Genomic DNA, 286,771 nt, shown 5'->3' with positions numbered 1-286,771 from the left:
ACACGTTTTAGGAAGCTATCTCTGCTCTTAGAGTGCTTGATGTGCTCAATATGCAAATTAATTCTCTTGGCAAGAATCTTGCCCTTAACTTGTTTGTTTACAACAATGCCAACAGTATGCTGGGTAACACTGTAGACCCTTCCAGTTTTGTCGTGATAACATTTGTGGGGCATTCCTTTTTGAACAGTACCCATTCCCTTGATGTCTACAATATCACCTTTCTTATAGATTCGCATATACCTGGCCAAAGGAACAACTCCATGTTTTCTAAAAGGCCTAGAGAACATGTATCGAGTGCCTCTCCTCTTTCCCTTTGTGTTCATCATTTTGGCAAATTACTGGAAGATGGCGGTTCCAGCCAAAAGGCGCAAAACCCCATTTCTTAAAAAAAATACAAACATTAGCCAAGTGCTACTCAGGAGGCTGAGGTGAGAGGATCATATGACCCTGGAAGGTCATGGTTGTAGCAAGCCGAAATTGTGCCACTGTCTTCAGCCCGGGCGACAGTGAAATCTTTTCTTAAAAATAAAAAAGAAAGGGCCGGGCACGGTGGCTCAAGCCTGTAATCCCAGCACTTTGGGAGGCCGAGGCGGGTGGATCACGAGGTCAAGAGATCGAGATCATCCTGGTCAACAAGGTGAAACCCCGTCTCTACTAAAAACACAAAAAAATTAGCTAGGCATGGTGGCGCGTGCCTGTGATCCCAGCTACTCAGGAGGCTGAGGCAGGAGAATTGCCTGAACCCGGGAGGCGGAGGTTGCGGTGAGCTGAGATTGCGCCATTGCACTCCAGCCTGGGTAACGAGTGAAACTCCGTCTCAAAAAAAATAAAAATTAAAATTAAAAATTAAAAAAATTTTAAAAAAAATAGAAAGAAGAAAAACTTCAAGCAACTTTGGTGCTTGTTCAAGCACTCATATCATGGTGTCAAGTTCTAACATAAATTCTAACATTCAAAACACATGAACTTAAAAAGAAAAAAAAAAGCAAGCCATTTAAAAATCAGAGTTTTGGCCAGGCACGGTGGCCTTTCCCTATAATCCCGGCACTTCCAGAGGTCAAGGTGAGAGGATTGATTGAGTCAGGAGTTCAAGACCAACCTGGGCAACATAGGAAGATTCCATCTCTACAAATGAATTTTAAAAGATTAATCAGGCGTGATGGCGCACACCTGCAATTCCAGCTACTTGGGAGGCTGAAGTGGGAGGATCCCATGAGCCCAGGAGTTAGAGGCTGCAGTGAGCTATGATCGCACCACTGCACTTCAGCCTGGATGACAGAGCAAGACCCTGTTTCAGAAAATGAAATAAAACACAAAAACCAAATCAAACAAAAATCATATTTTTCCAAATGTCACTTAATTTTTTTGGTTTTTGTTTTTTGAGATGGAGTTTTGCTCTGTCACCCAGGCTGGAGTGCAGAGGTGCAATCTTGGTTCACTGCAACCTCCACCACCTGGGTTCCAGTGATTTTTGTGCCTCAGTCTCCCCAGTAGCTGGGATTACAGGTGCGTGCCACATGCCGGGCTAATTTTTATATTTTTAGTAGAGATGGGGTTTTACCATGTTGGCCAGTCTGGTCTCAAACTCCTGGCCTCAAGCAATCCTCCCACTTGGCCTCCCAAAGTGCTGGGATTATAGGCATGAGCCAATGTGCTAGGTCTGGGTTGTTTTTGAAACATAAATTGAAGGTACGTTCACCAAAAACATACATTCAGTGTACCTGGGCAATTTGTGTACAAGTTTTTATTTTAAAGGCAATTGTGAATTAATATTCTGTAATATATAATCTGCAACTTAGGTTGTTTTAATTTAGAATTGCAAGGCCAGGAGCTCACACTTATAATTCCAGCACTTTGGGAGGCCAAGGTGGGCCAATCATCTGAGATCAGACTGATTCAAGACCAGCCTGGCCAACACCATGAAAGCCCATCTCTACTCAAAATACATGGTGGCATGCATCTGCAGACCCAGCTACTTGGGAGGCTGAGACAGGAGAATTGCTTGAACTCAGGAGACAGAGGTTACAGTGAGCGGAGATCAAGCCATTGCACTCCGGCCTGAGTGACAGAGCAAGATGTCGTCTCCAAAACTCACACACACACACACACACACACACACACACAACAACAGGATTGCATTTTATAGATACAGAGCAACATAAATTGTGTCCTAGAGTAAGAAATGAGTTTTTTTTTGGCATTAGTTTATTTTTTTATTTTTTGAGCTGGAGTCTTGCTCTATCACCCAGACTGGAGTGCAATGGTGCAATCTTGGCTCACTGCAACCTCCACCTCCCAGGTTCAAGCAATTCTTCTGCCTCAGCCTGCTGAGTAGCTGGGATTACAGGCACCTGCCACCACGACCAGCTAATTTTTGTACTTTTAGCAGAGGTTTCGCCATGTTGGCCAGGCTGGTCTACGAACTCCTGATCTCAGGTGATCCGCTCACCTCGGCCTCCCAAAGTGCTGGGATTACAGGCGTGAGCCACCACGCCCAGCTGGCCTTCATTTATTAAGAAACCCTGTTGAGATACTTTGACAAAATTAGTATTAGGTAGTTTTATATTATGTTTCCAGAAAAGTAGGGAAACAGTATTACTCTTTTTTTTTTTTTTTTTTTTGAGACGGAGTTTCACTCTTGTTACCCAGGCTGGAGTGCAATGGCGTGATCTCGGCTCACCGCAACCTCCACCTCCTGGGTTCAGGCAATTCTCCTGCCTCAGCCTCCTGAGTAGCTGGGATTACAGGCATGTGCCACCATGCCCAGCTAATTTTTTGTATTTTTAGTAGAGACAGAGTTTCACCATGTTGACCAGGGTGGTCTCGATCTCTTGACCTCGTGATCCACCTGCCTCGGCCTCCCAAAGTGCTGGGATTACAGGCTTGAGAGTGCAATGGCGCGATCTCGGCTCACCGCAACCTCCGCCTCCTGGGTTCAGGCAATTCTCCTGCCTCAGCCTCCTGAGTAGCTGGGATTACAGGCACGCACCACCATGCCCAGCTATTTTTTTTTTTTTTTGTATTTTTAGTAGAGACGGGGTTTCACCATGTTGACCAAGATGGTCTCGATCTCTCGACCTTGTGATCCACCCGCCTCGGCCTCCCAAAGTGCTGGGATTACAGGCTTGAGCCACCGCGCCCGGCCAACAATATTATTCTTAAGATAAAAAGATACAACCAGCTGCACGCGGTGGCTCACGCCTGTAATGGAGGCCTGAGGCAGATGAATCACTTGAGGTCAGGGGTTCAAAACCATCCTGGGCAACATGGTGAAACTCCATATCTACTAAAAAATAATTTTAAAAAAGACGTAACCAATTGCTCTTTTATTTATGTATTTATTTTGAGACAGAGTTTTGGTCTTGTCATACGGGCTGGAGTGCAAGGCACAATCTCGGCTCACTGCAATCTCTGCTTCCCACGTTCAAGCAGTTCTCCTGCCTCAGCCTCCTGAGTAGCTGGGATTACAGACCCGTGTCACCATGCCCAGCTAATTTTTATATTTTTAGTAGAGACGGGGTCTCACCATGTTGGCCAGGCTGGTCTGGAACATCTGACCTGAGGTGATCCACCTGCCTCAGCCTCCCAAAGTGCTGGGATTACAGGTGTGAGCCACTATGGCTGGCCTGCTCTTTTATTGTTCACAATAAAATTTTTTTTTGGCTGGCCATGGTTTCTCATGCCCATAATCCTAGTACTTTGGGAGGCCAAGGTGGAAGGATTGCTTGAGCCCAGGAGTTTGAGAACAGCCTGGGCATTACCCTGGGATCCTATCTCTACAAAAAAAAACACAAATATGAGCCAGGCATAATGGCACACACCTGTAGTCCAAGTTATTTGGGAGGTTGAGGCCAGAGGATTACCCTAGCCCAGGGAGGCTGAGGCTGCAGTGAGCTGTGATCATGCCATTGCACTCTAGCCTGGGTGACAGAATGAGACAGTGTCTAAAAAAAAAACCCCAAACTTTTAAGTAGGGTATAATGAGCTGTTTAGACCTTCTAAATTAATTGCTCACTCACAGGATATAACTAAGTAACCACATTAGACTATTTTAAAAGCTAAATCTTTTTTTTTTTTTTTTTTTTTTTTAAGACAGAGTCTTGCTCAGTTGCCCATACTGGAGTGCAGTGTTGCGATCTCAGCTCACTGCAACCTCTGCCTTTTGATTTTAAGCAATTCTCCTGCCTCAGCCTCCCAAGTAGCTAGGATTACAAGCATGCACCACCACACTCAGCTAATTTTTTTTTTTCTTTTTTTTGTATTTTTAGTAGAGATGGGGTTTCACCATGTTGTCCTGGCTGGCCTTGAACCCCTGATCTCATGCAGTCCACCTGCCTTGGTCTCAAAAAATGCTGGAATTACAGGCATAAGCCACCGCATCTGGCCTAAAAGCTAAAAAAAAATTTTTTTTTGAGACAGAGTTTTGCTCTGTTGCCCAGGCTGGAGTGCAGTGGCATGATCTCGGCTCACCACAACCTACACCGCCTAGGTTCAAGTGATTCTCCTGCCTTAGCCTCCTGAGTAGCTGCTGGGACTACAGGCATATGCCATCATGCCCAGCTAATTTTTGTATTTTTAGTAGAGATGGGGTTTCAGCATGTTGTCCTGGCTGGTCTTAAATCCCTGATCTCATGCAATCCACCTGCCTTGGTCTCAAAAAGTGCTGGAATTACAGGTATAAGCCACTGCGTCTGGCCTAAAAGCTAAATTTTTTTAATTTTTTTATTTTTATTTTATTTTATTTTTTTGAGAAGGAGTTTTGCTCTGTTGCCCAGGCTGGAGTGCAGTGGCATGATTTCAGCTCACTGCAACCTCCACCTCCCGGGTTCAAGTGATTTCCTGCCTCAGCCTCCTGAGTAGCTAGGACTACACGTCTATGTCATCATGCCCAGCTAATTTTTGTATTTTTAGTAGAGATGGGGTTTCACTATGTTGGTCAGGCTGGTCTCGCACTCCTGACCTCATGATCTGCCTGCCCCTGTCTCCCAAAGTGCTGGGATTACAGGCGTGAGCCACTGCACCCAGATTAAAAGCTAAATCTTACTATTAGACTCTTTTGCACATCTTTTGGTTTCCAGATTACAATCAGTAGAAATGAAATGGAAATATAATCTAAAAGAATTTGTCAGCCGGGCGCGGTGGCTCAAGCCTGTAATCCCAGTGCTTTGGGAGGCCGAGGCGGGTGGATCACGAGGTCGAGAGATCGAGACCATCCTGGTCAACATGGTGAAACCCCGTCTCTACTAAAGGTGCAAAAAATTAGCTGGGCATGGTGGCGCGTGCCTGTAATCCCAGCTACTTAGGAGGCTGAGGCAGGAGAATTGCCTGAGCCCAGGAGGCGGAGGTTGCGGTGAGCCGAGATCGCGCCATTGCACTCCAGCCTGGGTAACAAGAGCGAAACTCCGTCTCAAAGAAAAAAAAATAAATAAATAAAAATAATAAAAAAAAAAAAAAAAAAAGAATTTGTCTCTGGAGTCTTAGGCCCAGAATTTTCTGAATGGCAGCGAAAGAAGGTTCTGCTCATCTTACTAATTATTCCTTTTTCATCTTGAAGTAACTGCTGCTTTCTGGTTTATTTGTGCCACTTTCTTTCTCTTTGTAGGAAAGGGTCTAAATGGGGCTCGATCTTCTTGGTTTATGTTCAGGAGAATGTTTCTGACCTTCTTTTTTCTATTAATATTGCAGAATGGCTTTCCTTTGGGCTTCCCAAGCTTTGGTCTCTTGGCAACAGACTTCAGTCAGAGCACAGTTACCAATAGGCTAGGGAGGGTTGAATTCAGCACTACACACACAGCACTGGGTGCAGGGATCCAGGGAGTGGGAAGGCTATGCTTAGTGGTTTTTTGAAGGCAGGATGGGGCTGATTACTGTGTCTGTCAGATAAACCTTATCCAGCAGCCAAGCCACTCTAGTAGGTGTGCAGCTTTTCAGCTACATCACACTGTGGAGCATCCCATGGACAATGGAAGTCTTTTTTTTGAGACAGTTTCACTCTTGTTGCCCAGGCTGGAGTGCAATGCCATGATCTTGGCTCACCAAAACCTCCGTCTCCGGAGTTCAAGCAGTTCTCCTGCCTCAGCCTCCCGAGTCGCTGGGATTACAGGCATGTGCCACCACACCCGGGTAATTTTTTGCATTTTTAGTAAAGATGGGGTTTCTCCATGTTGGTCACGCTGGTCTCGATCTCCTGAACTCAGGTGATCCACCCACCTCGGCCTCCCAAAGTGCTGGGAATACAGGCATGAGCCACCTTGCCTGGCTTCTTTTTTTTTTTTTTGAGACAGGGTCTCTGTTAACCAGGCTGCAGTGCAGTGGTGCAATCACAGCTCATTGCAACCTTCTTGACTTCCTTCTTCAGCCTCCTGAGCAGGATCCTCCTGCTTCCTCCTGGGACTACAAGCACACAACACCAAGCCTGGGTAATTTTTAATTTTTTTTTTGTAGAGGTGGGGTCTCGCTATGTTGCCCAGGTCGGTCTCCAATTCCGGGGCTCAAACGGTCCCCCCACCTCAGCCTCCCAGGTTGCTGGTATTAAAGGAATGAGCCACCACAACTGCCCAACAATGAACGTCTCCACTGAAGGCTGACTTCCAGTTTCTTCAGCACTTGGTCTTGGAGCAGTAGTCTGCTGGAGAGATGGTTCAGCTGGAGTCGGATGATGCTGGACAACTGAGTGCCGAAGCCTGGGGCCCCCAGGCTGCTATGATCAGCAGCTGCTTGGAGACATCTGTGCTGCAGAGTCAGGCCGCCTCCAGGCAGACTGGGAGGAGAGTTTGGACCTGCCTGGCCTGCTCACCCAGCTTTTTCTGCATCTTCAACTTGCTAATTTGCATGCCTTTTTGGGGGGATGGGGAAGCAGAGCTGGTAAGTCTTTTAAGTCACTGTACACTTACTTGTCATCTATAATCATGCTTCCTTCCCCACTTTTTAAAATCTTTTAACAGGGGTACAATTTTCTTAGAATGAAATCCTTAAATTTTAAGTGAAGGTAGTTGACTCTTGACAGAAGCATACACCTCTGTAACCCACACGGTCCTCAAGACAAAGACCATCTCCACCCCCCTGGGAAGGCCCTCCCTGCCCTTCTCTGTCTCCCACATCCCTATCCCAGGACAATAAGCCATAGGTAGAATTTGGTGTCCTGATTTTTTTTTTTGGAGACAGAGTCTCACTCTGTTGCCTAGGCTGGAGTGCACAGGCATGATCTCAGCTCACTGCAACCTCCATCTCCTGGGTTCAAGCAGTTGATTCTGGTGCCTCAGCCTCCCGAGTAGCTGGAATTACAGGCATGCACCACCACACCCAGCCAGTTTCTGAATTTTAGTAGAGACAAGGTTTTACCGTGTTGCCCAGGCTAGTCTCAAACTCACACTAAGGAAATTGGCACGTGCTACAAACAAGAGCTGCCTTTGCACCCCAGAGAGCCGGTTGTTAAACACGTACCAGCATGCCACTGGGGTTATGCACGATGCTGACTACGGTTTTCTGAGTGGAATCATCCGAAATCTGATAAGCCTTCCTACGTGGTTGAGTACAAAGGCACAGGAGCCTAGGGTCTGATCTGAGTTTGGGAGCCCACTGAGCATGCAACTATGAGCATGGTGCTCCTACTCTGGAGTTTATTCAGGTTGGTTTTCTGCAATAAAAAGGACAGCCGAGGCACATGGAGTTAGGGTCCTGATAGGGCTTTCTGCTTCTTCCAGGCTATGGGGTGGAGTTAGAGAAGGGCAGGACCAAGCAAGTTTTAATAGTCTCTTAGCCATTAATAATGTAGAAAGCTGCCCAGAGAGACAGATCTTAGTTTTTTATTTGGCAAGAGAAGTTGCTATTTAAAGGTTGCTGGTTGTTTCTCAGCCTAGAACACAGAAAGTCACTTAGGGGCTGAGCTCTCCAATCTCTCTCTCTCTCTCTCTCTCTCTCTCTCTCTCTCTGTGTGTGTGTGTGTGTGTGTGTGTGAGAGAGAGAGAGTATCCTTTGCACACTGACAGAAACTGCCTCTCCCAACTGGTGTTGATGAAGAGGAAGGAAATTTGCATTCTTCTTCTTCTTTTTTTTTTTTTTTGAGACAGGATCTCACTCGGTTGCTCAGTGCAGTGGTGGGATCTCTGATCACTGTAGCCTCCACTTCTGGGGCTCAAGTGATCCTCCCATGTCAGCCTCCCTAGTAGCTGAGACTACAGGTACGTGCCACCACACTCTTTTTTGAGACTGGGTTTTGCTCTGTCACTCAAGCTGGAGTGTAGTGGCATGAATCTTGGCTCACTGCAACTTCCGCCTCCCAGGTTCAAGCAATTCTCCTGTCTCAACCTCCCAAGTAGTTGGGACTACAGGCAAGCGCCACCATGGCTGGCTAATGTTTTGTATTTTTAGTAGGGATTAAAATTCACCATGTTGGCCAGGCTGGTGTTGAACTCCTGACTTCAGGTGATCTGCCCGACTTGGCCTCCCAAAGTGCTGGGATTACAGGTGTTAGCCACTGTGCCCGGCCCTCTGGCTAATTTGTGTATTTTTTGTAGAGACAAGACCTCACCATATTTGCCAAACTAGTCTTTTTTTTTTTCTTCTTTTGTGACAGAGTCTCGCTCTGTCACCCAGGCTGGAGTACAGTGGCATGACCTCGGCTCACTGCAACCTCTGCCTCCTGGCTTCAGACGATTCTTCTGCCTCGGTCTCCCAAGTAACTGGGACTACAGGCGCATGCCTGGCTAATTTTTTCTATTTTTAGTAGAGACAGGGTTTCACCATCTTAGCCAGGATGATCTTGATCCTTGTGATCCGCCTGCCTTGGCCTCCCAAAGTGCTGGGCTAACAGGTGTGAGCCACCGAGCCAGGCCCCCCTTTTGTTTTTTTTTTGAAATGGAGTCTTGATATGTCTGTTGCCAGCCTGGAGTGCAGTGGCACGATCTCAGCTCACTGCAACCCCTGCCTTCTGGGTTCAAGCAATTCTCCTGCCTCAGCCCCCTGAGTAGCTGGGACTACAGGAGCATGCCACCATGCCTGGCTAATTTTTGTAGTTTTAGTAGAGGTAGGGGTTTTGCCATGTTGGCCAGGCTGGTCTTGAACTCCTGATCTCAGGTGATCTACCTGCCTCGGCCTCCCAAAGTGTTAGGATTATAGCTTGAGCCACGGCACCTGGCCGATGTACATTTTTAAGAAAGAGTGAATGCAGTCAGGCCTGAAGGCTGACTCCTGTAATCCCAGCACTTTGGGAGCTGAGGCGGGTGGATCATTTGAGGTTGAGAGTTTGAGACCAGCCTGGCCAACATGGTGAAACCCTGTCTCTACTAAAAATACAAAAATTAGCTGGGCATGGTGGTGGGCACCTGTAACCCCAGCTACTGGGGAGGCTGAGGCAGAAGAATTGCTTGAACCCGGGAGGCGGAGGTTGCAGTGAGCCAAGATCACACCACTGTACTCCAGCCTGGGCAAAAGAGCCAGACTCTGTCTCAGGAAAAAAAAAAAGAAAAGTGAATGCAAACTCTCCGGGATTTGTGTGCACGTGCTAGATTTCTGACTGAAGGCTTCATTTTTGGAGGAGTGGGAGGGGCCATGATGGTGAAAGGGGACCTCTAAAGGAGAAATTTATTCGGGACGGGAGCTCCTGCTTCAATTATCTTCCTAATCTTCAGAGTTTGTTCAGTTTTCCTCCCCATCCCCATCCCCCACTGCCTGGCAAGATCCATTTCTTTAGAAAATAACCCTCCCATGGCTGTCCTGTGTCATGGAGGGATGTTTGACTGGAGCATTCAGTTAGATTTACAGCCCATTTATTACCTCAACTCCTCTCTTTTTCCTTTTCTTTTTTTGAAATAGAGTCATGCCCTGTAGCCAGGCTGGAGTGTAGTGGCACCAGCTTGGCTCACTGCAACGTCCGCCTTCCAGGTTCAAGCGATTTCCCTGCCTCAGCCTCTTGAGTAGCTGTGATGACAGGTGGGCACCACCACGCCTAGCTAATTTGTTTGTACTTTAGTAGAGGCGAGGTTTCTCCATGTTGGCCAGGATGGTCTTGAACTCCTGACCTCGTGATCCACCTGCCTCGGCCTTCCAAAGTGCTGGGATTACAGGCGTGAGCCACCACGCCCAGTCATTACTTCAACTCTTTATCTCAATTCTCATTTCCCAGTCAGAAACTTCTCTAGAATTCTACCAGTAAAGGAGGCTCTCTCTTTTCCAACCTACCTCCTGTCCCCCCGTTTTCTAATTTGCTGCTTTCTCCAGTATGGTTCATTATTAACTCATCCCCACTCAGTTTTCATCACCGTGACATTTGTTAAAACCTCTAGTTCAGCCAGCCGAGCTGGCTCACACCTGTAACCCCAGCACTTTGGGAGGCCGGGGTGGGTGGATCACCTGAGTTCAAGACCAGCCTGACCAACGTGGTGAAACCCCATCTCTACTAAAAAAACAAAACAAAACAAAACAAAAAACAAAACAAAAACTAGCCGGGTATGGTGACGCATACCTGTAATCGCCGTGACTTGGGAGGCTGAGGCAGGAGAATCGCTTGAACCCAGGAGGCAGAGGTTGCAGTGAGCCAAGATCGTGTCACTGCACTCCAGCCTAAGTGACAAAAGCCAAACTCTGTTTAAAACAAAACAAAACAAAACAAAACAAAAACACCTCGAGTTCACTGCTGAATGAATTGCCTCCTCTGCTTTTTTTAGGTGTAGGTATATCATTACATTGAGACAGATCCCATTGTGCCACTTCTTCATTTATTTTCTTTCTTGCTTGCTTGCTTGCAGTGGCACAATCTTGGCTCACTGCAAACTCTGTCTTCCAGGTTCAAGCCATCCTCCCACCTCAGCCTCCTGAGTAGCTGGGACCACAGGAGTACACAACCACAGCTGGCTAATTTTGGTTTAGATATGGGGTTTCTGCCATGTTGCCCAGGCTAGTCTCAAACTCCTGGGCTTAAGTCTGGTCTCGAACTTTTGGACTCAAGCGATCTGCTTGCCTTGACCTCCCAAGGTGCTGGGATTATAGGTATGAGCTACCGTGCCCAGCCATAGTTCTTAATTCTGATTTACTCCCTTAGGTGTCTAATCAAAATCTGATTTATGGGTCACTTTTCTTACTACTACTTCTGATGACAATTTTATTGTGTATTTACTATGAGGCATTGTGTTCAGTAGTTCATAAACACAATTTTATTTTATTGCCACAGCAACACCAGGAGGTAGATATTATTTCCATTTTATAGGTGAGTGTGTCTGCCTAGCCAGAGCCCTCCTTTTGAAACACAGCTCTTAAAACCCCACGTCCTTTCATAGCTTTCTTTCTCTCTTTCTTTCTTTTTTATTTTTATTTTTTATTCCTGTGGGCACAAAAACAACTCTCTTTCTTTCTCTTGCTTTCTTTCTCTCTCTCTCTCCCTTCCTTCTTTCCCTCCCTCCCTCCCTCCTCCCTTCTCTCTCTCCCTCCCTTCCTTCCTTCCTTCCTTCCTTCCTTCCTTCCTTCCTTTTTCCTTCTTTCCTTTGACAGAGTTTGATTCTGTCTCCCAGGCTGGAGAGCAGTGGCACATCTCAGCTCACTGCAACCTTTGCCTCCTGGGTTCAAGTGATTCTCCTTGCCTCAGCCTCCTGAGTAGCTGGGACTACAGGAGATGGAGTTTTGTTCGCCATGTTGGCCAGGCTGGCCTCGAACTTCTGATCTCAAGTGATCTGCCCACCTTGGCCTCTCGAAGTGCTGGGATTAGAATCGTGAGCCACTGTGCCTGACCCTTTCATAGCTGTCTGTTGCTCTCAGAATAAAAATCAAAGTAAAACTTCCTTAACTTGGTTTACAAGAGACTTATCGCCTGGCGCCTGCAGCTCTGAACCCACCTTGCCCGCTGTGGGCTCCAGCAACGCTGATGTTTTCTCAGTTCCTTTCAACATAGTAATACTGTTCTTGCCACCAGTTTTCTTCACCTGAACACTCTCCTGTTCCCCCCACCAGCTCCCATTCACCCTTCAGACCTCAGCCTCCTCATCACTCTCCTCTCACCTCATCTTTCCGACCCCGCCCTGAATTAGAATGAGTTATCACAGCACTTAACTCCATTTCACTGTTATTGCTGGTGAAACAAACATGGTAATTAAATATTTCTTCCATTTTTTCCCTTTACCCCAGGTAATAGAGTCTTTTTTTTTTTTTGAGACAGAGTTTCGCTCTTGTTACCCAGGCTGGAGTGCAATGGCGCGATCTCGGCTCACGGCAACCTCCGCCTCCTGGGTTCAGGCAATTCTCCTGCCTCAGCCTCCCAAGTAGCTGGTATTAAAGGCACATGCCACCACACACAGCTAATTTTTGTACTTTTAGTAGAGACGGGGTTTCACTATGTTGGCTAGGATGGTCTCAATCTCCTGACCTTGTGATCTGCCCACCTTGGCCTCCCAAAGTGCTGGGATTACAGGCTTGAGCCGCTGTGCCCAGCCGGACAGATTTTATTATCTCCATTTTACAAATATAAGGTGGAAACTCTTGAGGTGAAGTGACTTGTTCAAGGTTGTCACACAGCAGGTGAGTGGCAGAGTCAGGACCAGGGCTCCGGTCTCCTGAGGCTTGTTGAGGGTGCATCCCGCCACCTCCCCCTCCCCCTGCTCCTCAGACCCAGTCCAGGTCTACACTGGTTCAGCCTGAGTCTATGAAGTCCCTCTGCTGATGAATATAATAGCCAGGAGCTGGCTCTGCCAGAGAAGACAGAGAGAAATGTGATCCCAGGTTAGGCACCAAATCCCAGAATCTTAGAATCCCTGGAATACCAAAAATGGCAAGTCCAGCCTGGGGTGGTGGCTCATGCCTGTAATTTCAGCACTTTGGGAGGCCAAGGTGGGAGGATGGCTTGAGCCCGGGAGTTTGAGACCAGCTTTTGCAACATGACAAAACTCTGTCTCTACAAAAAAAATACAAAAAGGAACGTAGTCTCTGGGGCCAAACTGCTGCCCCTGCCAGTCCTGATTCAATCACTTACCAGCTCTGTGACCCCAATCTAGTCGCTTCACCTCTGTGGGTCTCTTTTCTCAACTGGAAAATGGGGATAATACAACCTATATTGCACAGCTTATGTAAGCATTTAGAATAACATTTGTATATCAAATTGCTTTTAGTGGTTATCGCCAAGCAGGATTGTGGGGGAAACTCGTGTTTCATAACTTCTATAATCATAACTATTTTATATAGTAATCATGTATTATTTTGTAATTTAAAAATATGCATAGAGAGGCCACATGCAGTGGCTCTCACCTGTAATCTTAGCACTTTCGGAGGCTCAGGTGGGCAGATCACTTGAGGTCAGGAGTTCGAGATCAGCCAGGCCAACGTGGCAAAACCCAGACTCTACTAAAAATACAAAAATTGGTAGGATGTGGTGGCGGATGCCTGTAATCCCAACTACTTGGGAGGCTGAGGCAGGAGAATCACTTGAACCCAGGAGGCAGAGGTTGCAGTGAGATCAAGCCACTGCATTCCAGCCTGGGAGACAGAACGAGACTCTGTCTAAAAAAAAATAAAAAATAAAAAAGAATAATATGCATAGATGAAGACATAATATAGAAATGCCAAGTGCATGTAGTGAGCACTCAATTCACTTGTTTGTATATGTTTTTTTCTTCTCTCTCTCTCTCTCTCTCTCTTTTGAGACAGAGTCTCGCTCTGTCATAAAGGCTGGAGTGCAGTGGTGAGATCTCAGCTCACTACAACCTCCGCCTCCAGAGTTCAAACTATTCTTCTACCTCAGCCTCCTGAGTAGCTGGGATTACAGGTGCCCACTACACCCCACTCAGGTAGTTCTTTTTGTATTTTTAGTAGAGACAGGGTTTTACCAGGCTGGTCTCAAACTCTTGATCTCAGGTGATCTGCCTGCCTTGGCCTCCCAAAGTGTTGGGATTACAGGCATGAGCCACTGCACCTGGCCCCTCTTTTTTCCTTTCTTTCTTTCTTTCTTTCTTTCTTTCTTTCTTTCTTTTTTTAGTAGAGACAGGGTTTTGCCATGTTGGTCAGGCTGGTCTCAAACTCCTGGCCTCAAGTGGTCCACCCACCTGTAATCCCAAAATTCTGGGATTACAAGTGTGAGCCACCTTGCCTAGCTTGTTCGTGTATGTTTCTCTCTCTGTGTCTCTCTCTCTCTCCTTTTTTTTTTTTTTTTTTTTTTTGAGACAGAGTTTTACTCTTGTTGCCCAGGCTAGAGTGCAGCCACACGATGTCGGCTCATTGCAACCTCCACTTCCCAGGTACAAGTGATTCTCTTGCCTCAGCCTCCTGATTAGCTGGGATACAGGCGCCTGCCACAACGCCCGGCTAATTTTTTGCATTTTTAGTAGAGATGGAGTTTTGCCATGTTGGCCAGGCTGATCTCTAACTCCCGACCTCAGGTGATCCACCCACCTCGGCCTCCCAAAGTGCTGGGATTACAGGCGTGAGCCACCGTGCCCAGCCCATGTATGCTTCTATTCACCATTTATGGAGCATCTATTGGCTACCAGGCCTTGGCTACAGGAACTGCTATGTGGGATCAGAATCCTGAAGAAGCTCACAGTGCGATTCACCGGGTGGGGTGGGAAGAATCTTCTGTATGCTATGGTAGGAACAGTGGGCTGTGTGCAGGTATCAGGCCAGGCCTGGAGTGTGAACCTCTAATTCCCCATTAAGTGTGATGGAAGAGGCTGACCGAGGTGGCTCATGCCTGTAATGCCAGCACTTTTAGAAACCAAGGCAGGCGGACTGCTTGAGCTGAGGAGTTGAAGACCAACCTGGGAAACATGGCAAAACCTCATCTCTACACAAAATACAAAAATTAGTCAGGTGTGGTGACTCCTGCCCGCGGTCCCAGCTATCTGTGGGTCTGAGGTAGGAGGATCACTTACCCAGGAGGTCTCGGCTACGGTGCACTGTGGTCGCACCACAGCGCTCCAGTCTGGGCAACAAAATGAGACTCCAACTCAAAAAACTGAAAAGAAAAAAAAAAAAAAAAAAAGAGGTATGAAGGAAACACTGAAAGAAGCAGGATCTGAGAACAAAGGTTAGGTTTTTGTTTTTTGTTTTTTTTGAGATACAATCTCAGGCTATTGCCAAGGCTAGAGGGCAGCGACATGTTCATAGCTCACTGCAGCCTCAAACTCCTGGCCTTAAGTGATCCTCCCACCCCAGCCTCCCAAAGTGCTAGGATTACACCACACTTGTCCCGGTCAGAATTCTGAAGCAGCCACACTCCTAGCCTTGGCTACACAGACATGGTGGAACCCTTATAGGCTTAAAAAAATGTACCAGGCTGGGAGTGGTTGGTTCATGCCAACAATTTGGGAGGCCGAGGGGGATGGATCACCTGAGGTCAAAAGTTCAGGACCAGCCTGGCCAACATGGGGAAACCCCATCTGTACTAAAAATACAAAAGTTAGCCAGACATGGTGGCAGGCGCCTGTAATCCCAGATACTTGGGAAGCTCAGGAAGGAGAATCGCTTAAACCCGGGAGGCGGAGGTTGCAGTGAGCCAAGATGCACCACTGCACTCCAGGCTGGGTGACAAGAGCAAGACTCTGTCTCAAAAAAAGCAAGTTGTGCAACAACAAATGTGGGGTAAGAGGGAACTTCCATCTTTGACCTTTTTAATTTTTTCTTTCTTTCCAGAGACTGGATCTTTCTCTGTCCCTAAGCTGAACTCAGTGACTGGCCTCAAGTGATCCTCCCACCTCAGACTCTGGAGTAGTCTGGGATTACAGGTGCATACCACCCTGCCTAGCTACTTTTTTGGGTTTTTTTTTTTGAACTATTTATACTGAGCACATATTAGAATTGTAAGATTAAAAATAAGAAAGACGTCTAGGTGTGGTAGTTTACGCCTATAATCCCAGCACGTTGGGAGTCTGAGGCGGGCGAATCACCTGAGGTCAGGAGTTCAAGACCAGCCTGGCCAACATGGCAAAACCCCATCTCTACTAAAAATACAAAAATTAGGCAGGCGTGGTGCCATGCATCTGTAGTCCCAGCTACTCAGGAGGCTGAGGCAGAAGAATCACTTGACGTGGGAGGCAGAGGTTGTAGCGAGCAGAGATCATGCCACTGCACTCCAGCTTGGGCAACAGAGTGAGACTCCATCTCAAAAAAATAAATAAATGGCCGGGCGCGGTGGCTCAAGCCTGTAATCCCAGCACTTTGGGAGGCCGAGGCGGGTGGATCACGAGGTCGAGAGATCGAGACCATCCTGGTCAACATGGTGAAACCCCGTCTCTACTAAAAATACAAAAAATTAGCTGGGCATGGTGGCGCGTGCCTGTAATCCCAGCTACTCAGGAGGCTGAGGCAGGAGAATTGCCTCAACCCAGGAGGCGGAGGTTGCGGTGAGCCAAGATCGCGCCATTGTACTCCAGCCTGGGTAACAAGAGCGAAACTCCGTCTCAAAAAATAAATAAATAAATAAATAAATGAAAATAAGAAAGAAAAAATAAAACATAAAAACCAAGGAGAAAAACTCTGCAGATTTCTTAAATCACCAGAGTCTAATTTTATTTTCCTCTTCTTTTCTTCTTTTTTCCCAGTATTCTTCTTCTTCTTTTATTTTTTAATCCAGTACAAGTTTTTTTAAGCATATAAGCTTTCTGCCATGTTCGTGCAGCCAGGACCAGGAATGCGACTGCTTCAGAATTCTAATGGGGCCAGGTGTGGTGTAATCCTAGCACTTTGGGAGGTGGGGTGGGAGGATCACTTGTGCCCAGGAGTTTGAGGCTGCAGTCAGCTATGAACATGCCACTGAACTCCAGCTTGAGTGACACAGTGAGACCCTTTAATAATAATAGTAGTCAAGAATTCTGAATAGATAGGACAGTTGATGACGATGATGTTGAACTTGTGTTTACTGGGAGTGCTAAGTCCCAGGCTCTGTTCAGAGCACTGTACATGCATTATCTCCTTTAATTCAAAGAGATTCTCTGAGACAGGTACAGGTAAGTGTGTGCTCCTCATAGGGGCAGTAGAGCCTAATGGTGCCCGGTTGCCTGGTTTCAAATTTCAGTTATACATACACGAGCTATGTGACCTTAGTCACCATGTTCCAAGCTGATCTCAAACCCCTGGGCTCAAGCGATCCTCCAGCCTCTGCCTCCCAAAGGGCTGGGATTACAGGCATGAGCCACGGCACCGGGCTCAGTAATGTTCTTACCCTCTCTATGCCTCAGGTTTCTTGGTAAAACAAAGATGATAATAACACCTCCCTCACAGGGTTGTGGCCCAGATGCAACGAATGACTATGTACCAAGCATGCGACGTGCCTGGCATGATTTTACAGATGAGGACATGGACGTGATCCAGCCTAGATTCAACCCACATTCACTGGCCTGGTTCCCGAGCATGAGCGGTCAGTGCCTGCTCAGTCCTTCCAGACAGCCCTGTCTGGGGCCCAGCCTGTCCCTGGGACTCTGAGGCAGTGTAGGGAGGTAGAGCTGAGGGCAGTTCACGTCTTGATCCTTCCTGTGTTTCTTCAGCTGTGAACACAGCAGTGGTTTTCGTAATTAAACAGTAGACAGCCTTAGGAGAATTAGGAGCAAACCCTTCCTGCTCTAAAACCCTCAGAATTGCTATGCTGGTTTTAAAACGAATGTATGCAACTCCCTGGGAAGGTCTCAGGGTCATGTGTTTTTGTGGGAGAATCATTTCCTGCTTGGCCTGAGGGAAGAGCCACTTCTTCCTGCTGAGATTCAGGCCAGTGGAGGCAAGCCTGCACAGACACCACAGCCGGTCCCTGACCCTCCCCGCCCGGACCCGGGACTCTGTCAGGGGTGGTCATTCAGATGAAGGGAAGGGGGCTCTGTTTAGAATGCTCCTGTGCAGATCACTTGTTTTTTTTTTTAAAGTGTGTGTGTGTGTGTGTGTGTGTGTGTGTGTGTGTGTGTGTGTGTTGTTTGTTTTCCTTACAGGGTCTCACTCTGTTGCCTAGGCAGGAGTGCAGCTGCGCGATTTCGGCTCACTGCAACCTCCACCTTCCGGGTTCAAGAGATTGTCCTGCCTCAGCCTCTGGAGTAGCTGGGACTACAGGCGCACACTAGTTTTTGTATTTTTAGTAGAAATGGGGTTTCATCACCTTGGCCAGGCTGGTCTCAAACTCCTATCCTCCTGCCTCTTCTGCCTTTTTTTTTTTTTTTTTTGAGACAGAGTCTTGCTCTGTCACCCAGGCTGAAGCGCAGTGGCCCTATCTCAGCTCACTGTAACCTCCATCTCCTGAGTTCAAGCAATGCTTCTGCCTCAGCCTCCTGAGTAGCTGAGGCTACAGGCACGTACCACCATGCCTGGATAATTTTGGTATTTTTAGTAGAGATGGGGTTACAGGCGCCCGCCAGGATGCCCACCTAATTTTTGTATTTTTAGTAGAGATGGGTTTCACCATGTTGGCTAGGCTGGCTCAAACACCTGACCTCAGGTCAGATCTGACCGCTTTGGCCTCCCAAAGTGCTGGGATTACAGGTGTGAGCCACCACTCCCCGCCAGGAAAAAGTTTTAAAATATGCTTACAGAAAAAGGACAAAAATTATTTCTTTATTTCTTTTTTTTTTTGAGACAGGTTCTCTGTCTCCCTAGCTGGAGTGCAGTGGTCTGATCTCAGCTCAGTGCAGCCTGGACTTCCCAGGCTCAAGCAATTTCCCCACCTCAGCCCCCTAAGTAGTAACACATTTGGGACTACAGGCGTGCACCACCACGCCCGGCTATTTTTTGAATAATTTCTTTTTAAGAAAACTGAAGTCGGTTGGGCACGGTGGCTCATGCCTGAAATCCCTGCACTTTGGGAGGCCAATGTAGGTGGATCACCTGAGGTCAGGAGTTCAAAACCAGCCTGGCCAACATGATGAAACCCCCGTCTCTACAAAAAATAAATAATTTTTTTAAAATTAGCCAGGCATGGTGATGGGCGCCTGTAATCTCAGCTACTCAGGCAACTGAGGCAGGAGAATCGCTTGAACCTGGGAGGCAGAGGTTGCAGTGAGGTGAGATCTCACCACTGCACTCCAGCCTGGGCAATAAGAATGAAACACTATCTCAAAAAAAAAAAAAAAAAAAAAAAAAAAAAAGGCCGGGGGTGGTGGCTCAAGCCTGTAATCCCAGCACTTTGGGAGGCCAAGGCAGGTGGATCATGAGGTCAAGAGATCGAGACCATCCTGGTCAACATGGTGAAACCCCGTCTCTACTAAAAATACAAAAATATCAGCTGGGCATGGTGACGCGTGCCTGTAATCCCAGCTACTCAGGAGGCTGAGGCAGGAGAATTGCCTGAATCCAGGAGGCGGAGGTTGCGGTGAGCCGAGATCGGGCCATTGCACACCAGCCTGGGTAACAAGAGCGAAACTCCGTCTCAAAAAAAAAGAAAAGAAAAGAAAAAGAAAATTGAGATCTAAGAGGGAATGTGAGACAAAGAGCGTCACTCTTCATCTGCACGTTCCCCACACCTGAAGCCCCTCACTGGCCGAGGGTGAGCTCCCAGGACTGAGGGTGGAGCCGGCCCTGGGAGTAACAGAGCAGAGGGTACTTGGCCAATGGCCCTGTTCCTAGTCCTACCCAGAGGCCTTTGCATACCCTGACCTCTTCAGGACCAGAGCTCCTCCCCAGGGCAGGGGAAGAGGCCTCCTCTCTCCCACTTCCTCCACTCTCCACCTAACCTCCTGCTTCCTACTTATCATTTTGGAGAGTGATTTAATTCCTGGGGTTTGTGTGTGTGCTGAGTCTGTGCGTGTGTTGGGAGACAGAAGCCTGGCTTCTACCCAACTGAGAAGAAAGACTAATCAACCACAAAAACCAGCACACACACAAAGCCAACTCGGAAGGCAATATTTATTCTGATTTTGCTTTAATACATACTATGTGTACATGCTCCAGACAACACATTTGGGAACACAGAATCAGGTTACTTATGACCCCAGGAGCTAGCTAAACTTTGCTGAATAATTTTTTTTTTAAACAAAGTCTCATTCTGTCATCAGGCTGGAGAGCAGTGGCGCAATCTCAGCTCACTGCAATCGCCGCCTCCTGGGTTCAAGCGACTCTCCTGCCTCAGCCTCCTGAGTGGCTGAGACTACAGGTGCACACCACCACGCCCAGCTAATTTCTGTATTTTTAGGAGAGACGGGGTTTCACCATGTTGGCCAGGATGGTCTGAATTTCTTGACCTCGTGATCCACCTGCCTCAGCCTCCCAAAGTGCTGGGATTACAGGCGCGAGTCACCTCGCCAGGCCTCCTTTCCTGACAATTTGTGTCTTCTCTTTGGGTTTCAGGACATTTGTGATGTTGGGGCTTTCTGCACCACTCTGGCTGGAGAATAGACCCCATCTGTCACCTCACATCTTCAGTCTCTACCTACTCTGGGATTTAGAGAGTGTAGTCAAGGGGGAAGACCTGAGAGGTTTAACCCAGGGGTTGGCTGGTGCAGACTGGGCAGGGATAGTGAACTTGTCCCTCGGCTGCTGTGGGAATGGACTTCGTAAACAGTGAGTTGACCAGAGAATAGAGCTTCATCCTATTGTCCAGAGAGGCCACCTTGATTCAGTAGAAAGGTCCCCAGGAGACAGAGCATAGTTCCCCGATTCCCTTCATACTTTTTATCTTTTTCCTTTATTTTCCAAGATAGAGTCTTGCTCTGGTCACCCAGGCTGGAGTATAGTGGCATGATCATGGCTCACTGCAGCCTCAATCTCCCAGGCTCAAGCAATCCTCCTGCCTTAGCCTCTCAAGTAGTTGGTACTACAGGCATGTGCCACTAAATCTGGCTTTTTTTTTTTTTTTTTTTTTTTTTTTTTGAGACGGAGTTTCGCTCTTGTTACCCAGGCTGGAGTGCAATGGCCTGATCTCGGCTCACCGCAACCTCCGCCTCCCAGGTTCAGGCAATTCTCCTGCCTCAGCCTCCTAAGTAGCTGGGATTACAGGCACGTGCCACCACGCCCAGCTAGTTTTTTTTTTGTATTTTTAGTAGAGACGGGGTTTCACATGTTGACCAGGATGGTCTCGATCTCTCGACCTCGTGATCCACCCGCCTCGGCCTCCCAAAGTGCTGGGATTATAGGCTTGAGCCACCGCGCCCGGCCTTTTTTTTTTTTTTTTTTTGAGATGCAGACTTGCTCTGTTGCCAGGCTGGAGTGCAGTGGCCTGATCTCAGCTCACTGCAACCTCTGCCTCCTGGGTTCAAGCTATTATCTTGTCTCTGCCTCCCGAGTAGCTGGGACTACAGGCTCACGCCACCATGCCCAGCTAATTTTTGTATTTTAGTAGAGACGGGATTTCACCATGTCGGCCAGGATGGTCTCAGCCTCTTGAACTCGTGATCCACCCACCTTGGCTTCCCAAAGTGCTGGGAGTACAGGCGTGAGCCACCGCATCCGGCCACATCTGGCTAACTTTTAAAGATTATCGCTGGGCACGGTGGCTCAAGCCTGTAATCCCAGCACTTTGGGAGGCCGAGGTGGGTGGATCACGAGGTCAAGAGATCGAGACCATCCTGGTCAACATGGTGAAACCCCGTCTCTACTAAAAATACAAAAAAACTAGCTGGGCATGGTGGCGCGTGCCTGTAATCCCAGCTACTCAGGAGGCTGAGGCAGGAGAATTGCCTGAGCCCAGGAGGCGGAGGTTGCGGTGAGCCGAGATTGCGCCATTGCACTCCAGCCTGGGTAACAAGAGCAAAACTCCGTCTCAAAAAAAAAAAAAAAAGACATCCATACATATTCTGCTTATGTAGATAATTTTTATTTTTTATTTTTGTTTTGAGACGGAGTTTTGCTCTTGTTACCCAGGCTGGAGTGCAATGGCGCGATCTCGGCTCACCGCAACCTCCGCCTCCTGGGCTCAGGCAATTCTCCTGCCTCAGCCTCCCTAGTAGCTGGGATTACAGGCACGCGCCACCATGCCCAGCTAATTTTTGTATTTTTAGTAGAGACGGAGTTTCACCATGTTGACCAGGATGGTCTCTATCTCTCGACCTCGTGATCCACCCGCCTCGGCCTCCCAAAGTGCTGGGATTACAGGCTTGAGCCACCGCGCCCGGCCTGTATGGATGTCTTAAAAAATTATCTGTAGATTCAGATTCAGGGGTCTCCCTATGTTGCTCAGACTGGTCTCAAACTCCTAGGCTCAAGTGATCTGCTCATCTTACCTCCTGAAGTGTTGGAATTACAGGTGTGAGTCACCAGATCTGGACTTCATAATTCTTTTTTGTTGTTGTTGAGACAGAGTCTCACTCTGTCGCCCAGGCTGGAGTGCAGTGGCGCAATCTCAGCTCACTGCAACCTCTGCCTCCTGGGTTCAAGCTATTATCTTGTCTCAGCCTCCCGAGTAGCTGGGATTACAGGTGCCTGCCACCATACCCGGCTACTTTTTTTATTTTTAGTAGAGACTGGGTTTCACCATATTGGCCACAATGGTCTCGATCTCTTAACCTCAGGACCGCCCACTTCGGCCTCCCAAAGTGCTGGATTACAGCTGTGAGCCACCGCACCTGGCCCTTACCTTTTAAAATGTATTCATTCACTCACTCATTAAACATTAACTGCTCCCCACCCTGGGCAGGCTCTGGGGCCTCTCAGGTGGGGAAGTTGCCAACCAGGCCCTCCAACAGCCTGCTAATGCAGGGGAAGGGAGGAGGGAAAGGAGAAGAAAAAGCATGTAGCAGCAGCCCCCACAAGTGTGGGCCATTTGTAAAAGAGTATGACATATTATAACAGCATTTTTATTCAGAAAATGCAAAACAAAACTCTACCTTAGTTCTTAATGTGGGCTATGGAGAGTAAATTGTGAGAAAATGTTGACCCTTGGAGGTTATCATGGATCCCTTCAGCTAAACCGGGGGTGGGGGCAGGAGTGGAGCAGGCCTTGCTGCTCTCCAGAGGTGTCTCAGTAGAACATGACCTATTTCTGTTTACCAGAATGGGAAGGGCAGGGGTGCGGGACTGGGAAAAGGACATTCCTGATTAGAGAGCCAAGAATCTGGGCCCTGAGACTCAAAGGGAGAGGTTGGCAAATTCAGGGACACACAGCCATGTGCAGTGGCTCTCTCCTATAATCCTAGCATTTTGTGAGGCCAAGATAGGAGGATCACTTAATCCTTGGAGTTCAAGACCAGCCTGGGCAACACTCTGAGATCCAGTCTCTACAAAAAATTTAAAAAATTGGCTGGGCACTATGGTGCGTGCCTGTGGTGCCAGCTACGTGGGAGACTGAGGCAGGAGGATCAAGGTGGGAGTTGAAGGTTGCAGTGAACTAAGATCCTGCCTCTGCTCTCCAGCCCGGGTGACAGAGAGGGACTCTGACTCAAAAAACAAACAAACAAACAAAAAAACCATGCAGGGATGCACAAGAAGCTGGAGAGGAGGTGGTGAGGAGAGAGAAGGCTGGGAAGTTGGTAGGGCCAGGGCATTAACTGAGGTCCCTGCAGCCTTGCTATACTTTCTGACCTGTGTCCCCAGAACAATGGTGAGTCATAGAGGGAATGTTGGCTGGGGTTCTTTTGGCTCTGTCAAGAGAAAAATGACAACAAATTAGTTCTAGGCCTGCCACAGTGGCTCACGCCTGTAATTCCAACACTTTTGGAGGCCAAGGATAGAGGATTGCTTGAGGCCAGGAGTTTGAGACCAGCCTGAGCAACATAGCAAGACTTCTGTCTCTACAAAAAATAAAAATAAGGAACTTAGCTGGGCATGGTAGCACACGTCTGTAGTGCCAGCTGTTCTGGAGGCTTAGGCAAGGACGCTCATTTGAGTCTAGGAGTTTGAGGTTGCAGTGAGCCGTAATCACTGCATTCTACCCTGGGGCATAGAGGGAGACCCTGTCTCTAGGAAAAATATACATACTTATAGATCTAATTGGCTTTATTCTACAAAGTAGAATGCTGGGCAATAGCAAAACAGCAGGTTTTGTAAGGTGGGAACAAGGAAAGAGAATAATACAAAAAATGCTTTTTTGACATTTTTCTTTTGTCACAAAGAAAAACTTCAGGTTAATTTTTTTTTTTTTTGTACAGGTTAAAGCAGATGGGACTTTCTTATTATGATGACCTTGGTAGACTGAAATTTCTTGTTTTCAGGAAAAACTTGTCTATTTTGGGATCTATCTGCTTCCTTAAAGTTTCAGTTTGATTATATGGCACTTAGCATGGGTGACTCCATTTTGATTTGGTTTGATCTGCTGGGACCAGTGCAGGAGCTAAGTCCAAAACAATGGACCCTAATAATACTTTTGTTTGTTTGTTTGTTTGTTTGAGGCAGGGTCTCTGTCACTCAGGCTGTGGTGCAGTGGTGCCATCATGGCTCACTGCAGCCTGGACCTCCCAGGTTGAGATGATCCTCCCACCTCAGCCTCTTGAGTAGCTGGGACTACAGGTATGTGCCACCATGCCTGGCTAATTGGTTTTTGTTTTTTCTTTTTAGATGGAGTCTCACTCTGTCACCCAGGCTGGAGTGCAAGTGGTGAGATCTCAGCTCACTGCAACCTCTGCCTCCCTGGTTCAAGCGAATTGCCTGCCTCTGCCTCCTCAGTAGCTGGGACAACAGGTGCATGCCACCACACCTGGCTAATTTTTGTATTTTTAGTAGAGATGGGATTTCACCATGTTGGCCAGGCTGATCTTGAACTCCTGACCTCAAGTGATCCACCTGCCTCGGCCTCCAAAAGTTCTGGGATTACAGGTGTGAGCCAATTTTTAAAATTATTTTTGTAGAAACGGGGTTTTGCCATGTTTCCCAGGCTGGTCTTGAACTCCTGAACTCAAGCGATCCTCTCATCTTGGCCTCTAAAGTGCTGATGTTTCAGGCATGAACCATTGTGCCTGGCCAATTTTTATCAGCAAACAAAACCCCACTCAAACTATTTTAAGAAAGATAAAAAGATGCTTTAAGGAAAACTGAAGAAATCTAAGAATGGCTGGGTTCAGTGGCTCATACGTGTGATCCCAGCACTCTGGAAGACTCAGATGGAAGGATTGCTTGAACCCAGGAGTGCCAGAGCAGCTGGAGCAACATAGTGAGACCCTCCTTGTCTCTATTTAAACAAGAAGATGAAGGAAGAGGAGGGAGGAACTAGGACTAGGGAAGAAGAAAAAGGAGAAACAGATCCAGGATCCCAGCTATAGGGATTTGGACACTGACTCTCAAGTTATAAGGACAGCTTTCTTTACTAGGCTCTGACTGTGTACCAAGAACTGTCCTCAGCACTTCACACTCACTCAAGTGGTGAGTCCTCAGGAAGGGTGATTTGTTTCTGTGATCACCATTGGACACTGAGGCATGGACCAGTTCTGGGATTTGCCAAGAGTCACCTAGTTTAGTGAGTGGGTGAACAAAAATTTGAATGTAGGCAATGTGACTTCCACACGCCAAAACCCTAACCTATGGAGCAGCCTTCTGTGTCATTTTTTTGTTGTGGTGGTTTTTAGACAGGGTCTTGCTCTGTCACCCACGCTGGAGACAATGGCACAATCTTGGCTCACTGTAACCTCCATCTCCTGGGCTCAAGTGATCCTCCCTCCACAGCCTCCTGAGTAGCAGGGACTCCGGACATATGCCACCACACCAGGATAATTTTTGTATTTTTTGTAGAGACAGGATTTCACCCTGTTGCCTAGACTGGTGTCGAACTCCTGGGCTCATGCAATCGGCCCACCTCAGCCCCTCGAAGCTCTAGGATTCCTGTAATAGGCATGAGCCACCATGTCCAGACACTGTGTCCATGTCCACCTGTACCAACTGATACCAGCATTTCTACCTTGTACATCTTCACTGAAGATGAAAATTCCCAGGAGAAAGAAACTGATTGGTCCAGGGTGGCCACGTGCTCACCTACGGCTGGACAGCGGGCTAAATATTGGGATTGTCAACTCCATCATATCTACACAGAAAAAGGAGCAGAGCTAGAGGAAAGATGATGGGTCACTGGAAGACATAATGGACAGACAAACATGGTGGTCTAGTTCTTTACCACCGAGGGGAGGGAAAGAGAGGAATGATGAGGACAGATGCCAAGAAGGTCATGCTAGCTGTGTGGTAGAGGACAAACAGAGGGTCTAAGAATTGGGGCCAGGCTGGGCACAGCAGTTCATCCCTGTAATCATAGCACTTTGGGAGTCTGAGGCAGGTGGATTGCTTAAGCCCAGGAGTTTGAGACCAGTCTGGACAACATGGCAAGACATTGTCTCTGCAAATAATAGAAAAAATTAGCCGGGTGTGGTGGTACATACCTGTAGTCCCAGCTACTTGGAAGGCTGAGGTGGGAAGATTGCTTAAGCCCAGGAGTTTGAGGCTGCGGTAAGCTGTGATCACGCCTCTGTACTCCTGGTATAGAGCCTGGGTGACAAAGCAGACTGTCAAAAAAAAAAAAAAAAAAAAAAAAAAAAAAAAAAAGCTGGGCACTGTGGCTCACACCTGTAATCCTAGCACACTTCGGGAGGCTGAAGTAGGCAGACCACTTGAGGCCAGAAGCTTGAGACCAGGATAGCCAACATGGTGAAACCTTATCTCTACTGAAAATACAAAAAATCAGCCAGGTGCGGTGGTGCACACCTGTAGACCCATCCCATGGAAGCCACTGCTTCAGTCTCCTTCAGGAAATACTGAAAACTTCAGTCATGGGGCTAGCTGGAGGTATGTGGAAAAGGAGATGGATTTGGAAAATACAAACGCGATGATTAATGGGACGGAGGAGCAGGGAAGGAGGTTCAAGTGGGGAGGAATCACAAAAACTCACCAAACAAAAAACCTCTGGCTTAAGCAACTGGTTTGATGAGGGAGGGTGTCGCAGAAGAACCAGGTATGGGGAAGGATATGATCCCTGTCAAGTTTAAGATATCTTTGCGCCATCAAGGTGAGACACTCAGGTGGCAGGTATCAATGTTTGGTCTGGAGGGAATTTTGCCTCAATTCAAATCTCTTCAGGCTGCCCTAGGTCATAGTTTGTCTTTCAGAGCAGGGGAATGGCAATTTTTGTGTATATAAAGGAACAGATAATACTTACTTTATTTTATTCTATTTTGAGACAGTCTCGCTCTGTCACCCAGGCTAGAGTGCAATGGCACAATCTTGGCTTACTGCAACCTCTGTGCCTCCCAGATTCAAGCAATTCTCCTGCCTCAGCCTCCCGAGTAGCTGGGACTACAGGTGCACACCACCACACCTGGCTAATTTTTGTATTTTTGGTAGAGACGGGGTTTCACCATATTGGTCAGGCTGGTCTTTAACTCCCAACCTCATGATCTGCCCACCTTGGCCTCCCAAAGTGCTGGGATGACAGGTGTGAACCACCATGCCCGGCTAGTTAGTACGTATTTTAAGCTTTGTAGACCATATGCTTATGATGGTAGCTACTCAACTCAGCGATGGGGCACAAAAGGAGCCACAGGCACTACTTAATCAACGGGGTCTGACTGCATTCTAATAAAACTTTATTTATGGACACTGAAATTTGAATTTCGTATTATCTATAGATAGACGTCAAGAAATAGTACTCTTAAAAGTTTTTTTACGCCTGGTGCTGTGGCTCAAGCCTATAATCCCAGCACTTTGGGAGGCCGAGGCGGGTGGATCACGAGGTCGAGAGATCGAGACCTGGTCAACATGGTGAAACCCCGTCTCTACTAAAAATACAAAAAACTAGCTGGGCGTGGTGGCACGTGCCTGTAATCCCAGCTACTTAGGAGGCTGAGGCAGGAGAATTGCCTGAGCCCAGGAGGCGGAGGTTGCGGTGAGCCAAGATCGCGCCATTGCACTCCAGCCTGGGTAACAAGAGCGAAACTCCGTCTCAAAAAAAAAAAAAAGAAAAAAAAAAGAAAAGTTTTTTCCCCACCTTTAAAAATGTCACAATCATTCTTGGCTTGCACAGGTCCTACAAACCAGGGAGTCAGGTGGTGATGAAGTGTCAATGTAGTCCTCAGTTGTCACAAATGTATCACCGTGATGGGGGATGTACTGAAAACAGAAGAGGCTATTCATGTGCAGGGTTAGGAAGTACACAGATGGTATCTTCTACTCAATTTTGCCGTAAACCCTAAACTGCTCTTAAAAAATAAAGCCTGTCGGCCACGTGCAGTGGTTCATGCCTGTAATCCCAGCACTTTGGGAGGTCAAGGTGATTGGATCACTGGAGGTCAGGAATGTGAGACCAGCATGGCCAACATAGTGAAACCTGGTCTCTACTCAAAAAAAATACAAAATTAGCTGGGCATGGAGGCGTACGCCTGTAATCCCAGCTACTCAGGAGGCTAAGGCAGGAGAATTGCTTTAACTAACCCGGGAGGCAGAGGTTGCAGTGAGCCAAGATTGCACCATTGCACTCTAGCCTGGGCAAGAAGAGTGAAACTCCATCTCAAAAAATAAATAAATAGGCTGGGCGTGGTGGCTCATGCCTGTAATCCCAGCACTTTGGGAGGCCAAGGTGGGTGGATCACTTGAGGTCAGGAGTTCAAGACTAACATGGTGAAACCCTGTCTCTACAAAAATACAAAAATTAGCTGGGCATGATGACAGGTGCCTATAATTTCAGCTACTGGGGAGGCTGAGGTGGAAGAATTGCTTGAACCTGGGAGGTAGAGGTTGCCGTGAACCAAGATCACGCAAAAAAAAAAAAAAAAAAAAAAATAGCAGGGTGTGGTGGCAGACGCCTGTAATCCAAGTCAGTCATGAGGCTGAGGCAAGAGAATTGCTTGAACCCAGGAGGCAGAGATTGCAATGACCCGAGATCACGCCACTGCACTCCAACCTGAGCGACAGAGTGAGACTCCATTTCAAAAAATGAAAAAATAAAAATAAAAATAAATAAGTAAAGCCTATCCAAAAAAGAAGAAGAAAGAGAAAGAAGGAAGAAAGAAAGAAAGAAAGAGAAAGAAAGTAAGAAAAGAAAACAGGAAGCAAGTTGAAAATCTAGCCTGTGGCCTGTACTTGCTGATTCCTGTTTTAAAGAATTACAAAAAGTTGCCCCATCCTCCAGTAAGACGTTATGTAAGTTAGTTTATTATTTCTCAGGAATAACAATTATAGGACTGGGCATACCTGGGCATAGAACTGGCTCACGCCTTTAATCCCAACATTTTGGAATGCTGAGGCAGGAGGATCACTTGAGGCCAGGAGTTCCAGACCAGCCTCAGCAACATAGTAAGAGTGAGCCACTGAGCCCAGCCTGTTTAACTACAGTTGCTGTTTAATATGCAAAATGATGTGGCCAAGTACATGTATAGCAAAAAGTAATTTGGTTTAATGGATTCTTTGTCAGTATTGTTTTCTAGTTTTTCTTAAAATCCATCAATTGGTAAGTTGAAGGCAATTTCACATGCTGCTCCATCTGCAATGTATTAATGCCATGTTTTGCTAAAACTAGTATCTAAAGTATTTCCTTTTCTTCTGGCAGTGCACCTAATTTCTCCTGAAATCTGGTGATGCAGATGAGTCATTTAGTATGGCTGGTGGAAACAAATGCTTAAGACAGTGCCTAGATTATAGTAAGCAACTGTATGCATATATTTTAAATGAATAAAATTCTTTTTTAAAAGAAATTTCTGGGCCAGGCGCGGTGGTTCACGCCTATAATCCTAGCACTTTGGGAGGCCAAGGCAGGCAGATAACAAGGTCAGGAGATAAAGACCATCCTGGCCAACGTGGTAAAACCCCTTCTCTACTAAAAATATAAAAATTAGCTGGGCATTATGGCGTGGGCCTGTAAGCCCTGCTACTTGGGAGGCTGAGGCAGAATCGCTTGAACCCGGGTGGTGGAGATCGCGCCACTATACTCCAGTCTGGCGATGGAATGAGACTCTATCTCAAAAAAAAAAAAATATATATATATATATATATATATGTATATATACATATATTTGTATATATAGGTATATAGGTATATATATGTGGCGCAGACCTCGAGCATCCAGGGAGGAGGTCACTGTGCCCCAGGGTGTCTGCTTCCCAGAGGATGTGGCAGCCCCGAGCCATGGCTCCCGCTGTCGGAGTCGTTTATTGTGGGCTTGAGGCTGTAAGTCCAAGTATCTTCAGCTCAAGAAGTTAGAAGGTGAGTTCCCGGCTGCCTGGACATTGGAGGCGAGGGAACTCCCTAGGACACTGGGTTCTTTGAAGTAATGGTAGCCGGGAAGTTGATTCACTCTAAGAAGAAAGGCGATGGCTACGTGGACACAGAAAGCAAGTTTCTGAAGCTGGTGGCCGCCATCAAAGCTGCCTTGGCTCAGGACTAATGCGCCCTGAAGGCCGAGTCTGGGGACCTCTCAGCAGACGCTTCATGACAGGAAGGACTGAAATGTCTCGTGTTCGCCTGATCTTTCCCTGATGATCTCGCGGCTGCTTGGGGACAGACTGACGCCCCTGGTCTTTGCCTCTGTGTGGGAGAGTCTGTGTGTCCGTGTCCGTGTCTTTCCCAGGATCCACGCCCCACTCCACTCCTGTTTCCCGATATCATCCTATCTCTGTGCATACCCCATGTCTCCCGGGTTGTCTCCCAGAGTTTGGGGATGCCCGCCTCAGGCTTCCTTCTCAAAGGGAAGCCAAGAGAGGCATCAGGATGGATGAGCCTCTGATTGCGGCACTGTTTGTCGCCGTTCACGATTCAATAAATATTGGACAAGCCGGGCGCGGTGGCTCAAGCCTGTAATCCCAGCACTTTGGGAGGCCGAGGCGGGTGGATCACGAGGTCGAGAGATCGAGACCATCCTGGTCAACATAGTGAAACCCCGTCTCTACTAAAAATACAAAAAACTAGCTGGGCGTGGTGGTGCGTGCCTGTAATCCCAGCTACTTAGGAGGCTGAGGCAGGAGAATTGCCTGAGCCCAGGAGGCGGAGGTTGCGGTGAGCCGAGATCGCGCCATTGCACTCCAGCCTGGGGGTAACAAGAGCGAAACTCCGTCTCAAAAATAAATAAATAAATAAATAAATAAATAAATAAATAAATAAATATTGGACAAATTTAACAAGAAGAAAGGAAGGAAGGAAGGAAGGAAGGAAGGAGGGAAGGAGGGAAGGAAAAGAGAGAAAGAAAGAACAAAAGAGAGAGAAAGAGAAATTAATTGCCCTGCTGTCTAGAGAAAAATTAATTTCTCTTAATTTATTTTTTTTGAGACAGGGTTTACTCTGTCACCCAGGCAGGAGTGTAGTGGCATGATCTAGGCTCACTGCAACCTCCGCCTCCCTGGCTCAATAGATCCTCCTGCCTCAGCCTCCTGAGTAGATGGGACCAGAGACGAACATCCCATACCCTGCTAATTTTTTTCTGTTTCTCTCTCTCTTTTTTTTTTTTTTTTTTGGTAGAAATGGGGTTTCACCATGTTGCCCAAGGTGGCCTCAAACCACTCTTCCTGGCCCTCTTTTTTTTTTTTTTTTTTTTGTTTGTTTGTTTGAGACGGAGTTTCACTCTCGTTACCCAGGCTGCAGTGCAATGGCGCGATCTCGGCTCACCGCAACCTCCGACTCCTGGGTTCAGGCAATTCTCCTGCCTCAGCCTCCTGAGTAGCTGGGACTACAGGCACGCGCCACCATGCCCAGCTAATTTTTTGTATTTTTAGTAGAGACGGGGTTTCACCATGTTGACCAGGATGGTCTCGATCTCTTGACCTCGTGATCCACCCGCCTCGGCCTCCCAAAGTGCTGGGATTACAGGCGTGAGCCACCGCGCCTGGCAAATTAAAATGTTTTAAATGGAAAACAAATTTTTTTCTGATGCCTGGAAAGAAATGATTGCATGATTTAGGATTTTATTATTTATAACATTCTAAAATAATATCAATGTCCTCACACCCATTAGGATGACTAGGCTACTTTCAAAAAACAGAAAGTAAGTGTTGGTGAGGATGCGGCGAAACTGGAACCTTTGTGCACTTTTGGTGAAAGTGTAAAACAGCGACACTGCTGTGGAAAACAGTGTGACGGTTCCTCGAAAAAATTAAAAATAGAAGTTTAACTATGATTCAGCAATTCCACTTCTAGGTATATACCCAGAAGAACTGAAAGCAGAGTCTGCAACATATATTTGTATTCCCATGTTCATAGTACCATTATTTGAAATAGCTAACATGTGGAAACCATCCAAGTGTCTATCTAGAGATGAATGGACAAGTCAAATGTGGGAGATACATACAATGAACTATTATGATTCAGGCTTAAAAAGGAAGGAGATTTTGTAGAATGCTACAACATGGATGAAACTTTAGGACATTATGCTAAATGAAATAAGCCAATCACAAAACGACAAAAAATGACTCTACTTACAGAAGATACTTATAGTAGGCTGGGCACGGTGGCTCACGCCTGTAATCCTAGCACTTTGGGAGGCCGAGGTGGGTGGATCACCTGAGGTCAGGAGTTCGAGACTAGCCTGGCCAACATGGGGAAACCCTAACTCTACTAAAAATACAAAAATTAGGCAGATGTGGTGGCATATGCCTATAATTCCAACTACTCAGGAGGCTGAGGAAGGGGAATCACTTGAACTTGGGAGGTGGAGGTTGCAGTGAGTCGAGATCACGCCACTGCACTCCAGCGTGCACAACGGGAGTGAGACTCCATCTCAAAAAAAAAAAAAGATACTTATAGCAGTCAAAATCATGGAGACAAAGTAGAATGGTGGTTGCCAGGGACTGGAGGGAGGGGTAAATGAGGGATAATTGTTTAACTGGCATAGTGTTTCATTTTTACAAGAAGAAAATAATAAAATATATGGTGGCAATGGTTGAACACTGTAAACATATTCAGTGCAACTAAACTGTACACTTAGCAATGGTTAATTTCATCAATTTTTATTTTTGTTTTATTTTTTAAGACAGAGTTTTAGGCCGGGCGCGGTGGCTCAAGCCTGTAATCCCAGCACTTTGGGAGGCCGAGGCGGGTGGATCACGAGGTCGAGAGATCGAGACCATCCTGGTCAACATGGTGAAACCCCGTCTCTACTAAAAATACAAAAAAATTAGCTGGGCATGGTGGCACGTGCCTGTAATTCCAGCTACTCAGGAGGCTGAGGCAGGAGAATTGCCTGAACCCAGGAGGCGGAGGTTGCGGTGAACCGAGATTGCACCATTGCACTCCAGCCTGGGTAACAAGAGTGAAACTCCGTCTCAAAAAAAAAAAAAAAAAAAAAAAAAAAGACAGAGTTTTGCTTTTGCTGCCCAGGCTGCAATGGTGTGATCTTGGCTCACTACAACCTCTGCCTCCTAGGTTCAAGCAATTCTCCTGCCTCAGCCTCCCAAGTAGCTGGGATTACAGGCATACACCACTGCGCCAGGCTAATTTTGTATTTTTTTTTTAGTAGGGTTTCTCCATGTTGGCCAGGCTGGTCTTGAACTCCCAACCTCAGGTGATCAGCTGGCCTTGGCCTCCCGCCATCAAATTTTATTTTATGTTCTGTTTTGTCTTTGCTTTTTAGAGACAGTGTCACCCATGCTGGAGTGTAGTGATGTGACCATAGCTACAGCTATGCAGTCTTGACATCCTAGGCTCAAATGATCCTCCCTTCTCAGCCTCACAAGTAGCACCAAGGACTGGATGTGGTGACTCACTCCTGTAATCTCAGCACTTTGGGAAGCCAAGGTAGGCAGCTCACGTGAAATCAGGAGTTTAATACCAGCCTGGCCAACGTGGCAAAACCCCATCTCTACCAGAAATACAGAAAAATTAGCTGGGCATAGTAGCACATGCCTGTAGTCCCAGATACTCAGGAAGCTGAGGCAGGAGAATCGCTTAAACCCAGGAGGCAGAGGTTGCAGTGAGCCAGGACTGTGCCACTGCACTCCAGCCTGGGCGACAGAGCCAGACTCCATCTCAAAACAATCAATCAAACAAGCAAACAGACAAACCAGCCGGCATGGAGAAAGTGTGAGCCACCATGCCTGGCTAATTTTTTTTTTTTAACAGATGGGGTTTTGTTATGTCACCCAGGCTGGTTTGAAACCCCTGGGCTCAAGCAGTCTTCCCACCTCAGCCTTCCAAAGTGGTGGGACTACAAGGATGAGCCACCATGCCCAGCTCTTTTATTTTATTTTGTTTGTTTTATTTTATTTTTTGAGACAGAGTCTGTTGCCCAGGCTGGAGTGCAGTGACACAGTCTCAGCTCACTGAAACCTCTAACTTCCAGGTTCAAGTGATTCTCGTGCCTCAGCCTCCCAAGTAGCTGGGATTACAGGCATACACCACCACATTCAGCTAATTTTTTTTTTTTTTTTTTTTTTTTTGAGACGGAGTTTCGCTCTTGTTGCCCAGGCTGGAGTGCAATGGCACGATCTCGGCTCACCACAACCTCCGCCTCCTGGGTTTCAGGCAATTCTCCTGCCTCAGCCTCCTGAGTAGCTCGGATTACAGGCATGTGCCACCATGCCCAGCTACTTTTTTGTATTTTTAGTAGAGACGGGGTTTCACCATGTTGACCAGGATGGTCTCGATCTCTTGACCTCCTGATCCACCCGCCTCGGTCCCAAAGTGCTGGGATTACAGGCTTTAGCCACCGCGCCCGGCCCTTACATAGTAATTTTTAACTTATATCTGTGTAATTCTCATTCTGTAGGTTCTTTTTTTTTTTTTAAATGACTTATTTATTTATTTATTTATTTATTTATTTATTTATATTTTGAGACAGAGTCTCACTCTGTCACCCAGGCTGGAGTGCAATAGTGTGATCTTGGCTCACTTCAACTTCCACCTCCCAGGTTGAAGCAATTATCCTGCCTTAGCCTCCTGAGTAGCTGGGATTACAGGTGCCTGCTACCATGCCTGGCTAGTTTTTGTATTTTTACTACAGATGAGGTTTCATTATGTTGGCCAAACTGGTCTCGAACTCTTGACCTCAAGTGATCTGTTTGCCTTGGCCTCCCAAAGTGCTGGGATTACAGGTGTGACCCACCAAGGCTGATCTTTTAAAATTTTTATTATTTTATCCATTTTATTTTATTATTCTATCCTTATCCCATGACCACTGCTTCCAGGAGGGAATGGAGAAAGAGGGTGGGCTACAGGGAGAGCCTGAAATGACTCCCTGCAAGGGGTGGCCCAATCATTCTACAGGGTGGCTTCTTTCTACTCTCATTTTCTCTGGCCTCCTGAAGTACAGAACCCTATTGGCAATCTTGTTTTTTCCCAAGTTCATCCTTCCTTGGCTTCCTGAAATGTGGTACCATCTTGTTTCACCTATTCCCTTCCTCAAAGCTTTTTCCTATCTTCCTCAACACTGTGGCAATATATCTCTTTTTTTAAAATTAAAAAAAAATGTTGGCCGGGCGCGGTGGCTCAAGCCTGTAATCCCAGCACTTTGGGAGGCCGAGGCGGGTGGATCACGAGGTCGAGAGATCGAGACCATCCTGGTCAACATGGTGAAACCCCGTCTCTACTAAAAATACAAAAAATTAGCTGGGCATGGTGGCACGTGCCTGTAATCCCAGCTACTCAGGAGGCTGAGGCAGGAGAATTGCCTGAACCCAGGAGGCGGAGGTTGTGGTGAGCCGAGATCGCGCCATTGCACTCCAGCCTGGGTAACAAGAGCGAAACTCCGCCTCAAAAAAAAAAAAAAAAAAAATGTTTTTAAGATGGGGTTTCACCATGATGGCCAGGCTGGCCTTGAACTCCTGACCTCTGGTGATCCACCTACCTCGACCTCCCAAAGTGCTAGGATTACAGGCGTGAGCCGCCATGCCCGGCCGGCAATGTATCTTTGGATAGCTTCTCTGGTCTCTCTTCTGCTATCATCTCGTTATTCATTCATTCATTCAATAAGCATACCAGAGATTTAAAGATGGACCACTCATAGCTCCGGCCCCTGGTCTAATGGAAGACATAGAAAGGTAAACTGACCATGTTTCAGCCCCTATTCTAAATGCTTTGTATATATAGATCAGCTCATTTAATCCTCACCACACACAGTGGTGACCTTGGAGGAAGGCATGTAGGTAAAGGAAATATAATACCTGAGATTTCTGGGATCGCTGGGTGAGAAAGAGAAGTCAAATATGATTTTCTCAGCAACTGGGTGAATGCTGGTACCACTCACAGACATGGGGATTAACAGTAGGCTTGACAGCCAGGTGCGGTGGCTCATGTCTGTAATCGGAGCACTTTGGAAGGCCGAGGCGGTTGGATCACCTGAGGTCAGGAGTTCGAGACAACATGATGAATCCCAATCTTAACTAAAAATACAAAAATTAGCTGGGTATGGTGGTGCCCACCTGTAGTCCTGGCTACACCTGTAGTCCTACCTGTAATGCCAGCTACTTGAGAGGCCGAGGTGGGATAATCACTTGAACCCTGGGGGTAGAGGTTACAATGAGCCAAGATTGTGCCACTGCACTCCAGCCTGGACAACAGAGCAAGACTCCATCTCAATACAACAACAAAAAAGACCAGGCACAGTGGCTCACACCTGTAATCCCAGCACTTTGGGAGGCCAAAGCAGATGAATCACAAGGTCAAGAGTTCCAGGCCAGCCTGGCTAACATAGTGAAATGCTGTCTCTATTAAAAATTATCCAGGCGTGGTGGCAGGTGACTGTAATCACAGGTACTCAGGAGGCTGACGCAGGAGAATTGCTTGAACCCTGAAGGCGGAGGTTGCAGTAAGGCGAGATCACACGCCATTGTACTCCAGCCTGGATGGCAGTGTAAGACTCCATCTCAAAAAAAAAAGATCCAGGCTAGCCAGGTGTGATGATACATGCCTGTAGTCTCAGCTACTGGGGATGCTGAGGCAGGAAGATGCCTTGAGCCCAGGAGTTTGAGGCTGCAGTGAGCTATGATTGTTACCTGTGGTCAGCTATAAATGACAGAAACGCAACTGAAATTGGCGTAAGCAAAACAAAAACAAAAACAAAATAATCTATTGTCTCAGGTGATAGAATTAGCTTTTGGGCACGGCTAGATCGCTACCCCAGTGTCATTAGGTCACCTCCTGTCACCATGTCTTAGCTTTGTTTCCCTCTGGGTTAGCTTAGCTCTCAGGCAGACTCTTGCTATGAGGTGGCGAACATAGGAACCAGCAGATCTAGGCTTTTCTTTCTTTCTCTCTCTCTCTTTTTTTTTTGAGACAAGGTCTCACTCTATCACCCAGGCTAGAGTACAATGATGCAATTTCGGCTCACTGTAGCCTCTACCTCCTGGGCTCAAGTAATCCTCCCACCTCAGCCTCTTGAGTAGCTGGGACTACAGGCATGCACCACCACACTTAGCTAATTTTTTTTTTTTTTTTTTTTTTTTTTTTTTTTTTTTTTTTTTTAGTAAAGGCGAGCTTTTGGCCGGGTGCGGTGGTGCATGCCTGTAATCCCGGCACTTTGGGAAGCCAAGGCAGGCAGATCATGAGGTCAAGAGATCGAAACCATCCTTGCCAAGATGGTGAAACCCCTTCTCTTCTAAAAATACGAAAAATTAGCCAGGCTTGGTGGCAAGTGCCTGTAACCCCAGCTTTGTGGGAGGCTGAGGCAGGAGAATCATTTGAACCCGGGAGGTGGAAGTTGCAGTGAGCCGAGATCTCGCCACTGCCCTCCAGAGCGGGACTCTGTCAAAAATAAATAAATAAATAAATAAATAAATAAATAATAAGTAAGTAAGTAAAAGCAAGCTTTTGTCATGTTGCGCAGGCTAGTTTCGAACTCCTAGGCTCAAGTGATCCTCCTGCGTTGGCCCCACGAAGTCCTGGGAATACAGGCATGAGCCATCATGCCAGACCAATTAAATTTGTTTTTGTAGAGAGGACATCTCACTATATCGCCCAGGTTGGTCTCAAACTCCTTCCCCACCTCAGCCTAGAGAAGTGCTAGGATTGTAGGTATGAGCCACTGCATCAGACCAGTTCGTTCGTTCGTTCGTTCCTTCCTTCCTTCCTTCCCTCCGCCCTCCCTTCTCCTTCTCTCTCTTTCCTTCCTTCCCTCCTTCCTTCCCCCCCCACCTCCCTTCTTTTCTCTCTCCTTCCTTCCTTCTTTTTTTTTTTTTTTTGGTTGGCTCTTGTAGCCCAGGCTGGAGTGCAATGGTGCAATCTCGGCTCACTGCAACCTCCTCCCAGGTTCAAGTGATTATCCTGCCTCAGCCTCCACTGTAGCTGGGATTGCAGGACACACCACCATGCCTGACTAATTTTTGTATTTTTAGTAGACACAGGGTCTCACCATGTTAGCCAGGCTGGTCTTGAACTCCTGACCTAAGGTGATCCACCCACCTCAGCCTTCCAAAGTGCTGGGATTACAGGTGTGAGCCACTGCACCTGGCCACAGTTCTTTCTTAACAGTTCCAGCAAAAGTCCTGGGAATGATCCTTAATGATCCATCTTGAGTCATCAGACAATTCCCTAACAGTGACTAACTGGCCAGGCCTGCACCGTAAATTTATTCCTGCTTGTGGTGGATTCGGTGTCCCCAAACTAAGAGGATTGAGAGTTGTGCTAAAATTATTCCCTACAGGTAAACAAGGACGTGCTTAGCAATTGGAGGGGTTATGGAACCTGGGTATACAGAAGCCACCAATACCCGTTATACAGACAATGGAAATAACCCAAGGAAAGAGATGGAAAAGGAGGGAGTCAAGGTATGGAAAGTGCTCCCCACAAGGGAGTGGTATTGTTGTAGGCAAAGAAATAGAAACTTTCAAGGTTGGGCACAGTGGCTCATACCTGTAATCCCAGCATATGGGAACCCGAGTTGGGCAGATTACCTAAGGTCAGGAGTTCAAGACCAGCCTGGGCAACATACTGCAATTCCGTCTCCACTAAAAACACAAAAATTAGACCAGGCACAGTGGCTCACTCCTGTAATCTCAGCACTTTGGGAGGCCGAGGCACGTGGATAACCTGAGGTCAGGAGTTCGAGACCAACCTGGCCAATGTGGTGAAACCCTGTTGCTGCTAAAAATATGAAAATTAGCTGGATGTGGTGGTACCTGTAATCCATTACTTGGGAGGCTGAGACAGGAGAATCGATTGAACCTGGGAGGTGGAGGTTGCAGTGAGCCCAGATCGTGCCATTGCAGTCCAGCCTGGGTGACAAGAGCGAAGCTTCATTAAAAAAGAAGGGAAAGAGAGGAAGAGAAAGAAAGAAAGAAAGTTTCAAGTAGGACATAGCCAGATCAGATGAACGATCAGAGAGAATGAAGACAAAGTCATGTTCACTGGATCTAACATTGAAAGGTTTTGTTTGGAGTTGTGAGAGGGAAGCAAGATATCAATAGTTGAAGAGTGCCGGGCTTGGTGGCTCAAGCCTGTAATCCCAGCACTTTGGGAGGCCGAGGCGGCTGGATCACAAGGTCATGAGATCGAGACCATCCTGGTCAACATGGTGAAACCCCGTCTTTACTCAAAATACAAAAAATTAGCTGGGCATGGTGGCATATGCCTGTAATCCCAGCTACTCAGGAGGCTGAGGCAGGAGAATTGCTTGAACCCAGGAGGCAGAGGTTGTGGTGAGCCGAGATCGTGCCATTGCACTCCAGCCTGGGTAACAAGAGCGAAACTCCGTCTCAAAAAAAAAAAAAAAAAAAAAAAAATTAGTTGAAGAGTGAGTGATAGGCAAAGAAGTAGACACAGTGTGTAGACAGCTGTTTAAAGCATATTGGCTGTGAAGGGGAAGAGAGAGATCGGCTGGTTGCTGATGGGCAAAGACTTGAGCCTAAGGAAAACAAAGAACTAGGAAGGATAATATTATCATATCTGTCATTTACTGAGCACTTCCTACATGCACAACATTTTGCTATGTTCTGTCATCACAAAACTTTGACCCACATATTTTGACTTCAAGGTGGAGATCTGGTTAATGAGGTGGTCTAGCAAACAATGGGAATTTCTTTCTTTTTTTTTTTTTTTTTGAGACGGAGTTTCACTCTTGTTACCCAGGCTGGAGTGCAATGGTGCGATCTCGGCTCACTGCAACCTCTGCCTCCTGGGTTCAGGCAATTCTCCTGCCTCAGCCTCCTGAGTAGCTGGGATTACAGGCACGCACCACCATGCCCAGCTAATTTTTTGTATTTTTAGTAGAGACGGGGTTTCACCGTGTTGACCAGGATGGTCTCGATCTCTTGACCTCATGATCCACCCGCCTCGGCCTCCCAAAGTGCTGGGATTACAGGCTTGAGCCATCACGCCCGGCCAACAATGGGAATTTCAAAATTTGCACCCACATGCAGGAGCCTTCCTACTAGCTATCAGAGATTTGCTTTCTTTGTTACTATCCAAAGCTATTTTCGGTCAGGCGTGGTGGCTCACACCTGTATTCCCAGCACTTTGGGAGGCCAAGGTGGGCGGATCATCTGAGGTCAGGAGTTCAAGACCAGCCTGGCTAAGGTGGTGAAATCCCATTTCTACTAAAAATATAAAAAATTAGCCAGGCATGGCTAATGGTGGCACGCACCTGTAATCCCAGCTACTTGGGAGGCTGAGGCAGGAGAATTGCTTGAACCTGGGAGTCGGAGGTTGCAGTGAGCCAAGGTCTTGCCATTGTACTCTGGCTTGGGCAACAAAAGTGAAACTCCATCTCAAAAAATAAAAATAAATAAAATAAAGCCGTGATCTCTTTGGAGCCATTAGACTCAAGGACAGGCAGTGTTCTAGCAACTCTTCCTCTCTCCGCAATATCAGCAACTTTTGCTCTTCTACTGGATCCTTCCCATCAGTTTACAAACTTTCTAATTCTCCCACCTTAAAAAAAAATCAACCTTCTTACTTTCCTACCAGTTATACTTCTTTGAAGCCCATGTCCTCCCAAGTGCTGTATCCATTCGCTGCCTCTAATTCCTCTCGTCCCATTCTCTTTCAGTCCTGCTTCAGTCTGTTTTTTGACCCCAGCATTCCTCTGAAACTGCTCTGGCCAGTCACCAATGGCCTCTGCTTTGTTAAATTCAGTGGTTAATTCTCGGTCTTCCCCTCGTTTGACGCACCGGCTCACTCCTCCTCCATGAGGTACTTCTTTGGTTTCTAGGACACCACATCATCTACTTCCCATTCATTCTCTGTCTCTTTGTGAGTCCCCTCCCTTCTCCCCAAACTCTCAGTGAAGGAGTGCCCCAGGGCTCCACATTCGGTCCCCTTCTCTTCTCTACCTTTACACCCTTGCTAATCGTGTTCAATTTCATGGTTTAAATACTACTTGTGGCTGGGTGCTGTGGCACATGCCTGTAATCCTGGCTCTTTGGGAAGCCACGGTAGGCAGATGACTTGAGTACAGGGGTTTGAGACCAGCCTGGGCAGCATGACAAAACCCCAACTCTACAAAAAATAAAATAATTATGTCATCTTTGCCTCACGTAGGAATGATGAAAAATAAATAAAAATTTAAAATACAAAAATTAGGTGGGCATGGGGGCACAGGCCTATAGTTCCAGCCCTTTGGGAGGCTAAAGCAGGAAGATTGCTTGAGCTCAAGCGTTCAAGACCAGACCAGGCAACATAGCAAGAGACTGTCTGTAAAAAAGTGCAAAAATTAACTGAGTGTGGTGGCGTGTGCCTGTGGTCCCAGCTACTTGGTAGGCTGAGGTGGGAGGATTGCTTGAATACAGGAGGCAGAGGTTACACTGAGACGAGATCATGCCACTGCACTCCAGCCTGGGCGACAGAGTTAAGACCTTATCTCAAAAACAACCAACCAACCTAAAAGCAAACCATTTGTATGCCAGCAACTTCTAACTGTATGTTTCTAGCTCAGGTCTTTTCCCTAAACTCCAGATGTATTTATTCTGCCCAGCAACACTGCTTCAACTGCTTGAATGTTTAATAGAGATCTCAAATTTCAAATGTTCAGAACTGAACTTCCAGTCTTACCTGTACTCCTCCCCTCCCCTAAAGCCTGCTTCGATCATGGCCTTTCCCAACCAAATTCAGCACAATTCTCTAGTACTCTAGTCCTCAAATCCTTAAGCATTTTAGGGCATACCAAGGTTGATGGGGGTAGGCAGTAGGAGTTGTCTGCTAAGGTAAGGAAAAAAAAAAAAAAAAAAAAAAAAATATATATATATATATATATATTTATTTATTTATTATATATAATATATATTATATATAAAATATATATATATATATAATTTATATTTTTTTTTGTTTGATGGAGTTTGGCTCTTGTCGCCTGGGCTGGAGTGCAGTGACATCATCTCAGGTCACCATAACCTCCACTTCCCAGGTTCAAGCAATTCTCCTGCCTCAGCCTCCTGAGTAGCTAGGATTCGGATTGCAGGCATGCGCCACCATGCCTGGCTAATTTTGTATTTTTAGTAGAGACATGGTTTCTCCATGTTGCTCAGCCTGGTCTGGAACTCCCAACCTCAGGTAATCCGCTTGCCTCTGCCTCCCAAAGTTCTTGGATTATAGGCGTGAGCCACCGCGCCTGGCTTATTTTTATTTTTATTTTATTTTGCCTTTTTAAAAATCTTTTTATGGAGAACAGAGTCTCACTATATTGCTCAGGCAGGTCGCTAACTCCTGGGCTCAAGCTATCCTCCACCTCTGCCTCTCTAAGAGCTGGGATTACAGGCATGAGCCACTGCGCCCAGCTATTTTTATTTTTTGAGACCAAGTCTCACTCTGTCACCCAGACTGGAGTGGAGTAGCGTGATCTTGGCTCACTGCAACTTCCACCTCCTGAGTTCAAAAAATTCTCATGTCTCAGCCTCCCAGGTAAGTAGCTGGTATTACAGGTGCCTGCCACCACATCTGGCTAATTTTTGTGTTTCTAGTAGAGACGAGAGTTCAGCATACTGGCCAGGCTGGTCTTGAACTCCTGACCTCAGGTGATTCACCCGGCTTGGCCTCCCAAAGTGCTGGGATTACAGGCATGAGCCATCATGCTTGACCTGATTCCTTTATATATTTTTTTACCCTCTCCATGACTTCTTCATTTAGGAAATCTTATTAACTCTACCTTCGAAGATATCCAGAATCTAGACTCTTCTTTCCAGCCCCACTCATATCACTTTTGTCTGCGCTGCCATCAGCACAGTAAACCTACTTCCCAGGTTTACTGTGAATAGCCTCGAAACAGGTCTCTGTGCTTCCACCCTGCCACAGTCTATTCCTGATGCAACATACAGAGAGATTTTTGAGAAATCTAAGTCAGATTGCATCACGCAGCCCTGCTCAATATCTTGCCTGGCTTGTCTTGCAGTGCCCCTGAGTCCTGACCTCCTTCCCACTTTTCCTTCTCACTCCCTTGTTCTTTCTGTTCCCACCATTTCCGTCACCTTTCCCCCACTCCCTCAAAGACAATCATTTAACATATGTATACCCTTGGAATTGTAATTAAGTATATTACAAATTAAAATAATATGTATATATATTTTGAGACAGGGTATCACCCTGCTGCCCAAGCTGGAGTGCAGTAGCACAATCATAGCTCACTGCAGCCTTAAATTCCTAGCCTCAAGTGACCCTGCCTCAGCCTCCGAGCAGCTAGGACTGTAGGAGTATATCACCACACCTGTCTAATTTTCATATACATATTTGTGTGTGTGTGTGGGGGGGGTGTATATGTGTGTGTGTATATATATATATATATATATATATATATATATATATTTTATTTTTTTTATTTTTTTATTATTATTTTTTTTGACATGGAGTCTTACACTGTCACCTGGGATAGAGTGCAGTGGTGTGATCTCAGCTCACTGCAATCTCAGCCTCCCAGGTTCAAGCAATTTTCCTGCTTCAGCCTCCCAAGTAGCTGGGACTACAGGTACCCGCAACCATGCTCAGCTAATTTTTTATATTTTTAGTAGAGACGGAGTTTCACTATGTTGGTTAGGCTGGTCTCCAACACCTGACCTCAAGATCCACCCACCTTGGCCTCCCAAATTGCTGGGATTACAGGCATGAGCCACTGTGCCTGGCCTATATATACATTTTTGAGATGGAGTTTCATTCTTGTTGCCCACACTGGAGTGCAATGGCATAATCTGATCTCGGCTCACTGCAACCTCCACCTCTCACATTCAAGTGATTCTTCTGCCTCAGCCTCCCAAGTATCTGGGTTTACAGGCATGCACCACCATGCTTGGCTAATTTTGTAGTTTTAGTAGACATGGGATTTCACCATGTAGGTCAGGCTGGCCTTGAACTCTTAACCCCAAGTGATCCACCTGCCTTGGCCTCCCAAAGTGCTGGAATTACAGGCATGAGCCACCACGCCTGGCCCCTAATTTTTCTATTTTTTGTAGAGACGAGGTCTCCCTATTTTGCCCAAGCTGGTCTTGAACTCCTGACCTCAAGCAATCCTCCCACCTTGGCTTCCCAAAGTGTTGGGATTACAGGTTGTGAGCCACTGTTCCTGGCTGACAAGTTATGAATTTAGAAAGTAGAGCTTTACTTTTTACATGGGTTACAGCCTGTAAGGGGGCCTTTCTGATAGTCTGTGAAGTGTAGCCTCCACTACAGACTGAAAGGCAGGCACTTTGAGTCACTTTGAGGGAGTGGAGAGTAGAACAGGGATTTATGTTGAACAGGTTGGCCACACACACATATTCAACAGGTTATAGGAGAAGCTATGAATATTTATGAAGGGAGTTCTGATACATGTATATTAAACAAACATGTATATTACATACATCTCATGTTTACTTTAGAGCGGAGACTTAACATTTAAATGCATTACAGGCTAGGCGCGGTGGCTCACACCTGTCATCCCAGCACTTTGGGAGGCTGAGGTGGGCAGATCACCTGAGATTAAGAGTTTGAGACCAGCCTGACCAACAGGTGGAAATCCTGTCTCTACTGAAAATACAAAATTAGCCCGTCGTGATGGCGCATGCCTGCGTGCCTGAAATCCCAGCTACTCGGGAGACTGAGGAGAAGAATCACTTGAACTCAGGAGATGGAGGTTGCGGTGAGCCAAGATCACATCATTGCACTCCAAGAGTGAAACTCTGTTTCAAGAAAAAAAAAAAAAAAGGCATTACAATCTGGCCCTATATGTCATAATGTCATAGGGTAAAACAGAGACACAAAGGCACTCAAAGTGCACAGCCTCTGTAAACCGCCAGAGCCACTCCATGGTTGTTGGTCTCATCAGGAGAAAGTCACTGAACTCACCAAGTTAAAGCTGTAGTCACAGTTTGTGGTACGGGGGGCCAGTTTGTCAGCTGTTGGGTGCCTTGTAATTGTTTTAGGGTTGTTTATCTCCAAGCCAGTACCTGTTTGGCTGTTAGAGAAAAAGAAAAACTGGCCAGGCGTGGTGGCTCACACCTGTAATACCAGCACTTTGGCAGGCTGAGGTGGGCAGATCACAAGGTCAGGAGATCGAGAACCATCCTGGCTAACACAGTGAAATCCCACCTTTACTAAAAATACAAAAAATTAGCAGGCTATGGTGGTATGTGCTTGTAGTCCCAGCTACAGGAGAGACAGGAGAATCGACTGAACCAGGAGGTGGAGGTTGCAGGGAGCCAAGATTGCACCACTGCACTCCAGCCTGGGCAACACAGCGTGACTCCGTCTCAAAACAAAAGTAGCTGGGTGTAATGCTGTGCTCCTATGGTCCCAGTTACTTGGGAAGTTGAGGCAAGAGAATTGCTTGAACCTGGGAGGCAGGGGTTGCAGTGAGCTGAGATCAATACAGCCTGGGCCACAGAGTGAGACTCCATCTCAAAAAAAGAAAAAAAAAAAAATTTTTTTTTTTTTTTTTTTAGACAGAGTTTTGCTCTTGTTACCCAGGTTGGAGTGCAATGGCACAATCTCTGCTCACTGCAACCTCCACCTGCTGGGTTCAGGCAATTCTCCTGCCTCAGCCTCCTGAGTAGCTGGGATTACAGGCACGCGCCACCATGCCCAGCTAATTTTTTGTATTTCTTTTTTTTTTTTTTTGAGACGGAGTTTCACTCTTGTTACCCAGGCTAGAATGCAATGGCACGATCTTGGCTCACCGCAACCTCCGCCTCCTGGGTTCAGGCAATTCTCTTGCCTCAGCCTCCTGAGTAGCTGGGATTACAGGCACGTGCCACCATGCCCAGCTAATGTTTTGTATTTTTAGTAGAGACGGGGTTTCACCATGTTGACCAGGATGGTCTCGATCTTTTGACCTCGTGATCCACCCACCTCGGCCTCCCAAAGTGCTGGGATTACAGGCTTGAGCCACCGCGCCTGGCCAATTTTTTGTATTTCTAGTAGAGACGGGGTTTCACTATGTTGACCGGGATGGTCTCGATCTCTTGACCTCGTGATCCATCCGCCTCGGCCTCCCAAAGTGCTGGGATTACAGGCGTGAGCCACCGCGCCTGGCAAAAAAAAAAAAAAAAAAAATTATTTTTAGTTATCACAGTACATTGTTACAATTGTTCCATTTTATTATTGGTTATTGTTAATCTCCTACTGCACTTAGTTCATCAATTAAACCTTATCATAGATATATATATGAAGGAAAAAAACAGTTTAGAGAGGGTTTGGTACTATCTGAAATTTCAGGCATTCACTGGGAGATGTTGCATGTGTCCCCTGTGGATAAGTGGGGGGGAGGCGGGGCGCTACAGTATTTTATTTCATTAACTGGAGACTTTCGCCTTTCACATTTATGCCTTTATTCCATTTGGAGCCTACCATTGTACATTGTGTTAAGCAGTCACCAGTTTTATTGGGAGCCAGTTTCACCAGCTCCACCTCCTAAATAAGCCATCCCTTCCCCAGTGATTGTGATATTGCCTTTCTTATACATTAAGTTCTCATATCTACATGGGTTTGGCTCCAAGCTTTCGAATTTATTCCATTGGTCTATTTGTCTCTTATTGAACAATGCCACAATGAATTTTGTTGCCATGGTTTTGTGGTATGACCCAATATCTAGGAAACCCAATTCTCCCTCTTCATTCAGGCTTTTCTTTCTTTCTTTTTTTTTGAGACGAAGTCTCGCTCTGTTGCCCGGGCTGGAGTACAGTGGCACAATCTTGGCTCACTGCAAACTCTGCCTCCTGGGTTCAAACAATACTCTACCTCAGACTCCCAAGTACCTGGGATTACAGGTGCCTGCCATCATGTCTGGCTAATTTTTGTGTTTTTAGTAGAAATGGGGTTTCACTATCTTGGCCAGGCTGGTCCTGAACTTCTGACCTCGTGATCCACCTGCCTTGTACCAAAGTGCTGGTATTACGGGTGTGGTGGCTCTCACATATAAGCCTGAAAAGCCATTCAGGGCCGGGCGCGGTGGCTCAAGCCTTTAATCCCAGCACTTTGGGAGGCCGAGGCGGGTGGATCACGAGGTCGAGAGATCGAGACCATCCCGGTCAACATGGTGAAACCCCGTCTCTGCTAAAAATACAGAAAACTAGCTGGGCATGGTGGCGCGTGCCTGTAATCCCAGCTACTTAAGAGGCTGAGGCAGGAGAATTGCCTGAGCCCAGGAGGCGGAGGTTGCAGTGAGCCAAGATCGCGCCATTGCACTCCAACCTGGGCAACTAGAGCGAAACTCCGTCTCAAAAAAAAAAAAAAAAAAAAAAAAAAAGCCATTCAGGCTTTTCAAGATGGATCTTTATATGTGGACTTTTAATCTAGAATTATTGTTATTGAGACTGCAATTAATTATGGAATATTGGCCGGGTGCAGTGGCTCACGCCTGTAATCCCAGCACTTTGGGAGGCCAAGGCAGGTGGATCACAAGGTTAGGAGTTCAAGACCAGCCTGACCAACATGGTGAAATCCAATCTCTACTAAAAATAGAAAAATTAGCCAGGTGTGGTGGTGAGCACCTGTAATCCCAGCTACTCAGGAGGCTGAGGCAGGAGAATCACTTGAACCCGGGAGGTGGAGGTTGTAGTAAGTCAAGATTGTGCCACTGCACTCCAGCCTGGGTGACAGAACGAGACTCTGTCTCATTAAAAAAAAAAAAAAAAAAAAAAAAAAAAAAAAAAAAAAAAAAATCATGGAATATTAGAGAGTGGATGATATGTATATAATGTCTGGTTATTCCATCTAAGACTAGTCTCTTTGTTTATATAGATTATCATCCATGTTCATCACTATGCTTTAAAAAAATTTTTTTTTTAAATTTTTTAATTCTTCTAAAAGAAATAGAGATGGGGTTTCGCCATGCTGGACGGGCTGGTTTTGAACTCCTGACCTCAAGTGATCCACCCACCTCAGCTTCCCAAAGTGCTGGGATTACAGGCGTGAGCCATTACGCCCGGCCAAAAAATTTTTTTATATATTTTTTTGTAGAGATGAGATCTTGCTATTATTTCACAGCCAGGTCTCTCTCCTGTGCTCAAGCAGCCCTCCCACCTCTGCCTCCCAAAGTGCTGGGATTACAGGTAAGGACCACTATGTCCAGTCTTTCACTGTAATATTAAAGTTTTCTCTGTGTATGTCTGCATGTTTTTCATTAGTTCTTAAATACATTAAGATTTGAGTTGGTACTGTGGCATTTTTCTTTCTTTCTGTTGTTTAGGCCAGAAAGCAGAGGCAAGGTCATAGTTCACTGCAACCTTGACCTCCCAGCCTTTAGCCATCTTATCATCTTAGTTTACCAAATAGCTGGGACCACAGGCATGCCCCACCATGCTGGCTAATTTATTTTTCATTTATTTATTTATTTATTTATTTATTTTTTGAGACAGAGTTTCATTTTTGTGGCCCAGGCTGTAGTGCAGTGGTGCAATCTTGGCTCACTGCAACCTCTACCTCCTGAGTTCAAGCAATTCTCCTACCTCTAACTCCTGGGTTCAAGCAATTCTCCTGCCTCAGCCTCCTGAGTAGCTGGGATTACAGGTGCCTGCCACCACACCCAGGTAATTTTTTTGTATTTTTTGGTGGAGATAGGGTTTCACCATGTTAGCCAGGCTGATCTCAACCTCCTGACCTCAGGTGATCCATCCTCTTCAGCCTCCCAAAGTTCTGGGATTACAGGCATGAGCCACCGCACCTGGCCAGTTTTTTGTTTTTTTGTTTTTTCATTTTTTTTGTAGAGATGGAGTTTCACTAAGTTGCACAGGCTGGTCATCCTGTTATTATTATTACTATTTGAGATAGCATCTGGCTCTATGGCCCAGGCTGGAATTCAGGGGCAAGATCACAGCTCGCTGCAGCCTCCACCTCCTGTGCTCAAGCAATCTTCCATGTAGCTCAGACCTATTATACTTTTTAAGCTCAGAAAACTAAGAGTAGAATATTAACTTAGTAAATGTTTTATACCAAAAATCTACAGCAAATATCATATTTAATGGAGACTTTTTTGGCACATTTCTTTTAAAGTGAAAACAAAGCCCCGAGGCCCAGCATGGTGGTTCGGGCCTATGGTCCTAGGAACTGATGAGGCTGAGGTGGGAGGATCACTTGAGCCCAGAAGGCGGAGGCTGCAGTGAGCCAAGAATGTGTCACTGCAATCCGGCCTGGGTGACAGAGAGGAGCCATATCTTTGCAATTTTTTTTTTTTTTTTTTTTTTTGAGATGGAGTCTCACTCTGTCACCCAGGCTGGACTGCAGTGGCATCATCTCAGCTCACTGCAACCTCCTGACCTTGAACTCCTGACCTCAAGTGATCTGCCCACCTTGGCCTCCCAAAGTGTTGGGATTACAGGCGTGAGCCACGGCGCTTGGTCTTCTTTTGCATTTTTTTTTTCTTTAGAAACAGAGTCTCAGCCAGGTATGGTGGCTCATGCCTGTAGTCCCAATACCTTGGGAGGCTGAGGTGGGTGGATGTTTGAGCCTGGCCTTGAACTCCTGGGCTCAACTGATCCACCTGCCTTGACCTCCCCAAGTGCTGAGATTATAGGCATGAGCCAACGTGCCTAGCCTGGATAATATATCTTAAATATCACAAATAGAGTCAAGGTGTCTACTAAATAATAGTGTTTATATACATATTTTCCCTTGAATAGATATGTCTAGTGATTTTCTATGCTTTAAAAAATGTTCTGGGGCCGGGCGCGGTGGCTCAAGCCTGTAATCCCAGCACTTTGGGAGGCCGAGGCGGGTGGATCACGAGGTTGAGAGATCGAGACCATCCTGGTCAACATGGTGAAACCCCGTCTCTACTAAAAATACAAAAAATTAGCTGGGCATGGTGGCACATACCTGTAATTCCAGCTACTCAGGAGGCTGAGGCAGGAGAATTGCCTGAACCCAGGAGGCGGAGGTTGCGGTGAGCCGAGATCGCGCCATTGCACTCCAGCCTGGGTAACAAGAGCGAAACTCCGTCTCAAAAAAAAAAAAAAAAAAAAAAAAAATGTTCTGCAAGATCATAGAATTGACCAAGGGCATCTCCACAGAGAATAACAGCCAAGAAATCTTTTGCATTTTTAATTCTTGTGTTAATATTCTCTTAGCTTTCCCTTGTAAGAATCCACATGGGTTTCCTTTCTTTTTCCTCTAGGCTTGCTCTGTAACTTTTTCTATTTCTTGAGTGAAGTCCTCGGCCTGTTCATTTTGAACAATTTTATGTCCTAAAAATGACCAAAGCTCACTGTAGCCTCAATTTCCTATGCTCAAGCAATCCTCCCACCTCAGCCTCTGGAGCAGCTGGGACTATAGGCAGATGCCATTATGCTCAGCTAATTTTTCAATTTTTAGTAGAGACGAGGTCTTGCTATATTGCCTAGGCTGGTCTCAAATGCCTGGGCTCAAGAGATCCTCCTGCCCCAGCCTCCTAAAGTGTCAGGATTGCAGGCATGAGCCACTGTACTCAGACAGATTTTGCATATTTTGTCTATTTGCTCTATTTTGAAAGAAGTATGTTAAAAACTCTAATATTAATGGATCTGTTTTTTTCTGAAGCTCTGCCTGTCACATTTCTGTATTTGCGGGCTGTTTTGTTGACACCTATAGTTTATCATGAATGGCTGGGCACAGTAGCTCATACCTGTAATCTCAGCACTTTGGGAGGTCAAGGCAGGAGTATTGCTTGAGCCCAAGATTTGAGATCAGCCTGGATACTACGGTAAGACATCTCTACAAAAAAAAAAAAAAAAAAAAAAAAAAAAGCTAGTTGAAAAATGGAGTAAATAGAAAAGAAAAAACCAACAGAATAACCCCAGAAAGAGAACCATAGACTGAAGGATATAATAATTAAAATGATTGAGAGAAGTCTGTGCACTTTGGGGGGCTGATAGGTCACTTGAGCCAAGGAGTTTGAGAACAGCCTGGATAAAACATTTGGCCGGGTGCGGTGGCTCAAGCCTGTAATCCCAGCACTTTGGGAGGCCGAGGCGGGTGGATCACGAGGTCGAGAGATCGAGACCATCCTGGTCAACATGGTGAAACCCCGTCTCTACTAAAAGTACAAAAAATTAGCTGGGCATGGTGGCGCATGCCTGTAATCCCAGCTACTCAGGAGGCTGAGGCAGGAGAATTACCTGAACCCAGGAGGTGGAGGTTGCGGTGAGCCGAGATCGCGCCATTGCACTCCAGCCTGGGTAACAAGAGCGAAACTCCGTCTCAAAAAAAAAAAAAAAATAACAAAAAAATAAAACAAAAAAAACATAGTGAGACTCCCCTACTCCCCTGCTCAGAAAAAAGAAAAAAAAATAGCTAGGCATCCGGCTCACTGCTGTAATCTCAGCACTTTGGGAGGCTGAGGCAGGCAGATCACCTGAGGCCAGGAGTTCAAGACCAGCCTGGCTAACATGGTGAAACCCTGTCTCTACTAAAAATGCAAAAATTAACTGGGCGTGGTGGCATGCGCCTGTAATCTCAGCTACTCAGGAGGCTGAGGCAAGAGAATCTCTTCAACCCAGGAGGTGGAGGTTACAGTGAGCTGAGATCGAGCCACTGCACTCCAGTCTGGGTGACAGAACAAGACTTCATCTTAAAAAGAAAAAAAATTAGCCGGCCATGACAGTATATACCTGTGGTCCCAGCTACTTGGGAGGCTGAGGTGGGAGGACTGATTGAGCTCAGGAGGGTGAGGCTGCAGTGAGCCATGATCACACCACTGCACTCCAGCCTGAGTGACAGTGGAAGACCTTGTTTATAAGAAAGTAAATAAAGTTGATGAGGGCCATATATATGGAATGGTGTGATATTGGCTCACCACAACCTCTGCCTCCCAGGTTCAAATGATTCTCCTGTCTCAGCCTCCCCCCTAGTAGCTGGGATTACAGGTGTGAGGTACCGCGCCTGGCCTTTTAAAAAATTTTTTTGAGATGGAGCCTCTCTCAGTCACCCAGGCTGGAGTGCAGGGGTGAGATCTTGGCTCACTGCAACCTCCGTCTCCCGGATTGAAGCCATTCTCCTGCCTCAGCCTCCCAAGTAGCTGGAATTACAGGCACCTGCCACTATGCCTGGCTGATTTTGTATTTTTAGTAGAGACAGGGTTTCACCATGTTGGCCAGGCTTGTCTCCAACTCCTGACCTCAAGTGATCCACCTGTCTCGATCTCCCAAAGTGCTGGGATTACAGGTTCGAGCCGCTGCTCCCAGCCCATATATTCATTTTATCAATATATAACATACTTCTTTACCTTTAATATATATACATGCATGTATGTGTATGTGTGTATGTGTATATACATATATTTTGAAAATAGAGTTGACTCTCTATGACAGTTTTAGGCTCCCAGCAAAATTGAGTAGAAAGTACGGAAAGTTCCCATGCACCTCCTGTATTTACAAATGCACAGCCTTCACCACTATTAACATCCAGCACCAGAATGGTACATTTGTTACAATCAAATGAACCTACATTGACACATCATTATCACTCCAAGTCCATAATTTACATTAGAGTTTATAATTGGTGTTGCACACTTTATGAGTTTTGATAAATGTATAATGACATGTATCCTTTTTTTTTTGACTCTGCCGTCTAGGTTGGAGCACAGTGGTGTGATCTCAGCTCACTGTAGCCTCTGCCTCCCAGGATCCAGCAATTCTCCTGCCTCAGCTCCCTGGGTAGATAGGATTACAAGCAAGTGCCATCACGTCTGGCTAATTCTTTTTTTTTTTTGAGATGAAGTCTCACTCTGCCGCCCAGGCTGGAGTGCAATGGCTTGGTCTCGGCTCACTGCAACTTCCGACTCCTGAGTTTAAGTGATTCTCCTGCCTCAGCCTCCCAAGGAGCTGGGATTACAGATGCCCGCCACCACGCCTGGCTAATTTTTGTATTTTTAGTAGAGACAGGGTTTCACCATGTTGGCGAGGCTGGTCTTGAACTCCTGATCTCAGGTGATCTAACCTCAGCCTTCTAAAGTGCTGGGATTACAGGCATGAGCCACCATGCCCAGCCATATTCACTTTTATGCTATCATACAGAATAGCCCTTATGGTATTTTTAAAGTTAGGTTTATTATATCATATATTTACATTTTTGTACTCACTTTCTTTAGGTTCATATTTAGGTGGTATTTATTTTTAAGTATGCCTCTTACAATTTTACCCAATTATAGCAGTCTTTTTTTTTTTTTTTTTTTTTTTGAGACAGAGTCTGTTTCTGTCTCCCAGGCTGGAGTGCAGTAGCCCACAGCAACCTCTGCCTCCAGGGTTCAAGTGATTCACCCACCTCATCCTCCCAAGTACCTGGGATTACAGGCATGTATCACCACACCTGGGCTAACTTTTGTATTTTTAGTGGAGATGGGGTTTCACCATGTTGGCCAGGCTTTTCTCAAACTCCCGACCTCAAGATGATCCACCCGCCTTGGCCTCTCAAAGGGCTGAGATTACAGGCATGCGCCATTTTGCCCAGCCAGCCCCATTATAGCATTTTTGTGACACAATCTTGGCTCAGTGCAACCTCCGCCTCCCAGGCTCAAGAGGTTCTCCTGTCTCAGCCTCCCGAGTAGCTGGGATTACAAGCACATGCCACTGTGCCTGACTAACTTGTATTTTCAGTAGAGATGGGGGTTTTCACCATGTTGGCAAGGCTGGTCTCGAACTCTTGACCTCAGATGATCGACCTGCCTCAGCCTCCCAAAGTGTGAATTACTCTTAAGGCTTTTTCCTGCTATATTTTATATTTCCTGTACTTTGTTTTTGTTCATTTTTGGGGGTAAGGGTATAGAGAGGAGGAGGATGTTTATTCAAAGCATCTTAAGGTTCAGCACTGACAGAGGCAATACCCATCTCACCCTCAGTTTGTTTCGGGTCCCCTGACAATTGAGTTTCCATAATCTGGTCAGCTCAGAAACATCATCATGTGTGGTATATTCACAAATGCAGACAAAGGAAATTCTAGAAAGCCAGGGGTGAAAAAAATCTCTCCTTTCTCAGACAGTTCTGTGAAGTCTATGTGGGCTAAGGGGAGAAGAACAGAAGTTTCTCTGGGCCTTGGCATCTTGGGATCAATTCTCTTATTTTCTTTCTTTCTTTTTTTTCTTTTTCTTTTTTTTTTTTTTTTGAGATGGAGTTTCGCTCTTGTTACCCAGGCTGGAGTGCAATGGCGCGATCTCGGCTCACCGAAACCTCCGTCTCCTGGGTTCAGGCAATTCTCCTGCCTCAGCCTCCTGAGTAGCTGGGATTACAGGTATGTGCCACCACGCCCAGCTAGTTTTTTGTATTTTTAGTAGAGACGGGGTTTCACCATGTTGACCAGGATGGTCTCGATCTCTCGACCTCGTGATCCACCCACCTCGGCCTCCCAAAGTGCTGGAGCCACCGCGCCTGGCGTTTTTTTTTTTTTTTTTTTTTTTTTTCTTTAATCAGAGTTTTGTTCTTGTTACCCAGGCTGGAGTGCAATGGCAGGATCTCGGCTCACCGCAACCTCCACCTCCTGGGTTCAAGCAATTCTCCTGCCTCAGCCTCCCGAGTAGCTGAGACTACAGGCTCTGCCACCATGCCCAGCTAATTTTTATATTTTTAGTAGAGACAGGGTTTTACCATGTTGACCAGGATGGTCTTGATCTCTTGACCTAGTGATCCATCCGACTCAGCCTCCCAAAGTGCTGGGATTATAGGCGTGAGCCACTGCGCCCGGTCCCCTTCTCTCATTTTCTAAAAACGGTTTCTCACACTAGGTTAAGGAGGTGATGGGGGAGGAGGTATCCTTCCCCTTCCCACCTCAGACAGTTCTAGGGAGATAGAGGTTTCACTACTTGGCCACTAGTCTCAAATAACTGGAAGGCTCCTTTTCCCTGAGGCCATGCAATGTTCTGGAACCACAGGCCCCTCTAGCCCTCCATGGGAGCACAAAAGGACAGGCCTTGGTGATATCACACCACTGCACTGCAGCCTGGGCGACAGAGTGAGATGCCATCTCTAAATGAATGAATGAATGAATGAATGAATGAATGAAAATAGCTGGGCGTGGTGGCTCATGCCTGTAATTCCAGCACTTTGGGAGGCCAAAGCTGGAAGATATCTTGAACCCAGGAGTTTAAAATCCAGCCTGGTCAACACAGTGAAACCTTTGCTCTATAAAATAAAAATTAAAAAATTAGGAAAGTGTGGTGGTGCATCTCTGTAGTCCCAGTTAATGGGGAGGTTGAGGCAGGAGGATCACTTGAACCCAGGAGATCAAGGGTGCAGTCAGCCATGATTGAGAGAGAGCCTATGTCAAAATAAAATAAAATGAAAAAAATCAAAATAGTCTGGGTATTGTGGTTCACAACACTTTGGGAAGCCAAGGTGGGCAGATCACCTGAGATCAGAAGTTGGAGACCAGCCTGGGCAACATAGTGGGACTCTGTCTCTGCAAAAAACTGAAAAACTAGCTAGGTGTGATGGTGCCTGCCCGTAGTCCCAGTTGCTCAGGAGGCTGAGGTGGGAGGATTGCTTGAGACTGGGAGGTTGAGGCTTCATGATAGTACCACTGCACTCCAGGCTAGGTGACAGTAAGATGCTAGCTCAAAAATAAGTAAATAAGCCGGGCGCGGTGGCTCAAGCCTGTAATCCCAGCACTTTGGGAGGCCGAGGCGGGTGGATCACGAGGTCAAGAGATCGAGACCATCCTGGTCAACATGGTGAAACCCCGTCTCTACTAAAAACACAAAAAATTAGCTGGGCATGGTGGCGCGTGCCTCTAATCACAGCTACTCGGGAGGCTGAGGCAAGAGAATTGCCTGAACCCAGGAGGCGGAGGTTGCGGTGAGCAGAGATCGCGAATTGCACTCCAGCCTGGGTAACAAGAGCGGAAACTCCGTCTCAAAAAAAAAAAAAAAAAAAAAGTAAATAAACAAATAAAGAAATAATGGGAGGCCGAGATGGGTGGATCACGAGGTCAGGAGATTGAGACCATTCTGGCTAAAACTGTGAAATCCTGTCTCTACTAAAAATACAAAAAATTGGCTAGGTGGGGTGGCTCACACCTGTAATCCCAGCACTTGGGAGACCAAGGCGGGCAGATCACCTGCGGTCAGGAGTTCAAGACCAGCCAACATGGAGGAACTTTGTCTCTACTAAAAATACAAAATTAGCTGGGCATGTGGTGCATGCCTGTAGTTCTAGCTACTTTGGGAGGCTGAAGCAGGAGAATCACTTGAACCCGGGAGGTGGAGGTTGTGGTGCACTGAGCTGAAATCTGTGCCATTGCACTCCAGCCTGGGCAACAAGATTGAAACTCTGTCTCAAACAAACAAACAAACAAACAGCCAGGTGTGGTTCCACATGCCCTTAGTCCTAGCTACTCAGGAGGTTGAGGCAGGAAAACCACTTGAACCCAAAATAAATTAAAAACTATCACTCTAGATCTCAAATAAGTCTCTGAAAAAAACAAAAAACAAACACCATTCACTCTCTTAATTAGCTACCTCTTAGGAAATACCTCAACTGGGAAAGTAATTCTAAATGTGGCCTTTACACCTCTCAGTTTCTTTTCTTTCACAAATCCTGGCTCAGTAATTCTTCGTTACCTTGTTGCCTTTCCAATAATATCAAGCAGAGATTTTAAAAATATTTTTCCAGTTTCAGGGTTGGTCAGGATTACACAGTTACCAGTACTTCCAAATTCTTCTTTACTCCTAGGTTCCCAGGGGAAAAGCACTCTAATAGTTATAACTTGCTAAGAAACAAAATGACAGTGGAAATGCAGAGTGTAACAATTACCTAAGCACCAAAACAATGAACTGAAGCCAAGGAAGATTCTACAAATAGAAAAACACAAGTGCAACATAGTTGAAAAAGCAACTCAAAGGCTGATAACAAAATATCCACTTCCCCTAAAAATAAAAATCCTTCCTGAAAATTGAGGGATGTAAACTTTACTTGAGAATGCTTTACATTCCGTTTACAGATATCAGATGATAGTAAGGTGCTAACCAAATACAGGTGGTTGTAAGAGAATGAAAATCTGTGGAATTGTATCACAGTTGTCTATTGTGGACTTTGTTTTCAGTTGTCAGCAGGGCCAGGCTGGCTGATTCACACCACTAAGCCTCAGACCTTACCTTAAGAACCACTACTCACTGAAGATGTGGCATTCAAAATTCCTGAACCCAGGCTTTCTAGAATGACCTTCACTAAAAGTTGCTATTTTGAGATTTCTGTAGGTCTTTCTCTGATTAGGTTACAATGGAATAGATTAGGTTTTCCTGATTAGATTAAAAATACCCTTCTCAAATCCATCTTAATCTTCTCCCCGGGTCAGCTTGATCAGATTTTTAGGTTTCACAAACTCCCAGTGTTTGATAATATTACCTATTATGTAGCTGCTTAACCAGATGAATTGAGAAGATTCCCAAGTTTTAGGCATAATTTCCACATTGTCTTGATCAGACAACACTCAGCAAACAGCCTTAAACAATGTTTGGATAAATACGAATCCATTTCCTTTACCTCTTCAAGCTTTGGTTTTCTCATCTTTGAAAAAACTAGTTTTTAATTTTTTTAATTATTATTTTTTTTAGAGACAGAATCTCACTCTGTTGCCCAGGCTGGCCAGCAGTGGTGTCATTATGGCTCCCTGGATCCTTGACCTCCAGAGCCTAAGCCATTGAGAGTGGGGAGGCAGACAAACGCCCAGGCAGATAGGGGTGAGTCCCCGGTGAAACCCTACCTCCAAGCTGAAGACAGTTGAAAGTCTGAAGATCAAGCTACAAGTTAAATCCTCGAACTGAATTGGAACTTGTCTTCCTGTTTGGTAAACTTTCCTCTGGGCCCCACCCTTCACCCTACCTACCCTTTCCTAACTGGTTTTTCTGCACTGTCCTGCCCATCTTTGAGTGGTGTCTTTGCTCACAAACAAATCAGCACACACTCTCTATTCTGAGTCCAAAGTGGGCCCCAGACCCAGCCACCTGGGGGACTTTCCGGCTTTCAGGTAAGGTAGGGGAACCACCCCTCGGATCCCCTCTTTGTTGAGAGCTTTCCTTTTGCTTAATAAATTCTATTCCACTCACTCTCCAGTGTCTCCATGCCTAATTTTTCCTGCTTCTAAGACAAGAACTGAGATCTAGCTGAGTTAAGGAGTAGAAAGACTGCCATGCCACCCTCTCATCTCAGCCTTCTGAGTAGCTGAGACCACAGGTGTGCAGCACCATATCTGGCTAATTTTTTTTTTTTTTTTTTTTTTTTTTTTTTTTGAGTTGGAGTTTCGCTCTTGTTACCCAGGCTGGAGTGCAATGGCGCGATCTCGGCTCACCGCAACCTCCGCCTCCTGGGTTCAGGCAATTCTCCTGCCTCAGCCTCCTGAGTAGCTGGGATTATAGGCACGCGCCACCATGCCCAGCTAATTTTTTGTGTTTTTAGTAGAGATGGGGTTTCACCATGTTGACCAGGTTGGTCTCGATCTCTTGACCTTGTGATCCACCCGCCTCGGCCTCCCAAAGTGCTGGGATTACAGGCTTGAGCCACCTCGCCCGGCTTTTTTTTTTTTTTTTTTTTTTGAGACAGAGTCTGCTCTGTTGCCAGGCACCCGGCTGGAGTGCAGTGACGAAATCTCAGCTCACCGCAACCTCCGCCTCCCGGGTTCAAGCAATTCTCCTGCCTCAGTCTCCTGAGTAGCTGGGACTACAGGCATGCACCACCACGCCCAGCTAATTTTTGTATTTTTAGTAGAGATGAGATTTCACCATGTTGGCCAGGATGGTCTCAATCTCTTGATCTCGTGATCCACCCACCTCAGCCTCCCAAAGTGCTTGATTACAGGTGTGAGCCACCGCGCCTGGCCAATTTTTTTAGTTTTTAAAATTTTTTGGCCAGGTGTGGTGGGTCACACCTATAATCCCAGCACTTTGGGAGGCTGAGGCGGGAGGCTCACCTGAGGTCGGGAGTTTGAGACCAGCCTGGCCAGCATGGTGAAACCCTGTCTCTACCAAAAATACAAAAATTAGTCGGGTGTGGTGGTAGGCAACTGTAATCCCAGCTACTCTGGAAGCTGAGGCAGAAGAATGGCTTGAATCCAGGACGTGGAGGTTGCAGTGAGCCGAGATCACACCACTGCCCTCCAGCTCCAACAGTGTGAGACTCGTTATGTTGCCCAAGCTGGTCTTGAACTCCTGGGCTCAAGCAATTGGAGATAATAGGCCATAAGCCATCATGGCCAGATAATTTTCTCATGGGAAATAGGAATAATAATTTTGCCCATGTCATAGATATTTTGGGAGTTTTAAATGAGATAATGATTATAAAAGACAGAGTTTTACTCCATCACGCAGGCTGGAGTGCAGTGGTGTACTCTCTGCTCACTGCAACCTCTGCTTCCCAGGTTCAAGCAATTCTCCTGCCTCAGCCTTCTGAGTAGCTGGAATTACAGGCACACACCACCTGCCTGGCTAATATGGCAAAACCCTGCCTCTACTAAAAATACAAAAATTAGCCAGGTGTGGTAGTGCAGGTCTGTAATCCCAGCTACTAGGGAGGCTGAGGCGGGAGTATTGCTTGAATCCAGGGGGTAGAAGTTGCCGTGAGCTGAGATCATGCTGCTGCACTCTGGCCTAGGTGATGGAGCAAGACTCTGGCTCAAAAAACAAAACAAAACAAAACAAAACAAAAACAAAAACAAAAACAAAAAAATAAAAAAACCTAGAGTTAGTCATGGATCTCGGAATGAAATCATGATGCACAGTACATGTGGTAAGGTTCTGAAAACTGAAAACTTTGTAACTTTCTCACATGTGTGTTCATTTGCTCAATGTCCTCCTGCAGGTTTTCCTATTCCGGTTACCCAGCACTTTGCAATGTCCTGACCTCATAGGGCTAAACGCTTTATAAGCTTTATTTCATTTAGTGCTGTTTTATATTTTTGTGTTTTTGTGTTTTTTGTTTTTTTTTTTGAGACGGAGTTTCACTCTTGTTACCCAGGCTGGAGTGCAATGGCACGATCTCGGCTCACCGCAACCTCCGCCTCCTGGGTTCAGGCAATTCTTCTGCCTCAGCTTCCTGAGTAGTTGGGATTACAGGCACCTGCCACCATGCCTGGCTAATTTTGTATTTTTAGCAGAGATGGGGTTTCACCATGTTGGCCAGGCTGGTCTCGAACTCCTGACCTCAGGTGATCTGCTTGCCTTGGCCTCCCAAAGTGCTGGGATTACTGTAATTCCAGCACTTGGGTGGCCAAGGCAGTAGGATTGCTTGAGCCCAAGAGTTCAAGACCAGCCTGAGCAACATGGCAAAACCTCTTCTCTATTTTTTTTTTAAATTAATAATTCTGTATCAGATATATATTTTTATTTCTTGAGAGGGAGTCTGGCCCAGGTTGGTCTTGAACTCCTGGGCTCAAGAGATCTTATATCTTCAGCTTCCAGAATAACTGGGATTACTGATGTGAGTCACTGCACCTGGCTGTATTAGACATTATCGTGAGTTAGTTAATTTAACCATTGTAACCTGTGAGAAGCATATAGCTATCCTCACTTAACAGATGAGGAAGCTGGTCTCATATTCCCAAGGTCACACAGCTAGAAAATAACAGAGCTCAAATCTTTAACTTCCAACTCATTCAGAGATTAAACTCTCTCTCTTCTACATCTGGAAATCCTGTCTTTACTAAAAAAAGGAAAACTAGCTGGGCATGGTGGCATGCCTTTAATCCCAGCTACTTGGGAGGCTGAGGCAGAAGAATCACTTGAACCCAGGAGGCAGAGGTTGTAGTGAGCCGAGATCGTGCCACCGTACTCCAGCCTGGGCAAGTGAGACTTCATCTCAAAAATAAATAAATAAATAAAAATAAAGATAATACATGCTTGAACAATGTAAACAACGTGAGTACCAATTTTCTCATACACTTGTAGAAACACTATGTTAATAATCATTTTAATTTTGGCCAGTGTGTTTAATAAATGAAAATATCATACTTCGAAGTTACATTTTTTATTATTTTTTCTCATATTTTATAGCTTTGAAATATATTTCATATACCATAAAACTCACTAATTTGTCAGCCTGAGCCACACAGGGAGACCTCATCTCTTAAAAAAAAAAAAAATTAGCTGAGCCTGGTGGTGCATGACACAAGTCTCAGCTTCTTGGGAGGCCAAGGTGAGAGCACTGCTTGGGCCCTGGAGATCAAGCCTACAGTGGGCAGTGGTTACAGGACTGTACTCTAACCTGGGTGACAGAGTGAGACCCTGTCTCAAAAAACAAAAACAGGCCGGGCGCGGTGGCTCAAGCCTGTAATCCCAGCACTTTGGGAGGCCGAGGCGGGTGGATTACAAGGTCAAGAGATCGAGACCATCCTGGTCAACATGGTGAAACCCCATCTCTACTAAAAATACTGAAAATTAGCTGGGCATGGTGGCGTGTGCCTGTAATCCCAGCTACTCAGGAGGCTGAGGCAGGAGAATTGCCTGAACCCAGGAGGCGGAGGTTGCGGTGAGCCGAGATCGCACCAGCCTGGGCAACAAGAGCGAAACTCCGTCTCAAAAAAAAAAAAACAAACACAAAAAAAAAAACAAACACAAACACAAAAACAAAAACAAAAAACAAATTCACTGTTTAATTTTTTTTTTTGAGATGGAGTCTTGCTCTGTCAGCCAAGCTGAAATGCAGTGGCGCGATCTCCGCTCTCTGCAACCTCCGCCTCCCGGGTTCGAGCAATTCTTCTGCCTCAGCCTACAGAGTAGCTGGGATTATAGATGGCTAATTTTTGTATTTTTAGTAGATGGTTTTACCATCTTTGCCAGGCTGGTCTTGAACTATTACTGACCTTGTGATCCACCTGTCTCTACCTCCCAAAGTGTTGGGATTACAGGCGTGAGCCACAGTGCCTGACAAATTCACTCATTTAATGTGTAAAGTGTCCAGTTTGGTTTATGGTATACTCAGAGTTTTGCGACCATCTTCACAGTCTAATTTTTTTTTTTTTTTTTTTTTTTTTTTTTTTTTTTTTTGAGGGAGTTTTGCTCTTGTCGCCCAGGCTGGAGTGCAATGGCATGATCTCAGCTCCCCACAACATCTGCCTCCCAGATTCAAGCGATTCTCCTGCCTCAGCCTCCCGAGTAGCTGGGATTATAGGCACCTGTCACCATGCCCGGCTAATTTTGTATTTTTAGTAGAGATGGGGTTTCTTCCTATTGGTCAGGCTGGTCTCAAACTCCCGACCTTAGGTGATCTGCCCGGCTGGGCTCCCAAAGTGCTGGGATTACAGGCCTGAGCCACCATGCCTGGCCACAGTCTAATTTTAAAACGTTTTCAACACTTCAAAAAGAGACCCCATACCCATTATCAGTACCTTCCTATTTCTGCTCTTTCATCCTTCAACCCCAGGCTACATTTTTTTTTTTTTTTTGAGACAGTCTGCTCTGTCGTGCAGGCTGGAGTGCAGTGGCATAATCTAGGCTCACTGAAACCTTTGCCTCCTGGGTTCAAGCGATTTTCCTGCCTCAGCTTCCTGAGTAGCTGGGATTATAGGCGCCCTCCACCAGGTTCGGCTAATTTTTGTAATTTTAATAGAGACAGGGTTTCACCATGTTATTCAGGCTGGTCTAGAACTCCTGACCAGCACCCGGCCCACTCCATGCTACTTTTTTTTTTTTTTTTTTTTTTTTTTTTTTGAGATGGAATGTCGCTCTCTCGCCCAGGCCAGATTGCAATGGTGCGATCTCGGCTCACTGCAATCTCCGTCTCCCGGGATCAAACGATTCTCCTGCCTCAGCCTCCCTAGTAGTTGAGATTACAGGCGCCTGCCACCAAGTCCTGCCAATTTTTGTATTTTTAGTAGAGATGGGGTTTCACCATGGTGGCCAGGCTGGTCTCCAACTCCTGACCTCGTGATTTGCCCGCCTCTGCCTCCCAAAGTGCTGGGATTACAGGTGTGAGCCACTGCACCAGGACCCTGATGGGAGAAATTTTGTTTATCATGATGATCAACCATTTGCTTACCATGTGTATTGCAAATAATTTTTAGCCATTTGTTCTACTTTGTTGATGGTATCTCTTCCTGGTACAGATGTTTACGTATGTATGCATATATATGTATACATATGCGTATATATATATGAGACGGAGTCTTGCCCTGTCGCCTAAGCTATCGCAATGGTGCCATCTCGGCTCACTGCAACCTCTGCCTCCTGGGTCCAAGAGAGTCTTCCGCCTCAGCCTCCTAAGTAGCTGGGGATTACAGACGCACACTACCATGCCCAGCATTTTGTATTTTTAGTAGAGACAGGGTTTCACCATGTTGGTCAGGCTGGTCTCAAACTCCGGATCTCGTGATCCTCTCGCCTCGGCCTCCCAAAGTGATTTGATTACAGGTGTGAGCCACTCACTCCCCCAGATGTTTATATTTCTTTCGATCTTTTATGATTTTTTGATTTTGACTAATGAGTATAAACCTTCCCCTCCTCCAATTATAAACCTTCCCCCCATATCTTCTTCTGGTGTTTCATAGCATTGCGATTTGTCTGTTTTCGATCTATTTTGAGTCTAGTTTGAGATAGTGTATCGTCACAAATACGAGTGATTTGAAAAGTTACCTTCATTAAGTGGCCACATTCCCACTGATATTCGAAAGTGGATAGAATAACAGCTGACGTTAAAATAAAGTGCTTACAAGCAGGGCAGCTTCGTGTTCTTAATTGAATGTTGTGCTGTTGCCATCTTGAAATTCGTAATAATATTTGAATAAGGAACCCCGCATTTTTCATTTATGTTGTGGGACTGCTTACCAGGCCCACGCACTGTACTAAGCACTTGACATACATTATTCCACTTAATCCTCCAGGCCATTCTGTTAAGTGGGGGTTATTTTCTTCTTTGTTTTACAAATGTGGAAATGGAGGCAGGTCGATTTAAATAAGGCTACCGAGCTAGAAAGCTGCAGTGAGGGGTTTGAACCCTGCACCTCCAGGGCCAGAGCCGTGCCGGTGGCGGCTCGCGAAGCCTGCAGGCTGCAGCGCTCCGGGGCGAGCTTGCGAGGGCGCGGCGGGCGCGGGGAGCTCATTCGAGACTCGATCGAGCGTCACAGACGCCACCCCGGGTGCCCAGCTCCGGGCCGCGTTCTCCCAGGTGCGGGCCGGCGGATCTCAGCTTTCGGCCCCGACGGCGCGCGCCCGCCTAGCGGGCGGGCACTCGCGCGCAGCGGTTGTGTTGCCTGCGAGTTTCCCGAGTTCACACAGGCCCTGGGTTGGCATGGCAACCAGGCAACCTGTTCCAGAGCCGCCAGCCTTCTCCGCACATGCCGCTGCCACCGCCGGGGCCGGGGCCGGAGCCTATCCCAGGATGCACCGCGCCAGCCCAGTCCCCAGTGGGCCGCCATGTTGTTGGAGTGAAAGGTAAGGGGGAGCGAGAGCGCCGGAGAGAGAAGATCGGGGGGCTGAAATCCATCTTCATCCTACCGCTCCGCCCGTGAGTATCCGCACCCCACCGGCCCCAAATGCTGCTCCGGACCCCTAGCGAGCAGATTGGCTCTTTGTATTGGTGTTTGAGAGCGGTTGTGGGGGTGAGAAGGGCTTTGGAAAAGCCGCCGGGGCCCTGGCTGAGGCTTCTCACTCGCTGTTCCTCGTACATGTTTTGGAGTCAGCAGCAAGGCCCCTATTGTTATCAAAGGAGGGAGGGGGTGGGGAGCGGGGTCGAAGCGAGGAAAATGCAGGGGGTTTAGGCCCGAGCCCAGGGCGTAGACGTGCCTCTACATTTTTGCCCGGCCCTGTTGGGAACCACCGAAGATTGATGTTTCCATTCGGGTTGCTGTTTTTGATGGGTTTGCGAAGCCCGGAGTCTTCTGTGTGGCCATGAAGTGTAATTCTGTACCACCCCGATTTCTTCGACTTCTTGAGCTTCCATGGCAGCGCCGGAGGAGGAGGAACAATAAAGCGCTTTAGAAGCAGCCGTGGCCCTTGTCCACAGGCGAGATTCACGGTGGGGGAACTTTGCGAGCCTTAAATATGGAGAAGTGGCGATCAGGAAGTTTCAGAATGCTTTTTAGGCTCCTGGGTGCTGTGGCCTTTTGTTTCCGTGTGAGCTTGTGTTTTTGGTGGGTTCTTCCTCTTTGAGCGTCCCCGTGTTAGTGTCTCTCTTGACTCAAAGAGGGGTTCACCCCTTGCTAGTAGGAAAATCCAGGTACACAATACTAGATAGTTTTAGTCCTCACAAACGTGCTTGGTAAACATAGGTCATTTGTTCTGCTTGTCAGTATCATTCCCACGTCAAGTGAGAAATACACTCCTGTAACTTTTCCCTCCTGTAGCCCCCTCCCCCGAAAAAACAAAGCCAGAAACCCATACAGCATTACCAGAGAAGGTTTTATCTTCCTGTAACTTCAAGGTCTGTTGCCTTTTATTGTTCAGTTAAGAAAATACTGTTCTCAGCCCTCGATATCATTTTGCTAAATTCCTGTTATTACTGGGATTAATTAAGAATAAGATTTTATGAAGCTTTTCCTGGGTTCTGTTTTAAAGTCAATTAACTTCCGAAACAATAGGCTTAGCATTTTGTTTGTTTTTTGAAAGCACTTAAAAACTTACCAAGACAGGCCCACCCCCAAGAAATGTGGCTTCCAATACAGTTTTCGTAAGCAAAATAAACATTTTGACCCATTGCTAATTTTAACTTTATAAAACACTCAGAGACTGTTGATTCTTTATCGGGGCTCTTTGGAAACGCTCTCCGGATTCTGAACTTTGAGTTAGTGTTTTGCTTTAGCCACAATTGAATTCATTTTGTTCAAGGCCACAACGTTTTGAAGTTGGAATTTGTTTAGTTTGGGTTTGAGATGAACTGCTTTAAAATAAATTTATGACCGCAGAATGTTTGTTTAGTGTGGTAAAAATAAACACCTTTTAAACCACTAAGCATTTTAGTAAAAGGTGAGCCGTGGAAGTAGATTAAACCGTGTTCCTTTTAATTCAACTCTATGAGTGATATTTTAAAAAACTTTGTCAACATTTGAAAGCTGTGAAAGAGTAGCTAGTTGCTTAAAGTACTTATTATTATTATTTTTTAAAGTACTTATTTTTATAAGGTGTCATTTGTAAAAAAATCACATTTTAAATGCTACACATAAGTGTAGTGAGCTTTGAGAGTTCCATAGAAGGTAGCAGCAACTTAAGTATTTTCTGATATTTAGGATATGAGTTTTTAATTTTTTGCACTGTATTTGCCAAAATACTACAAAACTACCCAAGACACATGCTAATTGCTTAGGTATTTGCTAACTTTGAAACTTCTTCTGCCACGTTTTCTCTGGTTTGAGAAACTGCCTTGCCTCTTTAGGTAAAGCAGGAAGTCTTAGGGCATACAGATAGCTTTACAAAAGCCAATTGTTTTGTTTGAACATTTTTTTTTTTTTTTTTTTTTTTTTTTTTTTTTTTTTTTTTTTTTTTTGAGACGGAGTTTCGCTCTTGTTACCCAGGCTGGAGTGCAATGGCGCGATCTCGGCTCACCGCAACCTCCGCCTCCTGGGCTCAGGCAATTCTCCTGCCTCAGCCTCCTGAGTAGCTGGGATTACAGGCACGTGCCACCATGCCCAGCTAATTTTTTTGTATTTTTAGTAGAGACGGGGTTTCACCATGTTGACCAGGATGGTCTCGATCTCTCGACCTTGTGATCCACCCGCCTCGGCCTCCCAAAGTGCTGGGATTACAGGCTTGAGCCACCGCGCCCGGCCTTGTTTGAACATTTTTATAGCAGTCTTTCCTTCCCCCCATTCCTTTTAGAAAGAAGTTGTGTTTAGTGTACTTCAGTGATAAACTTTACTTTTATGTGGATATTCTTCCCTGGATAACTATTTTCTCTTTTTTCTTTTTTTCTAAAGATGGGGTTTCACCATGATGGCCAGGCTGGTCTTGAACTCCAGACCTCAGGTGATCCACCCACCTCGGCATCCCAAAGTGCTAGGATTACAGGCGGCGCCTGGCTATTTTTTCTTTTTCAAAATTTTATTTGTGTAATTTGCGAAGTACAAGTGTAATTTTGTACATGGGTATATTGCGTAGTGGTGAAGTCGGGGCTTTTTTTGTGTTCATCACTGGAATAACATACATTGTCCTCCTTAGGTAATTTCTCATTATCCTTTCACCCTTCTAGATAACTATTTTGACAAGGCTTTTCACAAAAGATTGCATTTGCTGTTTGAGGAATTCTGTTAGGGACTAGAGTTCCATTGCCTCAACTAGTGGTAACTAAATTCTGAAAGTCTTAACAATGAATTTAAATTTACCAAAAACCTTTATATTAAGCTTATTTTGATTAAGAAAGAAAACCCAAACCCACATTGGGAGTCATAGAGGAAGGATTTCTTTCATTTTCTAGGTGAAGAAACAGGTTGTTGGTTTAGTGGCAGAAATTGGGTTTTGGAACTCTTGGCCTATTCTGGAACAAAGAGTGTTAGATTGAGATTTCCCTTTAGAACAAAATGGGACTGTCTAGTATTGGTACTAAATACCAAAAATACTAAAAAACCAAGCAGGAAGGCATTAGGCTCGTTTACACTTTCGAAAGACCAGTGGTGAAACAGGGCCATGACTTTTTAGTTTTGGTACTTGAGCGTGGATTAGTGTCTAGGTTAGACTACTCCAGTCCCTGCTAAGGTTCTGATGGACTGGAATTCTTTTTTTTTTGAGACCGAGTTTCGCTCTTGTTACCCAGGCTGGAGTGCAATGGCACGATCTCGGCTCACTGCAACCTCCGCCTCCTGGGTTCAGGCAATTCTCCTGTCTCAGCCTCCGGAGTAGCTGGGATTATAGGCACGCACCACCATGCCCAGCTAATTTTTTGCACCTTTAGTAGAGACGGGGTTTCACCATGTTGACCAGGATGGTCTCGATCTCTTGACCTCGTGATCCACCCGCCTCGGCCTCCCAAAGTGCTGGGATTACAGGCTTGAGCCACTGCGCCTGGCTGGACTGGAATTCTTAACCTAGAGTAGGCATTTCCAAATTAGGCTTTAAACAAATTACAAATTCCATTGTGTCTTATTCTGGCTTCAAAACATGAATTTAGTTGTGAAAAGCAAATGCTGCTTTATCAGAAGGTTTATTTATTCAACAGAAGAGATTTCTTTTTTTTTTTTTTGATTATTTTTATTGTAGGGATAGTAGATTTCATATAAATTTATTTTTGAAGTATCACAGCAGGGCGTGGAGGAGAGAGAAGGCGTTTGTAGCAGTAGCCTGTTAGACCCATGGCTTTGAAATTAGATTGGTAGCTGTGGACAGGTGTGTCCTAATTGGTAACTGATTTGTTTACTTTGTAGCTTTTTTTTTTTTTTTTAGGTAGAGTCTTGCTCTGCACCCAGATTGGAGTGCAGTGGTGTGATCTTGGCTCACTACAGCCTCCACCTCCCGGGTTTAAGAGATTCATCGCCGGGCGTGGTGGCTCAAGCCTGTAATCCCAGCACTTTGGGAGGCTGAGGCGGGTGGATCACAAGGTCGAGAGATCGAGACCAACCTGGTCAACATGATGAAACCCCGTCTCTACTAAAAATACAAAAAATTAGCTGGGCATGGTGGCGCGTGCCTATAATCCCAGCTACTCAGGAGGCTGAGGCAGGAGAATTGCCTGAACCCAGGAGGCGGAGGTTGCGGTGAGCTGAGATCGCGCCATTGCACTCCAGCCTGGGTAACAAGAGTGAAACTCCGTCTCAAAAAAAAAAAAAAAAAAAAAAAGAGATTCATCTGCGTTAGCCTCCGGAGTAGCTGGGGCTACAGGCATGTGCCACTATGCCTGGCCTAATTTTTGTATTTTTAGTAGAGACGGGGATTCCCTATATTGGCCAGGCTGGTCTCGAACTCCTGACCTCATGATCCGCCTACCTCAGGCCTCCCAAAGTGCTGGCATTACAGGCGTGAACAACCATGCCTCGCCACTTTCTAGCTTTTTTTTTTTTAAAGTACTCACAGCTGGCAAGTGATCTATCTTAAGTACAGATGTAGTTTTTGATTTTAAGGAACTTAAATAGTAGTGTTTCATAGTAACAGTTCAGGGATTCTTTGTTGGTCTTCCAGAGGATACAAATGAGAGACATTGTTGAGTTACTCCTGCAAGGGATTAGTGGAAAGAAATAGGCTTGGGGACAGAACAGATTAGGGTTTGAATTCTTTCTCTGCCACTTGCCAGTTGAATGGCCTTGGACACAACGTTTTTCTGTACCTTAGTGTTTTCATTTTTTTTCTTGAGACAGAGTTGGTCAGGCTGGTCTCAAACTCCTGTCATGATCCTTTGCTTTGGCCTCCAGAAGTGCTGGGATTACAGGTGTGAGCCACTGTACCCGGCCAAAGTTGTGATATTTTAAAAAAGTTTGGGGCTGGGCACGGTGGCTCACACCTGTAATCCCAGCACTTTGGGAGGTTGAGGCAGGCAGATCACCTAAGGTCAGGAGTTTGAGACCAACCTGGCCAACATCATGAAACCCTGTCTCTACTAAAAATACAAAAGTTAGCTGGGCATGGTGGTGCATGCCTGTAATCCCAGCTACTCAGGGGGCTGAGGCAGGAGAATTGCTCAAACCTGGGAGTCAGAGGTTGTGGTGAGGCAAGATTGTGCCACTGCACTTCAGCCTGGGCAACAGAGCTAGACTCCGTCTCAAGAAGAAAAAGCTTTTGTTCATTTAACAACTGTCAGTTGGTTTGAGATATAAATAAGTTTGGTAGATTGATAGAAGTATAATTCTATATTGCTACATGTTGTTAACAAAATAAACTTTTTGAAGTTATATTATTGAGTTCTGATCTCAATACCTTGTCAAGAGTGCATGCCACCAACAACATTTATTTATTGCAAATGACTTGGGGTTCATGTTTTTATCTTAGTGTATTTTATGTTTCAAAAGATGTAAATATTAAATATTTGTAACCTGTTTGTCTTTAGGTGTTGGTGGAATGAGCGTTGCATGTGTCTTGAAGAGAAAAGCAGTGCTTTGGCAGGACTCTTTCAGCCCCCACCTGAAACATCACCCTCAAGAACCAGCTAATCCCAACATGCCTGTTGTTTTGACATCTGGAACAGGGTCGCAAGCGCAGCCACAACCAGCTGCAAATCAGGCTCTTGCAGCTGGGACTCACTCCAGCCCTGTCCCAGGATCCATAGGAGTTGCAGGCCGTTCCCAGGACGACGCTATGGTGGACTACTTCTTTCAGAGGCAGCATGGTGAGCAGCTTGGGGGAGGAGGAAGTGGAGGAGGCGGCTATAATAATAGCAAACATCGATGGCCTACTGGGGATAACATTCATGCAGAACATCAGGTAAAAAAAGTTCACTATTTCAGCTTTGACATTCTTTATAATTACTGTCCACTTAAGATGTCTGCTTTCAATGAATGTCTTTACAAACTTAAATTGCTAACTTCACTTGGTCCAAACAGTTACTTGTTTTAAAGTTTGATGTTTGTAATACTATCACTGGGTCATTTATCATTCTGGTGGTAAATAGTAAATAGCCAATTCATTCATTCATTTTTTTGAGATGGAGTCTCACTCTGTCACCCAAGCTGGAGTGTAGTGGCTCAATCTCAGCTCACTGTAACCTCCACTTCCCAGCTTCAAGTTATTCTCCTGCCTCAGCCTCCTGAGTAGCTGGTACTACTAAGGTGTGCACCACCAAGCCTGGCTAATTTTTTTTTTTTTTTTGAGACAGTCTCACTATTGTCACCCAGGCTGGAGTGCAGTGGCATGATTTCAGCTCACTGCAACCTTCACGTCCTGGGTTCAAGCGATTCTTCTGCCTCAGCCCCCTGAGTAGCTGGGACTACAGGCGTGTGCCACCATGCCTAGCTAATTTTTGTATTTTTAGTAGAGACAGGGTTTCACCATATTGGCCAGGCTGGTCTCAACTCCTGACCTCGTGAACTGCCTGCCTTGGCTTCCCAAAGTTCTGGGATTATAGGCGTGAGCCACTGCACCCAGCCAATTTTTGTATTTTTAGTAGAAACGAGGTTTCACCATGTTGGCCAGGCTGGCCTTGAACTCCTGACCTCAAGTGATCCACCCATCTCGGCCTCCCAAAGTGCTGGGATTACAGGTGTGAGCCACGGTGCCTGACCTCTACAATGCATTTTTCTTCTTCTTTTTTTTTTTTTTGAGGTACTTAGTTTGGTGTTGAATGAAGAATGCATTTTTAAGAACACTTTTTTTGGAACAAAGGATACTTTTTTTTTGTATTGACATAAGAACTGTTGGGTTGTTTATAGGACAGATACATACTTTTGAATCTTTTCCCTTGGGTGTGGGTGACTTGATTTTAAGATGTTGTAGTTAAAAAGTAGGGGGAAGTTGATAACATCAGTTGCTCAAGTGAAATTTATTTGAAATGGGACTGATACTGTGTCAGAGAGAAGTGGTTGTGGTTTTTAGGTTTTAACCATCTTTGTCCTCTTGTAAAATTGTTTAGTTTTTAATTTTAACGTATTTAGTCTTATTAATCTAAAATCATACCGAGAATCATAGCATATTTTACTCTGAAGAGAGGTTAGCCTTTTTCATGTTTCCTGACTTCTTGATAGAGACCAACCAGAAGATTACACTGTTTTGATCAGGGGATTCTTTGACATTGGGTATAGGTTGAATTTGCAGGGGTACATTTTCTATCACCCACCTGAGTACTAATGAGTGAGAACTGACATTTTTCATTAGGCCTCTAGTGCTTCTGTTTTACTTCAGAAAAAAAATCAGGTACAGGTATACGTGCATGCCTGAATTTATTATACTTCCTCTGATCTCCCCAAAAGTGAACCATATTTGTTTTTATTTTTTCTTTTTATGTTTTTGAGATGGAGTCTTGCTCTGTCTCCCAGGCTAGAGTACAGTGGTGTGATCACGGCTCACTGCAACCTCCCAACTCCCAGGTTCAAGTGATTCTCTTGCCTTAGCCTCCTGAGTAGCTGGGATCACAGGCATGCACCGTCACGCCTGGCTAATTTTTGAGTTTTTAGTAGAGCCAGGGTTTCGCCATGTTGTTCAGGCTGGTCTTGAACTGCTGACCTTGTGGTCTGCCTGCCTCGGCCTTCCAAAGTGCTGGGATTACAGGCGTGCGCTTGTAATTACCTGGCTTTTTTTTGGAGACAGAGTCTGACCCGTCTTACTCTGTTGCCCAGGCTGGAGTGCAGTGGTGTGATCTTAGCTCACTGCAGCCTCCACCTCCCAGGTTCCAGCAATTCTCCTGCCTCAGCCTCTCTGGTAGCTGGGATTACAGGTGCCTGCCACAATACCCAGATAATTTTTATATTTTTAGTAGAGAGGGGGTTTCATCATGTTGGTGAGGCTGGTCTCGAACTCCTGACCTCAAGTCATCCACCTACCTTGGCCCCCCAACATGTTGGGATTACAGGTGTGAGCCACTGTGCCCACTCTTGTTTCTTTTTTTTTTTGAGACAAGGTCTGGCTCTGTCATCCAGGTTGGAGTGCGGTGGTGTGATCTTGGCTCACTGCAACCTCTGCCTCCTGGTTCAAGCGATCCTCCCACCTCAGCTTCCTGAGTAGCTGGCACTACAGGCGTACACCACCACTCTTGGCTAATTTTTGTATTTTTTTTTTTGTAGAGATGGGGTTTACCATGTTGGCCAGGCTGATCTTGAACTCCTGGGCTCAAAGTGATCCACCCGCTTTGAACTGCCAGAGAACTGGGATTACAAATGTGAGCCACTGCACCTGGCCAGGTTCTTTACCATAGTAGAAATGAAGACAGACTTTGCGTTGTGGCTCATGCTTGTAGTCCCAGTATTTTGGGAGGTCGCGGTGGGTGGATCATGAGATCATGAGTTTGAGACCAGCCTGGAGAACACAGTGAAACACCATCTCTACTAAAAATACAAAAATTAGCTGGGCCTAGTGAGCGTGTGTAATCCTAGCTACTTGGGAGACTGAGGCAGGAGAATTGCTTGAAGCCGGGAGGTGGAGGTTGCAGTGAGCCGAGGTCGTGCTACTGCCCTCCAGCCTGGGTGACAGAGCCAGAATCCGTCTCAAAAAAAAAGAAACAGAGTCAAAATTTGTCTTCCTATTCCATAGAAATTTGAGCACATTGGTGACAGGTCTCTGTTTTACTGGCACAACCCTTAGTATCAATGGTGGGGGAATCTAAGAAGTATAAGGTATAGGAAACTCTGTGTGTGCACCTAGGGGACTTTGTTTTTTTTTATTTTGAGATAAGGTCTCACTCTGTTCCTCATGCTGGAGCACAGTAGTGTAGTCACGACTCACTGCAGCCTTGACTTCCCTGGTTTAGGTAATCCTCTCACCTCAGACTCCTGGGTAGTTGTGACTACAGGGATGCACTACCACATGTGGCTAAGTTTTTGTGTTTTTTGTAGAGACAGGGTTTCATCACATTGCCCTGGCTGGTCTTGATCTCCTGGGCTCAAACAATCCACCCTCCTCAGCCTCCCAAACTGCCGGGATTACAGGTGTGAGCCACGATGCCTAGCCATTTAGGGTACTTTGAGTCTTTACTATATACCTGCTAAGGTGCTGTGTTTGTTTCCTATTTGCTTGGAGTCTTGAAGGTGGGTGTCAAACTTTATTCTTGTCAATATTCTGATCCCTAGAATTTAGGATATAATAGAGCTTCAGAAGAGACTTACTGAATATGAGTTCCTCTTTTCTCTTTATTTTTAAAAAATTATTTATTTATTTATTTTTGCGACGGAGTCTCGCTGTGTCACCCAGGCCAGAGTGTAGTGGCGCGATCTCGGCTCAATGCAACCTCTACTTCCCAGGTTCGAGTGATTCTCCTGCCTCAGCATCCTGAGTAGCTGGGATTTTAGGCTACCACCACCATGCCCAACTAATTTTTTTTGTATTTTTAGTAGAGCCAGGGTTTCACCAGATAGGCCAGGCTAGTCTTGAACTCCTGATATCAGGTGATCTGCCTGCTTCAGCCTCCCAAACTGCTGGGATTACAGGCATGAGCCACTGTGCCTGGCCATTTTTTTTTGTGTGTGTGTGGAGATGGAGTTTACCATGTTGGCCTGGCTGGTCTCAAACTTTTGGTGTCAAGTGATCTGCCTGCTTCAGCCTCCCAAAGTGCTGGGATTACTGGTGTGAGCTACCGTGCCTGGCCCCAGACTGAGATTTACTTAATTCAGTAGGCAGCAGGATTTTTGAGGGTGTAAATGTGGAGTGGCTTTTATGCAGTGGTGCTTTGGAAAGATTGCATTGACAATAAGAGGTTGTTGTGAGGGCTGAGACTAATTGGAAAACTATCAGACCTGAGGTGAGCAGTGAAAAAGAAGGTATGTCAAAAGTTAGCAGGCTGGCCTCTGTGACTCACACCTGTAATTCCAGCATTTTGGGAGGCCAGGGCGGGTAGATCACCTGAGGTACGGAGTTTGAGACTAGCCTCACCAACATGGTGAAACCCTGTCTCTGCTAAAAATACAAAATTAGCTGGGTGTGGTGGTTCATGCCTGTAATCCCAAGCTACTCAGGAGGCTGAGGCAGGAGAATTGCTTGAACCTGGGAGGCGGATGTTGTGGTGAACTGAGATCGTGCCACTGCACTCCAGCCTGGATAATAAGAGTGAAACTCTGTCTCTCGGCCAGGTGCAGTGGCGCACACCTGTAATCCCAGCACTTTGAGAGGCCGGGGTGGGTGGATCACGAGGTCAGAAGTTCAAGACCAGCCTGGCCAACATGGTGAAACCCCGTCTCTAAATTAAAAAGAGTGAAACTCTCTCTCTCTCTCTCTTTTTCCCTCCTTGTCGTGAAACTCTGTCTCCAAAAAAAAAAAAAAATTATTTTGGCATGGTGGCACATGCCTGTGGTCCCAGCTACTTGGGAGGCTGAGGTAGAAGGATCACTTGAGCCTGGGAGGCAGAGGTTACAAGGAACATAGATTGTGCCACTGCACTTTAGCCTGGGCAACAGAGAGAGACCTTGCCTCAAAAAATTTTTTTAAAAAAGAAAACGTTTTCAGCTGAGTACGGTGGCGCTCACACCTGTAATCCCAGCACTTTGGGAGACCAGGGAGGGTGAATCACCTGAGGTCAGGAGTTCTAGACCAACAAGATGCTCTTTGACAAGAGCGAAACTCCATCTCCAAAACAAAGAAAAAAGAGGATTTCTCTTTCCTTTTTCTTTTTTTTTTTTTTGGGAGACGGAGTCATAGAGTGCAGTGAGGCGATCTTGGCTTACTGCAACCTCTGCCTCTTGGGTTCAAGCAATTCTCTTGCCTTAGCCTTTTAGTAGAGACAGGGTTTCACCATGTTGGTCAGGCTGGTCTCGAACTCCTGACCTCGTGATCTGCCTGTGCTGGCCTCCCAAAGTGCTGGGAATACAGGCATGAACCACCACGCGTGGCCAGAAGGTTTCTCTTTCTTCAGGACGAAGATAAGTACAGAATTTGGTGACTGAATTAGAAATCTTATATCCTGGAAAAATGAAGTAATGGAGGAAAAGGAGTGCAAAGTGGCTTTGGTTTGGGACAAGGTATTTAATTTGGTAGTACACCTGTTGAGTTGAGGTAGAAGTAGAATATCTAGGTATATACTGTAGGCAGCTCTACATGTAGCAGGAGATCAAGGTAGGAGGTATTTGATTTGGGTGTCATCTGTGTAGGGGAGCAAAAATAAATTCTGTAATTTCTGTACCATTTGGCTAAATGTTATTTAGGAATCATAAACTTTTTTTTTTTTTTGAAATGGAGTCTTGCTGTGTCGCTCAGGCTGGAGTGCAGTGGCGTGATCTTGGCTCACTGCAGCCTCTACCTCCCAGGTTCAAGCAATTCTTCTGCCTCGGCCTCCTGAGTAGCTGGGACTACCGGTGTGCATCACTATGCCCAGCTAATTTTTTTTTTTTTTTTTGAGACGGAGTTTCGCCCTTGTTACCCAGGCTGGAGTGCAATGGCACGATCTCGGCTCACTGCAACCTCCGCCTCCTGGGCTCAGGCAATTCTCCTGCCTCAGCCTCCCAAGTAGCTGGGATTACAGGCACGTGCCACCATGCCCAGCTGATTTTTTGCACTTTTAGTAGAGATGGGGTTTCACCATGTTGACCAGGATGGTCTCGATCTCTCCACCTCGTGATCCACCCGCCTTGGCCTCCCAAAGTGCTGGGATCACAGGCTTGAGCCACCGCACCCGGCGCCCAGCTAATTTTTGTATTTTTAGTAGAGACGGAGTTTCACCATACTGGCCAGGCTGATCTCAAACTCCTGACCTCGCAGTCCACCTGCCTTGACCTCCCAAAGTGCTGGGATTACAGGCGTGAGCCAGTGCGCCTGGCAACATTGGTTTCTTAAAATTTGTAATAAAGAGCTATAAGATCTTTTGTTGTGTTTCCTTATGATAGACTTGGTGGGTGAAAGCTGAAAGGAGAGTCAAGGTTCTTGGCCTGTTCTTTGCTAAGTGAACAAATCAAACTCTAGGGTCAGTTCTTGGCAGAGCTCTAAGATCTGATTATTGCTCTGCAAGTTATCAAGAGCTTCTTGAAGGCTTACTCAGGCCTCTGTCTTATATGGAGCCCTATCATACGGAGTCACATCTGACTTACTGAGCAGTTTTATCCAGCTCAGTTAGTAAACTTGAGTTAATAATAGTAAATGGCAAAACCTGTTTCTCACCCGGGTAGCCTAAAGTAGTGACCTTGGAAGTGGCATTCATTGTTACAGTACAATTCTTTGGGCTAGACACATGAATTGGCATTTATCATTACAAAGTTCTTTGGGCAGGACACAATTCTTTGGGCTGGTCACTTGAACCCACTGGACACTTGGACACATTAATGTTAATGAATAACATTATGGAACTCAGGGTAGTTGGTATGTTGCAGTTGTGGACCACCCACAGATTACTTTTCTATAATCATTATAGTGTATTGTACTAGTTTTAGTGTTGTTCTCACCTTCTGGACTGAACAGTTCTAGAGCAGAGTCTGTTGTGTTTTTCATGCCCCTTTTCCAGGAGGTATTATGAAACTTTCGTGTTGAATGAGGGAAGACCAGAGGTTCTTCACTTTTGCTCTCAGGTAAAGGAGTGGATCTTACAGCTCAGCCATCCTGCTGGGAAACACATGGCAACAGGTAGATGCCACTTGAATAGGCAGCTGTGGTGAGGGTAGTATAATTGAAGAGCGAAGGGGCATAGCTCTGGGTGAAGAATCTCTGCCCTTATTAGCCACTGTTACTGATAGGAGCCTGATTTGACACTTGGGGCAGAGTGGAAAAGAGATTGAGAACCACTGATGATAAGGGAAACATTTATTATGTTCTAGGCATTGGGCTATTGTATTTCCTGTATTTAATCCTTACAGCAATCTTATGAAGGAGATAAATACCCTTTATTTTTTTGAGACGGAGTCTTACTCTCTGTCAGAGAGTAAGACTCCGTCTCAAAAAAAGGCTGGAGTGCAGTGATGTGGTCTTGGCTCACTGTAACCTTTGCCTCCCAAGTTCAAGTGATTCTCCCACCTCAGCTTCCTGAGTAGCTGGAATTATAGGTGCCCACCACCACACCTGGCTAATTTTTGTATTTTTGGTAGAGACGAGGTTTTACTATGTTGGCCAAGCTGGTCTCGACTCCTGACCTCGTGATCTACCCACCTCGGCCTTCCAAAGTGTTGGGATTCCAGGCATGAGTCACTGTACCTGGCCAGATACACTTTTTTGAAAAGTGAAAAACTGAAGCTTAGTTACCAGGTAAAACCTGGTTTCTGAAATCAGTCTTTGATTCCAGTGTCCATGTTCTGACCTATTTCTGCTTCCTTAGGCAAGATAAACCAGACAGAAGTATTGCAATCAAGTAGGACATTACAGGCCAAAGAATTGTTTTGCCATAATTTTGCTTGTAATTTAGAGATTGTAAACTTGATAATGAGATGAGTACAAATGTCGAACATTCTCCTATAATTGCAGGAGTCCATCCCCGCAACTTCCAAAAGCAAAAATGCCAAAGTTCATTTTTCTTCGGTTCTGTTTTTTATTACATGTGTGTTCTAAGTGGTAATGTGGGAAACTTATCTCCGTGCAGATAGAATGACTCAATATAAACTGATCCTATTGCCAGCTCATTCTACCCTGCATTTGGCTTTTTTTTTTTTTTTTAATGGTCCTTTGGCATAATGGAACAGAGTTTAAGATCAAATTGGCAGGATATTTTCACCAGTGAACTAGCGAAGTAAAGAATATCACAGGCTGTGATGCCAGTAGTGTTGGGGCGGTGGAGACTCTTTATCATACCAGATATTTTATTACTCTTATAATTACTACCATTTAAGAGCAATTGCTTTTATACTTTTTCTACTTATTTATTTATGGAGAAAGAGTTTCACTCCTGTTGCCCAGGCTGGAGTGCAACGGGCACCATCTAGGCTCACTGCAACCTCTGCCTCCCTGGCTCAGGCGATTCTACTGCTTTAGCCTCCCTTTGCTGGGACCACAAGTGTATGCCACCATGCCTAGCTCATCTTTGTATTTTTTTATAGAAATGGGGTTTTGCCATGTTGCTCAGGCTGGTCTCAAACTCCTTTTTTTTTTTTTGAGACAGGGTCTTGCTCTGTCATCCAAGGCTGGAGTGCAGTGGCACAATCTTGGCTCACTGCAACCTCTGCCTCCTGGGTTTAAGTGATTCTTTTGCTTCAGCTGCCTGAGTAGCTGGGACTACAGGCACACACCACCATGCCCAGCTAATTTTTGTATTTGTAGTAGAGATGGGTTTTACCATGTTGGCCAGGCTGGTCTTGAACTCCTGACCTCAGGTGATCCTTCTGCCTTGGCCTCCCAAAGTGCTGGGATTATAGATGTGAGCCACCGCGTCTGGCTCAGACTCCTTTTTCTGAGATGAACTCTCAAACAAACAAACAAAAAAATCAGATTGTGATGTGTGACAAAATAAAAAAAAAAAGAGATGAACTCTTGTTCTGTAGTCCAGGCTGGAGTGCAGTGGCGAGATCTCAGCTCACTGCAACCTCTGCCTCCTGGGCTCAAGTGATTTTCTTGCCTCAGCCACACAAGGAGCTATGACTACAAGTGTGCACCACCACACTTTTTAAATTTTTTTTTTTTTTTTTGAAATGGTGTATCACTCTTGTTGCCCAGGGTGGAGTGCAGTGGCGCAGTCTCAGCTCACTGCAACATCTGCCTCCCAGGTTCAATCCTCAGCCTCCTGAGTACCTGGAATTACAGGTATGCACCACCATGCCCGGCTAATTTTTTTGTATTTTTAATAGAGACGAGTTTATTCATGTTGGTCAGGCTGGTCTTAAACTCCCTACCTCAGGTGATCTGCCCTCTTTGGCCTCCCAAAGTGCTAGATTACAGGTGTGAGCCACCGCACCTGGCCAAGTTTTTTTTTTTTGAGACAAGAGTTTTGCTCTTGTTGCCCAGGCTGGTGTGCAGTGGTGCGAGCTCGGCTCACTACAACCTCTGCTTCCTGGATTCAATCGATTCTCTTGATTCAGCCTCCTGAGTAGCTGGGATTACAGGCATGCGCTACTGTCTGGCTATTTTTGTATTTTTAGTAGAGACGGTTTCTCTATGTTGGTCAGGCTGGTCTTGAACTCCTGACCTCAGGTGATCAGCTTGCCTCGGCCTCCTGAAGTGCTGGACTTACAGGTGTGAGCCACCACAATTGGCACGCTTAGCTAATTTTGTATTTTTAGTAGAAAATAGGTTTCACCATCTTGGCTAGGCTAGTCTGGAACTCCTGACCTTGGTGATCCACCTGCCTTGGCCTCCCTAAGTGCTGGGATTATAGGCATGAGCCACTATTCCTGGCCCACTGTCCGACTTATATTAAAAAGTTTTTCGGCCAGGCGCGGTGGCTCAAGCCTGTAATCCCAGCACTTTGGGAGGCCGAGGCAGGTGGATCACGAGGTCAAGAGATTGAGACCATCCTGGTCAACATGGTGAAACCCCGTCTCTACTAAAAATACAAAAAATCAGCTAGGCATGGTGGCACGTGCCTGTAATCCCAGCTACTCAGGAGGCTGAGGCAGGAGAATTGCCTGAACCCAGGAGGCGGAGGTTGCAATGAGTCGAGATCGCGCCATTGCACTCCAGCCTGGGTAACAAGAGCGAAACTCTGTCTCAAAAAAAAAAAAAAAGAAAAAAAAGTTTTTCATCTTTTGGCTGAATGCAGTGGCTCACACCTGTAATTCTAGTACTTTGGGAGGCCAAGCCGGGCAGATGATTTGAACCCAGTGTGGTTCAAGAGGAGCTTGGACAACATGGTGAAACCTCGTCTCTACAAAATATACAGAAATTAGCCAGGTGTGGTGGTACTGTGCCTGTGGTCCCTGCTACTTGGAGGGCTGAGGTGGGAGGATCCCTTGAGCCCAGCAGGTATAGGTTGCAGTGAGCTTGAACCTGTCACTTCACTCCATTCTGTGTGACAGTGAGACCCTGTCTCAAAAAAAAAAAGGGGGGTGGGGAAGGGCTTGGTTGCTTACATCTGTAATCCTAGCACTTTGGGAGGCCAAGGTGGGCAGATCACTAGAGATCAGGAGTTTGAGACCAGCCTGGCCAGCATGGTGAAACCCCATCTCTAAAATATCAAAAAATACAAAAACATCAGCTGGGTGTGGTGGCACGCATCTATAAACCCAGTTACTCAGGAGGCTGAGGCAGGAGAACCACTTGAACTCGGGAGGCGAAGATTAAAGTGAGCCAAGATTGTGCCACTGCACTCCATACTGGGTGACAGAGTGAGACTCCATCTCAAAAAATGAAAAAAAGTTTACCTTTTGAAGTTAGGATTTTCCTGTTTGATGTAGCAAATCCTCTTAGTGGTTTTCTCCTTTTTTTTTTTTGAGATGGATTCTTGTTCTGTTGCTCAGGCTGAGTTCAGTGGCTCCATCTTGGCTTAGTACAATCTCTGCCTCCCAGGTTCAAGTGATTCTCCTGCCTCAGCCTCCCGAGTAGCTGGGATTACAGGCACCTGCCCTCATGCCTGGGTAATTTTTATATTTTTATAGAGTTAGGGTTTTACCACATTGGCCAGGTTGGTCTTGAACTTCTGACCTCAGGTGATTTGCCTGCCTTGGCCTCCCAAAGTACTGGGATTACAGGCGTGAATCACTAAGCCTAAATGAGTTTTCCCCTCTTTTAATAATTATCTCTTTAAGCTGTGATTAAATATATGTCTTAATTTTTTTTTTTTTTTTTTTTTTTTTAAATGGAGACAGGGTCTTGCCATGTTGCCCAGACTGGTTTCCACCTCCTGGGCTCAAGTGATCCACCCAACTCGACCTCTCACAGTGCTGTGATTTTTTTTTTTTTTTTTTTTTTTTGAGACGGAGTTTCGCTCTTGTTACCCAGGCTGGAGTGCAATGGCACGATCTCGGCTCACCGCAGCCTCCGCCTCCTGGGTTCAGGCAATTCTCCTGCCTCAGCCTCCTGAGTAGCTGGGATTACAGGCACGTGCCACCATGCCCAGCTAATTTTTTGTATTTTTAGTAGAGACGGGGTTTCACCATGTTGACCAGGATGGTCTCGATCTCTTGACCTCGTGATCCACCCGCCTCGGCCTCCCAAAGTGCTGGGATTACAGGCTTGAGCCACCGCGCCCGGCCCACAGTGCTGTGATTATAGGTGTGAGCCACTGTGCCTGGCCATGACTGATTTTTTTTTTTTTTTTTTTCTTGAGATAGGATTTCGCTCTTGTTGCCCAGGCTGGAGTGGGATCTTGGCTCATGGCAACCTCCACCTCCTGGGTTCAAGGGATTCTCCTGCCTCAGACTCCTGAGTAACTGGGATTACAGGAATGTACTGCTGTGCCTGGCTAATTTTTGTATTTTTAGTAGAAACAGGGTTTCTCCATGTTAGTCAGGCTGGTCTCGAACTTCTGACCTCCTGTGATCTGCCTGCCTCAGCCTCCCAAAGTGTTGGGATTATAGGCGTGAGCCACTGCACTGGGCCTAACTGGTTTTAAAAATACTTAAATTTTATTTCAGGCTGGGTGCTGTGGCTCATGCCTGTAATCCCAGCACTCTGGGAGGCTGAGGCGAGTGGATCACCTGAGGTCAGGAGTTGGAGACCAAGCTGGGCAACATGGTGAAACCCCATCTCTACTAAAAATACAAAAATTAGCCAGCTTTCATGGAGAGTGCCTGTAATTTCAGCTGCTTAAAAGGCTGAGGGATGAGAATTGCTTGAACCTGGGAGGCAGAGGTTGCAGTGAGCTTCATTTGCTCCACTGCACCCCAGCCTGGTGACAGAGTACAACTTTGTCTCAAAAAAAAAAAAAGAAAAAAAATATATATATATAAAATGGGTATGGATCAAAATACTAGAAAACAAAGCTGGGTACATTGTTGGCTCCTGTCTCTAATCTCAGATAGGAGGCTGAGGATTGCTTGAGGCCAGGAGTTTGAGAGCAGCCTGGGCCATATAGTGAGACCCTGTCTCTATAATAAAAAGAAAATTACCTGGGGATGGTGGCACATGCCTGTGGTCCTACTCAGGAGGCTGAGGCTGGAGGATTGCTTGAGCCCAGGGAGTTCAGGCACTTCAGCCTGAACAGATTTCATTATTATGAAATCTGTTTTCTCTGTAAATTGCTGTGGGATAAAGTGGTTGATGAAATAGGGCAAAAAAATTTAAAGTTGATTGAACTGTAGCCTCCGTACTAGATTATGAGGGACAGAGATAGGTAGAAGCTCTGCCCTGGGGGAAGGGAAATTTGGAGGACAATTCCACAGAGCTTACTCACATTGCTTGTACTCTTAGCATGAGGATATATAAGTATCCACCATAGATTGACAGCCTGTAGGAGATAACCCCAGAGAGCCAGACAAGAGTCAGTGGATGAATATATTTCACTTGCACCCTTTCTTTCTTTCACTTGGTGTGGCCATCTTACAATGGTATTCTGACACCCATCTCTGATGTGTCAACCATTCTTAACTCTCCAGTGCTGTTAGTTAATCTTTTTTTTTTGAAGAGTTTTAAAAATTTTATTTTTATTGTATGTGCAAAGAGCTAGTGTGGTTTCTTTCATTGGGTGGATGATTTGGAAAATCCATTCAAGGAAGATCACTTCGTCCAACTTAATATATCCCAACTTAATGAAACCCATTTTCTTCACTTACTGATAGAAACAATGGTGATGCATATTGAGGCTGTAATTTGGGTCAGGTCTTGCTGATTTGAGCAGACGCAACAAGATCGAGAACCCTGGCTGAATTATTGTGAGTGGCTCCAGTAGAGCTGCTGGTGACCCATCTTGCTCTCAGGTGGGTAGTGAGGCAAAAGGAAAGAGCTATAGTTAATATTTATAACTTGTAATTAACAGGAACTACTCTGTTAAGCTGGGAGGGAGCCCAAGTATTTCCCAAACTGGGGAGTCATGACGTTCCCTGGAAGTCTTTTTCTGTTGTACCTGCTGATGGACTCTCTTAAACAATGAATCTTGTCTTCCTGGGTAGATTGCTTAGGTACCTTAGCATTTGTGCTAGTAGCATTTAGTTAATGTGTTAAAGCTGAATAATCCATTTTTGTATTTTGTTTTCTCTTAATGCATGTACTCTTAGAGCCTTTTCATTATATTTGGAATTCACAAGGCTTAAAATTATGTACTTGGTCAAAAGAATCATCAGCAAACCTTCAATTATAACTTTTTTTTTTTTTTTTTTTTTTTGAGACTCTTAGTCTGTCACACAGTGGCACGATCTTGGCTCACTACAACCTACTGCTTCTGGGTTTAAGTGATTCTGGTGCCTCAGCCTCCTGAGTAGCTGGGATTACAGGGGTGCAACACTATGCTCAGCTAATTTTTGTATTTTTAATAGACACGTGGTTTCACCATGTTGTCCAGGCTGGTTTTAAACTGGCCTTAAGGAAACCTCCTGCCTCGGCCTCGCAAAGTGTTGGGATTACAGGTGTGAACCACAGTGCCTAGCCTGACTGACTTTAAGAGTTAATCTTGTTCCAGTGTGAACAAAAACAGTTCGGCCGGGCGCAGCGGCTCAGACCTTTAATCCCAGCACTTTGGGAGGCCGAGATGGGCAGATCACCTGAGATCAGGAGTTGGAGATCAGCCTGGCCAACATGGTGAAAACCCAAAAAATACAAAAATTAGCCTGGCGTGGTGGTGGGCGCCTGTAGTCCCAGCTACTTGAGAAGCTGAGGCAGGAGAATCACTTGAACCCAGGAGGCGGAGATTGTAGGGAGCAGACTATGCACTTCTGCATTCCAGCCTGGGCAACAGAGCAAGATTCCGTCTCAAAAAAAAAAATTTCAGTCCAATGCTCTTCTCTAATGCTGAATGGTGCCTGATTATATATACCTCTGAAATGGCAACTCGTAGAGATGTTTATGATGTATCTTTACCTTGTTTAATTTCAAAAGGTTTTTTAATTTTTATTTTTTGAGATAGAGTTTCACCCTTTTGCCTAGGCTGGAGTGAAGTGGTGCTGGAATGAAGTGGTGCGGTCTTGGCTCATAGCAACCTCTGCCTCCTGGGTTCAACAATTTGCCTGCCTCAGCCTCCCAGATAGCTGGGATTACAGACGCATGCCCATTCCTGGGGTTATGAGTCTGAATAATTGTTTGCAGTAGGTTAGCGAGAGCTTGTGGCTCCTTGGTATTAAAAACTTGGAGCAGGCCGGGCGCGGTGGCTCAAGCCTGTAATCCCAGCACTTTGGGAGGCCGAGGCGGGTGGATCACGAGGTCGAGAGATCGAGACCAACCTGGTCAACATGGTGAAACCCCGTCTCTACTAAAAATACAAAAAATTAGCTGGGCATGGTGGTGCGTGCCTGTAATCCCAGCTACTCAGAAGGCTGAGGCAGGAGAATTGCCTGAACCCAGGAGGCGGAGGTTGCGGTAAGCTGAGATCGCGCCATTGCACTCCAGCCTGGGTAACAAGAGCGAAACTCCGTCTCAAAAAAAAAAACTTTGAGCAGGCCGGGCACGGTGGCTCAAGCCTGTAATCCCAGTACTTTGGGAGGCCGAGGCGGGTGGATCACGAGGTCAAGAGATCGAGACCAGCCTGGTCAACATGGTGAAACCTCGTCTCTACTAAAAATACAAAACATTAGCTGGGCATGGTGGCGTGTGCCTGTAATCCCAGCTACTCAGGAGGCTGAGGCAGGAGAACTGCCTGAACCCAGGAGGAGGAGGTTGCGGTGAGCCAAGATCGCGCCATTGCACTCCAGCCTGGGTAACAAGAGCAAAACTCCGTCTCAAAAAAAAAAAAACAAAACGAAACTTGGAGCTGCCAGAACCTTGGGAGTCTGCGCCTCTCTTTGGGGCAGGGGTGGGGATGGTGGTTTCTAGCAGTCTGTCCCTTGGCCACTAAAATAGATGCTGTCTGCCCTCTCAACCACTTTGGAAGGTTTAAAACTAACTGCAACCACGAATCCATGTATGTAAATTGATTGAGGTGCTCTAGCTTGCTGCATATAACTTTATGCCTTACTTTGGAGACGAGACCTGTCTAGGGTCCCCTTTGGGGGCCAGCCTACGTTAAATGCTGGCCAGTTTACCTTACATAAAGTCCTTAATTTTTCTGGTGTCATAGTTACTTTATAATTCCCACAAAATTCCTTTTTGAAATTTTTTAGCATGGTCTTTAAAGGGGTGGGCTTGCTGTGGGAATGACCCATACTAACACTCCAAAGAAACAATTCCCACAGTTAGGAGAGTGTTAGTTCACTTACAGCCGTTCCTGCCCAGCAAGAGGCAGCACGGAGCACTTTCTGATTTACATTTACTTCAATCCTTTCACAATGCCCAGATGGCAGAGGCTTCTTCACCCAGCCTTATGTGGCTGTCTCTAATTCTTAACAAATTGCTCGACACGTGAGGCTCCTCCTAATGGGCCCAATACTTTTCACGACTGAGTTCAGTAGGACCCATCTACACACACCTTTCACGACTGAGTTCAGTGGGACCCATCTACACACACACACACTCTCTCTCTGTCTCTGTCTCTCTGTCTCTCTGTCTCTCTGTCTCTCTCTCTCTCTCTCTCTCTCTCTCTCTCTCTCTCTCTCTGTCTCTCCGTCTCTCTCGCTTTCCTTCCAATTAGAAACCATAAGCAAAACGCTTCTAAGGTTAGTTACAGAGAGAGCGCGTGAGCTCCACGTTCCTAAGTGCTGAATCTGGCACCTGTGGGTGATTAGGCCACGCTTCCATCCAAAATGGGGTGGGCTATTTTCCCCTGGATTAATCTTACCATATTTAGTTGTCCGGATGTTCCAAGTACATGTTCCTTCTCCGTGTTCAGCCACTGGGTGGATCCACACTGCGGGGCCTCCCTGCTCTGCTCCAGTTCGGCTTTTCCACCGGGCAAATACCTGCCCAGGAGTGCTGTCAGGATTTGCGTTGAGGATGGGCAAGGATGCTTCACAGGGCTAGGCAAACGCCTGAGAGACTTTTTCCCACCATCTGCTATCCGAGACTCACTTCCCGGCCAACTCACCAAAAATGTGGCCAACACACCAAAAATGTAGCAGGAGCGGCGGGAAACAGAGCCCTTGAACACTGAATGGGGAAGGAAGGAGTTTATTACAGCCAGGAGCTGAGGAATAATTAGTCTCAATTCAGCTCGTCTAACGAAGGTTCTGCCTTTATATAGGCTTATACTTTAGATATTACGCGTGGAAGACTTTTAGGTTTACAGTCTTAGAAATCACATAAGAAAGGGTTTCGGGTTTACAGTTTTAGGAATCACGTGTGAAAAAGTTTCTGGTTTACAGTGAAAAGGTTTAGGGTTTACAGTTTTAGGACTCACATGTGAAAAGGTTTCTAGGTTTTATCTTGTTTTAAGTAAAAACGGTGTCTTCCGGAGAGTTTCCCCAAGACCAAGCCTGCCACCTACAGGAAGGTGAATCAGGAGGTGCCAGTTGGTCAGCATTTTCTTCTGTTGAAACGCAGAGTGGCAGTCAAAGGGGAAATTGATCCCAGATGCCTGGATCTCCTTCCTCACCTAGGCTGGAGTGAAGTGATGTGGTCTCGGCCCACAGCAACTTCTGCCTCCTGGGTTCAAGCATTTTGCCTGCCTCAGCCTCCTGGATAGCTGGGACTACAGATGCATGCCATCATGCCCGGCTAATTGTTTTTTGTATTTTTAGTAGATATGGGGTTTCCCTGTGTTAGCTAGGATGATCTTGATCTCTTGACTTTGTGATCACCTGCCTCAGCCTCCCAAATGTTGGGATTACAAGCGTGAGCCACTGTGCCTGGCTTTTTTTTTTTTTTGAGACTGAGTCTCACTGTTGCCTAGGCTGGAGTGTAGTGGCTTCATCTCGGCTTACTGCAACCTATGCCTCCTGGGTTCAAGCAGTTATCATGCCTCAGCCTCCCGAGTAGTTGGGATTACAAGCACATGCCACCCCTCCTGGCTACTTTTTCTATTTTTAGTAGGCAGGATTTCACCATGTTGGCCAGGCTGATTTCGAACTCCTGACCTCAAGTGATCCACCTGCCTCGGCCTCCCAAAGTGCTGGGATTATGGACATGAGCCACTGTGCCCGGCCATTTTGTTGTTGTTGTTGTTCTGTTTTTTTCTTCTTGAGACGGAGTCTTGTTCCATCACCCAGGCTGGAGTGCAGTGTCAAGATCCTGGCTCGCTGCAGCCTCTGCCTCCTGGGTTCAAGTGATTTTCCTGTCTAAGCCTAGCTGGGATTACAGGTGTGTGCCACCATGCCCAGCTCATTTTTGTATTTTTAGTAGAGATGGGGTTTTGCCATGTTGGCCAGGCTGGTCTTGAACTGCTGATCTCAGGTGATCCACCCTCCTAGGCCTCTCAGAGTGCTAGAATTACAGGAGTGAGCCATGGTGCCCAGTCTCCAAAGGTTTTTGATGTGAAATTAGTAAAAGTTGTATGATAGGTGGTAGTGAGAAGTAACTATGGGAATATAGGAAAATGAATTGGAATAAATTTAGAAATATGTACCAGAATAATGGGTTATAGAATTTACCCTGATGTTCCTGGTGGCTAAAGAAAAGAGGGAAGCATAATGAATTCTGAGATTCTTACTTAAAGGAAAAAATACCAATTAGGAAGAGTTGTATTTTGAATTTTAGTTACAGGTGTGGTTGAAGTGCTTTGTAAACTGTGGATAGGATTTTTTTTTTTTTTTTTTTTTGAGACAGAGTCTCACTCTGTTGATCAGGCTGGAGTGCAGTGGCACGATCTTGGCTCACTGCAACTTCCACCTCTTGGGTTCAAGAAATTCTCCTGCTTCAGCCTCCCTAGTAGCTGGGATTATAGCTAATTTTTTTGTATTTTTAGTAGGGATGAGGTTTCACCATGCTGGCTGGGCTGGTCTAGAACTCCTGACCTCATGATTCGCCCACCTTGGCCTCCCAAAGTGATGGGATTACAGGTGTGAGCCACCACGCCAGGCCAGTAAGTGCTGTTTTATGGCCGAATTGCCTTATGAGTCTCAGGAACACTGTTGTAGGTTCGTGGAAATTTTTAAATTTATTTTGATTTGTTAATTATTATTTTGTACAAATCGGGTCTCACTATGTTGCCCCAGCTTGTCTTGAACTTCTGGCCTCTAGCGGTCCTCCTGCCTTGACCTCCCAAAGTGCTGGGGTTATAGGTGTGAGCCATCATGCCTGGTCTGTTAAAAATTTTTCCAAATAGTTGCTTTGGCCAGGTGTAGTGGCTCATGTCTGTAAATTCCAGCACTTTTGGGAGGCCAAGGAAGGTGGATCATCTGATGTCAGGAGTTCCAGACCAGTGTGGCAAACATGATGAAACCCCATCTCTACTAAAAATACGAATGAAAATTAGCCAGGTGTGGTAGTGGGTAATCACAGCTATTCAAGAGTTTGAGGCAGGAGAATTGCTTGATCCCAGGAGGCAGAAGTTGCAGTGAGCCGAAATCTAACCATTGCACTCCAGCCTGGGTGACAAGAGCAAGACTCTGTCTTAAAAAATAAAAAAATAAAGTGTATAATTCAATAATTTTTATTGTATTCATCATTGTGCAAGTATCATCATAATCAATTTTAGAATATTCCATTATCCCAACAATCCTTTACCCAGTAGCAGTCACCAGTCCACTTCCTGTCTCTGTTTGCCTGTTCTGGATATACTTGAAGGGTGTTTTGTGACTGCCTTCTTTCACTTAGCATAACGTTTTAAGGGTTCATCTATGTTGTATGTAGCATTTATCAGCACATCATTTCTTCTTCTTTATGCATATTTCATGGTATAGATCTGCTACATTTAATTTATCCATTTATCAGTTGATGGGCCTTTTACTTTTCATTTTTTTTTGCTGTGATGGATAATGCTGCTGTGAACATTTGTGTTCAAGATTTTTTCAGTAGACATGGTTTCATTTCTCAGATTTGAAAGGGTGCATCAGTCTGTAGTATACATAAACAAAAATAACAAATTTCTTCAGCAGGGCCAGTGCTCATTAGAAAAGGGGGATGGGAATGGCACAGTGGCTCACGCCTATAATCCCAGCACTTTGGAAGGTCAAGGCAGATGGATCTCAAGGTCAGGAGATCGAGAGACCATCTTGGCTAACATGGTGAAATGAAAACCCATCTCTAATAAAAATCTGAAAGATCAGCCGAGTGTGGTGGCCCGTCCCTGTGATCCCAGCTACTTGTTAGGCTGATGGGGTAGAATCACTTGAACCTGGGAGGCAGAGGTTGCACTGAGCAAGACTCCGTCTCAAAAATAAAAAGAAAAAAAAAACGGCATGGGAGGATTACTGTTTCTACAACTTACACTGTGGATTTGGAGTTCTTCCAAGCCACACAAAACATTTTGCTGGAGCTAATGACTACTTTCTTCTCTCTTTGAAGGAAGTATTTGCAGGCTAACACTGTAAATAAACTTGTTAACAGCCCTGGGAAGAGGAATGCTTAAACTACAGAGAACAGGTGTTGTCAGTGAGCTCTGAAACTCTTTAGATGCAGTGAATGTACAGATGATTGATCTGCTGATGACAGTCGTTCTTTATTAAAGCAAGTTCCCAGGCCGGGCGCGGTGGCTCAAGCCTGTAATCCCAGCACTTTGGGAGGCCGAGGCAGGTGGATCACGAGGTCGAGAGATCGAGACCATCCTGGTCAACGTGGTGAAACCCCGTCTCTACTCAAAATACAAAAAATTAGCTGGGCATGGTGGCACGTGCCTGTAATCCCAGCTACTCAGGAGGCTGAGGCAGGAGAATTGCTTGAACCCAGAAGGCAGAGGTTGCGGTGAGCCGAGATCGTGCCATTGCACTCCAGCCTTGGTAACAAGAGCAAAACTCCGTCTCAAGAAAAACAAAAAAACAAAAAAAAAAAAGCAAGTTCCCTAAGAATTTTAACAAGGGGACAGTTCATTAACCTAGTCATGGTTATTGTATGTATTTAAAAGCATCTGGCTGGGAGTGGTGGCTCATGCCTGTTATCCTAGCACTTTGGGAGGCCGAGGCAGGTGGATCATCTGAGGTCAAGAGTTTGAGACCAGCCTGGCCAACATGGTGAAACCCCATGTCTACTAAAAATACAAAAATTAGCCAGGCGTGGTGGCGCTCACCTGTAATCTCAGCTACTCCGGAGACTGAGGAGGGAGAATCGCTTGAACCTGGGAGGTGGAGGTTGAGCTGAGATCAAGCCTTTGCACTCCAGCCTGGGTGACAAGAGTGAACCTCCCGTCTATTAAAAAAAAAATGGTTAGTAGATATGCTGAAATAGGTTGGGTGTATGTACCCAGTGAAATCTAGAGGTAATTTTATTTATGCGTTTTTTTTTTTTTTTTTTTTTTTCCGAGACAGAGTCTCTGTCACGCAGGCTGGAGTGCAGTGGCACAATTTCAGTTCACTGCACTCTGCCTTCTGGATTCAAGCGATTCATGCCTCAGCCTCCTGAATAGCTGGGATTACAGGCGCATGCCACCACACCTGGCTAATTTTTGTAATAGAGTCAGGGTTCTAACCATGTTGACCAGACTGGTTTGGAACTCCTGACCTTAGATGATCCACCTGCCTTGGCCTCCCAAAGTGCTGGGATTACAGGCATGCCACCTCACCTGGCCTAGAAATAATTTTATTTTTGTATCGTTTCCTTTCTGTGTAAGTAATAATGAGTAATCACAAGCTGTGTCCTGGCACTGTTCTAATATTTTTACATGACTTGAACTATCCAGTACTGTATGTACATTTTTATCATTCTCATTTCGTTTTAAAAAAAAATGTTAGTCTGTTTTCCATTTCTTTAAAGGAATATAGGAGACTGGGCAATTTATAACAAAAAGAGGTTTATTTGTCTCTCAGTTTTGCAGACTGTACAGAAAGTAAGGTTCAGCATCTGCTTCTGGTGAGGCCTCAGGACACTTCTACTCGTGGCAGAAGGCACAGTGGGAGCACATGTGTCACATGATCAGAGAGGGAGCTGGAGAGAGAAGAGGTTCCATACACTTTTTTTTTTTTTTTTGGAGACGGAGTCTCCCTCTATTGCCCACACTAGAGTACAGTGGCACGATCTGAGCTCACTGCAACCTCCGCCTCCTGGGTTCAAGTGATCCTCCTGCCTCAGTCCCCCAGTAGCTCAGATTGCAGGCGTGTGCTACCACACTTGGCTAATATTTGTATTTTTAGTAGAGATGGGGTTTTGCCCTGTTGGCCAGGCTGGTCTTGGTCTCCTGATCTCAGGTGATCCACCTGCCTCGGCCTCCCAAAGTGCTGGGATTATAGGTGTGAGCCACCACGCCCAGTTCCAGACACTTTTATACAACCAGCTCTTGTGTGGATTGACTGATTGAGACCTCAGTCATTACCATGGGGAGGGTATCAAGCAGTTCATGAAGGATCAGCCCCCATGAGTCACACACTATACACAAGGCTCACCTCCAACATTGGAAGTCACGTTTCAGATGAAATTTGGAAGGGACAAACATCCAAGCTATATCAAAATATAGTATTCATTTTATTTATTTATTTATTTATTTATTTTTTGAGACGGAGTTTCGCCCTTGTTACCCAGGCTGGAGTGCAATGGCGCGATCTCGGCTCACCGCAACCTCCGCCTCCTGGGTTCAGGCAGTTCTCCTGCCTCAGCCTCCCGAGTAGCTGGGATTACAGGCATGCGCCACCATGCCCAGCTACTTTTTTTGTGTTTTTAGTAGAGACGGGGTTTCACCATGTTGACCAGGGTGGTCTCGATCTCTTGACCTCGTGATCCACCCGCCTCGGCCTCCCAAAGTTCTGGGATTACAGGCTTGAGCCACCGCGCCCGGCTCATTTTATTTATTTATTTATTTAAAGATGGGGTTTCACCATGATGGCCAGGCTGGTTTTGAACTCCTGACCCCAAGTGATCTGCCCACCTCAGCCTCCCAAAGTGCTGGGATTACAGGCGTGAGCCACCGCACCCGGCTCATTTTATTTTATTTTATTTTCCCGGAGAATAGTTTTTCTTTAAAAAAAAAAATTACCTTTTTTTGGCTGGCTGTGATGTCTCATGCTTGTAATCCTAGCATTTTGGGAGGCCAAGGTGAGAGAATCACTTTAGTTGAGCCTTGGAGTTAGAGAACAGCTGGGGCAACATAGCAAGATCTCCATATCTATTTAAAAAAAAAAAAAAGAAAGAAAAGCCTAAGAGTTTAGTTTTCATAGGTGCTCGGTGAATGTCATGATGCTATTCAAAATCGAATTTATTTCCTTCAGTTCCTGTACTTTATTCTGTTTCTATTGATGATATGTCTATTCGTGGTATGCTAGGAGCTATCCTAGATTTCTGCCTTTTGTTCCTGCCTACCATGGTTTCAAGATTATACCTATGTTGCTTTATTTGATAGGTTCGTGTTTATTACCTGGAGATAGATGTTCAGTTGTCTTCTCACTGGCTTTCCTGCATCTCCCCTTTTCTTTCTCGTAGTGATTGTCTGTGCTGCTGCCAAATTGATGTTATGAAGATTAAAACTGCTTATGTCTCACCCTTTAGCATGCACGTGTGTGCCTTCTTTCCTATTGCTTTTGGGATAACTTGGAGCTCCTCATGGCATAGGAGGCCTTTCATGCTGTTTTCTTAAGATATCATATATTTTAATTTTAAATTTATTATTAGTTTTAGAGATGGGGATCTCACTGAGTTGTCCAGGCTGGACCTGAACTCTTGGACTCAAGCTGTCCTCCTGCTCAGCCTCTTGTGTAGCTGGCACTACAGGCACATGCTATTGCATGCCCAGCTTGCCTCTCCAGTCCTTACTGGTGCTCCATTTCAGCTGTAGTGAAGTATTTGTAGCTTTGTGAATACCCATGCTATTTTTATAGTTTGTGCGGTTTCTCAGCATGCTAGTGCTATTTTTATTTATGTGGTTTTCTCGACTTGGAATCCCCTATCCTCCTCATTCACCTGGTCTTTTCCTCATCCACATAGCCTTTTCCTCATCTTTCAAGCTTCAGTAATGTATCTTCATCTCTGGTAAACGTTCTTTACTCTCACTTTTCTCCAAGGTTGTGTGCCTCCCTTTGATGCCACTATTGTATGTTGTACACATCTTATTGAAGCTTTTAGCTTCCTGTATTGGAGTTTTTTTTTTTTTTTTTTTTTGAGATGGAGTTTTCCTCTTGTTACCCAGGCTGGAGTGCAATGGCACGATCTCGGCTCACTGCAACCTCCGCCTCCTGAGTTCAGGCAATTCTCCTGCCTCAGCCTCCCGAGTAGCTGGGATTACAGGCACGCACCACCATGCCCAGCTAATTTTTTGTATTTTTGGTAGAGACGGGGTTTCACCATGTTGACCAGGATAGTCTCGATCTCTTGACCTCGTGATCCACCCGCCTCGGCTTCCCAAAGTGCTGGGATTACAGGCTTGAGCCACTGCACCTGGCCTGGAGTTTAATATTTACTTTTTCCCTCACCACCCAGTGCTTTGAAGCTGTTTTAGTAAAGCAATTCTTGGCCAGGCATGGTGACTCACGACCGTAATCCCAGCACTTTGGGAAGTCAAGGTGGGAGGATCACGTGAGCCTAGGAGTTCAAGAATAGCTGGGGCAGCATAGCATGGGGCTATGGGGCAGCATATTGTCTTTATTTTAAAAACAAGAGAGAGAGATTCTTGGGCATAAGTCCAGACCTACTGAATCAGAATCTTCAGTGATAAGACATAGTTTATGTATTTTGTTTTAATATTTATTATTTTTAGAGATAGGGTCTCACTATGTTGCCCAAGCTGGTCTCAAACTCCTGATCTCAAAAGATCCTCCTGCCTTTACTTCCTTATGTTCTGGGATTACAGGTGTGAGCCACCGTGCCCGGCCCTAATACATCTTCTTATATATACCCATCTATAGCCTATATTAAGAGTCCTTAAACATACATTCCTTTTTCTATGTTTAAAATTTTTTAACCTGGGTAACGGGGAGACCTCATCTCTACAAAAAAATTAAAAAGTCAGCTAGGCATGGTGGCATATACCTGTAGTCTCAGCTACTCAGGTGGCTGAGGTGAGAAGACTGCTTGAACCTGGCAGGTCAAGGCTGTAGTGAGTCGTGTTCCTGCCACTGCATTCCTGCCTGGGTAACAGAATGAGATGTTGTCTCAAAAAAAGAAAAAAAAAATTAATATAAAAATTTAAAACATTTTAAGTGACTGTGTAAATTCTCTAAATAAATACATACTTTGTTTAATAATTATTGCTATCTTTAGACTGTTTCCCTGCTTCCTGTTACAGTACCAGGTTAAAGATCTCTGTTAACAACTTGTGCCTGTATTTTTCATTATTTGCTTAGGTTAAATTCCTAGAAGTGGAATTAACCGGATCAAAGGGCATGAATATTAGTTAAACCCATGTTACGTATTTTCACATGTCCAGAAAAGTCAAATAAAGCAAGGTAAAGTCGTGTGTGTGTGCGTGTTTTATTTTATTTTTTTTTAAGATGGATTTTCGCTATTGTTGCCCAGGCTTGGAGTACAGTAGCACAATCTTGGCTTACCTCAACTTCTGCCTCCTGGGTTCAAGCGATTCTCCCGTCTCAGCCTCCTGAGTAGCTGGGATTACGTCACCACCATGCCTGGCTAATTTTGTATTTTTAGTAGAGATGGGGTTTCTCCATGTCGGTCAGTCTGGTCTGGAACTTCCAACCTCAGGTGATCTGTCCGGCCATGTGTGTATTTTAAAGAATGATAAGAATCATCTTAAAGAACCTGGCTCTAGAAGTACTATTTCTGCTATTTTACTATTTCTGTGACTAAGGACAGTTTCTCACATTACAAATATTTGTATGTAGTGCCTGTCATGTTTTTGGTACTGTGCTAGACGCTCAAGGGAGATGAGACAAATCATCATAGCACTAAGGTGTGGCTAATTTTTTTATTTTTTGTAGAGATGGGGTTTCTCCATGTTGGTTAGGCTGGTCTCAAACTCCTGACCTCAGGTTATCCACCTGCCTTGGCCTCCCAAAGTGCTGGGATTATAGGTGTGAGCCACCGTGCCCAGCAAATGGCTACTGTTACAAGCCAAGTTTTATGATCTTTGATCCACTGCTCAGTTTATTTCAAGATTTGATCTATATTATTTTTTAGCTCTTCTGGTTTATTGCCGAGCAGTTGATGCATGATTTTTCCTTGTAGGATATTGTGGCTTCATAAAGAGTGAAAAATCTCATACTGATTATTGTCTTCTAGTTTCTTCTAACCATAATTCCTTGTTTTAAGTCTTTTGGACAATACACTGATTGGTACCTGTTCTCAGCAGAAACACTATGTGAAACCAGTGTTTAGGGAAGAAACCGCAACCATGGTATCTTCACCTTCTCTCATATAGTTATCTGACTCATCAATTACTCTTGTCTTCATCTAAAATAGAACAAGCATACTCTTCATTATAATCATCATACAACTGCCCTTGAGCTGAACCACTCACATCAGTGTATTTTAGGCCCAGTCTTGATGTTAGTTCTTTACCTTGTGTGGTTTTTCCTACCCTTTGTGTACTCTGAGTATGGCTCCAAAGACCTAAACGTGTTCTCATATATAGCCAGGAACTTTACGGCATTCTTCAAAACAGAACACTGAGCAGCTCCCCATTGGGGAACTTGAGGCCCCAGAGCACTCCGAATCCCCGTCTCCCCTGCTGTCCAATCCCACTTTTAGCTGTCTGCCCTGACTGGGGAGGAGGATGTTTGCCTGAACATATTTTTTGTAGAGCTGAGAGTTGTGCTGTACCGCACAGGCTGAACTTGAACTCCTGGCCTCAAGTGATCCTTCTGCCTAGGCTTTGAAAATACTGACCATGCAGAGGTGTGAGCCACCTCGTCTGGTCTGCTCTTGCCTTTGATGACAATAGGAAGAAGTAGAAAAAGGTGTAAAGAGCTGAGTTTGGGCTGAGTGTGGTGGCTCACACCTGTAATTCCAGCACTTTGGGAGGCCAAGGTGGGAGGATCACCTGAGGTCCAGTGTTCAAGACCAGCCTGGTCAACATGGTGAAACCCTGTCTCTACTAAAAATACAAAAATTAGCTGGGTGTGGTGGCGTGTGCTTGTAATCCCAGCTACTGGGGAGGCTAAGGCAGGAGAATTGCTTGAACCCAGGAGGTGGAGGTTCTGGTGAGCCGAGATTGCACCACTGTACCCCAGCACAGGGGACAGAGCAGACTCTGTCTCCATTAAAAAAAAAAAAAAAAGCTGAGTTTGAATTCTATTTTGGATCTTCATGAGTTACATGACTTTGGACAAGTAATTTCTATAAACCTTGGTTTCCTCATACATAAAATGGAATAATGTCTGTTTTGCAGCATAGTGCCAGGCATTTAGTGTTGTGATAGACGTAAATGATGTAACATAACAACATGTAATAGGGTTTGCAGCCATTTATGCCAAAAGAGGTTTTTGGTTATTTTTTCCCCTCCCATAATTAGGAAAGAATGTTGACTTCTCTATTTTATTTAAGGACTGTAATAATAACTTCTTTTTTTTTTTTTGAGATGGAGTTTCACCCTTGTTGCCTAGGCTAGAGTGCAATGGTGCAGTCTCGGCTCACCACAGCTTCTGCCTCCCGGATTCAAGGGATTCTCCTGCCTCAGCCTCCCGAGTAGCTGGGATTATAGGCATGCTCCACCACGCCTGGCTTATTTTGTATTTTTAGTAGAGTCGGGGTTTCTCCATGTAGGTCAAGCTGGTCTGGAACTCCCGACCTCAGGTGATCCACCCGCCTTGGCCTCCCAAAGTGCTGGGATTATAGGCATGAGCCACTGTGCCCGGCCAAATTCTTACTTTTCTTACCAAATGGGAATAATAGTATCTGTGTTTTCTGGGTAGTTATGACTTTTGTTTTTTCCTTTGAGACAGAGTTTTGTTCTATCTCCTACGCTGGAGCACAGTGCATTCTTGGCTTACTGCAACCTCCCCTTCCTGGGCTCAAGCCATTCTCGTGCCTCAGCCTCCCAAGTAGCTGGGATTACAGGCATTCGCCACCATGCCTGGCTAATTTTTGTATTTTTAGTAGAGACAGGATTTCCCCTTGTTGCCCAGGCTGGTCTTGGGCTCAAGGGATCCACCTGCCTCAGCCTCCTGTGTTGTTATAACTATTAAAAGAGATGATAAAGTGTATAAAGTATTTATGGAATCAGGACCAGATACAAAGTAAGTCTTTGTAATAGTTACTGTTATTAATACAGATAAATCGTGTGCAGAAGAGACTGTAGGTTTTTTCCCTTTAATGATTAAATTCAAATAAGATTAATTCTTATATTCTCTTTTCTTTTCTCATTGCTCAGGTTTCTCCTCTTTGCCTGCCACTTTCTCACTGGTATCTCCTTTCCATAATGGTCTTGGCATCAACTATTCTGATTATATTGTTCGGATCTCTTTTAGTGAAATAGAGCCATCATGATCTAGGTTTCTGTATGCAAAAAATCCTTGAGGAGAACAAAAGTAGGTGTGGAGATGAATAGCCTCTCTTTATGAGGAAATAATCTAGCAAAGGCAGTTTTAGTATTAAAGTATAGAAATCTACTCCAGTTAGTAAAAATTCAGGGCATTTAATGAAAGAAAGGACTCTCTGAACCCCAGAGCAAGAAATGTATATATATGGGCTTCCTGAACACTACGAGGCTTTCTGTGTTTTTTTAGGGGGACTGTAGTCTCTTGTCTCTGCTTCTTTTAGCACATTTCTTTCTCTCCTCTATGTTGACTGCTACCTTTTGCTTATGTATCAGTTGGTCACCACACCCCGCTAATTTGTATTTTGGTAGAGATGGGGTTTCACCATGTTGGCCAGGCTGGTCTCGAACTGCTGACCTCAGGTGATCGTCCACCTCAGCCTCCCAAAGTGCTGTGATTACAGGCATGAGCCACTGTGCCTGGCCTGTAAATTTGTTTTAATATAGCAGTGTGATTTAATGAATTCCCCAACTCAGTGATACTCTGTTGTATCTGAGTTTGGTTTCTTTGATGAAGCAACAGAGAACTAGTCAAATTGGTTCCAGTAAAGGGATGCTCACTGTAAAGACACACTGAGCAGTTTAGGACAAGGAGGCCAGCATAGCAAGTCCAAGAACTGAACCAGAATACTAGCAAAACTTGTGTCGTTTTTAGTGACTTTATTCCAGAATGCATGGTCTAACAGGGTGTTTGCTTTATTCTGCTTTTTGAGATTCAGTGTTCAATAATATCTTCTTGAAAAATGGATAAATTGTAATTACTCAAATAATTGATGTTTCTATTTGGAACATTAACTTCTTATAATTCAGAATTCCTTTGTTCCCAAGTCTGTTTGAATTTATTTTGCATGGCTGGGTGTGATGGCTAATACCTGTAATCCTAGCACTTTGGAAGTGGGGAGGATTGCTTGAGGTCAGGAATTCTAAACCAGCCTGGACAACATAGTGAGACTTTGTCTCTATAAAAAAGTAGAAAAATAATTAGTTGGGTGTGGTGGTATGTGTTTCTAGTCCTGGCTACTTAGGAGGCCAAGGTGAGAGTTCGAGGCTGTAGTGATCTATGATTGCACCACTGCACTCCAGCCCACGTAACAGAGCCAAACCCTGTCTCAAAAAAGTAAGATAGGCTGGGCATGGTGGCTTATACCTGTAAGCCTGGCACTTTGGGAGGCTGTGCTGGACAGATCACTTGAGGGGTTTGCTACCTGCCTGGGTAACATGGTGAAACCCCATCTTCTCCAAAAAATGTGAAAATTAGCTGGACGTGGTAGCACATACCTATAACCAGGAGGCTGCTCAGGAGGCTGAGGTGGGAGGATCACTTGAACCTGGGAGGTCAAGGCTGCAGTGAGCCTTGATTGCACCACTGCATTCTAGTCTGGGCAACAGATCAATACCCTGTCTCTTAAAAAAAAACAAAAACAAAACAAAACCCCAAATCCTTATTATTTTCCTTGACTACTATGTACGCTGGCAGAAATAAAAGCTGGAAATCTAAATAAAGGGCCAGATATTGATATCGAGCCAAAAAGTAAAGGAATTTTAGAAGATGATCTTACTGATTGCTTTTCTTTTTTTTTTGAGACAGTCTCACTCTGTCCCCAGGCTGGAGTGCAGTGGCATGATCTTGGCTCACCACAACCTCCATCTCCCGGTTTTAAGCAACTCTCCTGCCTCAGCCTCTTCAGTAGCTGGGACTACTGACACGTGTCATCATGCCTGGCTAATTTTTGTATTTTTTGTAGAGACAAGGTTTCACCATGTTGGCCAGGCTGATCTTGAACTCCTGACCTCAGGTGATCCACTCGCCTCAGCCTCTCCAAGTGCTGAGATTGCAGGTGTGTGAGCCACCATGCCCAGCTTTTTTTTTTTTTTTTTTTTTAAATGATAAGACCAGATGTGGTGGATCACTTGAGGTCAGGAGTTCGAGACCAGCCTTACCAACATGATGAAACCCTGTCTCTACAAAAATACAAAAAATCTTAGCTGGGCATGGTAGTGCACGCCTCTCTCTCATCCCAGTTACTCGGGAGGCTGAGACAGAATCGCTTGAACCCAGGAGGTGGAGGTTTCAGTGAGTCGAGATTGTGCCATTACACTTCAGGCTGGGTGACAAAGTGATACTTCATCTCAAAAAAACAAACAAAAACAAAACAAAACACAAAAAAGCTGGCCAGGAACGGTGGCTCACACCTGTATTCCCAGCACTTTGGGAGGCTGAGGAAGGTGGATTACCTGAGGTCAGGAGTTCAAGACCAGCGTGACCAACATGGCGAAACTCTGTTTCTACTGAAAAAAATACAACAATTATCCGGGCATGGTGGCAGGTGCCTGTAATCTCAGCTACTCAGGAGGCTGAGACAGGAGAGTCACTTGAACACTGGAGGCAGAGGTTGTGGTGAGCTGAGATTGTGCCACTGCACTCCAGCCTGGGCGACAAGAGCAAGACTTCGTCTTTTTTTTTTTTTTTTTAAAAAAAGATAACTAAAAAGTTTATGGGCTTGAACCAATGATTTTTGCGAGTGGCGTGGTGTGGGTAGTGGGGAGGTTTCTCTGAATTGATGATTTGGCTGGGAATTGAGATTAAAAAATGGACGTACATTGAAATGCTACATTTTAGAAGGTAAGTTAGATGCTCAAGCGATCTGGGTACTTCTAACATATTGATTATAGAAATACTAAACTAGAGAGAGCCTCCTGGCACCTTCCTCCCCTAAACAAAGAATGACTACCAGTCGCCCTCCGAGGGTTGGGAAAGAAGGGCTGAATGTGTGGAGCTGTTTTAATAACTTACAGAGAATAATGTGTGAGGTGGATAAGATTAAGTGCCTTGTAATCACTGGACCTTTTTTCTTAATCATTACAAACTTGTAAAGTCACTGATACTAGCTTAGTTTAACAGATGAGGAAATTGAAGTATGTGACCATTATCATTAGTGAAGGGATGTGGAGTATGATAAGTAGGACTTGCCAAAGGGTAATGGATAGGACAGGCACTATTTTATTTTTGAGACAGGGTCTCACTTGGTGGCCCAGGCTGGAGTATAGAGGTACAATCTTGGCTCATTGCAGCCTCCATCTCCAGGACTTAAGCAGTCCTGCTTCGGCCACCCAAGTAGTTGGGACTACAGACACAAGCCCAAAGATTTGTAAAGTGATGCTTTTAATTTTTCATTGTCCAAAATGTGGTCATATACTTCCAGGGTTATCTGTTGGGTTAAAAATCTTTTTTTTTTTTTTTTTTTTTGAGATGGAGTTTTCTTCTTGTTGCTCAGGCTGGAATATGGTGGCATGATCTCGGCTCACCGCAGCCTCCGCCTCCTGGGTTCAAGCTATTCTGTCTCAGCCTCCTGAGTAGCTGGGATTATAGGCATGTACCACTATGCTTGGCTAATTTTGTAATTTTAGTAGAGATGGGGTTTCTCCATGTTTGTCAGGTTGGTCTCTTGAACTCCCGACCTCAGGTGATGCCGCCTGCTTTGGCTTCCCAGAGTGCTGGGATTATAGGCGTGAGCCACCATGTCTGGCCCTTTTTTTTTTTTTTTTAAAAAAAAAAAGAACAGACAAGAATCCTATTCTTGCCCAGACTGGAGTGCAGTGGTGTGATCATGGCTCACTGCAGCTTCAGATTGCTAGGCTCAAGTGATCCTCCTACTTCAGCCTCCAGAGTAGTTGGGGGCCACCATACTTGGCTGATATTTTTATTTCTGAGACGGGTTGCAGTGTTGTCCAGGCCAGAGCAGAGTGTTCATAGGCACAGTTATGAACAGTGCCTGTGAACTCTTGGTCTCAAGCAGTCCTCCTACCTGAGCTTCCTGAGTAGCTGGAACTGCACGTGCATGCCGCTGCATCCAGCTATCTGTTTTGATTTTATAATGTCCTATGTGATAAAATACCAGCTTAGTGTGGTAAATTATGGTTCTGGTTTGAAAAAGAATGCAGGTGTTGAGAATTGCAAAAGAAAGTTCTGGGATCTGGAAATGGGAAGAAACTGAGAAGTGCAGATTGTGTGTATGGATAATAGCCTTGGGTGGGATGAAGAACGGAATATAGAGTTAGGTCAGGCACTAAAGTTGTCAGCTTACTTTACCTCTGTAGTAAAGGGAGTGGGAGATGCCTTTATTGGGAGCGGGCAGCAGCTGAGAAAGCCAGGGTTGGGATGAGGAAGTTACACATTTTTGGCAAGTAGCCCAAAGAGAAAAGTAGGAAATAGTTTTGTGAAACCAGAGGAGACAGATAAGGTCAATCAGTTGAAAGGGGGTGTTGGTGGGGGGTGGGGGGTGGGCGGGGGCAGGGGAATATTTTGCAAAAGCAAAGAAAGAATTAGTAAATAGTACTAGAAATTAGGGCCTGGTGCAGTGGCTTACTCCTATAATCCCAGCACTTTGGGAGGCTGAGGTGGTTGGGTCACGTGAGGTCAGGAGTTTGAGACCAGTGTGACCAACATGGTGAAACCCCATCTCTACTAAAAATACAAAAGGAGTAGCAGGGCGTAGTGGCATGTGCCTAGAGTCCCAGCTGCTGGGGAGGCTGAGGCAGGAGAATCACTTGAATTCTTGAGGCGGAGGTTGCAGTGAGCCGAGATCACGCCACTTCACTCCAGCCTGGGTGACAGAGCAAGAGTCTCAAAAAAAAAACCAAAACATTAACTTGCCACTCAAATACATTTCCAGAGAAAAGGGAAGTGTAGAAGGAACTTGAAGGCTTATTCTTCCTTGATGGGAGCATTTACTCTGATTATAATTGACAGCTAGCTTTTCTCCTTTATCATGGAAAAGACTTCTCACTTACCTAAAACATTTCTTATAAATATTTCTCACAGTGCCTTCATTCTTTGATTTCTCTTGATTCTTGAGCATCTTTTTTTGAGTATTAGTTTTGTTTCCCAGGGAGAATTTTGGGTAAGTCTGAAGAGTCTGCCTGGTGCCAGTGACTGTATGAAATATAGCTCCCAGTATAAATAAATAAGTTCCCAAATAGTTAAAAACTTTTGTGCGAGAATGTCTTGGTTTATCCCATGTAGTCATTGTTGGTGAATGGTTTAAAATGGAGTTTCTGTACTAGCAAAACTCATAGAAATTGAGCCCCCCTTCTCAACAATTGACTGTAGGAGGTAGGGCAGGAAAGTGGTATACAGGGATGGGGAAAGAGTGTGGTTCTTGTGTAAATGAGGCAGAGGGAGATACCCTGAAAGAGGGAGGTGAGGAGGGTAAATAGAGAGGAAAAGAGCAGGAGAGAGAGGGCCAGGGGAGGCGGGGAAAAAGTATCCACGCCCAAGAGTGTAAATAAATGGTGAAAGAGAATGGTGGCAAGTGGATAGGGTAGAAAGGAATGGAAAATGCTGCAAAGGCAGGAGGAGCAAGTTTTGAAGATAGGGGAAGAGATAGTGAAAAGCAAGGGTAAGACCAAGAGAGCACATTTGTCAAAGCCCACAGCAGAAACTGAAGGCAGTTTTGTCTAATAAAATAATAGAATACTGGAGGTGGAAACTTCCTTTGGCTGTCAGCAGGCAGCTTGGTGGTACAGGAAAGGCCTTGAACTTTAAATTGGAAGACTTGGGTTAAGATCCTGGCAGTGCCATTTAAGTGTTCTGAGCCTTAGTTTCCTGCCGCTCTTCCTTACTTAACAGTCGTTGGAGAAGGCATTTCTTGGAGGTCAGTTTCCTAATCTCTAAAATGGCAATAATCACTGTGAGATTGTTGTGATGGCTGCATAGATATGCAGAGCACATACTTTCTGCCTTTTCTTACTCCTCCTACTTAGTTTCCTTGGGACATATAAATAGAATTTTCAGTATTTCTGGTTGAAACTGTATTTGTAGATTTTTGGGTTTCCAAGAAATGCCTAGCTCTACTTAAATGTATAATTAGATTCCACAGAAACGGCTAGATACAGAGCTTTGCACATTCGATTTACATGCTTTGTCAATGTTAATGCTGGCCTAAAGGTTTGTCATTACATATAACATTTGTAGAGTTTCCAGCTAACATCCTGTCCTCATCCTTCCTCCCCTCCTTTATTTTTACTATATACAGTTTAGGAGTCTATTGTGCTTATCTAAATAATATAAATACCATGTAAGATGATCATAGCTCCTATTTCAGGGCTTTTTTGAAACTTACAGCACAATATTATAAGCCTTTGAGTTTTATACATTGTCATTTTTAGCGAGCATTCCCAATCTTTTATATTTTAATGATACAGTGTCTCATTTGTTGGCTGTGGGTAATGCAACTATATTTTTGTGTAGTGTTAGTTCTGGCAATTAAGATTCTTAGGCAATATATAGGCAGCTAGGTAGCATGTTAATGAAATTCTTTTTTTTTTTTTTTTCCCCGGAGATGATCTCACTGTCTCCCAGGCTGGAGTGTAGTGGTGTGATTTCGGCTCACTGAAGCCTCAACTGCTCGGGTGCAGGCTATCTTCCCACCACAGCCTCCAGAATAGCTGGGACCACAGGCATGCATCACCATGCCCAACTATTTAATTTTATTTTTATTTATTTATTTATTTTTATTTTTTTGAGAAAAATGTGAAAACTTTTACTGTTATATTAAGAACAGGCAGTAGAAGCAACCTCTTCTGTACTTTTCAAAAGATCCTGGGGGGCACATAGGCCACGCTGGAATCAAGAACACAGTGTCGAACATGTACAAAGGTCCCACAGCAGGATATGGTTCATACAGGACTTTAACTGACCTAGTGCTGACAATACAATTTGCAAAGAGTATGAAAAAAGCAACACGTATTTCTGAAACAAAAACATACCTGTTGTAAAAAATAACACGCATAGTATCGGAACAGAACAGTCAGTGGAGCAGCCGTTATTGAAGATTGACGGCAGCAGGCAGCCGCGCCGGCTACGGGTCTTATTTTATTTTATTTTTGTCTGTAGAGATGGGGTACTCCACTACGTCGCCCAGACTGGTCTTGAACTCCAGGGCTTTAGTGATCTTACCTCAAGTCAAACGCTTTTTTTTTTTTTTTTTGGGAGACAGAGTCTTGCATTGTCACTCAGGCTGTAGTGCAGTGGTGTGATCTCAGCTCACCATAGTCTCTGCCTCCTGGGTTCAAACAATTCTCCTGCTTCAGCTTCTCTAGTAGCTGGGACTCCAGGCATGCGCCACCATGCCCAGCTAATTTTTTTGTATTTTAAGTAGAGACGGGGTTTCACCATGTTGGTTAGGAGGGTCTTGATCTCCTGACTTCCTGATCCACCCACCTCTGGCCTTCCAAAGTGCTGGGATTACAGGCATGAGCTACCATGCCCAGCTTGACCTCAAGTAAAATTCTTTTTTTTTTTTTTAAATTTAAAATAAATTTAATATTTTTTTTATTGTAAAGAGATGGGGTTTCTCCATGTTGGCCAGGCTGGTCTTGAACTCCTGACCTAGGTGATCCGCCCACCTCGGCCTCCCAAAGTGCTGGGATTACAGGTGTGAACCACCGCACCCTGCAGTAAAATTCTTAAGCTGATTATCTTAACTGTATTCTAGCTCATGTTCTCCATACTCTTGTCTCATTGCTTGGCCCTAGCTTGATCCTCTTTACATTTATCCAGTGGTAGAAATTGTAAACCGGCATTGGGAGGTAGTGGAGATCAGAGGGAGGAGTTTGAGAGACTCCTGCTTCAGGCAGTAAACATTGGTTTCCATGTAGGCAGAAAAGCGAAGCCTACGTCTTTTTTTTTTTTTTTTTTTTTAAAGAGAGAATCTCACTCTGTTGCCCAGTCTGGAGTGAAGTGGCGTGATCTCGGCTCACTGTAACGTCTGCCTCCCAGGTTCAAGTTATTCTCCCTCCTCAACCTTCTGAGTGGCTGGGATTGCAGGCACCTGCCACCACGCCTGGATAATTTTTATATTTTTAGTAGATACAGGGTTTTACCATCTTGGCCAGGCTAGTCTCAACTTCTGACCCCAAGTGATCCACTACCTCAGCCTCCTGAAGCGATGGGATTACCGGCTTGAGCCACTAGGCCTGGCCTTTTTTTTTTTTTGAAAAAGGGTCTTGCTCTGTTACCTAGATTGGAGTTCAGTGGTTCGATCATGGCTCACTGCAGCCTCTAGCTCCTGGGCTTATGTGATCCTCCTATTTCAGCCTCCTGAGTATCTGGGATTACAGGTGTGTGCTGCCATAGCCCAACTAATTTTTTTTTTGAGATGGAGTCTTGCTCTGTTGCCAGGCTGGAGCACAGTGGTGCAGTCTTGGCTCACTGCAACCTCTGCCTCCCGGGTTCAAGTGATTCTTCCACCTCAGCCTCCTGAGTAGTTGGGACTACAGGCGCGTGCCAAACACCCGGCTAATTTTTGTATTTTTGGGAGAGATGGGGTTTCACCATGTTGGCCAGGATGGTCTCGATCTCTTGACCTCATGATCCACCCACCTCAGCCTCCCAAAGTGCTGGGATTACAGGCGCGAGCCACTGCACCAGGCCATCCCAAATAATCTTTATATTTTTTGTAGAGGGGGGAATTTTGCCATTTTCTCTAGACTGGGAGCCTATGTGTTTTAAACAAAGGAATGTACTCTTGAATCCGTTGCCCAGGGATGGGTAGTGGCTCTAGCCTCAGGCAGCAGAGATTGCTTGCTGGTCATAATAGAGAAGACCAGTAAAGTAGTTGAATTATGACTGTTTAAAATAATTTGTTTCACACATCATCCTTGATGTTATTACCTTGTAAGACTGGCTTTGGAGATAGATAAGTACATTGAAGCCTAAAGAGATTGTTATGCTGTAGGTAGGGTTACATTTAACAATGTGGTAAAGTTTGGAGGGATTCTTGTGACATATGCTATTTTCTCCCCCTGGTTATGAGATTTGGGAAGCCCCCAGGGATCTCCAAATGTGGACAAATACTGGGATACGTTATTATAAGGTTTGCACCCCCCTTTCCTAAGGTTTACCAAAGAAATGGTAAATTGGATCAAATACACTCCCTAATTTATTCACAGTTGGGAGGAGCTGTGATCTTTTGACTCATTAGATCACATAGTCATCTTGAAAACATCATTGCTCTTTAGCGTGTTGGTCTTATTAAATTAAAATGTATCAAAAATAGCTAACATTCTCGTGTGATCCAATTTGCTTTTTCATTTTTTTGGATTTTGTGTTTTTCATGTTTTGAAAATAAAAGGGAACGGGAGGGGAGAAAGTAGGGGTCATTTCCGAACCCTGATGGTTAAAGGTAAGTGAATGTTTAATCTCTCAGTCACTTGATCATTGCTGTTGTCTTGCCAATATCTGAAAGTAAACATAGAAGAAATTTTCAGTTGTGTGTAACGTGTATGTAAAATTCAAGATGCTGACTTGAGGGTTTTCCCTTCTCTATTCTAAACAATAGGTGCGTTCCATGGATGAACTGAATCATGATTTTCAAGCACTTGCTCTGGAGGGAAGAGCGATGGGAGAGGTAAGTGAACCTTTGTGTCAGATAAGTGGGTCTGTTTTTAAGGGAAGGTTGGAGTTGTCTTTCATTAAATGTGTCCAAATCTAGTCTCCAGAAATATGTGCTTGCTTTTCCTTGTTGCCATTCTCATGATAGTAATGGGGTGCTGGAGATTTTGCTGAAACTATGTCATAAGAAGAATGTTAACCTTAACCTAATGTCTTAAAAGCAAAACAAAAGTAGCCAAAATGTGAGCACAAATTATTGGGTATTAACATCAGCTATAAATTGAGGCATTAAAAGTTTAAAAAGTATTTTAATTTTATATGTGTTAAATGTCCTTACCTTTGCCTCATTTTCCAGTGGCTAGCTTTTTTCCCCCCTGCTAATGGCAAAGGAAGTCTTAGATTGGCTGCTAATCAGAAAATGTCAGTAACTTATTTTTAGAGTAGTGCCTTTTTTGAGGAAGTTGTTTAGAGTTCCATTGTGAAAGGGAAGTTGTTAGGTTTTTGGTGGAGGAATTACAGAAGATAGAGACTTGAGCAGTCATCCCTTACAGGACATTCAGAAATCAGAATTTTGCTTTGATTATAATGTTTAAAATTTGCAGAAACAAAATTTACTTTTATCCATTACATCAATAGAGAGGATTGCCATTAAGTCTAAGGAGGAGGGGGAGTATAGACATCTAATGAGTAGCCAACTGTTGGTTATTCTGGCTGTGACAGTAAGCATGTATTGATGACAGAGGTAGAATATACAGTTTGAATTAACTGCTTAAAATACCACAGGCTCACAAATGACATTTGTTGTGGTCTTGTTCTGGAAAGTAACGTTAGGTTTTCTCTTTTCATTTTTTGTGTATCTTAGTATTTGACAGCCCCTATATAAATTTTAATATTTTACAAGAGGGAGAATTACTTTATTCTAGGGTCCTCATTTAAACCCTTCATTAGATACATTTGTTCTTTGATTTAGCAAATGTTTGATCCTCAGGCACTGTGTTAGGTTCTGAAGTCAAAATTAGGATAATCACTCTTCTGAGTTTGCAGCAAATTTTCCTTGATTGCCTTTGTGGTTTGGCAGTGAATAGTTAAAAATTGTTGATATTTTGATTGATTGATTGATTCATTCATTGAGTTTCGTTCTTGTTGCACAGGCTGGAGTGCAGTGGGGCGTAATCTTGGCTCACTGCAATCTCCGCCTCCCAGGTTCAGGCGATTCTCCTGCCTCAGCCTTCCAAGTAGCTGGGATTACAGGCATGCACCACTGTGCCTGGCTAATTTTGTATTTTCAATAGAGACAGGGTTTCTCCATGTTGGTCAGACTGGTCTTGAACTCCAGACTTCAGGTCATCCATCCACCTTGGCCTCCCAAAGTGCTGGGATTACAGGCATAAGCCACTGTGTCCAGCCAGTTGTTGATGTTTTAACTGAGATTCTTGCTTTCTTTGTTATAAGATTTTGTTTCCAACTTTCTGAATCTTACGACCACGGAGTCCAGTGTGCTGTCATCTTGAGTTCATGCATTTTTGGTCTGTTTTTCCCCTAGAGCTTTAGGAGATGATTGGGAGGTGTCTTTGTGTTTCCTGGATCTGCCTAATGTCACTGACACAATGCAAATCAGTAAACCCTGTATGGTTTAGAAAGTCTAAAAGACTTTGTTGCTTAATTTTTGGAGCAAATTTGAACAGAAAGTTAACATATATGTTGGATATTAAGTATAGAAAGAGAAACTATGTTTACTGTCTTTCTTACTCCTGTAATTCTAACCTGGTGTACTCCAATTCCAGGTTGTTTTTCTTTTTTTTTTTGAATATTTTATAAAAATAGAGACAGAGTCTCGCTGTGTTGTCCAGGCTGGTCTTGGGCTCGATTGATCTTCTGCCTCGGCCTCCTAAAGTGCTGAGATTACAGGCATGAGCCACTGTGCCCAGTCTGTTTTTCTTTTTAAAAAATCAGGCCGGGCGTGGTGGCTCACGCCTGTAATCCCAGCACTTTGGGAGGCCGAGGCGGGTGGATCATGAGGTCAAGAAATCGAGACCATCCTGGCCAACATGGTGAAACCCGTCTCTACTAAAAATACAAAAATTAGCCGGGTGTTTGGCATGCACCTGTAGTCCCAGCTACTCGGAAGGCTGAGGTGGAAGAATCGCTTGAACCTGGGAATTGGAGGTTGCAGTGAGCCGAGACTGTGCCACTGCGCTCCAGCCTGGTGACAGAGCAAGACTTGGTATCAAAAAAAAAAAAAAAAAAAATTAATGATACAGAGTAAGAATAATGCCCTATTACTGTTTTGTGAGCAACAGTTTATAATTGCTGAATGCTTAGTTTTAATTGAATAGCGAACAATTTCAGTAGAAGGTAAATTTTATTTAAATGGCAAGTTGACAGTGCTAAATTCTTTTTCATCATTTTTTCTTCTAGAAATGCCTTTTTTTTGGGTGTATCTACATAATTCCTCGGGCATCGATATAGGCATATGTTAATAACAAAACAGCATATTCCAGTAGTAATGCTGTGTCATTCTTCCTTTCTCCACTATTCACAAGTAACAGTAACAACTACCATTTATCAGCCGTAGGTAGATGCCAAGGGGTTTTTATGCATTATCACATTAATAAATCTGTGAGGACAGTTCTATTATCCAGATAAGGAAAAAGGCAAGAGAGACAAAATAATTTGCCCAGGGGTAACACATCTATTAAGTGATAGAATTCTTAGCTGGCTTCCTCTCACTGCAAAGCAGCAAAGCGTGTGCTGTTAATTAGAGTAAATGAAGCCAATATTTGTAAATTAATTGAGAGGTAAAACATTTACTAAGTGTGGAGTGAGGTTTCTGTATTCAAGTTCTTTCTTTAGCTGAGCAAACATTGAATATACATGTAAACAGAAAGTAAATTTTTTTCTATGTCTGGTTGGAGTTCAGAAAAGGAAGGATCATTATCAATAGGACAAGTTAGACTTTAATGGAGGAGGAGGTATTTTCCTTAGGAATCATCTTCTACATCTTCTAGTTTAGTTAGGCTTTGCATAGGTACAGATTAAGAGGATGATTTTTTGCAGCAATGGGAGAACAGCACAAAAGAAAAAATGAAAATAAGCTTTTTTTTTTTTAAAGAGACCGAGTCTTGCTCCGTCCTCCAGGCTGGAGTGCATTGGTGCAGTCTTGGCTTACTGCGATCTCTGACTCCTGGGTTTGAGCAGTTCTTCTGCCTAAGACTCCTGAGCTGGGACTACAGGTGTAAGCTGCCCCACCTGGCTAGGTTTTCTTTTTTCTTTTCTTTTTTTTTTTTTGTATTTTAGTATCGAGGGGGTTTCACCCATGTTTCCCAGGCTAGTCTTGAACTCCTGAGCTCAGGCAGTCCACCCACCTCAGCCTCCTAAAGCACTAGGATTACAGGCGTGTGCCACCATGCCTGACCAAAAATACACTTCTATAATAATAAAGCACAGTTTCTAATTAACTTCATTAAATATTCTTCCTTTTTAGCAATAAAACATCTGAGAGGCAGTGTACAGTATTTACTGGCCAGGGGCAGTGGCTCATGCCTGTAATCTCAGCATTTTGGGAAGCCGAGGTGGATGGATCACCTCAGGTCAGGAGTTTGAGACCAGCCTGGCCAACGTAGTGAAACCCCATCTCTACTGAAAATACAAAAATTGGCCGGGTGTGATGGTGTATGCCTGTAATCCCAGCTACTTGGGAGGCTGAGGCAGGAGAATCACTTGAACCCAGGAGGTAGAGGTTGCATTGAGCCTAGATTGTGCCATTGCACTCTGGCCTGGGTGACAGAGTGAGAGAGAGACTGTCTCAAAAAAAAAAAGAGCAAAAGGCAAACCAGTATTTACCCATATAAACACTAAAAGTAAATTGTATGACTTTTAAGCCAGGCGCAGTATCTTTTTGTTGCAGTTATTTGTTTTTTTGTGTATATGGGCACCTAGGCACATGTGCATCTGTGTGAGTCATTAGGATAAACACTACTTATGTACAAGAATGTATGAGTCTTTATGATTTATATAGAATTGGTTCCATTCAAAGTAATTGATTTCTAGTAGTTAAAATTAGTGCTGTTTGGCTCTTGTTAAATTTTTTTCTTTAAAGCCTCCGTTGGCCTCTTGGTGTTACTTTGAAAGGTTTAGAGTATTTCTTACAAGAAGTCTTGCTAAGAAGTGACTACTTAAAATATTCAAGCTGTTCTTAGCTGACGGACTCACAGTACAAGTGCTTTATATGCCTCCTGTTCTACAAAGCTAATAGAAAAAGATGATCAGGCCACAAATTATTTAAGAATGTTTTGTCTAGTTTCCTTGTTACCCCTTTTCATTTGGCTTAAAGCCCTGAAAAGTTTAAAGGCACATACTTTAGCAGATTTTATTTACATATGAAGAGATTAGTCTGTTAGTCGAGGATTCTAGAAAAGGATGTTTGTAATACAGAAGAAAGCTCACTGACTTTGGGCTTCTGGGCTCAATTTTTGCATTGGTTTGGTTTATGACCTTGCATGACTTGTTTGCTCTACCTGTAGGATGGCAGCATTGTTGCTGTTCATGACCTAGAAAAGGATAAATTTTTCAAAAGGTGGGAAGTTGTAATTGGAAAGTACTTTGAGAGTTTGATAGAAAGGTACTTTGTTCACACGATTGGCTTTTTAACTTGTAAAACTCAGGAACTTTTTTCTTAAGATTCTTTAATATTTATATATAGTAAACTTGACAACTTCCAGGGAAGTTAAAATAGTAGTGAATACTAACTTATTTCTGTAATAAATGGAATGTATTTAGATATGTGACTCTTCATCTTTGTCTTAGAAAACTGAAGCACAGAAAAATGTACCATTGATTATAGACAAGTTTATAAATCTGACAAAGGAAATCTAGAAAGTGCTCCTGATTATAGAGTGATAATGAATCCTACCTTGTTCACAGGAGTTAGGATAACTTGATATATTTAAATTGTAGCTTTACATTCTCATTAGACATTATATAGTACTTGATCCATAGGTATGGGATAGCAGAATGGCTTGTAGTGGGAGGAATTTGATAGTAAGCTGTTAATCCAAAGAAAGGCAAAATTTGGTGGGATGGAGGTAGCATTGGGCCAGAACCCTGACAGCACAACTTCTTAGAGCCTAGGTTCAAACATTCATCTTCTTTGAACTTACTTTTTTCTACCCATAAGACAAAGATACTGGACTAGATAGTTTCCCAGGACCTTTTCAGGTCTAAGATTCTGGAAGCTTGTCCTTGTTTCTCTCTTTAAAAATAGATAGAAAAGAGGAATTATACTGGCTTTTTAAGGATATGCTAGAGAATGTGTAAAAGTTACCCTTTTAGACTGACTTTCCCACTGTGATTTAGAGATTTTGTAACTTTTCATTCAGTTCTTTAAAGTGACTTATTCACTGTCTGCAGCTGCCCTAAGACATTGAAGTGTCCGTCAGAGTTCGTGGGATTGTAATACTGGAGTCAGGACAAGTATTATCCTAATATGGAGACTGAATCTGTTAAGTTTTTTTCCTTATCTTTCCATTATGGCAAACAGTGTCTCATAGAATTGGAGACTTTTTAATAGCTAAAAGTACTTCTAGAATCCACAGCTCTGGGAGGGCTACCTTCACACTGGAAGCTTCTTACAATTACAGTCCCATAAAAACAGCTCAGTTGACTCCAAATTGGATTGAGTTTTGGGAATATGTCTGCCAGCAAAATCATGTAGATTTTCTTACCAAAGGGCTGAAAAATTAATAATGCCCTGAGGCAATAGAAAAATATCTGACCAGCCGGGCGCGGTGGCTCAAGCCTGTAATCCCAGCACTTTGGGAGGCCGAGGCGGGTGGATCACGAGGTCAAGAGATCGAGACCATCCTGGTCAACATGGTGAAACCCCGTCTCTACTAAAAATACAAAAAATTAGCTGGGCATGGTGGCGCGTGCCTGTAGTCCCAGCTACTCAGGAGGCTGAGGCAGGAGAATTGCCTGAACCCAGGAGGCGGAGGTTGCAGTGAGCCGAGATCGTGCCATTGCACTCCAGCCTGGGTAACAAGAGCGACACTCTGTCTCAAAAAAAAAAAGAAAAATATCTGACCAAGCAGTGTAATTAATTCTCCTTTCCCCTCAAAATACAGCTTTTTTTTTTTTTTTTTTTTTTTTGAGACAGGGTCTCACTGTCCCCCAGGCTGGAGTGCAGTGGAGTCATCTCAGCTCACTGCAACCTCAACCTCTTGGCTTCAAGCGATTCCCCTGCCTCAGCCTCCCAAGTAGCTGGGACTACAAGTGTGTGCCACCATGCCCAGCTAATTTTTTTTTTTTGTTTGTTTGTTTGTTTTGTTTTTTTTTTTCAGTTGAGATGGGGTTTCACTGTGTTGGCTGGGCTGGTCTTGAACTCCTGACCTCCAGTGATACACCTGCCTTGGCCTCCCAAAGTGCTGGGATTTTAGTCGTGAGCCACTGCGCCCAGCTAAAGTGTAGCTTTTGAGTACAAATAGGAATAGTAAAAACACCCTAGTTCCCTTAACTTTTGTTTTTTGGGCATTTTTTTTTGACATCTTGCTCTTAAAAGGAAATGTTTATTTTTAGAGAAAACAGCTAGCCAGGCCAAGTGGCCTGGAGGAACGAGATCTTGATAAATGGCTTATATTAGGCTAATCACTGTTAGAGGTGAAGTGACCTTTTTATCAGTATTGTTTGAGGAACTTCCTGGGACCCAAAATAATAATTTTGGGATTGGGATTGGGCACTTTGAGGAATGAGATAAAAGGTGGAAATGCAGTCACCTCTGACATTTGGAACGTGGTTCCCAGGTCTGTCCTGTCCCTTTGAGACCAGTATGTAAACCCCACTCATTCTTCTGTCTTGTAACCTGTACTGGGAAGACCAGGAACCTACTATTGTGTGTAGATGTTAAGCTGTCTTGGAATGTTTGAATGCAACAAAACATACTCTTGCAGCAGAAGATCCACATGCTGCTTATTCTGGCTTCATTAAATTTCTTCCCTTTCGCTAACCTCCTTTGGCTAAAATGTTACTCTTTTATTCATCTTGGTATGCTTTATTGGAGGGAAGACTAAACTGTAATAAACAGTAACACTTTTCAATATAATCTATATGATATCATTATCCATATGAATATCCCAATAGGTTTTTGAGAGGTATTATTCTTACTTTTTTAAGATGAGGAAAATGAGCCCTAAGGTTAAGTGACTCTGGTTAAGGTCTTAAATGTCAAATGTGTATTATCTTCAAATTCTGTTTTTTAGGCTCAAAAATAATAGCTACAAAATATTGAGTGTATACAATTTTCCCAAAACTGTGCTAATCACCTCATTTATGTTACAGTTTTCACAGTGGTCCTGCAATATTATGATGCCCTTTTTTTAAGATGAGGTGAACAAGGATGAGAGAGGTTAATGTAATCATTGTGCCTCTGTTCGAATCCAGATCTCCTATTACTCAATTCTTGAGATTTTCTGGTTTGTGTCTGCATTTTCAGAGTCTACTAATTCAAAATTTAGCTTCAGATACCAGCTCCTCTAGTAAAGCTTTTTTTCTCCCTCCCATTAGAAGCTGTGAGGGGGAATGCAAGTAGCAAGTGATTTTGTAGTATTCTTACAAAGATGATACAAATGATTATCTGGGGCTTATTAGAGCCCCACATGATACCCAGATGACCTGGGGTTTATCTTTTGCATACTGGGGTCTCAAGTACTGTTACAATCATGACCCAGTTTGTTTTATACATAGTGATTTGTGTATATACGTAGATGTTTTCTTTTTCCTTGTACAGAAGTTTGTTGAAGGTGGGGTTTCAGCTAATCATGTGCTTTGTAAACAGTAGTTGCTAAGTATATTGTATTGAAAGAATCATATGTCAGTAAATATTTTTTTAAGCATGGGTTCCTCTTTATTTTTCCTTTTATATCAGAAGTTGGTATCCTTAGCTGGCCCCCAAGGAAGCTCAGTTCAATTCAGTAAATATTGGTTGTATTTTCTGTTCACATGACTTTTCTACCCTCAGGGATGTGGGGATGTAGAGGGAGAGAATAAGGAAAAGACAAAACTGAAAGATATATTCAGGCTCTCAGCAAGTATGTACATTCAGAAGCTATTCATAGTTACCTTTGCAGAGATAAAGTATGGAAGACAAATAGTAAATCAGCAATGCTGTTATCATTCAAGTTGAATCTGATATATAAAGGCATTTTAAAATAAAGGATCTTTTGTTTAATAGAGTTCTAGCCAGATCCATAGTACTTTCTCTGGGCCATCTGTTGGAGCATGGAAACATATACTCATTACGTATACAGTAACTAGGCATAATGATGTTTAGAAAAATAGAATTACTATTGTTACATTGCTTTCTCAAGCTGGTATTAAACTATGTTATGTGTAATTCCTTCTTGGTTACTGTAAGTAACATTGCTAATAAGGAGCCAGAACATCTATGCAAGTCCATTGTATTTTGATTAGTGTTTGCTGTGGTTCTCATTGTAGTGAAGCATGTAGCAAAAGTTTATTTTCTGCGTTATATTCCCTATATACATAGTAGGCATATCTATGAAGTATTTATTTTCTGTAATGAAGGAAAAGGGGAGTTTGTCCATATTGAGATCCTTGTCTTGTTAGATCAGAAATTTAAAATACCTTGAGGCTGACGGAGTATGGGTTCATTAGAGTATTTGGTCCTATCTTGAGGCAAAGTATTCTTTGTTATCTCAGTAGGGCTGTTTGCTTCCTGCTTAGAGGGTGTGAGGGGGTCATGAAGCAATCTTGATGTTTTTATAATTTTATTTGTGAACTTTACAGGTATCCTGAGGGGTCTGGGGCTTATCTTTTGCATACTGCACTCTCAAGTACTGTAATATGTAATTATTAAAGTGAAGACCTGTTATAAAATGAATGTGGTTATGCTATAGATCAAACCATTTAGTAGAAATAAATTGTTATACCAAAAAGACACTTGCACTTGCACGTTTATTGCAGCACTATTCACAATAGCAAAGACATGGAATCAACTTCGGTGCCCATCAACAGTGAATTGGATAGGGAACATGTGGTACAGTTATATCCATAAAAAAAGAATGAAATTATGACCTTTGCAGCAACATGGATGCAGCTGGAGTCCATTATCCCAAGTGAATTAATCACTGGAACAGAAATCCAAGTACACATGTTCTCACTTGTAAGTGGGAACTAAACACTGGATACACATAGACATGAAGAAGGGAACAGTAGATACTGGGGACTCTGAAAGGGGGAAGGGAAGGGCGGAGGCAAGGGTTGAAAAACTGCTTATTGGGTAATTGTGTTCACTATTTGGGTGACAGATTCAGTTGAAGACCAAACCTCAGCATCACATAATATGTTACAGCCATGTAACAAACCTGCACATTTGCTCTCTGAATATCAGTAAAAAAGTATAGTTTATGCATATATAAAAACACATGACCTTATTTATAGATAACCTATAGATAATATCACATCCTTTCTGTACTTTTCCTGTCTCATGTGGAAAAGCCTGATTCACTCTGGGAATTTTACCATTTTATCAGCATACTTTATTGTTTAAGTCTGTCAGATTTTATGAAGATAGTAGAGAAGTTTCTTGGCTCTGTTCCGTGAACAAAATGGGAATGTGTAAAGAAACTTTTACTTTCAGATTCAGAAGGCATGTGCATGGGAGCCTCTTCAGGTTAATTTATGACAAAATAACATGGAGTTTGAGGTGCTAACAGTATTTCTGAATGTTCTTTAATGGACTTGCTTTATGAAAGTATGAATGAGGTCTTTTTATGTGCTTGGTTTCTAGGATGAAGTAGTTGACAGGGTTGTGTTCTTTGGTGTGTGCAGAAAACAGGAAACCCCTGTGCATTTTGAAGTTTAATGGTAGTCATCAACTGAAGAGCCCAGAGTTTGCAATTCTATCTCATCTAATTTGTGGTTGTCCTAAAATTTGTTTGTTTATTTATGTTTTTGAGACAGAGTCTTGCCGTGTTGCCCAGGCTGGAGTGCAGCCTCCACTGCCTGGATTTCAGTGATTTTCATGCCTCAGACTCCCAAGTAACTGAGATTACAGACACCTGCCACCACACCTAGCTAATTTTGTACTTCCAGTAGAGACGGGGTTTCACCATGTTGGCCAGGCTGGTGAACTCCTGGGCTCCAGTGATCTGCCTGCCTCGGCCTCCCAAAATGCTAGGATTACAGGCGTGAGCTACCACACTTGGCCTGGTTGTCCTAAAGTTTAAAAGCTACCAAATTCTTCTTACCTCTACTTGATGGGTCTTTTTGCTCTTACTGTTCCCCAGCAGCCCACAGTGGATCTTCAGGGCAGACTCAGTACTCTTTGGATGCATAAAACTTAAACTTTTGACAATATATGCACATATTTGGATTTTTTTGTGTGTTTTTATTTTTTATTTTTAAATTTTCTTTTTCTTCATGTACCACACAGGAAAACTTAATGGATTCTGTTTTTCTTTAGCCTTTACACTCAGCTGACTGCAGAATAGAGTCCTATTTAAAGGAACGCCAGTGATAGACAGGCTTATATATACTTAATGACTTCATTCTTGATCATCCTAATGGGTTATGACTTTTAACTTTTGAAATTATATAGCATTTATTTTATTTTATTGTAATTTTTTTTGAGATGGGGTCTTGCTCTGTTGCCTAGGCTGGAGTCCAGTGGCGAGATCTCAGCTTACTGCAGTCTCCACCTCCCAGGTTCAAGCAGTTCTCCTGTCTTCATCCTCCCAAGTAGCTGGGACCACAGGCGCATACCATGATGCCCAGCAAATTTTGTATTTTTAGTAGAGACAGGATTTCACCATATTGGTCAGGCTGGTCTCGAACTCCTGACCTCAGTGATCTACCTGCCTCAGCCTCCCAAAGTGCTGGGATTACAGGTGTGAACTGCCACGCCTGGCCAGCCTTTATTTTTTATTTTTATTTTTGAGATGGAGTCTTGCTCTGTTGTTCAGGCTTGAGTGCAGTGGCGAGATCTCAGCTCACTGCAACTTCCACCTCCTGGGCTTACATGATTCTCCTGCCTCAGCCTCCTGAGTAGCTGGAATTGCAGGCATGTGCAACCACGCCCAGCTAATTTTTATATTTTTAGTAGAGACAGGATTTTACCATGTTGGCCAGGCTGGTCTTGAACTTCAGACCTCGGGTGATTCTCTTGCCTCGGCCTCCCAAAGTGCTGGGATTCCAGGCGTGAGCCCCTGTGCCGGTGAAATTATTAAAACATACACACACAGACACACACACACACACACACACACACACACACACACACACAGGCACACACACACTTGCTTTGAAAGCTGAGAGACATCTAAGCAGCAATTTTGTCCTTGCCCCCACTTCCATAGGTCTTTTTCTTAACATTTAATTACTGGATTACTATATTGGCCTCTTTGCTTAGACTCCCCAGATCCGTTTGCTTTCCTTCACCCTTTTTTATGGAGGACCGTCAGATCAATCTTTTAAAGATAAGTTTTATAATGTTACTACTTGTTGCCTATTGGATTAGGGCTGGAGGGGTGCTTTTTGTAGTCTCACTGGCAACTGGCTTTTTCACCCTCTTCTTATTGCTACTCTGTGTTGATGGCCAGTTTCCAGGTGGGCATCTGCTCCATTTGCTTTCACTTTTCACCTGCCGTTCATTGTAGAAGGTCCTTTGCATCGTCTTGCTCCCTCTAAATCAGGGTGTCCAGTCTTTTGGTTTCCCTGGGCCACACATAAAATACACTAACACTAATGATAGTTAATCAATTAAAAAAAGGAAAAAAAATCGCAAAAAATCTCATACGAATTTGTGTGTGACCATTCAAAGTAGTTCTAGGCTGCAGGTTGGACAAGCTTGCGCTAAATTCTGTTCCCTTCTTTAAGGTAGTTCTTGACCATCCTGTCCTAGGTTCATTTCTTCATTGGTGGTTGGCTACTTATCCTTTGTTTATCTGTAGTAGATTGTGAATTTTAACAGTCTATACTACATTATTAGTTAATGTGCTTTTCTTAAAATTGCTTGTAATTGTGTCCATTTGACTCTGGTTTTTCTTTTTAATCTTTTAAGTTCTTTCAGGACAAAGAATGTCTTTTACTACTTTTCTTTTGTTTTGTTTTTTGTTTTTTCCAATAGTGGCTAATGCAAGCTGTGCATTTTAGGGTATGTGCAAGTAGTACTTTGGACATCAGCAAGTACTTCAAATACTGAAACTTATTTTTTCAATAGCTAGAAAAGCAATGTTGATTTTCCAATTGTGGGAGAGAAAATCAGATTACCTCCTCTTGGCCTATACTGGGTGATATGTGTTATTTCATCCTTAGTGGTGAAAGTGTTATTTAAAGGCATTAAATATGGGTATTAACAGTGCTTATGGAAAGTGCTTAATAACCTGGGAACTTAAAAAAAAATCTGTTAATTTATATACTGCATTATTATAATTATGCAACAGATTGAACTTTTCATTTTTTAAAAGCAGTATTTTAGATTTCAGCCAAAAGAGGTATTTTGTTAAAACACCACCGTGTCTGTGGAAATCGGTTTTCAGTAGTAACCATTTGCCACAATAGGGTAAAAATTTTAAGCAGTAATTACTGCGTGTCAGATTATGCTGATACCTGGTAGAGAAGTATGAAAAAAATTATTGCAGATGTTGATTCTTAGTTTTTTGTGATTCGAATTAAATTAATGAGAATGAAAATATTTTAGCTTTAAAAAAATAATCTTTATGTATAAGTATTGAGTGATTAAAGTGAAAGCAGGAAGTATTCACTTTACTCTGCTTATATGTAAAGATTATTTTTAATATGAATATATACACATATATAAATGCAAAATGAGAATTTGGAAGATCATATTCCTTCACTGAAAGAGGTGAAAACTTAAAAATTATTTGTTTCTATATACTTATTTTTAATTAAAAAAAACTGGCTCTTCTATCCACCCCTGCCCCCTTCCCTCCCCTGCGCTTCATTCAATTAAAAAAAAAAACTGGCTTGTCATGGAACACTGGACATTTTTAATATTCCTTATTTAAGCTACAGTTTTCAAAATGAGTTGGAAGTTTATTGCAGGTTGAGTATCCCTTATTCATTGGAATTTTTTGATTTTTGGAATGTTTGCATTATAATTACTAGCTGAACAGCCCAATCCAGAAACATGAATCTGAAATTCTCTAGTGAGCATTTCCTTTGTCTGTCACATTGGCATTCAAAATGTTTTGGGCTTTAGGCCATTTCAAATTTTGCATTTTTTTCAGATTAGAGATCCTAAGCCTGTATCAACTTGCTTAAAACTATTTGAAACTGGCCAGGTGTGGTGGCTCATGCCTGTAATTCCAGCACTTTGGGAGGCCAAGGTTGGCGGATCACAAGGTCAGGAGTTCAAGATCAGCCTGGCTAACATAGTGAATCCCGTCTCTACTAAAAATACAAAAAATCATCCAGGCCTGGTGGCAAGTGTCTGTGATCCCAGTTACTCAGGAGGCTGAGGCAGGAGAATCGCTTGGACCTGGGAGGCAGAGGTTGAAATCGTGCCACTGTACGCCAGCCTGGGCGACAGTGCAAGACTTCATCTCAAAAACAGAAAAACAAAAAAAAACAAAAACCAAACTTACCATGTGAGCTCTCTTCTTAAAATTGCGATTATCTTTTGTCGTTTTGAGATTGTGTTGAAGTGGCCGGGCACAGTGGCTCACGTCTGTAATCCTTGCACTTTGGGATGCCGAGGTGGGTGGATTACCTGAGTTTGGGAGTTCAAGACCAGCCTGACCAACATGGAGAAACCCCATCTTTACTAAAAATACAAAATTATCCAGGTGTGGTGGCGCATGCCTGTAATCCCACCTACTCGGGAGGCTGAGGCAAGAGAATCGCTTGAACCTGGGAGGCAGAGGTTGTGGTGAGCTGAGATCTTGCCGTTGTACTCCAGCCTGGGCAACAAGAGTAAAACTCTGTCTCAAGAAAAAAAAAAAAAAATAGAAATTATGTTGAAGTGAAATATATCTGCTTAAGAGAATATGCCTTATTGCACTGAATTTCAGACTTCCGTAATCTGTTTTTATTTATTAGAAAATTAGTTGAAAATATTTTGAAACAAGTCATCCACAATCCCAGCACATGAAAAACACCCTTCTGCTGTTATTTTTCTTTCCAGTCTTGATCCAAAAGGGAAGAATGCATGAGAAGCAGTCTCTACATTTACAGTTTTGTATTTTACTTTTAAAATTTAATGTTATATCGGTATGGCATGTGGTTTTAAAAATTAATGTTATTTTATAAATGTTACATGTAGCCATTATGGGTATTTTTGGTGAGCTTACATTGTTGTACCACAACTTGTTTGTTTGCTTGCTTATTTATTTATTTAAAGAGACAGGGTCTCTCTGTGTTGCACAGGCCGGTCTTGAATACCTGGCCTCAAGTGATCTTCTGCCTACCAATATGCTGGGATTACAGGTGTGGGCCACTGCATCAGGTCCACACCTAATTAATTTATTGTTGAATATTTAGTTTGCAGTTTGCTTTCAACTTTATTTTTTCAGACGGAGTCTTGCTCTGTTGCCTAGGAGTGCAGTGGTGCAGTCTCGGCTCATTGTAACCTCTGCCTCCTGGGTTCAAGCGATTCTGCCACCTCAGCCTCCTGAGTAGCTGAGATTACAGGCATCCACTACTATGCCCGGCTGATTTTTGTATTTTTAATAGTGATGGGGTTTCACCATGTTGTCCAGGCTGGTCTTGAACTTCTGGCCTCAAGCAATCTGCCTGCTTCAGCCCCCACAAAGTGCTGGGGTTACAGGCGAGAGCCACCGCCCGGGCTGCTTTCAACTTTCTTATTCTTATTTTTAATTTTAATTTTTAAAAATAGAGATGGGGAATCTCTTCATGTTGCCCAGGCAGGTCTTGAACTCCTCAAGTGACCCTCCCACCTTGGCCTCCTAAAGTACTGGGATTACAGGCATGAGCTACTGCATCCAGCCTCAACTTTTTTATTCTTACAAACACTTTGAATGTAGTGTTTTTTGAGACTGTATCTTGTTCTGTCGCCCAGGCTAGAGTGCAGTGGTGCAATCATGGCTCACTACAACCTTGATCTCCTGGGCTCAGGTGATCCTCCCACCTCAATCAGCCTCCTGAATAGCTAGGACCACAGGCATGTGCCACCAAATGTGGCTTATTTTTTTTTTAAGTTTTTGTAGAGATGGAGTCTCACTGTGTTGCCCAGGTTGATCTTGAACTCCTGGACTCAAACTTCTCCTGCCTCAGCCTCCCAAAGTGCTGGGAATACAGCAATGAGGCACTGCACCTGGCTGTGACTCTTGATATGTATCTATTTTCTGAGGCCCTTCCAAAAGAATTATGCTAACCAGTATGAACTTGGCTTTTTTAAAAAAGATATATTTTAATAAGTTAATGCTTTAAGTAAAGCTTTAGTATAACTTAATGTCAGTATAGTTCTTAGTATTTATGAAAGCACTTCATATACTATCTCACTTGATTTCACAACAACAGTCTGGTATGGAGAAACTAAGTTGTGAAAAATAGAAAATGTTTACAAGGCAGACTACCACATGTGATTATCAGTGGTTACCAGTCACACTTCTTCATTTCAGTTAGTTCTGAAAGATCCTTTCTCTGAGTTGATGTCAGCTTCTCTTAATGTACTGAGAGTGTGGTAAGATAAATACTAAGAAATTAATAATTGTTTTGGTTGTTGCTGTCTTACCAGCTAGTTAACTATCAAGCATTTGTCTCATGCATTGGCTACATTCCAGTGAAACTAAGCTTGTGTTGTAAGTTTGAGTTGCTAGATAATAACATGATCAAACCTGATCATGTCTGCAAGGTTGTAACATCCATATTAGTTGTATTTCTTAAGATGCTCAATTTCTGTTCTGAGAGATGCTCTGTACAGCCTGTGTGTGCTCTGCGTATTTGAGTGTGTAAGCAGTTACCTAATATTTTATTCCTTTTGAGTACAGAGGAGTTGCTGGAGAGCCCATTTACTGTTGAGATCATCAGTAAACCTCATTGTTAAATCCCTATTCAAATATTAGTGGTGGTATGGTCAAACAAATCCAGGCAATAATTGTCTTGCCTTTTTGCAGTTCCTGAAAACCCATAATCATGGTTCTTGCAGTGTTGTTTTGTTGGAGCAGTTAATGTAATGAGATTTGGACTGACGTGGCCTGGGTGAGCCACGATTACTCTGTCTTATAGTTTCTTATAGTTAAGTACACAGGAGCATGTCATTGACAAAGCATTAGTATTGTGATGTCTTGTTGGCTGCTACTTTGCTCTTTCAAAGAAGGATAGTAGCTGACTTTTCGGTTACTGTTTCAGCATTGTATTATGTCCTTACATGTGTTATCTCTTTCATTGTACACAATGAAACTCGTAGGTGAGAAAACTAAGGCAGAAGAGGATAAAATTCACATAGCTGGAATTTAAAACTAATTTAAAATAAAGGGATTTCAGAGCATTCATGGGTCTTTATCACTGTTTTAAAATAAGAAGCCTAGCGTTTCTTGATATTCTCCACTTTTTATTGTCTTAATGTGTTTTAAGGGTTCCTCTTGGTAGGGGTTTATGACATTGATTGTTAAGTGTGGCTTTGTGCATTGTCCTTTTTTTGTTAGATGGAAAGGAAACAAGATGTTTCCAGACAAAATTTAAAGGTTTCTCAAGTGGATAAAATTGCTTGTAAACCAGTGCTTGACTTCTATTTTGTTTTCCAGAAGCCTCATGAATAAGCTGAGTTTTTTTGGTTTTTGTTTTTGTTTTCCTTTTTGTAAGTTTTTTTCTTTTATAAACTTACGATTCAGGATGGGATAAATACTGTACATGTATGTATTTTTCCCAGAGATTTGAGAGCAGACACTATTGGTGGGGCAGTTAGGAATCCCACTTAATGTGACACTACAAGGAAGAGTACAAGGTCTATTTATTGTATTGCTGGGGATGGTAGGACTCCCCAAGTCTTGGTTCTCCATTCCTAGATCTTGAAATGGACTTTCAGATGATTGGGTTATGATATTGACCCCACACTAACCAGGACAACAAGAGACTAATGTATGAAAACCAAAATGCAGTCTTTTTTTTTTTTTTTTTGGAGCAAATAGATGGACAACGATAGTTGTGTTTGGTGATTAGCATGGTTGGCTATATGAGGAAGCCAGTTCCTCTAAGAAGGTGGCTTGGTAAGCAGAGTTGGAGCCAGGGAGATTACTTGGGTGTTTTTAGTGTCTACTGTAACTAAGCTACTATCTAACTATATGCATTAATTGCTTTGATAAGGATAGGCTTCTTTGTGCATTGGTGCCCTGCCCTTAAATGTGTCAGCTGGATAATACTGGCTGCATCTGACTCTGTGGGGCTCCTTTGCTTTTGTTGGACCAATTCCTAATTCCTGTTACCTTCTTTTGGAATTGTCAAATCGTTTAATCCTCTTACTGCCAAATCATTCTTTAAAACAAACTTTGTGCATCTCTTCTGTGATCTGTTGCTTTTCGCCTTGACAAAAAAACCAGTCAGTGTTTCCAGATTCTTGATGGGGTGGATAGGAACTGTCTTTTCATAGGCTGGATGCATTTACATTTTTGGTGATTATGTGTTAAGTGAAGATTTGGTAACTGCTGGTATTTATGCCAGTGGGTTGGCAAACCAGGATATTTTAGCCGATGCTGTGGATGCTGTTACCTCCAGGGAGATTATTGTTGAATTTGAAATTGTACTTGGATAACACATTATCACTTGGTTTTATAATTCAGTAGTTTCTAACTCCTTTTAATATGATCAGATTTGAACAGTTAGGTAAGTTTTGAATAGTTAGGTATCTTTGAATACGAGTGATTGCTGTAAGTTGTCAGTAGGCTCAACAAGTCTAAATTGATTAATTTTGCTGAGTTAAAACCAGCTTTTTTTTTTTTTTTTTTTTTTTTTTTTAATACAGAGGGCTATAAGACAGATTTGGGGAAAACATGCAGTGGAACAGAGGTAATTACTTTTTTCTAAATTCAAAAAGATCTTATGTTCATCAGTTACATTTAAATATTAGAAATGGAACAAGAAGTGTTTTTTTGAAACCAAACTCCTAAAGAAGTGTTTCAAATATAAAAAAACGCTTCCACATATTCACAACAGTGTTAGTTATTGCTGCTTAACAAATCACTCTAAATTTAGTGGCTTAAAACAACAGAGAGGGGGTGTGTGTGTGTGTGCGCGCGTGTGTGTGTGTTGTGTGTTAAGAGATAGGGTCTCACTCTGTTGCCCAGGCAGGAACAACTGTGTGTGTGTGTGTGTGTGTGGCAGGAGTGTAGTAGTGTAATCATAGCTCACTGCAGCTTCAAACTTCTGGGCTCACGCATTCCTCCCACCTCAACCTTCTAAGTAGCTAGGACTACATGTGTGTGCCACCACTGCTGACTAATTTTTAAAAAGTCTTTGTAAAGCTAAAGTCTTGCCATGTTTGTTGCTGAGGCTGGCCTTAGACTCAGCCCTCAGCCTTGCAAAGTACTGGGATTACAGATACAAGCCACCATGCCCTGCCTAAAACAAGACAGTTGTTTAAGCCTCACAGTTTCTGTAGGTCAGGAACCCATGCATGGCTTTGCTGAGACGTCTGCTTCAGGGTCCTTCATAAGCTGCAGTCATGATTTCACCTGTGGCTACATGCGTCTCAAAACTTGATTGGGGAAAGGTCCGTTTCCAAGCTCATTCTTGTGGTTGATGTCGACTGAGGACCTCAGTTCCTAATTGGGTATAAATGATTCAGGGCAGAGGCAGAGTTCAGTGGGAAGCTGGGGAGCAATAGCTTTGTATGTGTAGCTGTTGTCCAGAGATGTCTCTTGGCTTCATGTGGCCTCTCTATAGGGCAGCTCATAACATAGCAGCAGTCATCATCAGAGTAAGCAATCAGGGCAATAGATAGAAGAGGACAAGCAAGATGGAAATCACAGCTTTTTAACGTTTTGAAAGTAACATCCCATGACTTGCCTTACGTTATTTCTTAGAGGCATGTTATAGGTCTAGCCCACAGTCATTGGAAGGGAATTACATTAGGGCATGAATGCTTGTAAGTGAAGATCATTAAGAGTCATTTCAGATGCTGCTAACTGAGCAGTTGAGTGTAGATGCGTATGTTTTGGAGGAAAGGGAGAAAGACCAAGTAGCTCCAGAGACTTAAGAGCTTTGCTAATTTTGCTTCTGTCTGTGCCCAAGCACCTTGGTTTAGTCTTTTGCTTTCTTCTTTCTTTGCTGTAGTGGCAAAAACTGTGATTACTTTTGCACCAACCTGATAGCAGTTTGCGTCATGTTTGCTGTATTGTTGTTTCCTTTTGAGAGGATTTACTCAGAAAATAGCCTTGCTTATGCGTTCACCTGCTTTTCACATTATGAAAACCTGGTACACTATCATGAAAGGCGACAGGATACCAGAACTGAGCTTTGAAGCTTCGAGCTGAAAGGCTGCTGCTTTCTCTAAGCAATTTTACAAATTATGGACAAGACTATGTTTGCATATGGAGGCTGGTACTTTTGGAAACTATTCCTTGAGGTTTTTTTTTTTTTTTTTAGGATACAGATTCTCACTCTGTCACCCAGCATGGAGTGTGGTGGCATGATCTCGGCTCACTGCAACCTCTGCCTTCCTGGTTCAAGTGATTCTTGTGCCTTAGCCTCCTGAGTACCTGGGACTACAGGTGTGCACCACCACACCCAGCTAATTTTTCAGCTTTTTAGTAGAGACAGGGTCTCACCATGTTGGCCAGGCTAATCTTGAACTCCTGACTTCAGGTGTTCTGCCTGCCTCGGCCTCCCAAAGTGCTGGAATGACAGGATTGAGCCACCACACAGGGCCCTGTTCCTTGAGTTTATTTAAAACTCTAGTTTTACAAGTTTTTGGAAAGAATGAACTCTTAATTAAAAAATTAAAAGACAAGAATGATTTTGATCACTTTGGCGCTCTTTGCACTATTATGTGGAGCATGAGACTAGTGAGGCCCTCCTGTGGTGACATTCTTTCTTCTGGAATGCAAAAGAGTAGTTGTTCTTGCTTTCCACAAAGTACAAGAGAAAAAAATCAGAGTTTTAGTTGGAGAAAGAGTACAACCAATGGGGAAAGAAATTTTATTTGTAATCTTCAGACAGGAGATTTTTGAGACCAAAAGGAGAAAAATAAGTTTAAAAATAATTCTTGAATTGTCCTTTGCATAGTTTATATTAATTTTCAGTATTCCCTCTGTGACCTGATTTGACAGCTATTTTGCCTAGATGTGATGTTTTTTGAATAAATTTATTGAGAACCTATTGTGCTAGGCACTCATCAACAATATTTCTAATCATCACAGATACTTGAACGATATTTCCTTCATCAATAAAAAGAGAATGAGGCCCAGGGCAGTTCAGTAAGATTTCTTAGGGCACTTCAAAGTTGTCCAGTTCAGTGCTTCCCGACCCCCATGCTTAGCATTGATCTGGGCTTTTTCCTGTATTACCCTGATCCCTGCCCTCTCCCAAGTGCCCTTAAGGTAGCAAGCAATATACCAGGAAGACTGCTACTTATAACTGTTCATCTTCAAGGAAACTTGGGTATCTGTGCAATTAAATGCCAGACCAAAATGTGTTTTTGTCCTGATCTTGTTTAATTAGTAAACAGTATATTAGGTCCTGAAGAGCAAAGTATATGGGAAACTGCTTTGGTTCAGACAGTAACCTATGTTCCTGAGACAGATTATAGAGCCTCTTACAGGTAGATGAAAATTATGCCGACTGACCCAGAAATTAGATTTGGGAAGTGGAGATTTATTTTAGTGAGAGCAGAGTATAAATATTTTCCATTATTATTGGGTTATGGGTTAAATGGGAATGTTAAACCTTTATTGTTAAGGAGAGGAAATGTTTTGTGCTTTCTGGTTTTTTATTGTGTTCCTCTGAGAAATTCAACTCTCCAGATATTTTTGTGTTCAAAAATGGTGGTTAAATACTATCTCAGACTTCTTAGTTTCCTGTGTAATAGCAGTTGAAAACATGATTAGAGGAAATAAGTGGAGGCATTTTAGTGAGTAAAGCTGATGACCAGAACCAAGAATGATAGAGTTCTGTGGAATTTTACTTTGTAAGCCTGGTCATTAGTGCTTTGATCTTGTGCAAAACTGTATTGTGTCTTGCTTGAAGGGTACTTTGCATTTTTTTAATTGAAGCTAGTATAAACTTCTCATGTTGGCTTAGGGCCAGTGATCCCTATTTTCTCTGAAGCATGGAATGCTTTGTGAAGTTATAATGGTATTACCAAGTATTGTTAAAAAAAATAATGGAGGTTAGGGGATTTTTTTTTTCCCTTTCAGTACTGAAGGAATTGCTTTTCTGTCCTTTCAAAATCTTGGAATAGGTTAAAGTTGTGGTTGGGAAGTGTTTTGGTTAATGGAATCTCTGTGTATAAAAGAAGTGAGTTTTGCCTCTGGCATTCCGTAGCTGAGGTTCATAGCTGGGTTCATGCTCCAGCTTGAGTAACTTTGGTAGTTAGTACACATATAGAGAGAAGTGTTTTAATAGTTGTAGATATACTTTTTCAGTAAGAGTCCACTTAGCAGTTAGCTAATGGGGTCATTATCAGTTCCCTTCCCTCCTCCTTAAAAATCTTGACCTGGGTTAAGTGAATAATTGTAGATTTAAGTTGAGCTTCTATTGGATAGTTAGATCAGTGTCCCCATCCCCACCCCCCGCCTTGCCTTAGGCCTCTCTGTGACTTTTACCAAATATATAGTAGTTCTCTAAACACAGTTGTGTAGTCAGAACACATTAATTAAAGACCTTCAGGGCACGTGAGCATCTTCAGTACCCTTGTCTAAAAGAAAGTGTTGACTGCTGTACTTTCATCCTTTATGAATTCTTTAAAAGCATCTATTATTTTTAATTTGCAGCAGCTCTTGCCAGGTAAAAAGTTTTGGGAAACAGATGAATCCAGCAAAGATGGACCAAAAGGAATATTCCTGGGTGATCAATGGCGAGACAGTGCCTGGGGAACATCAGGTAATCTAGATCTAGCATCTGTACTGTGATTTATGCCTGTCTTAGAGCTCCTTTCCTCAGCAATTGGCAAGTCATGAATTTTACATCAGTGACATAAGCATGTCAAGCAGTGTCCTCTCCTGTAGTGTAATTGCCATTAAGGAGCTTTATATGATGTAATTTATTAAAACATAATTAACACAAAATCAAATCCTCAATATTTTCTGAAGTGCTAGCCACAGGGGGAATGGTCTTATTTGAAATGACCATAATTTCAGCTATAATGTTTTGTTCTGTACTGCTGTCAGCATACTTGGAATTAGAAAATCCACACCTGCCATTTGAAGTTCATGTTTCTTTTTTTTCCCCTTGCCCTTGTGTACTGTGTATAGAATGATCTATCTTTAAATGTGATTGGGACCAAATCATGTCACTGGGCATGGACATTCTTCTGGCAGACTACCCCTGAAGAGGGATGGGGAGAACTTACAGAGGCAGACACACTGACAGCAGAAAAAGTGACAGGTGATAGGGAGGAAGGAGACAGAAAACCGAAAAGCCAGTGCGGTATGTTACAGCACAATGTAAGCATGGAACCTCATGATGACAGTGAATTATCAGAAAAGAACAAATTATATTGTTATTTTTAAAAAGGGCAGTAAAATTGTATTTTGTTTTAATAATGTTATCAATAAAATAGATTAAAAAGAAATCGTTTTACTTATAAAGGGGTAAACATTTTATCTACTCAGCTAGACAAACCAGATAAGCTAGATAAACGGTTGTATTCTTCTGCTCTCCTGGATAAATGAGGGGTGTGTTCTATTTCCTTAGCTTATGTAGAATATCATACAGTGAAAGACACAATAGGAGGTTTTGGCTCAACTGACCATGGCAAGTTTCCTGATTCCATTGGTTTATCCATGAGACATCACTCATAATTTGTTTGAGCCTCTGGCTGCACTGTATCATGCTTGTGTATCTTTTTTGTAGATCATTCAGTTTCCCAGCCAATCATGGTGCAGAGAAGACCTGGTCAGAGTTTCCATGTGAACAGTGAGGTCAATTCTGTACTGTCCCCACGATCGGAGAGTGGGGGACTAGGCGTTAGCATGGTGGAGTATGTGTTGAGCTCATCCCCGGGCGATTCCTGTCTAAGAAAAGGAGGATTTGTAAGTTGGCTTGAGGAACTTGTTCCTATCTCTCTCTCTCTCCCTCTATCTTTTTTACCCTAAAGCAAAACATGCCTGTTTAGTTTCCTTCACAGCAATAATTACAGGGTATTTTCAAATATGTTCGTTGTAAATAGACCTCAGCAAACATACTAGGAGATGTAAACTAAACTTTTAAAAACTAAAGTAATAATGTTTTGGGCGGACACATGGATAGTAATGTGAGATAAGAACTGAAATCTAGATCAAAGTTCATTGGTCTGTCAGAAAACACCATTTTTACTTTAAAATAAAGACAAAAGGGGGTTGGGAAGGAATTAAAAAAGGAAAGCTGATGCTGGGTTGTTAACAGGGAATTCCAGATTTGAGATCAGTGATTTACCAGTACTCAAGAAACCTTAATATGGATCAGATTATAGGGCCATTCTTGTTTTGTTAGCTGTGATTTAATTATAGAATCCTCTTTGGCCCTCCTTGAACAGCTTTATTTCTCACACCTGGCCTGTCAAGAAATTAGGGATTCTGTTAACTCTTTCTTCTGGATTTTTTGGATTCATTGTCACTGACCTCTCTGATGCTGAACTGTAGTCAGATAAGTCTCTGTGTCTATAGCCTCTTTCAAGTTGTTAGCATTTTTCCATAAGCATCTGTGACAGCCTTTCTCAAAATTTCTTTCTTTATCATTAACTTTCTGGATCAAGAAGTCTTAAGATGATGTATTTCCATTTGAGTCTTCCTCATTTTGTATTCTATGACTGTTAGTCACAGATAGGAAGGCCATGAAAGGCGCATGAATCTATCTTCTCTCCCTTTCTCTTGTCTAGCTTGTTTTGTACTTTTTCAAAGCCATTTCTCCCTGAAGTCATTTTGGGCTAATATTACCTGATAGCAGTCATTTAAGAGATTTTAATACAACTTGTGGGAGAGAAGGTTTTTTCCCACAAAGTATGTTAATTATTACAACTATCTCTCTTTAATAGCATTTGTTGCTCAGTATTTCTTAGTGTCATACATCTTTTACTGGGTATCAGAGGCTTGGTCCTGTTTTCCCTATTCCAGGTTAAATTTTGTCAGAGTAAGAGTAGTTTATTTTTGATGCAGCTTCCTCAAGTGTCAAGTACAGCTCTTAAGTACTAGCTATTCTAAAGCTGACCTGATTGCTTTGGGTGTTTTGACCCTGCGGAGACCTAGGTCAGGTTTAGTAGCTTGTGAATCAGATAGGAGATGGCTTCTTTTATTTGAACCTTCCCAAGGGGCTGCTTGGGAAGAACAAGATCTACCCTTTGGATGTGAGGAATGGGCTCAGGCTAAGTGATCATTTGCCTGTTATCTCATGGGAAGAATGGAGTTACTTCTCCTTTTTCACTCTATCCCCAGCTCACCTGTTTTTTTTTTTGTTTTTTTTTTGTTTTTTTTTTTTTGGGTCTTCTCTCTTTCCTCATCTTATGAGCACAGATTCCTCAGCAGAAATTAGTGTTGTGCGTCAGTAGGTTGCTAGTGTGGTGAACTGGAACCTGTGACTCTAGCTGTGAATTCTCTGTCATGTGTGTGATCAGTTTTTAATTCTTGGGCACTAACCAGGAGGCATATGCCTGCATTACTGTGAAGCTTGTAGGAAGCAGAAAAATAGTTGGAAATAGGAGAAAGATACATGGTGGGATTGAATCACTTTGCCCCTTATTTTTCTCTCTTTTTATTTTCTCTTTTTTAATCATCTCGTTAGACAGTTATTTTGATGACAAAAGCCTTATCATTTGGATTCACTATCTTAGTTGTCCTGGGAAACTGGTGATTTACCTCTTTTAAAAAAGAGTTGTGACTAGAGGAGGGTAAGACCTCAGACTAGATTGATGGAGTCAGAAGATTGGACTCTAGCTATCAAGATAATTTACTGAGCTTCTGAGGTATGCATAAAAATAAATGAAAATTCCCCAAATCTGTGTTCCAGCTTCTTTTAGAAGGAAGATTGTGGATAATGGAATATTATCCCATAGTTTAACTTAGGTTGCATCAATAGAGTGATACAAGAGGACTGATCTAGTGACATCAAGCCACTTGTTGGCATATACAATCTTCTGGTGGATGGAGACCTGTGGCTCAGTGAACCAATTTTTATGATTATTATTATTGAGATGGAGTTTTGCTTGTCGCCTAGGCTGGAGTGGCACGATCTTGGCTCTTTGCAACCTCCACCTCACGGGTTCAAGCGATTCTCCTGCCTCAGCCTCCCCAGTAGCTGGGATTACAGGCGCCTGCCATGATGCCTGGCTAATTTTTGTATTTTTAGTAGAGACAGGGTTTCAGCATGTTGGCCAGGTTGGTCTCGGACTCCTGACCTCAGATGATTTGCCTGGCTTGGCCTCCCAAAGTGCTGGGATTACAGGTGTGAGCCACTGCACCTGGCCAGTGAACTTGTTATCAGGTTTATGGTTGTATCCTCTTAATCTTACACATAACCTGGCTTTTCTCTGCCTCTTTGTCAGGATGACATCTGACCAAAGCTCTTTTTGTGGAAGCCTGAATCACTTTATGGTTGTCATAGCATGCATGCCTCTTCTTGAGGAAAGTGAGCCTTTTCTTTTTAAATCTAGTCTGTCATTTAAAGTGTTGAATTCAGAGAACCAGGAACATAGGATATCTGCTTCTTGTAGATAATTGTTATAAAGGCATGGTACTTGGTAGTACATGTGGTCAGGGCATCCAAGTATTTTTACTTTTGGGGTAGCTGTATCAACATTAACTCCAGGAAGCCTCACTTTAACTCTGAGAGCCAAAAACACCATCTCTGATGGTATAGTGATTGTAGACCTTAAAGCAGGTAACTAAGAAGGCATTCTTACACACTGGCAACAGATAATGAAGACTAACTTTTCAGGTATAGGTGATTCAGAGCTAAAATAAATCTCTGTATAGTGGTTTACCATTTTCAGTGAAGTTTCCAGGTTATACAGCTAGATTGAAGGCTGTTTAATTCTTTGTCTAGCTTGAATTCATTTTGATTGTACAAATGGTTTCAGTTTAGTGGTTTTGGCCTCTGTGCTAATAATGCTTTCAGGCCAACAAGAAGAATCTGACAACCATATTTTGTTCTTAGCATTTGCTGCAAATTTTTGGTAGTAGTCCACATAGGAATCTCAAACTTGAGGAGATCAGTTTTCAGATAATAGGAGAACTCAAAATATCAGCAAAATCTTTTTTTTTTTTTTTTGGGTATCCTTTATTTTATTTATTCTTGGAGTAGAACAGGTGCCTGCCCCATGGTTCAGGGTGGTTACAAAATCAGATGTAATTACCGTATTTTTAGGCCCATGGGTGAGATTGCCATCTAAAGACCTAGATGTCTGGAATACCAGCTGATCTTTTTCAAATAGGTGGAAGCCTAGCCAGCCAAAAGGTAGATCATGATTTCTACCTCACTGGTTTATGGTGTTCAGGGAAACAAGAAGACCACTCTAAACTTCAGTTAGGCTAATGACCACTTTAACCTCACAGAAGAAAGATTCTTTAGAAACAATATCTTGGGAAGGTCTTTCTGTTTGTTCTGTAGGGAGTATCTGGTTTTTGATCTAGAGAATATATACACATTCGTAGTATACATCTATTTGGGTCTTGAAACTTGATGACTTGCTATTCTAGGTTTCACTGCATTTATTTTAGGTAACCAGTGGTAGGTTACTTTCATAGGTTTTGTTTGAAAACTTCCATACAATGTGATACAGATAAAAGTCAGGGGTTTGAGTTTCAAATGGACCTTAATTCATCTTCAAAAATGGGGATAATCAAAACTCAACAAAGTCTAATTCATACGGCTATGTGGCATATATGAAAATGCTTTGTAAACATTAAAAGTCTTTTTTTTTTTTTTTTTTTTTTTTTAAATACAGAGTCTGGTTCTGTCGCTAGGCACCAGGCTGGAGTGCAGTGGCGCAATCTCTGCTCACTGCAGTCTCTGCTTCCTGGGTTCAAGCAGTTCTTCTGCCTCAGCCTCCCAAGTAGCTGAGACTACAGGCGCATGCCACTACGCCCAGCTAATTTTTGTATTCTTTAGCAAAGACAGGGTTTCACCATGTTGGCCAGGATGGTCCCCATCTCTTGACCTCATCGTTCACCCACCTCAGCCTCCTGAAGTGCTGGGATTACAGGCATGAGCCACCGCGCCCGGCTAAAAGTCTTACTACTCCAAGTCAGTGGGCCGACAGCGTTAGCATCACCTGGGAGCTTATCAGAAACAGAGATTCTCAGATCATACCTCAGAGCAAATGAATCAAAACCTGAATTTTGACAAGACTCCCCATATGATTTGTATGCACATTAAAGTTTGATAAGCACTGCTATCAAATATAATTTCCTTAGAAGAGTAAATCATTAGGAGTCTATTAGAAACTTATCTACAGGCTAGAACCCCTTTATATTTTTGCTTCCCTAAAGCAAGAAGTTTACATGCTCTGCTCTGCAGTGCCAAGCTTTTAAACACTGACTAGATAACTTGAAAAAAACTTTTAGAAAATCTTTCTTTGGTTCTTCATCTCTGTAATAAAAACAAGCACCATTCACCATGTTTAAGGTGTATTTTCTTTTTCCTTTTGAATCTGGAGGTTACTGTAGCAGAGGGGAGCACTCTCACATTCTGTACATCAGGAATTGGGCAATGATTATATACACAGTACCTGCTATAGACTGTGTTCTACCACACTTTCCCACTTTTATTCATTTTGAAATTGGGATGCACCTTTCAAATGATCATGTGTCATAGTTTAGTAGCCAACATTTTCTTCTTAGTGGCACATAAAATGATGGTTTTTCTTTCTTTTTTTCCAATAACTGACTATATTACTGGAGATGGTATTTCTTATAATTTATGGTGTCTCAGATTTAATGAAATGTAGTAGTTGTTGGTGGCTTAATTCCATACGAATATCTCAGAAAACTCAGTTGGACAAAGAGTCTAATGATTAGAGCCTTGAAAATTTCCTAGGGGGAAAACATAGTATGTCTAGCAATTTTTAAGTCTTGGTGGGGAGAGCTAGTGAGGGTACTGTGAAAAAGGCAATGGGGAAAAAATGTGAAAATTAGATAAACTATTTTTTTTTAAAAAAGACAATTGTACTTTCATGAATTTCCTTATTTAGTCCTTGGAACAACTCTTTGAGGTAGATACTGTTGTCTCTATTAATTTATAGATAAGAAAAATGAGTCTTAGAGGGAAAATGGGGTCTGAAGTCAAACTTTGTTCTAATTTCAGTTCTTAACTATATTGCTTTCTACTGTGCCATACTAGCTGTGTTTATGAGTTGGAATCTTCAAAAAAGGATCACATTTAATATGTTAAATTAAGAAGTATTTCTCATGGCTAGCAGTTTCAAACTTATAATTTTTAATATTTGAAAAAAAGGTGTTTTTGGAGATAGTCTCTTTCTGTCGCCTAGGCTGGAATGCAAGGTTTCGATCTCAGCTCACTGCAGCTTCTGCTTCCTGGGCTCAGGTAATTCTTGTGCCTTATTCTCCCCAGTAGCTGGGACTACAGGTGTGTGCCACCACACCCAGCTAATTTATATCTGAAATTTTAAACTACCAGCAGAGCTTGTCTCGGTTGCACTTTTAGAGGAATTAGCCATTTCAGTTATTTGACATTTTGTGAAAATGACAAGTGTGTGCGGGAGAAACCAGTATTTTAGTTAACGTTGTTAGAGTTTTTGGACTCAGTGTGTAAAGCAGATATAAAATACTCATTTGTAGAAAGAAGGGAAGAAAATGACTAATCCCATTAAATATGACTTGTGTTGTGTGAAGCTTTGTTTTAAGATCATTGCAGTAAGAGAAGTTAATTAGATTTGAAATCTTCTGACTTCATTCAGAATTAATAGATACATTAGAAAGTATTCCTCCCTTTATGTGAGTGTTTGGAGGAAGCTGAGTCGTAGGTTCATGGATTCTGATCTCAAAATCATATAGTTGTTCTACCTACATCTGCTTCTTTCCCAGTTCTTTGATATTTAGCAGTTTCTCTACTTCTGTGTAGGTCTGGGATTTCTCAGCAGTCATCTTGGTCCCACTCTTGAGATTTTGATTGGGCTTGGCCACTTGCAATTTGAGCATTTCACTGAAGTTTGCATTTGAGCACTACAGCTTTGGGTTAGCCTTCAGCTAAGGAAAGTTCATAATTAAAGTTACTGTTAAGCCTTTTTCATTTATTCATTTAGCTAATAGAATTTTCCAGTACTATATGTACTAGATAATATGTAACAGCAACAAAAAAAAGCAAATCACAAACCATGCCTTTCTGATGCTTATGTTGGATTTCATTACATTGGTTTTCAATTGTGGATACTTATCAGAGCTATTTGAGGAGAAGATGTTTACAACATTTGCAGGAATCTCTACAGACCAATCAAATCAATCTCTGGTGCAGAGAGTGGGCCCAGCCACCTATGAATTTGAAAAAGATTGCCATGATTAACTCTAACCATAGAAGCACTGCTTTGTGAAAATGACGGTGCCCCTGGGAGGACCATATTGGCTACATACTTGTATTTAAGATTTAAACTGTTTAATTGGGTTGTTTAAGATTTTTATTCTTGATGCCATGTATAGTGTTACATAAGAAATACCATCTCAGGCCGGGCGCGGTGGCTCAATCCTGTAATCCCAGCACTTTGGGAGGCCGAGGCGTGCGGATCACGAGGTCGAGAGATCGAGACCATCCTGGTCAACATGGTGAAACCCCGTCTCTACTAAAAATACAAAAAATTATCTGGGCATGGTGGTGCGTGCCTGTAATCCCAGCTACTCAGGAGGCTGAGGCAGGAGAATTGCCTGAACCCAGGAGGCGGAGGTTGCGGTGAGCCGAGATCGCGCCATTGCACTCCAGCCTGGGTAACAAGAGCGAAACTCCGTCTCAAAAAAAAAAAAAAGAAATACCATCTCAGTGTGTCTCATTATTACTGATATTATATTACATTTGTATAAAATGGCCTATCTTTATAAAACTTTGACACATGAATTATTTCATTGTTGTTCGTAATTCTGCTTTAAACAAAATTGTCTCTGTTTTATAGATGAGTAAACAGAGTCTCAGAGATTAAATGACCTGTCCAAAGTCCTGTGACCAGTAAGTGTTAGCAGTTGAGATAGAGTGTAGGTTCTGTACACCCTGGTTCTGTACTTTCTTGGTTTTGTACTTTTTAAAAGATTGGACTAGGTGTTATGGCTCATACTTATAATCCCAGAGCTTTGAGAAATTGAAGCAGGAGGATCACTTGAAGCTAGGAGTTTGAATCTAGCTTGTGAAACATAGTGAGACCCCATCTCTACAAAAAACAGAAAAATCAGCCAGGCATGGTGTGTGCACTTGTAGTCACAGCTGCTTGGGAGGCTAAGGTGAGAGGATTGCATGAGCCCTAGAGGTCAAGGCTGCGGTGAGTTAACATTGCACCACTGCATTCCAGTCAGGGTGAAAAAAAAATCACATAGTTATGAATAGTTTATCTTATTTTTCAAAAGTGTTATAATTCTCATAAAACTTAGCCCATTTATACCTTGCTTCTATTGTCTTTAGGGTCTTCATGTTTTTAAGAGACCATTTTAAGGATCTTGAACCTGATACTGCCGTCTATTAATTAAATAAAGATAGGGTCTCACCCTGTCCCAGACTGGGTGCATTGACAGATCATAGCTCACTGCAGCTTTAATCCCCTGAGCCCAAGTGGTTTTCCTGCCTCAGCCTCCTGAATAGCAAGGACTACAGGCTCATGCCACCTCGCCCAGCTAATGTTGTTTTTTTTTTTTTTTTTTTTTTTTTTTTTTTTTAACTATTTTTGTAGAGATGGTGTCCCCTCTGTCTTGCCCAGGCTGGTCTTGAACTCTAGGCCTCAACCTACAGCATTCCGATTCTGCCTCCCTAAGTGCTAGGATTATAGGCATGAGCTATGTTGTGCAGCTCCTACGATCTCTTAATAACAGACTTTTGACAGAATGGTTTCCCATTTGTACTTTTGTTTTTATTCGAAAGTCAGACTTTTGCCAACCATTTTTATGGAGGGCAATTGTTGAGTTCTTGAGTTTTTTTCCTTAAGTAAACTTTCTGTTGAAATATGACCTATGTTCAGAGTAAGCCATAAATGTTAATCTTCTTGAATTTCTACAAAATGAAAACACCTGTATAACAGCCATCCAGATCAAGAATTAAAAACCTCTCCTGGGTCCCCCACCCTCTAAAGAGAAGTACTATTTTGGTTAGGTATCGATAGCTTATTCAAAGTAGAAACCCAGGTATTTTGTAGGAATGGCCTGTATGATATTGGTAAAATACAGCTCATTGCAGGGAAATACTTGAAAGTGTAGTCTGTGGGAGTATAGTTGACAATGTAAATTAGTGGCTGAGAACGCAACTTAGTGGTCAAGATGTGCCCTATTCCCAGCTACTGGGGAGGCTGAGGCAGGAGAATCACTTGAATCTGGGAGGTAGAGGTTTCTGTGAGCTGAGATCATGCCACTGTACTCCGGTCTGGGCAACAGAGCAAGACTCCATCTCAAAAAGAAAAAACAAACAAAAACAACATACACACACACACACACACACACACACACACACACGAGATTTTAAGGCCAAACAACCAACAACCAGCACGTAGATGAGCTGGGCAGGTTCCCAGCAAGCCCTTATAAAGAGTCCCTGAGGAAAGATAATGCAGAACATTGGTTTGACTAGTGCACATCCTTTGCAACCAGCTGTCTTGCTTGTTGTTGAAACTTCCTATTGCTTCTTTATCTTCCTTTCTTTTTTTTTTTTTTGGGTTTGAGATAAAGTTTTGCTCTTGTTGCCCAGGCTGGAGTGCAATGGGACGATCTCGGCTCACTGCAACCTCCACCTCCTGGGTTGCAGTTATTTTCCCATCTCAGCCTCCTGAGTAGCTGGGATTATGATCGCTTGCCACCATGCCCACCTGCTTTTTATATTTTTAATAGAGATGGGGTTTCTGCTAAGTTGGTCTCGAACTCCAGGCTGGTCTGACCTAAAGTGATCCACCTGCCTTGGCCTTCCAAAGTGCTGGGATTACAGGTGTGAGCTACCACGCCTTGACCCTTTCTTTCCATTTTTGCCTGTAGACCTTTTGAACTCCTTTTGAGCAGTTGGAGGTGAACTGTTTCTTCTGAGCCAGTGATTTGATTTGTAGACTTGTGGAAGAAGATTACTTAGTCGTGGCAGTGGTTGATTCTTGCAGTATTCTTTTGCTGTTGACATAAATGGTTTCTGATTCAGGCAGAGTTGTCATCTGGATCATATTACCACCTCCTGGACTCTTACTTAATGATAATAAAGACAACAGGAAGATCATTCTTATTTTAATAGTTCTGTTTTGCAGGATTTTTTTGTTTCTTTTAATTTTTTAAATCATATTTATTGAACTTAGGCACTGTAGTCAGTGCTAGAGGTATAAAAATGAATACACACCTTTAGTCAGTTTTGCCTTTGCAGTATGGAGGAACCTATTGCCTTTGGATATTTTAAAAGATCTTTTTACCTTTAAAACCCTGTCAAATTCCCATCTCTGCTTTGGGAAATCTCAATGTGGTACATAATTGGCTATCATTCTGTTCTTTTGAATCAATAACAACCACATACTTTAAAGATTCTGTTCTGAAAGGCACATCTCAATGGCTGCCAAAGCCGTGATTTACTGTCTTGATGCTGCATGAAGCTGAGTTGTATATCCTGTCTCAGTTCCTTGTCATATTTGTTCCTTTTTTATATTATCTTTTTCTGTATCGCATTTGAACAGAGAATAACTTTAGAAGTAAAATGGGCTCTGAGTAGTAGTTGAAAGGTTTAAGAATGTCAGCCTTTCTGGGCCAGTGATCTCTTAAGAACTTCTCTGAGAGCATCTGTTGGTTTTGCATGTACAGGCCCATCCATAGTCAGTTTATTCATAACCGAGTGTCTGCTGCTGTGTCCTCCATGGTTGATTTCTCTTCATTGACATTTGGTTTTGGTGACTGGAAATGCTTTGCAGCCACTCTCATCTTTTAGTGAGTGGATCTTGCCTTGTACCAGGAACTTTAACTTGGTCCATGTGCATTTCTCTTCCTTAAACCAGGAGTCAGTGGTGGGGGAAAGCAAGGCTGCTTTCCTCTAGTTTTACAAAACCAAAGTTTAAACCCTTAACCCTTTGGTGTAAGGTTCTGCAAATCTCTATATACTATGTCAAGTCACTATACCAAATCTTTCCCTTTTGGAAATCAAGGTACATTGGCTTTATATGTCCAGGGCTTAACTTGGGATGTTGGTAAGAGGAGATAGACTTAATTTCCTTAGAAGGCAGGACATAAACATGACGTATCTGGTACCAGGTAAATTATTTTAGGCCCAGCATTTGAAGCTTTGTAGTTTGAAACACTTCAGAGAGAAATTCTCTTGCATCATACACTTCAATTTAACATGCTTCCACTTAGATCTGATGAATAATCTTTGTTACCAGTAGATGGTAGAAGATAGTTATTAAAATACTTTTGGTGAAAGAATCTCATAGTTAGAATTAACTTGTATTTGAGGCATTAAACAAATTTAAGGGTCATCAGTGAATTGTTGATGCATAACCTGTGAGGCTTATAGGGTAGAGCTGAGAGGTGATGCAAATTGGCAGGGCATATATCCCAAGATCAGGTACAGAATAATTGAGTTGGAATGATGTCAGAACACACTTGGCTCAATGTTTAGAAGTAAGGGAGGAGCCGGGCGCGATGGCTCAAGCCTGTAATCCCAGCACTTTGGGAGGCTGAGGCGGGTGGATCACAAGGTCAAGAGATCGAGACCACCCTGGTCAACATGGTGAAACCCCGTCTCTACTAAAAATACAAAAAAAATTAGCTGGGCATGGTGGCGCGTGCCTGTAATCCCAGCTACTCAGGAGGCTGAGGCAGGAGAATTGCCTGAACCCAGGAGGCGGAGGTTGTGGTGAGCCGAGATCGCGCCATTGTACTCCAGCCTGGGTAACAAGAGTGAAACTCCGTCTCAAAAAAAAAAAACAAAAAAAAAAACAAAACAAGTAAGGGAGGAATTCACATAGCGCAGTGGAGAAGTATAAACTTCTTTTTACAGGCTTGACAGTTTTTTTTTCTGTACTATTCACTACCATACCTGGGACTTATTAAGAGTCATGCTATTATATAAAGTTAGGTTCGAGAGTAGAGAACTTGACCAAGAGCTACAAAGTTGTGGCTGGGCTTTGGGTAGGAAGAAGAAAAAAGGAAAGAAGAAAATGGGTTGGTGGAACATTGGGTATAGTAAGACTGTTCTGAACTCTGTAACATAAATGTATGTTTGTCTCCCCCATTTGGCAAGACCTTCTGCAGTGTTCCTGCCTCTGTGTTGTTTGTTAATTAGATTGTAATGTCTGAAAGGGCACAACACTATCCTGAGTAGCATCTAGTGTAGTCTGGTGCCTACAACGGTTGCCCATTATTATTAGTTGATGATGATTAGTGAAGCTGAAGCTATTTTTTAAACAGGGCCCAAGGGATGCAGACAGTGATGAAAACGACAAAGGTGAAAAGAAGAACAAGGGTACGTTTGATGGAGATAAGCTAGGAGATTTGAAGGAGGAGGGTGATGTGATGGACAAGACCAATGGTTTACCAGTGCAGAATGGGATTGATGCAGACGTCAAAGATTTTAGGTTTGTATGTTTTACACTTCTGATTTTTGAATGTGGGCTATGGGTTTTTGTTTGATTTGGTTTTACTTTGATTTTCATTTTCTTCCCCTCCTCATGTTTTCTGTTTAAGAATCCAATCTAGTGTAGGCCATGCTACAAAGATTGTAAATTAACTGGTGAGGTGGAATTTTCTAAAAGTTGTCAATGCTTGAAGCGTTGCCAAAATGGTAGATTTTGCATTTGCACAGAACTCTAGATTTTGCAGAAAGATTCCAGAGAAGATTATTTCAGTGATTCTCAAATACTAAAATCACCTAGGATAGATGCCTCGGGACCTTTCTTAAGTTTCTCCCAAATCACTGTATTAGAGAGCTATGGTTACTAATGGAGTATGTTATATCCCTCTGGTAGTTTAGAGGGAAAAACAGTTGAGAATTTATGCATTGTCTCATGTGCTCCTTTTGAGGTAGGTGGACCAGGTATCATTGTCCTCATTTTGAAGAACCGGAAATGCAGCTTAAATGATTTGTTCTTAATCATATCTCTTCTGCAGATGCCTCTCATCCCATCTTTGGTCATGATTGATTTTTACAGGCTTTTGTGTTAACTTACTTTACAAAGTATTAAAATAATGTATACTTATCTTCCACAATTGGCAGGTATTCTTCTTTAAAAATCTGTAAAAATCCTTGTCCAGTTATATACAGGTAGAGAATTTTTTAAAATCCCCAGTGTGATGGTACAGGTAGAGAATTTACTTTCGAGTAATTTTAATATCAATCTAAAGCTAACGTATGTGTGTGAGCATACACACACACACACACACACACATACCCCTCTGCTTATTCTAATGTCTGCCAAAGTCAAAATGAAAATGTATTTGCATCATTGTTGTAGGACAAGTCTCAGTTGTTTCGTATTAATAATATAATTATCGTTGTATTGCATGTGTAAATAATTGCAGTCTTACAATTTTTTAAAAATTATTTTTATTTATTTATTTTTTGGAGACAGAGTCTCACTCTGTTACCCAGGCTGGAGTGCAGTAGCACGAAATCAGCTCACTGCAACCCCTACCTCCTGGGCTCAAGTAATTGTCCTACCTCAGCCTCACGAGTAGTTGGGACTACAGCCACCTGCCACCATGCCAGCTAATTTTTGTATCTTTTGTTAGAGACGAGGTTTCACCACGTTGCCCAGGCTGGATTGTGAACTCCTGAGCTCAAGTGGTCTGCCTTCATTGGCCTTCCAAAGTGCTGAGATTATAGGCATGAGCTACCGTGCCCAACCTGAATTACAGTCTTTGGAAGAAATTTAAGGCACAGGGTAATAAATACTTAACTAAGGTCTTTCAGATGAGGTTAGGTGTCCCCTCTACCTTGAATGTCCAGCAGCCTGTATAGCCGTATTTTGTTGTATTTAAATGGGGGCTGGCAGTGGCAGTGGCGGCGGCGGCGGCGGTGGTGAGTGACAGAGAGAGAGAGAGAGAGAGAGAGAGAGAGAGAGAGAGAGAGAGAGAGTGTGTGTGTGTGTGTGTGTGTCTGTGTTTGTGTGTGTATGCGTGTGTATATGTGTATGGGTGAGTGAAAGAGAAGGAACGAGATAATACCTTTAATATGTACCAGTTACTGGACTACAGAATTTTTTGGGGTTGGGGGGTGTGGAGGTGGAGAAGAAGGGCATTGAATGTAGCTACAGGCTACACTCTCCTGATAATATAATATTATATATTAGTGTATTATATATCATATAATTCTGAAGTCCTTTTATATAAGGTAGTGGTAGATCCTGGGTTACCCAGAACCTTGGTGTCCCATGGTAATTATCAATGATGCCCCCCCGCCTTTTTTTTTGCTCTTAGGCATGTCCTGGTTTGGATGATAAGTTACATCTTCACATTACCTTCAATTCTTAGAATTGTCTCCTTAACAGGGGCACACAGATAATGAGTTTGTCTTGTCCTACTTTGGAATTGTCTACTCCTTTTGGCTTCATAGAAGGGGAGTTAGTTTTAGCGTTAGTAATACCAATGATAAGTAAAAACTTTTTTCATTTTCTTTTTTCCCTCACAAATATGCCAGGAACATAAAACTTTTTAGAATCACTGAGTTGTGGAATTCCCCCTGAAAACCGACTTTTTCCATTGCCTCTATATTTAAAGAGTAGATATTTGGTGGGGCATATTTTGCTCCCTGCATTTTGGGATCCGTTTTCATGGATGCCATAGACAGTGATTTTTCCACATTATTTCAGTTTTCCTCAAACCCGGTTCCCTTGGCTAAGGGGTGTAAATTATTAGCAATTAATGTGAATTTAAAGGGTGGATTACATGGAATTGCCAGCAATAACAGCATCAATTTAGAGGATGTAACCCTGTAAGCACTGTAAAGTATCTCTGGTGGTTTTATAGAAATAGTTTTAAATACTGTCGATAATGAGCAATGCTGAGGACATTGTCCTTAAACTTGGGTTACTGTAGTGTCCCTCCCCCCTGAAAATAAGGTTTAATGCCCTTTACTTTCTCTGTTTAGCCGTACCCCTGGTAATTGCCCGAACTCTGCTAATGAAGTGGATCTTCTGGGTCCAAACCAGAATGGTTCTGAGGGCTTAGCCCAGCTGACCAGCACCAATGGTGCCAAGCCCGTGGAGGATTTCTCCAACATGGAGTCCCAGAGTGTCCCCTTGGACCCCATGGAACATGTGGGCATGGAGCCTCTTCAGTTTGATTATTCAGGCACGCAGGTACCTGTGGACTCAGCAGCAGCAACTGTGGGACTTTTTGACTACAATTCTCAACAACAGGTACTGTGTGTGTCTCTGTCACCCTCTCTACTCTCCCTCCAGCCAGCACATTGTTGAAGTAATTAAGGATGGGGGGATGGGGGGAGGTGGCATTGTTTCAGGCTATCCATAGCTAGCCCTTATGAACCTGTTAGTGATGTAGGTTTACAGAGTCCCCTCATGAATCTGGTCCCTATGCTGAGGTCACTGGCAAGAGGCCACCCTGCTCTATATGTACTTCCTTTGGCTCTTCTCTCTCCTCAGCAGCTGGGGAGTGGATGAGGTAGTGTTGCCTCTTGTAACACAACCTTCTTGGGTGCTAAATTAATCTCGCTGAAGATTTATGTGGTTGTGATGCTGTTGGTTTGTTTTGTTTTTAAAATAGTAAACTCTACTGCCCACCACTGTCAGGAGTGTAGTGCCAGGTCGTCTTATCAATTACGCCTTACAGTTAAACAGGCTACTCCAGATAACGTAGATAAGGGTTTGGCACCTTTCAGAAGTATTAGAATGTGATCACAGGAAACCCCACACACAAATCATTCAACATAAAATCTACCGTAAAATTGCTTGGCTCTTTTTTTAAAAAATGCGTTAAGCCTGTGGAAAATTTTGTAAGTCTGCCTTTTGTTTTTTGAAGACGTATAGGACTACCTTTAGGGTTACCTGATCTCTGTGTTTATTTATTTATTTTTTTTAAAGGAAGGTCAGCTGTCTGAACTAGAAAAGAGGGGCAGTTAGTTTCCCAATCTTGTTAAGTATAAGGTCTCCCTTGTGGCAGAAGCAGTTTGATTGACTGTGAATTTCTGTTACTTTTTAGTAGTTTTGTAATAGATCATTAATACAGACTTCTAGGTTTGAAAGGTTAGCGTCTCATTTTGAAGTTTAGAAATTCTATGTAGGGAAATTAGCTTATGATCTTTGGAGATTAGTTATGCCATGTTGTACATTTGGTTATTGTCATAAATAGTTGATACTAAATGAATTTTGGTTGATAGACAGCTAAAGTAAAAAGTTAACCATAAGAAGTTTTCCAAAGAAATCCCTTTAATTTAAGTCTCCTGTGTGGTTTATGAACAAGAAGTACCTTTAAGGGATTGTGTGAATGTGCATATTCATATAAGGTTAAATTAACAAATCTTCTTTTCAGAGAGAGTAAACTAAAAGTATACACTCTTCTCCTTAGGTATGCCCATCTCCCCATATGAATTGACTTTCTGTGCTTTCTCTTCTTCTTTATGGCCATTTTTGGGTCTTTGTGTCAATTCCCAGTGTAGTACAATCTAACCCTTTCCGTGTTTTTTAAGAAGAGTTTGTCTCAAATTTCTTAAGAACAAAAATATGATTCTCTTTCATTTAACTGTTCTTTACTTCATAATCAGAGTTGAGCTGCTTTTTTTGGTTTATTGATGTTTGGTTTCAAAATAATTTTACCAGTTTTTGGAGGCTGGACAATTATTAGAACTTGAGCAGAAATGTAATTTTGTGTACCCACAAGTAGTTAGCATGATTGCATCATAGCTACCACTTGTTCAAAAATGTAAAACCAAGGTGTCCTCACCCATATATCTCAGCAGTTTTTGAAAGTAAACATTATTTTGAAAGTTAATCTCTTGTTGGATTCAGGTTTCCTATGCATGTTTTGGTTGCTGCAACATAGAGGCATTTTTACATAGACATAGTACTGTCATGATGTGAGTGTTGTTTTATCTCATGGGCCATAATTCTTTTCTGAGTAGATTGTTTTATACATTCTTGTACCGGCTGTCTTAATAGCATACCTGGGAACCACTGGCCTAAGCCTTCTAGTATCTTTAAGATTGTCAGTCTCTCAGTGTTACTGTAATAAGAGCTAGTAGTTGTTAAGAAGGAAGGATTTCTTTACTATTGGAAATTGATGTTTGTTTCTTACATTTTATCCTTAACCTTTTGGTTTTCATTACATTTTATTCCACTTTTCATTTCTAATTTAAATCCTCTTCATTTGTCAAGGTTCAATACTGTCACCTTTCTTTCTTAATAACCAAACCAGAAATCTGTCATGTCTGCCTCCCTTGAACTTCATAGCATTTTGTGTTTCCTTTAAGAGAAGGTCTTGTGTTGTGATTACTTGTCTAATAGTCCTTGCCAGATTGTAAACTCCTTGACAGCAAAGACCAAACCTTATCCCGTTTCCTCTGCATTGCTTTAACAGAACAAGATTTCAGGGGACTTTCTCCCATCCCTATTATAGTATCTTAGTGCATCCTCTGTAATATGCTTCCCAAAATTAAAATTTGAAACTAGCCTTTCAGGAGGTCTGGAGGCTACTCTTTGAGAGCTACCATGTTTTCCAATATGTGTGTCCTTTGGATTCAGCTTATGCCTTATATACAGATAACTATACTTTATAATATCCAGGGAAGTTACTGCTTGGATCAGAACTTAATCCATCTAGGCTCACTCTGTGGCCATCTGATCAGAAACCATGGTCCCTCTCATGATAAAAATGTACATAATTCTCTGGCACTCAGTTTTGCAGGTAACTTCAGGGAGACCACAGATCTGTGTTCTACAGATACAGCCTTCTGTTCGTATGTTTTGTTCTTTGTAGCCAAGCATATCTTTCATGAATAGAGTAAGATTCCCTTTTCTCCTCTTGAGTTGCTCTCAGGTTAGTCATTGTGACTCATGTTGTCATTTAAATAGTGCATGGAAGTACTCAATGACAAGGGATGCAACCATTTATGCCCATGTCCTTGGAACCCTACAACTATGGAGAGTGTACTCTGGCCTCAGGAAGGGAAGGACTTGTGGAAGAGGTGGTTCTTCAGCTGTGCCTTGAAAAACTTATTTATAGAGGAAGAAAATGAGAATTCTAGTGGAGGAAATAGTAAAACAGGTATGCGTTCATTAGATAATGTATAAGTAGTCAGTCTGGTTGGTGGTTTAGGTTGAAGAAAAATAGCTAGAGAGGTTGAAGGGTTAGTGTTGTGAGTCTTACACTGTGCTGCCTATAGGCAAAGAAAAGACACTTGAGAGGAGGAATGACTTAATTATCATAGTTTAGTTTTTTGTGCTTACTGAGTTTAGCAGCAGTTTGAGACATTCTGTTTACTCTTATTATTCAGTTAACTGTTGACTATTGTGTCCTTCTAGGAACCTTGGGTTCTGAATGAAACAGTAGTGGAACATTTGGGGAACTAAGTGCTAAATTGGTGGGTTCTGAATCCTCTCAGATAAGGGGAGGGCTTAATGAAGACACAAGTTGCATGCAACTGACTTGAAGGACAGGTGGAATACATTTTGTTGCAGGTCAGAGCAGAGGTATGGAGCTGGGAATGACTGTGGTGTGGTCCTGGGCTGAGGAGAGTAGAAGTTGAGTGTAGAAGAGGACAGGAAGGTGCCTTTGGCAATTGAGTCCAGGTCCTGGAGGCCCTGGGAACCAGGTGGAAGTCTTTCTTGGACAGTACTGATGATTGTGAGGGTTGAACCAGAGTTCTAGTGCAGCACATATTTTTCTGCACATTCTGTTCTTTTATCTTGCCTTTCTTAAATAAGCAATAAAGGTGATCATTTTTCTTGGTTTAGAGTTTGCTACAGATGGTAGGTTTGCTTTATTTGTGACTTTTTAGGAAAGGAATCTGGTTTGGAGACTGACAAAATAATTCCCTCTTTTGTTCTGTTTCTTTTCAATCTGGGCTTTGATTTGGTGTGATAAGCTGGTTTCCTCAAACTTTTTATCAGCTTATAGTGAGATGCATGACATGGAGCAGCCTGCAAATAGGGAAAAGGTACTTTTCATCTGGTTCCTTGCCAACTTAGTTCTTGTTAGCTGTGACACTTGAGGTTTTGATTAGTCAGTTGCTTGTCTGGTCACTGTTAATCACTCTGAATTTAACCCTTCTAAGGTTTACGTATAAGAGCAGGAGTTCCTAATTCTTTTTTGTTTTTGTGTGTGCCGTGAACTTCTTTAATAGGTGAACTGTGTGAACCACTTCTCAAAATTATGTTTAAAATGTATAAAGTAGAATTACAAAGGAAACCAGTGGTATAAAAATAGCTGTCATATTTGAAAACAAACTTAATTATATATTTACGTATTTATCATATGATGCATGAAATAGAAGTAGTGTACTGGCTCTCATAATGAGCGTAAACTATTTTGAGATACTTGTAACAACTGTAAAGTAACATGAAAGTGTATGTGATTTCTGTGATAATGTCACAGATGTATTGCTAAAGTTCATGTAGTTTGTTGTCTACAATCATAATTGAAGAATATCCTAAATTTCAGGTAGATGTGCATGAAGATAAAGTTGCAGTATCACCCACCCAAGTACAAAGATCTTGGGTTGAGAACCTCTGAGTTAGAATATTTTACCAGCTTGAAGTGATAGTTGTTATTTCTACAGTGTTCTTTGTCTCACATTCACTTCATTGTCTTCTTAATCTTGAGAAACAGCTGTGAGCAGTTCATGCATAATGTGTTCATACCATTTTGTACTGTGATGTTGGAGCTGTATTTTTTACAAAACGCTCTACAGTTGGCTGTTTGTTTCTTTAAATGCAGTTTGAAAACTTATTACTAGGTTTTATTACAAACGTGGCACAAACCAAAGCCAGGATTATATCAGTGTAGAATTAATCATACTGTCGATGTTCTTTATTTAAAATTCAGTTAATCTACAAATAGCCTAATGTAGCATGTTTTACAAAATTGGATACTATTAATACTAAAACTCTCATCTGTTAAGCATGAATTTTAACAAAGATGCAATAGATTGGAGTGGAAGTCGGGATATGTTGTTAAAAGTGTGGTGGTGTGATTAAATGTCATTTTTATGAGGCCAAGTGTGTATATAGTTTTAATGTAGGTATTTAATATTCTCAACTTGGCTCTTTAATTTGCAAATGATTATTCTGTCAAGTGTCATGTGAATAGTAACTGAAAAAAGAGTGACTTGATCAGTTGAAGTTTACCTCTGTTATTTGACTTTGTTCAAATTTTACTTATGGTAAAGTTTTTCTCAAAAGAAACTAATACACTTAGTGGAGGGATGTGTTTTGTTTTTCCTTAGGACCTTAGAAATCATTTATTTTGGAATCAGATTCTTCATCTGCCAAAGAAATGCACAGATGATGATGATTATACTTTTTTTTTTTGGTTTAACAGCGTGATTTAGTTTGTATGCATTTACCAAAAATCATTGTAATCATTAGTCGATCATTGCAGTAGTTCAAATAACCTGGAAACTGGGCTTTGATCTAGAGTCTTCAAAGAGTAGCAAGATTTCATATGCCTTCATAAACCTTTTTCTTAACATTTTATAATCCCATCATTGATATAGTGCTTTTAATGTTTTGAAGGGATTTTCTCTGGGTATCCTGAAAACACCCCCATGAGGTGGGGAAGCTGTTTCATTTTTACATGTAAGAGGCCAGGCACCGTGGCTTATGCCTGTAATTTCAGCACTTTGGGAGGCAGAGATGGGCAGATAGCCCAAGGTCAGGAGATCAGCCTGGCCAACGTGGTGAAACCCCGTCTCTAGTAAAAATACAAAAATTAGCAAATGTGCTGGTGCATGCCTGTAATCCTAATCCTAGCTATTCTAGAGGCTAGGAGAATCACTTGAACATGGGAGGTGGAGGTTGCAGTGAGTCAAGATTGCACCACTGCACTCCAGCCTCGGCAACAGGGCGAGACGCTGTCTCAGAAAAACAAAAACACACAACAACAACTCAGTGAAATTTAATGACATCTGGTACAAGCTATGCAAGTACAGGTAGCTGTTATTTTCAGACTGTTTCCGTTGGACCTTGTACTAGAAACGCAGAGCCTTTTAATAGGCAGAGTTGTCTCACCTTCAATTTCCACTATATTCATAGCTTTTTCTGAAAGTAGCATAATGCAGAAAGTACTCATCCATAAAAAACATAAATTGTTTTCTTTCTTCTCTGTTATCTTTGTGACCCACTGATAGCAGTTGGTGGTTTTGGTGCAATGAGATACTACTACCTTTTTTTCCCCCCTTTTGAGAAGGAGTTTTGCTCTTGTTTCCCAGGCTGGAGTGCAGTGGTGCGATCTTGGCTCACCTCAACCTCTGCCTCCCAGAGGCTTCAAGTGCTTCTCCTGCCTCAGCCTCCTGAGTAGCTGGGATTACAGGCATACGCTGTCACATCTGGCGAATTTTGTATTTTAAGTAGAGAAGGGGTTTCTCCATGTTGATCAGGCTGGTCTCGAACTCCTGACCTCAGGTGATCCTCCTGCCTCAGCCACCCAAAGTACTGGGATTACAGGTGTGAGCCACTGTGCCTGGCGATTTTGACTCTTAATACGGACTAGGAGGAGTCCTGCCCTCAGCTTTTGGTCTGCTTGTGTTGTCTGGCTCTGGGAAGGAACTGTAAAGGGTGATGCTCAGAAGGGGCTGAGTCTGTTTGGGTTGCTCTCCCCATTCATCAGAAAGCTCATTACCGTTACGCATAAAGGACTCTTATAAGTGCTTTACATGTGTTCATTTTAATCCCCACAGCAGCCTTTGGTGTTACATGTATCTTTATTGTCATATTAGAGAGAAGAGGAGAATGAGGCACAGAGAGATTAAACGATTTGCCAGAGGTTACATAGCAAGTCAGTGGTTAGCTGAGATAGAAACCAAGGCTGTCTGGCTCCAGAGTCAGTGCTCTTAACCCCTGTCTACTATGTATATAGCCTCAAACTGGTGTTAAAAAAAAAAAAAAAAAAAAAGTCAGGAGTACTCTTTTGCATTTTCTGACTCTTTATTTAGACATTCCTCCTCCAGATTCAGAAAACCCCATAATTTTTTATGTCAGCAACTGCTATTGATAACAACAGTAATAATAGCAGTAGCTATCTTTTATAAGATGCCAACTACATGTCAGTACATGTCAGTCACTGTGTTGGGTGTTTTTGGCTGCCCGGATTCCTTTCTGGAATAAGAACCATATAGAATGTTTTTTATATAGTAAGTGACGGAGAAAGGAGGCAAACCAGCTTCTTTGTCTACTTCCCAAATTATGCCTTCAGTATTTATTAGGAATCTTGATATGCTTGAAGTAGATGATACATTTTCCCCTGCATTCAGACTCTCTTTTTTTTTTTTTTTTTTTTTTTTTGAGACGGAGTTTCGCTCTTGTTACCCAGGCTGGAGTGCAATGGTGCGATCTCGGCTCACCGCATCCTCCGCCTCCTGGGTTCAGGCAATTCTCCTGCCTCAGCCTCCTGAGTAGCTGGGATTACAGGCACGCACCACCACGCCCAGCTAGTTTTTTGTATTTTTAGTAGAGACGGGGTTTCACCATGTTGACCAGGATGGTCTTGATCTCTCGACCTCGTGATCCACCCACCTCGGCCTCCCAAAGTGCTGGGATTACAGGCTTGAGCCACCGCGCCCGGCGCATTCAGACTCTTGAACAACTTGTAATATCTACCCAAGTGAATTATAATCAACAGCATCACATTTATCATTATACTGACCTTTAAATAAACATTTTCCCCAACTCTCACAGTATTTTGTTTCTCAGTCATGGGATATTTGCTTGCTTTGTGGAAAATGTGAAAATGTTAGCAGAGCTCAGTGCTTTGCCCAGCAGATGGCATTTGTGCAAGTTTTTCAGGATCCTTTGGAATCTGTCACTTGCCAATTACCCAATTTGTTTTGAATACTCTGTATTTCCAGTTAATATTGCACCATTTACATAAAGAGAATGTGCTAAAATTGCTGTAATCTGTTCTGTAATCAAATCTGTCTGGTGTACATGTATAATTTACTTTTGTTAAATTGTTTACTGCAAAATGGTCTCAAGAAAATCCTTTTCTATTCACCGTAATTACTAAGATATTAATCAGCTCTCAAACATAGGATATATGGGGGCCTCTTGTAAGGCTTGTATGCTTTTAGTTAAAAGTAATAGTTCTTGCTTTCAAAATGTGGTAATATGATGGTGAAAACCATAAGCTAATGTTATATGGAATAATTACTTTTATGGTATTCCCACATACCATGTATATTTACAAATATAGTACCCATACATAGGATGATTTACATGTAATATTTAAAAAAAATATGGCCAGGTGTGGTGGCTCACACCTGTAATTCCAGCCCTTTGGGAGGCCAAAGTGGAAGGATCATTTGAGCCTAGGAGTTCCAGACCAGCCTGAGCAGCATAGGCTTCATCTATACAAAAGTTTAAAAAAAAAATAGCCAGGTGTGGTGGCATGCGCCTGTAGTCTCAGCTACTTGGAGGATGAGGCAGGAGGACTGCTTGAGCCCAGGAGTTTGAGGCTATAGTGAGCCATGATCATGTCACTGCACTCAAGCCTCGGTGACAGAGTAAGACTCTGACCCTTGAAACAAACAAGCAAACAAAAAAAAAAAATACAAAGTGAGGTTAAGTCAGATGGAATGGCAGTGGTTAATAAGTCAAGATACCCTTAAGAGTTGTGTTTTGAAGATACTGTCTTTATTTCACCAGTTCCATGTCACAGGCACCTGCCTAATACTAGGTGCTCAAAAATGTTTGTTGAATGAAATGAATTCTTTTGTTTGTAATAGGGCAAAGAAGGGTGGAGAGGAGAAGCTAACACAAGCAGTGTCTGATACGTTAAATGTTGCAAAAGGTTTCAGGTCAGAAAAATTCCAGAAACTTATTGAAGAGACAGTACGTATTTAGTGGAACTATGAGATATTTCACAATATATCTCATAGTTACATTGTGAAGAAGGGCTACCCTTCTTGGGTGGACTGCCTCCTGTTGGAGGGAGTACTGTGTGAGACACATCTTTAGTAAAACAGACATGTGAAACCAACTTGCAGAAATCACAAGCACACTGTGGATTTTTTTTTTTTTTTTTTGACAGAGTCTCTGTCACCAGGATGGAGTGCAGTGGCACGATCTCATCTCACTGTAACCGCTGCCTCCCGGGTTCAAGCAATTCTCCTGCCTCAGCCTACCGAGTAGCTGGGGATACAGGTGTGCACCACCACACCTGGCTAATTTTTGTATTTTTTGTAGAGATGGGGTTTCGCCATGTTGGCCAGGATGGTCTCAATCTCCTGACCTCATGATCCTCCTGCCTTGGCCTCAGCCACCACACCTAACCACAGTATTACCAAATAGTCTTGACTGGCTCCCTTCCTGGAAGACAAATGTTTGATAATGTCTGTCAGTAGATTCAGTTCCCCTGCCCTTTTTTATTCAAGATGAAGTCTTGCTCTGTTGCCCAGGCTGGAGTACAGTGGCGAGATCTTGGCTCACTGCAACCTCTGTCTCCCAGGTTCAAGCAATTCTACTGTCTTAGCATCCTGAATAGATGGGATTACAGGCATGCGTCACTATGCCTGGCTAATTTTTGTATTTTTAGTAGAGACGGGGTTTCACCATGTTGGTCAGGCTGGTATCGAACTCCTGTCCTTGTGATCCACCCACCTCGTCTTTCCAAAGTGTTGGGATTACAGGCGTGAGCCACTGTACCCAGCCCCCCCACATTTCTTTTTAAGACTTGATATTTAGTAGTACTGTTCCCTTTTTACCAGCATCACAGTGAAGTTTTTAACTTTCAAAAAAAAAACAAAACCTAAACTATTTTTGAAATAGGTGCATGGTTACTTTTGGCATTCATACTCCAAAAGCAGAGCTTAAGACTAGAGAAGTAACAGGTGAAATGGGGTAGTATGTTCAAAGTATTCACTTTTTGTTTTCTTTTAGTCTAAAATTAGCCTCATCATGTTTGAGGTGTAGAGGGTAGCCAAATCTCCAAAATCTCTCCATCAGAGTAAGTCCAGTCGTGATAGCAGTTAGCTGAGTTGGTAGAATGACATTGTCTCCTAATGTCTGAAACAATCAGGTCTCTTTATGAGGACAGCTGTCATTCAAGATCCATAGTGTCTGTTACACATCATCCAGCAATGTCAGCTGAGCTGTTGAAAAATCCTGTAGGAAGAGCAGGTAGGTTGAAGGTCCTATCCATGGAGGTCCCTTCAATAAGTGCTTTCAGTCTGATTTTAACAAACATTAAAGTCTTCAATATCACTCCTTGGAAAGAGGCCTATTAAGGGATCCACAAATAAGGTTACCGGCATCCCCTTTCTTTGTACCAGTACCATTCATACTAAAATGTAACCTCCATCAGGGCAGGGATTATGTATTGTTTTATTCACTGTCATATCCCTAGTTTCTTGCACAGTGCCTAACAGGTATCATTTGTTTCATAAATGTTTGTTGAATTAATGAGTGAATGATTGATTTTTTATTAAGGTAGAATAATAAGGCATTCTTAGTGTTGTTAAAGCCTTTAAACTTTTTTTATTTCTTTAGAACTAAGAAATGTGCTAGGTGTGAGCTCATAATCTAAGTTTTGTTAGTAGCTGCTGTATTTCTGCTGTTTTATTTTCAACATATAAAGAACAGTATCCCAAAAGACTTTGAAGCTATCCAAAGTTGGGCAAGTGTCTAATTTACTCATTAGGATAAGCTACTAGTTAAGGAAGTTATTCAATACCATTTTCCCAGGAAGGGGCAGCCCAGAGGGTGAAGTGAACACTTTTCATATTCTTCTCCAAAATGTGGGTAGGTGAGGATTAATGCAGTTATTTGTGGGGTCTTGAAAGCACTAAAAGGAGATTCAGCATTAGGGGCAATGTGGCAAATCAATTTGTAGTACATTTGTCTAATTTTTAACTTTGCTTTGGATCAGGCAGGACCTGTACACCTATTGATAACCATTAGGGCTTTTGCATGCATATATATATTATATATATAAAGAGTGTGTGTATGTGAGAGAGAGAGAGAGAGAGTGTGTGTGTGTGTGTGGGGGGGGTGGGTGGGTAGGTAGGTGTTTGTTTCAGGGGACATGTAATATACGAAGTGGTCAGCTCATGGGACCAGGGCATAGCAAATTGAAGTAAAGAGAGACAGGGAGAACAGAACTATGAAACATTAGAATCCCATGGGAATGAAGTAGAGTGTGAGAACATTTATTGTTGTTAAAGTATCATGCCTAAATAAGGGATTATTGAAATTTTTAGTCAGAGAGGTTTTTAAATGATTTTCTAAGCCAGTTTCCCTAACCACACCATGTTTTTCCTCTTGCCTCAGCTGTTCCAAAGACCTAATGCGCTTGCTGTCCAGCAGTTGACAGCTGCTCAGCAGCAGCAGTACGCACTGGCAGCTGCTCACCAGCCACACATTGGTAAGTCCTTAAGCCCATAGCTTTTTCGTGATAGATGTGGCCGTCATTTTAGGATAACTGGATGCGGTGAAACCCAGTAATTTAGACTGATGATAAAAGTGGGCACAATTCCTCAGACAGAGTCAATGGCTTCTTTCTTTTGTCCAGTTGTCTGTAGCCACATTATTTTTGGCATACCTTGTAGTCCTACATCATAAGATTTCTTCAGTGGTCAGCTGTTGCCCTACCTCAGCTGTTTCAGGATTTAAGTATTTACCACAATAGTGAGCGGTGACTAGCATTAGCTCTTTCAACATGCTGAATGCTGGATGACATTGATTAAATAAGTTGTGGTTCTATAGATTGTAAATATATCAGCTTCTCATTTTATGAGCAAATAGTCTAAATTCATTTTCCAGTAAGTATGTATTGAAAAAATTTATAAAAGTATTCTTGCATAATTACTAGTTTTAAGGTAGCTTTGCCCTTTTCCTGTAGCAGTTGTTAAAGTTTTGAGAGACGTTTTCATCGTGCTACCTAGACATTTCTTCCCTTTGGACCTTCTTTAGGTCCCTTAGAAATAGAGTGCATTAAGTATAAACAAGTAGAATTTTTTTTTTAATGTGTCAAAATGGCATGATTGAGCAGAAAGGAGATAGCTAATCTTGTATGTGATATGCTATAGAAGAATATACTTAGTTCCAACCTAAATAAATAAAGGCCAGGCATAAAGTCCTTGGGTCTGATATTGTAGGGTTGTAAACAGTAGTCTTTATAATTACCCGTACATTTGATTTCATGAAAACTGTTTATAAAATTGTTTTAAGTAGAAATAAATACTTTCCTTCATCTCATTTTAATGAAAGTCTTTTAAATTGCTCTATTGTAGCCCGTTATAATTTTAATAATCTTTAAGACATTATACTGAATTTAAAACTGTATATACAGTTTTAAGTTAAATATTTAGCAAAGGTAAAACTTGACTATAGAAACATTTCATTATAATCTTCAGTATAGGAGTTATCTTTTAAAAATTTATCTTTACTCTCAACCTGTCCTGTCTTCTCTTTTTTCATTTTTTCTTCATCTACAGTCTGGAGTGAATAGTCAAACTGTGTAGGTATTTGGTAGGGCTCAGTTTTAGTCAAGTGTGTTTTTACTGACAGGTATGTTTTCAGCAGGTTTAGCTCCCGCTGCGTTTGTCCCCAATCCATACATCATCAGCGCTGCTCCCCCAGGGACGGACCCCTACACAGCTGGATTGGCTGCAGCAGCGACACTAGGTGAGACATTCTGCTGCATGAGGGATTTTCTCACCTGAAAAGTCATTTGAGATGGGAGTGCATTCTTTATACTCTTTCCAAATCCATGTCGCCAGTGGAGATTTCTCCAGAATTTCTATGTCATCTACCTGCCAGCTTAATATCTCTCCTTAGCTGTGTCGTAGGCCCCTCAGACTTGAAAATGTTGAAAGGCAAATTAATCACATACCCCTTGCATGTGGTATTTTTGATCCTTGGAGCTACCAGTTGCTCATTTATTTTTCTCCCTTTGCCCAGATCTCCTACCACCTCTAGTCTATCATATAGTTCAGGTCCTTTTACTAGTCTCTATCATGTATTTCTAATTTCCTTGACTCTTTAACCTTGTCTTCCCCTCTAAATTGTTCAAGAAAATGGTTTCAAACTTAGATCTTACCCCTTCATCTTTCTGCTTAAACCTTTTTTTGATTTCCCTTTTTGCTACCCTAATATGGCATACTGCAGTTACTACCAAACATGGCTGATGATTACAACCTACTTGGAGTCGTGGTGGGGGTGGGGGTATCTTGTTCCTTGGAATCCGTTTTGTGTTTTTTTTTTTTTGAGACGGAGTCTCACTCTGTTGCCAGGCTGGAGTGCAGTGACGCGATCTCAAGTTTACTGCAACCTCCGCCTCCTGGGTTCAAGTGATTCTCCTGCCTCAGCCTCCCAGGTAGCTGGGACTATAGGCCTATGCCACCACACACAGCTAATTTTTGTATTTTTAGTAGAGACAGAGTTTCACCATGTTGGCCTGGATGGTCTCGATCTCTTGACTTTGTGATCTGCCCACCCTGACCTCCCAAAGTGCTGGAGTTACAGGTGTGAGCCACTGGGCCGGGCAGGAATCAGTATTTTTAAGGAGCTTCCAGGTAATTCTGTGGATTAGCTAGGGTTGGGACCCACTGCATGTAGGGCTCTGTCACCATGCCTCATGCAGGTCTCTACATGTATACCACCCAGTTTCCTTTCTAATTGACTGCCATTGGCTAACACATTGTAGGAATACAAATCTTATTTGTTTGCTGCAGATACTGCATTGGTTTAGGCCCCTGTCTTTGGACACTGTGGTCTTCTGTAGTAAGCTCTTTGTCCCATTCTTTGCCTGTGAGTGCCCTACCTGACATTGTCACCTCTAAGGAACCTTCCTTGCTAACTATTCCCCTATTCTTTTGGTATCACTAATTACTGCACTGTTTTTATTTGTTTGTGGGTGTATACATTACTTTTTTTTTTCCTGTTATGTTTTTGGAGACATGATCTTACTTTATTGCCAAGGCTGGTGTGTAGTGGCGTGAATACAATTCACTGTAACCTTGAATTCTTGGGTTTACTTGATCCTCCTGCCTCAGCCTCCTGAGTAACTAGGGCTCCTGGTGTACACCACCATACTGGTATTGGATAATTGTGAAATTTTTTGTAGAGATAGGGTGATCTTGCCACTGTTACCTTGGCTGGTATTGTGTCAAACTCTGGAGCTCAAGCAGTCCTTCTGCCTCGGCCTCCCAAAGTGCTGGAATTCCAGGCATGAGCCATTGTGCCCAGCCTATGAGTGTTTTTTTCTTTCTTTGAGACTAGATGGTTTTTTTTTTTTTTTTTTTTTTTTTGAGACGGAGTTTCGCTCTTGTTACCCAGGCTGGAGTGCAATGGCGCGATCTCGGCTCACCGCAACCTCCGCCTCCTGGGTTCAGGCAATTCTCCTGCCTCAGCCTCCTGAGTAGCTTGGATTACAGGCACGCGCCACCATGCCCAGCTACTTTTTTGTATTTTTAGTAGAGACAGGGTTTCACCATGTTGACCAGGATGGTCTCGATCTCTTGACCTTGTGATCCACCCGCCTCGGTCTCCCAAAGTGCTGGGATTACAGGCTTGAGCCACCGTGCCTGGCGAGACTAGATGTTTTAAAGGCAGTCAGTCATCTTTGTTATTTGACTATGTTCCACAATTACTGTCATCATAGTGGGACCATAAATGTATGATGGATTACGTTCAACATTAGGACAAACAAAATGTCTTCCAATGTAGTTATTTATTGGGGGAAAATCTCTTCAAGTCAAGTTAGTCATGACTAAATATTACTTTGAAATTTTACTTCTTATTATGTAGCATATAATTTGCAATTATGAACTTAAATGCAGCCTAGCATTTCTTAGATTTTCTTTAAAATTGTTTACATTTTGTCATGTTATGATGGGAGCATAGTTAATATAGGGTTGTCTGTCTGTCTGTGGTCATCCCCTTTCTGGGGGAAACAGAAAGCTCTTTCTAGGAGAATGATCTCCATCATTAATATTTATTGAGCACTTAACTTTGTCAGGCATTGTCCTGAATGCTTTTCTTTCATATAGTTTGTCAAATGATTAGAAATTTGTGGCTCAGAGACCTGCCTTATTTTTTTATTTTTATTTTTTGAGACAGTCTTTGTCTCAGAAACAGAATGAGAGCTCTGTCACCCAGGCTAGAGTTCAGTGATGGCAGTCTCTGCCTCTAAGGGTTCAAGTGATTCTCCCACCTCAGCCTCCTGAATAGATGGGACTACAGGCGCCCACCACCACTTCCGACTAATTTTTGTATTTTTAGTAGAGATAGGTTTTGCCATGTTGGCCAGGCTGGTCTCGAACTCCTGACTTCAAGTGATTCACCTGCTTTAGCCTCCTGGAATGATGGGATTACAGTTGTGAGCCACTGCGCCCAACCTAGGAAGCTATCACAGTTTAAATGTTGTGCAGTTGGGGTTTGAACCGGGTTTAACTCCAAAGCCCATGTGTATGTTTCACTGTATCATTTAGAATGCCTGTGCTGTCTTTCTTGAATTGTCTTTTCTGTACTTTTTTTTAGAAGTCTTTTCCTTTATTGATTTATGTTACTTAAAACAAAGAGTTGGTCCTAGGGTTGACACTGCTGCTGTCACTCAGATGGTAATTCGGTGATCAGAATCTTATTTTTTGTGTATGTTAGTTGAGCCAGGGTGAAAATGAATTAATACTTTGACAAATAACAGGAAGTGTTAACTGTCCAAACTGCGGATCTGTGTATTCTTAGAGGGTGTCAGTCACACAGGAATTGAAGTAGGCATCCTGATGAGTGAAGCTCAGTGATTTGTCCCGGGATGTTCTCCTAATTTAATGTTGGGCCATGTGACCAGAGTATAGTAGTAGAAATGCCAGTCGAGAAAATGTAGGGAATAATGCAAATGTTGATGGTATAGCGGTCCTTGCCCAGTAGAGGGTTCTCTTTTGTTGGCTGGGAGAGGCTTGAGACAGTTATTACAGGTTGCACCCCGCTTGTTCAAGGTAGATACATCTGTACTCCCAACAGCTATTACAGGTTGAGCATCTCTAATCTGAAAATTCAAAACCTTTTTGAGTAGTAACATAACACCACAAGTGGAAAATTCCACACTTGACCTTGACCTCATATGATGGACTATAGTCAGAACACAGGCACATGACACATAGTTTATTTATTCATCACCCTCAACGGAAAAGTAGAATTACCCCCGGCTGCGTGTATAAGGCGTATGTATATGAAACATAAATGAACTTTGTGTTTAGACTTGGGTTAAATCCCCAAGATAACTCTTGTATATGCAAATAGTCTACAGTCTGAAAGCTGTAACACTTCTGGTCCCAAGCACTTTGATTAAGGAACACTCTGCCTGTGTTTACCCGTTTTATAAGTGAGGAAACAAAGGCACAGTTAGGGTCTTTCTATTTTTCCTGGTATTTTTTTTCTTTAACTGCCCAAGACCACCCTGCTTTATAAACACTAATCAATGAGTATGAGGCTCTATCACTCTTTTTTTAAAGCTTGAATACATGGCTTTTAGGCTGTTCAGTTTCTGACAAGTTAAAAATGTCTTAACTCCCCCCCCCCCCACCCTTTGTTTTTTGAGACGGAGTTTTGCTCTTGTTACCCAGGCTGGAGTGCGATGGCGTGATCTCGGCTCACAGCAACCTCCGCCTCCTGGGCTCAGGCAATTCACCTGCCTCAGCCTCCTGAGTAGCTGGGATTACAGGCACACACCACCATGCCCAGCTAATTTTTTGTATTTTTAGTAGAGACGGGGTTTCACTATGTTGACCAGGATGGTCTCGGTCTCCTGACCTCGTGATCCACCCGCCTCGGCCTCCCAAATTGCTGGGATTATAGGCTTGAGCCACCGCGCCCGGCGCTAACCCCTTTTCATATAGTATAATAGTTCGTATTGTAACAGCTTTTCTTAGCAACACCTTCATTCTGTACCCAGCTGAGTATTTCACAGTGTGCACTCTTGTAAACAGAGTTGCTTAATCTTTGCTAAACCGCAGGTATAGAAAACACCAAATTAGAAATGTCAAAACATGTTTATATTGGACAGCAATACAGTTTGACTTATTTGTGTTTTAGAAGCTTAAAATGGGAGAAATAAGAATATGTACGTATTTTGGCTTAATGAAGTATGTGTTTCTCCAGAATTAGCTATTGCATCAGAGTAGCTGTAATATTTGAAATAGCTCTTCAGAACTTCAGTGTAAGGCTTGCTTATTATTAATAAATCAAGTTGTAAATATTTAACTCTGTCCTTTAAGGAAGTTCAACTTGAAGATAAGTTTCAGCAGATTTAAAGAACTGGCTTTGAGCCCATTTCCTGGTTAGCAAATGTGTCCTTGGTGTTTCTTGCCACCAGCTTCATCAAAGAATTCTGTGATTAGGTTTCTGCCACACTTGGGTTGTTATCTGCATAACTTTGTTACATACATCTCTGTTGCCTACTTTATGTGGCAGACTGCGGCTGTACTTTGTTGCCAAAGAAAGTAAACAGATAATTTGGATTAAAGCAGAATGCTTAGTTTTGTTTTGTTTTTTTAAGACACCCTTGCTCTCTTGCCCAGGCTGGAGTGAGGTGGCAAAATTTTGGCTCACTGCAACCTCTGCCTCCTGGGTTCAAGCAGTTCTCTTGCTTTGGCCTTCCAAGTAGCTGGGATTACAGGCATCTGCCACCACATCTGGCTAATTTTTTGTATTATTCTAGTAGAGATGGAGTTTCACCATGTTGGCTGCCTGTCTCAAACTCCTGACCTCAAAGTGATCTGCCTACCTCGGCCTCCCAAAGTACTGGAATTATAGAGAATGCTTAACTTTTTTTAAGGTTCTCAACAGGTCTGACAAGTCAAGTTGTGTTTTTTGTTTGTGTTCAATGTTGACTTAAATTTAAAATTTCACATATCAATGTCTGAATGTAGTTGTGTTGCATGTCTTTTGTGACTTTATAAATAGAAATAGGGACCAGGCGTGGTGGATCACTTGAGCCCAGGAGTTTGACACAAGCCTGGGCAACATAGACATCTACAAAAAAAAAACCAAAAAACAAAACAAAAAAAAAAACAACCAGGTGTGGTTGCATGCATCTGTAGTCCCAGGTACTAGGGAGGCTGAGGTGGGAGGATCGCTTAAGTGCAGGAGGTTAAGGCTGCAGTGAGCTGAGATTGATTCATTGCATTCCAGCCTGGGTGACAGAGTCCTGGTCTCACACAAAACCAAAACAAACAACAGCAACTTTGAAGCTGCGTTGCAGGTTTACTTGAGTGTCTGGGTTTTGTTGTCAGAAGACTGATAGATGTTCATTTCTTTGGAGTTATTGAAACACCAGCACTCTGTTAATCACCTTAGGCGCCATTCTTACCATTGAACGTGGGATACATCCTAACCTTCTGTTCTGTTTCATCACTTTAAGCACGCAAACCCTCCATTTATTCCCTTCTAACAACGTATATTGTTTCTATCTATCCTACATCCTCCATCTATTCTTAAATCCAACCCCTTCTATCAGTTATTCTCCCTTTTAGTTCTCTAATGTTTTATCCCTCACTGCTTCTTCCTCTAGGTCTATGTTAGAAGACTGGTGTAAGGATCTCATAGAATGTTTACTATTCTTTAAAAAGAGAATTAATGATTAGCTAGCATAAACCAATATACTTTTAAGTTAATATTTTACAGTAGGATCTATTGAGTCAGATGTAATATTTGGAAAGCCTGAGGTGAGTCTTAGTAGTTCAGACTTTCTTTACCTTTCGTTTGCTATTTTTAGGCCCAGCTGTGGTCCCTCACCAGTATTATGGAGTTACTCCCTGGGGAGTCTACCCTGCCAGTCTCTTCCAGCAGCAAGCTGCTGCCGCTGCCGCAGCAACTAATTCAGCTAATCAACAGACCACCCCACAGGCTCAGCAAGGACAGCAGCAGGTAAACGTAGACAAAATTTACCTCTTCTAAGTGGGAATTTTAGTATTGCGGATAATTAATAGGTGATATTGCACCTAATAGAAAAACACTGTGAATGCATGAATTTCCTCTTGTGTGTGTATATCTGAGTTCAGGCACAGACTTAACTATTCTTGTGGAATGGCGTTTATATATCAGACACTATCGTACCTGTTCACTTACGGGGAAACTGCGTAACTAGCAAGTGTAAAGTGGATCTTCAAAATTACAGTAAAATCTTGTTCTGCCATACTATAGTTGCTTGCCACTTACCACTTTCAGATCATTTCAGGGTTTTGCAAGGGGCTTGCTACCAAAGCAGGGGTACTAGATTTTTAGACTGCTTATTTACAGCGGCTATTGGATTGGATGTAAATCTTAAACCTATTTATGTTAGCTTTTTATTTGAGTTGAGAAAGGACAGTAAACTGCAAAACTACATCTTTTTTTTTTTTTTTTTTTTAAACACAGGCCATTTCCTCCTTTGATTGCTAGAGTAACACCTCTTTATTGATAGAAACTTCTGTAAACTAGAAAACTTGGGGAAAAAAAAATCACCCTAAATCCGTATGTCAGAAAACCAGTGTTAATATGTTTGGCAGCTGTTATTTTAGCCTTATTGCTTAATATTTTACAAAATTGGCATTATTCTGTCCACGTGGTTTTACATTCTGATTTCATACTTTACTGTGTTATTTAGCAGGGTGTTTGTGTGTGTGTGTGTGTGTGTGTGTGTGTGTGTGTGTGTTTGTTTTTTTGTTTTTTTTCTCAGAGACAGAGACTTACTCTGTCGCCAGACTGGAGTGCAGTGGCGCAATCTCGGATCACTGCAACCTCTGCCTCCCGGGTTCAAACGATTCTCCTGCCTCAGCCTCCTGAGTAGCTGGGACTACAGGCGCGCATGACCATGCCCAGCTAATGTTTGTATTTTTAGTAGAGATGGGGTTTCACCATGTTGGCCAGGAGGGTCTTGGTCCCCCGACCTTGTGATCCACCCGCCTCAGCCTCCCAAAGTATGGGGATTTCAGGGGTGAGCCATTGCGCCCAGCCTGGTGTTCTTTTAAATGATGTCTTTACTAGATACATTTAAATCCATCAAAGGACACTTTTTTTTTTGACTAGTCTATTATATTTGATTCTTCATTTATATTAGTATTTTGGTGTTTTGAATGAGACAGGTAAATGTCCTTTACATAAGCGTATCCTTGGAAAAAATTTCTAGTAATGGAATTTTTCTGGCGCTAATGAAATCAGCACTTAGGCTTCGATGCGCATTGTCAAATAAAAGCTATCATTTGAGGCAAAACGCCCTGCTCATATATATTATATGATCCAAACAATTTTTTACTTGACATTGTTCTTACTCAGAGGGTGTATGTCTAATTTTTTTTTTTTTAGATTCCACAGGTCTTGAAATTCTCCCTCTTATTTGGAAACATAAAAATAAGTAAATAATTTGCTCACAGAATGAGTGATCTGTTGAATTTCTTTTTTTGTTTGATTTTTGAGATGGAGTCTAGCTCTGTTGCCCAGCTTGGAGTGCAGTGGCGTGAGCTCGACTACTGCAGTCTCCGCCTTCTGGGTTCAAGTGATTCTTCTGCCTCAGCCTCCTGAGTAGCTGGGATTACAGGTGTGTGCTACCACACTTGGCTAATTTTTGTATTTTTAGTGGAAATGGAGTTTCACCATGTTGGCCCGGCTGGTCTCAAACGCCTGACCTCCAGTGATCTGCCTATCTTGGCCTCCCAAAGTGCTGGGATTACAGGTGTGAACTACTGCACCTGGCCTGTTAAATAAATTTCTTTTTTTCTTTCTTACTTTCTCTCTCTTTTTTTTTAAACATAGTCTTGCTCTATCATCCAGGCTGGAGTGCAGTGGTGCATCTTTGCTCACTGTAACCTTTACCTCTCAGGTTCAAATGATTCTTCTGCCTCAGCTTCCCTAGTAGCTGGGATTACAGGCACATGCTACCACACCCAGCTTGTTTTTGTATTTTTAGTAGTAACAGGGTTTCACCATGTTGTCCAGGCTGGTATTGAACTCCTGACCTCAAGTGTTCCACCCACCTTGGCCTCCCAGAGTGCTGGGATTACAGATGTGAGCTACTGCACCTAGCAAATAATTTCTTAAGATCTGCTCTTTGTGGATAAGTGTGCATTTCTTTGTGTGATCATCTTTTGTTTAAATGGTTGTCAAATTATTACGCATTTGGAAGATTAAGGTAATTGCCATGTTTTAAAATTAGTTCTGATACAATGAACAAGAATAATACTAATAACTACTACTTATAGAAAGCTTACTGTACAAAGTTAAGTGCTGTACATGTAATTTCTATTTCTCTTATTAATTATTATAGATGTACAACTTCTCATTTTATGAAATAGAATTTCATAATTGAGAGGAAATTGATTGAGGAAATAGAATTTGTATGCCCAGGGTCACATAAATACAAAGTTGTTAAGATTTCAAGATAAGCCTTTGTCTTGACAACTTGTTTTCTGACCATATTGTGGTATCTTAAAGAAAATCGGAGCTCTTGTCTTCTACCATTAACTAGCTACAACTAGGGCAAGTTGGGTGGCTTCTCTGAATGCATATATTTTTGTTATAAAATGGACATGATAATCATTAACTTTTCAGTTTTCTGTCATGCCTGACAGGTTCTGTCAAACTCTACTAAGAAGTTTTTAGCACTAGTTTTTAACAAGCAGTCATTGTTTTAGTTCCTTTGTTGGGGTGCCAGTTTCTGGTTTTAAGTATTTGAGGAAAATAGGATTTTCTTGGTAAACTCTTTTGTTGCAGAGTTAATTAAATGAGAGGTTCTTTTTAAACTTTGTTGTTGGCCCTTTTGGGCCCTCGTATTTTATCAGAAAATATATGTTGCGTTCTAGGCAAGCTAACTGTTCTAGGAAGGTTTTTATAAATTCAGTCATTTTGTAGATTTTATTAGACTTTAAAATATTATTTGTGAAATTGTATGTTTTGTTTCCATGAAAACATGGACTTGAAAGCTATTGATGAAAGTATATGAATATTGGCAGGTAACTGAAGAACTTTTATTTGTTGTTGGGGTACTGGACAGATTTCTAGAGAGTGGACAAAAAGCTAACACTGTTTTTCTTTCTTATTACAAGACTCATCAGTAGTCTTTGACTGTACCTTTCTTTTTTTTTTTTTTTTTTTTTTTGAGACGGAGTTTCGCTCTTGTTACCCAGGCTGGAGTGCAATGGCGCGATCTCGGCTCACTGCAACCTCCGCCTCCTGGGTTCAGGCAGTTCTCCTGCCTCAGCCTCCTGAGTAGCTGGGATTATAGGCACGCACCACCATGCCCAGCTATTTTTTTTGTATTTTTAGTAGAGACGGGGTTTCACTATGTTGACCAGGATGGTCTCGATCTCTTGACCTTGTGATCCACCCGCCTCGGCCTCCCAAAGTGCTGGGATTACAGGCTTGAGCCACCGCGCCCGGCTAAGTGATTTTTTTTTTTTTTTTTTTTTTTTTTTGAGGCAGAGTTTCACTCTGGTTACCCAGGCTGGAGTGCAATGGCGCGATCTCGGCTCACCGCAACCTCCGCCTCCTGGGTTCAGGCAATTCTCCTGCCTCAGCCTCCTGAGTAGCTGGGATTACAGGCACGTGCCACCATGCCCAGCTAATTTTTAGTATTTTTAGTAGAGACGGGGTTTCACCATGTTGACCAGGCTGGTCTCGATCTCTTGACCTCGTGATCCACCCGCCTCGGCCTCCCAAAGTGCTGGGATTACAGGCGTGAGCCACCGCGCCCGGCCATGTACCTTGCTTTAGGTGCCTTGTTTACTCTACCACTCCTGCCCTTTCACAGAACACCTAATCACACATCAACCTACATCTTCATGTCGTATGAAAGCAGTGCTTTCATTGCTTTTTAAAATCTTCAGCAGTTTTGAACTACTAGTATTGCCATATTTCTGTGCATGTTGTTTACTTATCCTAGAGTGAGATCTCTTCTGAGTTATTGAATGTGTACATTCTAAGTATTTGGCAAAACTCACCTGTCCAGCCCCCCAGCTCTTCCATCTATGTAGTTTGGAACACATTTTCTCTCTCGAAGTTGGTTAGGTTCTTCAGGTCAGAAACAGATTATGTAATATCTTGATAATAGGAATTTGCTGTTGGTTATTGATTATCTCCTAGGTATCAGGCAGTGTGGCTTAAAGACATTTCAGATATTTCCAGCAAATCTGCAAGATTATTGGTTAATTCTTATTACTGATTAAAGAAGTAAAAGAGTGGGCAAATTAAGTGTCCACACATCTCCTCTTGCCAGTGTGGACAGTGTTGGTCACCTTATACTCGCTTAACAATATTTAATTGGTAATTGGTTTCTCTTTTTACTTTTTTTTTTTTTTTTTTTTTTTTTTACCACTGGTATCAAGAATAATCTGTACCCATTTTCTTGACCATATATCTAACATTTATAAATAGCACAGTAGAATTGAAAGTGATCTGATTAAGAATGGTCCACTTGACAGTATGGCAAAACACACTGTTAGGAACTTCAGTAATTTTAACTTGGTTTGTGGGTTTTGTATTTTTGTTTTCTGAAATGTGTAGATCTTGTGAGATAATTCTTCACATTATGCAGAATAATAATGATTGGCTGTGTTTCATTAGTAAAAAGTAGATCTTTGGCTGGGCTCAGTGGCTGACATTTGTAATCCCAACGCTTTGGGAGGCCAAGGCAGGTGGATTACTTGTGCCCAGGAGTTAGAGGTTAGCCTGAACAACATGGTGAGACCTTGTCTCTACAAAAAATAGAAAAATTAGGCAGGTGTGTTGGTGCGCACCTATAGTACCAGCTATTCAGGAGAGATAGGAACATCTCTTGAGTCTGGGAGGCAGAGGTTACAGTGAGCTGAGACTGTGCCACTACACACCAGCCTGAGCAGCAGAGCATGGCCCTGTCTTTTCCCTGCTCCCCGCAAAAAGTAGATCCTTTATTTCAGTGGCATAACTGGTATTCTGCACTGAACTTGACTAATGCTCACCACCATTTAGATGAGCATGTTTTTGGAATTCTTGAAGGGAAATAGAAACAGTCAGGTGAGAGCCCTACCAAATAGAATCTGGTGAACTCATTTGCTGCCATGTAGGCCTTGATAAATATATTAGTGTTAAAGATGAAATATTCTCATTCCGTCTTGTGTGTGCGTGTGAGACTCAGTTAACTTTAAATATGTGGGTGAATACCCCTGTTCATCCTATCTGGAACCTCCGCTCCCACACTTGGTTAATAGTCCTCTTTTTTATTTTTTGGAGAGGGAGATTTACTCTTTCCCTCAGGCTGGAGTGAAGTGGCTGGATCTCAACTAACTGCAACCTCCGCCCCTCAGGTTCAAGCGATTCTCCTGTCTCAGCGTCTCCAGTAGCTCGGATTATAGGTGGCTAATTTTTATATTTTTAGTAGAGATGGGGTTTCACCATGTTGGCCAGGCTGGTCTCAAACTCCTGACCTCAGGTGATCTACCCACCTCAGCCTCCCAAGGTGCTGGGATTGCAGGTATGAGCCACCGCAGCCGGCCTGTTGAACTCTTGTGTTTTTCTTCACCTATTTTTTTTGTAAGAGCACTGACATCGTGTAGTATGGTTTATTGTCTGTCTTACTCATTAGAATAAGAGCTCTGTGAGGGCAGGGACTTTGTCTGTCTTGTTCATTGCTCCATCTTGTCTGCCCATTTGCCGTGTGGTAGGCATTAAATATTTGATAACACTACCATTTGCTGATGCCAGATATTTAAAATTCATCTTTTAACTTAATTGTCACAAGAACTTTATGAGGCAGATGAGATACAATGTTTGAATTAATGAATCATCACTATTTATGGTGCTTTTTGCTGCTTATAAAGGTAATATGTTTAAAGTAAGAATGGTAGAATGAAATTTCATTCTATGAAATGTTATTAATTGAATTTTTACCCTAACAGCCATGACATATAAAAACCATTATAGTGAAATGTTCTGCAATTAAGTTTTAAAAGTTGACTCAACCTGAGCATATGGTAGGTCTTCTGCAATGAAAAGAAAGTGGGTGACTTATTTCTGTCTTTCTTTCCCAGGTTCTCCGTGGAGGAGCCAGCCAACGTCCTTTAACCCCAAACCAGAACCAGCAGGGACAGCAAACAGATCCCCTTGTGGCAGCTGCAGCAGTCAATTCTGCCCTTGCATTTGGACAAGGTCTGGCTGCAGGCATGCCAGGTGCGGCCGCATTGTTATTCCTAATTCTTTGTGGCAGGGGAGGGCAGGGGGAGAAAGGCTGCATGTTATTCCTAATTCTTTGTCAGGGGTGGGGTGGGAGCGGGGCGGGGGGAAGTCTGCATGTTTAAGATGATACAGAGGGAAATGAGCAGTGCTTTCACCTTGCTTAGGTTTGTCATGGTTTGGGGACTGGCAAGGATGATACACACTTGCCCTCACTTAGACTATAGTTCATTGATGAGAGCATTTTTCTGAGCCAGTCTTAAGTCACATTGGAGATATCTCAGTGTCCATGCAGCTTGGAATATGTGTTTTTCCTTGGTGGGTTATCTATGTTTTCTGTCTCAGAATTAGGGACAGGTGGAGTGGCCAAGCTAGTTTATAAGGCTTTACGATGATATTTTGAACAGCATGATTAGGGAGAAATTTCTGGTATACCTTGATTGGGTCATCTCCTACATTTTTAGGGTTTCTGTTAAACTAATATTAGGGATTCTTTTTAACTGCGTACCTCTGAGATACATGTTTATATAGATATATCTTGAATATGTATTGTTTTTAGTTCACTATCGGCTGGTTCAGTGCTTTACTTGGGATTGGATGTAATTTGATGTTCTGCATACGAAACATCTTTGAGAGATGTCACTGTATTTTTTAACTGATCATAGAGCATAGCTGGTTTAACAGAGCCATTTATGAATTCAGTGAATAACTATAACTTGTTTCATTTGTTTTTTAGTTACTAAGCCTTTGTGTGTTCTTAGGAAGTCACCTGCAGTTTTTCGTATGTCTTAAACTGGGATTTGGAGATTCTGTCTCACATAATATTGAAAGATCATGTTATTTAAAGCCTATTTAGTTTTTTTTTCTGCTATTTTTCAGTATATTTGTTTTTAGATTGCTATGTAGTATGAAAGTACTGTGATTTTTATAACCATTTGTAGCCTCTGTTGTTTGTTTATTCAACTATTTTAAGTGATGGAGCCAGCATATAAATCTAGGTCAATCTAGCCCCAAAGCTAAGCTTGTGATTATTGACAATATGTTGGTACCAGGAGATACTTGTTTGTTTAATGTATACATTTCTATGTTGGCTTGATATTCCTAGGTTATCCAGTGTTGGCTCCTGCTGCTTACTATGACCAAACTGGCGCCCTTGTAGTGAATGCGGGCGCGAGAAATGGTCTTGGAGCTCCCGTTCGACTTGTAGCTCCTGCCCCAGTCATCATTAGTTCCTCAGCTGCACAAGCAGGTGAGCGTACATCTGAGTGGACTCCTGCCAGAGATCTAAAAGTGGCGACTGATAGTGATATTCTTAAAGTATGTTGAAATATACTTTTGGCAATTCTCAGTATATCAGTTCTACCCTGTAATGTTTCAAAAAGAGATCAGAAGCAATAAGTGACCTTGGTGGATTCTCCTTTTTGTTGGGGGTTGGGAGGCAGCATGTGCCAGCTGGTTAGAAGCAAGGTCCGGCTCCACTGAGAAAATAGAAGTTGGATTACTCACACAAAATGGCTTTCTTGGCAGAAATTCAAGGCTGATTTCACAGAAATCCAAGTCATTATTTTAAGATAATTTTAGAGGAGGGGTTGTTTTTTGCCACAGGGGCAAGAGTGGAGGAATGGAGTGGGAAAGAGTGATGAGAAGTGACAGAATAATACATTTGGTTGGGGGGAATAGTGTTGTGTTTTTGTTGTCGTTGTTGGGTGTTTTTTTTTTTTTTTTTTTTTTTTTTTTTTTTTTTTTTTTGAGACAGAGTCTCTGTCACCCAGGCTGAAGTACAGTGGTACGATCTCGGCTCACTGCAACCTCCGTCTCCCAGGTTCAAGTGATTCTCCTGCCACAGCATCCTGAGTAGCTGGGATTATAGGCATGTGCCACCATGCCTGGCTAACTTTTGTACTTTTGGTAGAGATGGGGTTTCACCATGTTGGTCAGGCTGGTCTTGAACTCGTGACCTTGTGATCTGCCCGCCTCGGCCTCCAGAAGTGTTGAGATTACAGGCGTGAGCCACCATGCCCAGCTAGGAGTCGTAGTTTTTTACTTTAAGCCCATATATATATTTATACACACACACACACACACACACACACACACACACACACAGACACATATACATAATACACATGTATATGTTTAAATTAGGAACAATAACAGCAACATTTAGAACACAGCAGTGTGCTGAAATAGGATTTTGAAGGATGTGTATATATGCATTATGTGGTTCTAGAAGAAACCCTCAACATAGGTAATTACGGAATTTAAGATTTTAGGAAGTAGTTGTATTTAATGGGCACATTTGATGTTTATACCCCCTTTAATCTATAGACTTTTTAAAGCTACCAACATTGTGAACTTGTTCTAGTGGTATTTTGACTTAAAGTTGAAAGTAGAAACAGAAAATTAAAGCTTCATATGAAGGGATCAAAGACAGATTTGTATAGTTTGTGTCTGTTTTGAAAAGCTAGGGAGCATTAAAAGGTTTTTTGAAAAAAGATAAAAATGTAGTTTGGAAATGTGGCCAGTCCCTTTTATAGCCAAACGGTTTGCTTTCTTCTTCATAGCTGTTGCAGCAGCCGCAGCTTCAGCAAATGGAGCAGCTGGTGGTCTTGCTGGAACAACAAATGGACCATTTCGCCCCTTAGGAACACAGCAACCTCAGCCCCAGCCCCAGCAGCAGCCCAGTAACAACCTGGCATCCAGTTCTTTCTACGGCAACAACTCTCTGAATAGCAATTCACAGAGCAGCTCCCTCTTCTCCCAGGGCTCTGCCCAGCCTGCCAACACATCCTTGGGATTCGGAAGTAGCAGTTCTCTCGGCGCCACCCTGGGATCCGCCCTTGGAGGGTTTGGAACAGCAGGTAGAAATTAGACTGATATGCTCTTAAGACTGAATTTTAATTATTTTTACAATTCTTCTGGAATACTGGCAGTGCATGGAACCACAGGCAGATCTGGACCAAGCCCCGTGGGAATCCGGCCATCCCACATAATCTGTGAGATGATAGACTGTTGAAATCAAGTTATCCAGATGGGACCTATTTCAAACCATGCTCATGTGGCTACTTACTTAATCAGTTTCTTTCAGGGATTTGAACTCTAGGGAAGATTTTGCTGTAATTGGGAAAAATATGGAGAGAACTATAGAAATGGATATCAAAAACTGAGGGAGGAGGACTTACTAAAGATAGCAGAGCTGAATACTCCACAGCTGAGATTGAGCCGAGTGCTTGGCCTGCAGACCTTGAAGAGTTACAACTTTTCTTCTGTCTTTTTAGTAGAATTTAAGGTAGACATGTAGAAAATTATGAGGAAGGATATTAGACCAAGCTGGTTTTAATGTTTTGATCAATAAAGCAGGAGTGTAGTATGGTGAATAATGGGATAATTGCAGAGATTGTAGAAAACAAAAAACAAAAAAACAAAATGATCCCTAACTAGAAGCTCATGTATGAAAGAAAGTACCTTAATTGGAATTGAGGGCAGCATTAACTCTCAATTGAACCCACTGAGAAAACAGGCTTTCATATATAAGTCTTGTGTAGTGGGGCAGTACCCCATTGACAAATCTTTTTTCTGTATCCCATTTTTCTACTTGAACCTTTTCAGTTGATGAAAGGCATTCTTCTAGTCCATTTCCTTTCACCTTTTCCATAGCTCATGTGGCCGTCAGAGCTTTTTAACCCTCCCTTATCCTATAATATATGACACCATAGGAAGGTAAATTTGGCATATGTGTGATGGTCATGTTAACCTGAGCCATGTCCTCTTTATTACTTTATCTGCCCCAGAACTGCTACATTAACAGTTAGGCTGTCTCTGCTGACAAATTTGCGGTGGTAAGGAGTCTGGATCAAAGTGTTAGGAACAGGTCACTGGGCTTGTTCTTCGAAGAACAGGCCTGTTCTTATCTGCATTGTTTTAATTCCATTTTAGTTGCAAACTCCAACACTGGCAGTGGCTCCCGCCGTGACTCCCTGACTGGCAGCAGTGACCTTTATAAGAGGACATCGAGCAGCTTGACCCCCATTGGACACAGTTTTTATAACGGCCTTAGCTTTTCCTCCTCTCCTGGACCCGTGGGCATGCCTCTCCCTAGTCAGGGACCAGGACATTCACAGACACCACCTCCTTCCCTCTCTTCACATGGATCCTCTTCAAGCTTAAACCTGGGTAAGAACCATTACTCTAACACCACCTTGAACTCTAGAACTCTCTTGCCACCGATGACATTACAAGAACTTTGCATAAGCAAAGGACAGTCCCTTTATACTAGAAGTGTCCTGGGTGTTCTGTGCCTTCCGTAAATACCTCATGTTATTCAGGCTGTACCTATAGATAGTATAGCAGTTTTGGCTTTATTATAGTTTGGGTACATTTCCCTGTATATTCAGTTAGCTTTAGTATGAACATTTTATTCTTTGGCTACCTGTGAGAGTATTTCAGTGTAAACAGTATAAACATAGATTCATCTCAGTGAAGCTAGGAAACACAGAGACAGAATTTAATCACCTAGTATCACCACCTGAAATTAACCACCACAATTAATATTTTGCCTTACTTCTTTTCAAAATTTTTCCTCTGCTATATGTACATATAATATCTTGCTTTTTCACATAAAGCATTTTATTTTAAAAATTTTGCCATATGTTAAACTATTTGTAAATATAAACTCTCAAACTATATAGTATTTTAATGAGGAGATATATATTTCCCTGTTAAATATTTAGGTTGTTTCATGCATGGGATTTTAAAATACTACCATCTAGATTCTAGAAAATGGGGAGGGAGAAAGAGGATCCTAAGCAGCAGGCTGTAAGAATGAAAAGAAAATTATATTACCTTTTTTTTTTTTTTTTTTTTCCTTTGTGGCAAATCTCTAAATCTTTCAGGACATGGGAGATGTTTTCTTATCTCAAACACAGTGCATACTCCTCTCCTGCAGTTATTTAGTAAGCTTGAAGTACTGATTTATTTGCTAGATTGGGAAAGTTGAGTCCTAGATGTAGAGTCACCACATAATGTATCATGCAAACCAGGACACTTGTGAGTGGATGGGGTGCTGTGAATAATTACTTGGTGATAATAGCCTAAATCAGGACTGTCCTGGGCAAATCAGCATGTGTGGCCACTTTACCAAGAAGGTTCTGTTTTTAACCAGCAAGAGTAAAAGTGGCTTCATGGACTCAGAAGTGAGAACTGACTGAAAACAAACAGGTGCTTTCATTTGGATAGACAGACTAGTAAGTGATTTATAGGATTTAAGAGACGTCTTGAGTGGGTAGTGTAATAGACTTATTATTCTGGAACTAAGAATGATAGCTTTGAGTTTGAAAGAGGTGAGTTTCAAGTCAAAACTATATTTATATATACGTATTGGTATTGGGTGTATATCCTAAGGTTTTATACAATAAGAACTTTAGTCGTAAAACTCATTTTCTCAGAATATATATGAACATCACTTTAGAAAAGTTACTGTGACATTCTTGATTAGTAGGCCCATGATAGGTAGACAAGAGAATGGGGTACATTGCACAACCGTGTTTCCTAGTGACAGAATGCCTGGCTTCAAAGACTAGGGGTTAATGTAAAATCTGGAGAGGGATGTCAAACTCCCAGTTTGATATGTGGCTAGAAGGAAGGAACTAATGTTCACTGACCTGGCAGTTACCTGCTGGTGTTAATGGTTTTGGGTCGTGTACATACAACACTAGAAGGTATAGGTATTATCCCATGTCTCAGGACTTAAATATCTTGCTTAGCCTAGGTTATCTCAGATTTGAACAGATTTAGAATCAAGCCTTTTCGACTCCAACCCTTGCAGTTTCGGTGTATATCCTGTCACATGATATACTCAGGATATCTTGAACCAGTCCATTATAAAATCCAGGAATATATATCTTTTAATTTCTTGGTTTAAAAACATGTGAACCATGTCATCCCATACTGTGTACTAAATAAACTGAACTGGCTGATTTTTTTTCGTAAAGAGCCAGATAGTAAATGTTTTAGGTTTTGTGGGCCTGATGGTATCTGTAGTGAATATTCAACTCTGCTGTTGAAGTGTGAAAGCAACCGTAGACAAAATATAAATGAGTGAATATATAGCTATCTTCTAATAAAACTTTATTTATAAAAATAGGTAGGCCGAGCACGGTGGCTCACATCTGTAATCCCAGCACTTTGGGAGGCCGAGGTGGGCAGATCACTTGAGGTCAGGAGTGTAAGACCAGCCTGGCCAACATAGTGAAACCCTATCTCTATCAAAAAACACAGAAGTTAGCCAGGCATGGTGGTGCATGCCTGTAGTCCCAGCCACTTGGGAGGCTGAGGTGGGAGAATCGCTTGAACCCGGGAGAAAGGCTGCAGTGAGCTGAGATCATGCCACCGCACTCCAGCCTGGGCAACAGAGTAAGACCCTGTCTCAAAATAAAATAAAACATAAAATTTAAAAACTGTGGTTCCTTGGTATGTGGACATAGAGCCAGAAATATACTTTCATGCATGATACCCTTCCTCTTTCTAAAGTATCAGCAATTTAATTTAATACTACCTATTAATTCATGTTTTCCCTGTGGAGAAGGAAGTAACTATTAGTGTGAGTTATTTCATGTTTTAATGACTTCTGTTACCTGCCTGGTCTGTTTAACATAACTTCACTTTGGAAATACTCACCTTGTTTAAGCAGTTTCTTTGTGTACGTTTGCATTGGATTTCTGTCATGTACAGTGCATGTATTGCACTTGGCATTCCTGATGAACGTTTGTCTCAGTTAGTACAGCTTTGCCTCAGCTGAGTCTGTTTCCTTGAGAAGATAGAGGTGTGCTACTTGGTTTCTAACAGTCTCCATACAGAGGCCTTAAAGACATTTTGGCTTAAGAGACTTAACATTTCTTTACCAAATATGTACTGGCCTACACCTGATATAGCTTCTGTTATTAATACTACTTGACTCCTGCCACTAGCCATCAGCAGTGATGAGCAACCATACTAAGCATTTTATATTCATCGTGTTGAATACTCAAAAGAACTCTTCACCCTTTTAAACTCAGCCTGTTTTAATGGATGTTGCTAATGATACCAACCACATAGCTAGTGTTTGAATGCATATACCAGCCTGTATCTCCTGTGGATCTTTTCCTCATCTTGTCATTTTTACACTTTGTCCAGTAGGCAGATATGTGTTAGTATCTTCTAACAAAATCAGTGATCTGTTGAGTAATTTTTCCTATTATTTATTTAAAAATCACTTGTTGAGTGGCATAGTTTTTCATTATTGATTGTTTAAATTTCAGACTAAAAACAAATCTTTTCGAGTTCCATTCCCTCCCCGAACCGCACCTCATCCCTCCTTTTTAATGTTAGAGACAGGCTCTTGCTCTGTTGCCCAGACTAGAGTGCAATGGTACTATCATAGATAATTGTAATCTCAAACTCTTGGGCTCAGAGGATATTTCTACCTCAGCTTCCCAAATAGCTGGTACTGTAGGCACACCCCACCACACCCAGCTAATTAAAGTAAGTGTTTTTTGTTTTGTTTTGTTTTGTTTTGTTTTGTTTTTTGGTAGAAACTAAGTCTTGCTATGTTGCTCAGGCTGGTCTTGAACTCCTAGCCTCCAGTGATCCTCTTGCCTTGGCCTCTCAAAGCACTAGGATTACAGGTGTGAGCTACTGTTCCTCTCCCCTTTTTTTCAATTTTGTTTTTTATTTTATTTTATATTTTTGAGACAGTTTCGGTTTGTGGCCCAGGCTGGAATGCAGTGGCGTGATCATGGCTCACTGCAACGTCCGCCTCCTGGTTCAAGCAATTCTCCTGCCTCAGCCTCCAGAGTAGCTGGGATTACAGGCACCTGCCACTATGCCCAGCTAATTTTTGTATTTTTAGTAGAGACAGGGTTTCACCATGTTGTCCATGCTGGTCCCTTTTTTTTCATTTTTAAAATGGTATCTTTTAAAGTACAGTAGTTTTTTATTTTGATGAGGTCCAGTTTATTTTGGTTTTGGAATAGTATCAAAGAAATCATTGCCTAACTCTGACTCTTGGAAGATTTGCTCTATGTTTTGCTCTAAACGTTTTATTGTTTTATCTCTTAAATATAAGTCTGTGATCCACTTAAATTTTGATGTCAGGTCAGGATTCATGTTTTTGCACATGCGTTTCTAGTTGTTCTAGCACCATTTTCCTTTGTAATTTTTGGTGTTCAGGTCTTGTACTACTTCTGTTAAATTTATCTCTAAGTGCATATATTTTTGATGCTATTACAGATAGAATTTTGTTCTGGTTTATCTTTTGATTGACTGTTGCTTGCTCACAGAAATATAATTGATTTTTGTAGATTGATCTTACATCCTGTGGCCTCGCTGTAGTTTATTAGTAGTTCTAATGGTTTTTGGGAGGATTCTGTAAGATTTTTTATGTTATAAGATCATCTCATCTGAGAATCAAAGCCATTTTCCAATCCAGATAACTTTTATTTCTTTTTCTTGTCTGATTGCACTGTGTAGAACCTCCAGTACAGGTTGAGAATCCCAAATCCAAAATCTAAAATGCCGCAAAACCCAAAACTTTGTTGAGCATCAACAAAACTCAAAGGAAATGCACGTTGGAGCATTTAGGATTTTGGATTTTCAGATTAGGATGCTCAGCTGGTAAATATAATACCAATACTCCAAAATCTCAAAGGCTTTGAAATCTGAAACACTTCTGGCCCCAAGTATTTTGGATAAAGGATACTCGACCTGGACTGTGTTAAATGGACGAAATAAGAGTACACACCCTTCCTTAGTTTCTGATCTTGAGGAGGTAAAGCATTTGTGTTTTACCATTAAGTATAATCACAGTGTATTCGATTGAGAAAGTTTCTTTCTAGCCTAAGTTTATTGAGAGTTTTTGTTGAGAGTTTTTGTTGCGAATGGGTTTTAGTTTTTGTCAAGTGTTTTCTGTGCATTAACTGATGATCATGTGGCATTTATCCTGTATTCTGTGAATGTGGTTATGTTACATTAATTGATATTCAGATATTAATCCAATCCTGCATTCCAGTACATCTTACTTAGGTTATGTTGAATTTGGTGTGTTTGTATTTTTGTTGAGGAGTTTTGAATCTGTTTTAATGAAGGATGTGTGTTTTTCTTTCTTATGAGGTATTTTTTTATGGCTTGGTATCAGGGTGATATTGACCTCATCGCATGAGCTTTGAAGTGTACCATCCCCCTCTGCTTTCTGGAAGAGTTTGTGGAGTATTAGCATTATTTCTTTAAACATTTGATAAACTTGGCCAGGTAAGCCAGTCTTAGCCTGGGCATTTATTTGTAATATGATTTTTACTTATTCCATTTCTTTGTATCTTATAGGTCTTACAGGTTCAGATTTTTTTATTTCTTTTTTTTTTTTTTTTTTTTTTTTTGAGACGGAGTTTCGCTCTTGTTACCCAGGCTGGAGTGCAATGGCGCGATCTCGGCTCACCGCAACCTCTGCCTCCTGGGTTGAGGCAATTCTCCTGCCTCAGCCTCCCGAGTAGCTGGGATTACAGGCACGCGCCACCATGCCCAGCTAATTTTTTGTATTTTGAGTAGAGACGAGGTTTCACCATGTTGACCAGGATGGTCTCGATCTCCCGACCTCGTGATCCAACCGCCTCGGCCTCCCAAAGTGCTGGGTTTACAGGCTTGAGCCACCGCACCCGACCCAGATTTTTTATTTCTTCTTGAGTCAGTCAGTTTTGATAATGGACATCCAAGCTGCCAAATTTGTTAGCATAAAATGTATTGTTAGCATAGAATGTACTATTTCAATAAGTGAAATCTCTCTCAATCTTCCTCTCCCATCTTCACCATACATATGTATATACCCGTGAATGAATGTTTACATATAAAATACCTTGTGACCCTGAATAAGGCAGATGTTTCAAGTATTTATTTTGTTTGACTTAATTATGTGTTACTGTTACTCAGTTTAATAGTATTATTTTCATAATTGTTAATTATAGTTAATATGAATTTTCTTAACAGAGCTTATATGTAGGTTACATAGAAAACCTTAAACTCTCACCTATAACTGAAACATCCATCTCTAGTAAATTCTGCTTCCCATCTCAAAGAGAAAAAAAGTAAGGGAGGTGGATATGAGTGTCCCCAAAGACTGATTGTAATGGTTTCGTGCCCTTTCTACCCATAGATCTCTTCATCCTACTCCCTGCTTTCTCACCCCTCATTTCTTAGAATGCTTCTCCATGCTTATAGTTTTCTGCACAATCCCAGGCTGTGTTATTTTAAAACTCTTAAACATTAAGAGGTAGCAGGTACAGTTTTTTTTTGTTAAATGCATAGTTGACAACATGCAGGCTTTTCATTTGCCCTGGAAGAAAAATGTTGTGGTTGTCCATTACTTCAGAAGTGAAATATGTAATAGTAAAAATGAGCTCAAGAGTTCATAATCTGTCCAGGGCAAAAGAATAAAATCATTTATAACTGAAATTTAGTTCTAAACTAAAAAGCATTTAGTTTTATTATCATGATAGAATTCTTCTTAAAATGTATTCTTTCTATTCTTTATCTTCAGGGTTGCATGTGCTTTTTAGGAAAAGCACAGCTCAAACACAAGATACCTTTCTCTCTCCTTGCTTGAACTGAAACGTTTCTGTTACTGGTCAGTAACCTGTAGTCATGTATGTATTTAGGTATTTCCCCATTCTGAATTGAAATGATTATTTTGTGGTTCTCACTTGGTTCTCTGAAGGAGACTGTCAACTGTAAAACCAACCTGTGACAATTAACATATTTTGGACTCCTTATTAATCATGCACTAAAGATAGTCTTTAGGCTTATTTAATTTAGGGCAACCTTGATGTGGTGTTGGAGAATGAATTGGAGAGAACTTATTTTTAAAACGTTTTGATGAACACTGTTGCCTCTGGTTAAACACAGAACTAGATATTGGGGACCATAGGAATTTTTCTTTAAAAGAGGGAAGGCAGGGCTTTGCCCATTAGTCATCTGTTACATCTGTGAGTACAAAAAGCAAATAAATTTAATGAAAAAAGGCATGACATACTAGGTGACCATTGGCAGAAATCACTTTTATACCATTATGCAAAATAACGGAAGCATTTATTAACATTTAAGCCCTTACTGTCTGTGGAAAGTTGTCATAGGACACACCCCTATGAAATGCACCACTGTCTGTTTGAAGCCTTATGAGAAATGTTTCTTTTAAAACGGTTGCAAATTTAAACACTTCCAGAGTGTTGCACCCAAACCCCCAGAGCTGTAGTGGTTTGGGTGCAAGTACAAGTTGGTATTGAGACTATTGGGAACTGGAAAGCACATTTGTGCACATTCACCATCTAAATGAGATTCAATCAACAAATACTTGCCAGTGGTCAAATATTTACTATTTGTCACACATTTTTTTTTTCCCAAAAACCAGAGAACTACAATTTAGAGCAAAAATTTAAGCACAGTATTAATGTTGAAAGAAGTACTACTTGGCTGATACAAAATATGTCCGTGAACTGTCAGTTTGCCATGTATAATTTAGTACCTGGGGAAATTTCTTTTCAGAGATTTCTGTATTTCTTAGTTCTAAAAGCTGTGTGTATGTGTGTGTGCATGAATGTCTTTCTAGTTTTCATAAGAGGCAAAAATCAAGACTTCATGGTAATGTATTAAACATGTTTGTAGGCATAATTAAGCCCAACTATTACTCAGTCTAGTCCTTTGTGTGGATTAGTCATTATGTTTTTGCCCATAATAACAGAACATCCAACAAAGAGTGGCTTAAACAATAAGTACATTTATTGGCTTATGTAACTGGAAGTATAGTGGTAGGGCAGTGTTCAGGGTTGGTTTGTCTCATCATTAAACATTGTCATCAATGACCTGGCTTCTTTATAACTTTATCTTCCATTTTGGTCAGTGACCAGGTTCTTAAAATTCCTTTAAATTATTTTCAAAACATTGTGTGTTCACCCCATTCCTCCTTCTTTGGCACGTTTGTTGCTATTGCCACACTTTGCCCATGCCTGCCAACCTACCCTGTTACTACCTCTGCCCATTTCTCCCCAGTCTCAGATGGGTAAGACAGAATTCTGACTGCTGTTTTCTTTTCATATTAATCTTCTTTCTTCCTTTCCTTAAAAAAAAAAAAAAAAAAGCGCTTGTCATTTGAATTCAGAAATACTGTGGAATTTGACAAGAATGTTCTGTAGAACAAGAAAACTTGATGAAACTGAGTCTGAAAATGAATTTCACCCCTGAAAGGATCCTGACCCTGGAGTCAAGAGCCCTGTTCTGAATTCTGGCCATGGCAGTTTTGGGTTTTATATCTTTGGGTGAACATTTCATCTCTCTGGGCTTAATTTTCTGTCATATCAATGGGAGTTACAAACTCCTTTTCCAAAATGCCTGTGAGAATTCCATAGAAAGTGTATATGAAAAACTTCTAGCATAGAACTGGGCTTAGGACAAATACTCAATGAATATTTTACACATTTTAACATTGAGCCATTTTCTTTTGGTTTCATTACTTTGATTGAAACCCAGACTTTCAAAGCTGGGCCCTGGAATTCTGTGAAATCTCATGGATTTTAAATTATTATTCATCTAAACTTTTTGTGGTTTATGTGTTGCTTCTTACCTACTTTGGCCTTTTTGTTTAAAGGAGAGAGGAAAAAAACCCAAAAAGGCTTGACATCTTTTTTCTAGTGCGGTCAAAATTAAAAAAACAAAACAAAACAAAACAACAACAACAAAAAAATTGTTATTTTAAAATACTCATAATTTATTTATTTTTGAGACAGAGTTTCACTCTTGTTGCCCAGGCTGGAGTGCAATGGCGCGATCTTGGCTTACCGCAACCTTCACCTCCTGGGTTCAAGCGATTCTCCTGCCTCAGTCTTCCGAGTAGCTGGGATTACAGGCATGTGCCATCATACCTGGCTAAGTTTGTATTTTTAGTGGGGATGGGGTTTCTGCATGTTGGTTAGGCTGGTCTCAAACTCCCAACCTCAGGTGATCAACCCGCCTTGGCCTCCCAGAGTGCTGGGATTATAGGCGTGAGCCATTGTGCTTGGCCTAAAATACTCATAATTTATTATGCTGCTATACCTTCTTTTGGGGGGTGGTGGAGACAAGGTCCTGCCCTGTTGCCCGTGCTGGAGTGGAATGGCACGATCATGGCTTACTGCAGCCTCGACCTCCTGGGTTCAGGTGATCCCCCATCTCAATATCCCAAGTAGTTAGGACTACAGGTGTGCATCACCACACCCAGCTAATTTTTTGTTTTTAATTTTTAGAGATGGGGTCTCTCTCTGTTGTCCAGGCTGGTTTCAAACTCTTAGGCTCAAGCCATCCTCCTTCCTCGACCTCCGAAAGTGTTGGGGTCACAGACATCAGCCACTGAACCTGGCCTGCTATATGTTGTGATACACCTTTTGGTCTTATGTCTATTTTATCTGTCTAGGGATTCACAGTTATTATTCTTTTGTCACTTGTCACTTGTCAAAACAGCAGTATCAGTGGCATGAAGGTCGTTGAAACTACAGTCATTTCAGGCTGTGTCACAATAGAAATTGTTAAGAGCTGTCCATTTGTAATGATGAACTCGAAAGTTCATTTTTAAGGTATCTCCTGTTTTCTACTCATTGTGTCTCATCCATGGCCTGGAATATCTTAGTGATTTTTGCACTACTGTTTAGTGGCAAAATCATTCCTTCAAAGTAAGCTTTTTCATGGGGTCCCCTGTTTAAAACAGACTAATCTGGATGCCCGATTTTTTAGAGTGGTTTTCTGGTGGAAATGGGGGTTATTCAAGAATGAAAGGAATCGCTGCAGATCTCATAATGGAAAACCACTCAAGTCTGAGTTTTTATTGCTGGTACTCAGGTGCTAGGTTCATCTGGTAGGCACGTTTGCTCCTCCTTTTATTTACTAAGGACCATGCTAACTCTTGCTCCAGTCTTACCAGCAGTCTACTATCAACAGTAAAAGCATTCCCCTCTCAATCTTTGTGCAAAAGTTTCCTTCCAGGTTGTTGAGTTGACCTACGAAAGTCATGACGCTAATAGAATTGTCTTAACACAAAAACAACAGCCAACAGCATTGAAGAAATCAGAGATGATGCAGGCTTTCGTGTGTGGGAATGCTTTTTCCTCTCTTGAATGAAGTTTCTTAAGAATGGTCTTAAGTTCTCCTGTTCTGTAACCAACAGGAGGACTCACAAACGGCAGTGGAAGATACATCTCTGCTGCTCCAGGCGCTGAAGCCAAGTACCGCAGTGCAAGCAGCGCCTCCAGCCTCTTCAGCCCGAGCAGCACTCTTTTCTCTTCCTCTCGTTTGCGATATGGAATGTCTGATGTCATGCCTTCTGGCAGGAGCAGGCTTTTGGAAGATTTTCGAAACAACCGGTACCCCAATTTACAACTGCGGGAGATTGCTGGGCATATAATGGAATTTTCCCAAGACCAGCATGGGTCCAGGTGAGTACTTGGCTTTGGCACTTAAGGTACCTGAAGTCTTAATGCCTTAACTGTCTTGCCTCAGATAGTTACCTACTAAAATAAATTGCCATATACTAATTTTTAAAAAGTGTGCCTCTTAGTGTGCATCACATTATTTCACAGGGATTTAAGAAACATGAACACAAAGACATACATACACTTTGGCTGCTTTAAGCATTATGAAGAATATTTTGCTCTCAAAGAGATGCTATTCAAATACAAGTTTGATCTAGGGTGCTTAGGAGAAAGACAGCTCTACCACCTTCCTTTGTTGTTCCACTCTGTGGAAGTGACAGTCTGTGTAGAGACGAGTGAAGAAATTATTATAGAAGACAGAATTTGGTTTGTGTTACCCCTTCCTGTTGGGCTGCTGCAGTGGGCTTCACAGAAAGCGAGCCTGGTCCTGGGGAAAGAGCATAATTATCATGACAACACCCATTCTTCTTTCCCGTTTCTGTTTCTGTTTCTTTCTCTGACTGTGCCCAGTGAAACAGTTTCTACAGAATTTAACCTCCTCCTTACATTCTGCCAGCTTGCTACTGGGCCAGAATTTCTCGTATTTGGATTCTAAGGCTACATTCAGAGGCAACATGATTTTCCTGACCTAGACTAGAAAAAGGCAAACTGTTAATGTTTCAGAAGATAATGAATACTGTTTTATACAAAAATAAGTTAAAGATATAGTGAGGACTGTAAGCTTTGAGTTCATTGATGTGAGGCTGGTTTCTAAAGAAAAAGTTAAGTAGGGTACTTGTTAGGTTATGCCTCCCTCCACCCTGCTTCTCTTCCTGCACCCCTGTTTTCATCTTCCCTCCTACCTTGCACATAAATAAGATTTAGTACATAGACCCTATTGGAATGAAATGTACCAACATTTAAATATGATTTTCAAAGCTCAGTTAAGTTAGGGCCTTCTTCTCTATTTAAAAATTCTTCAAGGAAGTTCAAGTGATTCATCTACATAGAGTTCAGTTGATTGTGTGCATGTGTGTGCACATGCTCACTCACACACATTTCAGAACTGATGCAGTCTGTAAACCAAGGTACCCTGCACCTCCAGGTCTTTTTTCAGTGCTGTGATTGCCCTTTGTTACTTTATACTTCAGATTCATTCAGCTGAAATTGGAGCGTGCCACACCAGCTGAGCGCCAACTTGTCTTCAACGAAATCCTCCAGGCTGCTTACCAACTCATGGTGGATGTGTTTGGAAATTACGTCATTCAGAAGTTCTTTGAAGTAAGGCTTTGTTCTTTGTATCCTTTGACTTAAGAGAATCTGCAGAGCATTTTGATTTTCATTAGCCTTATTAAGAATAGCAGTCCCATTCCAGTTCTCAGAATGAAGGGTATGTGGTCTTTTTAAAGAGCTTCTTAGTGTTTTTCCAGTTCATTAGCAGCAATCTATCTATTCTGTATGGTTTTAAATACCCAAACAGATAATGCCAGTCTGTTTTGGAAATGTGTTTTGAAAACTGTGTCCTCATTTAGGACCTAGCATGTTATTTCAGATTGTTACAGTAGTTTCACAAAGTATATCCCTTATGGAGGAAATAATCCCTGTAAAGTAGTTTTAGCAGGATCACAATAACATATTGCCAAAAACAAATTTTTCTAAGGTTCTTAGAGAATTGTCTTTGGACACCAACTCCAGTATGTTTCATTATCAGCTAGTGTCACAATAATTGGTAAAGGCTTGCTGCTTGGCTAATCATTTGGCCTTGATACCTTATTTTGCCTCTGTTAGTCTGAATAATGTTCACTCTTTTTATCACTGTCTTTGCAAAGAATTAATGAGATTGTTAGGTTAATGTCTTTTTCCTCTAGTAAAATTTCAGAAAGGCAGGGATATTTTTTGCTTACCATTGTAGTCCTAATTATCTGGTATTGGCAACCCTGAGGTATAGATGCAGAATGGCACAAAACTTCGAGATGAGGAGGAAAATGCTGGAATTCTATGCATTACCTACCACAAAACAAATTTGTAAATGTCTTAACATCTCATTCTGTTTGATTTGTATGAAGATGAAAAAATGACATGCTCATGTTTTACCTTCCCAAATTTTTTCATGAAAACTTAACATTTTTTCACCCTGAATTCTCCAGAAACCAATCTAAACATGACTTTTATATTTTTGATTTTAGAATGTCTTGGTACTGCCATTTTGTCACATATATAAAAATACTGAGCTCTCTAGTTCTGGAGGCTGATGCAGCGTGGGGTGGCAAATTGTGCAATGGATGATAGCCATGTGATCTGGACCAAGCTTGAGCACTTCTCTGGATCTTAGTTCCCCTTCGGAGAATGAAGAGGTTGGATGGGCTGATAATTCATAAAGTCTCCTCCAATCTCATGTTATGTGACTCAAATGAAAATAAAAAGCCAAGGGTGGAAAATCATTCTAAGTAGAATTTTAACATTGTGTAGCCTTACCTCTTGATTCTACTAATTTTTCCCCTCCCAATTTTGTTCCCTTATGTAAATAGAAAAAAATTCAATTCTTGTAATGATGTAGAATACTACTTCAAAACAGTATGTCTGTGTGTGCTTTGGTAGTAACAGAGTATAGAATCTTTTTTTTTTTTTTTTGGAGACAGAGTCTCGCTCTATTGCGCAGGCTGAAGTCCAGTGATACGATCTCTGCTCACTGCAACCTCCGCCTCCTGGGTTCAAGCAATTCTCCTATCTCAGCCTCCCGAGTAGCTGGGATTACAGGAGCACGCCACCAGGCCAGCTAATTTTTGTATTTTTAGTAGAGATGGGGTTTTGCTGTGTTGGCCAGGCTGGTCTTGAAAACTCCTGACCTCAGGTGATCTGCCCTCCTTGGCCTCCCAAAGTGCTGGGATTACAGGTGTGAGCCACCATGCCTGGCTGGATTCATTTAACAGTATGAATTAATGGCAGCTTTGAGGAATTACGTGTTTGCTTAGTAGATATTTGTAGTGAAAACACTGTTGTTGGGTATTAGAGAAACTTTTTAACATTACAAAGCGTTACTCATTATTAGAGGCTGAGAAGTACTGGCTCAAAGAAACAATGGCTCTTTAAATAGAAGGTTTAGTTAATCATGGGTATCAGGGCTAAAAGAGGTTATGCTGGTGGTTGATGCAGAATAATGAATGCTTTGCTTTTCCTGGTTTATTCCCTTCTACTTAAGTAATGGTGTTCACCCACATATTATGTCTAGTTTGGCAGTCTTGAACAGAAGCTGGCTTTGGCAGAACGGATTCGAGGCCATGTCCTGTCGTTAGCACTACAGATGTATGGCTGCCGTGTTATCCAGAAAGCTCTTGAGTTTATTCCTTCAGACCAGCAGGTAATTGTAAGTTTCCCCTTTAACTTTTCTCTTGGTGTTTGATGTTTCTCCATGGTACATGTAGTGAACCCTGTAAATCTGTCAGTTTTCAGTTTTCTTTTATGGTTTTGCTTTGGTGCTATGGCTGCCTTTTTGTGCATGGCAAGCATGAACTATGCAAATAATTTAAATTCATTGTAGATCAAGTGTCTTGTGTTAAAACCTGTGGTGTCCAATACTCTTGCAATTGGCTAGAACTTAGCCTTTAATAGGTTCAGTTTTACAGGTGGGTTTTTTTTTTTTTTTTCCATGAATGAAAGCAGGTAAAATGCTGATAAGTCATCATTTTCTCCAACAAGTCAAACTTTCCTCCAACCCACCTTCCATATTTTGTTACTCCTTCTTTCCTGTTCTTTCATCCAACCACCATCTGTTGAACAAGAGCCTACCCAGTGCAGCCTGGCACATTGACCTGAAGCCCACTCTGTGCCAGACTTCAACAGCACAGAGATGACTAAGACCTGATTCCTGCCCACAGAGTGCAGTCTGGTGGGGAAGAGCAATGGTGGTCAGCAGTGGTGAGGATGGGAGAAGGGCCTCTCACCCTCCCCAGAGTCCACGAGGGCCGGCTTTGCAGGAAAAGGCAAGGCTAAAGAAGCGTTAGATGGGGAAAAGGAACAGAAATGAGAACACTTAGGTGCTGTGAGTGGGAAACTGACAGAGAAATCACCTGAAGAGGCCCACAGCTTCTCGACAAAGTCACCGCGTGGGTCCAGTGAGCACTGCACACACCACGGGACCCAGGAGGCAGAACAAACCCACAGGCAGGGTGTGCTACAGTTGTGTTTGTGCTAGGCAGTGCCTCCAGCGTCTTGTGCTTCTCGTCAGAGCCTTCAGCTTTTGGGCTCTGAGCTTACTCAGCCCTTCTCAATTGAGGGGTTGGTCGGCCATTGTCTGGCAATGATGACCCACTTGCCCTCACTGAGAACAAAGTTCGGTAATGAGAATCTTTGTTATGGACTCAAGTTCTGAGCCAGACAAGACACCCACCACCTCTGAGTCAGACCAAACCAATCCAATCCACTGCACTGGTATTGGCAATGGCAGTTGAAGGCAAGATGTCCAAAGTTTTTAAAGTGGTAAGTTTCATAGGTATGTGTCAAGATGCTGGTGAAGGGAGAGAGAGAATGTTAGAGACAGAGCAGTTCTGGAGTTCATTTATTCAGTGCTTAGTACTAGAGATACAGCGTTAATAAGAAAGTATAAGTAATTAGAAGCAAGTGTGAAGCTCTTGTAACGTTTAAATCATTGCCAATTTTAATCTTTCTTGAATTTTCATGGATAGTTGAGTTCTTTCTCTTTAATTTCCTTTTTTTTTTTTTTTTTTTTCCTTTCTTTTTCAAGACAGGATCTTGTTCTGTCACCCAGGCTAGAGTGCAGCGGCACATTTATACCTTGCCTCAGCCTCAACCTCCTGAGCTCAAGTGGTCCTCCCGTCTTAGCCTCCCTAGTAGCTGGAACTACAAGCATGCTCCACTTCACCTGGTTAATGTGTGCATTTTTGGTAGAGATGGGGCTTCATCATATTGCCCAGGCTGGTCTTGAATCCTTGGGCTCAATTGATCCTCCCATCTTGGCCTCCCAAAGTGCTGGGATTACAGATGTGAGACACCATACTCAGCTTTTGTTCTTTTCTGTGTTATATTTCTACACATACTTTTTCTGGTCATGTTTCTCTGTGGTGTCTTGTTTTGGGCCTGACTTATGCTTCCTGCCATGGATTATTTACTCTTTTCTAGATGCAAGTTTGTCATTTTAGGTAAAATTAACTCATCTTTGTTGGAATTTTTATTTCTTCTGGATCACAAAAATATCCAGGGAAGCCATCTCTCCTTCATTTTGCTTATAAGTGTTCCTTGATTTTATTTTTGAATAAGCTTCATTTTCTGTCATTCCCATAATTATATTTCCAGAGTAAATGATTCTCTTCTGGGCCCAGCAGAGTGGCACATGCCTGCAATCCTAGCACTTTTGGGAGGCCAAGGTAGGTAGATCGCTAGGGCCCAGGAGTTCCAGACCAGCCTGGGGGGCATGGTGGTGCACTCCTATAGTCCCAGCTACGTGGGGTTGCTGAGGCAGGAGGATTGCTTGGGCCTGGGGCTTGAGGGTGCAGTGAGTCATGATTGCGCCACTGCACTCCAGCCTGGGCGACAGATCCTGAGAGACCCTGTTTCAAAAAAAAAAAAAAAAGTAATTATTATTCCCTTATCACTGTCTGTTACCTTTTGCTTCTTTAGCCCCTGCCATTGTAATTTTTATTTAATTATGTGATATCTTAGTTGCTTTGAGGTACTTACCATTTTGGGGATTTAAGACATTGCATTTGTTAACATCACTATTTTGACATGACTTGCAGTCTTCTAACATAAATCCACTGGCAGCACAGTTTAGCCAATATACAGAGATTGGAGACAGCAGAGAAATTGGGCAGGAGGTATCAGGCATAGCCATGGTGCAGACATTTAATTTCAAGATACCTGAGACCTGGGGCAGTGAGTTTGGGGGAACGGCTCCAGTTGAAATCCCAGTGATCTCTCTTTCTAGATATCCTTTCACAATCATCCATTTCCTACTCATATACTCAAGTCCTGGCCATTTCGTCTGCTTCCTGTGTTTGGACACTTTTCATTAATTAACCAAGAGAACCATTCCTGCTGACTCTGCAGTCACTATGGCCTAGTAATAAGATCATAGATGCTGGAGTCACAGCTTCAGGCTAGAATTCTAATTGTGTCACTTTCTATCCATAGTTTGAAATATGTGACTTAAGCGTCCTCTGTCTCAGTTTCTTTTACATGCCAGTAGAGGTGGGGTGTTCAGGATAATACATTGTTGTTGACAGTTTGTTTTACTGACATAGTGGTTAATCATATAGTTCAGCCAGATTGCTTGGGTTTGAATTTTGGGAATCTAGGTCTGTAGTTTTGTAAGTCTTTCAATTTGTCTTTTCCTTGGTTTCTCCATCTGTAGTGGTGTCTACTCCATAAGATTGTTAGGAAAATTCAGTTAAAACATGTTACACACTTAGAGGTATGCCTAACCAGGGGTAAACTAGATTAATTAGTATCATTACTTTAAATACTTTACAGGGTTGTGATAATAAAAACATGATGAATTGTAATGTGAAAGTGTGTGAAATTCTTTAGTTTGGTTTAGTTTTGTTTTAATTTTAGAGACAGGGTGTTGCTCTGTCTGTGGTGCCGTCATAGCTCACTGCAGCCTGGAACTCCTGGGCTCAGGTGATCCTCCCACCTCAGCCTTCAGAGTAGCTGGGACTGTGATTGTGTGCCGTGTAGAAATTCTTTCATACAGTATAGAAATAGCCCCTGATGTATGATTTTTCAATTTACAAATGATAAAAAAGCATTATACATCAGTAAAAACTATAGTTTGAATCTTTTTAAAAATTAAATTAAATTTTTTTTTTTTTGATACAGTCTTGTTCTCTTGCCCAGGCTGGAGTGCAGTAGCATATCTCGGCTCACTGCAGCCTCCACCTCCTAGGTTCAAGTGATTCTCCTGCCTCAGCCTCTTGAGTAGCTGGGATTGCAGGTGCATGCCACAGCCAGCTAATTTTGGTATTTTTAGTAGAGATGGGGTTTCACCATGTTGGTCAGGCTGATCTTGAACTCCTGACCTCGTGATTTGCCTGCCTCAGCCTCCCAAAGTGCTGGGATTACAGGCGTGAGCCACTATGCCTGGACTGTTTTTATTTTTATGTTTTTTTTTTTTGAGACAGAGTTTTGCTCTGTCACCCAGGCTGGATTGCAGTGTGTGATGTTGGCTTACTGCAACTTTTGCCTCCCGGGTTCAAGTGATTCTTCCTCCTCAGCTTTCTGAGTGGCTGGGACTACAGGCTCACACCACCATGCCCAGCTAATTTTTGTATTTTTAGTAGAGATGGGGTTTCGCCATGTTGGCCAAGCTGGTCTCGAACTTCTGACCTCAAGGGATTAACCCACTTTGGCCTTCCAAAGTGCTGGGATTACAGGGCGCCTGGCCTATAAATTATTTTTCTAATTATAAAATAGGCTCTGTGTTAGATAATTTTGTCCAACTGTAGGCTACTGTAAGTGTTCTGAGTACTTCTGACGTGGCCTAGGCTTAGCTGTGATATTCTGTAAATTAGATATATTTAAATACATTTTTTAGTTAATCCTATTTTCAACTTATAACAGGTTTATTGGAATGTAATTCTTTAGTAAGTTAAGGAGCATCTGTTCCTGATATAGGCTCCTGTGTATTTGAAAATGTCCACCCTTTTTCTTTTTAAGATCTAAGAGGTGGCCAGGTGCGGTGGCTCACTCCTGTAATCTCAGCACTTTGGGAGGCCAAGGAGGGCAGATCTCCTGAGGTCAGAAGTTTGAGACCACCCTGGCCAACATGGCGAAACCCTGTCTCTACTAAAAATACAGAAATTAGCTGGGTGTTGTGGTGCGCAGCTGTAATCCCAGCTACTCGGGAGACTGAGACAGAAGAATTGCTTGAGCCCAGGAGGTGGAAGTTGGAATGAGCCGAGATCGTGCCACTGCACTCCAGCCTGGGTGACAGAGCACAGCTCTGACTCAAAAAAAAAGACTCTAAGAGGTTTTTCTTTGTTTTTGTTCGTTTGTTTGTTTTTACAGGTATGAGATCTTTTGGTTACTGGTTATTGTTACAGTAAATTTGTTGTTGGAAATTTTACTGTAAATTTGCTATCACATGAAAAGGCTCAAGTCCTCATTCGTTTCCCTGTTGTCATTGTTCCACAGTGTTATTCTACTTTCATCATCACAGATTCCCTGTTCAGTGCTTTCATGTTTGGTGACGAGAACATTCTTTGTCCACATATTTGCTTGCTGTGATTCTGGTGGTGCTTTCTTTCTTTGTCTCCAATAGAATGAGATGGTTCGGGAACTAGATGGCCATGTCTTGAAGTGTGTGAAAGATCAGAATGGCAATCATGTGGTTCAGAAATGCATTGAATGTGTACAGCCCCAGTCTTTGCAATTTATCATCGATGCGTTTAAGGGACAGGTAAGTGACGCAGGAGAGAAATAATGGAAACAAATGGATTTCCTTTGTGGGTAGAAAACAGAATAGAATTTGTGGCATGTTCTCAATGTACTTAATGTACTTTATTTATTTATTTATTTATTTTGAGACTGGGTCCCACCCTGTTGCCCAGGCTGGAGTGCAGTGGCGCCATCACGGCTCACTATAGCCTTGAACTGCCAGGTTCAAGCAGTCTTTCCACCTCAGCCTCGCAAGTAGCTGGAACTACAAGCACATACTACCACACGTGGCTCATTTTTAAATTTTCTGTAGAGACAGGGGCCTCACAATGTTCAGGATGGTCTCAATTTTCTATACTCAAGTGATCCACCTGCCTCAGGCTCCTGAAGTTGGTAGGATTATAGGCATGAGCCACTGTGCCCAGCCTGAATGTACTTTAGACTGCAGTAAACAGCAATCCTGTAGTACTTGACACTAGCAGTATTATCAAGTACCTGTGTGCTGCAAGTGTCTTCCCTTCACTGTCTCTAGGCCCTCTTTCCATCATTAATGCAGATGTCTGCTCACGTTGGTATGAAACACCGTTGTAAGAATTGTTAAGATGAAATCTCGTATTTGAAGAGTAAGTTATTTCTCTTGGTTAAGTATGATTTATTCTGATATTTCAATGCTTTGGTTTTAAATTTGATTTGAAATTCAGGTAATTTACAGAACTAATGTTATATAGGTCATGTGTGAATATGTCTTTAAAATAACAAGATGCTTCTTGCTTACATTTTTGTGGAGGGGATGAAGACCAGGTTGAATTGTATTAAATGGCCAGAAATAACTTCTAGTTTCTCCTGTTTTCTCGTATGTCAAAAATCTCTTCTTAACTTCAGCTTCCAAGTAAAATTGTTACTTTTATATGTAAATACCTTTGTTTTTCCAGAATTGCCTCTGAATTGGCTGTAGTCGTTAATTCCCCCACCTTAAAACACAAAGTCCTTAGAGTCTCCTAGGGTGGGTGGGACAGAACAGTAAAACTCACCCTTTTGGGTGTGTGAGATTGGCTTTTCTTTAGGAAGTGGGAAAAATGAGAAAAAGCACATAGATTTTCAGGTATCACTGTATGTACTGCTAAGTGTGGCTTGATAAGGGATGTAGTAATCTTTAGGTTTTGCTGTTTGCTCAGTGACCATGATGGTAAATTACTGACAGCAACCCACGTGGTTATTGGGAGTTTCTGACTTAATGAAAAAAGGGTAGATCTGTTTACCGTAACATTAAGATGCTACTTTTGTGGAAGTATACAACAAAAAAGGTAAAATGAGAATATTTTCAAGATGCAACTGTCAAAGAATTGGTAACTAGAGTGTATAAAGAACCTCTCTGTAATGAAGGCAAACAATACAACATGATGTAAAAGTGGGCCCAGAACACAAACTGACATTTCATAGAAGAAACAGAAATTGCCAGTAGACGTGAAAAAGTGCTCAGTTCCATTAGGAACAAGGAAAATGCAAAATTAAGCCACAAGTGATAGACCATTTTTTACCCATCAGTTGCTATGTGCTGGCAGGAGTTGGGTACACTGGTGGGAATAGATACTGACACAACCATTTTGGAAAATAATTTAGCATTGTCTTTCAAATTTCAGCCTTTACAGTTTCTGTGATTCTGTTGAAATATCTGTACATGTATACTGTAGGACCTATTTAGACATGTTTAAAACACCATTATTCTCTTAAAAGATGGGAGCAACCCAGATGACCATGAGCAGGGGATTGCATTTTTTAAAAATGTCATATACTCAGCCGGGTGCGATCGCTCACCCCTGTAATCCCAGCACTTTCAGAGGCCAAGGCAGGTGGATCACCTGAGGTCACGAGTTTGAGACCTGCCTGGCCAACATGGTGAAACTCTGTCTCTACTAGAAATACAAAAAGCTGGGCATGGTGGTGGGCACCTGTAATCCCAGCTACTTGGAAGGCTGAGGCAGGAGAATTGCTTGAACCAGGGAGGTGGAGGTTGCAGTGAGCTGAGATGCTGCCATTGTACTCCAGCCTGGGCAACAAGATTGAAGCTCCATCTCAAAGGAAAAAAAAAATCTCATATACTTAGCTAATTTCTTCCTGTATACCATGTAGAATAAACTACAGAAACTCACAGTATTGTCAATGAAATGGGAAACATAATGTTGAGTGAAATTAATCAAGTTGCTCCAGACTACAAGTGTAGTTTTTTATAAAGCTAAACTCAAGCAAAACCATATGATATACCATTTGTTTTTACAGTTGTAAACATAAAGCTACATGTATAGTCACACATAAGGCTAGGCACAGTGGCTCGCACCCGTAATCCAAGCACTCTGGGACGCCAAGGTGGGAGGATTACTTAAGGCCAGGAGTGCAGGAGCAGCCTGGGCAACATAGTGAGTCTCCATCTCTACACAAAAAAAAATTTTTTTAAAGCAGCCAGATGTGGTGGTGAGTGCTTGTACTCCGGACAGTTTGGGAATGTGAGGCAGGAGGATGACTTGAGTGCAAGGGCTCCAGGCAGCAGTGAGCTGTGATCGCCATTGCACTCCGGCCCGGGTGGTAGAGTGAGACCTTGTCTCCCAAACAAAACAAAATCACACATAAGCACTGGGTGTGATGGCTTATTATTGTTCTTAATTACAAATTCTGAAGTGTGTGCCATTCTGCACAGAAGAGCAGAATCAAGGGTGGTGTGCTCTCCTATTGCTCTAAACCCAGCAAAAGAATCTTTTCTTATTGTTGAAAAACACCACAGTTAAATCAGAACATTGCAGCCGGGCGCGGTGGCTCAAGCCTGTAATCCCAGCACTTTGGGAGGCCGAGGCGGGTGGATCACGAGGTCGAGAGATCGAGACCATCCTGGTCAACATGGTGAAACCCCGTCTCTACTAAAAATACAAAAAATTGGCTGGGCATGGTGGCGCGTGCCTGTAATCCCAGCTACTCAGGAGGCTGAGGCAGGAGAATTGCCTGAACCCAGGAGGCGGAGGTTGCGGTGAGCCGAGATCGCGCCATTGCACTCCAGCCTGGGCAACAAGAGCAAAACTCTGTCTCAAAAAAAAAAAAAAAAAAAAAAAAATCAGAACATTGCATCGTGGTGGTTCTGGTCATGTGAAAGCATTCAGGATTTGGTCCCAATCCTTCCCCTTTCTGTTCCCCCCACCCCCACCCCCTCCACCCCGAGATGGAGTTTTGCTCTTGTTACCCAGGCTGGAGGGCAGTGGTGCGATCTCGGCTCACCACAACCTCTGCCTCCTGGGTTCAGGCAATTCTCCTGCCTCAGCCTCCTGAGTAGCTGGGTTTACAGGCACGCACCACCATGCCCAGCTGATTTTTTGTATTTTTAGTAGAGACGGGGTTTCACCATGTTGACCAGGATGGTCTTGATCTCTTGACCTCGTGATCCACCCGCCTCAGCCTCCCAAAGTGCTGGGATCACAGACATGAGCCATTGCACCTGGCCCCCTTTTTCTTTTTTTTTTTTTTTTTGAGACGGAGTTTCGCTCTTGTTACCCAGGCTGGAGTGCAATGGCGCGATCTCGGTTCACTGCAACCTCCGCCTCCTGTGTTCAGGCAATTCTTCTGCCTCAGCCTCCTGAGTAGCTGGGATTACAGGCACGCGCCACCGTGCCCAGCTGATTTTTTGTATTTTTAGTAGAGACGGGGTTTCACCATGTTGACCAGGATGGTCTCGATCTCTTGACCTCGCGATCCACCCGCCTCCGCTTCGAAAAGTGCTGGGATTACAGGCGTGACCCACCGCACCCGGCCCCCTTTCTGTTTTTAATGCTGTCTTTTGGAGAGGCTGTCAGTTGACATGCTTTACTTTTTTTTTTTTTTTTTTTTTTTTTTTTTTTGAGATGGAGTCTCATTCTGTCACCAGGCTGGAGTGCAGTGGCACAACCTCTGACTCCCTGGTTCAAGCAGTTCTCCTGCCTCGGCCTCCTGAGTAGCTGGCGTATGCCACCATGCCCAGCTGATTTTTTTTTATTTTTTTAGTAGAGGCAGGGTTTCACCATTTTGGCCAGGATGGTCTCAATCTCAGCCTCGTGATCCGCCCGCCTTGGCCTCCCGAAGTGCTGGGATTACAGGCGTGAGCCACCATGTCCGGCCGACACTCTTGACTCTTAACTGTGTTTTCATGACTTTGACTAGTCATATGTTTCTTTCTTGGCAGCTACGAAAAGTCCTTTTCAGCTCTGAATTTATGCACATCTATGAATTACTTAAATAGATAATCAGTGGGTTTATTTACACATACACATACCTTATTATATGTAGAGAAAACTAAAATGCCATTAAATCCATTTGTGAAGATAAGTGGGATAATACAGACATATAAACAATATTGAAGCATTGAAGGTGATGACTGTCATTTTTGCTTTTCATTTTCGTTTGTCTACCCTAGGTGTTTGCCTTGTCCACACATCCTTATGGCTGCCGAGTGATTCAGAGAATCCTGGAGCACTGCCTCCCTGACCAGACACTCCCTATTTTAGAGGAGCTTCACCAGCACACAGAACAACTTGTACAGGTAGTAGAGTTGGCAGTAGAGGAATGCAAACACCTGTGGGCTCATCCAGGGCCAGAGTTTGTGTGTTTTGTTAGCGTGGGCTCCAGGTGAGGTTAAGGTGTTTGAAATACCCTTAAAACTTTTGGTTGTATGTACATTCAGAGCAGCTTGGTTTGTGTTTTATGAATGTGGGTAGTGAATTGAGCCTTAGCCCTGGAGTCAGGAGATCTAGATTCCAGAACTCTGTCATGCACTCATGGTGTCACCTTAGGTAAACAATTAATCCCTCTAGGTCTCTGTTTCATAATTGTTAAATGAAATAAGTTGACTTGTTGATTTCTTGTTTTTAGTGGTATAGCTGTGCTTATACCACTGATTAAATAATTAGGTATTCCCTCATTTTTTGTAGAACACAAATATTTCCAGTTTTTCGCTGTTATAAATAGGTGCAGTAAACCATTTGTAATGTGTTTGAGAAAAATGAATATTTATTCCCATAACACTCCCTCCCCTTTAAAAAATGAATATGTATATTCTGTTGTCTAGTAATAATACATTCCTGTTTTATAATAATAGAGAAAAATGTTACTACCTGTTTAAAAAATTGTTGTGTGTTCATTAGTCTTCGTATAAGCCATTATGGTGCTAAAAGAAAGATAGGTGTTAATTATAAGGACTTAAGTAACCCACAGAACTAGCTTTTGTATACATTTTGTGTCTCTTACTGTTTCTCAAACAGGATCAATATGGAAACTATGTAATCCAACATGTATTGGAGCACGGTCGTCCTGAGGATAAAAGCAAAATTGTAGCAGAAATCCGAGGCAATGTACTTGTATTGAGTCAGCACAAATTTGCAAGGTATGTGCTCTGAGTTAAAAGAACTGTTTCCCAGAAGAGAGGATTAGTAGTAGTATTGAACTATAATTCTCTTGTTTTTAAAATTTTTTTTTCTTCAAAGTATATGTAGCTTAAAAACTCAAATAGTTCTATTACAAAGTAGAAACTCTAAGAGGTCCGTCCCTGAGTGGGCTTCTTACTCTGCTAGAGTCAGCCACTTTGAAATCTGGGGAATACGTTACTAAAGAATGTGAGTGTTACACTTTGATGAATTTATTTTATTGTATTTTTTATTGTTTGTTTGGAATTGTGAAATGTTTGCCCAGTTTCCCTTTTTGGCACCTGAAAGGCAGTTTACCATCTGTATATTTATGTATAGGCCTTAGTATCTCTTCTCCAGTCTTCTTATTGTTCAAGCTCAAGAATGAAATGCAGTAGTTATTCCCTGGTTGTGAAAGGTGTCTTATGTCACCTATAAGTAGCAGAGGTTAGAGAGGGAATTGATGGCCCTTCCATGAGGATAGTGGTATGGTCTTCTGAGAAGATACTGTATGTCCTACTGCCCACATAATATATTACTTTTTATTTTTGGAAGATATTCTTCCCTGGTTTTTAGAATAAATTGCAAGGCAGGACAGGACTTATACAACCTTAATATTTTTAATTTGTTTATTTTATTTTATTTTTTCGAGACAGGGTCATGCTCTGTTGCCCAGGCTTGAGTGCAGTGGTGCAGTGTTGGCTCACTGCAACCTCCGCTTCCCAGGAATACGCGATCCTGCCACCTCAGGCTCTCAGGTAGCTGGGACTGCTGGCACACGCCACCATACCCAGCTACTTTTTGTATTTTTGTATAGTGAGGGTTTTGCTGTGTTGACCAGGTTGCTCTTGAATTTCTGGACTTAATCCTCTGATGTTGGCCTTCCAGAGTGCTGGGATTACAGGAATGAGCCACCAGTACCTGGCCTCGTTCATTTTTAAATTTGTGAAATTTTATAACGTGTCACAGCCTGGAAGAATAGAGAAAAGAAATGAAAGTGCGTGTAGATCCAGTGTCTCCATAGCCTGACCATATCAGGGTTATCTCTTAAGATCTTAAATAGTTTTGTTTTTGGGGGGTCCTTTTGACCAGTTGCCTGGACTGAGGGAGGTCAGAATCTCTTGGGTTCTCTTCTTCAGGTCAGTCTCCTGTTTGCATTTTTCTTCACAGTACTTAATTTCTCACCCCTAGATTTAGCCTAAGCATTAATTAATATTACAATAAATTCAGAAATAAATGTTTAAATTTTTCTATTAAGAGATAGTCTCTGTTGCTCTGGCTGGAGTACAGTGGCACAGTCCTAGCTCACTGCAGCCTGGGATTCCAGGGCTCAAGCAGTCCTCCCACCTCAGCCTCCTAAGTAGCTGAGACTATAGGTGCATACCACCATGCCCAGCTGCAACAATTACAATTAATAACTGAGAAGCTACTGTGGGCTCAGTCCTCCCATTGATAACATGGGATGAAAATATAAGAACTACCTGAAAACACAAGAGAGTAAGCTAAGGGCAGGTGGATACCCAGGAGGCAAGTATTTTAGAAGAGAATTGCACTGGGGAAATTTCTTACTTCTTTTTTTTTTTTTGAGACGGAGTTTCGCTCTTGTTACCCAGGCTGGAGTGCAATGGCGCGATCTTGGCTCACCGCGACCTCGCCTCCTGGGTTCAGGCAATTCTCCTGCCTCAGCCTCTTGAGTAGCTGGGATTACAGGCACGCACCACCATGCCCAGCGAATTTTTTGTATTTTTAGTAAAGACAGGGTTTCACCATGTTGACCAGGATGGTCTTGATCTCTTGACCTTGTGATCCGCCCTCCTCAGCCTCCCAAAGTGCTGAGATTACAGGCTTGAGACACCGCGCCCGGCCGGGAATTTCTTATTTCTGATGGCTGTTAGCCTTGTGGCCACTTCCCAGTTTTCTCCGTGCTGGGCAGCTAAAGCTGGAATAGGCAATCCTCAGGGCAGGCACGACAAAGAGAAATCCTAGAAAGGGAGAGAGCCAGCAGGAGCTTGGGGGAGACCCACTTTTAACCTTCCCCAAAATCTGAACCACATTTCCAGCTAAGGCTAAAAGAGTTGAACTGAGATTTTAGCTGCTGCTTACTGTGTGAGAGAAGTTTGTAGTTTGACTATAACCAAGTTAACTGTACTGTAAGGGGAGTGGGGGGCACTTCTCTTTGGTGGAACATAACAGAATTCTGAGTTTCTATAGCCTATTATTTTCAGTGTCTATCTGGATAACAGGAAAATATCACCTATACTCAAGAAAAAAGAAATAAAAATCAACGAATAGTTCTAAAATGACCCAGTTATTGGGATTAATAGAGAAGGATTATATAGCAGCTGTTTAAAAATACTCAGGTATTGTGGCAGGCGTCTGTAATCTTAGGTGCTTGGGAGGCTAAGGCAGGAGAATCACTTGAACCCGGGAGGTGGAGGTTGCAGTGAGCCAAGATCGTGCCAGTGCATTCCAGCCTGGGTGACAGAGCGAGGCAGTCTCGCTCTGTCACCCAGGCTGGAGTACAGTGGTGCAATCTCGGCTCACTGCAACTGCCCCCTCCTGGGTTCAAACAACTATCTTGCCTCAGCCTCCCAATTAGCTGGGATTATAGGCGCGCGCCACCACACCTGGCTAATTTTTTGTATTTTCAGTAGAAATGGGATTTTACCATGTTGGCCAGGCTGGTCTTGAACTCCTGACCTTGTTATCTGACCGCTCCCAAAGTGCTGAGATTACAGGTGTGAGCCACCGTGCCTGGCCTCAAATAAATTAATTTTTTTAAAAAACAGAAATTTTAGAAAAGAAAAATATAACGTCTGAAATAAAATTTACTGTATGGTTTTAATAGTGGATTAGAGATGACAGAAGTCAATTAACTTGAAAATAGATAAATGGAAGTAAACAAAATAAATCAGTGGCTTTCAGACATTTATTATTTATTTATTTATTTATTTATATATTTATTTATTTATTTTTTGAGACGGAGTTTCGCTCTTGTTGCCCAGGCTGGAGTGCAATGGCGCGATCTCGGCTCACCGCAACCTCCGCCTCCTGGGCTCAGGCAATTCTCCTGCCTCAGCCTCCTGAGTAGCTGGGATTACAGGCACGCGCCACCACGCCCAGCTAGTTTTTTGTATTTTTAGTAGAGACGGGGTTTCACCATGTTGACCAGGATGGTCTCGATCTCTCGACCTCGTGATCCACCCGCCTCGGCCTCCCAAAGTACTGGGATTACAGGCTTGAGCCACCGCGCCCGGCCCTATTATTTATTTTTTGATACAAGGTCTCACTCTCACCCAGGCTGGAGTGCAATGGCGTGATCTCTGCTCACTGCAGTCTCCACCTCCTGGGTTCAAGTGGTTCTCTTGCCTCAGCCTCCCAAGCACCTGGGATTACAGGTGCCCCCCATGACACCCAGCTAATTTTTGTATTTTTAGTAGAGACAGGGTTTCATCCTATCGGTCAGGCTGGTCTCGAACTCCTGACTTCAAGCAATCCACCCGCCTTGGCCTCCCAAAGTGCTGGGATTATAGGCGTGAGCCACCACACCTGGCCCTATTTTAATTTTTGTAGACACAGGATCTTGCTGTGTTGCCCAGGCTAGTGCCTCAAGCAGTCCTTCTGCTTCAGCCTTCCAACATGCTGGGGTTACAGGCGTGAGCCACTGTGCCTGCTTTTGGACATTTTCGTTGGTGACCCAGAGTACAAAATAAATTTTTATTATTGAATTTCTACGTACAGGTGCCATGCACACATGTAACTGAAACATTGCCCATAATCCACTCTGATACTTCTATTCTATTTTATTTAAAACCAAAAGCTGGTCACAGATCACTGTATTGATTTCATTGCCCACAGATGGGTTGGTAACTGCAGTTTCAGAAACCCTAGAATAAACTTGAAAGATGGAAACCTTAGCAGCTATGTTGAGGTGGAAGCCTTTGGCCTAGTGAGGTCCTGTAGTAGTAGGTGATCTGCCTGCTTGCTTATTTGAAAGGCAAGTCAGTGGTGAGGACTGAGGTTTTTACCCACAAGAATGAATGTCCTGTCCCCAACCCATTTTAGCAGACAGTTCTAATCCTGACCGTTTTGTAGAAGAGGCTGGTCTGAAGTAGATGAAGATACAACTCAGCCAAGCAGTCTTGAAAAGTGATGAGCTTATTGCCTGAGCATTTGGAGATGTTGATTAGCTTCCTACTCTCAGCGATTTTTTATTTTATTTTATTGCCAGACAGGGTCTTACTCTGTTATCCAGGCCGGAGTGCATTGGTGCAGTCATAGCTCACGGCAGCCTCAATCTCCTGGGCTCAAGCTGTCCTTTCACCCTACCCTCCCAAAGTGTTAGGACTGCAGGAGTGATCCACCACAGCCAGCTTCTGGCAATATTTTAACTCCTGTTTCTGCTAAGGGAGAAGCCAGTGGCTCCTAGGAGATTCTCTTCAACAGGGCCACACCTTCATCCCATGCTTGAATTACATAGTACTCTGGAGGAAAGGCAGGAAAAAATACTTGCCTGTATTTCTGTATCAGAGGGGAAAAGCTATTGTTCTGATTAGATATTTAGCATATCAGATTTCATATGCACCATTTATTTTAAGAAGGAAGATAGAGGAAATGTGTGATAGGATGGTAGTTCTTAAACATTTTTGCCTGAGAATTTTTTTTTTTTTTTGTCTTTTAAGTAAAAGCATTTGCATAAGTCTAGTATGTAAAAGCGGGTAACACTGAGAGAGAGCCCTTTCAGAGCTCCATTGGACTACACCCTCCCTTGGTTTGAATACCGCTGAAGTAGGGTATTATTCTGGCAATGGCTGTTTATGATGACTATTCACATAACCAAAGTGCTGGCCTTTAGAAGGAGGAGTAAGATATCCTTCCTGCTTCCATGTGCTTTTTGGGTAGGTATCTATGTCATCTTTCCGCCCCAAATGCCAAAATTCAGACACATGGGTGGAATTTCAGGGAAGCATGTTTTTGCTTTGGTATACAAGGAAGAATGTTGAACAGAACTGTTCACCTCTGTGGTGGGTTGCCAAGGATTACCTTGGCTGGATGCAGTGACTCATGCCTGTAATCCCAGCACTTTGGGAGGCGCAGGTGGGTGGATCACGAGGTCAGGAGATACAGGCCAACGTTGGTGAAACCCCTTCTTTACTAAAAATACAAAAATTAGCTGGGTGTCGTGGCACGTGCCTGTAATCCCAGCTACTCGGGAGGCTGAGGCAGGAGAATTGCTTGAACCTGGGAGGCAGAGATTGCAGTGAGCTGAGATCACACCACTGCACTCCAGCCTGGCGACTCAAAACAAAAGAAGGAAAGTGGTTACTTCCAAGTTATTGGGAATTTCTAAGTAGGGGTTAAAGGCCATTTTCAGGACTGGTAATAGAACGATGTGCATTAGCTGAGTAGAGGCTTTTAAGTTTCCTACTTGAGGATTCTGTTAGCTACAGTACGTTTCACCTGGTTGCACCTGGTTGTGAACTCTGCAGAGCCTTCAGCCACTCAGCCACCCTTAAGCAGAGGTTCTCCCTGTCAGGTGTCAGGCTGGGCTCCAACATGATGAGTACAAATAATATGTATTTGACAGTGTTGATTCCCACAGAACCACAGATACAAAGTAAAGTAGTATTGTCTTATAGAAACCAGACAGAGTAGTCACTCTGGATGGTCAGTATGCAGTGGCACAGCAGTGTATAATTTGACCAGCCTCTGTAGTCCCTGGGGATTGGAGAAAAACTCTGACTAAATGCTACCACATTCCCCCTTTCCTTTCCCAAGGTGGTATGTTTGTTACATGTTTAGGAATACTGGCAGTCCCTAGGGTTCTTCTTGTTCTTACACTCCTGGGAGGCAGCGTTTAGTAGTTGACCAAATGCTGTGGTCCTGGCTGGCATGTTCCTTCACCAAGTCTCTAGAGCCTGTAGTAAGTGCTACGCTGTCTGCTTGGCAGCAGGGAGATAGGCATAAGTAAGGTTCCTTCCTGGCCCTGGTGAGCTCGCAGAGGCAAGGAAAGAATGGACAGATGTTGGTAAGTGTTGAACTAATAACCTGCTGGGTAGTGAACCAGTCCCCTGAATCTTGTGTTGAAGCCTCCTCACCTACCTGGGCTCCTTAATCTCGCCCGTTAGAGGGCCGGGTCCCATGTCCTTGAAGACCTGGTCTCTCTGGCTGGTCAGGATGCAGTAGCATGGCAGTGTATAATTTGATCACCCTCTGTAGTGCCTGTGGATTGGAGAAAAACAATGGCACAGGTGGAGAGCTTTAGAGACTGAGCGAGTTGGACAGTTGACGACTCATCTTTCACAATTGCTAGCTCTGTCTTCCTGCTGGTTCTGAGGTCAAGGCAAAGGCTACACAAGCACAGCCTCACTGATAGGGCTCCCCTTCTGAGAGTTGTCTCTGGTTTTATCTTGTGACAGCAATGTTGTGGAGAAGTGTGTTACGCACGCCTCACGTACGGAGCGCGCCGTGCTCATCGATGAGGTGTGCACCATGAACGACGGTCCCCACAGTGCCTTATACACCATGATGAAGGACCAGTATGCCAACTACGTGGTCCAGAAGATGATTGACGTAGCAGAGCCAGGCCAGCGGAAGATCGTCATGCACAAGGTAGGTCAGGCTGGGCAGGGTCTCAGAGAAGGCGTGTAAGGCCTTGCTGCTCTCTGAAACACAGAGAAGGGCGGTTACCCTGCTGTTTTTGAAGAGTTGTCACTGACCCCTGTCCATGCTGTGTTCTGTTCTTTTATGTGGAGTCACGATAGTCCTTACACATTTGCCAGCCTTCCCTTATCAATAACCATACTGATAGGAGAGTCTTAAGCTATGTTTTTTGAAGTATTTCCATTCCTGATCTCTAGGAAATCAGTTTGTGAGTTCAGTAAATCAACCTGCTTACCTCATTTCTTTTCTCCCTCCTTCCTCCTGTTCTTTGATCCCACCAACATCTGTTGAACACAGGCCTGCCCAGTGTGGTGCATACATAGCCTGGCACATTGACCTGAAGCCACTCTGTGCCAGACTTCATCAGCACAGAGATGACTAAGACCTGGTTCCTGCCCACAGGGTGCAGTCTGGTGGGGAAGGGCCTCTCACCCTCCTCAGAGTCCACGAGGGCCGGCTTTGCAGGAAAAGGCAAGGCTAAAGAAGCGTTAGATGGGGAAAAGGAACAGAAATGAGAACACTTAGGTGCTGTGAGTAGGGAACTGACAGAGAAATCACCTGAAGAGGCCCACAGCTTCTCGACAAAGTCACCGCGTGGGTCCAGTGAGCACTGCACACACCACGGGACCCAGGAGGCAGAACAAACCCACAGGCAGGGTGTGCTACAGTTGTGTTTGTGCTAGGCAGTGCCTCCAGCGTCTTGTGCTTCTCGTCAGAGCCTTCAGCTTTTGGGCTCTGAGCTCACTCAGCCCTTCTCAATTGAGGGGTTGGTCGGCCATTGTCTGGCAATGATGACCCACTTGCCCTCACTGAGAACAAAGTTCGGTAATGAGAATCTTTGTTATGGACTCAAGTTCTGAGCCAGACAAGACACCCACCACCTCTGAGTCAGACCAAACCAATCCAATCCACTGCACTGGTATTGGCAATGGCAGTTGAAGGCTGGGGAATTCCCAGGTCTGTAAAGTTGTAAGTTGTCAGGAGGCTGGTGAAGGCAGAGGGAGTGTTGGAGGTAAGGAGGAGTTTAAGACATGTCCATTCATTCATTCAGTAAGTGCTCAACGTGCCACACAGCAGGTCCTATTCTCAACAGGGTTGTAATGGCAAACATGACGGTGCTGGGCATGGATAGTTACTGTAACGCTGGAAGGGGAAGAGGTTGTCCAGGAATAGAGCAGGGAGTCTCCTACAGCATGTGGGTGCAGAGGAGGCTCCCTAAGGGAGTGATACTTAATAAAGTGATGACCCTTTCCAGAAGATGGAACATGGTGTGTGAAGACTGGGAAGCCGGAGACCAGATGACGCTGTATCTGAAGAAGTAAAGCAAGTTCAGTGGGAGAGGAGTGTGGTGACAAAGTCATACTTATGTTTCAAATAATTGTCCTGGCTACCGTGTGGTCTATACAGTTGAGAGGAGGGGAGGCAGTGATGAGACCACGTGGGAGGCTGTCAAGCAACAGATGGTGATGGTTTGGGACTGAAGAGAAGTGGACAGAAGAAGCCTAGAATCAGTAGGCTTTAGCAGTTGGTTGGCTGAGGGAGTTGACGGAGAGAGCCCTGAGAAGCTCTCTTAGTTTTTCAGCTCTTCCGTTATTAAGTGGTGTCCTTTTCAGCAAAAGGGACACTAGGAGGGAAGCAGACTAATTATGTTTCACCTCTTGTTAAATCCGGTGAAGAATGGAGTTCAACACGTTGTGTTTGTTAGCTTGTTAGGGCTGTTCTGTTTTGTTCTGGAGAAGTGTAAAGGTGAAGTGCCTGGACTCAGCAGCAGCCAGTTCCAGGGACAGAGAAGAATGGATTGGATTTTGCTTATTTTCTAAAAGGATAAAGGGGATCCTGAACCCCAAGTTCTCATAACAGAAACATTAGTAACTACAACTCAGAGGAAAGGTGCAGCATCATTACACGCTGTCATACAGGTGAGCTTAAGGAAGGTTAAACTGGAACCAAGGACCGTTTGCTACCCGCTGGCTTCCTGTGTAGGCTCTGAAGTGGGAGTGTGACACCTGATGTGGCTCGGTGTCCCGGAGGCATGCGTAAGTGGTGTCCGGATTGGATCAACCCCGCCGTGCTTTGAGGACAGGGCTAAACAGACAAGTACTAGTGCCATCATGGATCTCTCACTCTGGAGAGCCTCTGTCTACTGCGGTACATTTGTCCAGTGTGTTTGGGTATTCAGGTGCAGGTTTGGATTGGGGAATCTGATGAAGAAACTGTGGTTCTTTGCTGTTTATACGGAAAGATTGATAATTATGCAAAAGATTGCAGACACAGCTGAGGTATGTAGAATGCTCCCTGAGCTCACAGAAAAGGAAAGTGGCTTCTGGAGAGGAAGCACCCTTCGAGTTTTCTGGAATGCAGGACTTTTTGAAATAGATCAGCCCAGGGAGGGAAGAAGAGAAGGGAATGCCTGGAAAGGTGAGCCAGAGCACAGGTCGGAGAGCCAGAGGGATGAGGCTGGTGCCACGGGCACGCCTGAGAGCACGGTGGGAGAAACGTCATGTGTGGAGGAGCCGTGCAGTTTGGGCTCGGCTGTCTGTGCTGCCCTTTCTTAGCCATTGAACCTTGGCTGAGTGACTTCACCACTTTGTGCCTTCATGTTTTCCATCAGTAAGATGGGGATAATGACACCCGGCTCATAATGTTCATTGTTTCTCTTCTTGTCATTGATTAGCTTTCTGTGATCCACTGTGACCTGGAGAGACAGGGTCAAGTGGTGAGCTCAGGATTCATGGTGCCCAGAAATAACCCCCTGCTCAGGAGAGCCTGGATTCTGTGCATGGGGCCAGAGGGCCCTGTGCGTGTGCTCTCAGGGAAGCACTGCAGCTGGCGGAGAGTGAGCAGTGTGTGTTCCCGGCAAGGATGCGCTTTCTCCATGTGCTGTCCTGGGAGTGGCCCATGCCACCCAGCCTCCAGAGCCCTCAGGCCGTGTGGCACCACTCAAGATAGGAGCTCCTCTCCTCTGCTGATGGGTTGCTAAAATGCTAGAAGTCAGGGGACTGGCCTGAACCAGTGACAGGTTATTGCTGTGGGGTGTGCATGTGCGTGTGATGCACGTCTCGGAAGCCTGCCCAAGTCTGCTCAGGCCGCGTAACAGACTGTCTTTCCTCCCCAGATCCGGCCCCACATCGCGACTCTTCGTAAGTACACCTATGGCAAGCACATTCTGGCCAAGCTGGAGAAGTACTACATGAAGAACGGCGTTGACTTAGGGCCCATCTGTGGCCCCCCCAATGGTATCATCTGAGGCAGTGTTACCCGCTCTTCCCTCATTCCCACTGACCTCACTGGCCCACTGGCAAATCCGACCAGCAACCAGACATGCAGTGTGGAGTCTGAGACGGGCAAATGGTTGCTCCGGGGTTACTCCCTCCTCCAAAAAAGAAATCAATCACATCCACGAGTGGAAAGCCTTTGTAAATTTAATTTTATTACACATAACATGTACTATTTTTTTTAATTGACTAATTGCCCTGCTGTTTTACTGGTGTATAGGATACTTGTACATAGGTAACCAGTGTACATGGGAGGCCACATATTTTGTTCACTGTTGTATCTATATATCACATGTGGAAACTTTCAGGGTGGTTGGTTTAACAAAAAAAATATTAAAAAAAAAAAAAAAAAAGAAAAAAAGAAAAGGTTTTTAGCTCATTTGCCTGGCCGGCAAGTTTTGCAAATAGCTCTTCCCCACCTCCTCATTTTAGTAAAAAAACAAACAAAAACAAAAAAACCTGAGAAGTTTGAATTTTAGTTAAATGACCCCAAACTGGCATTTAACACTGTTTATAAAAAATATATATATACATATACATACATACATATATATATATATATATATATATAAAATGAAAAGGTTTCAGAGTTGCTAAAGCTTCAGTTTGTGACATTAAGTTTATGAAATTCTCAAAATTGCCTTTTTTGGAGATGATATTATGCTGAAGAAGGCTGTTTGTGAGGAGGAGATGCGAGCACCCAGAGCGTCTTTTGAGGCTGGGCGGGTGTGATTGTTTACTGCCTACTGGATTTTTTTCTGTTAACATTGAAAGGCAAAATCTGATTATTTAGCATGAGGAAAAAAAATCCAACTCTGCTTTTGGTCTTGCTTCTATAAATATATAGTGTATACTTGGTGTAGACTTTGCATATATACAAATTTGTAGTATTTTCTTGTTTTGATGTCTAATCTGTATCTATAATGTACCCTAGTAGTCGAACATACTTTTGATTGTACAATTGTACATTTGTATACCTGTAATGTAAATGTGGAGAAGTTTGAATCAACATAAACACGTTTTTTGGTAAGAAAAGAGAATTAGCCAGCCCTGTGCATTCAGTGTATATTCTCACCTTTTATGGTCGTAGCATATAGTGTTGTATATTGTAAATTGTAATTTCAACCAGAAGTAAATTTTTTTCTTTTGAAGGAATAAATGTTCTTTATACAGCCTAGTTAATGTTTAAAAAGAAAAAAATAGCTTGGTTTTATTTGTCATCTAGTCTCAAGTATAGCGAGATTCTTTCTAAATGTTATTCAAGATTCAGTTCTCACTAGTGTTTTTTTAATCCTAAAAAAGTAATGTTTTGATTTTGTGACAGTCAAAAGGACGTGCAAAAGTCTAGCCCTGCCCGAGCTTTCCTTACAATCAGAGCCCCCTCACCTTGTAAAGTGTGAATTGCCCTTCCCTTTTGTACAGAAGATGAACTGTATTTTGCATTTTGTCTACTTGTAAGTGAATGTAACATACTGTCAATTTTCCTTGTTTGAATATAGAATTGTAACACTACACGGTGTACATTTCCAGAGCCTTGTGTATATTTCCAATGAACTTTTTTGCAAGCACACTTGTAACCATATGTGTATAATTAACAAACCTGTGTATGCTTATGCCTGGGCAACTATTTTTTGTAACTCTTGTGTAGATTGTCTCTAAACAATGTGTGATCTTTATTTTGAAAAAATACAGAACTTTGGAATCTGGGTTCGTGCTTCATTGTCACCTCCCCCCGCCCCCACCCCCACCCCCACCCCCAGTGCAGTTCCCCAGGACAGCCCTTTCCTGCTCAGGCTTCTTTCTGCTTGTTTTGTTGTTTTGTGAGGGTGGGGAGAGGGCTGCCAAACTGACGGCTCTTGAGCCCAATTTAAACCAAGATGTTCGGTTCAGCCTGCCCAGTGCATTCAGACTCAAGATATTTCACATAAAAATCCAGATTTCCAACTTTGCACATGAGAATATTCTCCTTGGGCCCCTCAGGTGAGGTGTCTGGGTTACAGCACTGCCTGTCCGGGCCTCTCCTCGTCCCCCTTTCCTCTGTTTGGCCTGCTCCAGTTGCACCCTGCCAACCATGCCCACTACTGAGGCCCCCAAGCGGTCCAGTGTCCCAGCATGCTTGTCCCTTCAGACAGGAGGCCCTTGAGCTCACCATGGTGCCTGTTGCCCAGGCCTGAAGATGCCATCTGCCCTTTTCACTGACTTTGCTCCAGAGGCAGATTTGGTAAGTGTTAGGAATTACAGGATGGGTCCAGCCGTAGAGGCCAGGTGGCAGCTCATACCAGCTGGTGTCTGAAAGTGGAGCCCTGGAAATAGAGGGAGAAGAAAAAGAAGTGGAGGGAATGCAGGTTTCCAGTCTGGCGTTCAGTCGTGATTTTGCCTCAGCAGCTGTCATTGGGGCCCTTCCCCACCGCAGTAGCCATCATGATGCTTGCAGAGGTGGCATGCTGCAGGCATTGGGAACAGAGACCATGTTGCTCTGATGCCCCAGATTGACCTGGGGTCACATGCGGGTCTCATCACTCTGTGCCCTTGGGCAAGTTACTTCACTGTCTTTCACCAAATTTCTTGCTGGAAGTGGACCAAAGGTAACAGATCTGTGTAAAGTGGTTCTCTCATCATGTCATGGAAGTTAACGGCTATTCAGTGCCCAGCACACTGGTGTTATAAGTGAGGGCAGTTTTCCTGTGCAGTTTTTGGTAAACAAAACTATCTTTGCTCATTAGTTTACATAATGTCATTTGTCGTGAACTGACTCTGCGCCAAGGCACCCGTCAGATGGTTTTTACATGTTCTCAACAACTGTTCCGGGAACCGACAGCCCTGGGAAGAATGTGGCTGTCCCCATCTCATAGATGCGGAAACAGGTCCTGGGATCTGATGTAAGTCTTTTGATCAGACCAACTCTGATCAATAAAGCTTGTGAGGGGGTGGGTCTGAGACCCAAGCCCCTCAGTCAGTCAGTAACCAAGTGACGATTTTATCTGAGGTTTCCTGGCAGCCAGCCCAGTGCTCTGTCCATGCCATCTTGTCCTTGTCACCCACCACCGGCCCTAATAATGACCATCTTCGCTTTTTGAGGCTCAGAGGGATGACAGAAGGGTGAGGCACTGGGGAGTGAAGCATCCTTTTGAGGGAGGAAATCAGTGCCTTTTATGTAGTTACCAGCTGTAGCCACACGAGGGTGCTGCCACCTAAAGCAAGCATTATGGAGGCCCAAGGAGTCAAGGTCAGGGTTGGGATGGCCTTCCTTTGGCTAGAATTGCTCAGGGGTGGAGTTAGGAATCCCACTCAGAGACCAGAAGTCTGGCATCTGCCTTGAAACTAAGCTTTCTCCCTTCATCACTCCTTCTCTCTCCAGTGTCTGCAGTGCAAACCCTAGGCCCAACACTGGCCCGGGGTAGTAGGGTCTGGTCACTGACCTGGCTCATGGACCTCAGCTTTGCCTTTGACTGTGTGACCTCTGGCACATCACTGACTTCTCTGGACCTTGGTTTCCCCAGCTGTCACCTGGAGTGGTAGACCAGGCCTGTCACTCTCACAGGGCTAGATGAGATCAGACAGGAGGATAGAGGGGGCAGCCCCCTGCCTCTGTGAATGCAACCCTGGTGCCTCTTTCTGGGGTCACATCCTGGCTTTTGCACTAAGCTTTAGAACAACCTACACCTCCCAGCCTATTTATGACTGAGCTTCAAATCCCAGCGCTGCCTGGCCCTATGTGACCTTCGTAAGTCATCTGCCTTCTCTCTTTCCTCAACTGTTAAATGGGGATAATAATAGCTTTATTTCACGGGGTATATTGGAAGCCCTTGGCACATGCAGGGCTGGGGACACGGTATGCCATAAATAGGAGTTACTATTACCTCCAATTTTTTCCTGCTATGTCGGGGCCCTTGGAATTTTCACTAGGGTGAAACTGGGTGTTGGACAGGAACTGGACTAGCTGTAGTCTAGTATACTGGCTTCCAGACTGGAATCCAGATTGGGATCTGGAGGTCGAAGTGAGTGTTGGACAGGAAATGAACAGGGTCCAGTTGGAAGCCTCGAGTAAGCACATTTTTAGAAGGACAGGGCATTGTGGGTTCATCAGAATCTAAGGAGTCTGAAACTCCTGTCTGGAACTCAGCTAATTTTATGTTTAGAAACCAAAGACCCAGAACCTGTGCCATTCTATGAAATGGATGCGCCTTGGGAAGATAACTTACAATTATAGTGACCACAATAGGGAATTTTTACTCTAGATGAAATTATTCATCTATGGGTGCATTAAAAAAAGAGGATTCTGGGTAGTTAAGAAACAACTAGATGCATTCTTTGATGGTACACAGAAGCTTTCAAAAGGCAGAAATTTTTTAAGCCTCTTATTTTTAATAAATCTCTACAGCACAGTCATAAAAATTATTTTAAGGCTGGCATGGTGGCTCACACCTATAAACCCAGCACTTTGGGAAGCTGAGGCAGGCAGATCACCTGAGGTCAGGAGTTCAAGACCAGCTTGGCCAACATGGTGAAACCTCACCTCTACTAAAAAAAAAAAAATACAAAAATTACATGAGCGTGGTGGCGGGTGCCTGTAATCCCAGCTACTCAGGAGGCTGAGGCATGAGAATCGTTTGAATCCAAGAGGCAGACGTTGCAGCCAAGATTGTGCCACCACACTCCAGCCTGGGCGACAGAGCGAGACTCTGTCTCAAAAAAAGGAAAAAAATATATTTTTAATCTACAAATCTGATCTCTTGTCTCTTTCCATATGAATACTTGAATATTCTCGACACTATCTTCCTTTAAAAGATCTTCACCGGGCGCAGTGGCTCAAGCCTGTAATCCCAGCACTTTGGGAGGCCGAGGCGGGTGGATCACAAGGTTAAGAGATGGAGACCATCCTGGTCAACATGGTGAAACCCCGTCTCTACTAAAAATACAAAAAAATTAGCTGGGCATGGTGGCACGTGCCTGTAATCCCAGCTACTCAGGAGGCTGAGGCAGGAGAATTGCCTGAATCCAGGAGATGGAGGTTGCGGTGAGCCGAGATCGCGCCATTGCACTCCAGCCTGGGTAACGAGTGAAACTCTGTCTAAAAAAAAAAAAAAGATCTTCAAGTGAGCCAGGAGTATCTGCAACAAGTAAAGGCATATTTTGGTGTTGCACACGATTTGGCTATTATAAAGCAGCCGCCTGAGAGTAACTGGAGAAAGATTGAATTTTTTCCCAGTCACTCACCTAAAACCTAGTCCACAGTCATAATAAGATTGACTCCCGATACTAAGTAAACATGCTCCAAGACCCCCTTTTGGAGAAAACGTAACAGCCTTTCTGCCTGAGAAATGTTTAAATCTTTAAAATGCAAACTTCTAAGAATGACTCATCAGAATAAAAAAAAAAAGAAGTTTTTAGAAAAGTAGCAAATGAAAGAATCCTGAATGTCTTTTCCAAAAATATGAATGAAAGCCTTTAGCCATCTGAACAGGTAACTTTAACTGTCAAGAATGCAATTTGGATCCAACTAGGGAGTTTTATATTATTATTGTGCCTGACACATGGCTCAAACTTCAGGACAGAAGTCGTGAATCTCTGTTTGTGTCTGTATGTTTATGTGTGTCTATGCTATTTATTTATTGTTATTATTATTTTGAGACAGAGTTTTGCTCTTGTTACCCAGGCTGGAGTGCAATGGCGTGATCTTGGCTCACCGCAACCTCCACCTCCTGGATTCAGGCAATTCTCCTGCCTCAGCCTCCTGAGTAGCTGGGATTACAGGCACACGCCACCATGCCCAGCTGATTTTTTGTATTTTTTTTTTTTTGTAGAGACGGGGTTTCACCATGTTGACCAGGATGGTCTCGATCTCTTGACCTCTTGAGCCACCATGTGCAGCCCTTGTTATTATTGTTATTGAGACTAAGTCTTGCTCTGCTGCTCAGGCTGGAGTGCAGTGGCACGATCTTAGCTGACTGCAACCTCCACCTCCCAGGTTCAAGTGATTCTCCTGCCTCAGCCTCTTGAGTAGCTGGGATTACAGGCACATGCCACCATGCCCGGCTAATTTTTGTATTTTTAGTAGGGATGGGGTTTCACCCTGTTGGCCAGGTTGGTCTCAAACTCCTGACCTCAAGTGATCCACCTGCCTCAGCCTCCCAAAGAGCTGGGATTACAGGTGTGAGCCACTGTGGCTGGCCTATGTATGTCTATGTTACTTAAATGTAATATTGTTCTATCTCCAGATGGTATTAGAAATAATACATACACACTGTCATATATATATATATCAGTATCTTACTGTCACCCAGTCTGGAGTGCAGTGGTGCAAATCTTGGCTCACTGCAACCTCTACCTCCCAGGGTCAAGCAATTCTTGTGCCTCAGTCTCCCCAGTAGCTGGGGTTATAGACATCTGCCACCATGCCTGGATAAATTTTTTAATTCCTAATAGAGACAGGATTTCTCTCTCTCTCTCTCTCTCTCTCTCTCTTTTTTTTTTTTTTGAGATGGAGTCTCTCTCTGTTGCCCAGGCTGGAGTGCAGTGGTGAGATCTCAGCTCACTGCAGCCCTCCGCCTCCTGGGTTCCAGCAATTCTCCTGCCTCAGCCTCCTGGGTGGCTGGGATTACAGGCATGTGTCACCATGCTGAGCTAATTTTTGTATTTTTAGTAGAGACGGGGTTTCACCATGTTGGCCAGTCTGGTCTCAAACTCCTCTCCTCAGGTGATCCATCCTCCTTGGCCTCCCAAAGTGCTAGGATTACAGGTGTGAGCCACTGCACCCAGTCAGAAATGATTTAAAATGATCTTTTTCCCCACTAAAATAAAATATTAAAAGAGCTCTTAATACTTAATTGATCTAGAGAAAAACAAGTGCTCACATAAATTATTTTCTCAGAAAAGAAAGCAACTAATTCAAATGCTTTTCAAGTTCACATAGCTTGAATACTCTTTAATAAGAATATTAAGCTAGGCATGGTGGCTCATACTTGTAATCCCAGCACTTTGGGAGGCCGAGGTGGAAGGATCACTTGAGCTCAGGAGTTCAAGACCAGCCAGGACAACACAGGGAAACCTTCTCTGTACAAAAAATACAAAAATTAGCCAGGCGTGTTGTGCAAGCCTATAGTTCTAGCACTCTGGAGGCTGAGGTGGGAGGATGGGTTGAGCCTGGGAGGTCAAGACTGCAGTGAGCCGTAATCTCACTACAGCACGAAAGGCTGGGCAACAGATGGAGAGCCTGTCTTAAAAAAAAAAAAGAAAAGAAAAAAAAAGAAAAGAATATTGGTGATTTAGTAAAAATGGATATTCTTAACAGATATTCATATTCTACTAAGCTTCACTAGTCAAACTCATGTTATCTCTGTTACAAAATTTGTTAACGAGATAAATAACCTGGGGTGAGAAGTTTTGTTTGTTTTTTTGCTTGCCTACATGCAGAGAGAAGTAGTTTTTTTAATATTACAAAATGTCTGCTTGAAAAGTTTCCAAAATCTTTGAAAAAAACTTGAAACTTTAAAATTATATTAAGTTGGCTGGGTGTGGTGGCTCAGGCCTGTAATTCCAGGGTGGATCATCTGAGGTCAGGAGTTTAAGACCAGCCTGGCCAATGTGGTGAAACCCCATCTCTACCTAAAAATACAAAAATTATCCAGGCGTGATGGCAGGTGCCTCTAATCCCAGCTACTTAGGAGGCTGAGGCAGGAGAATTGCTTGAATCTGGGAGGTGGAGGTTGCAGTGAGCTGAGATTGTGCCATTGCACTCCAGCCTGGGTGAGAGAGTGACTGCATCTCAAAACAAACAAAAAAAAAAGATATAAAATTATATTAAGTTAAATTAAATGATAGATATTTATTAAATACCTACATTATGTCCAAATAAAATAGACTGCTAAAACATTAATTCCTGAAGGGTTCACTAGTAGGCATAGCATGTGCTCCAAAAAAACATATTCTATTTAAAAACTGGCTGGGATCACGCCTGTAATACCAGTATTTTGGGAGGCTGAGGTGGGCGGATCATCTGAGGCCAGGAGTTTGAGACTAGCCTGGCTAATATAGGGAAACCTCATCTCTACTAAAAACACAAAAATTAGACAGGTGGGTAGCCCGCGCCTATGGTCCCAGCTACTTGGGAGGCTGAGGCAGGAGAATCAGTTGAACCTGGGAGGTGGAGGGTGCAGGGAGCAGAGAAGGCACCACTTATAGCCTGGGTGAGAGTTCAAGGATAATTTAAAAAATTAGCCCAGTGCAGTGATGTGTGTCTCAGGATTTCCAAAGTGCTGGGATTACAGGAGTGAGGCACCACGCTCAGGAAGACAATTTCTTATCCTTCATGTCATTGTTTATTAATTTTTTGTTTTTTGTTTTTTTGAGACAGGGTCCTACTCTGTTGCCCAGGGTAGAGTGTAGTAGCATGATCAAGGCTCACTGCAGCCTTGAACTCCCAGACTCAAGCAATCCTCCTACTTCAGCCTCCCGAGTAGTTGGGACTGCAGGTGTGCACCACCACACCTGGCTAATTTTTTAATTTTTATTTTATTTTGGTAGTGATGAGGTCTCGGTATGTTGCCCAGGATCGTCTTGAACTCCTGGCCTCAGATGTTTCCTGGCCTCAGCCTCCCACCATGCTGGGATTATAGGCGTGAGGCACTGCGCCCAGCCTGATGTTGCTGTTGTTTGTATCGTCTTGCCTGCAGTTCACATTATGTTGTTTTTCAGTAGGTCTTTGATTATTTGAGAAACACGAGTCTTCAGTATTTTTTTAAAAAGCTAAGTTTTAACTTTGTGGCTTCCTGTATTTGCCTTTAAAATCTTTTAACACTTTGGTATTGTTTCACAGTGACTTGCGATCCTATTTAATCAAGCATTTTAAACATTTTGACATGTTTGACAGCTTTCCCAAATTAATTCTAAATTTAGTGTTTTCTCCCCCAAACTAACTTTGGGAGTTTCCAGAAGTGTCCCTGGGATATTTCAAAATAATTTATTTTCTCGCCTTGTAAAATGAGAAGTGTTAAACTAATTAGGCTTATTTGATACATTAATTGCATGGAATATGTTGTCAAATAATGAGTGACACTAACCCTTCTCTAAGTTATATGTATTATTGACATGAGTATCCCAAGAAATGTATAGAATCCCTAGAAATCGGATATATTCTGGTATATTGTTATCAGTCATAAATCTAATTATTATCTTAAGATGCTATAGGCCACAGAACAACCACATTTCCTTCCTGAAAGCATTTGAATGCCACCATAATACAAAAGAACAAGATAGTCATTTTAAAAAGCTGACAAGTACAGCTTTCTGATAAGATCACACTATTGGACTGCGTAAAAATTTCCAAAACTCTAATGGGAAACTGATGGGTTCATAAACCTGCTAATCAAATATCAAGGAAAACAAAAATTAATTATATGGGACTAAATTAACTGATGACAATAATTTTAATTTTTATGAGTTTTTCTTTAAATCATTGCCGGTTCTAAGAAATATTTACTTTCAAAATTTAAGGAGCCACCTTTGTTCTTTTCCCTTAAGCTAATAGCAATTCGATAAAATATATCTCTGTAAACAAAAATGAAACGTTTATCTTTCTCTCCCTACCTGACTGCTCCGCAATGTGAGTATCAGCGCAGGTTCAATAAGAATCTGCTCTCTTATGAAAGAACATAATGGGGCAAGTTCTTAGTTTGGCTTCTTCAAGTTTTTTTAAATGTTTAATTACTTTATTTTTTATTGCATTTTAGGTTTGGGGGTACATGTGAAGAACATGCAGGATTGTTGCATAGGTACACACGTGGCAGTGTGATTTGCTGCCTTCCTCCCCTCCACCTATATCTGGCATTTCTCCCCCGGTTATCCCTCCCCAACTCCCCAAGAAGTTTTAAAATATCAAATCTGAGATTTCTCATGACACCTCATTATAGACAGTTTTTTTGTTTTGTTTCGTTTTGTTTTGAGATGGAGTCTTGCTCTGTCACCTGGGCTGGAGTGCAGTGGCATGATCTTGGCTCTCTGCAACTTCTGCCTCCTGGGGTCAAGTGATTCTCCTGCCTCAGCTTCCTGAGTAGGTGTGTGCCACCACAAAGGGCTAATTTTTTGTATTTTTAGTAGAGACAGGATTTTACCATGTTAGCCTGGATGGTCTCGATCTCCTGACCTTGTGATCCGCCTGCTTCGGCCTCCCTGTGTTGGGATTACAGGCCTGAGCCACCCCACCTGGCCAATCAGATAGTTTTTAAAAACTAAGATTGATTGATACAAAGTCACTAAAGCCCCTTGGATGTTACCAGAGCTCTGATTGAAGTATCATACTTAAAAATATACACAGAAATTACCATGTTACATTTCTGTAAAGATCAGGTCAAGTTAAATAGAAGTAGACTTATTTTGAAAGAAAGAACTACGATTATTTTTGGTAAAAACAGGAGTGATGATGTAAAAAGAAAGATCGTATTTCAGTTAAAAACTGTAGTGCACCCATTACCAAATGCTAGTTCTGTTCCTTTTCTTTGATGTTTTGCTTTATATCTGTAAATTGAATTAAATTCTAAAACTTTCTGGTTTCACTAAAAACTAAAACTGCTCCTTTCCTAAGCCCTGTAAGCTGAAACTCAATGACTTTGTTTTATAACGGTCACTACAACAGATCATGCATGGACAACATTCACGCCTGCTACTATATGAGTCACGTGGAGAATCACTGGCACACTTCCTGATGCCACAGCCAGAGGCATTCAACGCCACCTGCATTCCACCATCTTAAAGATGTTTCCAACTCTCATCTAGACATCAGCTAGCTGCCCTTCAGACTCAAAAACCAACATCATGATTTGCTCCAGATGTTAACCTTTGTTTTTCTTTTGTTTTCAGAGAACAAAACCTTGAATTCTCTTCAAGGGATACAATCTGAAATGAACAATTTGCCTCAATAGTGCTCCAAAATTGTTTTTGATAACTTCACAGCTTAATAAGGAGGAGCTTGTGCTTTTATTGATTAAGAAATGTTGGGGCCGGGCGCGGTGGCTCACGTCTGTAATCCCAGCACTTTGGGAGTCTGAGGCAGGCAGATCATGAGGTCAGGAGTTTGAGACCAGCCTGGCCAACATGGTGAAACCCTGTCTACTAAAATTACAAAAATTAGCCTGGTGTAGTGGTGTATGCCTGTAATCCCAGCTACTCAGGAGGCTGAGGCAGGAGAACTGCTTGACCCTGGGAGGCAGAGGTTGCAGTGAGCCAAGATTGCGCCACTGCATTCCAGCCTGGGTGACAAAGCAAGACTCCATCTCAGAAAGAAAGAAAGAAAGAAACAAAGAAAGAAAGAAAGAGAGAGAGAGAGAGAGAGAGAGAGAGAGAGAGAGAGAGAGAAAGAGAAAGAAAGAAAGAAAAAGAAATGTTGTTTCAACTGGGTGCAGTGGCTCACGCTTGTAATCCCAGCACTTTGGGAGGCTGAGGCAGGCAGATCACCTGAGGTCAGGAGTTTGAGACCAGCTTGGCCAACATGGTGAAACCCTGTCGCTATTAAAAATGCAAGAATTAGCCGGACGTGGTAGTGCATTTCTGTAATCCCAGTTACTTGGGAGACTGAGGCAGAAGGATCTCTTGAACTTGGGAGGCGGAGTTTGCAGTGAGCTGAGATCACTCCACTCCACTATAGCCTCAGCATCACAGTGAGACTCCATCTCAAAAAAGAAAAAAGAAATGTTGCTTCTATGTTAATAAGAAATTGTGGCTCAAAATTTAAAGGCTCTTTTTTTGAGACAGGGTGTCACCCAGGCTGGAGTGCATGCAGCGGTGCGAGCTCCGCTCCTGAGCTCAAGCCATCCTCCTTCCTCAGCCTCCTGAGTAGCTGGGACCACAGATGTGAGCCACCACGCCCAGCTAATAAAGGCTCCTAAGAAGCAAATATAAGTCTTAGTGGACAGGTGCTACCTCCTTCACAGATATATATTAGTTGGTGAAATCTTGGCTCCTGGGAATCTTTGCTTCAGGGCATTTTTCAGTCCTTGGCTATTATTTTCCTTATAGTTGTTGTATTCACCCCCTTTGTGCACTGTATCCTCTCAAGGGCTTTAAATGACCATTGCCTCACCCTATAATCCCAGCACTTTGGGAAGCTGAGGCAGGAGGATCGCTTCAAGCCAGGAGTTCACGACCAGCCTTGGCAACAAAGCAAGACCCTGTCTCTACAAAAAAAAAAAATTTTTTTTCATTAGCTCAGTGCAGTGGCATGTACCTGTAGTCTCGGGAGGCTGAGGATGGAGGACTGCTTGAGCCCAGGAGTTCAAGGCTGCAGTGAGCTATGATGGTGCCACTGCACTCCAGCCTGGATGACTATGACCCTATCTCTAATAAATAAGTAAATAAATAAATGTGTTCCAGCAGCTACTTGCATATCAAATGATTCCCATCAGGATTTGACAACCTGGAGAACTCGACAAGCCCGCCACTCCAGTCTATAGTGACTGTGCCATTTTGGATACCAGTGACTACAAGACCTTACATCCTAACCCAACGATGTTGAAGATGCTATATAGCATCTACCTGTGTTCCCATGACTGTGTTAATGGTGGTTACTGAGAAGACTGCTGGACTCTGGTCACACTCTCAGCTTGCTTTTGAAACCACCCCTATAAACTTTATAAAATCAACCAGGGAAGACAAGAAGGGGGAGAAACGGAAATAAACAGAGCTTGTAGCACATCAGCCTCCATGAGGTCTGCGGACGCCTTGACCTGCGTCCTCACAGCTACGTGCAGCTATCGACCTAGAATCCCTGGGTCTTGTCACAAGATGATGGCTCCCCTTAGCTGCTCTACAGACAACAAGTTGAACATTAGGAAGCCTTAAGTTCTCCCTTTGAGCTGTTTCTTCAGGTCCTGCATACTGAGGAAACCGCTGACTCAGCTGGTTTGAAGGACCTGACTTGTTTGAGGAGCTGACTCATCAAAAAATGCAGTTTCCGTGTCCTGACAGTTTATCCCCCTAACCCCAACCCATCAATGGCCCAGATTTTCTAGCCCCTCACCCTCAACAAGCCCCTTAGAAATCCCAGCCCAGAACTCCACAGAGGGATGGTTTGAGGATCTCCTTGCTTGGTGCCCTGAGATCAGTACTCTTTCTGCTTCTGCAAACCCTGTTATCTGCATGTAATGGGGTCTGTTGCTGTGTAGTGGGCACAGACCTCATAGTCCTGTAACACTTTATTTGATTTATTTTTTAAGGTGGAGTCTCCTCTGTCACCCGCGCTAGAGTGCAGTGGCACGATCTTGGCTCACTGCAACCCCTGCCTCCCAGGTTCAAGTGATTCTGTTGCCTCACCCTCCTGAGTAGATGGGACTACAAGTGTGTGCCATCTTGCCCAGCTAATTTTTGTGTTTTTAGTAGAGATGGGATATACCATGTTGACCAGGCTGGTCTTGAATTCCTGACCTCAGGTGATCTGCCTGCCTCAGCCTCCTGAAGTGCTGGGATTACAGGCGTGAGCCACCAGCCTGGCCCTATAACACTTTAACTTGCTAAATTAAAATGGAGACTAGGCCTGAAGAACCCTAGAGCAGAGAAAACCAGTTAGGCCTCATACATGACCTCAACCTTGCTTGATTTGCAAACATAAGCAAAACTTGAGCTATTTCTTATAAATGACTCTATTAAAGAAAAACAGAACTTAAGCTCAACCAATCAGAAGTAGTCCACAAATTTATAATTACATAACTGGGGACTTTCTAATGGGATAGACCAAATAAACAACTATAATTGCAACCAATCAAATACTTGATTTTACTTCTGCACTTATCCCATATATAATTGCCTCTGATGATTTGTCACGGGAATATTAAACATCTTCTGGTTTGGTGTTTCCCAGTTCATGAAGTGCTTTTCATTCAAAGAAGCTCTTTAAACTTATCTGTGGGATCTAACCATCAAAACAATTGAACGCATGGAGATAGAGTGGAAGGATGGTCACCAGATTGGGGGGGGGGGGATGACAGTTAATGGTTACAATAAAAAAGAAGGGGCAGAGCACAGTGGCTCACGCCTGTAATCCAAGCATTTTGGAGGCCAAGGCAGGCAGATGACCCGAGGTCAGGAGTTCAAGACCAGCCTGACCAACATGGTGAAACCCTGTCTTTAAAAAAAAAAAAAAGGAACGATCAGACCTAGCATTTGATAGTACAACAATTTGACGACAGTCAATCGTAACTTTTTTTCTAACTCTCTTGCCCAGGCTGGAGTGCAGTGGTGCAATCTTGGCTCACCGCCACCTCCACCTCCTGGGTTCCAGCTATTCTCCCGCCTCAGCCACCCCAAGTAGTTGGGATTACAGGCACACATCACCAGCTCTGGCTAATTTTGGTATTTTTAGTAGAGACGGAGTTTCACCATGTTGGCCAGGCTGGTCTTGAACTCCCAGCCTCAAGTGATCTGCCCACCTCAGCCTCCCAAAGTTCTGGGATTACAGACGTGAACCACTGCACCAGGCCTAGTCAATAATAATTTAATCACACATTTTAAAATAACTAAAAGTGTGTAATTGAATTACACTTCCTGGTGCTCCCAGACCCCAGGGTGGAAACATGTCCTTAGACAGGGCTGGACCAGCGACTCTGAGGGGCTGAGCTGACCTGTTCCGGGGTCCCGGCGGCCACTTGCCCCCTCCCCCTGGAACCTCAGACTCTCTCACTTCCAGCAGGGGGAAGGTGGGGTATCCCCACTCTTCCACCTCAGGTTTGGGGTGAACCAGACAAAGAATGACTTGAAAATAGTGGTCTGGGGTTGGCTGCGGTGGCCCACTGTAGTTCCAGCTACTCAAGAGGCTGGGGCAGGAGGATCTCTTGAACCCAGGAGATAGAGGCTGCGGTGAGCTGTGATTGTGCCACTGCACTTCAGCCTGGACAATACGGGGAAGCCCCGTCTCTAAAAACAACAATAACAAAAGCACAGTGGTCTGCTGCATGTGACTGCGGGCCCCAGTGCTGGGTGCTGTCCTGTGTCGCCTTCTTTACTTCCCTCCAGCCCCGTGAGCTGCCACTGACCCTAACTTTCAAGGGAGGAAACTGGCCCTGGCCACTGGGCTAGAAGGGGCGGACTCAGCATTTGAGCCCGGAGTGCCCCAGGCCTCTCTTTGGAGCCGATGCTGCCAGGGCAGCTGCTCTTCCCCTCCGCCATGGCCAGCAGCAGGGCTGCCCGCAGGGAATTCACTGTGGTTGCCGGGGATCGGATCCCTTTACAGATGAGGAGTCTAACGCCAGGGGGGGCAGGGGGAGCACCCGCTCAGGGGCACGCAGGAGGCGAGGACAGCGCTGGGGTGCCCCCTGGGTGCAGTTGCCTGCCTGTTGCCTGTCTCCCACCCTTGGTGGGAGGTCTCTCAGTGTTCAGATCTGTGCCCAGCCCTCGATGGGTCTCGATGACTCTAGGTTGAAGTTTGAATGTGGGTCCAGCAGTCTCGAAAATCCAAAAAACCAAACACACATACAAACATGACGTATTACATGTCTCAATGACAGCTGTGCTCAGAGAGGGTGACCCAGTGGTCAGGTTCCACAGCCCTGGGGGAAGGCGGATCTCCCCCGACAGGCCCTGGTCACTCCCATTCTCCCCCTACCCCACCTCCTAGAGGCAGCTGAGCTGCTCTAGCTTCAGGGTGAGGTGAGAAAGAAAATGTATTTTTAGGGAGGCTTATTTTTGATTCCAGGAAAATGATTCCAAATGAGCAGTTTATTCCCAGGCACGGGGGTGTGTTCCTGGAACGGCTTCTGGGGCAGTGCCCTCCTCCCATCCTCCTCTCCTCTGTCCTCATCCAGCTTCCCTGTCCCTGCACAGGGAAGAGGGCAGGTGTGTGAGCATAGCTCCCGGGCCTGGGCTCCGCCAATGGTCATTTCCTAGTCCTGTGACCTTTGATGGCCAGAGTGGGACAGCCTGTGGGTTTGAAGATCTTGGTCGGGGAGGGGGCTTATCCTAAGAGCTTTGTAAACAACAGAGCAGCTGGTCCAGGAGAAAGGAGTAGAAGAGAGAAAGCCCCCAGGACAAGGAGGGAAGCGACCTGCGTTCTAGTCCCAGTTCTGCCACAGGTTGACTGTGTGACCTTGGGGTTAGTCACATTTCCTTTTCAGGTCTCAATTTTTTTCCTCTGTGAAATGGGCCGTTCAAGTAGGCCCTGCCTGCTCTGTCCATTCTAGATCACAGGGAACAAGCTTCCAGAATGTTCTCAGCCTCATCCACACACAATGTCAGGATGAAGCATCAAGCTGGAGCTCAGGAGCTTGGAGCCTCTCCTGCCAGGGGGAGCTCAGCCACTGCAGGACCACTTCAGAACACCCAATTCTCAAGGCCTGCCTGCATGGCCCAGGGGAGATATCACCACCACCATGAAGTCTTTCTAGATTCTCTCCGAGAGGAGGTAGATCCTCTCTGGCCAGACTCCCTCTGTTTTATTCTTTGTTTACGTGGGACAAAATCTTGCTCTGTTGCCCAGGCTGGAGTGCAGTGGCATGATCTTGGCTCACTGCAGCCTCTGCCTCCCAGGTTCAAATGTTCTTGTGTCTCAGCCTCCTGGGGTTTTCTGTATTTTTTTGTGGAGATGGGATTTTGCCATGTTGCCTAGGCTGGTCTTGAAGTCCTGCGTTCAAGTGATCTGCCCTCCTCAGCCTCCCAAAGTGCTGGGATTACAGGAGTAATCAGAGGTGGCGCTGCCCAGCCCAGTCCACCTCTGACTTTGCTGGACTCAGGCAATGGCATCTGGTGGGGTGGTGGGGTGAGGGGGTGGTGGGGTGGAGGGGTGAGGGGGTGGCAGGGTGGCGGGGTGAGGGGGTGGCGGGGTGAGGAGGTGGCAGGGTGGCGGGGTGGTGGGGTGGCAGGGTGGATTTGCTGTAAAATGAATAAAGCTGATGCTTCAGGGCCCCTCACTTGCCTCGCCCCTTTCCAAAGCCTTCTTCCCAACTGTGTACTCCAGATCCCTTCAAAGCATATAAGCTTCAGACCCCACGGCAGTGGGACCCATCTTGTTTCCACTCTTACCCAGCTTGGGATCTCAGAGCCCTCCTCTCCTGTCAAGCAACTCCTCTCCCCCACTGCTGGTCTGGGGCTTCTTAAGCTGCAGGCCCTGCTGAGGTCTACACAGCTTCTTCCCTCCTACAAGACCACCCCAGGCCTTGCTTCGTGGCTTACAGTCCACTGAGTCCAAACAATCGGATTACTCCCCCTCCTCGCACGCCAGCCCTGAGGACCTCTCAGGAATGCGTCGGACAGTTTGCAAACCCTCAGCTCACAGACCTAGGAGAGGCCTGAGTTCAAATCCTACCCTGTGCCTGGCAACCATGTGTCCTGGGTACCACCCTCTCATCCTACAAAGACTTTCCCAGTACACAGGGAGGTTAGGGAAGGCTGGCCCAGCCCAGCTCAGTACTAAGGGCAGGGGCATGACTCTATGAGACCCTTACACAGGCCAGGTCCCTTGGGCAGGCAGGAGGCCACCCACGGTGGAGATCCCCTGGGTGGGGAGGCCAAGGCTTCTCACCGGTCACCCTGACCCCGCCACAGGCCTTGGAGATTCTTCCTCAGTGAGATGTCCACTCACTGGGGCAGCAGATGGCCTCCGAATCTCCCCAAGTTCCCTTGGGGTCCTCCTGATCTGGAGCCCTCTTGTCATTTTTAGTTCCTGAGTTTTGGGGGTCTGTGACCTCCAGGACTGCTGTCATTTGGATTTTCTCAGAAGCAAGCCTGGGCTGTGGCCTCCGTCCTGACTCTTGGGCAAGACTGGAAGTTGTGATGGGAGATGGTTGGGGTGCGGGGGAGCAGGATGGAAATGGGGGTGGTGAGGGGAGGCAGGGACTTGTTTTGCAAGCCCTGTGATTGCCTTGAGATGAGAAAGCACTTGTGTTTGGGAGGTCTGGTAAGGATCACAAAGTCCCCTCTGCCCGCGGGAGACAGCACAGCACAGGGCAAAAAGCCAGGGCTTTGTCATCACATGCCTGGTTCAAATCCTGGCTACTCACTTCCTGGTGTGTGACCTGGGAAAAGTCACTGAACTTCTGCGAGCCCCAGATTCACCAACTATAAAATGGGATGAGGTTGAGAGCAAGCACACAGACGGGGCTCGCTGTATGCCAGACGCCAGTGCTGGCAGCTCATTTTGTCCTCACTGCAGCAGCCCTGGGAGGCAAGTTTCCTTTTTGTGCCCAAATTATAGGCCTGTGGGGAAGAGCAGATGAGGATGTGCTTGGCAAGTGCTCAGAACAGTGCCTGGCAGGTAGTAAGGCCTCCATCAATCTTGGCTCTTAGGATGCCATGGGATTGCTGGGGTCCAGAGAGCTGGTCGGCTTAGCCAATCCCCTGGGGGACAGGTAGAGTCCGGTGACAGCAACTGAGCACCCACTCTGTGCCAGGCCGGGGTGTGCCACTCCGAATAAGGCATCTCAGGCTCATCAGAGCATCTCTGAGTCCACTCAGATGCTTGGTTAGAGCTAGGGGGCGCTGTAGGGCAGAGAAGGCTCTGGCTGGGGCGAGGGTGAGGTGGAGGGTTGAGATGCAGCTGCTAGGCGTGCCTTGTGGGGCTGCCCAGGGGCCAGACTATCCGAGTACATGTGCATGTTGGTGGGTGACTGTGAATCCCTGCAGTGACTCTAATTCATCAAACACCTCACAGTGCACCTCTGGACCTGGCACTGCAGTGTAGCTGTTGGCCGGGGTCAGGATCCCGGCTCTCGTGGTCAGCTGTGGCGCCCTGCTGTGTCTCCTCTCTTCTCTGTGCATTGGTTTTTCATCTGGAAATGGGGTTAATATCAATGTGCATTTTGTAGAGCGGTCAGTACCTGGCTCATAATCAGCTCCACTTGGGCTCTTCGATGGCTACCGCTCATTTGGGACACCGAATGCTCCCACTTTTGAACAAGACAGACAGTAGAGACTGAAAGCAGGGTGAGGAGTGCAAGATGAGTGTGATCAGGGTGCCAGCAGGACAGGACCAGGCCTGATCAACCCCAGGACAACAGGAAGACTTCCTAGAGGAGGCAGTGTGTATTCTAAAGGCCAGAGGGGGCTGTGAGTGTTGTGCCAGGAGGGGCCAGAAGTGGGTGCCTGTGCGTGAGGTTATGGTGCTGTGAAGAGAGACCCTGACTATGTGGGGATGTGGCTCCAATGCACAAGGAGGCCTGGGGGAGGGTGATTGTGCAGACGCCCATGTGTGTGAGAGCAGGCAAATGTGTGCACTGTTGAACCCCAGGGAGACCCGCGATGGTGGGAGCAAGATAAGAAGGACCTTCAAGGGCCCAGACCTGTCTCAGTTCTGGCTGTGACCAGTGTCTTTGAAGAGCAGCAGGTGGCGCTCCTGGCCTATCTAGGCCAAAGAATCTCCACTGCCCCCCCACCCAACTCCCCCAGCCCCAACCTCCACCCTAGGATGTCAGGGAAGTGGGGTTGCTGCTTCCAGAAGTTTCAGAACTGTCAGGAACCTCTGAAGATGGGCCATGCTCACTGCCCACCTTACTCATGGAAATCATCCTAATGGTCTCCCTGCTAGATAGTTTTCTGATCCTTGAATATCTCTCAAGACAGGGTACTCACTACCTCTTTAGAACTGCTACTGTTGTCTGTGGCCAGCTGACATCTGGCTCCTCGTAATCCCCACTTTAACCCTGCAGGCCCTTTCGGAGCTCCTCAGGACTGGTCTGTTCCTGGGGTCTACTCGGCCCCTCTGAAAGATGATGTTGTCCCTACTTTATAAGCCTCATCCTAGCCACCTTTGTCAAGCTCCATTGCCATGGCAGGGAAGAGCTCATGTAATCCTGACAACCTGGCACCTGGCCTGGCACACAGCAGGCATTCAATTTATATTTGCTAAATGAATCAATGAATGAACTCTGTGTGGTCGGGAAACTGAGGCTCAGAGATGTTAAGTCACACATCCAACACAACACAGCTCATAACTGGCAGAACTGGGATTGAACCCAGCACCTGCCTTACCCAGAGCCAGAGCTCTCCAGGTCCAAGCTGTGCTACCACAACAGAAACCAGCTTCCCACCTACTGCACCCCATCACCCTCTCCCATGGTGCCAGTCAGAATTCCAAAAAAATTGGAATGGAATTTTCAGAGGCTGGGACTTCAGAATTTCTAGTTGGAAAGTCTCCCTGTCTTTCCTCTCTAGGATTCCTGTCTAAGGGTGGTGAGCTGGCCTTACATACTCTGTAGGGACGGGGCTCTCCCTCCCTTACGGGGAACCCCTTCTAATTCATCTCTACTTTATGTTGAGTTGATCTTTTTCTGGTTCTCCTCCCAAGGGCCCTGCAGGACAAGTTCAGTTCCCCCCAACACCAAAAACCCATGGCTGGTCCTCCAGAGTCTCTTTCCCCAGGCCTGCCCCTCCATTCAGCCTGGTTTTGGTTCCTCTTTCCTCGAGGGAATTGTCACAGTTTCCACTCAGTTTCATTCCTGTTTCCTCATCGCAGGCCCTAAGCTGGGTGCTGGGACACAGGGGCCAGAGAGGAGAGTGGGTGGAGGTAGAGACACCCAGCCAGCTGTTATCAGCAAACAACCTCTTCTCGCTGACTCTCAGCGACCCCATCTAAGAAGTGGAGATGTTGACAGCACCGACCGGATGGGGTTCCTTAGAATCGAGATAACACATGAAAGCGTTGGGCCCCTGGCATAGGGTCAGGGTTCAAGAAATGTTTGACTCTCCCCCGTCTTCCCCCAAAACTATTGGATGGGGGTGAGCCCCAGTAAGTGGGAAACACATCAAATGATTAACGCTCAAAGTTGAATTGAGCATCGACGTCATGCCAGGCCCTGTGCTGTGTTGGGGACATACACAAACCCCTGCCCCCACTGGGGCTCACGTGCCGTTGGAGACTTGGGTAAGTAAGTACAGAGTGGGGTGTGCCGCTGGGGATGAAGGCAAAGGGGGAAAAGTCACCGTGACCGCACAGGGTCGAAAGACCAGCAGCGGCAGAGACCGCCACTCAGACATACTGTTTTCACCACCCTGCACTGCAGAGTGTGGTCCCACTCTACCATGGGGGATCCGAGTCTCAGAGAACCGGGGGCCTTGCTGGAGGCGCACAGATGGCTAGGAAGCAGCTGGCCCTCAGGTCTGCCGTGGCTTTTCCTCTGCAGATCCCAGCGACAGGGCCCAGAAGTGAACACCCCCATGGTGCCCTGGGGAGACAGGCCCAGAGAGGGCCGGGCCTGATCTGAGTTCACACAGCCCCTGGGTGTCCTGGAGACGTGAAAGCCCGTGGTCTTGGATGACCTCTGGCCCACTGGGTGGACTGGCTGAGTGTGTGAATGTGGCAATGGGAGTCCAGGAAAAGACACGTGCGTGGAGCCCCACGGGGCAGACTGTCGATGAAAACGCCCCTGCCAGCCCTCCGCTCCGAGCCTCAAGGGAGCCAGGCCCGGGCCCTGGCACCCCACGCGGGACCCTTCCCTTCCCCCCGCCACGGCGGCCGCCGAGGTGCGTCCAGCCGGCTCCGCGCCCTCCAGCCCCGGGCTCGGCGAGGCCGGTGCCCCCTCGGCGGCGGGCGGCTCCCTCCGGGCCGAGGCGGGGGCCGGGCCTGGGGCAGGAGGGTGCGGAGCCCGCGGGGGGCGCACTGGCCCGCCCCGCCCCGGCCCCTCCTCCCGCTCCGCCCGCGCTGGGGGCGGCCCGGCGGCGGCGGCGGCGGCGCACGCTTCCTGCGGGCGCGGCCGCTGTGGGCGCGGAGCTGCGAGGCGGAGCCGGGCGGCCGAGCCGGGAGCCCGCGAGCCGAGAGCGCGTCGGTCCAGCCGCCTGGCCGCGCCGCCCGCCGCCGAGCAGCCGCCCCGCGCGCCGCGCCTCGGGAACAAAGGCGCCTGCCCGCCGCCCGCGACGCCGCCATGAAGCCGGGGCCGCCGCACCGCGCTGGGGCCGCCCACGGGGCCGGCGCCGGGGCTGGGGCCGCGGCCGGGCCCGGGGCCCGCGGGCTGCTCCTGCCACCGCTGCTGCTGCTGCTGCTGGCGGGGCACGCCGCGGGGGTGAGTGACACGCGCCCGGACCCCCGCCACGGCCCCCCGGTCCCCGCCCGCGACCCCTGCCCCGGGACCCCGCTCCCTCCCCCCCGGGCTGCCTACCCCAGGCCGCGGTCCCCGCCGCCCCTCGCCCCTCCCCCGAGCGCCCCTCTCCCATCCCTGACCCCCCCCGGAGTTCCCCGCTGGCATCCGCGGGGACAGGCCGCCCCCGCCGCCGGTCATCTTCGGGGGACTCATCTCTCCTTCCTTTTGGGACCCCTCCCCAGAGGGAATCCCGGGCGGGAACCCGAGCGCGGGTCCCTCTTCCCCACCCCCCAGTGGCTCCGGGAACTGCCTCCTCGGGGAAGGAGCGGGGACCCCTGCGCTGGCGCGGGAAGGGCCCGGCGGCGGGCTGGGGGGTCGCCGTCCCGGCTGGGTGTGTCTTGGGGTGGGAGTGTGCCTGGCTTGTGCCTCGTGGGTATGGCCAGACCGCGGCCACTTTTTGGAAATCGGGTCGGTTCCCCCTCTGAGGGAAGGATGTGCATTTGGTTTTTCCCAGGGTCGCGGCAGCCGGCCCCTCTCAGAGGGGGAGGTGGAGGTGGAGGGTGACTTGGTGAAGGTGACCTGAGGGGGGAGTGAGGGTGACCCTGTGTGTGGGCGTCTGTGGCACCTCAGTGAGGGGTGCGGGGACCTGTGGGGCGTGTGCAGGTGGAGGATGTGTCTGCCACATGGGTGGGTGCCAGTGTGCCCTCCCATTGGTGGTCGTGGGAGGGTGACCCATTGTGCATGATGTGTGCCTGTGTCCGGCTGGGCCACTGTTGGCCATGGCTGTGTGTGCCTGCAGTGGGTGAGTGTGTGTGTGCGAGAGACCTCTGTGGTGGGCGTGTGCTTGGACCCATGGGAGTGTGTGTGTGTGTGTGAGTGCACACACCAGCATGTACATGCAGGTGCTTGGGTGACCCTGGGCATGGGACAAGGACCCCTGAGGGGGACCATGTGTGTGCAAGTGGTGGAGAGGGTGTGCATGAGGTGACCCTTTAGTGTCCCTTTGAGTGACCGCAGCCGATTGGTCCCAGCTCCATCAGGGAGGGCAGAGGAAGGAAGGAGCTCAGCCTCCTTTGAGGGACCCAGGTCCCAGGTGAGTTCTTGTTGGGTGTGTGTCCAGATCCTGGCTCAGGCAGGCTGGGGATTTCTAGGTCCAGCCTCCCTGGTTGGTTCCAGGAGCTATGCTGTCCTGCATTCCCTCCAGGCCTCTCAAGCAACCCTGGGTGCCCAGCTGGCCTGTGCAAGTCCCTTCCCTCTTCTGGCCTCAGTGGACCAGTCACTAAGGCAGGAGGAGGACAGGCAGGGGCTCCAAGCCTGCTTCTTGGATGGACAGGCCCCTCCTCAGCCTTCCCCATCTAGGGGCTGTCAGCTGGAGGGAGGGAAAGTATTGAGTGCCCACCTGTGTGAAGTGCCTGCTGGCCAGGATGTCTCATTCCCAGCTCTCCCCCAAGTGGGGTGAGAGGAAGAGGTCTCTGGGAGGGATAGAGACACAGTGCACCCTAGCAGCTGGGGTCACCTTCTCAGCCAGATTTCTGAAAGACCATCCTTAAAATCAAAGGCTTGGGAATCACACAACCCTGGGTTCCAGTCCTGCTACCCCCACCGATTCATGGCATGATTTGGGCAGGTCATCTTACTTCTCTGACCCTTGGTTGTCCCTCTGTGAAGTGCGGCTAATGACACCTTCCTCAGAGGGTGAACATTCAATGAAGTGACTGACGAGCGTCCTGAGAAGGAGCTCCACAGTCACGTGGGGTGCACATGAATGAAAGGCTCGGGACAGAAGGCTTCAGATCTGCAGGCCAGGCGAAGCACGGGGCAGGCCACTTCCCTTGCTGAATAAGGCTAATAATTCACGAGCCACCAGGTGGTAGAAAGACTTAGTGGGAGCATTTAATAGCCTTATGCACAGTAGGGCCTCTCAAGGCAGGTGCCCTGAATCTGAGAGGTGTGGCTCAGACCCAGTGTTGGGTGGCAGATCAAGCAGACCCCTAGAGTATGGGCTTGGAGGCAGAGATAGTGGGCGGGGCCTGGGGGAGGGCAGGAATCGGGGCTCCTGGTGAGGTGATGGGGAGTAGCATGTCCTCCAGGCTTCACATCTTCCCAGGGGTCAGGCTGTCAAGGAGGAGGCGTCATCTTGCCTGTCATCTGGCTTGGGAGTAAAAGGGTTAATGGGTGGTACCTGGTTGCTGGGTTCGCAGGAGAGGTAGAGGGCAGTGCTTGCAGCAGGAGGGACTGAGGTTAGATCAGAAGACACGAAGCCAGGGAGGCTCTGGGATGGCCTTGGTAGATGAGCAGTGGCTGGCTCAGGGCAGGGCTGGGTAGGGCAGGGACATGATGACCCTTGGCTTGCCTGTCAGCCTCTCTGTGGGCTGTGTGTGTGTGTGTGTGTGTGTGTGTGTGTCTTCGTGTCTTTTAGTATGACGATAGCAGGGATAGCCGGCCTCATTCACACTGCAGATGGTGAATTGTGGGGTGTGTGCGTGGGTGTCTCCTGGCATCTCCTCTGAGGAGTCCCTCTTCTGACAGACCAAGTGACCAGGACTCTGAGGGACATCTGCCTTTAAGGCCATCTCAGCTACTGAGTGTGTGAGGATCCTAGAAAGTTTTGGAGTGTGAGGATCCTAGAAATTTTAGCTTTTGAAACATGTTCTTTTAAAAGTCCAGGGCTGGAAGGAATCTTAGATGTTAGTCTTATTAGAATACTCCCAGTGATGGGAGACCACTACTTCGAGGCTGTGTGACCTTGTGAAAGTTACCTAACCTTTCTGTGCCTTAGTTTCCACCTCTTTAAAATGGAGAGAATGAGAGAATGGAAGGGCTGTGTTTGGAAAGCTTTTCGCCCAGTAGCTGGTACTTACTAAGTACCCAACAGATGTTGAGTTTCTTGTTCTTTTACAAAGTTGCTGTAATGTGTTTGGGAAGGTGGGAGGGATGGGGAGTGGAAGGGTGGGAGGGGTGTGTGTGTGTGTGTGTGTGTGTGTATGTGTGTGTGAGTGTGTGTGTATGTGTGTGTATGTGTGTGTGTGTGTATGTGTGTGAGTGTATGTATGTGTATGTGTGTGTGTATCTGTGTGTGTGTGAGTGTGTGTGTATGTGTGTGTATGTGTGTGTGTGCGTGTGTGTGTGTGTGAGAGTGTGTGTGTATGTGTGTGTGTATGTGTGTGTGTGTGTGAGTGTGTATGTGTGTGTATGTGTGTGTGTGTGCATGTGTGTGTATGTGTGTGTGAGTGTGTGTGTGTATGTGTGTGTGTGTGTGTGTGTGTAGAGGGGGTGGGGGGATTAGTAGGGAATCCTTTTGAAGTCCCAGCGCCAGGCCCAGTGGTTCCTGCTCCCTCCACATCCTGTTTTCAGTCATCCCTGCTTTTCTCCCCTCTGGGTTCCCCTGGGTGACTGTGAGCCTTGGGTTGCCGGGATGAGTGTCCTCACCAGAACATGGCAAGTTGGGGGCCCCTGGGCTGTTCCGGGCTACGCCCTTGGGTGAACCATCTCTCCTTGCAGCATCTGGGGGACAGACACAGGGTACCACAGGTGTGCGTTGCCTGTTAGCTCCAAGGTAGCAGGGCCTCTGGGTATAGACACCTACTATGTGATTTCTGGTAAGGGATTTCTCTCTGTCTCAAAGTCCTTGTCTGTAAAATGGGGACAGTAACAGTGACAGCCTCACAGGAATGTTGTGATTTGGAAATGAGCTGCTTTGGTAGACCGAGCACACCTGCTACATAGTGAGCTCTCAGGAGATGGAACCTTCCTAGGAGGGAGCATGGATGGGGTCAGGGAAGGCTTCCTGGAGGAGGAGGGTTTTGAACTAAGCAATGAAAATGATCATCACATGACACTAGCAGGCTATAGCCTGCCCTAACCCTCAGCTTTCTTACCTGTCAACTGGGGGCAAATACTTGGCTTTTAGAACCATTACTTGGTCGGGGGGTGGGTGTGACACTATCCTCATGGCATGATTAGGGCTTGAACCTGAAGCCTCCTGCTCTCTGCGGAGGAGTGAGCACAGTGCCTCCAGCTGTGAGTTCGTTGTTGGGAGTTGGTGTGAAGTGAACCGTGCTGGAGACAAAAGTGAAAGAAAACAACAAATGAAAAACAAAAAATGGCCTTTTGAAATCCAGTGGCTCCTCCCACCTCATAGAATGGGGCGTAGAGTCCCTGGGGGGTCCTGGACAGCAGGAGTGGTGGCAGTGGTGGGAAGAGTGAGTGGGGCTTATCCCAAGGGGCAGAGAGGTCACATTTCCAGAGAGGCCCGTCCACCAAGCACTTTACATGTATTGGCTTATTTCATCCTCATAATCTTTTGATGTGGGAATTATTAGAACCTCCATTTTATTTAATTTATTTCTTTAGAGACAGAGTCTCACTCTGTTGCCTAGGCTGGACTGCGGTGGTGTGATCTTGGCTCACTGCAACTCCTGCTTCCTGAGTTGAAGCCATTCTCCTGCCTCAGCCTCACAAGTAACTGGAATTCCAGGCACATGACACCAGGCCCGCCTAATTTTTGTATTTTTAGTAGAGATGGGATTTCACCATGTTGCCCAGGCTGGTCTTGAACTCCTGACCTCAGGTGATCTGGCCACCTAGGCCCCCCTAAAGTGCTGGGATTACAGTCGTGAGCTACAGTGCCCTGCCAGATCCCCATTTTACAGATGAGAAAACTGCGGCACAGAGAGGCCTCAGTGACTTGCTCAAAGTCACACAACCAGAAGTAGCAGAGCTGGTTTGAGCTAGGGCCTCATGGGCTAGTAGGACTGGGCTGTGGTCCTAAATCTACCCCCTCTTGCTGATCTTAGGCAAGCAGCTTCACCTCTCTGGGGTCTCCCTGCCCCTCAGATCATGTCTGCATTAGCTGCTGTTTAGTAAGTGCCTGCCTTTGTGTGTGGGGTCCCATATCTTTTCTCACTTAATTCTCCCATAGCCCTGGAGGTCGGTGATGCTGCCTCACCGTGCGGGAGGGATTGGCCAGGGCTCTTCCTCCTCTAGTGCCTCCCAAGGCTCTGTAGTCTGTCAAAGCACCTACTCTGAGGGCTACTGGGGGTGTGTAGAGGTGGGGAGAGAGCTTTATAAACTGTGAAGGCTGTCAACAAGATTGTGTGTGCATGTTTGTGTGTATGTATGTGTGTGTGTGCACGTGTGTACATGTGTGTACGTGTTTGTGTGCATGTGCCCACACACGTGTGTGCAGAAGCGGGCTTATGTGTGGGTCTCGTGGTCAGGGCACAGGAGAGGGGAAATGATTGGAATCTCAGAATGAGAGGGGTCTAAAAAGCTGCCATAAGCCCTGATGTGCACCAGATGTCCCCAGTGTTGGGGGCTCACTCTGCAGAGGTGACCAGCTCTGCCTTTAATCCCGTCTGACCTGTAGAAAGTATAAGGAGGCCAGCCTGGTGCGGTGGCTCACACTTGTAATTTCAGCACTTTGGGAGGCTGAGGTGGGTGGATCACGAGGTCAGGAGTTCAAGACCAGCCTGGCCAAGACGGTGAAACCCTGCCTCTACTAAGAATACAAAAATTAGCCGGGCATGGTGGTGGGTGCCTGTAATCCCAGCTACTCAGGAGGCTGAAGCAGAGAATTGCTTGAACCTGGGAGGTGGAGGTTGCAGTGAGTGGACATGGCGCCAGTGCACTCCAGCCTGGGAGACAGAGCAAGACTCCTCAAAAAGAAAAAAAAAAAAAACGCAAGCATACGGGGACCAAACCTGTGTTCCTGCTGCCCTTTCTCTCAGCACTGGTCCTGCTGCAGCTAAGATTCTCTCTGACCTAACAGTAATTGGGGCTTAGAGATGGGATGTGACTTGGTGGGATCTCCCAGCTCTCAGGAGTGTCAGTGCTTTCTTGATAGACCTTGAGCTTCCTGGGCAGGCCTGTGACTGCCTTGTTTTCTCACTGAACCCCTAGGGACCACTCCGTGCTTGGCGCAGGCTTGATTGAATGGTTCAAAGGAGTGAATGAATGAGGGAATAAAGGAACGAAGGAAGCCAGGGCTGTGAGCTTTGGAGCCCAGGTGGGGGCTTGCGTCCTTTTCCGTGTAGGTGGGTTGGAGACAGTGAGGCTGGCAGAGTCCTGCTGCATGCAAGGCGTGTGCCCATGGGCTGGGAGGCACCAGGGGGCTGTGCCAGGGGGCTGTGGTGGGCAGGCCTTCAGTCTGAGGTCTGAGTGCCAGGGCACTGCCACCACCACGTCTGGGCGGGACTGAGGGACTGTGGCTCTGGGCTCCAGCCCAGCTGCTTGGAGCCCTGTGATTTTGTGTCTCAAGGGGCAGGGTGGCCAGAGCCAGGAGCTGCCCAGGGCCCAGGCCCTTGCTCCCATCATCCCCCTGAACCCTTGTCCCAGCAGAGAGCAGGGTCTAGCTTGGACTGCCTGACCTGTCTCACTGGCCCCCCCCTCCCCCGCCAGGCCTCTGTGCTCCGTAACATCACATCCTGGGAACATTGGGCTGGATCTTGGTAAATATTTGTTGACTGCATCGACCCCCCCTCCCCGGCTTGCCTTGGCTCCCAGCCTCCCCAGATTCCAGGAGTCTGGGTAGCCTTCACTTCCGTCCCCCCTCCCGCCATGGCCAGAGGGGTAGCCACACCTCTCCCTGACTGACCAGGCCCGGTCTCAGCACCAAACAGGAAGCCATGATTACGGGGGAGCCTGAGTGGCCACGGCTGAGGGCCTGGCAGTGGGGGTGGCGGGAGCCCCGACAAATGATCTGGTCCTTTTCTTACCTGGCTGCTGGGGGTGGAGGACAGGGACCGCTTCTGCTGGCCTTTTATAGCAGGTGGAGAGGGTTCTACAATCCCTATTGCCCCAGCTGGCTGAGGCCTGCCTTCTCCCCACCCCTGGCCTTGGTGCTATGTCTGTTTTGGGGTGTCCAGGCCTGCGGGGGCAGCTTCAAGTCATAGAAGGAGCGGAGATCCTGGGGCCAGCTGGTTCAGGGTTGAAATCCTGGCTTTGTCAGATTCCTGCTGGGTGACCTTGGCGAGTTCACCTAACCTCTCTGAACCCGCAGTCTCCTTTTCTTCAGAATGGGACCTCACGGTTGTTTGAGAATTAGTAAAGTCATACAGTAAACAGAGCGAAGTGCTAAAGTCAGCAAGGAGTGGGCTGCTTCTGCGGGTGGTTTTTTCCTTTCACCTGCCTTGATTTTTGTTCTTTTCCTGTCCCTCTCTGGGTCGTACTGAAGAACTGCTGCTTGGGGGTGAGGAGTAGGGTTTTCTTTTGGAGAGAGTGGGAAACTGAGTTTGAATGATCATGGATGGCCAGAAGGAGAAACCTAGGGGGCGGGGATACCCTTAGAAGGAGACCATGGGCCAGGACTCCCAACTGGAGCCAGCAGGACTTAAGCTAGATTAGAGGAAGCACTTTCCAGGGTCCATGGTGCTGGGTTTCTGGGGCGCTGGCTCTCCAGAGCTGTTGAGGAGCCTGCAGTCCATCCTGCGTGATAACTCTTCAGCCCCTTCCAGTCCTGGAGCTCCAGAAAGGCCCTGTGATTTGCAGCTTGAGCCCAGGACATGGTGGCTGGGTGCTTTCCATTTTCCTCCCAGCTAGGGAGCACCCCGGCTGTGTTCTGTCTGTCACATGGGCCCTGGCCCAAAGTAGGTGACTGTTTTTGTTTACACAGGACCTCAGGGGTGGAGGGTCCTAGAGAGATGGCCAGCCCCCACAGCCTGACATCCCACAGCTGCTGCTCCAGCCACAGCCTGGGGCCTTGCCCATGCATTGGGGCTGGCTCTCCAGCCTTAGATGGTCTCACTGAGCCTCCCCACCTCTCTTGGGGGGAGGGCTGGTCGCATTCCCCTTATTTAGAGGAAAGCTCAGAGATGTGAAGCCACCTGCCAAAGCACACACAGCTGGTAGAGCCTGGTGTTCATTTGCCCCTTCTCCTACCCTGGAGCCCCATCTGCTTTTGTCATCACAACCCCTACAGAGCCAGGTTTTCTGGGGTGGAAGTGGCACTGGGGACAACACTGACTTGGGCCTTCATCCTGCTTCTGGATGGGCCACGGGCTTCTAGGCTGCCGTCCGATATTGCTGCACCCTGGGATTAGTGTTGTCCCACGCACCCCTAGAGATTCCTGCACCCCCTGCACTGCCGGCTAGGACCCCCCCCATCCATCCTGCCCCCCCCATCCCTGCCTGTCAGCCCAGACTTTAATGAGGGTAATTTAGAATCAATCACCAGCGGGATCTGGGAAATCTAATTGCAGCAAACTGATTGCCAATTCGATTGCAGGCACCAGGGGGCTGCGGGCAGCTCATTAGACCTGTCCTCCTCCCTGGGCTGGGTTTGGGGGGGCTCCATAGGGGATGCAGGGCCTGAGTAGGCAAGGCTCCTGGAGAGCTCGGGGGAGGTGGACTGTTGTTTTGGGAGCAGAGGAAGGGCATTGTTACCTGACAGAAGCCATACACTGTTCCCTGTCCAGGCCCCCGGGTCAGTCTTTACCTTCTGTCATCCACCTCTTGCTCACTGCCCCCTCCTCAAGGCTGGGCTGCCATTGTGGGGGTGTCTGCAGCTGCATCATGCCTGGTTCTTGCCCTCAAGATGCTCCCTGTGTCAGGGATACAGACACAAGCACAGATGATGACGAGTACGATACGTACTGGCTGCATGCCATGTGCTAGGTGTGGTTCTAAGTACTATCTCAGTGGATCCTCACCATGGCCCTGTGAGGCAGGCATTGTGACTCCGTTTTACAGATGGGGACACAAAGACCCTGAGAGGTTGAGCAGTGTGCCCACGGTGAGGCAGTTAGCAAGACTCTGAGCCTGGAGCCTGGGTGCTTACAGAGATGCTCATTCAGGGGCATCAGGCAGGCCGGGGTGAGCATGCAGATGTGTGAGTTCCTGCATGGGTGCCAGCCTTCATAGACTGTTGCTCACTCAGCAGACATTTACTAAACACCTGCTGTATAGGAAGCCCTGTGCAGGGCGCTCTCAGTGTTCAGTTGTGTCACGTGTGTGTCCTGTGTCTTGTCTGGCCATGCCTTGCTTAGCAGGTTCATTGGTGGCAGGTGCTTGTGCCAGTGTGAGATCTCGAGGAGGGAATTGAAGAGAAGCAGGGAGGAAGCCCTCCCCCTCCTCTCTGACAGGCGGAGCCCCAGCTCTGCCATTAGAAGTGGGTGGATATGGCTAAGTGACTCTTGATTCAGCCTTAGTCTCCTCTTCTGTCAAATGGAGCCAGTGATCCCTGACCTGTTAGGTGGTGCTGAGGAGTGGTGCTGGGAGCTGCAGCTGGCTAAAAGGAGCCTGCTTCTGGGTGATGACCTTTAATTATTATACATTCCCCAAGGTGGTTATGTCGCAGAGGTGAATCTGCCACTAGCCTGTCAAGTGGTAGTGGGCAGCATTTTCCGTCACTGGGCCTCTACTTCCACATCTGTTAAACAGGAAGTCACCCCTCAGTGGGGTGACTCAGGAGGCCTTGTAGTCTTCAGATTTGAGGAACTGTGAGAAACAGCTGAAGCCAGAGAGGGCAGGGCCTGACGTGGCTTGTCTGTGGTTCCTCTTGGGTCAGGGTAGGAGGCGTCTCTTTCTTTACCCATCACGCTGAGCACTGCCTCCCTCCCTGACCCCTGTGACGTGTCATCAGTTCCAGGCTAGCTGGGGGCTGGGCAGGGAGTCCAGTACCTGGATCCTTATCCCCTCTGTGCCTCTGACCTGCCAGCTACTTTGGCCACTGTTTGCAGATGGCCCCTCTGTGTCTGGTCTCTGCTGAGCACTAGGGACCCCCAGGGGGCTCAGCTTGGTCCCTGACTTCAGGAAGCTCTCAGTTTGGTGAGAGAGTAGGTCAGGGAATGAGAAGTTGATTTAGGCCCTGAAGACTAGGAAGGCTCCATGGAAGAGGTGTCCTTTGTACCGGGCCATGGCAGATGGCAGCACACTGATAAGGGGACCAGGATGGACAAAGGCTCAGAAGTGGGGAAGGTTGCAGTATATCAGGGAGCTAAAGGGCTGGTAGATGCAGCACTTCCCGACCTGGGAAGGGAGGGCCACATGTGGAGAGGGGAACACACCTCCCTTGGTGGCCAGGGTTCACTGCTGTAGGGAGCTGCCCTTTCTAACAAGAGTGTTGTCTCATGCGTTTAACAGAAAGTCACTGGGTGTCTCTTGGGTGTCCGGCCCTGGGCCTCTGTTCTGGGGCTGAATATTTGAACCCCACAGGTCCTCCACATGGAAGACCTTACTGGCTCACAAGGTGGGCTTTGAGTCCAAACCAAGGCATTTGGGTACCGTCCTGCAGGCAGAGAGGGTGCTGGTCTGTAAAAGAGGGCCTGCCCTGCTGTCCTGAGGAGGTAGCGTGAGAGGCCAGAGCTTGGAGGTGACAGTATTGAGTTCCACCCCTTGAATGCCTGCCATACACAAAACACTCTCCCAGTGTCTCATCTATAAGCACTCAATCCTTAGCCTCATGAGGGAGATACCATTGTAAGCTTCATTTTACAAAAGAGGAAATCAAGGTACAGGGAGGTTAAATAACTTGTCCCAGGTCACAGAGCTAGTAAGTGGCCCAGTTGGGATTTAAACCCAAGCAGCCTGCCCCTCCACCCCAGAGTCCCATCTAGTGCATGAGCACTGCTTCATGCTGCCATGTGTGTTGTAGACTGGAAAGTGTGGTACCCTCCAGGATGAACTTAGGGCCAATCTGGCCTTGCTAGGTGCCTGAACCAATGTGGCTGTTGTCGGGCAGGCCCTTACCCAGGACTTCGGGCTCCTGGCTTCCACATGGGTCTGTCTTCTGCTGCATGCTTTCTGTCCATATGGGGCTATGGGCAGAGGCTAACCCAGGCTGGGGAAAGGTCTGATAGCTGGAGAGAATTTCAGCTGGAAGCACCCCTTGAAAATACTCTTGTCCAAATTGTTCATTGTTCCAAAGGGGACACTGAGGCCAAAGCATTGACCTTAAGTATCTTCTGTAACTCAGCTTTCTTATATTACATTTGGGGAAGTTGAGGCTCAGAAGTACAATGATTTCCCCAAAGTAACACCGCAAGTTGGTGGCTAAGCTGGGACTAAGAACTCTGTCTCCTGACTCCTGGACAGGGCACTATCCCCTGTACTATGTTTCTTTTCTTTTCTTTTCTTTTTCTTTCTTTCTTTCTTTTTTTTTTCTAAGACAGAGTCTCACTCTGTTGCCCAAGCTAGAGTGCTGTGGCATGATCTCAGCTCACTGCAACCTTTACCTGATGGGTTCAAGCGATTCTCCTGCCTCAGCCTCCCGAGTAGCTGGAATTACAGGCACGCACCACCACGCCTGGCTAATTTTTGTATTTTTAGTAGAGACGGGGTTTCACCATACTGGTCAGGCTGGTCTCAAACTCCTGACCTCATGATCCGCCTGCCTCGGCCTCCCAAAGTGCTGGGATTACAAGCATGAGCCACCGTGCCCAGCCCCGTGTTTCTTTACTTGTCTCTGCTCTGTCCAGAATGCAGGCTCAGCTCCTCTCACACTCCCCTTCTGGGAAACCTTTCTTGACCACCCCAGCTGCCTTTATGCCCAGTATTTCCTATGCCAAATTAATTCCCTTCAGTGCCTTCAATGCACTTCTTCACCCTCATTCCTTTGCCTTCCCACCCTTCTGTTTTTTTTTTGTTTTTGTTTTTGTTTGTTTGTTTGTTTGTTTGTTTTTGACATGGAGTCTTACTCTGCCACCCAGGCTGGAGTGCAGTAGCAGGATCTTGGTTCACTGTAATCTCCGCCTCCCAGGTTCAAGTGATTCTCCTGGTTCAGCGTCCCAAGTAGCTGGGAACTGCAGGTCCATGCCACCACGCCTGGCTAACCTTTTTGGAGTTTTAGTATAGATGGAGTTTTACTATGTTGGCCAGGCTGGCCTGGAACTCCTGGCCTCAAATGATCCACCCACCTTAGCCTCCCAAAGTGCTGGGATTACAGGGGTAAGCCATTGCGCGCAGCCTGTACATCCCATACTTCTACCAGCCAAGACATCCTGAGCACAGAGCATACCATTATACCGTTATCTTTTTTCTTCGTGCCTACCCATGTGCTGTTTCCTCTTTATGGACTGTTCTTTTATTCTTCAGTGAACTCCTACTCATCCTCTAAAACCCAGCACAGCTGTCCTCTTCTCTGAGAATCCATTAATGACCCCTCCTACCAGCCCCCAAGTGCAGTGAACCACTCCTCAGCCTCTCTCCTGCCTCCCTCTTCTAGCTTACCAGGTGCATCTTCTACATGTTAGGATTCTTTGCCAAGCCCAATTCTGTTATTTCACATAACAATGTCTGGTTCCCCACAGGGTTACATTGTTACCACCTTGGCGCTCTCACTTGGATACATTGTTGCAGCTGCTAATCCCCCATTACATCATCTCCCTGCTTAACCCTCACCTAGGGTACTTTGTTACATTTCCCCAAATTCTGACAGTGTCACTTTGTTTCTTTTCTCTGCTTTCACACCTCCTGGATCGGTTTCACTTCTAGTTCTCCCCTGTTGTCACACCTTGTCCTTTCTCCCCAGCCCATGTGACCCACCCCCCCCAGACTGGAAGAAGAGGAAAGTGGAGCCTGGCAGCAGGGAGTGGTGGGCACGAGGGGATGCAGGCTTTCCAGCCCCAGTGAGCTGTGCGAGTGTAGGCAGGGAGGGTGCACGGGAATCTGCCGGGCTCCGTCTTTCTGGAGGGTGGACGGACTGTGGGCTTGGAGGCTCAGGCTTGGTTTTGAGGAGACTTTCCCCTCTTCAACTTCCCTCCTCTCTAGCTCCTCCTCTGTCTGCTCAGCCCCTCTCCCTCCTTCCCTGCTCCCACCCTCCTCTTCGTCTGCCTCCTCCCCCTGCTCTGCTTCCTTAGAGGCCCTTGTCTTTCACCCTGGGTGGTTGGAACCTCCCATCTCCCTGGCTGTGACTCACCAGGGCCAGGATCTGAGGGTTCCCCTTGGGGACAGGGATCTCAAGGGCTGAGAAGGTAGTTAGGGCCCTGGCTAGAGGGATTCTTGATTCTTCTTTAGTTCCTTGCCCTCCTGGCCCCAGAACTCACAATTCCCTGCGTCTGTCCCTCCGGGAGCTTTGGGGGCAAAGAGCCAGGAATCGGCCCTGGCCTTGCTGTTCAGAGGAGGAGACAACCCAAAGATGAAGCGTGGCTGTTCAGGGTCACTCAGCAGTGAGAGGAGGGACAGCGCCTGGGGTCCTAGCAGCCACATGGCCTCTGGGAGCTGAGCCCTAGCTGGATCCTATTCTCATGTGAGCTGGGGAGCTGGGGGGCTTATAGGGACACAATCTCAGATGCAGAAGGGGCTCAGCTCTATCTTGAGGGATGGGCTGCAGGGCTGCAGGTGAGGCCAGGGAATCCTTTTTCCACCTGGAGCCAAGGCTGTGTTTCTGTTTAGGAGTTGGGCTTGGGTTAGGGGTTTGTGTGTGCTTGCAACATGTGTGATGGTGTATTGCTGTGTGTCTGTGCTGATGCATAGGGCCCTGGTGTCTGTGTAGGAAAAGGTGTTTGTAGCCTCTGCCAGGGGGATCAGGGGTCCCCCAGCTGCTGTGCCTCCCTTTGTGTCAGCTGCAGGGGCTTTCCCGCAACACTGTGGATTAAGGAAGTTGGGAGATGCTCTCCCTACCTTGGGAGGCTCAGATGCATGCTTGCAGATGAAGGAACGCGGACCTGTGCACATGCCTTTATCCTGTACACACATGTAGAGACAGAGACAGGGACACACACGCTCTGCCATGTGCACAGGTACCACTCAGAGATACAGCCCTCCATGCTCACATGAACACACTCAGACCCACACAGGCATCTAAGCTGCTCCAGACAGCCCTACGTGTACACGCTCGGATGTACCTAGATATAGACACACACCCAGAAACACCCCCGAATGTGCTTGGATATGTGGTGCATGCCTGTGTGCACCCACACACTCACACACACACTACCACACACACACACACACATTCACACTGCTGGGGCTCTGAGCTGCCAGAATGTGTTTGTCCTTAATCCCAACTCTTAATCCCAGGGTCTAGGCGCCCAGGCCACAGGGGCAGCTGATCATCTGGCCTCGTTAGAGGTGATTAAGGCAAGAGCAGAGAGAGAGATAGGCAGACAGACAGAAAGAGAGAGAGAGAGAGAGAGAGAGAGAGAGAGAGAGAGAGAGAGAGTGTGTGTGTGTGTGTGTGTGTGTGTAGGGCCTTGGAGCTTTGTTTTCTGCCTGACCTCCAGGGACACTTCTCCACTCCCCCATGCCCCCACCAAAAAGCCAACCTTGGATTCCTTCGGAGATTGTTATGTGTAATTTACCAAACTCCGGATGCCGGCAAGCTAGGGAGTGGCAGGAGAGGAAATGCGGCTATGTCCCTGAGGAAAGTGACAGCTGGGGTCAGAGAGGCCAGGAGAGGCAGGTCCCTTTACTTCACCTCCTGGTTGGGGAAACCCTGATCAGAGTCTTCAGGGCTGAGGCCTTGTGGGGATTCTCATTTCTTGGGGGGGATCCTGTTTCTCTGGTCAGAGCATGTCTGACTCAGTGGGAAAATGTTGCCCAACCAAGAGATGTCAAAGTTGGGGCCCTGAGCAGGGAGGAGGGGTGGTCGCCTGGGATGAACGAGGGTGGGATGGGGACGCCGCTATGAAGAGGAGACACCTGAGCTGGGCATTGTGGGTGCTGGCTCCTGGGGCATTTGAAATGCATGGGGACACTTTTGGTTGTCACAGTAGTGGGAGTGCAGCTGGCACTGGCCAGGTGGGGGTCGGGCTGCTAAATGGCTTCAGTGTCCAGAACAGTTCCACTGGTCGAAAATCGTCCTGCACAGATAGCTGTAGTGCTGCTTTTCACAAATGTTCGGTCATGGGACATGGCTGGGGGAGTTCGGGGCAGCTCCTGGTGGGCGGAGTGGGTGTGGGCCATGGCACAGAGGTGAGATGGTCTTCGTCACGCTGTGGAAGGGAGGAACGTTCCACATGACCCGGGCACGGTGGAGGGGCACAGAGACTGTGCCCGAACTGTGCCTTCCCCACCTTCAGCACCTCCCTCTCTTTGCCTTTCCATATTTAGAGGGATGTGTGTCCTGTGCTGTCTCTAAGGGGACGGCCATGATAAATGGTGGGAAGAGGCCGTTTGGACATCAACCCAACTTGGCTCTTGGGCTGGCCTTGCCCTGGTGGAGCTCCGAGGTCGAGGGATGGAGACGGCAGCCAGCCTGGGTCTGGAGTTGCCTCCCTTCCCTGGAGTCGCTGAAAACTCTGGGCTGGGCCTGTCCTCCACTGGCCCACCTCAAAAAAAGTGGCTTTTGAATAGCATAGAAGAGGCAGTTGCTGAGCTGGGCCTCTCCCACTTGTGGTCTGCAGAGTAAACATTTGCCTGTCCGGGGGTAGGGGCTGTGGTGGCTTCACCTGGGGCTTGGTAAGAAGATGCTCCAGTGGGAGAGGAGGTGGGCAGGGCCAAGACAAGCGTGCTGTCAGGAAGAGGAACACTGGGCTTCTCTGGAAGACCTGAACTTGATCCAGGCTCTGCTGTGTGACCCTGGCCAAGTTTCTTGTCCTCTCTGAGCCTCAGTCTCATATTCATTATTATTTTTGAAACAACAGCTTTATTGATATGTAACTCACATACAGCTTGCCCATCTAAAATGTTTAATTCAGTGGTTTTTAGTATGTTCACATAGTCGTAAAACCATCACCAGTTTTAGAATATTTTTATCACCCCAGAAAGAAACCCTGTACCCATCAGCAGTCACTCCCTGTTTCTCCCTGACCCCTGCAGGCATAGGCAGTCACTCACCTATCTTCTGTCTCTGGATTTGCCTGGCCCGGACATTTCATATAAATGGAATAATGTGATACATAGTCTTTTATGATCAGCTTCTTTCACTTAACGTAATGGTTTGAAGGTTTATCCACATCGTAGCATCAGTATTAGTTTATTTATCTTCGAGACTGAGTTTTGGTGTCATTGCCCAGGCTGTAGTGCAATGGCACAATCTTGGCTCACTGCAACCTCAGCCTCCTGGGTTCAAGTGATTGCTGTCATTGCCCAGGCTGTAGTGCAATGGCACAATCTTGGCTCACTGCAACCTCAGCCTCCTGGGTTCAAGTGATTCTTCTGCCTCAGCCTCCCAAATAGCATGTGCCACCACACCCGGCTAATTTTGTATTTTTAGTAGAGACTGGATTTCACCATGTTGCCAATGATGGTCTTGAACTCCTGACCTCAGGTGATCTACCCACCTTGGCCTCCCAAGGTGCTAGGATTACAGGTGTGAGCCACCATGTCCGGCCTCAGCATTAGTTTTTTATTTTTATTTTTATTTGAATAATATTCCATTGTATGGACATACCACATTTTATTCATTCATCAGCTAATGGATATTTGGGTGGTTTCAACCTTTTGCTTATTATGATTAATGCTAGGCGTGTGGACATATGTTTTCATTTTTCTTGAATATATGCCCCACGAGTAGAATTACTGAGTCATATGGAAACTCCATTTAACATTTTGAGAGACTGCCAGCCTCTTTCCTAAAGCGGCTGAGCCGTTTTACATTCCCACTGGTGGTGTGTGAGGGTTCCGATTTCCCCACGTCCTCGCCAACGCTTGTGATTATCTGACTTTTTGATCACATTCATTCTTGCATCCATTCATCCCTCAAGTATTTATAGAACATCTATATTCAACAAGGCAGAAGGCCCGCTGCAGAGCTGGGAAGGGAGTTTATTCCTTGAAGAGTTGTTTAGAAGATTCCATGGCATAATATCTAGAACAACCCCCCGCCCCCAGGCCCAGCACATGGTAGATGCTAAGAGACGGGAGACAGTGAAGGAGAGGAGCTGGGGTGGCCAGGAATCATGGGGCCCCCTGCGAATGGAGGAAGAGGATAGAATCTGTGTGTGCTGACCACACTGTGTGTGGGAACTGGTGTCCAGTGCTTATGACCTCGGGCCATATCATTGTTCCATTTGCAGGTGGCGGAACTGAGGCTCAGGCCAAGCAGCTTGTCCTGGGTCACTAGGCTGAGAAGTAGTCAGTCTACTGACTCCTGTTTGCTGGGTTCTTTATAACTGTGCGCTGAGAACCTTGCTTGGATCATCTTATTTAATCCTCCCAACCCCTGAGGTCAGGACTATTATGATGCCCATTTAGTAGGTGAAACTGAGGCTCGGAGAGGTAGACTTCCTTGTCCAGTTGTGTAGCAGCTGAACTTCAGTCCTGGGATTTGGAGCCATGTAGCCTAGCTTCAGAGTCCCTGGTACCTCCCAGGCCTCTGGGGGTGAGGGTGAGGGCTTGGACGTGTCTGTTCCCTGTCTCCCTCCCTCCCTTTCCCATCCTGCTGCATCTCCAGAGCCTCATCTTGGGTTGCAGACAGTCCTAGGGACAAGTGTGGCCCTAGGCTGGCTTTTGAGGGCCCCGCCAGCCCTTCTTCCAGGAGTTTTGTCTGATGCCTTGCCCCATGCCTCAGTTTCCCATCTGAGTGATGGTGGTGGTGACTCCAAAGGCTGCTGTGGCTCAGATCATCTGAGTCTGGCTCGTTCTGTCCTTCGAAGAGGAGCAACCGAGAAGCCAGCGGGGCTGCTCCAGGCTGGGGGTGGGGAGTGGCATCTCCACTGTGTGTGAGTTTGGACTGGTTATAAATAACCCAGCAAACAGGAGGGTGCGGGGAACCACAGCCCGCCTCCTCAGGAGGAGAGGCCTGGACACACATGCACACTTACAGACAGGGCCATTTCAGTTGTGTGTGTGTGTGTGTGTGCCCGGGGTGTATGCTCAGCACGTGTGTGGGGAGGGCTTTGGGGAGCCATCAGAGCTGCGTGGAGCCATCAGAGCTGGGACAGCTGGAAGGGCTGGGCTCACTCAGGCGCCGACTCCAACAGGGTCTCTTCAGTTCCCTGGAGGAGGCTGGGGTCAACCCAGCAGAGCTCGAGGGCTGGTGAGGTCCCTAGAGCCCCCTCACCTGGCTCCAAGTGGTTCCAAGGTCAGGATAAGGATCCTTCTGCTCTTAGGGGCCTTCCATGTGCTCCCCAAGTCCCTTCCCAGGGCTGCGTCCCACCCTGCCTGCCCTCCCCTTCCCAGGGCCGCGTCCCACCCTGCCTGCTCTCCCCTTTCCTGCTCTAGTCCTGAACCCCATCCTGACTCTCCAGCTGAGCTCACTGACCTCTAGCGAGTCGCCTGGGCCTTCTGCATCTGTGGAGTAAGGAGGCCCATTTCACCTGGCTCCTGAGAAGGTAGAGTCCAGTCAGTGAGGGGCCTGGTGCTTAGTGTGTGCTTGGTGAAGGCTGCTTTCCTCCACGCCCTGGCCTGGTTGAGAAATGGCCAGAATGTAGGCTCCACTGGGAGCCCACTGATCTGCATATTTGCATATGATTTACATAAACATTTTATGACAAAATATGCTGGGATCAGTGTCAGTTTCTCTTCCCTCCTCCCAGCTCATTTGGAGTTCTCCTGACCGGATTTTAAGAGGGACCAGAGAGGACTCCTCTCCACCCCCTGGTTTTACACACGGAGACTGAGGCCAGAGAAGAGCAGGGCCTGGCTCAGGATTCCATAGTGATTAGGAGCAGGAGGCAGGTGATGCGGACCTCTGGGAGGGGTCCAACCCACAGGGTTCACTGAACGAAGATTGGTGGAGGCTGGCTGTGTTCCAGAAGGAGTCTGAGCCCTGGGGTTAGAGAAATGACCACACAGACCCAGTCATTGCCGCCAGGAGCAATTGGAGAGGGAGGCAGACACATTCCCGTGAAGCCCCGAAACAAATCAACTGGCCCATTTCAGGCAGTGGTGAGTGATCGAGGACTAGCCCTGGTTTTGCAGACTACCTGGGTGTGTGGGGAGGTCATTTGGGTGGATTTGGTGGTCAGGGAGGTGAGCTTTGGGTGGGGACACAGTATCACATCTCAGTGCCTACTAACTGCCTCTTCAGCATTAGGCATGTGACAGCTGGTATCTCCCTGTGTTGGGGTCATTATTCCCATTTTATAGGAGGACAGAGTGAGGCCCAATGAGGTGAGGGGCTGTGACCAGGTAACTGGGAAGCCAGGGCAGGAACACCTAACTCCACACTGAGACTCATGGGCCCCAGGAGTGGGCAGCCAGCCCTTGCCGTGTTTGCTGGCAGGACAGTCATGGAGTCTGGAGATGGACTCCTGGAGGCACCTGCTGGTGAGTCGTGGCGGGGGAGGGCGGTGCCTACCTGAGCTGGGCCACCTGTCATGTGAGCGTGTCTTGTGTCCTCCATTTCTGCTTACTCCCAGGCTTTGAGGTTGTCTCTGTGCAGGGAGCTGGGTGTGAGCTGGTGCTGCTGTCTCACTTCTGTCCTGCTTTTGAGAACCTTCTGGCAGGGGCAACAGATTAGGGCTAGGAGCAGGTGTGCTCTACAGTCCAAAGAGCGTGGTCTTCAGGGTTTAGCTAATCTTGGATTCAAATCCTGGCCCATTGCTGTGTGACTTTGGGCTAGTTGCTTCACCTCTCTGAACTTTGATTTACCCATTTGTGAAACGTGAATGACAATCCCTTTCTGGTACAGTGTTTGAGGAGAGAAATGAGGCAATGTGTGTATAAGGAGCCTGGCACTTAGTGAGGGCTCCCTCCGTGGGAGCTGTGATCATTTTTGTAAGGGATGGAATGGCCTAGACTTCTCCAGAAAAGTGCTCAGTGGAAGGGGTCTTGAATCACAAACTGGGGTTCCATGCATGCATTCTCAGGGGTTCGGGAGTTTACTGACACAGGATTTAGACTCAGCCAGGCCAGAATTCAAATCCTATGTGACTCCACTGGTGGCTTAACAGCCTCAGTCTCCTCATCTGTAAATGGACGCAACAGTATCTGCTTCCCAGGGCGGCCAAGTGGGTTCACTGAGATCTGGTGGGAGGGGCCGTTAGAGTGATGGGAGCATGGTTGAAGGGCCTTCTCCCTTAGTGAATGACAGCATAGTGGAGGCACTGAGTCCTCATGAAAGGACTTTCTAATTTCGTCCAGGGAGGTGGTTGGCGTGTGTATGTGACATTCAGGCAGGCCCATAAAGGCGGTATTGTGTGAGCTGAGCCAGCTTCTTGAGGACATACCCAGTGCCTAGGAGAGTGCTTGGCACACAGTAGGTGCTCAATCAGCATCGGTTGTACTTATTAACCAGCGGAGTAGCTGCTGGCCAGGCAGAGACGGTGGGGAAAGGTACTGCAGGGAGCAGACAGGCCTGAAGGAGCCCATGTTCCCAGAGCCATAAATGGTTTTGTGTGGGAGGAGCATGGGGGTGGGCAGCTGGGAGCGGGTATGGGTGGTGGCTGCTGCGTCTGGAAACGGGGCCTCAGTGGGTGGTCCTGCTCTCAGGCCCGAACTTGGGGACAGGCATCAATGAGCAGTGTGAGTCAGGGTGGCCGAGAGTGATGCGAGAGGCAGGTGGCTGGGATTGATGGGGCGGTGATGGAGGTGTCCCGGCCCGGGCTGAGGAGGGGGCCTGGCTTTCCCAGGCTTGCGCTGTCAGCTTCTGTCTAGGCACGGAGGACAGAGTGGCCGCTGTAGGGCAGCCAGCCTGCACCTCACAGAGACTGGCCAGGCTGGCTGAGCCAGGAACGGGGCTGATGGGAGGAGGCAGGCGGGTGGGTGTCTGGGCACGACAGGCCAAGGTGGCCGCCAGACAGGCTGATGCCAGGGGAGGGAGCCAGGTCCTGCCGAGCCAGCCCGCCTCTAGTGAGGCTCGGTTGGGCCGCTGGGTCCTGCCAGCTCCCTCAGAGCCTTTTGTGTTCATTTCCTTTCCACCCCACTTTCAGTTTCCTCGCAAGGTTCCTCAATGGGGTCTCCGTGGAACCAGGGGACCCGGGAGTTTCACAGACCAGAGAACGCCATGGATGGAGACTTAGGGAGAACGTGCCCTCTCTAATAACCAAAGTGGTATGGGATTACCCTAGAAATGCCGACAATCCTGAAAGGTCCCGAGAAGAAATTAAAGCTGCCTGTAATCCCACCACCCAGAGAGAGCCTTAGGGAACCTTTAGTTATAATGCAGCATTTAGAAATTCACTTCGGTAGTGAGTTCATTAAAACAGGATCAAGTTCTGCATATTTTTTGTAACCTATTTTTTAAACATAATGATGATACCCATATTAATAGCCAGCATTTACTGAGCAATTTGTTAATGTGTGAACATGCCCAGCCTCCTTCTGTAAACCCCACGAGGCGAGTACTCTCATCTTTGTTTTTCCAGTTAAAGCAGCCTGAGAGAGTTAAACATCTGCCCAAGGTCACAGAGGAGTTGAGAGAGCCAAACGCATGTTCTTATCAACAGCTATCCTGTCCGGCCTTCCGATGATCAATGCGTACATTTTCCGACATCCTTCACTATTCCTTGGAACACGAAAAAAAAAAAAAAGCCTTCTGTCTGACATTTATGTCTTCTAATAACCTAACTTGATGGTGCAGATTTGTGAGAACTCAATTGTTGATAGCTGCATAATATTCCATGCTGTGATTATGCCTCATTTATTTAACTCGTCCCCTGTCGTTGGGTATGTGGGTTATTTCCATTTTTCCCCTGTCATAAATGACATTGTCCTGGATCACTGTGACCTAAGGACTGAATTTGTGGGAGCCCAGAGTGTCAGAATCAGAAAGACCCTTAGGCCACCAAGCTGGGTTTTTCATTTTGCCAGTGGGGTAAAGGAAAGGCAGAGAAGAGGGAAGAGGATTTGCCCACAGTCTTGGAGGCTGTGGGTGCCTGACCCAGAGCTGCTGCCTGCTCTCTTGTTGGGGCTGGGGTGGGGATGTGGGTGGGGGCAGGTGCCATCATGGGAAAAAAGGGATCCTGATGGCGGGGGTTGGGGGATGGTGAGAACACAGGGCTGGCTGGAGGACTGGCTGGAGGTGACAGGGGAAATACAGGCTTGGGGTAGGGAGGGCTCTGCTGCCAGGATGTCTTTGCAGAGGAGTTGGCTGGGATAGGACAGGCCCAAAGGGAATGTTTCTTGCCCTCTGAGCTGCCTTGTAGGTGGGCGGGGGTGGGGATAAGTTCAGTTGGTGAGAGCCTTGAGTGTGTACGAGTTGGGGCTAGTGGGAGGGTGTGTGTCTGGGCTTGGTGGATTTTTTGAGGGAGTCGGTGGTGTTCAGCTCGGCCTTCTCTGGCCTCCCCATTCTGCTCCTCCCTAGGCCTCTGCTCTCTGGACCTGGGCTCTGTGGTCCCTTCCCCAGCAGGTGCAGTCCTCGTGCCCCGCATCTCCAGCCGCAGCGGGTGTGGGGCTGCTGGCTTCCTGGCCAGGGCAGCTGTGGCCGGGCGGGGGTGGGGACTGAGGCGTCCCCCTCCTGGTCCAGGCTCCCCATTGTGCAGCCCCCTTGGTTGTCTTGCTGCCCGGAGCCTGGCCCCGGCCCACATTCCTGCGGTGACGCTCTGGGTCTCCGGGGTGGATCTGGTGAGCGTGAGGGGCACTGAGTTCTCACAGGACTGAGGGCTTTTTGGGGACAGAGGCTGCAGGGATCCAGAGGGCCGTGCTGAGACGCCCTTCTTCCCTGCTTCAAGGAGCTGGTCATTAAGTCGCTGTGTGTCTTTGGCCAAATCACTTTACCTCTCTTAATGCTGTGTGGCAGACTAACCTCGCCTCTCTCTTCTCAGCGGATGTGGTAAGCAAGGCTTTCCCCTCTCTGTGCCTCAGTTTCCACATTGGTAAGAGGGGAGAGTTAAAATCTTTGATCCCTCAGGTTGCGGTCTGAGGTGGGAAATGCAGGCTGTGGGAATACAGACAAAGCCTTTTGCAGCTCCGACTGTGTGCATGCGTGATCTCACGTGATTCTCACAACTGCTCTACGAAATATCGTTACTGACCTCATTGAACCAGACAGAGGCTCAGAGAGGTTAAGTAACAAATACAAAGTCACCCAACGAGAAAGCAGAGCTGGATTTGAGTCCAAGACTGTCAGAACCTAAAGGTGCGTCCTCAACCCTTACTCATGTCACCTCCGGTCACCGGGAGAGTGGGGCCTGAGTCTGGCTAATTAGGGGAAGGAAGCTCGGGCAGAACTAATTACACTTGATTTTATTCTTGGCTTTTGCAACACGATTAGCACTGCACAGGGGTGCCGGGCTCCTGGCCCCCAGCCAGCTGACCTAATTTGTGTGCCTGTGTCTGTTAACTTGCCCTTTCTCCCCCATCATCCAGCCTCTCTCTTTTTGCCTGTCTGCATACTCCCCTGCTGTGTGGCCTTGACAATGCTGCTTAACCTCTCTGGGCATTCATCGTCTCATCTACTGCATGGGTGTAGTCACCGTCATGAGGAGGTTGAGGCTTACATGAGATAAAAGACTTGGAAATACTAATAGAAATTTTAACATAAACTGACAGTCATCACCGCGACATCGATCGATTCATTTTTTGCTCGGCATTGGGTCCTGCGCTCAGCCCCTTCCCATAGCAATGCTAGGAGCCGCACAGTCTTATCATCTCTATTTTACAGATGAGAAAACCGAGGTGCTGAGATTAAGTGGTTTGCCTGACAGCCAATGGGTAGAAAAAGAGGGCCTGGTTTCTTCTGCTTTGCCTCGGTGCTGACCTGTGTCTCTAGGAAGGCTCCTGGTGGGGTGGGGGCTGGGCACAAGAGGCCCCAGACTCTGGAGTGGGCTCTGAGGGAGGATGGGGTGGGAGGGAGGTACATGTCCCCTGCACTCAGGGTGAGTGATGAGCGGGAGGGCAGAGGTAGCGCGTGGAAGTGAGGAGACTTAGCTGACATCCAGCTCATTTAGACCCTCACCCATCACAGCCCTGACTGGGTGCTCCTGGGAGGGAGGGGGCTGGGCAACCTGGGAGGTGACACCTCCTGCCCCTGGCCCAGGGGAGCCTCCCCAGCAGCTGCGCTAAAACTCTAGGAGAGGATCGATAGGAGTGGTGTAGGGTGAGGGGGCCTGTGGGTCACTGCTGGGCCCGGTCCCTTCTGGGCTGGGGGCCTGAGGTGCCTCTGTGGAGTGAGGCTATGGGTTATTTCAAAAGGGTGTGGTGACAAGGGGACTGTGAGGAGAAATGGAAGTGGGACGTCAGTCCATTAGGAAAGTTGCCACGTTTCATCCCGAAGTGTGTGTGCACTTGTGTGTACCCGGAAGGAAAGTGTGTGTGCGTGCATGTGTGTGTGGAAGGAACCAGATGCAGGTATTGTGGGCCTGTTCATGGCGTGTGAGGCGGGGTATAGTCTGCTGGGGCGGCTTCAGGGAGGGACAATAGGCCGCGCACGTGTGGAGCGGGGTGTTGGGAGCACTCCGTGTGCTGGGTCCTGTGCTCAGCCCTTCTCCCAGCAATGCTAGGGGCTGCACAGTCTTATCACTGCCATGTGCTGGCGCGTGGGTGTTGTGCGGGTGTGGACGGCTGTGGGCGTTGCTGAGCTGATGTCGTGCAGGGGGTGAGGGGCAGCTGCAGGGCACAGATGTATGAATTCAGCCCTGGATGAGCAGCGGGTCTGAGGGTGGCCCAGGAATGTCCAGGACAAGGGTTTCAGAGGCAGAGGACCCATGCTCACGTTTGGATTCTAACTTCTGCTTCAGTTCCTGCATCTGTGGAATGGGGATGATAAAACCCTGGGCGGTTGTGATGCTTCAAGGAGGCTGTGCAGGTGACGTGCTCCCAGCACCTGGCCTGGGGCTGGCCCTCAGCAGCAGTGGGCAGATGTCTCTAGAGGGTCTTGGGAATGCTCAGCTGCTCTCCTGGGGCCCGATGCTCAGGTCTTCAGGCACTGTTGGGGGAGCCACTGCTGAGTGTCCCCTCCTGAGATTGGTGGTGGCCAGAAGCCGAAGGTTCCGCGCTTCCACCGGGCACACTCGCTGTGTGTGGAGGGTGTGTGGGGTGCAGCCTAGACGGAAGGTCGTACCCAAGTTGTGAGGCTCATGTCTGAGTCAAAGCATGCACCTGCCAGGGGTGATATCCAGGAGGGATGTGTGTTTCAGGAACATGCGTGTTCATGGCTCTGGGTCTGTGTTGTGGGCTTTGGTGAGGTGAGTGTGGTGCGTGGGGTCAGGAGAGTTTGTTGTTGTTTGTCCGGGCATCCATGGGGCATGTGGTGAGGAGAGGTGTGTGTGTGTGTCTGTGAGTACTCTGGGGGCAGGTGTGTGTGCAGCTAGAGGTGAGGTAGATGGGTGTGTGCTGGTGTGGATCAGGCTGAATTGCCTATAGGCTGTGGTGAGTATACAGATTGTGGTGGGTAAACATTATACTTAATTGTGCGTGTGTGTGTGTGTGTGTGTGTGTGTGTGTCGGGGTGCATGGTACATGCATGAGGATGTTGGGCTGTCGTGTGTGTGTGTGTGTGCGCATGCACATGAATTAGCATGTGCTCGGGATTTTGAAGCCTCCTATCAGGCATAGGGAGGGAGATGAGTTGTGTTTACCTGGAGGGGGCACAGTGAGGGTCAAGGAGAGGCTGGCAGGGTCCTGGGGCTTTTGGATTCACTTCTCCTTAAGGGAATGGCATAGATAATGATGTCATTATGCATGGATTATGCAAATACAGAGGTCGTTTGGGGGTCAAAGGCTGCTTGTCACCCTCCTCCTCAGGCATTCCGTGACTCCTAAGGCTTTCGCTGCTGCCTCCCAGGCTCCGTCCGTTCCCCACCCCTCGCTTCTCTGTCCCCACTGGGAGTCGCAGCTACCAGCACCCCTCAGTAGTGTTCCTGTGAGGGCCTCACGGAGTCCCAGCGCCCATGCCTGCAGGTCCCAGGTGTCCCTGCATTAAGTTCCTGCTGAGCATCCCAGGTGGGCGCAGGGGTGACTGGGTTATTCCTCCCCCTGCCCGCCCTGCAACCTACTTGCTGTTCGGAAAGAATGTGCTCTTGGACGCAGGTTTGGAAAATCACTGAGGTGGCCCCTTCCCCAGCCTTGCCTCATCAGCATGAGGCTAAATTAGAATGTGCCAGTTCTCCCCCTCTGCTTCCCACCCTTGCCTTCTCTCCCTCTCTCGTACCCGCCAGCCCACCCTCCCTGTCTCTGCCCCCTCTGCCCCCGGCCTCCCTCTGTCCTCATCTCTCTGTCCCTGTCTCTGTCTCTGCCTCCCCCCTCCCTGTCATCCTCTTAGTTCCCCCATGATCTCTCCCTCTCCTGCACCCCCCCGTCTCTGTGGGGAGCTGCAGCTCCTGGTCCTTAGCATAGAGAAGATGGTCGTCATGGTAACGGTTGTCATGTCGATGGCTACTGAGCTGGGGATGAATAGTATCTAGGTGAGCGCTACCTGAGTGAGGCTGATGGGTTTGCAGGAGGCTCGATGCTTGTCTCTGATCAGAGCTGCACGGCAGGCCCTGCTCCCTCTGCCCCATTCATGTCGCTGTTTGTACCTACAGGCCTGCCGACGCGATGAGCCTCTGTGGCTGCCTTTAGGTGAGCATGTGTCAGTGTGTGTCTGTGCCCGTGCTGTGTCTGTGGGGTGTGTCATTTCAAGGGTCTGTGTAGCTTAGGGGCAGGTCTTTGGGTTTGTGCAGGCTTTTCTTGGAGCAGGAAGTTCGGGGCTAAGTGGCACTGGTCACTAAGGAATCTTGGGGACTCCCTTGTTTTCGCACCCACATTTACCTCAATTTGGGGCTTCCAGAGACCACAGGCCTCTTAGAATCCCTCCTCCCAGCTTAAGGCCTCCCAGTCCCTGCCCAGCCTGCCTGGAAGGATAGAAAGATAGTGAAGACAGCCCCAGGAAGGGGCAGGAGCCGGAGCTGGGTCCCTGCTCAGTCCCTATTCTTCTGAGTGACTCAGGCTGCTTGCCAGAGAGCTGGAGGGAGCAGGGACTCGAAGTTGCTTGGCTCAGGTTGTGGAGGGGAGTGGCATGGGGAGCTCTAGCTTCTCCACCCTGGGCATTTGTCTTTTTGGGAAGAGGGGGAGCTGGGGGAAGGTTGGGCCCTACTGCTCTGAGCTCCTGGAACGTCTAAAAAGGAGGAAGACCCAGCAATTCGTCACGGGAGCAATTACACTAATTGTTCCACTCCATGACTCACTGGTGGAAAGTAAATACTGATTAATTCATTACTTCGAGACTATGTGTGTGTGCATTTGGTGAGGGGCACCTCCTGGCTGCCTGCCCTGGCTGGGCTGGGCAGGGCTCTGGAGCAGGTGGTTGAGACTGGGGATATGAGATCCCCACTCTGGCTCTGTATCAACTCCAGAAGTGGGGGGGGGCATCAGTGTCAGGGGGTGAGAGGCTGGTCCCCAAATGCAGTGCTAGTCCAGCCCCTCCCCTGCTCACAGACACCCCAGGGCTCCCCACAGCCAGTCCAACATTGCAGATGCTTAGAGACCACCTCAGACCTACTCAACCACTGAGTTGAGTTTTCACAATATTCTGATATTTAGTCAGGATGAAAAATGACCAGTTTCCAAGAGAAAGTCATCAGCCAAACACTGAAAGCCTTCTGGGATGGGGCCCCAGGTGACCTGCCTCTGCCCCACCCCTGCCCTGTGAATTATTCACACACATGCACTTTCCTTCCGGGTACACACAAGATCTCTGTCACTCACGTGGATGTCACTCAGCCCACAAGGGCACCTGGCACCCCTCTCGGCACACCCAGGCTGCGCCTCGGGTGTCGAGCCCTGTGTCCGCCTCTACCTTCCCCAGGCCCAGCGCTGGCGCAGTGAGAACTTTGAGAGGCCTGTGGACCTGGAAGGCTCTGGGGACGATGACTCCTTTCCTGATGATGAACTGGATGACCTCTACTCGGGGTCGGGCTCGGGCTGTAAGTACCCCCTCCCCACCCCTACCTGGGGGCCGTGACCAGTCTGCATCCAGAGCCTACTCTGAGGAGCCCACAGTGGCTTGCTTCAGTGAGGCGGGGGCACGTTACTGTATGGGTTAGGCAAGTTCTGGGGCAGGATCCCCAGAACAAGAAGGGCAGAATGTCCTCCTGGGGACAGAAGAAGGCCTGGGAGGACCTCAGGGCCCCAGCTGCCCAGCTCTCCAGGGGCTCCTGTCTGCGTCTCTGTGTGTGCTGCGTGGCTCCCTCTGGAGACCTTGCTTGCTTTGGGTAGCTCCTTCAGGTCCAATAAGCTGTGGCCAATGGTGAGGTTAGGGCAGTGATGGCACAGGGCAGGCAGGGGCTTCAATTGGTGCTAGGGACAAGCATCGAGCCTCCTGCAAACCCATCAGCCTCCACTCAGGTAGCCCTGGGGAAGAGGAGCCAGGCCAGGCGGGTCTAGCAGAGTCTTGGGAGGGAAGGGCACTGGGAGCCCCACTCTGCCACATAGCGACTGTGCCCTCCGTGCTCCCCTCCCTGAGTCCCTGGATTCTCACCGGGGGATGGTGAGAAACACACTTTGCTCTCAGTGCCTCTAGAAGGGTTTGGGATAGGAAGTTGGGATCTGGCACAGAGGAGAAGCTCTCAAAATGGTAGCAAAAGGAAGGCAGCTGCGATTTAGGCCCAGTGAGGGCACGGACTGGCATCTGATGAGATGGTAGAGGATCTGCATGCCACAGAGCTGGCTCCCTATAGCCCTTGCCCCCTGGTCTCCCCTCCTCAGCCCAGTCGTTTGAGCCTCTTCCAAGTTAATCTTTGTAAAACCCATTTCTGTTGGGTCACATCTCTACTCGCAAAGCTCCGCGGCTCCCCTTCCTCCTGCCTGGTTCTGAGCCCAGGAGCTGGCTGTGACTTCTCTCTCCCCCAGCCCCCACCCCTCTTGTCTCATTTTCTCTCAGGTTCCTTCCCTGTCCCGGCTTTGCATCAGCCAGAGTGCCCAAGCAGTTCCCTTGTAGCAAGGGCTTGTTCTCCCTCTTACCCTCTGCCTGTGCCTCTGGGGGAAGCCCTTAGTATACCACCCCTTCCTTGAGCTCATGGTAGGGGTGTCTCTGGGGTCTGACTCTTCCCAGAATGCCACTCCTGTGCTCCCCTGCAAGCCCCAGCAAGATTTGCAGCCAGTAGCGCTTCAGTTGCTCTGCCTAGATTCAACCTCACAGAAGTGTAGGTTGGGTGAGCAGGAATAGTCAAGGAGGGCTTCCTGGAGGAGGTGGCCTCCAGAAGAATATTTGACTTGGCAGAGAGAAGTTGGGGAACATCAGCAACTGGCTACCTCTGGCCAGGCTGTGCCTTCCTCCTTTCTCTCATCTTCTCTGGGAAAATTGGGCAAAGGGGGGGTTGGGAGCCCTAATCTTGATGGCCATTGCTTACCTGGGATCCTCATGCCCCTCACAACCACCCAGCTCCCTAGCTCTCTCCCTCTCCCCCACCCCCTCAGACTTCGAGCAGGAGTCGGGCATTGAGACAGCCATGCGCTTCAGCCCAGATGTGGCCCTGGCGGTGTCCACCACACCTGCAGTGCTGCCCACCACGAGCATCCAGCCCGTGGGCACACCATTCGAAGAGCTCCCCTCTGAGCGCCCCACCCCGGAGCCAGCCACCAGTCCCCTAGTGGCGACAGAAGTCCCAGAAGAGCCCAGCCAGAGAGCCACCACCGTCTCCACCACCATGGCTACCACTGCAGCCACAACCACAGGGGCCCTGACTGTGGCCACAGTGCCTGCCACAGTGGCCACCGCTGCCCCCAGCACCCCTGCAGCACCCCCTGTTACGGCCACCACTGCTGTTGTAAGGACCACCGGCGTACGGAGGCTTCTGCCTCTTCCACTGACCACAGCAGCCACGGCACGGGCCACTACCCCTGAGGCACCCTCTCCCCCCACCACGGTGGCTGTCTTGGACACCGAGGCACCAACACCCAGGCTGGTCAGCACAGCTACCTCCCGGCCAAGAGCCCTTCCCAGGCCAGCCACCACCCAGGAACCTGACAGCCCTGAGAGGAGCACCCTGCCCCTGGGGACCACTGCCCCTGGACCCACGGAGGTGGCTCAGGTGAGGGTGTTGGGAAGGGACAGGGAGGAGGGCAGGGGGGTGGGTCAGGGGAGGGATGAGGAGAATGGAGCTGGGCAGGACTGAGGACCAGGAGGCGGTAGAGATGAGCCGGACAAGGTGGGGTCGAGGGGCAGGACCAACAGCCAGATCAAATGGGGAGGGAAGAGGGACAGAGGTGGTTGGATCCTAATGGGACAGGACATTGGTGGGGAAGGAGTTGGGTGAGTGTGCGCAGTGGTGACAGGGAGGGCCGGGCAGTGTGTTCTGGTGGAGAGCATTAACTCAGCAGTCTGGCAGCCAGATTCACATCCTTCTGCTGCCACTTCCTAGTCATGGGACCTCAGGCCGGTCCCTGATCCTTTCTCTACCTCTGCTTCCTCATCTATGGAAAGGAGGAAACAATAGAATATGTATCATTTCATTGCGAGCATGAAATTGCCTGACATATCCACAGTGCTCCTGACATATCTAACAGCCCTGGTGCTGGTAGACCCGCTAGGTTCTCAGCTGCTCTCATTATCATGGTTGTTATTCTCATTGGTCTGAGGGTGACTGAAGCCGGGTGTGTGAGAATGCACCACTCACCTGGCGGAGGGCTGCCTGAGTGTGGCTCAGTGCTCAGCCCACCCCTCGCTCAGGCTGTCAGGTTCAGCCCTCACGCCTACCCCTCAGGTGGCACTGTGGTCATCTCATTTTACAGATAAGGCAACTGCTGGTGCACAGGGCGGGGAAGCCACTTCCCAAGGCCCCGCAGCTAGTGGTGACAGTCAGGATTTGAACCCAGGCAGTCAGCACCAGAGCCTGGCAGTCTCGCAGGGCCAGGGCTCCATGTGTGTGCGTTTGGGATATGATGGACGGGGCGAGGGATTGATGGGAAGGGGATGAAGATGTTAGGAGTGCCAGGGATGGATGGCTGAATCCCAAGGACATGAGAGAGGTGGCCTGGTCCCTGCCGGGTGCACTGAGTCAGATGGAAAGGCAGTAACACAGCCTGGGTGCCAGAGCTCTCTGCAGCTGGCCTCACCGAGGAGGGCCCTTGGGCCATGGAGCTGTGTTGGGGTCAGTGTCAGTCCCTCGGACTCCCCACCCAGCCCAGCAGGATGCAGGCCCTTCCCTCGCCTCCTCACGCAGCTGGGAAAGCCTGGTGTTTTCACACAGACTTGGCCAAGCAGAAACAGTGACGCGGCGCGGCGCCCAGGAGAAGGCGCACGGAGCCCAGGTTGCGGGAGTAGACACCAGATCCACCCTTTCCATGCCCACCTGTGACGTAGCCACGCCCCTGCTCCGATGGCTTCCACAGCCCCCGCTTTGGGCTCATGATTCCCAGCTCTGATCCTGCCTCCGAGTGGCGGAAGCCCAAGAGATTGGCAGTCCCTGAGCTGGTGTCCGGGACACCGGCCCTGAGGCCATCATACTCTGCAGGTTGTGGTCTTAGACTGGCCTCCAGGCTACAGGACGTGCCCCTGCCTCAGGCACGGTTGACAGCAGCTGTGCCTAGCAGTTCCCAAACAGCTTCTTGGCAGGAATCCCCCGAGGGTTGTTACTGAGGCAGCTGGAGGGGACGTGATGGGGACAGGATGTGGCCGAGGAAGAACAAAGCCAGTGTGGCAGTTCTTAGAAACACAGACTCTGGGGGCAGATAGATCTGAATTTTAGTCCGTCCCTCACTTACTAGCTGTATGTCCTTGGGCAGGTCATTTATGCTCTGAGCTGACTTCCTGCTCTGTAAACTTGGGGCGTTGTTACGCTCCTTCGTGGGGATGCTGCGTAGCACAGGCCTGGCATGCAGGGAGTGCTAAGTGTTAGCCCTCGGGGTAGTTAGGATGGTGGTGGGGGTTACGCACGCAAGTGTGGTTGCCCTGTGGCAGGGGGTGCTGCGGCCTGACTCCTGGGCTCATGCCGCCCTCTCTGCAGACCCCAACTCCGGAGACTTTCCTGACCACAATCCGGGATGAGCCAGAGGTGCCGGTGAGTGGGGGGCCCAGTGGAGACTTTGAGCTACCAGAAGAAGAGACCACACAACCAGACACAGCCAATGAGGTGGTAGCTGTGGGAGGGGCTGCGGCCAAGCCGTCACCCCCACCTGGGACACTGCCCAAGGGTGCCCGCCCGGGCCCTGGCCTCCTGGACAATGCCATCGACTCGGGCAGCTCCGCTGCTCAGCTGCCTCAGAAGAGTATCCTGGAGCGGAAGGAGGTGCTCGTAGGTGAGGCTTGGGGTCTGGGCCAAGGGGAGCCTGGGAGGATCCCAGAGTGAGGCAGCTAGCTGGGCCTCAGTTTGCCTCTAGGAACCCAGAAGGGAGATCAGGGCGTGGTTTCCTAGGAGCCAATAGGAAGGAAAGCTGGGCACTCAACCCCCCAGGACCTGCCTTCTGGCTCCTCTCCTGACTTTCCTCCTTCCCAGTATCCAACCCTGACTTCATGTCCATCTCTAGGCCTTTCCTCAGTGCTCTCTGACCCCTGCGTGGACTGTGACTTTGATCCCTGCTTTCCTGGGCTGCACTGGCTGACCCCTTGGGACCTTACTTCCTAGATGCTAATCTCTGACCCATCCTTCAGCTTGACCTTCCCCCAGTTTTTGACCCCAGTCCCTGTGGACCTGCCCTGGCCGCATCTAGGGAGTCTCTGGACTCCTGGTCCAAATCCTGGCTTTGCACTCAGGCAAGGTACTTCACCTCTCCAGCCTGCCTTCCCTTCATCTGTAGACTGGGGCTAGTCGTTTTGCCCTTAGTCGGTTCTAAGAGGCACATCTGTTCACATGTTAACTTTTCTGTAATGGGGTTATATCGTATTTAGTTAGCAAACTTTTTTCTTTCCCAGCAGTTATAGAATATTGAGGCATCGTATGACTGATGGCATTTTAAATTTCACGAACATCTCAAATGACCCCTTCCTGATGGGGCTGGTGTGAGGGTTCAGTGAGTTAGTGTGTTAGGTGGTTAGAAGGCAGCCACTCAAGTCCTGTAAATGGTAGCCAGGGCTGGTAGCAGTAGCATGGACTCCGTCTTCACTCCAGCTCAGATCTAGGACCCCCAGCCCTCTCCTCACCCTGGCCCCCATCCCTGAGGACCCTCTGCCCTGGTTCTACCCTGCCTTTGGGCCTTGACCTCTGCCCTCTTCCTCCACAGCTGTGATTGTGGGCGGGGTGGTGGGTGCCCTCTTTGCCGCCTTCTTGGTCACGCTGCTCATCTACCGCATGAAGAAAAAGGATGAGGGGAGCTACACGCTGGAAGAGCCCAAGCAGGCGAGCGTCACATACCAGAAGCCTGACAAGCAGGAGGAGTTCTATGCCTAGTGGAGCCACAGTGCCTCCCTGCAGCTGCAACACCGCCCTGCCGTCCAGTCCCCAGCCTGGCCCCACCAGTCCAAGCCTGGGACTGGGCCTGGAGCCTGGCCCCCGTTCTTCTCTGCCCTCCCTCCCGAGGCCTGCCCAGGCTGCCAGCCTCACACAGATCTTCCCCGAGGAGCGGGGGCTGCCGCCATCACTCCAGACTGTGCCCTTATAAGCTCAACTCTTGTTCCCCTCATCCCTGCCACTGGTCTGGGGCTTCAGGACCTCATGTCAGATGGATGGGAGGAAGGAGGCTCCTGATTGACTGGTGGAAGAAAGGGTGGGGCTCGAGGTGGGCCTGAGCCCCAGCTTGGCCCCCACAGGGCTCACTGAGATCTCCTTTTTGGGGCAGAGAGGGACTCAGGCTGGTTTCCGGGACAAACATTTGTTTGTCCCTGAAATCGTCTAGACACTGCAACCTCTTGCATCTATCCCACGGCCTCTCTCTGCCTGGGTGAGAGGGTGTCCCTTGTCACCAGCCTGTTTTGTCCCATCTTTCTGGGGTTGTTGAGTCTCTCCTCTTGCCTGCCAAGTACACATGCACCCCAGATTTCATTTCTTTCTGCATCTTCCCCTAAGGAACAGCTTTCTGAGAGTGCCGGGGCAGCCGCTGGTGAGGAGAGGCTGCTCTGATGCCTCTCCCATGAGGTGACTCTGCACAGACACCATTGCCCACACTGCCACACGTTATTTTCATGCAGTCACACACCAGACAAAAGCATGCCGTGACAAAACCAGCCACAATCCTGACTGCCCGGCCAATCGAGACATATCACAGAACACACAATCCTGACTGCCCAGCCAATCAAGACACATCACAGAACACACACATCCCTGTTGTTATCCTCTTGCGTCACTTACACACCCCCAGACACTAAGGACAATGCACGTCACTAGTCATGGTCCTGTGACAGTGACAGTGTGGCCTCCTCCTGCCCCCAGTACACCCACACTCTGGTACCACACACATTGTCTCCTGCTTTCAGGCTCACTGGGGACGGTGGAATTGAGCCAGAACAATCAGCCCATATTGGGTCCCCTGGAGTTGTCCCACCACACTCAGTTCCATGCCACGGTGCCCACACCAACCACGTGGCCACCAGCCCCAGCCGGTGTCAGACACAATCCCATGTGGATGCACAATCTCACGCCACATGACCTGCTCAGTGCTGGAGGAAAACAGGCCCTTGCCTTTCCTGGAAAAAGTGTGGGGCCACAGCCCTTTCAGGGCATTGCATGCAGGCGGGCCTGGCCCGACCCCTACCTGTTTCCTCCCCACGGCAGCTGGCAAAGGGGGAGGTTTGGGGCCAGCCCTGCCACTGGCTGGGAGCCTGGCGGCTCCTCTAAGGCTGAGGAAGGAAATTTGACCCCAGGCTGTGAGGGGCTCTTGGGTCTCCCAGGATGGAAGACCCAGGGCAGGGAGGGGGCATGTGGATAGGCTCCTTCATTTCCCTGTGACCCCTTCCTGCTCTGAGCTAGGGGGCTGACTCTGCCTCCCAGGACACAAGTCTCCAAAGTGCCTGTGAGGGCGGGCCCTTCGCACCCTCTGCCCTCTGCCTGGCCAGGCCAGCCTCAGCCCACCTGCCCAGGGGCCCTCCCTGTGGACATCCCCTCGGCTATTTGGCCACGCAGTTCTGGCTGCAGCTTCAGGGGCCATGGCTGGAAGCAGCCCCTGCAGATGCCCCAGGCCAAAGGAAGGGTTTGAGGGATGAGACCAGGTAACAGTGGGGGAGGTGTCACCTCCTTTGTTACCTAGCAAGTAGGGCTATTTCCATCGGTATTTTAAGTGTGGGGTCACAGATCTTCGGGGGAGGGTGTGCTTGGCAGGGGGCCTCCTGGAGCCAAACGGTTAGATGTGAGTTGTGATTGGCTGGCACTCACAGCCCCACCCCTCACCCACAACCCAGATTCAAGTCAGGAAGGCAGGTTGTGTTTCAGGGCCCTTTTCAAGATGCCCTGGCAGCAGATTTCTGTAGGGTGAGGGGTAGCGGAGTGTAGGCAGTGACGGGGAGGTCCTGGGGGCTGTCCCACAGCCTGTGCCTTCCAGGCTGGACTCCCTCTTCAAGTCCCAAAACCCTCCTTTGCAGGGCCCAGAGGCTTGTGAGGAAGCCAGGTGGACCCAGCCTTAGAAGAGTGGGCATGGGGGTCTCTGAGATCTGGAGGAGGTGGGTTGGCCTCAGTCATCTTTGGAGCAGAAGGGCTGGGTCCTAGGAGCAGAGACCACAAGGCTGTCTCCGTACCCTCCTCCCTGGGGTGCTGCTGTCTTGGGAACTACAGCTCTGGTGAGACGGCCTGGGCAGGCCGAGGCTGAGAAACAGGGAGGAGGAGGAGAAAGGGCTTGGGCCTCCAGCCCCAGAAGATGCTGGCCCCTGGGCGGGAGACTCAGCAGGGAGTGCAGCTGCTGTGTAGGGCTGGAGCCTGTGGGGGGGGGGGGCGGCCCCCGTCGGCCTGGTTCCTCAGGTTCCCAGGGGTTGGCTTCTGATTAGGGGCCTGAGCCCCTGGCACTGGCCTCTCTTCTCTGTGTCCTTAGCATCTGAGAGAAGAGGCCAGGGGCCTTGCTCATGGAGCCCCGGACCCAAGGCAGATGTCCGGGCTTTATCCTTGTGAGCTTGAAGAGTCTGAGCAGCCCAAAATCTGCCCTGGCTGGCCTGACGGAGGCAAGGCAGTCCGAGAGAGAGTTCAGTGAGGACACGCTGGGGCTCTGCGAGGTGCAATGTGGGTGCAGGGCCCTCGCGTGTCCCTGCCCCCACCTGCGATAGGGTGTCCTGAGGGGCTTTGGCATTTGCTGGAAGCACAGCGAGTTCCAAATCAGAGGGAGCTTGTGTGGCTTGAGAGCCTCTGGGGCCCTGGCTGCCAGAGCACGAGGTGGCCCGGGACCTGGAGAGCCCAGGCCCTGTCTCCGGGGGGCCGGATGGGGGCCTCGCCTGAAAAGCTGGTCCCCTTGATCTCTGGAGGTATGTGGGTGGCAGCCAGGGCTAGGTAGGGCTTAGACTGTGTGGGTCAGACCCCCTTGGGGTTGGCAAAGCTTCCTGTCAGGCCTCACGGGGCAGGAGTGGCTGCCTCCCGGGCTCCCTGGATTTCTTCTAATAACTGCGGCCCTGGACTTGCCTCCTCAGGCCTCCTGCCTGTAAATAGAGGCCCACAAACTGTACAGATTTACAGAGGCATCAAGACTGGCCCCGGGAGTCGCCATCTGAGGGCCGGTGGCCCCAGCATCCCCCGGGTGCCTGCCTGGCACCGCAGTGCCCCTGGCCTCAGCGTGGCGAATGCATGTAAATATTTGTCGTAGGCGGCGTGGCTCCAGAGAGCCCCCTGAAGACAGTGTCCCTCCCTCCGGTGAGTCCTCTCCTGTACAGAACCGGCCTGGGGGGTGTGCGGGTCTGCGTCCCCTCCCCCAGGCCTTCCCTGTCCCTTCTCTCCCCTGTAACCTGTTTATTAACCATACCCGTCCTGAGTTCATGGCCAAAACCTTAAATAAGGAAAAGCAAAGGAAAAAAAAAGACAGCGGGAAAAAGAGACCAGGGCGCCTGCCCGGCTGCGGGCACTCACCTGAACCAGCCTTGTGAAGGAACTGGCTTTATTTGTTTTTTTTTTTTTTTTGTTTTGTTTTGTTTTGTTTTTGTTTGTTTGTTTTTTAACACTTCCCGTGCTGTGCCCATTTATAAGAGGAAATAAAATTAAGCTGAAATAGTGTGCCGTGTCCAGAGTATGAGATAAATATGGTCATTTGGGGAGGGCAGCCCGTGGCCGCACCCTGGGCCCCAGCCATCTTCCCCCGTCAAAGAAATTGAGAACCAAGCAGGGAAAATTGACTAACAGGTTCTCGTGGGAACCATTATGGTAAAAGCTGCTGTTGGTTGAGAGTGTCCAGGAAACCACGGAGCTGCTGCGGTGAGGTTGGGGTGGGGCTGTGGTTGGGAGGGGCCAGGCAGTGGTGACAGGGGCCTGTGGTTCACCCCCAGGGGAAGAACTCTGGCTTTAGGCCACAAATAAAAAATCTTGGGACCACAGGATACCAGAATCAGAGTAGCCAAGACAGAGCCTCAAGGCCCAGGACCTCACTGTGGGACCTCAGACAGCTTGACCCCTCAGTGCCTCAGTCTGCACAGCTATAAAGTGGGGTGAAGGGGCCGGATGCCACTGGGAGGTCCTCGTAGAGGAACGAGCCAGTGAGACACCTGCTGTGATGTGGGGGGTCGGTTTACCTAGATTCAAGGCCAAGCATGGCGGCTGTTCATGCAGGAGCTTCAGAGGGCAATGCCCCGTCTTCTGAGTGGTGTCAGCCTCCCACCCTTCTCCCAGCTCTCGAGTTCTAGGGGTGTGATTTTACTTTCAGCTTGGAGGATTAGAAGGAGCACGGTCTTGAAGCCAAGCAGACCCTTTGCTCTGTCTCTCTGAGCCTTGGTTTCCTTGAAGGCAAATGGGGACAATAAGGTTGGTCTTTGGGGGCATGAAGCATGGCAAATATGCCCATCTGCAGCTGGATTTATATTCTTCTCTTTGCCGCACCTACCTCGTACCAGGCAAACCTTTATCCAAATCCTAGCTCTGTCAGTGACTAGCTATGTGACCTTGGGTAAGTGATTCAAACTCAGTGCTCAGTTTCCTCACCTGTAAAATGGGGGCAATACTAGTACTGGCCTCGTATGCATAGTGCTTAGAACTGGGGCAGGCACAGAGTAGGTGTGCTACAAATGTGGGCAATTATTACTACTGTCGTTGCTATCGTTATTACTGTTATTTGCAGGGCTCAGCACAGTGCCTATTGATTGAATCAGTGACACCAAGCTTGGGTAGTAGCAATCAGACTATTGGGGTCAGCTCTAGTGTGGACTATGACTTAGGCTTAGGCTTGTTACAGCGAAGGGCAGAGCCTGGAAACCATGCATTCGGGTGCCGATGGGCTGGGCGCTGCTGGGAGTTGGAGCATTTCCCTCTGGGCCCCCTCACCCAAGATATGAGCAACAAAACCAAGAGGGAAGGAGGAAGAATAGCTGATTGTTTCCTGCAGCCCAAGAGTCACAGCCGCCCGGCCCAAGCTGCCCTGAGAACAGAGTGTGCTCAGCTTCCAGGGCCACCCACCCTGCCTCTGCTGGCCTGAGACGGGGCTCAGAGCCGACGAGGATCCAGGTTCATCAGCACCAGATAACCAGTAGGGATGAGGGCAGACAGCTAAAGGAATGGGGTGAGGCACTATGTCAGGTACTGCGTATATGTTAGCTCGTTTAAGCCCCAGGTCTGGGCTCCTGGCCTGTTTTTGCAAATGAAGCAACTGAGGCTCAAACAGCAGAATCCCAAAGCCCTAGAGCAATTGGAAGGTGCAGTGGGATTCTGCTGTCTCCTCCCTGCCATAAGCCAGCTGTGAGGATGGGCAGGTTACTAAGCTTCTCTGAACCTCAACTATATCATCAGAACAACAGGAGCACTTGGTGTTACTGAAAGGCTCTGATGATGCACTAACACGTGACATTTGTGGGGTGCCTTCCAATTATCATCATTCATTCATAGACATGATTTAATTATTGGGGACAATTTTTACCCCTATTTTATCATAAACAATGTGTTTATGATAAATACACTGGCCCTATCAGCAAAATCCACACTGTGGGACACTCTACAGGAAAAATGATCCCGTTTTTTTAACAAATAAATTATAAGGAAGACCAAAAAAGAGAACAAGATGGAGAATTTATAGATAAGCTTAAATGACATGTTAACTAACCAATATGGGAACCTGATTCAGATTCTGAATCAAACAAATCATATTTCTAAAATGCCCCAGTTGGCTGGGCGCGGTGGGTCACACCTGTAATCCCAGCACTTCAGGAGGTTGAGGCAGGCCGATCACCTGGGGTTGGGAGTTTGAGACCAGCCTGATCAACATGGAGAAACCTCGTCTCTACTAAAAATACAAAATTAGCCTGGTGTGGTGGCGCACGCCTATAATCCCAACTACTCAGGAGGCTGAGGCAGGAGAATTGCTTGAACTCAGGAGGCAGAGGTTGCAGTGAGCCGAGATCGTGCCATTTTATTCCAGCCTGGGCAACAAGAGCGAAATTCTGTCTCAGAAATCAATAAAATAAAACGCCCCAGTTATGACCTAGGAAGAACTTGCCCTGGCTAATGGTGAATGACATCTGTATGCCCCCAAACCCGTGCCCATTCTTTACAGCATGCCGGTAAGACTTTTTTCAATATTTCCAGCAAGACAAGATGAAGGTCTAGATTTGGCTTTGGCCAAGTGGAGGCAAGTGGAAATTGAACACTGAGTGAACGAGTGAAAACTGTATATATATATGTGTACATACACTCACTTACACACATATATGTATATACAGACTGAAATATTTTACACACATATGTATATATCTGTGTGTGTGTATTTTTAACATGTGTATACATATATGTGTATATGTGTATGTATGTATATATTTTTTGAAACAGGGTCTCATTCCGTCACCCGGGCTGGAGTGCAGTTGTGTGGTCATGGCTGACGGCAGCCTCGAGCTCCCCAGGCTCAGGTGATCCTCCCACCTCAGTCTCCCAAGTAGCTGGGACTACAGGTGCTCACCACCACATCCGACCAATTTTTGTATTTTTTTGTAGAGACAAAGTTTTGTCACGTTGTCCAGGCTGGTCTCACACTCCTGGGCTCAAGTGACCGAGTGAATATTTGTTATTAAGGATTCATTGTCAGTGCTCTTAGATATGATAATGACCCTGTAGTTATGTCTTTAAAACGCATCCTTACCTTTTAGAGACACAGGCTGAAATATTTGTAGATGAAGTGACCGGGTGTCTGGAATTGGCTTCAAAATAATATGGGGGGGAGTGGGTGAGAGAACAGAAGAAGTAAGATAGGCTTGAGCTGATCATTATCGACGCTGAGTGATGGGCATGTAGGGGCTTCGTTCTATTATTCTACCTACTCTGAGTTTACATTTGAAATTTTCCATAATAAAGCACTTCTACTCTTTCCCCCCTTCTCACTACTGCACTTGACAAGTCTTAAATAAATAAATAAATAAAATAATTAAAACGGAAGAAGCCAATTACTGGAGGGGCACGGGGAAATGCCTGAGGTTGCAGCCCCAGGAGATGGAGAGCTGGGCCCCCTGCTGCAAGTCTAGGCCCCGGGCCACGCCCCCAACCCCTGCCTGGGAACTCCTGCCACGTCCCACTTTCCTCGACTTTGTGTCATCCACTTCCAGGTAGTCAGTGCCTTCATGGGCCCTGTTCCCTCTCCTTTTGTGAAAACTGACTTCCGTGAGTGGCTCTGTTGAAATAATTTGCATGAAATTGTCAGGACTGACGTGGCTTCAGCTATTTCCCTCCTCCAGAGGTGTTCGTTCCTTGCCAGAGAAAGCAGCCCTTCCCAAGTCAGCCATGTGTTTTGCTCACGAAGCACTGTCCAGGAAGTCCTCCGCCTCCCTTGCCATTCATTCACATCAGTCCTGGGAGATGGGCTGGCTGGGGATTCCTCCTCCCACTTTGAAGGACATTAGATTTGTTCATCACCTTCCCCTACCCTCAGTGCCTGCCCCTGTCCATTTTCAAGGCTCTGACCAAGTCTGGACCTTTATCTTGTCTTGCCGAGGATATTGAGATAGAGTCTTGCCGGCATGCTGTAAGGAAAGGGCATGACTCTGGGAGCATACAGGTGTCATTCACCGTTAACCAGGGCAAGTTCTTCCTAGGTCATCCTGGGGAAGCCCCTTCAACTCCCCTCTACCCCCGGAGCCTTGGCTTCCTCCTCTGTGTCATGGGCACAGTGATGATGGCTGCAGAGAAGGTTTGTGGGGACCCAAAAAGTGGGCAGATCTAAGTGTCCGGCACAATGACTGACACGCAGCAGGGGCACAACACTAAAAATGAAGATACGAAAGATACTGCAATACAGTCATGCGTCACGTAACGACGGGGATGTGTTCTGAGGGATGCGTCATTAGACGATTTCACCTTGTGTGCATCGTAGTGCCCCTAAACAAACCTAGGTGGGATAGCCTGCTGCACACCTGGGCTATGCGGTACGGACCATCTCTCCTAGGTTACAAAGCTGCACGGCTTGCTCCTCTACTGAATACTGTGGCAACTGGAGCACAGTGGCAAGTATTTACGCATTCAAACAGAAAAAGTGCAGGAGGCTGGGCACAGGGGCTCATGCCTGTAATCCCGGCACTTTGGAAGGCTGAAGCGGGAGAATTGCTTGAGGCCAGGAGTTCGAGACCAGCCTGGGCAATATAGTGAGCCTCTAAATAAAAAGAAAACTTTAAAAAGTTAGCTGTGTGCGGTGGTATAGTCCTGTAGTCCCAGCAACGCAGGAGGCTGAGACAGGAGAATTACTTGACCCTAGGAGGTCGAGGCTGCAGTGAGCCATAATTACACCTCTGCACTCCAGCCTGGGTGACAAAGTGGGATCCTGTCTCTAAAATGAATAAATAAGAGGTATAGTAAAATACTCTATAAAATATTTTGAAAATGCTACACATGTATAGAGCATTTGCCACGAACAGAGCTAGCAGGACTGTCAGTGCACACTGTACACACTACATTTATACAATGTTTTTCTTCAGTAATAATCTTAGCTTACCGTAACTCTTAAAGTTTTATAAACTTTTTATTTTTTAAAAAGCTTTCTGACTCTTGTAATAATGTGTAGCTTAAAACACATTGTAGGCTGGGCGAATTGGCTCATGCCTATAATTCCAGCAGTGTGGGAGGCTGAGGAGGGCGGATCACTTGAAGTTAGGAGTTTGAGACCAGCCTGGGCAACATAGTGAAGCCCTGTCTCTACGAAAAATACAAAAATTAGCCAGGCATGGTGGCACGCACCTGTAGGCCCTGCTACTCGGGAGGCTGAGGCAAAAGAATTGGAACCCGTGGGGTGGAGGTTGCAGTGACCCGAGATCTTATCACTGCACTCCAGGCTGGGTGACAGAATGAGACTTCATCTCAAACAAACAAACAAACAAACAAACAAAAAACAAAAATAAAACCCACATTGTATATTTTATTAATTTATGTCCTTATTCTAGGTGTTTTTTTTGTTTTGTTTTGAGACGGAGTTTTGCTCTTGTTGCCCAGGCTGGAGTGCTATGGTGTGATTTCAGCTCACCGCAACCTCTGCCTCCTGGGTTTAAGCGGTTCTCCTGCCTCAGCCTCCTGAGTACCTGGGACTATAGGCATGTGCTGCCACGCTTGGCTAATTTTGTATTTTTAGTAAAGATGGGGTTTCTCCATGTTGGTCAGGCTGGTTTCAAACTCCAGACCTCAGGTGATCTGCCCACTTCGGCCTCCCAAAATGCTGGGATTACAGGCATGAGCCACCGCACCTGGCCTATTTTTGAAATATTTTGTTTTTATTTTTGCGTTTTAAACATTTGTTTTGTTGCAAACTAAGACACAACCACATACGTTAGCCTAGGCCTCCGTGGGGTCAGGTGTGTCAGTATCACTGTCTTCTGTCTCCACAGCTTGTTCCCCTGGAAGGTCTTCAGGGACAATAGCATGCACGGAGCTGTCAGCTCCCGCGGTAACAGTGCCTTCTTCACGATACCTCCCGAAGAACCTGTCTCAGGCTGTCTTACAGTTGTCTAATAAGTAGAAAGAGTACACGCCGAAATAGTGAAAAAAAGTATAATATAGTAAATAAACCAGTAACATAGTCATTCCTTACCATTATCAAGTATTATGTGTTGTCTATAATTCTATGTGCTAGATTTTGTTTCTTATTTTTTTAAATCTTTTGAGACAGAGTCTCACTCCATCACCCAGACTGGAGTGCAGTGGCGTGATCTCAGCTCACTGCAACCTCTGCCTCCTGGGTTCAAGTAATTCTCCTGCCTCAGCTTCCCAAGTAGCTGGGATTACAGGCACGTGCTACCACACCTGGCTAATTTGGTATTTTTAATAGAAATGGGGTTTCACCTTGTTGGCCAGGCTGATCTTGAACTCCTGGCCTCAAGTGATCGGCCCACCTTGGCCTCCCAAAATGCTGGGATTACAGGCGTCAGCCACCTTGCCCTACCCTGTGCTAGACTTTTATGTAACGGGCTATGCAGGAGGTTTGTTCACACCAGTGTATGATGTCACCAGGTGGTAGGAATTTTTCAGCTGCCTTATAATCTTATGAGATCACCTCTGCATATGTGATCTGTGCTTGACTGAAACACTGTTACGTGGTGCATGGCTGTAATAGTAACAACAGAAGACACGTGTATTGAACTTATCGGGTGCCAGGCATGCTCTAAGAACTTTTTCATAGTGTGAGGCCTTTAGAATAGTGCCTGGCATGTGGTAAGCACTACATGAGTGTTTATTAAATAAAATCATTGTACATGTAGTAGCTTATTTAATCTTTACAAAATCTTGAGATGCAGTAGGTACTCATCACTCTCATGTTTACAGATGAGGAAACTGAAGCATGGAGACTTCCAGATGCTGAGAATATAGGTGAGACAACAGTACAGTCAACCTCGACTACTTCTCCACCTTCACCTGGCAAACTCCTATGGATCCTTCAAAACCCTACTCCAACATCACCTGCTCTGGGAGCTCCCAGTCACTGGCCAGGATGGACTCTTAGACCTGGACAACAGGAGGAGGAAGGGAAAGGAGGGCCTGAGGGAGGCTGGCTGGCTGGCTGGGAAAGATAGGGTTAAGAGAATAGAGGGTTGCAGGCCTTTGGGAGACGCCCCGGGTTGGCTCATGGGACGTGCGTGAGGGGAAGTCCTTTGTCCTTCCTCCCAGCAGAGGCGACTCTGTCTCGTGGCTTGCCCTGCAAAGGCCAGCTGAGGCTCCAGCTTCCTTGAGGTTGGCTATGCGGCGTGCAAGCGAAGAGCCCCACTCTGGGGCCAAATTGACCTGGTTTGACTCCCGACTCTTGTGCTTACTGGTAAGGTGATGCCAGCCAAGTTATTTGACCCCACATACCTGGCTGCTTATGGAAACAGAAGGGGGATAATCATAGTATCCACCTGGTATAATTGCCATGAGGCTTCATTGTAAATTCAGGGTACACAGGAAGTACTCAGTAAATACTGACTTAGATGATCCAAGTCATCTTGGATTCGTAGTGAAGCTGCCCTCTCTTTTCTCTGGATTCCTGCTGGGCTTAAGTCTAAACCGCACAATTCGACCCAACATTAGTGACCGTAACAATGACCTTTTATTAGGTTTTTCTACTGGACAGGCTGTATGCCTGGTCCTTTTTACACAGCATCAGAAAGACCATCATAACCCCATGAGGTGTATACTAGTAATATGCCCATTTTACAGATGAGAAAATAGAGGCCTCTTTGAAAGGTCAGGATTGTGTCTAAAATTCCACAGCAAGCACATGGCAGAATGAGGATTTGAACCCAGGCAATCTGACCTGGAGCCCATGTGGTTCTTTCTAGTTTGTTCATCTCCCAATACTGATGGGTACCTCCTGTGTGCCAGACTCCATGCTAGGTACCAGGGGAATAAAAGACACGAAATCCTGGCCCTCGGGGAACTCACAGCCTGGCGTGGGGAATACAGATGTGAAGGAGGAGGGCTGGACCGGATGTCTGTGCTGATCTGCTAGAGGCTGTTTTATTTAATCATATTCTAACAATTATTGGGCATATGGTCGACACAATAAATAATGCTCTCTATTCCTAAAGACAAGACAGACAGGCTTCTAGAGTGAAAAAGTAGCATACAAAGCACAGCTTTGACATTATTTTTAGGCTTCCAGAAAATCTAAAGTTGTCAAATACAAGTATTACTGACATAGTGATTAATCAGTTAGAGTTCTTAGAGAGTCCCTGCATTCTGCCAAGCACCATGCCTTTCCTAACAAGCCCAGACAAATGTAGTAGCTTCTGTTTGACACGAGGGATGCATGGTAATTCAGAATTCAATATGCCAGGTGACACAGAGGCAGGTAGAAGGCCTCTTGGCATGCAGAGGGAGGGAACAACTCACTTTGGGGCTTCCTGGAGGAGGAAATATTTGGTGTTCGTTTTGAAGTCTATGTAGGAGTTCTCTGTGAAAAGAAGAGAGGCAGATACTCTCTAGAGGACAAAAATGAGAAAAGCACCCTTGCATGTCTGGAGAAAGATGGAAATCAAGTAGGGCTGGAGTATTCAGCTCATGAGGGTGGGGATGGTGGTGAGGGGAGGAGGGTGGCTGGGCCTTCTGGGTCAGAAAGAGCCTTGACTGTCATGCTCAATGGTTTGGAGTTTCTCTTACAAGTAATTGATGTGTGTGATGTGTGTGTGTCTGTCTGTGTATGTATATGAGAGAGAGAGAGAGAGAGAGAGAGAGAGGAGTATGTGTGTGTGTGTGTGTGTGTGTGTCTGTGTGTGTGTCCCATGGAGCTTTTAAGAGAGAGATATGGGGCTGGGCACAGTGGCTCATGCCTGTAATCCCAGCACTTTGGGAGGCTGAAGCGATGGATCACCTGAGGTCAGGAATTGAAAATCATCTGGGCCAAGGTGAAACCCCATTTCTACCAAAAAAACACAAAAACTAGCAGGGCATGGTGGTGTGTGCCTGTAATCCCAGGTCTTTGGAGGGAGGCTGAGGCAAGAGAATCACTTGAACCAGGGAGACAGAGGTTGCAGTGAGCCACGATCATGCCACTGCACTCCAGCCTGGGTGACATATTGAGACTCTGTCTCAATAAAAAAAAAAAAAAAAAGAGGGGGGATGGTGGGAGAGATATGGTCAGATTTGTGATTTGTACAAATGACTGTGGCAGCCTGCAGGGAGGCAGGTGGGAGGTTGGTGGCAGGGCTGTCAGTTTTCCAGTCTCTAAGGCCCCTGGGGTCAGTGACAACATGTCTTTTTCTCTGGAATTTTCCATAACACCTAGCAGGAGGGGGGCAAGCAGCTGGTGCTCAGCAAATGCCTGCTGTATGAAACACATGCATGCCCCAGGGTGGGTGGATTTCATAGCCCTCAGAGCCTGCCCCCACCAGCACTGTCCATGGTACCAACACACACCATTGCAATCTCAGTGGGCTCCCTGGTGGCAGCCTAAGGGGTGTGTGTGTGTGTGTGTAGTTGGATGGGCAAGGGAACTCTCAATGCCTGTGTGTTGTGAACAAGGCAGGGTCTCAGCTGCTCCAGTCTCAGAAGCGCTGCCCAGGTGCCCATGTGTCTGGAGGGCAGATCCCCACTTCATCTGGCCAAGCTTTAGTGCATGGAGTTGAGGCAGAAATTGAAGCCAAGTAGAAAGGATGGGGCCTGAGTTGGGAAGATTTGAATACCACAGTTCTGAGTTTGCATCTATAGAAAGAGCATGACAGGGCCACATCTGTGTTCCAGGACGATCACTCTGGTGGTAGTGGAGAGGACAGACAGGAAAGGAGAGACGAGAGTCTCTGAGCCCCATGTGAGCCCCCAGTGCCACACAACGGGACTTTGGAGAAAGAGGAACTGGGGTGGGAGTGGGGTAGAGTAACCAGGCAGGTCTCCAGGAGGTAGGACATGAGGGGACTTGGAGGATTCATAGAGGGAGAGGGGCGCGTCAGGCAGGGTGAACAGCATGGGCAAAGGTAGAGAGGTTGGAACCATCGGTAGTTAAGAAAGAGTGGGGAGACTCTTGCCCTTCTGTGCCCAGTGGCCCCCGCCTCCTCTCCATGGACCTTCTGAGCGGGGAGGGGGGCTGCTTCGTGACCGAGCTCAGCTGCACCTCTGGGTGTCTCTGGCTGAGGGAGGGGGCAGGCTGGGTGCAGCTTTGAAAGGTCCTTCCATTGTGTGTGAGGCCCAGCCAGAACAGTGGAGGCGGGTGCACAGAGCCCTTTGTCCGCCAAGTTACCCATGACATGCTCTGGCAGTCTCCACGGTCCTCACTGACCTTAGACTTAAGGCCATGCCATAGAGACAGGTTGTTTTTCCTTGGCTGGCTCCGATGTCACAGTAGCGGGAGGGGACAGGGGCAGGGGTGGACAGCGGTGGGACTCAAGGCTGACCAAGGGCTGACAGACTGCCTCTTGCCTTTGAGGTGCAACGAATCACCAATTCATTAAGTTCTTTAACTCCATGAACTATAGAACGATGGAACCTTCCAGTACCTGAGAATCCCAGAATAATGGACTCTTTCTAAGATCATGGAATCTTTCATAATAGACTCTGTGGGAATCAGAATTCTATTCTATAGGATAACAGAATCTTAAAAATCATAGATTTTAAAAATATCTTCCTTCTGGGTTTGTGGTGAGAATAAAATGAAATACTACATGGAGGACGGGTGTGGTGGCTCATGCCCGTAATCCCAGCACTTTGGGAGGCCAAGGGGGGCGGATCACAAGGTCAAGAGATCGAGACCATCCTGGCCAACATGGTGAAACCCTGTCTCTACTAAAAATACAAAAATTAGCTGGGCGTGGTGGCGCGTGCCGGTAGTCCTAGCTACTCGGGAGGCTGAGGCAGAAGAACTGCTTGAACCTCGGAGGTGTAGGTTGCAGTGAGCCGAGATCGTGCCATTGCACTCAGCCTGGTGACTCTGATTCAGAAAAGAAAAAAAGAAAAAAAAGAAAAAAAAGAAATACTGCATGGAACACACATAGAATAGGCCTGGAACGTAAACGCTCCCTAAGTGTCAGCTCTTTTCCCCATTTTGAGGAAACCCAGGCCCAGAGAGGTGATGTGACTTGTCCAGGAACACATAGCTAGGAGGTGGTGGCACAGATCGTCAATGGCCTGGAGGGACCCCCGGTGGCCGGAGGGCCTCTCACGCTGAGTCCCCCATGGCCAAGCCAGCAGGTCTGTGTCTGAATTCAGGTCTCCAAGGTGGGGGTGAGTGTGGGAGGGTGAGAGCTGGGGGTGAAGTGGGAGACTGGAAGAGGGGGCCAGGGCTCCACCAGTCCCTGTGTAATCTCTCTGGGCCTCAGTTTCTCCCTTTCTTTCTTTCTTTCTTTCTTTCTTTTTTTTTTTTGTGAGATGGAATTTCACTCTTGTTGCCCAGGCTGGAGTGCAATGGTGTGATTGTGATCTTGGCTCACTGTAACCTCTGCCTCCTGGGTTCAAGCAATTCTCCTGCCTCAGCCTCCCAAGTAGCTGGGACTACAGGCGTGCACCACCCCGCCCAGCTAATTTTTGTATTTTTAGGAGAGATGGGATTTCACCATGTTGACCAGGATGGTCTCAATCTCTTGACCTTGTGATCCACCCACCTCAGCCTCCCACAGTGCTGGGATTACAGGCATGAGCCACCGCGCCCGGCCCCTTTTTAAAAGAGCAATAGTATTTCCCTTCCTACTTCCACCCCTGGGGAGTGGTGAGGCTGCCACTCTGGTTGGGCCGCCCTGTGTGTTCCTGAGTAAGTGACATCATTTCTCTGAGCCCATGTCTTCACGGGTGCAATGGGGAGAATAAAGACTGAATCAGCATGAGGATTGACTTGAGGAGCTAACACCCTTTGAAGCAGTGTTAAGCAGACGCTCTGTGCATTTGGATCCCAGCTCTGTTGCTCCACGGGTCAGTGATTGGGGTAAGTCTCATCACCTCCAGGTACTTCAGTTTCCACAGCTGCAACATGGAAACACCAGGAATGCTCATTTAGATGATATGGGTTAATACAAGTGGAGTGAGCACTTAGAACCGTTCCTGGCAAGTGGAAGTGTTTAGCAGGCTTCCACAATCATTGTTTACCACCTAAGGCTTAGTCATTGTGAGCGATTATTATTAATGGTCAGCAAAGAGCTTGCAAAGTGCTGCATATTTGTGTGTGTGAGCACCTGTGTGTGCATGTGAGAGTGTGTGTGTGTGTGTGTGTGTGTGCTCGAGTGTGTACAATGGTGCTTATTAAAAGCAGAGCCTGCAGCCCAGAGTTGAGCTGTGTGCCTGGAATAGCTGCTGCTTCTGGCGGCCTCCCCAGGGACTGGAGTGTAATGAGTGTTTGCAGAGCCCCCCGCCAGGCTGAGATGAGAGGCACAGAGGAGCCAGCCCAGGCGGCAGCTGGGAGCCCAGTGTTATTATATTAATGAGAACCAGGGTGATGATTACCATTAACGAGATTAGTCACCAGGGGGCCTCCCCACTTCCCCAGGCTCGTGCCTATGGCAGGGGAGGCAGGCAGGCATTCTCTGCACCCACCTCTCTCTTCTCTGTCTCAGGAGAAGGGGTGAGGATTCCCTGGGGCCAGGCACGATGCCAATCCCCTTATAGCCTTGTCTCACTATATCTTTCCAAGCCCCTGGGGGTACATATTGGCGCACCCACTTTACAGATGAGAAATCTGAGGCTCAGCCAGGGCTCTTTCTGACCTGGGAACAGGTATTTTTATTGTCTCTTCATGTTACCTGCAAACATGTACAGTGAACTGAGCCCTGGCACTTTACATGGATTTTAGTCTTCACAACAATCCCATGAGGACAGTGCTCTCGTTAACTCCTCCACATGGGGAAACTGAGGCACAGAGTAGTTAAGTAACTTGCCATCTGTATCACAATATCTCCTGCCTTCCAGCAAGCCCCTCTCTCTCCAGCAGTCAAAGTGAAGGTGTGGCTCCCAACCCTTTGATATTCTCTACATAGCAGACCACACCCAGGGCTCTGCCATCAGATGCTTGTGGGCAGTTTTCTGCTTGTCTCTTGTCCCCACAGTCCCCTCAGTCAGGCCACCTCTGGGCATAGACTCAGTGCCACCCGCCATGCAGAGCTGAGGCTGCCGCCTACTCACTCATGCCGCAAACATTATTTTGGCCCTTCTTGGGGCCAAAATGTCAATCCTAGATACACTCTAAGAAGTCGGGTTCTCATTTAACTTTTAGTGGACGGCTACTTTGTCCAGCACTGTGCCAAGCTGGGGACTCAACGATGGGAGAGACAGACCCAACCCTGTTCTCATGGAGCTCCCAGTCTCGTGGACTAGTACATGGCATTACGTAGTGACAGTTGTTCTGAGTGCTTCAGAGGAAGGACGGTGGTCTGTGGACTGTGTGGGGTGTCAGGCGGAAGAGTGCTCTTGGAGTGAGGGAGGAGTGGGGCAGGGAAGGGCTCCCTCAGGAGGTGAATTTAAAATGAGAAGTAAGGGCGGAGCAGGAGCTAGACAGTAACCAAAAGGAAGAGCATTTCTGGTGGAGGGAACTGCATATGAGGAGGTGAGACCCCCAGGGGAGTCTTGCCTGCCTAATCAGCACACCACCAATGCTCAGGCGTCTCCCCAGGCCCCAATCATTCATTCAATCAATCATCACTTATCTGTTACAATTTTCTAATTTAAATAGTTTATTTACTCACTCATTTTTTCATTCATTTATTCTGTATTCCCTAATATCCATCCATTTCAGCCTTGATATTGGGCGGGTGGACGCAGAATTGAATCAGTTGCAGTCTCTGTACTGAGGTTGCCTCCAGTCTAGGGTGGGAGATGAATTCTTCCTTATACATGACACCATGTCATCGATGGTCACGAAGACTCTTCCTCTAGACCGGGGTGGTGGTCAAGAAGGGCTTCCCAGAACAGAGGTCATTTGAGCTGAGTCTGTTTTTTTGAGACAGTCTCACTCTGTCGCCCAGGCTGGAGTGCAGTGGCGTGATGTCTTCTCACTGCAGCCTCTTGCCTCTCAGGTTCAAGCGATTCTCATGTCTCAGCCTCCTGAGTAGCTGGGATTACAGGCAGGTGCCATCATGCCCAGTTAATTTTTGTATTTTTAGTAGAGACGGGGTTTTGCCATGTTGGCCAGGCTGGTTTCGAACTCCTGACCTCAGGTGATCCACCCACCTTGGCCTCCCAAAGTGCTGGGATAATAGGTGTGAGCCACCACGCCCGGCCTGAGCTGAGTCTTTATAAATGAGCAGGCACTAGGGAGGTGGAAAGAGGGAGGTGGGCAGTGGTGCACAGCATGAGCAAAGATATGAAGGACTCCAAATGCTAGGCTGAGGCAGAGACTGCTGGCTTTGCAATGGTATCTGTTTTTCCTTTCACAGCAGTAACACAGGGCAGCTTGGAAGAGAGACTACATTTCCCAGCCTGCTTTGCAGATAGGTGGCGCCATGTGACTAATGTGACCAATGGGATGCGAGCAGAAGGGTAGGCGGGTTTTCCCCTTGATCACTTAAATGATAGTGGTGTGTCCGCCCCGTCCCTTTCCCCTTGCCATTGGTGGAAGGTGCACGTGGTCCCGTCTTGAACATGTGAATGAGGGCAACACGGAATGACTACCGCATAACAAGACAGAAGGAGCTTGGGTCCACTTTGCCAAGGAGCACCAGCCATTAATGGTTGATATGTAAATGACTATATGAGGGATAAATAAACTTCTATCTCCTTTAAGCCAGAGTTATTTTGGGTCTCTGCTTTAGAAGCTCAACCTATATCCTAGCTAATAACCAGACTAAAGGCTATTATCTCCTAGGGCACAGGGAGCTGTCAGAGTTCTGTGGGGAGGGTAATGACATTGTCAGATTTGTGTTTTTGGAAGCTGTCTCTGGCCACAGAATGCATGATGGGAAGGAGGGGAGAGAGACTGGAGGCTGAGGGACCAGAGAAGGGGTTGATGCTTTCAAATGGGGCAGAGGTACCCAAGCCTGACCCAGGACAGGCCAGCCCTATCGGTGCCTGCTAACAGAGGGAGGGCCAGGTGCCCTACCCAGGCCTAAAGCCAAGCCTTGTGTGCTGCCTGCAGTCACTGTCTCTTCCCCTTACTTCCAGAGCTTTCAGCCTTGAATATAATCCAGAGGCTGCTCTTGTGAAATCTGACCTTCAGCTGTCACTAGAGCCCAGGACCGCTCCTTCTGGGGAGGGTTGGTGATGCGGGGCTGAGGGTGGAAGGCAGGGGCTCTGGAGGATGGATGTGGGGAAGAAGGAGAGGTAGGTGGGATAGAGCCTATGGTGGGGAGGGGGCTGGGTAGGTGATGATGATGGGACAAGGACAGGTGGGAGATAGAATGAAGAGGGGGTCCGCTAGTCAGGTCTCTTCTAGTTTTTGGTACCAGATCAAACCAGAATACATGAAAAATGGGCTGCACTGGGCCAAGGGTGGTGGCTCACGCCTGTAATCCCAGCACTTTGGGAGGCCGAGGCGGGCAGATCACGAGGTCAGAAGTTCGAGACCAGCCTGGCCAACATGGCGAAACCCCATCTCTACCAAAAATACAAAAATTGCCGGGCGCGGTGGCTCAAGCCTGTAATCCCAGCACTTTGGGAGGCCGAGACGGGTGGATCACAAGGTCAAGAGATCGAGACCATCCTGGTCAACATGGTGAAACCCTGTCTCTACTAAAAATACAAAAAATTAGCTGGGCGTGGTGGCGCGTGCCTGTAATCCCAGCTACTCAGGAGGCTGAGGCAGGAGAATTGCCTGAACCCAGGAGGCGGAGGTTGCGGTGAGCCGAGATCGCGCCATTGCACTCCAGCCTGGGTAACAAGAGCGAAACTCAGTCTCAAAAAAAAAAAAAAAAAAAAAAAAATACAAAAATTAACCGGATGTGGTAGCCGGCGCCTGTAATCCCAGCTACTCAGGAGGTTGAGGCAGGAGAATTGCTCGAACCTGGGAGGCGGAGGCTGCAGTGAGCCAAGATCAGGCCATTGTACTCCAGCCTGGGCGACAATCGGAAAAAAAAAAAAAAAAAAAAAAAAAAAAAAGGGCTGCCCTGGCTCTCACCCTGGCAGGCACAGGATGGGGTTGGCTCAGGCGCACCAGGATCAGTTGGGACCTTACCCTCTCCACTCTGTTGGCTTCCGTCTCTTCTATTTCAGGCAGTCTTCCTCCACACCACGGGTGGGAGGTAGACATGGCCACGGGCAATTTGGAGCGACATCCTGTCAGTTTGTCAGACAGGAGACCCACAGCCTCTCTCTTCCAGCAGCCACATGTAAAATCCCAGGGGTCCTAGGACTGTGCCCACCACAGGTAATAAGGGAGAAGAAAGTCCTCTAAGAGAGGAAGAATTTTTCTGTTACCTAGAGAATAGGGACAGGGTTTCTGGGTGGCCAACAGCCATCAATGCTGACAGTAGGTATGGAAGAGAATAGGGGACTCGTGGCAGGATGGCAGGCAATGGCTGGAGATGGGAAGGAATGATGGGGGAGGATATGGTCCGGGGATCGGCTGATGGGTGCTTGAGGTGTGACCTTTGAGCATACTCCAAGACGCACCCCACCCCCTCTTCCTCTCTCTGGACTTCTGGTGTCTTATTTATTTATTTATTAGAGAAAGGGTCTCACTCTGTTGCCTAGGCTGAGTGCAGTGGCACAAGCATAGCTCACTGCAGCCTCGGACTCTTGGGCACACACGGTCCTCTGGCTTCAGCCTCTCGAGTAGCTGGGACCACAGGCACGCATCACTGTGCCTGGGAACCTGGAAACCATCATTCTCAGCAAACTGACACAAGAGCCGAAAATCAAACACCGCATGTTCTCACTCATAGGCGGGTGTTGAACAATGAGAACACATGGACACAGGGAGGGGAGCACTACACACTGGGGTCTGTTGGGGGGGGAGATGGGGGAGGGATGGGGTGGTGGGGAGGTGGGGAGAGACAGCATGGGGAGAAATGCCAGATATAGGTGAAGGGGAGGAAGGCAGCAAATCACACTGCCATGTGTGTACCTATGCAACAATCTTGCATGTTCTCCACATGTACCCCAAAACCTAAAATGCAATTAATAAAATAAAATAAAATAAAATAAAATAAATTAAAGAATATTTTTTTGTAGAGGCAGGGTCTTGCTGTGACTGCTCTTGCCCAGGCTGGTCTCCAACTCTTGGGCTCAAGCGATCCTCTAGTCATGGCCTCCCAAAGTGTTTAGACTGTAGGCCTGAGCCACCATATCCAACCTAGGCTCTTTTCTAAAGCCTCTGTCACTGCCTCTGGGAAGTCCTTCCTGATCTCACCCCCATCCAGCAGAGCTGGTTGCTCCTTCCTCTGGGCCCAATGTTTCTGCTATGGCCCTCTCTCCAGGTACATCTCACCCTGCGCTCCAGTAAGGGACCCGCAGAGCTACATCCTTCTAGGCTGGGAGCCCTGGGAGGGCTTGCTTGAACAGGATGTGGCTCCAAACTGCCTGTGGCCATGTCTACCGCCCGCCCGTGGTGTGGAGGAAGACTGCCTGAAATAGAAGAGACGGAAGCCAACAGAGTGGAGAGGGTAAGGTCCCAACTGATCCTGGTGCGCCTGAGCCAACCCCATCTTGTGCCTGCCAGGGTGAGAGCCAGGGCAGCCCTTTTTTTTTTTTTTTTTCCCGATTGTCGCCCAGGCTGGAGTACAATGGCCTGATGTTGGCTCACTGCAGCCTCCTCCTCCCAGGTTCAAGCAAGCCCTCCTAGGCTGGGCGCGCGCTGCCTGCCTTTGGTTATCACCTCCCGCTCTGGCCTTCCTCCCTGGGCTTTGGTCCCATCAGCTTTTGGGTGTCTGCATGTGTCTCTGTGTATGTCCCTGTGTGAAGGCATGTTTGTGTGTGTGTGTCTGTGCTTGTGGGCATGTGCCTGTGTATACATATACATCTGTGTACCCAGAAGACTGTGGATGCGTGGTGTGACTGTGACTGTGGATGCTTGAGTATATGCATATGTGTCTGTCTGTGTGTCTGGGTGGGGTCTTTATATATGGAACTGTGCGTGCCTGCCTCAGTGTGACTGTGTGTATAGGAAGGGTACTCTTCCCCTCTGGGACTTGGTAATATTGAGGTGTACACCCATAAACACATGCGGATCCACACAGAGTTGCGGATCCACACAGAGTTACAGATCCACAGAAACAGACCCACACACACACACACACAGACAGACACACAGACACACACACACAAACACACACACACCTGTCTCCCATCACCCTGCCCAGGGCTGGCTCTGGATGGGGCTACCCTCCAGATGGCTGGCTGGGGTGGATTCCCAGGGCTTCCCCTCCCCACATGAAAATGTTTTCCTGTGCCCAAACAGTGGCTAAGAGCCAGCCTCACCCTGCAACTTCCATTTCCACTCCTGAGGCCACACCTCTGACCGCAGGATACCAGTCTGGCCCTGCAGGCTGAAAGTTCTGGAAAACACTGAGGATTGGAGCCTCATCCAGCTGCCTCCCCTCTCAGAAAGCACTCCACGAGCACCACAGTCCACCATGATAGGTATTGACATTACTATACCCTGCAGGTGCTGTGGGGCACACCCACAGGGTGGGGAAGGGAGAGGGAGTGGCCCATCATTTATCAGGTAGATCCTAACACATCCCCAGAGGTTTACTTATTGCTGTATCCCTAGCTCCTAGTGCAGTGCCTGGCACATAGTAGATGCTCAATAAATGCATGTGTAGCGAATTAATAAAGGAGGGCAATACTAGTCCATCTCACAGACATAGGAACAGAGGTTCAGACAGGCAATTTATTCAACAGTGACCAAGGGACAGAGACAGGACTGGAACCCAGGAACTGTCAGAGTATTGAGCCCCAGTCTGTTCCAGTGTATGTCAGGTTTACTCAGGCTGAATGGGTGAAGTGTGAGCTTACTGCTGGGGCGCTGGAGGGCATCCACACCCATCTTCACTGCTTATTCTAAGTCTCAATTTCCCCATCTGTACAACGGGTTCGATGATAGCATATGAGGTATGAAGTCACAACGCTGATGCATAAGAAGTGGAACTTTCTTTTTCATTTCTGACCTGGATTTCTATTTTGAGCTCCCATTTCGCCGAATGTAGCAGAAACATAATCTTAATCATTTTGGGTCCTCCTACCTGGGGATTATGTCTAAATTGGGGAGATTGGGCAGAGAAGCTTTTGTAGTGGCAGGCACTGGGGTTGGAGCCATGTCCTCAGGGTTGTCTGGCCCCTGTCGAGATGCTACCCCTCCTTTGTGGCTGGCACTCAGAGTCGCAGCTACACTGACTTTTGTTCCATCCCAAATCTGTCCAGCTCCAGCTCTCTCATCCCCTCCCAGGTGCACTGAGTTTGTTCTGGACCTGGGTGTATGCTCCAAGTTGAGCCCCAGCACTTAGCAAATGTGACCTTGTCAGTTCTCCTAACCTCAGTTTTCTTATCTATAAAATGGGAATAATAATTGCACCTGTGTCACAGGTTGCTCATCAGAGTAAAGAAATTAATCCTCAGCGAATGCTTAAAACAGCACCAGGCACATAGTCGCTGCTCAATAAATGTGATCTTAGCTATTACAGTGACCTGTCCTGTTCTGGGAGGCCCAGCTCAGGATGGGGCAGGGGCAGGGCCCCTGCTCTCAGGTCACCTCTACACCTGCTGACTAATGAGGACATCCATTTAACTGATGAGGACAGACACGATCACCCGGGTTGGGGACTGTCCTGGTGATGAGACAGCACATGTGGATGGTCTACACACAGGCAGGGCTGCAGGCGTCATAGCAGGGCTCAGCCCGGCTGCCTCTGGGAAACATCGGCCCACAAGCCCCTGATCGGTAGCCAAGTCTGTGACAGCTTTCTCTCTGGGGACCACCTTCAGGTGCTCTCTGCCACCCCGCCCAGCCTGTGGTGCTAGAGGAGGGTTTCTTCCATACGAGCCTGACCCTGTTCCTGCCCTGCTCCCATCCCCTTCCATGTGCCCCATCACCTGCCAGGGTCCCAATCAGAAACCTCAGCGTGGCCTTCAGGGCCCCTCACAACCAGGCTCCAACCTGACTTCCCACCTCTCCTTCATCTGTGCCCAGCATCCACTTCCTGTGGCCCCACGTCTCACTCCTTCCAGATTCCACATCGGTGCTGTTTTCCTGCCTGGACTGGGTCCTCTCCTCCAGCTGTGCCTCTTAAAATGTAGCCTCTCCTTGGAGACCAGCAGCGCGGCTGAGCCCTGGGCCGGAGGTGATGTG

At 45.6% G+C, this 286,771-nt stretch overlaps 3 protein-coding genes, 3 non-coding genes and 1 pseudogene across 21 annotated transcripts in view; 6 read left to right on the top strand and 1 right to left on the bottom strand.

The window, feature by feature from the left end:
* Nucleotides 1-329, bottom strand: part of LOC120366023 (large ribosomal subunit protein eL21-like) — a 486-nt gene extending 157 nt beyond the window's left edge. Inside the window, exon 1 of the mRNA XM_039474106.2 lies at nt 1-329. This exon is cut by the window's left edge and continues 157 nt beyond it. Coding sequence (XP_039330040.1) covers nt 1-326 — 326 coding nt within the window. The 5' untranslated portion in view covers nt 327-329.
* A 29,582-nt stretch (nt 330-29,911) lies between these two features.
* Nucleotides 29,912-30,193, top strand: LOC120366024 (selenoprotein W pseudogene; annotated as a pseudogene).
* A 34,202-nt stretch (nt 30,194-64,395) lies between these two features.
* On the top strand, nt 64,396-209,699 carry PUM1 (pumilio RNA binding family member 1). Of its 15 annotated transcripts, none has more exons than XM_010348164.3 (22): nt 64,396-64,491; nt 69,949-70,322; nt 107,187-107,255; nt 129,163-129,268; nt 130,241-130,419; nt 141,925-142,091; nt 144,602-144,872; nt 155,949-156,042; nt 157,188-157,304; nt 163,393-163,544; nt 169,655-169,793; nt 170,902-171,045; nt 172,361-172,657; nt 173,733-173,969; nt 184,006-184,273; nt 185,401-185,530; nt 187,479-187,613; nt 192,525-192,662; nt 197,070-197,195; nt 197,914-198,035; nt 204,474-204,666; nt 207,833-209,699. In XM_010348164.3, exons 2-22 carry the CDS (start codon nt 69,960-69,962, stop codon nt 207,962-207,964), a joined length of 3,579 nt encoding a protein of 1,192 aa, XP_010346466.1. In that variant the 5' UTR covers nt 64,396-64,491; nt 69,949-69,959; the 3' UTR covers nt 207,965-209,699. The 15 variants fall into 15 exon arrangements, with proteins under 15 accessions (XP_010346466.1, XP_003937643.1, XP_010346469.1 ...); XM_003937594.4 differs by having other exon boundaries at nt 129,160-129,268; nt 157,203-157,304; nt 187,479-187,607; XM_010348167.3 differs by having other exon boundaries at nt 129,160-129,268; nt 157,203-157,304.
* LOC120366217 (small nucleolar RNA SNORD103/SNORD85) lies at nt 169,982-170,054 on the top strand. Its single transcript, XR_005580952.1, has one exon. It is a non-coding gene; the product is annotated as a small nucleolar RNA SNORD103/SNORD85 (small nucleolar RNA).
* Nucleotides 188,540-188,624, top strand: LOC120366215 (small nucleolar RNA SNORD103/SNORD85). Its single transcript, XR_005580950.1, has one exon. It is a non-coding gene; the product is annotated as a small nucleolar RNA SNORD103/SNORD85 (small nucleolar RNA).
* On the top strand, nt 205,499-205,583 carry LOC120366216 (small nucleolar RNA SNORD103/SNORD85). The gene has a single exon (XR_005580951.1). It is a non-coding gene; the product is annotated as a small nucleolar RNA SNORD103/SNORD85 (small nucleolar RNA).
* A 19,953-nt stretch (nt 209,700-229,652) lies between the features above and the next one.
* SDC3 (syndecan 3) lies at nt 229,653-266,710 on the top strand. 2 transcript variants are annotated; one of them, XM_039474147.2, is made up of 5 exons: nt 229,653-229,960; nt 257,466-257,583; nt 259,076-259,689; nt 261,604-261,895; nt 262,817-266,710. In XM_039474147.2, the coding sequence occupies exons 1-5, from the start codon at nt 229,823-229,825 to the stop codon at nt 262,981-262,983; spliced, it is 1,329 nt and encodes a 442-aa protein (XP_039330081.1). In that variant the 5' UTR covers nt 229,653-229,822; the 3' UTR covers nt 262,984-266,710. The 2 variants fall into 2 exon arrangements, with proteins under 2 accessions (XP_039330081.1, XP_074236521.1); XM_074380420.1 differs by lacking the exon at nt 229,653-229,960 and adding an exon at nt 236,121-248,686.
* Nucleotides 266,711-286,771: the final 20,061 nt, after the last annotated feature.

Source organism: Saimiri boliviensis, chromosome 11 (genome assembly GCF_048565385.1).
Source record: "Saimiri boliviensis isolate mSaiBol1 chromosome 11, mSaiBol1.pri, whole genome shotgun sequence".
Lineage (NCBI taxonomy): Eukaryota > Metazoa > Chordata > Mammalia > Primates > Cebidae > Saimiri > Saimiri boliviensis.
The sequence above is the reverse complement of the archived record's forward strand: the minus strand, read 5'-3'. Positions and strand labels throughout refer to the sequence as shown.

Coding starts and splice junctions, on each gene's coding strand:
- PUM1 (XM_010348163.3), top strand. CDS start 69,960: ATGAGCGTTGCATGTGTCTTGAAGAGAAAAGCAGTGCTTTGGCAGGAC. Junction 173,970..184,005: donor CTCTTCAAGCTTAAACCTGG/GTAAGAACCATT, acceptor TGTAACCAACAG/GAGGACTCACAAACGGCAGT. Junction 197,196..197,913: donor ACACAGAACAACTTGTACAG/GTAGTAGAGTTG, acceptor TTTCTCAAACAG/GATCAATATGGAAACTATGT.
- SDC3 (XM_039474147.2), top strand. CDS start 229,823: ATGAAGCCGGGGCCGCCGCACCGCGCTGGGGCCGCCCACGGGGCCGGC. Junction 229,961..257,465: donor TGGCGGGGCACGCCGCGGGG/GTGAGTGACACG, acceptor TACCTTCCCCAG/GCCCAGCGCTGGCGCAGTGA. Junction 259,690..261,603: donor GACCCACGGAGGTGGCTCAG/GTGAGGGTGTTG, acceptor CCCTCTCTGCAG/ACCCCAACTCCGGAGACTTT.